Raw genomic sequence first — 217,654 nt, 5'->3', positions numbered from 1 at the left:
AGATGTCCCTCCTCATGTGTCAGGAGCTTTACCGCCAACAGACTGCACTTCAGTCTGAATTAATTATTTAGAATTATTATAACGCTACATTGAATGCGTGGCTTATCATTTCCAATCTAAAAAGACTAAACAGACATGTTATTTGTTTTTCCAGTATGGTTTAAGTTTTCATGTCTGTGGTGGATGCACAGTAAATCTTTCAGGAGGAGATGCAGAAACATAAATGGGAGCAATTAAATACATTTCAATGGAAAAAATTACATAGCTGTATTACTTTTGTTATTCACACTTTAAGAGATGTTCCACATTACAGGCTCTATCAGGAGCTTTGACCGTCCCAGAGAGTGGACATACCAGGATGCCACCTCAATAGAATTAGTCCTTTTCACCTCTCAGGGTCATGATCTGCCACTCTTTAAACCCCTCCTGGGGAAAAAAATCCATTCATATTTGATAGCATATGACTTCCTGTACCTGCCGCAGCTGTGCCACTACGGCCGGAGTGCACGCTGGGAGCGGAGGCGGTCAACCACTTACAAAGAAGGTGTGAAATGTCCGGGAAATTGGATGTCTCACTGCCCTAGAAAAACCTTGAAGTATGTTTTTTTTTTTTTCTTCTTCGACATCTTATTGATTCCAAGGAGCAGAAGGTGAAAGGTCAGCTAAAGAGCTGCTCAGACTCTGGTGGGAAGTAACAGAGTACAATTACTTTCCTGTACTTAAGTAGAGTTTTTAAGTATCTGTACATGTATTTATTTTTCTGTCTTTTACTATCACTCCCTGCATTACAATACAAATATGAGTACTTCTTACTACAGACTCATTACTTTAGTTCAGCTTTCTTTCAGGCCAAAAAGTGCCAACAAGGCATAAATCTCTATACCAGCAGGATGCAGTAATCTGTATTCATCATTCATAAAGGCAAAGCAGAACAAGACCTTGGACTCTGGAGATATACAAACTGTAAACAAGGCAGCACTTGGCATCGTTAACGTTTTTCACCCCACTCTCGCTCACCACAGGCGCTTTATGGCTACTTCTAATCGAGAAGTTGTAAACAACCCTGGAGTCCTTTTCGCTTCGTGTGCAGTGATTAGCTAAACTAGACAGCCAATCAGAGTGGCGTCTCTCACTGACGGGTCCGGCACCCGTGCTGAATTGGCTGAAAAGGCACCAACAGGGCTCCAACTATCTGACGGATTTGATGAAACTGGATCATTAAGTGCTTTGTATTGAAGGGGAAGGATTGTAAATTCTTTTCTCACATATTTTATGTGGAGCCAATGGAGAGAAGCTAACGTTGGAGAAACATGATTTATTTTGCTAGTTTTTGTAAGAACTCTGAATGAACTCATTTTGGATTAATTGGAGGTTTTTTAACAGGTTATTGGGGAATTCTATAAGTAAAGAACTAGAGAGACAAACTAGTTTTTCAGCATCACTTTGAGACTGGATGCTCCTTATTTTAGCACTATTCCTCAGGTGGTAGGCCGTTTTAGAGATTAATTTTTTTGTGAGTTAAAAGAGATGTTCTGGTCGAAAATAACTCTAGGGTTTCTCACAATAGCCACTTGAGGCCAGTGCTATGTCATGACAAATGAGGGCTTTGGGAAAATACTATAAAATGTTCAGTTTCAAGGCTGCATCATGTCAGAACAAGATGGTGTGATTCAAAGAGTGAGTGGGTCTATTTACATTTTCACTAATTGAGGTAATCCAGTGACTTAAATGCAGTGCTGAGGCAGTTATTGTCAACGCCTACACAGATGTTAAAGTCACCCACTATAATTACTTGATCTGTACTAAGAACTAAATCAGATAGAAAGTCTGAAAAGGGTTAGGGTCAGACTGACTGCCACCAGGTTTCAGTGAGACACCCTACATCTATCTTTCATTAACTAAGTTATTTACTAATAGGAATTTAGATGAGAGAAGTTTAAAATGTAATAGTCCACATTTGACTGTTTTATTTTTACAATGCATTGTGCACATGCTGGAGATATTGCTGTGGCTGCGCACAGAGAGAGAGAGAGAGATGTTTGGCTGCCTACGCAGCCGAGGTCACATACAGATAGCGTTTGAAGTGGGATTTGATATTTGTTGAGATATATCACTCTGACCCACAGATGTCAGCTTGATTTAAGATTAGGAGCAAGGTCAGAAGAACACATGTTAGAACATCGAAACACTAAAGAAAGTGTAGCAATGACAACTCTTTACTGCAAATACATCTTATAAAGTTTTTCTTTACTGCCCTGTTTTCACTGAGCTACAGATTTAAGTCTCAATGACTCTCGGGCTTCAAAATCTTTTTCAGCCGCCATTTTGCCTTGACATTCCAGTAAGAGTTAAACATTATAATACCATGAATGGTGGCTCTGTTTCCGTTTAAGCCACCCTACAGTCTCTGTACATACAGAAGGCTCTAGAAACACCTTCTGGCTTTAGGCTTTTGACGAGCTGCGTCTAATCCAGGAAGCCTCCACGTTTTACCCGGTTCTGTTAATCTGATGTCATTTATAGTGTGACACATTTGATGAAATGATGTCAGTAAAGAGGGTCTGGATTAGATTAGATTATGGCTCTTTGTGTAAAAGCACTTGCTGCTGTGAGGTTGCATACTCTGTCTTTCTGTGTGTGTGTGGGTTCAGTATATTGAGATTAGATGTCCTTCAGCAGATTACTAATACTCCATTAGAGAGAAAGTCTGCTGGTTTAAGACCAGTTTACCAAACACACTGATAAGTAAAACATAAGCAGTGTAAAATATCATGGAGGTTGTCTGAGCAGAAACATCAAAAATAAATTCATGCTTTATGTCTTTATCCCTCTCCTACAGCTTGGTCATGAACTAATAAGTATTAGATCAAATGAACTACGTAGGAATGTGTGGGTGAGATGGGAGAATAAATATTTTCTTTTTATTTTTCAAATTATTCCTAAAATAACTTGCATGAGTGTTGTGCTTTGAGCTATTTGTTTTTGCTGCCTTACTATTTTCATTGTGTTCTACATGATTGTAAATAGGAAATGTTTCACAGGGTGGAGGTAGAGTGGCTCGTCCATTCAGCAGTGGTTTGGCCTTGACCAATGAATTTCCTGAAACATGATGCTATTACCAATTATTATTGGTAGCCTGCCTGCCTCAAATGTTTGGACACACCTTTTCCTGTTCCCTGATTGTTCAATATTTTGTACATTATTATATTATCGAAGCCGTCCAGACTTGGAATTGGAATTATGTAGTGAACAAAAAGTGTTAAACAATGCAGAACTTGTTTTATATTGTTGATTCGCCACCTGGAATGGTTTTCCAACAATCCTAAAGGAGTTCCCAGCATGTTGAGTACTTGTTGGCTGCTTCTCCACTCTCTGGTCCAACTCATCCCAAACCAACTCAACTGAATTCATATCAGGTGATTGTGGAGGACAGGTCACCTGAGGCAGCTCTCCATCACTATTCTTCTAGGACAAATACCCCTTCCATTATCTAAAGGTGTGTTTGGGGTTATTGTCCTGTTGGAAAACAAATGACAGTCCCACTAAGGGAAATCCAGATGGGATGTCATGTCGCTGCAAAATGCTGTGGTAGCCATGTTGGTTATATTTGTCCTCAGTTTTGATTAAGTCACCAACACTGGTGACTCCTATCAAATGCAATCAAGCTGAGGTTTTACTTTCTCTATGGATGTGCTGTCATTATTTTTTCCTTTTGGAAAACATAACTTCCCCTTTTTTGTTTTCCCTGGAGATTAGATGAATAATTATTTTATAAGTCTGAAGCAGATTCAGTTGAAAAAGTGGAGAGCTGTGATGAAAGTTCACTGCTATTCATCTATGTTTAGTCACAGCTAAATCGTTTTCTTTCACAAGCACTACTGTCGGCTGTTTACCTTTGTAAGGGTTGTTTCTAAGATATAATTGCCAGCGTTTGTCTGTGAAGAGTTAACCACCTCTGGTTGCGTGCAGAGAGGTGGAGCATATTTAAAACTGGAAAACATGCATGCCGTGGTGATGGTGATGTGAGCAGCAGCAGCACTTAGAGACAAGGTCTTACTCAGCACTGATCATTAATTCATGATGTGCATTTCAGATGGAAGCTTGGATCAGAAAACTCAGCGTTACATTAGTGAGGAAAATGACAAAGTGAACCATAAAGACAGATGCTGCAGCCATACAGATGTGAACAAATGGACGGGATAAAGGCTGGAAATGAGAGAAACAATAAAGGGTTTCATTTGAGCGGTGGATGAGTAATACACAGGATTGCCTGAGACTCCTGTTCTGTTTCTAAAAACATCCACTCTTCTCTATCATGTGCCGTAAAGGGAATATTCAATTCCTGCTTTGATCTCTTCCTCATCTTCCCTCTCTGCACTCAAACTTTGAACTCCCCTGACCCAACAGCCCAAACAGAATGTAAAATGTTTCAGCACATCAATATTAACAAATCCCCCAACACAAACTTAGGTATAAGATCATTTGTCCCTATCCTCAGAGCGGGGATAATGGGCCTTTGTCATTGTAACAAAAATAGGAGCGTACCTGCACACACTGTCCCTACGGAAACATTAAAAAACCCTCGTTTAAGGCTGTGGAATGATCATGATTTACTTAGGTTTAGGTTTAGGCAGAAGGAAGGACCAAACATCCCTCTCCTGGCTCCGTACCCCCACCTTCTCTCTACCTTCTGTAGACTTTGTGACTCTTCATACAGCATCGACCGGTGGAGAAAGTCAGGTGATTAAAACATAACTACGAATCAGAATAACCTGCTTGCACAGACAAATTATGAGGTGGTTGTGTTTTTGCAGGAGAATAGTCCCCAGCAAAATCACAAAAAATGTCATATTTATAAGGGGAAAGTTGAATAGTGGGATATAATATCTGATTGCCTGTCTTTCTGTCACAGATTTTATTGTTAACATGTTTCTAACACAATATAAACATGGAACCTTAAAAACAGACAAATAGCACACGAGCAGATGAAATCCCACTCTCTCTCTCTCTCTTTTTCTCTCACCCCATCCTCAGTCCCCTTCTCCCCCCTGCTGTTTCCTTCATCCTGCTCCACTCACCAGCATCACCCTCCTCCATTGTGTGTCTCTCTGTAATCCAGTGTGTCTCTTTGTGCCTGTACAGCATGCACTTTGGCCCCTAATGGACCCAGGCAGTGGGGAGAACTGCCACCCTGTTGTCTCTATCCAGGTCAAGTGTGTACGTGTGTGTGTGTGTGTGTGTGTGTGTGTGTGTGTGTGTGTGTGTGTCTGGTGCCTTGTGGACTGTGTGCATTGTGTGCATAAAAATAGATTTTCCATTAAACCCCTGAAAACCTGGTGTCACGTGAAGTTTTTCCTTGACATTAAATATGCTCAGAGGCGTCATTCTCAGCATCATGTTTTAGAACAATGACCTGACAGCAGGAGAAAGTTGACTCTTGAACAGTGTCAGTATTTACACATTGATTTATTGTTGGTTTATGACAGGTTTAGGAGCTAAATGCTACTAAAAAAATGAGCGAACCAGGGAAGTGAATTGCCTCTTTGTGCATGTGTAGAACAAACCAGGTTGACTGAACAGATCAGGTAGTAACAGTGCCCTGGAAAGTAGTGTCCACTGCCTGTACTGTATGTTACTTTCTGCAAACAGTCTCTCAATGCAACAAGAATAGATTTGCTAAGTTTCTTAGTTCACACAAACTGAGGTTGTGGCCAACTGAGGATACATAAGAACATTTTACAGTCATCTTCATTCACTAGTCCACTTGTTCGTGTGTGGTTGTGTGTGAAACAGACACAACATATGCAGTCGGCTGTTTCTTACTGCTGTAAATAAAGGCAGTGTTAAGTGGACTGAAGTGAACCGTTACTTTAAATCAGTTAAACGTTCAATGTCACATTCAAAGTGTGCTTGTTTATGAGAGGGAGGAAGACTGTGTCAGCTGTGACAGGCATGGTTCCCCGCACAGAAGGAGTCAAGTGTTTTGTGAATGAAGACTGAACCAACGTGACACAATGAAACACTTGGTAATTGCACATTCACACACACACACACACACACACACACACACACACACTGGTAAGAAGGATATTTTGTACACTCTGCTGTCAGCTGTTTGAGACATCTTATCAGCGTCTGAGGAGAGGCAGCGTTTTTGAAAAGGAAACTGAATCGCTCTGTGTCAGCCGACCTAAGAGCCTGCTCTGCTGTTGTGATCGCCATTAAACAGTGTCGCAACCCATCCAAAACATGTGCATCACAGACACAGGGAGGGGGATTGCCTACGAGTGTGTGTGTGATGGCGTTGAAGCCGACATGGTGAATGTGCGTGTGTGCTGATGTGAGTGCTGGAGGGGAGTCTTTTCAGCCCTGCCCCACACACAGAAGATAAAACTACTAATGGCCTGGGCATCCTCTAATGGAATGCTCAGTTGTGCATGTGTGTGTGAGTGTGTGTGCGCGCACGTCAACAAAGCTGCATTTAAACCATCTCTTATTCATGGTTGCATTACGGCGTTCAGGCCTGCTCTTTCTGCCTGTCTATTTACAGCTCCTTCTCTCTGTCCCACCTATTCACATGCACCTACTGTTAGCAGGCTGCGAGGCTGCGCGGATCGACCCATATGTGGTGATAAAAGACCCACTCTCCACAGCAGCGCCTCGCTCCCCTGCACCTCATCCCACACAAAGTTAACAGAGGTTAATTTTTCTGTTTATATCCTTGCATTTTCAAACTTCAGTGCTGTCCTGAGCCATGGTCATGACACAGTTCATATGACATGGAATGAGTTACACCATAGAAAACAAGTGTTCATGTAAAATGTATTATTTTAGTTAGTTACTTATGTGCTGTACTAATTTTGAGTTACTTGTACTGTAAACAGAAAAACCTGAGCCCTTATGTGCATCAAAACTATACTTGTTTCTTCATTCCTAACTCATCGATCATCTCATGAACACTCAACTTTATCCAGTGGGCTGTGGAAGGGCCCCATTGGTGCCACATCAACGGGCAGATCACACCACTGATAGTTAAGTTCATATGGTTTATTATGGGTGTATGTGGCCTTTAAATCTGATTCATCTTCATTTGCTTGTCATGGTTGGACGAGTTCAGGTGTTACTAAATGTCAAAATGTGTTCTGTGAAAATCCCTGGGCTAATATCTATTAGTTGTTATATTTATTACATTTATTGTTAGATTTTTTAAGGAAATACCAAGCAACTGACTGTTTGTATCCCTTTGCTCTGGCATGCTGCACAGACGGGTTTGAGACACAGACTTACATAGAGTGTAAGAGCTGGATAAGCAACACCCCCTTCTGGTGAAAAAACAAGATCATAAATGTAAAAGAAATTTATAATGTGCACCCTTTATATACTTTCACCAGATACAACAGCATCCTTAAGCCAATGATTATATTTTGGATACTTCTTAACAATTTGCTCTATTCAACAGCTCCTCTCAAATACAAGCTCATCCATATGTTTCAGTTTTAATGGGCATCTTTAAAGGACATAGACTACGTGACAACGTGAACATACAGTCAGATCAGTATTGAGTGGGTCTGAACTCACCTATTCAGCCTCCTACTTGTTTGTAAAAGAGAGTTTTAAATATTTAAACAGAATTATTATAGTTCCTATAGTGACGTTTTGATGTATCTTGTGCTGTTATTGATGAGGTGTCTACCTACTGTGCACAGTGTCACTACAGTGTCATTTACATTTAGTATATAGTCTTTATGTAGGATTTTATTAGGTCTGCATGTTATGTCATTACTGCCCATGCCTGTATCATAATCACAGTGTGCTAACTGCATCCTTATTCGTTTTCCTTCCTGGTTTGGTGTTATGATCTGTCGTCTGTACATACTTCATATTCTATGCTGTTCTGTCACTTTCCCTCTTCATCGCACCATCGTCCACGTGTGTTTACCGTAAAACGTGACGGTGCCGTCGGACGATGGCTCGGTCTAGACAAGAACCAATAACTACGCGGAACCGGAGAGAAGATGGATATATTTGGGAATTGTGCGCTCTGCAGTTGGTTCGCGAAATTACGGACAGCAGCGCGTCCAATGGCAGCTCCGCGAATGCAGTTGTGGGTAGCGTAGTTTGACACCGGACGACGGTGTTCACGTCGGTGGAGAATAGGACTACAGGTCCCAGAACACCCTGCGGCAGTTGAGTTGCGTGAGTGAGGCAGAAGCAGAGATAGGGGAAGATTTCGGATTGTCGTCTGCAGACTTGGGGCTGCGCTTTCTCCAAAATAATGGTAAGTCAACAGAACTAAATCGGGCGATGGTTTTTTAATTTACTGTATTGCTGATTACAAAAATAGCCTAGACCTACTGCTAGTGGTTAGCAGGACTTGCCAAACACCGTCAGCGGCAGTGATTGCTGATAGAAAATGTAACGTTAACATTAGCTAACTTAAGCTAACAAACAAGCAGCTTTAACTTGCTAACATGTCTATCGCAGTTTTTATTTGTCGTTAACAACACGACGGCTGATAAAAAGATTTACTGTAGGCTGTGGTTGGCAGTAGCAAAAATGCCTAACTGTTATACTGCATCTGTTTAATCCGAGTTAGCTAGCTAGCTGTCAACTTTAGTCCATTGTGCGTGTGTTCCGCCCCCTTGTCTGTGTCGAGGCTCCCTTTACGGGAACCTCCTGGCCTGTGAAAACACTGTGACGCGGGCTGGACCGGACTAGAGGTGCTGGAAAGCTTCAGTGGGAGATTCTGCAGCCGGTTAACACATGAGCTGACAGTTCGCATACCTTTCTGTTTACATCAGTATCTAGTTGTCCGGGTCACTGGTTTTTGGCTCTTACTTCCCTTTGTTTGTGTGTTGCGTCGTCCCTCTCAGCTCCCCCTGTGTGTTTGAAGGTTTACGGGACACATTGAACATTGAACATCAAATTAAAGTGTTGACAACACTCAGGATCGGAGTCGCCTCCAGTTAGAGATGCGTTTCTCCTTCATTGAGTGTTTTTTGTACGTCTCTGAGGGACCAAGTTCAGTGAGTTGCTGTAAAGTGTATGTACTTTATATCAGGTGCATCTGTAAAATGTGTCGTAGAAGTTAAAATGAAACCAACTTAAACTTTTTTGCTCCCATTAACCTTGGCTATCTGCTGATACACAATACCAATCTGATACATCTGAGCTAATATGAAGCCAGGAATTTTAGGTAGGAGTTTAGCCTTGTCACCAAAAATGAACAATTTGATATGAATTTTTCACGTTATGACAGATATCCAATCGCATAAATAAGCTTAAAACAGATATCTAAGCATTATTAAGTATTCAATGAATACATTCTTAGTAAATATGTTATCACTATGTAAGGATGAGTTTTTAACGGGTAAATAATGTACGACTGCCTGAACTGTGAACTTCCTGTTTTCAGCTGTTGCTGAGTGTATTTCTGCTCTGCGTCTCATTTTATTTAATGCTTCTGGAAATTCTCTGCTTGAACTGTTCAGCTACATTAACTCCACCGTACAAGCGCCACCATGCCCTTGTTTTTTCTCTGCATCGACTGATACCTCTAGTTAGCTTTCAGCTGGACTGTAGCCGCTGGCAGTTGCCAATAATTCTTGGACCAAGTGTGGGCGTGTGTTTTTTTCCTGTGTCTCTCTTAAAAGATGGAGCCAACTTATGGTTAAAATTGTGTATTTATCCATTTTCCAGTCCATTCCCTGTAGTGCAGCTTGGACGAAATTCATCAGGCTTATTATACTTTTTTGCACACTAAGTGTCACATCATCTTTCTCCTCTCTAATTTCCTCAATTCCTCTTCATTCCTCTTTGTGCCTTTTCCTCTTCCTAGGCCTAGCACTCCAGCTACATGCTGTTATTTCATTGTGCATGTATGTGCAGTTCGGGTTATGAGCAGTGGTAGGACATCTTGCTACAGCTGATACTTCGGTGGATGCCACAGGAGCCATCCACAGCAACCCAACCACCCCCCCAGCAAACTCCAGCAGTTGGGTGAGAAACACTAGTGTGACATGGAGAGCGATTTAATGAAGTACCTGCATTATACTTGTGTTCTTTGATGCACTTTTCTCATCTTCCTTCATTTTAGAGCAGGATGGAGGCTTCGTTTGGCCCTGCCTTCTCAGCTGTGGCTGCTGGAGCTAAAGGTGACACACCTAATCTTGTCTTCCTCTTCAAGAGAGTTTCTCTTTCTTCTTAATAATTAGTAAAGTATCATTTTTTAATGAATTTGGCACTTTAATGTTTTCAGCAGAAGGATCCAGCACCTACAAGCAGCACAGAAGAACTCCCTCCACCTCCAGTACCCTAACTTACTCTACTCGCGATGATGATGATGGGATGGTAAAATTGCATAATGTTCCCACATATTTAGATGTACTATGTTACCACTATGAACTTCTAGTGGTAACGCTTGGTTTCTGCCTTGTTCCCTCAGCCTCCAATTGGTACCCCGCGGAGGTCAGATTCAGCCATCTCAGTCCGATCTCTCCACTCTGAGTCCAACATGTCTCTGCGCTCCACCTTCTCTCTCCACGAAGAGGAGGAGGACACGGTACCAAGCACATAAATATACTATAGACATGAATTTAAGAACTGAAGTCACGTCAGTGTTACCTACGAGTGTGTTTGCTTATGTGTAGGAGCCCCAGGTGTTTGCTGAACAGCCATCAGTAAAACTCTGCTGCCAGCTGTGCTGTAATGTCTTCAAGGACCCTGTCATCACTACATGTGGGGTAAGTCTACTACTGTCCTTTATACTCCTTCTTCCTGTTTTCAATTTTATGATGCTTTTTAATAAATAGTTTCTTGAGATTTCCACCACACGTGATCCACAAAAAAAGTCATGAAATGTAACCACACCTGTTTCTCTTCCTCCTTCCTCAGCACACCTTCTGCAGACGATGTGCCTTGACTTCAGGTGAGACATAAAGTGTGTTGTAAAGAGTAATACAGCTGCTTTTACGTCAACCAAAGTGGGCACCAATAACGTGAATAACGGCTACATTACATTTAGATGTGAGACCTCTAGGACTATAGTTTGTCATTTATATAACCTTATCGTCATATTTGTACTCCTCACAGATAAGTGCCCAGTGGATGCAGCCAAGCTAACAGTGGTGGTGAACAACATCGCCGTAGCTGAGCAGATCGGAGAGCTGTTCATCCACTGTAAATACGGATGCAGGGCTACAGCCAGTGGTGCAGGTGGTGCTGGAGCCTCAAACGCCACTGTGGCTGGGAAACCTGGAGCATACGAGGTGGACCCACTGGGCTGTCCATTTACCATCAAACTGTCCACACGCAAGTAAGAGCTAAAGATTTGACAACGGTTGGATGAATGAAATATTTCAGTATGAAGCAGCAAAAAACCCCATCCCAACACCCTGTATCTCTGCAGAGAACACGAAGCCAGTTGTGACTACAGACCAGTCCGGTGCCCCAACAACCCCTCTTGCCCCCCATTGCTCACCATGAACCTTGAGGCTCACCTCAAAGAATGTGAGCACATAAAATGTCCACACTCCAAATATGGGTGAGCGTTTATGAATCTTTTTATCTGTTTATTAAGTAGCTTTATTACTGAATATTCTCCTCTACCTTCCACTAATCTGCCTCTCCTCATTAACAGCTGTACGTTCATCGGTAACCAGGACACATATGAAACACACCTAGAGGTGTGTAAATTTGAAGGCCTGAAGGAGTTTCTGCAGCAGACCGATGACAGGTGAGCACCCCTAAAGCTATGATTGCAATAGAATATCAAGACTTCATCAGAGGCATGAGCAGTGTTCTAATATCAAAATGGAGGTAAACAGAATCCTTTGTTAAAAAGTTCTTCAGCACTAATTTATTATTGCCACTGATCTGCCTATATGTCCCCTAAGGTTTCATGAGATGCAGCTGACCCTAGCCCAGAAGGACCAAGATATTGCTTTCCTGCGTTCCATGTTGGGCAAACTATCAGAGAAGTTAGATCAGCTGGAAAAGAACCTGGAGCTCAAATTTGGTATGATTCACATAGAGACATGGGTGTTTGTCTGCTTATTCAGCCAAGCAAGCCAGAACTATAAATACATACAGTTATTTGCTTATTTACACACTGAGACTAGAACCAGCTCTACTGAGCGGGTTGCAGAGAAATTATGAGTCATGCTCGAGCATTACACAGGTGGATTGTTAAAGAACATGCTGTGATGCCTGCAACTAATTTCAATGGTTGTATATGATATGCTTTTCTTTTTTGTGTACGTTGTGTCTTTGGGTTTACATGAACCAAATGGTGCAAAGTCTTAATGGTGCATCACAAGAAGAGTTGGAGCGGAAATGCTGATGCATAAATACTGTCACATTATCAGGGCTGTCCTGATGAAGCACAGCATGTTCTTCCCTCTTCTTTCTCTAAACATTAACATGCCTGTTTGTATATATTTCAGATGTGTTGGATGAAAACCAGAGTAAACTGAGTGAAGACCTCATGGAGTTTCGTAGAGATGCCTCCATGCTTAACGTAAGTGTGTGTGCAGACAGAGCGACGGGGACAAATGTATGTGTGTTGGAGTTTGGAAGCCACAATACAAGGACTGGAGCCCTGAGGCTTGAGTGAAAATCACACACGTCTTTCACCAGGTCTTCTTGCTACATTAGTCTTCTTAAAAAGTGAATATTATTCATTTTCTGTGTTTCTGTAGGATGAGCTTTCCCACATCAACGCCAGGCTCAACATGGGAATTTTGGGCTGTAGGTATCTGCCTGTCTGTATCTGTGTGCCGTTACTCTTCACCTCTCTCCTGGAGGAAACATTGAAGTCCTGGATATCTGAGATGCAAATTCTACCTCTGACTGTTCCTTCCTCCTTTGTTCTCTCTTCACCTACTTCTCTCTTTCTCTCTGTTTTATTGTCCAGTTTCAGCTTCAAATACAGTTATCTGTTGTTTAGTTTTCAATAAATACATATCCATTTTTTCCATCTCTGTGCCTGTGTTTAGCATATGACCCCCAGCAGATCTTCAAGTGTAAGGGGACATTTGTTGGCCACCAGGGTCCCGTCTGGTGTCTGTGTGTGTACTCCACTGGAGACCTGCTGTTCTCTGGATCATCAGATAAAACCATTAAGGTGAAATCAATGCTCAAACACATGATATGAAAAAACAACATTCATGCCCACTGAATGCAGTACCCCTGTGTATTCTTTTAAGTTTTAAGTTAGTTATTTTTAGTCTGAACTGCACTCCTTGTGTAGGTATGCATGGTGATTTTTATGATTGAAGTTTTTGAGCTGGATGTTTATTCATGTTCTCCTTTTTTCAGGTATGGGACACCTGCACCACCTACAAGTGTCAGAAGACTCTCGAGGGTCACGATGGCATCGTGCTGGCTCTGTGTATCCAAGGGTAAAGAAGTGCACACATACACACTACAAACTGAGATCACAAAATTTGCGTCACTATCAACCTTTCACCACATCATGACTCGGCTGTATTTTATTTGTTCATTTATTCGTCTCCACAGAAACAGACTGTACAGTGGCTCAGCAGATTGCACCATCATCGTAAGTACCATCCTGTTCAGTTAGTGCTCTTTTTAAGAAAAACACTTTCACTTGGTGAAATGTTTTAAAAAGTTTTGTTCATGTCTTTTTGGTGTCTGGTCTCTGTGCTTCTTGCAAAGGTGTGGGACATCCAGACCCTGCAGAAAGTCAATACAATCCGTGCTCATGACAACCCTGTATGTACACTGGTCTCCTCCCACAACATGTTATTCAGCGGCTCCCTCAAGGCTATTAAGGTACAGATATATGTAGGAAATGATGTAATTACCCAGAATATGTTGTGTTGTTTCCTCATTTGCTTTCCTTAATCACATCAGTTCATTTTACACTTAAGTCAAGATTTATTTAAAGTGTATTTTTTACATGCGAGTGTCTCAACAAACTTTAAGAAAACAGCAGAACAGACAGAAAAGATCTAAGTCGAAATAATGATGAGGAGTTAACAACAGGCCAAATATGAAATGCTGCATTGAGAACAAGGAGTTCTGTAAAAAGTACTAATTAAAAATACTATGAAATAAATACTACTGTCAAATAAATACTCCGTCACCTTATTTGTTTTTTTAAGTGACCTAAAAAGTTTAGGTTTGACTGAGTATTATAACAATGTGGCTCAGTAAGAAGGGGGTGTGGGGGGGCAGTAATGAGTAATGGCTGCAGCTCTGTCTTGTGTTCTGGCTCTGCTCTGCGTGTGCTTTTTGTGTGTGGGTGTGTTGGCCATGTCAGTGCTCTTACACAGGGACTTTCCTTTCTTACCCAACTGCTTGTGTCTCCTCCTAAAGCCTCCTAGTGGAGCTTTGTTTCAGCTCAGTGACATCATGCACTTTATTGCCTCAGCTCAGCGTTCACTGCGTGTGTGTTCACTGCCATGAATGTATCATAGCTGAAAGGTAGCCTCTGAGTTTAGCTTGCTGTGGTATGATCGTGGGGATTACTTACTGTGCTGTGGTTTTTAGAAGGGCAGGGGCATTGGTGGGATTTCCTTTACGGAGCAGTTTCACAGAAAACCTCTTATAATAGACACATTTGCTCATGGAGGTCATGTCAACGCTTACAGCTAATATTTCTTACAAGAAGTGTGTCTGTTGTGGACTCTTGTATAATTTGAACTCAATAAAGTTTTGGTTTCAGTGAACCATGTTTGTTTGTGTGTGTGTGTGTGTGTGTGTGTGTGTGTGTGTGTGTGTGTGTGTGTGTGTGTGTGTGTGTGTGTGTGTGTGTGTGTGTGTAGGTGTGGGATATCGTGGGTACAGAGTTGAAGCTGAAGAAGGAACTGACCGGCCTGAACCACTGGGTGAGAGCACTGGTGGCCTCCCAGAACCACCTGTACAGCGGCTCATATCAGACCATCAAGGTAGGAGGGGAGCTGCACTCTTAATATTGTATGTTGTAATGGATGTTTTGTTCAGCAATCATAACTAGTCCCATCAGGCCTGTCTAGTTTGGATTTCACCATAATGTGGCAACATGCAACTAACCAGCCTACGGAATGAATCCAGTGTTACCAAAAGCCTGAGTCATCATTTGGGTTGGGTTTTCTGGTTACGTTAGATTAACTCTGAAACCTCTTGAACTGCAACATCCAACGTTGGCAGCCAAGGTATTTGGTTTTGGGATAGTTAGCTATTATTTTGTAATACTAAGCCTAACTAGCTTTACATTACAATACAGGAACAGTGCTGTTTGGTCATTTCTGTGTCTTCTCTGCACATCATAAACATAATGCTGACTTTATGCCAGGGCTACGAAACAAAAAGTCAGCATCAGCTTCTAAAATGTGCCAGTGAAGGTTGTCATTTTAATTAGAAACACATCAGCTGTTAGCAGTAGACGTTTTTCTACCCAGAAACAATCAGGTTTTATTTTTGTTGTGAGTTGCAGCATTTTGAAGGTGTTGTGTTTGGCAGGTGCAACACATTTTTCTGCCAGTGACGAATCTGAGTGGGATTTGAAAGATGGCCTGTGTTTAATTTTATTGGAGTTGGAGCATAAAAATAAAAAGCTGGAGGAAAGTGGATGAATTTTATCCTGGTTGCCTGGGTGACCAACAATACTGCCCAACATTCCTCTAGAGGAAAATCAGGGATAATCAGCAGAGTCAGACTTCTTGGAAAAATCGTCTGGGATAAATAAGTACAGTACATCTTTGAATACATGCTTTGCTGATCAGATGTGTTGCTACGTGGACGCCGATAGCTGATACGTGCTTCAGTGTGCTGCTGTTATTGTCACTCCTGTAGACGCACTAGGTTTTAATTAGTACAGAAACCTGGTGGTAGACTGTGAAGTGCTTATGAAATAATGAATAAAGAAATAAGGAACAACTTCACTGAGGTAATGAATACCAGTGAAGATGAAGAGGATAAAGGGACTGACTGAGAAGAGAGCAGCGAGGGAGGAAGGGGTTGAGGAAGTGCAGGCACATATATCAGTCAAGTAACGCTGCCACAGAGCAAATACAAACATCCTAAGGGTTTGATGAGGGATTACGTTCTTTTAGTTAGTGGTTTTAGTGTTAGTGTGACAACTCACAGCAGACTAACACCAATGTGTGTTGCCATTGAGATGAAAATTGACAGCTGTGTATGTGCGTGCGTGTGTGTTTGTCTCTCCCTTCCCATGGTGTTGGTGCTCACCGTGCTTGTCTCTGACTCTCTCTGTCTCTTCGTCTCCTGACTGTCAGATCTGGGATATCCGCTCTCTGGAGTGTGTCCACGTCCTGCAGACCAGTGGAGGCAGTGTCTACTCCATCGCCGTCACCAACCACCACATCGTGTGCGGCACCTACGAGAACCTCATCCATGTAAAGCAGCAAGCGTACACACACACACACACACACGTTTTGTGATAGTGAATAAAGGCTGTGATACAGTATTTGCCAGAGAACCAGTAGTGTTGATGATGATGATGTTGTATCTCACCACTCTAGGTGTGGGACATTGAATCTAAAGAGCAGGTTCGGACCCTGACGGGTCACGTGGGAACAGTTTACGCTCTTGCTGTGATCTCCACCCCTGACCAGACCAAAGTGTTCAGCGCCTCTTACGACCGCTCCCTCAGGGTGAGAACAGGCTGTGTTCGTGTGTGTGTGTGTGTGTGTGTGTGTGTGCGTGTGTGGACTAACTTGTCAAGAAAGCAAATAAGCTCTGGTCCTTGAAGTGTTGAACTATTCCTTTAGCGTCTCAAACTGTATTTATGCTTGAAAGGGGAACTGACATGTTGTCGATGTGCAGGTGTGGAGCATGGACAACATGATCTGTACCCAGACGCTGCTGAGACACCAGGGCAGTGTGACCGCTCTGGCTGTCTCCAGAGGGCGTCTCTTCTCCGGAGCTGTGGACAGCACCGTTAAGGTAGGATAGATCTTCCTCCATCAGCTGCTCCACCTGCCGTTATCTCATCCACCTGTTCTTTACATGTGTTTGTTTTTTTTAACAGGACTAAGAACGAACCAGTACACTGAGTGAACATAAAATAATATTTCAGAATAAAAGCATCATGTTTGTTAAGTCTTTTTCTCTTTCTCTCTGTCTTAGGTGTGGACTTGCTAAAGAAAAGACTCCAGCTGACTCGTTAGCATCATTTCCCTCCACCACACCCACGTCTTTGATTGTGATTTAATGGTGACAGCGATGAGGTCTGCACCGGAACTGTTTTGCTAAATGTTGCTTTTAAAACTTCAGACAAACACTCCGACACCTTGGCCTGATTGTCAGGGTTGAGGCTCCACTCCGGCTCACACTCCTCAGTGACCCACTGCATTACAGGGCAAAATAAGACAAGCTGCCTTACAGTTACGCCACACAGCGCCAGAACAGAGACTGAATGGGTGCTGCACTCCTGTAATCAGAGCAGGAAGCAGACAGGATTGTGGTTATTAGAGTTTTTCCAAACTGTAGATAGTCCTGCCTGCTTCCTGCAGACACACTTGTGCTGATGATGCCTAATGCATACTGTTCAAAGAAGTCGAAAGACTGGTTTCACAATCATGCAGTGATGCCAAACTCACTCCATGTGTCAATGCATTTTAAAAGCCACATCACTCCTGAGAGAAATCTAGGAATTCAAAACACAAACTAGTATTAAATAGGTTTTTTACCTGTGAACAAAACGAGTGATTGTGGTCAAAGGTAATTGAATACACTGTTCGATATTATCTTATTCATAAAATATCTGTATTGGTTTATGTGTCATAACTAACAAGGAACTACAGGAACACAAATGCCGAACTAGGTTTAAGGTAATTTAGAAGCAGTGTTACATTACAAGAGCACAAACGCATATTTTTACACCGAACTTTCCAGTTTGATGTTGGTCGGAATGATCAGAAAAGGATATGTATCAACACTGGTAATAGAGGAATTTCACTCCACATGGTCTCAATTTAACTTCAAATACACATTCAAATGCATTTTTGCACAGAACAAGGATTGAGGATCACTTCAGTGTGAGATACGATCTCTACATGTATGAACAGGAGGAATGATTACTGCGAGCAAATTCTCTTGTAGTGTTTCCACTTTGCGGATAAAATGTGAACCTGACCTTTAACCTTGTGATCATCAATATCAGTATCTGCCTCATAAATCAAGTAGCACTCCATCAGAAACAGGACACACGTTCACACCCAGACGCAATAACACGTTTTCTTTCTCCTTGTCGAGTGTGCTCGTCGGCCTGCTCATTTTTGTGAAACCAGCCTTTGTAAATATATATATAGAGAAAAAACACAGTTAAATAAGTGAAGACTTTGAAGAGGTTGACAGATCTATAGATTTACTGAGTTTTATATTAGTGCCATGATGGAGCGGTATACAGAGCCGCTCAACAGTCGTGTACAGTTGTGTGAAATGACAAATAGCGCTCATGAGAAAGGTTCACACTGGCCTCCATCACAGCAGAGAGACAGGTGGGGGGGGGGGGCACCATTTGTGTGCATGTATGTGTCTGTTATTGTGTATATGTGAATGTGTTTCAATGAGTGCCATATGTGCGTGTGAACAGTCAGGAAAGTCTGAAATGATGTGTCTTTTTCTGTGATGTGCCCCCCTCCCTCTCCTCCTCGCTCTGTGTTTGACTCCAGCCAGAGAAAACGAACATACTGTAGCCACACGTTAACACTTTCTGACTGGAAACAGTGTGAACAACCACAACACTCCCACATGTGAATGCAGAGAATGTGGCACTGGTCTAAAGTGAAGGCCTGCTCTCGTAAATCATGTTTGAGGACCCACATTGGGTTAAAATCTGAAAATGACTAGAAACGCCTCATGACAGAGTTCATGAAATCACCCAGACCAAATTCACAAGACACATGAAATTGGATTTTTGCAGTATTTTACTTTGATTTTAGTGCAGATCTGGCCCCTACATACTGTAGCCATGGTGGGAAAGATGGCGAAGGATAAGAGAGGAAGTGTCTTCAGTGATTTCTTGTGTACTTGTAACCATGTAAGCCTGAGTTGGTCATTGATCAATAAAACTATTGTACACTTTGGAAACAGTGGAAGTAAAAATGTGTCAACCCTCTGATCTATTAGTCATTGTAGTGTAGCAACAGTGGTACCGACAGCAGAGCGAGCCAGGTGTCAGTCTCAGGACACTTTGAGTTATAATTTGACTTGAGTTCGATGAGAACATTTTTGTGTGCTAAATGCAAAGGAAAAGAAAAACATCTACTCTATTGTAGTCAGACCAAAATCCCCAAGCAAGGCGCATGTTTTAAAGGAAAAAGGACTGCACACATTCTATTCTTGTCTTTTGATGTGTGTTTAACCAGAATAAGAGAAGAGCGTGGAAGGGCCTCATACACAGTGTGCTTTCTGCAAGTCCCCTATATTTTATGCACATTCATTTTAAATTCTTATACTGGTCCTGGCTGTTCTCCACCAATTAAGCAAAGACAATTTGTATTTATGGTTTGATATGAAAAATCATTAGCCTCAAGGGGCTTTATAACGTCGACAACATTCGATACATTTGATCTATTATAACACTTGGATGGAAAAGGTGTTGTATGGAAGGAATAAATCATATGGACGTGTGGACTGAGAGACAAACACAAGATCAACACTACAGTAAACACACTGAACCTAGGGGGTCTTGGATTTGTGCAGTTCTGTGCTGCCCCCTGGAGGAGGACTGAAAACCTACAGGTCACATCACAACACAAATGAGGCTGAGGAGAGAGAGAGAGCGGTTTGTATAGAATATTTATTTATTCAGAGCAGATAAGATGCAGTCACTGCAAACACACACACACACGCACAGAGATTTCCCACGGTCAGCAGCAGAGCAGCACCTCACACACACACACACACACACACACACTCGGCCTCTCTCGAGCACTCACACACAGTCACTGCAGAGCAGAGGAGACACCAGGCTGGTGTCTGTTCAGATAAGCACAGGCGGAAAATCAAATATAAGAACAACTTGGCCTTTGCTTTAGTTCACGAAAAGAAAACGAGCCGTACTCGACTGGAGCTCCACAACACATTTGACCATCGGTGGTGTTTTCACCTGTGTAGGTTGACCCCCCCAGCCCCCCCGCACGACCAAACACACTTCAGAGTGATGCCTAAAACACGTCAGATGACCAAAAAGAGACTAAAGGAGGAGGGAGAACAGGCAAAATGCTGCTGTAACACGACCAGATTCAAAACGCAAGAGCGTAAAACTGCAGGTCAGAGTGTGTCTGCACATCTGTACGGCCTCAGTTAGCTGTACAGCTAGCTCATGTGCTACAAAAACAGAAAAGAAATAAAAAAAACCTACGATTTCACATAAATATCAGGTTGGACTTTGGTATTTGAAGATGTTGGAAATTTCATACATAAAGCCATAAAACATGTGGACATTTAAATCTACAATTTAAAGTAGCTAAGCTGCTACTGACCACGGCTTCATTTGTTGAACAGAATCCAGAGAGGGGTTCATCTCTGTATCTAACTCTCAGCGTTGCACTGTGGATCTCTCTAGTTGTGTTCCAGATGTTGTGAACACAGTGAAGTGTCGCTGTGTAGATGGAGAAGTGAAAGCTGGGTGTGAACTGTTCATTCAAGCTCAGCATGTGAATAAGTGATCAGCAACTGTGGGGAAAGGACGTCACTGTTACTTGGGTTTAGTTTGGGTTGGATGATTTTATATTCTTGTATGATAACATATGAAATAATAGAGCGAAACAGAACAAGAGAGAGAGAGATCCCCGTATTTAGTACATACCCATCTACTGTATTGTAGTCAGACCAAAATCACAAAGCAAGGCACATGTTTTAAAGGAAAAAGGAAAAAGAACATTGCATGTAAAACAATACAAAAATAATACAACTGAACAACAAGAATTGCTTGTATTATACACTTCGCCACATCTGGACACATGTACACATGTAAAAAAAAAGAAGAGCTTCCTGGAAATATCCCAACATGGACGCCAACTATAACTCATCAGCATGGAGAAGCAAACTGATGCAACACTCAGATTAGATCTGTTTACTCTGAAAAATAGTCTTCAGGATGACACATACATCATAAATACACTTCTTTTTTTTCTTTTTTTTTTGCAAATATCCATATATATATAATCTCTATGTGATCATAATTTAAATACCACAACTATTCTCTGGATTCTTACTCACTGATATAAGGATTGCAGCTGCTATGGGACTGTGACACGTCTATTTTCTTACTGGGCCAATGTGCAAATGGAAACTCAGTGTATTGCACCTCACTGGAGGCAGTTTCTGGTTGGTTTTAGCAACTTAACATTGTGTCAAAACAAACCATCCATCTTAATACTTCGTGTTTTTTCCAAATCTCATGAACACACTGTCATGGCAACACACCGTGTAGTAACCATGGTGATGTGGATGAGAGTAGTGGTGGAGGAGGGGTGGTGATGATGTGGATTGTCATGGCAACACGGGGTGGGTGGTTGGGAGCGCGTGGGAAGAGAGAGAGGGGTTGTCTGCTGAGGTGTCAGGATTTCAGGTTTCAGCCATCTTGGATTTTCTTTTTTCTTTATGTGCTGTAAAATTAAATTTCCCACACAGCCATCGTATCTGTGCTCAAGATGTGAGCAATCCACATGTAATTGAGTCATTTCATTATAGAAATCAGCATCTCCGCTCATCACCTTACTGTATAGAAACACGCCTGTGCCGACAATGACACAAAAAAAAATGTTTTCACATTCATTTGCTGAAGGGGAAACGATTCTCTGTGCTCTGGGACCTCACAACCGAGGACGGACTGTTCATTCAGAAAGAGACATGGTTGCATATTCACAGATTATGGATTGTGTGGCGTATTGGAAGTTCAGTACATTCCTGCTTAGACATGTTTGAAAATGCTACTGTGATTATTAAACTTGAAATCCCTTCATCTCGAGAGTTACTAATCCTGGAAAGAAAGAGTTTTAGTATAGTTTTACAAAATTAGGAGTCAAATGGTTTTCATAGCTGTTTTCAGCCATTTAAGTCTAAAAGGGGGTACAAAAGCAGGAGTCAGGAATGATTTCAAACTGTCTGGGACAAGTTGACTTAATTAGCCAGGCTTTCTCTAGACATGTTTCTGACTGTGGTGGCTTATGTCTAATCTGACCTTTGACCCCCAGACACAACCTTCTTTGAATTCATGCTTTAAATCCCTCCTATGATATAACATGTGCATCCCAAGACAACCTCCTGTAGCCCTTACTGCAGTTTTCTCTCCCTCCCTCCACCTCTCTCAACAGCTTAGGTAATGCTGTGCAGCTTCCCGTGTGTACGTGTGTGTAAGCTGGCTGCATGGGTAATTGTGCTTCTCCCGTGTATGTGTATGTGTGTAGTGACTGTGATGATGATTATGCAGCAGAGTGTGTAGATGCAGCCAGTTCAGGAAAGCTGGCATACATATGTTTCTACCTCTGTCTCTCTCTCTCTCTCTCTCTCTCTCACACACACACACACACACCTCAGGAGCAGAATAGTCTCGTTTTGGTCACAGATAAAAAAATTTCCACCAAGTCATTTACATCATCACAACACCAGAGGTCACCATTCCACATAGAACCAAGACATCAAACCAAAGAGCTAGAGATTCATATTTATCAGTATATTATATATATATATTACTGTGCTAATGCAGGACTTCTTCAGTAGATATAAACTCTCCATGCTTAGAATGTACACATACCATACTATGATTCATTACACAGTTGGCTTTTCAATCAGTATTAGTTTAGATTATTTGTTTAAGTCCACGTGGAGTTCTTAGAAGACCCACGTTTTGATTGCAGTCTCCTCTGTTTTGTTGCATTTCTTCATCTCTCCCTTCTGCTGATTTTTTTTTTTTTTTCAATTTTCTCTTACCATTATTTTTTTGGTCCTTTTTTTCTCTCTCTCTCTCTGTAAGTATCTCTCTCTTTATACGTCCTTCATCCCCCCTTCATGTCTGTCCAGGCCTATGGTGCTGTTCCATCCTCATTTTCAGCATTAGGAGAGGCCGAAGACGAGAGGAAGAAGAAGAAGAAGAGTAGGAGGCGACGGGCAGACGGACGACATGACGAGCAAGAAGGGAATGAGCACGGCAGAGGAGACAGAAGAGGTGACAGGAAGAAGAGCGAGAGATAGAGAGAGATAGAGAGGCATGTTGCTCATTGTGCCATCTGAGTCACTCCTGATGTAGTGTTGCCGTGGAGACACGCTGAATGTAGTTTCTGTGTTTACTCCAACATGGCGTCCAACTGGTCGGCCAGGTCATCAAACATGCTGCCGATGTCGTCGAGGATGCTGACTGTGGTCTTCTGCTCGGCCACAGAGCTAAATGCACACAGAAAAACAGAACATCATAGAGTGCAGTAGGAATGACATCTTTTTGTAGGCCAGCCTTCAAGTTAGCATCACATCACCCTCCTTACTCTTACCACTGCTACACCTCAAGTTTTATTTTCTCCCATGGAAAAGAAAGTTTGAAAGGAAGTTTACCTACAGGAAAACAAAAGTAGGTCCTTATTTCTACCTGATACAAATGACAAGTGTTGCTGGCAGATTTTGGCTTTAGCTAGCTATCTTAAGAAGCTACTATTAGCTCTATGAGTTGGCTTAGATTGCTACAGTAACTTTTGAATGTGTCCTGCAGATTCATATATAAAACAAGAATCTGCTTCAAAACAACTAGTTTTATGTTGTTTTAATTGAATTATTAATTACAGCCTGGGCCTAGGCCTGGTGTGCCTACTTGCAGCCTAGTTACAATTGCTAAGCTACAGTACAATTGGTCAATTAAATATAATGAGCTGAAGTGTCTGGTCTTCTAATAGTCATCTCTGCTACTGACATGATTAATTTTAGTAATTGTAGTTCTAATTTCCTAGAAACAAATGTATTCACTGTCTAATTAGTTACATGGCTTATTTAACTAATTCCAAATCTGTGCATGAAAAATAGTAACACACACACGGTAAATGTGTGCACCCTGGTTGGAGACTCTCAGGATCACTGCCAGTTGTGTGTCATTAGTACTAATGCAACTGTCAAAGCTGAGCAGAGCTGGTGGTGTACTTATAAACCCAGCCTTCACCACACTCTGTCTTGTGGTCTGTGCCAGCATTTTCACCCCCGATCTACTGCTGTGAAACTGGAAGCTTTTGGGTACGTGTGACTGTGTGAGTATGCGAGTAGCTGTGATGTGTGCTTCCATGTGTGAGTATACGAGACTGTGTGTGCGCCTTACTCCTCATGTCGTAGTATCTTATCCTCCACGGCCTGCAGCGCTGCAGCCAGCGACGCGCTCGTCTCCTCCAGCTTCTGATGTACCAGAGAATCCACATTAAAGTCAGGTGTTGTTGTAGTTGGCGTTGGTGTGACCCCACTACCCACCATTCCACTATCCACTGATACACCCCCAATGGAGGAGCGAGGGGGCTTGACAGGAGGTGGAGTGGGGCTAGGAGTGGCAGGAGTCTGGGGTGTCTGGGGCGTGGTGGGAGTCTGTGGTGTGTGGGGGCTCTGGGACGATGGGCTTGGCGGTTTTGCATTTGGCAGGCTAGGAGTGTTATAAGAGGGGAAGGAGGGCGGTGAACTGGTCTGTCGGGCTACTGCAGAGTGGTGTTTGACTGGGGCAGGAGCTGGGGTGGGGGAGGGGGGACTGGTCATGGAGTGGATCAGTTTGGCCGGTTTCGGTGCCGTGGGTGGGGGCGCTGGTTTGGGCGAGACAGGTGGCGGGATCTTTTTTCCTTCCACTGCAGAGACAAAGAAAGGCTGGATTACTGACAGACCAAAGCTGAACTGATTACAGAAAAGCCTACAGGGGTCGGTGCTTGTTATGTCACCAAAGAACTACACAGAGTGCCTCACATCACCTCCAGCTGGGCAAAAAAGCACTAAGAAATAACCTTCTATACCTTCACACACTCACATACTCAACACCTGAGCGTTGGCTTGGTGTGTCGTGGCCCTTAAACAGAGTGTTCCTTAAACACAATCTAAACCTTCCCCAACACCTCTCTGGAAATGGAATTGGAAGGAGGGCGACTGCATCAAATTTTTGTAATTTTCCAAAGCCAACAAATTGATATTCACGCACGGTTGGATGACATGTAGAAACCAGTTTGCTCTGAGCATACTCACACCTTTTGCAACTTTAAGGCATCAGTCTGCTTCAAACAAAGTGCTTGTCAAACAGCGCCTGAATCCCCCTCCTAAAGCTGGAATAGGTCTCTTGCAGGGGACCCTGCGCAAGCTCCTCTGTGAAGGAGTGTGTGCTGTCCACAGCAATCAGAGTGTTCATACCTCTACAAGCCCTGCTTTCGTCTGTTCTGTTGCTAAAAAACACTGCAGTCGCATTCGACAGCAGCAGACAGTGGTTTTGTTGCTGTTTTTGGACTTCTTCAGTCTTGTTTGTTATCTTATTAGTTTTAATTAGTTATTAGTGTTTTAAAAGGAAAATCTAGTAACCTAGCCTAGCTGTTTCATTACAAAGTAGGTGTAAATTTCAGATCACGTCCCCTGATACAACGTCCATAAATTGTTAGTACCTGGGCTTCCAGGCGTCCCAGGGCCTGGCAAGGGGACTCTCTTGTTGGAGGCAGGCTGTGTGGGGGTTTGTGGGCCCCCTTGTCTCTTTATTTGTGCCACTACAGGCTTGGGTGAGACCGGAGGCTTTGGTTTCCTCACTGGACCTCCTTCATTGCCAACTGGAGCTCCCTGATCCACACTGTCCCTACGAGGAACAGCAGTCACTTGCGGCTGAGGCTGTTGTTGGGGTTGAGTTTGAGGCTGCTCTGTTACTCCGGCATCAGACAACGGGCGACGTTTCATGGTGGCTGTTCCATTCTGGTAGGGTACTGGTTGTGTGGTGTTCGCTGTCCCAGCCCCCAAAGGCTCTCCATTGGCGGTGGGCAGGTCTGTGTAACCCTCAGGCTCCTTGTCGCGGCTCTTGGGTCGTCGCTTCACTGTGGACGACTCCTGCAAGGTGAAGTCAGAGCCATTGGGTTGGGGCTTGGAGCTGTGGGGCCGTCGCTTTAAGGTTGCCGTGGCCTCATCTCTGGTGATGTCCTCCTGGGTGTAACCACTGTCTCCCTGCGGGCCGTCACCCTGCAGACATACACAAAATACACACTAACGGAAAATTCATAAATTCATGATAAGAGGTAATTTTTGCACAGACATTCAAAAACATAGATAAATGGATAACATAAATAAAGCTCACAGAACATAGATTTACAAAAGCTTCAAAATGGATTACTACACATTGGATTTTAGCACATTAGCACACATTAGTACATTACATAGATAGCTAAACATAGATACACAGATATATAGAAGAACATATATATAGATAGCTACCTGTCCTTGTCCTTCTCCTTCTCCTCGCCCCTGCCGGCGGATGGTCAAGCTTCCCTCATCTGCAAATGGCAGGTTCTCTGATGAACTGCCGCTGCCCCCAGAGCTGGGATGGGGTGAGGATGGAGGGTGGGGTGAGGAGGAATTTACAGATGGAGGGGAAGTTTCTGGCTGAATTGACGGGGAAGGGAAAGCAGAGGGAGTCGGCTGGTCGCGCCTGGCAGCTGCTACCAGCTCAGAGACAGGGCCACTGATGGTGCGCCTTCGATTCACAACTTCGCCGTCCAGGCCAATGGCATCACGTGTTTTTCCCACCTGGAAAACACACAACCATATTGTAGGGTCACTGGTTGACCATGTAGTAGTTCAATAATTACATCACTAAATATTTATGTTACACTGTACATTATTATTATTGTCTAACATATACAACACTAAGTCTTACACAGATGGATACCTGAAGATAATTCTTCTGCAGGGCCATGCCTTTGGGTCCACCCCCTATAGAAGACATTTCCAACATGGCAGCGATGCTCCTCACACTACCCATGCTATTTGTCTCCACGGCACCTGTTTCAACTGATACCCCCAGATCGCTGGCCCGCCGCTGTTGGTGGTAAGGCACGTCCAGCATCCCACCTGTGGTAGTAAGTGCGTGTTGCTGTGTGTTAGCATCTGTCAGGTTAGAGTTGGAACTCGAGATGGCAGAGCTGGAACGTTTGGGCGGTGGTGGGGGCGGGCCTTTTTTCTTCTGGCGCAGAGCAAAGGACTGTGTCTGATTTCGGTTAGCGCCCTTGTCCTGGTTGCGGACGGAGTGGCTGCGACTGACACGGTGGGTCACTGTGGCATATTTACCCCCTTCCCCTCTGACGACAGCCGAGCGCTGACCTTCCGCTACCTCTGCTTCTCCTTCTCCTCCTCCGCTGCCACTCCCTCCCCCTTCCCTCTCGTCACACTCGCTATCTGAGATGGCGTATCGGTTGAGGCTGTGGGCTCGTTTTTTCTGGAGTGCAGAGGACTCTGCTCCTTCTTCCTCAGCCAGCTCAGCTTCTGGTGGGAGACAGAGAAGTGGGACCTGTTGGTTCTCCCTGACCTCTATCACCTGCATCTGTTGGTTGTGCTGCGGGTGTGCCTGGTGCTGAGGCTGGACTTGAGGTTGCTGCTGCTGCTGCTGCTGGGACTGAACCTGTGGACATGGAGCTCCACGATGGGTGGGAGACTGAGGAGGGTGGGAACGTGGTGACTGAGGTCTCTCTCCCTGGATGAAGTGGGGGGATGGCTTGGGTTTGGCCTGTGGGGAAGCTGTGCTCTGGACGGAGGAGGTGGAGGAGGAAGACGAAGTTCTAGCCTTGGTTGGGGTGTGAGGAGGTGTGTAGGGAGGAGCAGGCTGAGAGTGAGAATGGGAGTGACGGTGTTTTCCTTGAGAGGAGACACTGCTTCTGTGGGAGGATGTGCTTCCCTGGCTGCTTTGCTGTCTCATAGTCCGTGCCTCCTTTTTAGGTGGCCCAGCACCTCCTCCTCCTGTCATAATGTCATCATGATCTTTGCTGAGGGTGCGAGTTCGCTGAGCTTTGACCTCCGGACCTGGCTGGATCATGGCACTCTGCAGCTCAGTGCTCAACTCGCTGTCCTGGAAAGTGCTCATCTTTGGAGACATGAGCTCTGAATAGAGGCAAAAAGCTAATTAATATAAAGAGCAGGTTTAAAAGTATAGTAGGAGTTTATGATTATGAGATTTTCATCTGTTAGTTTACCATCTGGAGGTGGGCTGTCTACTGACATGACTTCCTGCTGCTGTGTGATTGGTGGAGGCTTCTTCCTGGGAGAGCCCCGCCCATCTGAACTGCGCTGCATTTCAGCCAGTCGCTTCACCGCTAGCATCAGCTTCTTCTGGTGGCCTGACATAGATAACAATTCAATTTACTTAATTTAAGTTTTAGTTTAATTAAACTAATTTAAAAAACATTTTTCAACATTGAAATACTGTTCATCAATAGAAATAAAATAAAAGGTTATCGATCAGGAATATAACTGCACACATCCATAAACAACCTTGTTAGTTAAATCATTAGACCTGACTGTAGGAAGAAAACTTTTGTTCCTCCTTTCATGAGTTTGGTAAAATTATGGCAAATTTTTCGATTGGTTAAAGGTATTTAAAATAATCTTCTGCGTTTGCTTCCCTAGCTAATTTGTTTAAACTATTCAATTCAATTCAATTCAATTTTATTTGTAGAGCGCTTTTTACAATTGACATTGTCACAAAGCAGCTTTACACAACCAAAGAACAGCACATGAACAGTGAATGTGTAAGAATCTTAATAATCAGATTGTCCCTGATGAGCAAGCCGAGGGCGACGGTGGCAAGAAAAACTCCCTGAGAAGGCAACAGGAAGAAACCAACAGGGAACCCATCCCTAACATTTCCCTTTTTACAATAATTAAAAAGCTGTGTGGCTAGCTAGCTTGACTGGCAACACTAGCTAAAGCTAACACTCACCATAAATTACGTACAATGGTTATTGATAATTTCCTGTTAAGCCAATGCTAGCAAGGTTAGCTAGCTAACGTAACTTCTTAACAGACACCTACACATACTGCTGTCATCTAAGGACCATATGTTATAAATATAGAAAACAAATAATAATGATTAAATGTGTGTCAAGACAATACCAGAAAACAAATAAGCTTGTGAATAAAGGTTTTAAGAATCCTTATACCAGCTGTTTTCACTTGTAGCAACATATCTATGCCGCACTAGAATGATTTCACATTCAGTTGTTCGTTGTTGAAGAGACGTCTCCCTATGACATACTAAATATATTCTTGCCTTAACATAAACAAACACATCAGCACTAGATTTCAATGTTTAGTAGTAGATTCTAGGGAGTGGAATCATTTTCTCCATCAAGTTTACCCTTAAACTGTTTAAACTAATCCAGATCTACCCCTGACGCTAACAGAGCCTGTCTTCCTACTCCTGAGCCTCGGAATTACCAGACATCTTAGTTATTTTGCAAAGACCTAAAGGAAGTACTAATCCCTGTTCTTCCTGCTGAGTCCTGATTATGACCACTGACACCTGCAGAACCTAAGTGCAAATTTAACTGTAACATTAATTAATGTGTAGAAAGTCAATTGTGACTTACCCAGTTTGTTGATGCCTATTTCCTGCAGGTCCTCCCAAGTGATGTCAGTGATGAAGTCAATGTTCTCATAACCGTTCTGCACTAAGACCTGATGGTACTGGCTTAGACCAATGGCAGACAGCCACTCTCCTAGACTGGCCTGTGGGATAGCCAATTACACATCTGGTACTTGATCAAGCAGTTGAAAGATTATATTTATGTGTAGTTTTAGCTCTAGACTAGTTTTCTATATCAGGCAAGCATCTACATAATTGGTAATTTGTAAGATTGGTCAGCGTAGTGTGTGTCTGTGTTGAGTTTTACTCACAGGTTTCTGCTCAGGCAGCCACTCTGTGACACTTAGCTTGTTAATCTCAGATGTCATCTTCTTTCTGTGACCAGGTTTTGTTATTCCAATAGCTGTCAGATCCTACACACGCACAAACAAGCAAATGCATATACATAAGGAAGGTAGTGGCATGTGCAGGCTTTTGCTCCACAAAGTGCAGTCAGATCTCAAGGTTCAAGCAGCTCCTGTCATTCATTCATTCACTCACTCACAAACGCATACACACAGAAGAAAACGTGCACCACGGAGAAACAAAAGATAATGCGACATCTCATGAAAGCGCCTGCCATTTGGGAGGCAACAGCGGAAAATGTAAATGTCTTAAAATAAAAACAAAAAAAGCAACATAAGTAAAAGCAAATGTTTGCAGCGAAAAATAAGCAAAGAATCAGCTTGAATCAATATCATTTAAATTATGTTTCTGCTTTGTGATCATTATTTCTGTCATAAACAAACAAGCTCATACATAAATGCAAACTAAGTGAATTAAAAATGACTGAGTGCTGATTTATTTGGATCTGTAGTTGATTATCCGTCCATTATCCACTCACTATTAAGTATTGGGTCTAATTTAGCAGCACATTTGGTGATTTGGTTTTATATATACACAAACACGCACACACACACACACACACACACACACACACACACACACACACAAACACTGTTACATAACTCAAATCTTATAACAACACAAAATGTTTTAGGGGTAATAAGGTAATAGGGGTAATAAAGGCAAAACTCATTTAAAGTCAAGTGCAGATGAAACCCTCAGCATGCACAGCTGCAACCAGACTATGCGACAAAATACAAATAATTTATATAAGCTATACATTTTTTGTTTGTAGGTGAACATAGCACAGAGCATTGGTCTTTCTCCTTAAAACAGGCAGCAGCAGCAGTGTTGAATGTGAAGTGAGGGTCACGAGGCTGTATGTTTAGTGTGTTTCATTTTTCAATGTATTTAACTGCACTTGGCAAACGTTTTGCAGCTAAACTGCAAGCAGCAAGTCAATAATGTCTTACCGCACCAGAGGGCATGAGGGAAAAGCAACTCAACATTGGTGAGCCATTCATTTAAACAGAGTGCGCTATTTTTTGTTTGAGTAATAATTACTCCAGGCAGATGTTTGTTCTGTCATTTCGTCATCAGTTGCCGTTGTTACTTAAAGTTGTATTTAAAGATCTGTGAATCATCAGCACTGAGACTTACAGAGACCCACAGCAATTCAGCTGTGAAATACATTGAACTTATTTACTTGTTTTGGGTAATATTTTGCAAACTGCAAAAGTAGTTAGCCTACTAACTTTAGTCACTTGATTAAGTTATAGGTTATAAATGTAACAGTTTTCTGTCTTTTCTGCTGTGTTTCCATCAACTTCTGGAAAAATTATTAAATTTAAATGGATTTAACTTAGTCTGCTAATTATTTTCAGCTTTGAGATAGTTGGAAAGTGTGGCCCCTTTAAACTAATCAATCAACATTTTGGAAAATACCTAGTCGCTCTCTGATGGTGAGTTAGGTGACAGGCAATGAGTTCCACTCTCTCTCTCATGTCTGCACAGTAGATATCAAGTAGTGCCAGCTGCCAGAAGCTTAGCTTAGCACAAAGACTGTTTATGCTAAGTCACTGTCAAGTGTTCTTTCCAAGATATCCAACTATGCCGCTAAAAAATATATATTCTATAAGCTCAAGCACAATAAGTGAATGTTTACTTAGCAAAGCTAAAAACAGCCCCACTCCAACCCGGCAGCTGAGAAAAGCTGTGATAGGATGCTTTGTATATGTATTGAGGATCAGTCATCAACTCTTTGACTCCATTCATGTTTTCAAATATTTCCCTTATATGACTAATTCAAAGCATGCCCGTGCAGTGATGGCATTAAAGGATACCAGGAGTCAGAAACACTGGAGAATACTGAGTCAATGGTGACAGGTAACAGGATTGACCAGGATAGGTTTGGCAGGAAACTGGGAATGCATGGCTGAGATCAGGCTGGTTTTGTGTTGTGATTGTGCCCATTTAAGAGTGTAACGGGAGTGTGTACATGCATCTTGAAAACTGCACAAGGACAGCACAAGTCAAAGTCGTGCAGACTTGTTTCCATTGTGGTCCTTGGAGGTGCCTGTGACCTCTTTGGGGTTTAGAGGGTCAGGGTTCAGTTGCCTTACCTCCGGGGTCATTCGGCTTATGGTGGGCAAGTCATACCCAGCGCCCAGGAAGTTTGGAGCGTAGACCTGCAGCTGAAAGTCGCTCAGCCATTGGACAACGGCCTCTGAGCTCTACGGGAGAGAAGACATGGGGCATGCGGTCACTGGCTCCTTGTCTGCTTCTTTAACAGCCACTTTTCCTTAGCAGGGCCAAGTAGGGCAACAATGTAGTTACTATAGCCTTATAGTAATACTGAAGTATTACTTTAAGGTTTTCTTTGTCTGTCAACACAGACAATACATTTACTAATTTAAGTTTTTACATTTTCGAACGTTTTTAATGACGCAAAGAATTAATCCTGGTTAGCCCTGCTTGGCCCTGTAGTGGAAACCAGGCTCAAATTAGGAAGGACAAAGACCCTGTCTACAATGTGTGTATGTTCCTGCAGGACTTGCAGATCAGCAAGACCAGATGACACTTTACAACTCAGACGTAATAAACATGGACTTCTTTTGCACTCTAATTTCGAAGAAGAAAGATCTGAAAATACTGTAGTGAGGTTGTAACCCCTACAAAATACATATTCTAGAAGTCTATGGACAACTATGGACCTATTGTCACAAAACCTGCAATGGAGCAGTAATGATGTCCACCAGGCTTATGCATAATATTATTACTCTTTTAGCTCTGTTTTTGGTCTCTACCGACTCCTCCTTATCTGCTAAATGCTCCACTATTCACCAGCAAACACAAATTTTGTCTAGCTAGACAATGAGATTACTTTGTGAATAGCTGGCACAACCAAAGTCTGATCTGTTGTAAGGGACCATACTGTAGATATCAGACCTCAAAATAATGAAGCTACACAACTGTGTAGCGCCTCATTTACTCTGTCCCTGTCCTTTAACTCCCACATTCCTCCTGTCTCTTTTCTCTTTCTCCATTTGTCTCTCTCCTTCTTTTCACTCCTTTTCTTTATCTTTCCCCTTGACCCTCCACCTCCACACTGTCCCTCAAAGCTGATTGGTTTTCCCTCACCTCTTTCTTCCTTGTTACTCTATCGAGGGAAGTACTAGGACGCTGGGTGCTGAGGAAATCAGGACTCTAGCTAACAGATGGCCATGAGAACATGGCTTAAATGACAGCACACACACACACATACACACACACAGGCATCCAATCCACATAAAAGTACCACAACCACCTGCTATTTAAATATGCTCAGTGGTTTATCAAGCATGAAATTATTGTACAATGGTACATAAACTTAAATATTGGCCCACACACTTACACATATATACAAACACACACACACACACACACACATACAGGCTCTACAGTAGATGACAGTTTACTGTAAATGGTGTAAACTCAGATTTCACACTTCTTGTGCTCTGCTCCACCCACACAATGCATACTGCTGGCCAGCACGCGCACGCACACACACACGCACACACACACACCAATATCTCGAGTAGAGTTTTGTTTACCAGAGACGACCACTTACGGGACTTTTATCTCAACAAAATAAGAAAATGCTGCAATGGAAGAATAAAAGCTGCAACTAAAAGGAGTGAATAATGATGTAAAGCAGATAACAGATAAACAGGAGAAGGAAAGAATTTTCTCTCTCACACAGACACAAACTAACACCACCACGCACCATTTCTTGCTCATAGATTCATACCAGATCATGTCATGTATCTTCCACTCACACACTCACCGTGTCATGGCTGCAGCCAAATACTCGCAGCACGGACGAGGCCAGTTGCGAGAGAAACCGCTGGGACATCTTGTTGTGTGTTTTTTGTATATCTCTATGTGTGTGTGTCGGTGTGTGAGTATGAGAGTGTTGTTGTTAAGATGGCTGAGGAGCTAAATTCTCACCATGCTGCAGTTAGATGATGATAGTGGTGACTGTATGACTCGTGTGTTTGTAAATGCCTGAATCTGTTGGAAATTGGGACTGTCCTACCTTCCCCTCTCCTGGCCCCTCCCCTTTCCTGGTTGCCGTGGCATCATAAGGCGGCGCCTCGTGAAGTGGACAGCCTGATTGGCTCGATGTTCGAGAGGAGCTGGCGGAACCTATTGGGAGAAATATCATTGGCCAAGCTGTTGCCCCATCGCTGTAACTTTGGGTCCATCAACAAATTCCACATCTACCTACCTGACCTCTATGCTCCTCCATCAACTGTCTCCTACAGTGCTTTGACAAGGACCAGATCAAATTATTGCTTGCCAAGACATAACAAACCTTCTAAACTAATCACACCCTCTACATATCCTCCTACATCCCCTGCCTTGGCCATCTGTCTGTTAGACCAGCCAAGATATGCGTGTGTGTATCTTTGTGTGCATAAATGTGTGCATGTGTGTGATATGATGGCAATTTTTTAAAAGACCAGTGGATTATGACTCTTGTTTTTCTAACTCAACTCCCTTGCTCCCCCTCATTTTGATCAGTTCCATAACACTTGGAAGTATGGTTACTGTGAATGTATTTCTGCCTAACAAAATCTGCTGAGTAAACTCAGTGAAGTACACAGTACAAGAGCACAATAGCTGGAGGTGAGTCGAGTCGAAGGGCCACTCTTCATTCTGGCCTACCTGCAGGTTGGTCCACAGACTTGGATTGCTCCAGTAAATGCTCCTTGGCTTTGGCAGACTGGGACAAGACTGTGGCTAGAAGCTGCAATTGTACACACACACACACACACACACACACACACACACACACACACACACATACACACACACACACACAGACAAGCACACAAACATATATGCATTAACATGGATATAAACTAACTTAGATTGTGTTCCAATTAAATCAGCATTAATTGCAGAAAAAGCTATAACTAAATAAACGCTGTGTAGTGCTAACTTTAATCACAAAGCAACATTATCATTTATTTTGAGCCCAAAGTCTAAAATTCACTCTCCTTTAACTCTCTTTCTTTGTCTCCTCCAACTCTTTAGTAAAATGCCTTGTTCACCAGTTGCTAGCCAATTTAGTCTGTGTAGTGGCAATCACAACCAGTTTATGTGCAGTGGGTTTATTTTTTACTGAAAACAGCTGCCTGGTGTTGCTGGAAATAGAGTTCATAAGATCAGTGAGAGTGAATCGAGACAGTAAAGTTTTGGGTCGTAAAACCAAAACAATGTGGTAAAAGCTAAAATGCTTTGTGGAGCTGAGTCAGGTGGTAACTCTCAGCGAGTTTGGGACTATAAGCAACTACTTTTACATTAGCCATAAATAACACTTAATAACAACAGGCACAACACATTTATTTATTTAGTTCTTTAAAGCAAAAGTAAAAAAAGATAACTGCTTAGACAATTTGTTGCCTAGTGATTCAGAAATGCTAAATACCATTGCTATAACCTCCATAATTCCAAATGAGATTGATTTATAATAATGAATACTTATTGATCCCCTTGGGGAAATTTGTAGTAAAAGTTCTCTGGGGGGAAAAAGGATGTATGCTGACGTTTTGCTACATGAATCACATTACAACCTTGGTTCTCAAGCATTCAGTAGGAGCAGTGCAATACAAATCTGACTAGTGCTGATGAGAATTGAGTGAGACACAGAGAGGACAGATGTTTTCATTCAGTCTGATGCTAATTCTGCTGTGTGGATGTTCTAAAAAGTGTTTTGCTTGCAGTTTCTTAAAAGAATGCCTCCTGAAAGTTTCTGATGTGCAGCTGGCTGTGTGTATAAAACACTTCTTGGTATAGATTTGCCAAGTACTTGAAGCTCTTCTTATATCATGATATTACATGTGATATTGACTCATTTGGCGATTCTATAACACATCCAAGATCTCCCCTATATGTTCAACCAGAGTGAAATATGGTGATATTAAGTCTTTCATGCATAGTGGTCACTACAGTGGTAAGCTATTCAAAAGCTGTTCTCTTATATATGCATGTGTTAGGGTTAAGGTTAGTAGGGCCATGGAAAATATTTCTCTGTCTTTTTGTAGAAAATCCTAGAAATTCAGCAGTTAATTCTTGCTTTCAGAGAGTATCTATGATTAATAATTGTTCATTTATATAAAGCTGGAAAGGGTTAATAAGTGATGTCAAAGATTTACCAGTCTACAATTAAGCAAACAATCTACAAATGGAGACACTTTGAGACTGACTAACATCATGTGTCCATCTACAGTAGGTAAAACATTAAACAAGCAGGGTGTCTATGGCAGGACACCACAAAGGAAGCTGCTGCTTACTAAAAAGATTATTACTATTTGGAAAGAACACACAGCACTACATCTGGTGTAAAAATTGCACATATCATCATGAAAACATTATCCCTACTGTAAAGTATGGTGGAGGAAACGTCATGATTTGGTCCTGTTTTGATGCATCAGGGCCAAAATCCACCTTTTGGAGTGGCTAAGTCAGCCAGTCATTATTTTACAGTAAGGTTTTTATGGTTCTTCACAATAAAGACACATAATATTTGTTAATACTTAGATAAAGATTCACACACACATTCACAGTCACATTTTATGACAAACAAATGCAGAAAAACAAGGTTCACATACTTATTCTCGCCGATTCCAAATTTCCCCAATTTTGAGTGGGCAGTTCATATAACGGCAACATCCTCTGTCCTTAGACACTCCAATCGCAAAGATTTCTGAGCAAACCTTTTCCTTCTAACCAGTCAGAGATGACTAATTAATTCAGCTTGACTGTTTTTTATTAAAAATGTTATTCTTTTAGCTATGCTAAAATATTTATTAAGTGCATGTGTGTGTGTTACCTTAACCCCCTCAGCCTGTGCATGGAGGATGTGTGTGGCACTGCCGGCACTCTGACCACTGCCTGATGACCTCACACTTGTCACACTGCCAGAACTCCCCACACTGCTGCGGTCTCCACCTGTAACACACACACACGCGCGTACATACAAAACATAAAAACATGCATTCACACATGCATGTAACCGCCAAAACAACATGTACAGATTTTGTGCATGCCAAACAGACGGATGCATATGTTCATACATACACACACGCGCAAAGCAACGTGGTAACAGGTGTGGCTCTCCATTGAAATGCACTGGGCAACTTGTGGTTGCATGGACAGGACAGACAGACAAGTGGGCAACAAACACAGAAGTGGTGTAAACAAGACACACATTTTCACACACATACTGTTGTTCTTTCACTCTTCTTTTCTTTCCTTTCCTTCCTATGTTGTCTTGTTCTCTTTCACACAAAAATGCCTCGATACATCCAGCTGGAAAGACACACAGACTGTAGACTGATGCAGATGACTGCAGTCCTACACAGAAGGTCACTGAGTTCAGCTAAGCTTTGGATGGAGGGATAAGCGGGACATGGGAGACTGCCAGGAGCAGGTCAAAGAGTATCTGAAAGCCTTCAAACATAATAACTTTGGAGCTCTGGATGGATGTATTCTGTTCTTAGGAGAAGTGTTTGCTGAGTGGATGTCAGATACTGTTCGAGCCTTGGGCAGAGTATAATAAGTCCGGGGTTAAGGGCTCAGCGCAGCACGGCTTAGTTACCTGCCACTGGCTTGCGCAGTACCCAGATCTCTTCGTTGGAGCCTCCATGGGGCCCGCAGGATGGGGTAGGAGAGCTGTGAGGACTTGCCTCTGAGCCGCGACAACCTTCAACACAGAACACCACTGTTAGCTGCTAACCAACCCTAAACTGACCTAGGAACCATTGCTAACCTCCTATCAACAATTAGCAGCAACAGCTTTTCTTTCTATTTTGGGTGCAGTGGAAAACTATAAAACAGTTACTACAGTAAATGTAATAGTAACATATTATCACCTTAACAGTTAATTTGGTGTTAGCTTATTTATATATATGTACTACCAACATTCACTTGGAGTTGTGTTTCTAGCTACTGAACCCGAGACATTTTAGTCAACTGTTCGCTCTCCTTTTAGCTCAGCAACGAGAAACTCTTAAGTTCATCCCCTACATTCATCATGAATGAAAACACTAAGGCTGAAGCAAAAGCCGCATTCCTCCAAATCAAAATAACAAGCTAAAAGTGGCTAAAAAAGCTCCATAGATCTGTGGAGAACTGCAGAGTCTAGTGTTCTCAGAACAATTAAAAACAGTCATCTGATGTATGTTCATATGAAATACTGACAGGTCCAGCCTTAATGCGAGACTCAAGCTTGTATTAGCTTTTAGTTTAGTTCAAATCTCTGACTTAAAGAAAGTAATAATATAATCATAAATGTAAGTTATGGATCACAAAAGTAAACTATAAAATTTATTTACAGCACATTTAAACTATTTAGAATTAATTGTTACATACAGTAATTCAACTTTAGTATCAACTTTACTTACTTTCCACAGCATCTAAAATAAGTTCAAATGTGGGGTGGACTGGACATTTTCACTAACGCTTTCAGTGCTATGTATGATATTTGCCGATCAAAGCAGATTAAACAACTACAGACTTCACTAACTAACTAAACGTGTTGTTGACTTTCACCGATTACTGTGGTATTCATTTGGATGTTAGTAAATAACCATTTATCATCAAAAAACACAATCATGATGTTTTTGCTGATTTATCTCAACGCAAGAAATCATTTGTCATGGCCAAATTTGTACTGTAATCTATTTTCTGTAGGGCGTTTTAACTGTATATTTTAAGATAGTGAGGTAGGGATAGTTAAATTAAATCCAACTAATTTGAAAAAGACTAGGGCAGTAGGAGAGCAGGGAAAGGAAGGTTTTATAAGGAAGTTTCAAAGTCACTTACACACTAGTCTTTCATTCTTCCAACACACATACACAGAAATAAAACAGCATATATATATATAGATATAGATATATGAAAACATTTATATACCCATAATACATAAATAAATCTGTAACATGAATATTTGTGCATATACACATATATGCTATAATGTACATACGCATACATATATAATGCATCCATAGGTGTGTGATTATATATGTAAGCCTTGTCAGAATGGGGCTGCTGTAGTGCATTTGGAGAGTTTCATAAACCATTATAACCATCCTAATAAGGGTTTATAAATGGTTTATTCTGTATGTGTGACCAACAGTGCTCCAGAAAAACACACATTAAAAAGTTCTCTTTGCTTTAATGTGATGCCACAGCTCTTTCTTTCCTGTGGCCATTTTGCATCCCTCCAAGTGGCTTCAGGCAAAAAGACCTTGGACTTAACTTGAATCATCATCAGTTGAGAAGCTTCATATTTTCCTTATTTTGGTTGCTGAATTCCAAATTTTTGTATAATATGTGGCAGGAGGTTTATCTAAATAGAGTTTAATTCTCCTGGAGGAAGCAAAGTGGTTTTGAGTGAAGGTTCCAGTTCACAGAGTAGAGTTCACCGTTCAGTCAGTACTGAAAACCTTACCTGAAAAACATTCCAGCTGACATTTCCTAACAATTCCTAACAATGTATTTGGGTCTCCTATATAACACATTGTAGGAGACACTAACTTCTTACACTTAATAACTAGAAACCTTTGCATGTCATGTGATACATTATTTCACCATTTACTTCTAATATCTTGTGACCAGGAATGCCTGTTTAGTTTGAACATGAACTTAAATGAAACCCTCCACACACACACACACACACACACACACACACACACACGCACGCTGCTTTCCAGCACAGGGACATTACAATAACTTTTTCTGCTCTAAAGTCACACCAAAACAAGTCATCACTCTAAAATGTGATGACTTCCTGGAAAGCTGTGTCCACTCAAGTAAGTGTGTAGTCAGATTTAGGTGCCCACAACATTAGTAATCTATTGCACAGACGCACACACAAACATTGAGGGTATGCTGTAAATGCAAGGTGGGTAAAAGTGGGGTAAATTGGTCAAATGGGAAAAAAAAACCCCCAAAAAAAACACCGAACAGAAACCACGCTTATGTGGTCAGGACAAACTTGTGTATTGGGGATGTGGATAAGAAAGTAACAGGTTCATCCTAGGGGATGGGAGACTGGTGATATACATGGTAAGAGGGAATAAAAAGGTGAAAATAGGAAGGAAAAAAACTGCTAAAATAAAAGAACCAAGACATTAAACCAAGTCTCAACTCCGGTAAACAGACGGGAATTTTCGATCTATTCTTTCTTAATTGAAAAAAAAGTTCCAAAAGATGTCTGAAATGGTTGTATTACTCCCAAACCACACCACTCCAGTAGCTTTACTTTATGTTTTCTCCATCCTTACAAAGCTCTAGTCACAACACCTGCATGAAAGCTATGAGGCTATGAGGCTATGAGTGCTGATATTGCTGTATACTGTAGAAATAATACAGCAAGAAGCAGAAATAAAATAATAATATTATTTAATGGAGATTTCAAGTAAAACGGGCTATAACTACAATGTATTGTACATTTTCACTAATGCAACCGAAAAGCATTAGAGAAACAGGAGGTAAATTAGAAGTGAAGTTCTTGTTATGGTGTTTTTTTAATAGTCTCAGAGGTTTGTTTCCTTTTCCACTGCATACATCTGTTGAGTGTGCAACAATAATGAGACCAGGACCAGGAATAGCAAATCACCTAAACACTTTACACTCCTACAATGTATCTAAAATCTAACTCTGGCTCTCAGTGATGAAGATGAACAACAGCAACAACAGAAAAACAAAGGTTATACAGAATGAGCAACACATAAAATTACATAAATAATGATCCGTAACAGAAAAACTTTAATGGATGTCCTCCAACAATTAATATACCAATCAGAATCTTACATGACCAATCAGAAATAGATTTTTATACTGGTAGGTACTTAATGAAAACACCAATGGAAAGCATCCCTTGAAGTTTTAGTTTCATAATAATAATAATAATAATAATAATAATAATAATGAAAAAGGGGGTGTGTACCTGGGGCAGTGGGTGTGTCTCCCTGTGGGGTCGTCACAGGCGACCTGTTATAGCCAAAGGAAGTGAAAAGTGGAAGCAGTGGCTGATGGGAATGTGGTGGAGGAGGAGGCGGTGGAGGCAGGATATGGATCTGATGGAACGTGGTGTCGTTGCCGTTGACTACCGCGTTGGCAGGGGCAACCGTCGCCGGGGGAACCAGCGGTATCTTTTGAAACTGTTGAGTGCAAATGACTGTGCTGGCCAAACCTAGATAACACCCACCGTGACGACACACACAACCAGCCAACAGTGAACCACCGCCACGTGACAAACAAACAACACAACAGAATTACACATAAGAAAAGGGGGGAAAAAGAAAATTAAAAACAAAGGCTGAAATTACAAAAGTAAACAAAGAAATTAAAGGACATGGCTTATGTCAAAGGTGGGAGGACAGAGAGAAGAAGAGACTAATGTAGGCGTCCTAGAAATGATATGAATGAGTGGTGATGGATGGTGAAACTGGGATGGATGAGCATTAGCTGATAGGAGTGACCTTTTTACTTTTAACATGTTTGAATCTTCCAGTCTTATAAATGTAGAACAAGGCAATATGTTCTTCATATTACATGTGCATATAACAATGTGCACTTGTGTGTACAATCTACACCCTCCAGTGGGATAGTCTTACAGGCTCTCCTTCATTTGAAGCTAAATGTCTTGCTAAGTTGTTAAACCTAAACCGACCTCTATCCAACATAACCCAACTTGAGAGTAGGAAGGTTCCTCAGCTAGTCATCTCTGGTGGTGATAGCCAAGTGTCAGCCTCTTGTACGCATACTTTCAGTAAGACTCCATAACATTAATGCAATGTGAACAAGCCGCTGTCATCCTTCTACACAATACAGTGTTCTGCAGCAACATATTTCTCATACAATCTGATGTGTGATTGTAGCTCCAACAGTGTGACTGTGTAAATGAAGCTCAGACAATCAACTTGTGTCCAATGCTACAGCAACAACACAATGCTTACTTTTCCTACGAATATGGCAGCTGCCACAAAGCTCACCTATAAGATAGCTGTGACATATTCTGTACATAATCTACTATACCCACACATAAGAATTTATGTGAGTGATAAACTGGCGAGCTGACTAGGGTGCACAGTAACTCCAAAATGACTTGTGTATTAGCCTAACATGGATCAGGCAGGTGAAGGTGAATTACATGTCCTGCAACTGTGACAGTTTTGTACTATTGTAATATCATACAGTATAATACTGGGTCTTTCTGGTAGTCTCCTATACTAATTGTGAAGACTGATATAAATACTAGGATTGATCTAATTACCAGTGTGGGAAAAAAATTTAATTAGTTAATGTTTTAATTGGCGAAGTGTGTAAAATGTAGCATCCATGTTAATGGAAAATGGAGCAGAAGAGAAGTACAATACATGTAGAACACACTGACTGCAGTGGGCTAGTGGGAAAGAATAATAATTAAAAATTGATGGAAAAACATCTGAGTAAATAAAATCTCTCAGTGGAACAGCTGCTATACCCCCCAGGTGTGGTGTGTGTGGATGCGCTCTGGCAGTGATTAGTCTGTGTGCTTGTGGAAGCTGAGTGGGAGTGCTCCAGCTGTTTTTTTGTACTGTATCTGCAGGACAGATGCAGCCATAATAGCACTTTTCTCTAGCATGGAGCAGGTTCCACAGTGGCAAATTACAAAAGAGAAAACGATGACATGAAGGGCTGAGCACATATGAAAGGAGATATAATATGAATGACATAGAGGTGACTAGAGGAGGAGAGGAGTTCTGTGATCATAAGGGATAAAGCAGACAATCACATAGAGACAGGACCACAGACTGAGACAAGCAGGTGTATTGCTTTACAGAGAGACAGACGAGATGGGCAAACAGGCCTGCCAGACCTACAGACAGACGCCAACAGACAGTTAAAAGCAGCTGAGCCTCTTAGTGGATGTGCAGTTATGTGATGGATGTACAGTAAATGTGTGGTGTAGGTATCACCCAGAAGATTAACAGCTCATTGTACTGACATACATGTAAAATGGAGCAGGGAGGTTAAAGAATGAGCAGAGTTCCTAGGAACAGCTGATGATCCGCTGTTTAGCTTGCCTGTATAGTGATGAAAACACAGAGATCATACCTACATCTTTGACACACGACACTGAATCACAAACTATTTTGACACTTTAAGAAAATATTTTTAGCTTTCTAATGCCACCCTTGGGTTTTTTTATTGATATGAAGCTAACGCAGCAGTTAAATTAGCTCAGCTTAAACAAAGCTTGGAAAACAGTGGGAAACCTGCTGCCTGTAGCTACATATTTAGCCTACAGGTATTATTCTCTTCTTATGTAACTCACAGCAAGAATGCACATGAGCAATTAGATTATTTATGTATCTAAATAACCTGTGCTTTCATCGTCAGGTTGAACTCCTAAAGGCTTTGTGTTTTCATCCAGGCAGCTGCAGTATTGTTACACATTCTGGTCAAAGTGAAACTACAACTGTTCACAAACATCAGGTTTGGATCCTACCGTCAGCAGGAACGCGGTGAATGTTGGTGCCACTGTGCTGCTGGCTGACTGGTGTGATTTTATTCTAACCTGTGATTATCCATTGACTACATTTGTAAGTTTTCAGGACTGTTCTTCTGCTTGATCATTTCAGATTTGCGGCTGTTTCACTTTTCTTCTTCTTCCTCTTCTTCTTCCACGCTATTCTTCTTCTTCTGTAAGTTGGTCTTCTGTGTTTACTCCAAATACTGTGTCATATGTGTATTAAAATGTATTCCCATGTTTGATTTGCTGGCATTTTAACACACAGTCAGCTTGGCCGCAATGTTAAACTCCAGCACATGCGCGCGCACACACACACACACACACAGAGGTAACCACACACCTGTGCGCTTGCTGATAACCTCCACCATGGTTGACGGGAAATAGCCGACTCTGTCATTTCCTGTTCGGTTGTCGTGGATACAGCCTTTCCAGCGTCCATCAGGGTGCTGCTCCAAAACCTGTCACAAAGATACGTTTAAATTTCTTCATTAAAGTTTTGTTTGTGTGAAAAATAAGAGCACAATTTCACCAAGCTATGATTTAGAGCCATTATTAACTTTCCAAAAGTCTCTGCACAAGCCTGAAAATCTTTAAAGAACCATCTGTTTTTAAAGTGAAAACAGAACAAACAAAAATGCACTGGGAGCTGTCTAAAATTCCCTGAGTCAGTCTGTGAAGCCAAATTGTTCATTCAGACCCTGAGGGAGAAAGAATAGGCACGGCTTGGCTTCTTCTTAGTGCAAAAAGTACCCGAAAGCTGCATAAATGCTAATAAATATTCATGAATGGTGGGCGGACTGCAACGTACAGTGAAAACATCTTTCTGTAGAAGATATTCATAGTAAATGAGGGAAACCACTTATTCTTGCATATTCATTGGTAATAATAACTCTCTAAGTATATCCTTCAAAAGTCAAAATTCATCTGGGTAATATTATTCCAAATAAATGAGCCAGATTTTATGGGAATAATTTATTCAAGCACCTTGACAGTACAGCATACTGCTATCTGAAGTATTATGGGACATTCAGGTACAGATGCTGGACACTCAGTAATTGCACTGTCTCATGTAGTTAGGTTAATATGCAACAGTGCACCCTGCAGCTCCCTCTAGGGAACGGACGAGGGGCTGTGCTTTATTTAAGGGCTTTCTAAGGATCCACCTGTGAATCCTCATCTGCAACTAATTATTCTTTTCAGTACTTCTTCATCATTAACAGATGAGGACACATTTTCTATTGATTTACTGACTAATCATTTCAGCTCCAAATGTCTGTTTGTGAGCTCTGGGAAGGATTGAGAAATACAGGAATGCAAAACATAGACATTCATTCAGTGTGTGTGTGTGTGTGTGTGTGTGTGTGTGTGTGTGTACCGTAATAACGTCTCCTGCTTTAATGTTGAGGCTGGTCAGGTCATAGTTATTGCAGTAATCTTTCAGAGCCCGAACCTGAAGGGCTGCTGAAGCATCTGAGAGACAGAGAGAGACAGCTAGTTATCCCATAATTTACAGTAAACGTACATTATTATGTAATTCACAATATCCACAGTATGACCAAAAAACAAAGAACGTTTACAACAGTAACAAAGAATTTAAGAAGAGTGTCCTAAATCAAGAATGTTTCACAACCACTTTCAATATGTAACTTTAAAACAGACTGTGCCACCGTTACCTCATGATGGCATCTTTCCTGCTAAAATAATCTACACATTTCATACTGTATGTCCTGATGTTGGGAAGCACTAACAGAGTAGTTTGGCACTTTGTTTTGTATTTTCGTCTAATTGCTTGACTATATCTTTATATTTGGGATACAGGTATTAAAGTGGTGAGGATTTTCTTTACTAACAGATGCTGAGCTATTTAATGAACTAATTTAACCTTATCTACATCATTTCTAAATGTGAGGCTAATTTCCTTTGTTGCTCTTTACATTAATTTCGGTCCACTTTGTCACTGATATATAATAAATATATAAACTGACCTGCTGTAGTCTCTAGTCCCCCTCCACGCCTCCTCTCTGCCTTTCCCTCCCTCTCCCACCCTTACACCGTCCCACCACCCTCCAGCCGACGTACCTCTCAGCAGTTGTTTGATCTCTCTGCTGGCTTGTGTTGCTGTGAATTGGTAGACGATATCCAGCGCAGTCTGGCTGTAAGTGTTCCTCACCGTGGCATTAATACCACTCTGTCAAAGCAAAAACAATCATGTTTCTCTTCGGTAATTGGTGATTTTCAATTAAATTAATTATTATTATTATTTTTACATTAAGGCATGCGTACCTATTTATACACACAAAAAAACGCATGATATTGAGCTTCTCTCTATACTAATTAATCCCACTAGGGGTGCAGTAATCTACCAGCATGTCATCAGAAAACTAATCCACACACGCTCATTCTCTGTAGCCGTTCAACTACTTCCAGCATTATTCTTTAACCATGACAGGCTAACACTCAGGAACAACATGACATTTAGATCTGTTGAATCAAACATAGGCTGTATGAACAAAGACAGGTTCAGACCCTTCGGGGCCAAAGACTGTTAACCTTTGGCAGCAAAGGGAAGTTAAGGCGCACACGGTCATTCTGCTCCTTTGCTGTAAAACGTGAGGATGTAGGGATTTCTGAGGGTTTAACTTTTTATCTGTTAATACATTAGCTGGGGGAAAACCTATTTTATATTAGTGGTATTGCAGTTATGATATATATGTATTATATAGATAGATATTTATAAGTTCAATCCTATATGTACTGTATCTGTGACCATGTTGACCAAATTTGGTTGAAAGTCACTTATTGGTGGGGGGGTCTGCTTATTATATTAATATATGTATTTTTGGATTCAGGGTGGGTAATATGTACAGTACAAGTCACAATGTTCACTTTTTGTCTTTAAAAATATTTGTGCAATTTTACAGTATGTTTAATCATATTTGGAAAATATTGTCCTGCTGATGGGGCTCAGCTCTCCATTCAATGTTTAGGTAAATGATCTTGTCAGGTCCATGCCACACATGCCAGACCCCATCTAACTGGACCCCATCTAACTGGACTCCATCTAACTGGACCCCATCTAACTGGACCCCATCTAACTGGACCCCATCTAACTGGACCCCACTTTGTTTTGCTTTCATCTGAACAAAGAATGTACTGCCAATATTCACTGGGCTTATTTTCAAGTTCTTTGGCGAGTTTAATGCCGTCTTGTAAGCAATGGTTTTCTTCTTGGATGTCATCTGTAGAGACAGAGTTAATACTGTCTGCTCAGTCACTGAAACTCCACAGATAATCCAAGAGCCAAGTCACAATCACTTACTCTGTTCTTACTCCTGCTCAATATTTCCTTTCCTTCAAGGAAAGGAAATATTGATCAGGATTCTTTCCCTGTTCCCTTTTCCTGTTTCCCTCGTGAAATTCAAATGGGTATCATTACATTTGACAGATAAACTGACAGTATGTATGTATGTTCATGTTTTTATTATAAATAGCATCATAACATAAAAAACATTAAAACACTAAGATGTACAGACAGTAACATTTTCACTGAATCAACCTGAATGTAAACTCTTCTTTCACAATCAAGTGATTGTGCTGAATGTTTTCAGTAAAGTTCCACTTACGTCCAGCAGGAGTCTCACTGCATCGGTCTTGCCACAGAGGGCTGCTTCGTGCAGGGCTGTACCCGCTTTGGTCTGTCTGTTGATGTCAATACCTGCCTGTATCAACAGTCTGATCCACGCAGAGGGCAGGAGAGAGGGACAGAAAGTGACAAGTGTGACAAAAGATGACAGGGTTGGCCGAGCACGAGAAAGAGAGAGTGACAAGAGGGGAAGAGGGGAGCGAGACAGTCAAGAGAGAGGAGTCTCATATGGAGACATAATGCAGAAAGAAGAGTGAAATCATGGTGTACTGCACCTGATTTAAAGGATAAGACTGATGCGATTGTGTATTTGTCACTGTCACCAAAACCAATCAATGACCAAAACCAACAATTCATCAGTTCACTCACATCTGGACAGTTTAAAGCTGCAAGTCTCTGGTCCTGAGGTTTCCTTTCACATTAGGATTAATACACGAATGGTGAGTTTGTGAGTATTAAAAGCACACGGGGAAAATGTATGTGGAATAGACTAAAAACATTTTTGTCATCATGGCTTCTCTGTCTTTCTATTAAATTAGATCTGAAAAGGAGAAGGAAGGAAGAGAAGATGTTATATTTAGAGGCACCCATGTTCACACTCCTTTGCCTTTTCTGCACTTTGCTGAGGAACTGATTGAATTTAAAAATGTACTGTAGTAAAAATAATAAAGTCTAATCTCTCATTTGGTGGAATGTGCTGCTGTGCAACTCTAATATGAGCTCAGCTGCATCATGTCTGCTTTTATTTCTGTAAAACTATTTGATATAATAATTTGATATAATTCATAAGTCTGAGTGGAATGTGTGAGGTCCCACATTTCTCAGCATAGTCAGAAACAAGCCATGAATTCTCCATAGAGCTCCGTGGAAAATCATATTCATATACTTGAGTTTTGAACATTCCCAGGAGTCACTGTAAAATTAAACAACTTTAGAAAGACCAGGACTTCTCCTAAAATCAGAAGAAAATGTGTTGAGGCCAAAAACCCAGAGGCTACTCTGAGAGCTTTCAGAAGTAGCCTCTAAAGACAACGAAAACTGCTGCTTCAGGCTCAACGTTGCTGTATAATATTCTCTCCTTTATTTACATAAGTGTCACTTTGTCTCTAATAAACAGTAAAGGAATACTGTATGTCTCTATATGTGAGGCTTTGGCTTTTCTGCATGTTCACAGTAAATACAGAACCAGACTGATCTTTTAATTGTCATTTTGCCAGAAAATGACATAAGGAAGATAAAGTGCAATTCATCAAGAATAATGCTGCAAAACGCAGATTTAATTTTCCTCTAACTTATAGTGGGTGTGAGTGTGTGCCTTCCACAGACTGCTGGCCGAGCCTAAAGACCATCATTTATCAGTGTCACTTCTAGAGAGGCGCGCTCTGCTCTATCAGCTAGGACAGGCTTTATTCTTTAGCTGTCTCTCTTACTTTTAACCAGTGTTTCTCTCTCTCTCTTCAATTCTCTGTCTCTCTCTCTCTCCCTCTTTGTCTTATCTTCACTTGGTTGCAGTCCTCTTTACTTTTTTTTTGTTTTCTATTTTCTTCCAGACCAGCAAATTACTGCACCAACAAACACGCTCACAGCCCTGAGTTACTTTAGTGTTTTAGAGAGATGAGAGGAAAAATGGAACTTGTGGCGTGTGTTTGCGTGTGCTCTGCCATGATGCTGTTCTACAAAAATATAAACAAAAATGTAGGAACATCCCCATCAAGTAAGAAACACAGACACTTGGTGTGATACTGTGGACAGTCATTCAGATTTGCAGTGTCTCCAGTCACATCAGCACAAGCGTCTATAAAATTCCATTTCATTTCAATTCAGTTTATTTGTATAATGCAAAGGCACTTTAAAGTGTAAAGTTTAAGACCTTACAATATATAACTGTATACAGAATTTTACAAAATCTACTGGACTTAGGAGGAAGTGACTGATGCATCAGCTCACAGTGTGTGGCAACACATTTGTTCCATTATTCCCTCAATGTACAGCATCATATTGTTTCCCTGCTGTGTTCTACATCTGTTTATCAGTAAACCCAGGAGGGCATTCAAACCCACTGATTTATTAGACACAGCCTGTGTGTGTGTGTGTGTGTGTGTGTGTGTGTGTGTGCGCGTAAGATAAACCTCTTTGTTGATTGATCTGGAGGTGGTGTGTGTGTACCTGATGATGTCGATGTGTCCGTTCTTTGCGGCTAGATGGAGAGGAGATGTGCCGTTGGGGTCAGTGGTATCTCCTTTTTTGGGCTCCAGCAAAGCCGCACACATGTTACTAGACAGCAACAACTGGACCACCTACACACACACACACACACACACACAAACAGGTTTGAAAATGACTGTAGATTGGCTATAACTGGTACTGCTTTTGAAACTATTGACTAATAACACAGGTTCTTACCCCAACTCTGCCAAACTCACAGGCCAGGTCCAGAGGCGTTTTCCCTGCATTATCCACAATACAGGGGTTGGACTGGTGCTGCAGTAGCATCTCAGACTGGAGACAAGAAACACACATACACGCTAAAGCTGGCAGTTCCATTACAATAGATCACAACATTTCAACTTTATTCTCCAGATTTCAATTTTAGTGATAAAATGTAAAAAAACAAACAAACAAACAAACAAAAAAACAGGTAAAGAAGCAAAAGCAAGTCGACCCTGGATGTCAGGGTTTGACACAATATATGTAACATAGCTAGAAGCTTTTAAGATTGAGCGAGTAAGCTGGAAACATTCAAATCAGCCAGAGGCAATGATTTCAACCAAATTATGGAGCTAACATTAGCGTAATCAGCTAAGTGGCTGCAGGTGGTCGTTTGAGGCAACAAATATTAATTGACCCTGCAGTGCTTTGGACAGAGGGAGGGAAATAAAGCACCAGGACAAAACCTGCAGGGTTGATTACATTCAAACTGCACGCAGAAAGACCCCAGACAGCCAATGGGTTTGCACCACTGCCCCAAACCACATGTTGCAAGGATAAAAAGACACACACACACACACACACACACTATTACTATGTATCACTCACTCACTATCGCAAAGTGATAATAATTCAGAGAGGTATTTATATTCACGGGGAGTGTACAGTGTATCTGTAACAAAAATAGACTTTAGTCAGATGTCTAAGTGAGTATAAAGTGAATTCATCCCTGTAGAGGCTTCAGCTTGTCCCTGGAAATTGATCTCACAGTAAAATGAAGGGAAAGGAAAAGCTTGGTCGAAACAGTAAAAACATGAGAGGATAAATTTGACTCACAGAGGAATAACTTCATTGTGTTTTCAGTTTTGTAATGTACCTCAAATTCTTTCTGTGCTTCGCTTTTGACTTGGGGGATGTTACATGATTTATCTTTTAAGCTGCTGTCTGCTTCAGTTTTTGCGATATTTTTATTTCTTTTCCACAATCACACTGAAAGCAGCTGTGGATTGGAGTTGCCCTTCATAAATCATGGTTATTTAATAAAGAAGAAGCAGCGGTTCTTCAGTTTTGGAGCCTGTGGATGCTCAGCATTGCTCTCCTCTAGGGTATGGAAGCTGATGTGGTGAGTCTGCTATATTTCATTGTTGTTGCTTTGGCAAACCTGCAGCAGCACTGCAGTGTATTCCCCCATATTTCTTTCAGCTCAAAAAGCCTCTAAGATGAAATTTTCTTTTTCTGTTTTGTCTCTTGACATATGTGTCATCTAGAGTCAGTTAGTAACACTATGTACTGAATGAATAATAGGGGGGTCACTAATGCACAGTAAACGATACATTAAATAAGCTGATGACCTTGGAATTAAGATCTGTTGTTGGCATCATTTCATATCAAATGCTGTATTCATGAAATGGCAAGAATAATACCAACAAACACTGATTAAGCTACTGTATGTCAACATGTAGAAATAACAACTCTTAAATCCAGAGATGCATATTTAAAAGTCTGAACATTTTGAAGTCAGCTGATCCTAGATAATGACGTGATTATCATGGTAAATCTGCTTGCAGGCAGCCGCAATAAGCTGTAAATGCAGCACTAAGATGATAATGCGACGTGATAGCAAACATGCAGCTGATACGGATCAACATTATTCTGACCACCTAAAAAAAATCTTTCTTTTTGTTTTTTTTTTTTTTGTTTCCACTAATTCCTGTGAAAATGATGTGAATCGTGATAAACGACTGTATGTACAGCATAACGATAACTGCAAAGACCAACTAATCTGGGTGGCAGAAAGGATTTCAGGTTCCTCAGACCTCCAGTTTAAGCCCTGTTTGCTGAGGAGAGGTGCAGAGGTGCGGTATTGCTCACCACGTCGTAGTGGCCGTGCTGCGCTGACAGGTGGAGAGGAATCTGTCCTTCATCTGATTGGCCATTGACAGACGAACCAGATTTCAGCAGCATCTTCATAGGCTCTGCTTTCCCCTGCCAGGCAGCGTAGTGCAGCGGCCGCATACCTGCACAGTAAGGACACACGTGGTATCTATATCGCTGTCTGTATATACACAACATAAATACACATACTGATGTTTATTAATGTGTATGAGGATGTCTGTATGTTGAATGTATGCTGTATGTCACCGTTTCCTCTGTTTGTTGTAAACACTTGTTTATAGGAGTGTGTGTGTTTTTCCTCTCACCTTTTTGGTCTCTGATGTCAACAGCAGCCTGTGACTCCAGCAGCAGGGAGATGAGCTCCACGTTACCGTTAAGAGCAGCATGATGCAGCGGGGAAAACCTACAGTACACATACACACACACAAACAAATCACGGTTACATTTGTGATTTCTGCTTGTTTTCTGTTATTGTTTATTTTTATGCCCCCTAAATGACAGACAGCTCCAGCTTTGCTATACTCAGATATTTTGAACTTACGGAACAACATACAAAGTAGACCGCCCAAACACACATGCAGACATGCAGGTCAGTGATAATGGCAAAGCTTAGCATGACAAATGTATTTAATAGCAGAGGATTAGGACCAAATATCTGATGTTTATCTACTGCAGAGCTAAAAATAGAGCACAGGGGGAGAGGATGGGTGATGTGATATGCAGAGGATGAAAGTATTATATTATGTAAAAGATGCAGTGTAAATATTGTATATTTGTGTGTGTGTGTGTGAGAGCGACTAAAGGGTCTGGTGAGTAGAAGAGACTAATATTTTGGATTGGATTCTTGATGGATAAAGCATGAGAGAAAGTTTAAGAAGAAGAAAACATGAGTTAACATCAGTTAACCTGGGGAAACAAGCATAAATGAGTAGACACATGAAAATCCCCCTCTGTGTCTTCCTCACACACACACACACACACACACACACACACACACACACACACACACACACACACACACACACACACACACACACACACACACACACACCTTCTATTTGACTCATATCAACAGTGACATGCGCCTCTTTCCTTCTCTCTGTGAATCGTCTATTCCCTAGAGAAAAACAGCTTTCAGAAGATTTTGACACTGTAACCTCAGAACAACTACCTACAAACTTGAGGTGGCACGTTAGGTTCACATATCCAGGTTATCAGCAGTTGATTCAGTCTTAGGTTTTATAATGGAGGCCACATTTGCTGGAATGGCAATAATGCTTCATATTGAAACTTTGGTGCAGTGACTTTAGGCCGAGTCCTCATCACCAACGTTGATTACAATCCAATAAAAGCAAAGTTTGCTTGGTGTTCACGTGTATGTACAATTTATCTGGCACACAATCACAATTCACATTCCTCAAAAGGATTACACAGTTGAATACGATGAAAGCACGTCTGAAGAACAAAACACGACTATTAGAACCTTTAAACAGAGTAATTATTAGGCAAACACTGAATTGTTTGCACTTGTCACGGTCCCTGCCCGTCCTTGTCCCAGTTTGACTATTTTCCTGTTCCTGCTCTCACTCTCTCTTGTTCTCCCTTCTGTCGTTGTCCCTGTCTGTCTCTCACTTCCTGTCTCTGCCGTCCTCCGTCTCACGTTTCTCCTCCTGTCTTTGTCTGTCTCCCTCTTTTCTCGTCGTTTTTCTGTCACTCTGTGATTTTCTGTCCCTGTCATGAATGGTCCAGTTCCTGGTGTCTGTCTCTCCCCTCTGTTTTACCTGTTCACTCTGTCCACTCTCCTCTGCCCTGGATACCTGATCTGTTCCACCTGTGTTTTCCCTTTCTATTTAGACACCTCCCTGAATTCACTCCCCTGACACATTGTGCTATTTCATTCCCACAGAAACCACTCTCCAGCATTTGTTTTTGACTTGCCTGCATTGGTAACCGGACCCTGGACCTGGACCTGACCTTATCCTCTGGATTGTGAGACCTTTGACTCTGACCCTGTTCTGTCTCTGACTAGCCTTTTGGATTGTGGACTGTGGATCTGATCACTGTGTATTCTGGCCTTTGCTATTTCCCTCTGACTCAGATTTTTGGATTTTGAACTCTGTATAGACCAGTTTCTTTGTACCCGACCCGTGTTCTGGATTTTGGTTTGTATGACGTCGCCTCTGGTTCCCCTCAGCTCTGCTTTGCTATATACTTCTCTGCCCTTGTGTTCCCTCATTACTGCCTCACCTTCCCACAGACTTCATTACCCAGTACTCCCTGCTCAATCAATGTCATCCCCTTTGTTGCTCTCACTGATCCTGCCTACGTTTCCCAGAACCCTCTGCTCACCAGTTATTGTTTCCTGTTTGGTTTTCTGTTCTTCCTGCTTCTCTTCTGCGTCTAGTGAATCCTCACAGCACTACAGAGAGTCAGTCTGTACAACTAGAAGGTTTTCAAGAAGAAATTGCAATAACTACATGTTGGAATCAATACATATCTCTTCAGTTCCCTTTGTTGCATTAGAATACATTCTGTACACAACATTTACTGCTTTTTAGCAGCAAAAGGCAGAGAAATCATCTCTGGGGTAGAAAGGCACACTGCAAAAATTACAGTTAGCTATGAATGAAGTATAAATCCTGCTAAGACAGTAAGTAACAGGGTGAAGCTACAGAACAGTCAATTAGACTATTAACAAATTGAGAGGGCAGTTGTGATGTCTTCTGGTTAGCCCATAACTCAGTTTTGTTCTTTGGCAGCTGCTGCGCTGCTCTGCAGCATGTACACTGATGTAATCTGAATGTGCTGTAACCGTGGAGATGGTACCATCCACCACTGGCAAGTAGCCAGTGTGAAAATACAGGCTATAGGATCCCTGTGTGTGAGTGTGTGAAAAAGACGGGTATATTGGAAGATACATGGAAAAATGAAATGGTGAGGGAGTGAGTGCTAAATAAAGTGCTGCACTCCCAGAGTGACCTGCTCTAGTTTATTCACTACAGATCACCCATCACTCCTTCCTTCTTCGTGTCCTTCTCTCTGCTCACTTTTCTCTCATCTTCTGCCTATTAATTCCTTTTCTCCCTCCCTTTTACGTTTCTACATCATTTATCATAATCATGGTTAACAGTAAACATGTTTTTATTTTGTTTTTTTACATGATCCCTGACATTGATGAAGTGGTGTCTTTATATGTGGGTCAGCTGAACTCCCCATCACCTTTAAAATGGCTCATTTTCCTACTTTTACTTTGCTTTCTTGTTAACAGAGCTTGATGATCAGTGATCAACAACGCCTGTGAATCCCTGTGATGCTCGATGCTGCCGATGTCTCTGACATAACTAATGTGATGTCAGTCAGAGGCTCCCTGTGGACGCACTACTTCCTCTGGCTTGTGACTGGTCCAGGTTATTTTCCCATCCATTCTGTCTGTCAGTAGATTTGCCTGCAGGAGCTTCTTTTTGGTAGATTTAAACAAACAAGATGTGGCAGATTTTGCCACCCTTGAAGAGAGCTAGGATAGCTGTTGCCCTGTTTCTTTTTGTTGTTAAGAAACAGTGCAAACTACCAAGCATCCCTTCAATTTAAATTTGAATAAATAATAAACAATCAAAGTTAAAACTGGGACTTAAACGTTTTGAAATAGGATGCACTGCACTGAAATAATTAATTAAGGCCTTTGGGAAGCAATATTTAAAGCTTATTGATGGGGTACCCTACTGTATTTGTTGACAATGCTAATCAGTGGGAAGCAGGAAACAGTCATTAAAGTGCTGTTGTGGAAATTCACCAGGGCAACGTTGCTTGACAAAGATCCAGAGGAGTCCTGGATTGGACGGCAACCCACTAGTTGGAAACTTCTGTCTTTAAGGCTAAATTCAGAGAACAAAAGTCTCCTGTGCACCACATATAACATGAAAGACTGTAACATGATAAACTGCAGCTTTGAGCACTGATATGTATCTGTGGCTATTTATAGGAGGTTTACAGTAAATCCTGCTGCCAAGACGTCTTCATATACCTCACTGTTCTCCACACTGTAAAGCACAGTGATTTCAGTTGTTATAAACTGCCATGCTTTGTCTACACAAATACTGACAACCATGTTTTAACACATAAATCTGCATATATCAGTATAGAGCAAGGCTATTTGAAGTTAAAGAAAAAATGGAATGACACTATCATCGTTACATGTGAAATGATCTACCGCTGTATTCAACATTGTTGAAAAACAAGCACTGAATAAAATATTGGCTGCAGTTCCAGCAGCCCTAAATTCAACCACGGCTTGTGTAGCAGCGCGCTGTTCCCCCTCAAACACTGAGGTGTGTTCCCACAGCGCTTGTACGGCAACACACTTCTCCATCCTCGTGACGGCTGAGTCTTCTTCCCCTTACTCTCCTCTCCCGGGTTAAACAGGGATACCATTACACAATGCTGCACTAGCTAAATAAAAAGGCACTGTGCAGTGTGTGCCAGCGGGGGTGCATGTATGGGGGAGGGGCAGGGAAGCCCTTGCTTTTGCCAAGTAGTAAAACCTGCCATACAATATTCATACCTCCCTTCTCCTCTCCTCCACCACCACAAACAGTGGGGTATTATTCCGTATACAGTTATATTTTGTAAGGTCTTAAACCTTAAACACTGATAAGTGCCTTGAGATGACTGATCTGTTGTGATTTCGTACTATAAAAATCAAATTGAATTGAAATCTGCCTCTCTCCAGACCTCTATCCCCTCTGTTCAGCCTTGGACGACCCCCCCTCCACAGCTAACACCTCTCCGTCTCTTTTTATGCATTACACCTTGTTTGTTTAAGTCACAGAAAAATTGTCAAATCAACACACTTTGTTTCACATGAAACTGTTTTCTCACTCACCCAAATCCTGCTGAACGATTTCTTGAAATCACTATTGGCACACTGAAGGACATTATCAAAAAGTTCATCAAGACTATCTCACATAATGCTAAAAACAGTCACAAGCTGGGGCATATTAACAGCGTTATCATGTCTTGGTTTTTTACTTCCTCCCACCAGCTGCCTCTGTTTATCTATCCGTCGCTCATCTCTATCTGTGATCTTTTCAAACTCTGCTCGTCTTTCTCCTAACCCTCCCTGTACATCTGTGCATATACAGCAAATCTCAGACTAGCACGGTCAATCTCATCGCCATATTTTTGGTGCCGTTTTGATGCTGGACTGTCACCACCTAAACTTCGCTCAGGTCCTCTTGTCACACAAACACACACTTTACACAGGCACACATGCTTTGACCTATTTCCATAATGAGACTCTGCCTCCCTGCCTGTCCAGCCTGTGACAGGCAGGGAGGCAGAAGACAGACAGAAAGAAAGGAAGAAGGACAGAGAACAATCTGTCTTATATCTCTTATTTCCCATCTGCTTGAGTGCAGCTTACACTCTTCTCTGACAGACCAACAACCTTTGTATTTAGAGTGATTTCTTCCTGGTAGATTGATGCAGTCTTATATTTTCTATTCATTTAGACATTGTTAATGAGTGATACTTTGGTTTACATCGAAAACAACCACATTACTGTATGTTGGGGACGGGTATCTAAGACCACAACAAAAAACAGAAAATCACAACATTAGCTATACCTTTTAGCTCTTAACTGTATTATAATAAAGATGAAGACAGTGCTGGAGTCACAATTGGAGGCACCAGGAAAAATACGGATTGGCTGCTTCTATTCTGGCCTATTGCTTCTGTACACTTTCATTATTAAGCCTTTTTGCCGGCTGACAGGTGAGTGCACTCACATTGCCAAGGTGTCTGAAGCAAGAAGCTTCCAAGTGTACTAAATTACAAGCTGGTGTCTTCGGAGGTGTTTAATTTAGAGTTGGTGTTCACGATGTTGCTACATCAGAATACTACACGTGGCAGGGGCACTACTCCATTTTCTGGATCAGCTGCAACAATAATACCACCTGCCTAATACAGTGTAGGTCCCCCTTTCCAAAAAACAGCTCTGACCTGTGGAAGCATGGGATCCACAAGATCTCTGAAGGTGTCCTCTGGTATCTGACACTAGGATCAGCAGTATATTGTAAAAGTTCTTTTTAAAAGTTTCAAGTTGGGACCTCCATGAATCGAACTCCCATAGTTCATCTCTTCCACAAGAAATGACACACATGAGCCTGGATGTCCACATGACGTTAAAGAAAACGTGGTTCATCAGACCAGGATGGAGGATCAGACCACTATCCTCCACCCCTCCGTGATCCAGTTCTGATGCTGACTTAACCTTTGTAGGGGCATATACAGGTGGACAGGGGTCAGCACGGACGCTCTGACCGCTCTGCAGCTACACAGCAAGCTGTGATGCACTGTGTGTTTTGACAGCTGTCAATCATAGCATCTCATAGGATTGGACCAGATGTGCTACCCTTCACTCCCTATGTGCATCATTCAGCCTTGGGTGCCCATGACCCTATCACCAGTTATTCTTCACTGAATCACTTTTGGCAGGTGCTGACCACTATATGCCGGGAAAAAGACCTGCTGTTTCGAACATGCTCTGATCATTACACTTCTTAATTTTTTCCTGTGTCTAGCACCTCAACTTCAAACACTGACTGGCCACTTGCTGCCTAATTCAGTATGTCCTGCCACTCGACAGGTGTTAAGACAAAGTATTCCATTCACCTGTCGGTGACTTGCACACCCTCACATACAGTGCAGAGCAAATATAATTACGGAGAAGGTCTCATTCCCAGGTCTCAATGGTTATGTCCCTGTTATGGTCCATAAAGAGGAACCTTCATTCTCTGCACTCTAAGTGCTCTGTTGTCACGTGACATGTGACGATACATTAGAGTATGTCCTAACATGTTTAACCTCTGTGTCTTTGTTGTTTCTCACCCACCTTTCACTGGCTCCATCACCTCTCTCTCTGTTTTGCTCCTACTCGATTTAATAATTATATCAATAACATAGAAATGTTGACCAGCTTTAGTTGGACTCCTGCTGTTTTAATGATGGTGCAACATCAGCTGATCGGAGCCACTTAGGAAATGCTACTTCACACACACACACACACACACAACACACACACACACACACACACACACACACACAGCAGCAGAGGAAAATCTGCAGTGACAGATCCCAATTAAGAGCTTCTTTTACACAGTAAGTTCATTACAAATCTCCAAGTGATTGCCAGGAAGAGTGAATAAATCTAAAATGAATTCACTTGTGCAGGCTCATTAGCAATGTGTGCTCATTATAGACAAACACCAAACATGATCCATGCATTTCTGCCATACATAATATTCTTGACTTGCTTGTGCAGCAGACAAACATGCACAATCGTGTCAGCATCAGCCTGCATGAAGCACTTAATACTGTGGGAGGAATTAAGGGGCAAAGAGGCAATAACAGTAAACACACTAATTAGATTGCACTGTTCACTTTCACTTAGAGCGGCTAAGCCGCTCAGTGAGGATTACTTTTGATCTTTATCGTGACAGAAACCACTTTATTCAGAACAGTTTGTAGTGTTTTAGCTCAATTTTAAATTATTCTCTCAAGGGTTGAAGCTGGCATGACTCATGCTTGTAGGAATTTGCATTTCTATCTTTTGTTGCTTTCTGCTGCCCTGTGCAAGACGGCACAGAAGTGTAATACACGCCCTGCCATCACCACGCATACACACACACACAACCTGCTGCCACCACTGCAGCCTACTGAAGTTCATTACAGTGGAAATGAACAAGTCATTTTTCCCTTCCAATGAACACCATGACACGTTCATCACACTATTATTATTATTATTTTCTATTAAACCTGTTTTATTGTATGTGCCAAATTACTGTTTTGGTTTAATCATGATTGAGCAATCAGCCCTGCAGTAAAAATGTCAACGATTAAACAGAACTGATTACAATAGAGTTTTTTTTTTTTCCTTATTCAAATAACCTGCACCAAACTAGATTACCCTGTGATCTGTCAGCAGTACCAGCATCTGCCTCACTAGCTGTTGAGTCGATTTCATGGACAGTCATCACCAGGGCTGGGAGCGCCGTAGTGACACAGCAGACACGAGTGGAAGTGCCCTGCTTTGCACTGTTCTCTGTCCCTCTACTGCTATCACTGTTGGGCTTGTGAGGTTTACAGTGTGCCACGTCAGAGCTCCTGCAGTGCTCTGTTTATCATGACACAGCTGAAACAAGAAAAAAGCCCAGTGATTCAGCTGACTGGCGTCATCAACTTTTATAAGGCAGCACTAATGCATTTGCTGGGTTTCTTCACTCATTTATTCTTGTTTCCCCATTGATATATATGACATCTGATCTGATTTTACACCGTGCACCTGCAGACCACCAGTAAATACACATACACTCCTATCTATCTTTAATCTGCCCCATTATATTATGGGAACAGGGATGTGAGCCACAGTTAGATATTTTTGTTTGTTGCTCTTTTGTTGGTTTCAAGCGGCAACTCAGGAACAAGTGCTCACATAGCCACGTGGCCACACACACATAAACACATCGTTCTAGTTTGTACTTCTGAAAAAAATCCTTCATTGTTTAGCACTATGGAGACAGAGGCAAAACTACCACGATAATACAGTTTGTTATGTGATTGGAAAAAGGGGAGGGGTGAGAATGAGGAGTGCATGATGGAGGTTAGAAAAAGTACAGGAGAGGAGAGAGGATGGCAGGGTGAATGGAGAAAGTGAGGGCGAATAAAAAGTTCAAACCAGTGAGAGAGACATGACGCAAAACCTGGACGGATAAATGGAAATACACAAGAGGTGATCAGGACATGGGAGGAGTTAGAAAGCACTCACCCGTCTGTATCCTGGAAGTTGACATTCACTTTCTTTGCAGAACCGAGGAGCTCTGAAACACAATAAGATGAAATATTAATTGGTTTTTGCAGACGATAAATATTAGCACCAGCTGCTTGGTTTAGTCCTGTTTTGTGACCAAATGCAGCAACAGAAGTGCTGTTTCATGTTCATGCACAAAAATAATCACCCCACATGATGATATGAGCTACATCTGTGATGCTGTTTGTTTGTTTGTTTTGAATTTAATGTTGAAGCCAAAGAACATTTTTCACTTTCTTCTAAATGAAAGAGACAGAAAACGTTTGTTTGTTATGAGTCCCATAGCCGTCATATTTCCTCAGCTGCTCTTCGAGCTCGCTACTGTCTGATTACGCATTGAGTGAGGTAATATGAGTCACATTCAAAATGCACAGACAGAAATATCCTTTTTAAAAAAGGTGTCCAAAATATTTCTTCACAGTGATCTCAAAAGATTGCGAAATAGGAGAGAAGTCTAGAAACAGTTTCAGCCGCATGCAGAAAACGGCTCACGTGTGCCCGGTTCTGATTCATAAATCTTAATCGCTGTGGAAAGTGATTACAGTACAAGCGTGTGCACGTGTACAAGTATATTTGCACTCCCAAAATTTGCCACAAATGAAAAGAGAAACTTTAAACATATGTTTGCATATTGACAGCAGAGCGACAGTATTATAGTAGATCTACACAAGACCTAATACATCATATGGAAATCAGGATTGTTGACACAACATCTAAACAGTGTTCGAATATGGGATTACGTCTGCCTCAAATTATATTTTGGGTAAATTATGAATACAACGAAAAAGACTAAACCAATATGAAACATCACTGCATAAACTCGGCTCAACATAAACTCTCAACATCTTGTCTGATCCTTATTGTAACAACAAACAAATATTATTTTGCTTCACTTGCTGTGGGAATGTAACGATTTCCAGATATTGTGGAGGAGAGTATGAGCAAAGATCAGTACAGCAATGGGTCAATAGGTGTCAGCATGTCCCCTTTCATGTCTGCTTGAAAAAATGAGGACGCTACATCAAGGAAGGACCTGTGTTTTTATATAGAAATGGACACAGCTGGACTCTCTTCAAGAGTCAAATATAATTTGGACATAAACAGATAACAATGATGGACAAAAACTGAATTGGGAAAAATAGTTAGAAATGTCAGATTCAGGAAGTTATAAGTCAGAAGGAGTGCATGTATACATGTACAGTGTGTGGTGGAACCGATGCTATCCTCACTATCCAGCATGCTGTTTGGGCAAGACGAGAATCCCGTATCTCTTCTTCTTTTAGCTGGATTTTCATGACACGGCTTGAGGAGAAAAGAGAAGAGTTCGGGTTGATGCAGTGGATCTCCCGGCTAATACAAGTGTGACAGAATGTTAAAATGAAATCCTGTATAGGTATCAAGGTTTCTAAATCTCTAAAAGAAAAATAATACCGCATGTATACATTAACATAAGATTCACAACCGTAACAGTGTGTAACTTCCTTTCTCCCATTAGGTAATGATGCAGAGCTGAGGCCCAGCAAATATGAGCCTGAACTCTGTTTAGTGTCTTTCTCTCACTCCCACATACACACCCACACACACACACACACACACACACACACACACACACACACCCACACACACACACACACACACACTCCCTCCAGGGTGCAGGAAACAGGACAGTCCCTCTATTGTAGAGGAGACAGCTCCCAGCGCCACTGGGAGAGGAACATTGATTTCCTAACAGGCTATTTCTGGCCTCTAAATGCAGGGATTCACTCACACACTTGCCCACAAAAAAAAAACAAAAAAAAAAACACGCAAACACACACATCAGGAGTTTTCAAATGCAATGTCTCCATCCTCTCTCTGTGTGTATTTGTTGTGAGAGGTGTGACACCATAGAACCTGATATGCATCTAGTACCGTTCATTACAGTTACACTAAGATATGGTTACAGCAAAGATCACATAGTGAGAAGATGAATGAAATTAAACAATTTAAATCAAAGAGGAGAGAGAAACAAGAGGAATGATAGGTGGGAAATTTTCCCATTTTGGTTATGTCACAATAATTCATATGATTAAATCTCCCCAAAACATGCACACTAACACTCTTGCCTTGCACATCTGTCCAGCATCAGCCTCTAATGTGGTTGCCAGCTGTCATAAAGTCTGATCCCTGTCTCTGTGCAGACAAGCTGTGTGACCCGCCATCACTCTTTTAATGTCAGAATGTTTTCTAGACAGACCTTTGCCATGAAAACTTTTCACCCAGTACATCTGATTTCACAAGTGGTCACAAGTTTGTTCCTTTCTTTAGTGGATGCACTCTGTCTCAATTCTGCCCGTGTCCTTTAGTGATGCCCTACATTTCCCATGAAGCTGGGTAAACCATCCCCAATTGGCTTTTAACTGTTACTATGTTTAGTTGTTTGTATTTTCAGAAAAGGAAAAGGGCAGGAGATTATTTATTATGCTGATGATAAGACTAAAGTAGCGATTGCAGCACATTCCTTGTTTACCCTTTTCACCATCTTATTCTAAACAGGTTTGCATGCTAACAATTGCTATTCTCCCTGCCTCACCCTGTGACCCTTAAGAGGTTGGATATTAGAATTTACATGTCTACAAATGTCTATGTAATAAATGATGAATTAGAATTAATTATACTACTTTTCATAAATACTTTTAGGAGTACATTTCTTGGGGGGAAACTAAACAACCTACAATCTAAAGCGGAGTTAATCGGCCACTTCTATTAACAATCCCCTGGCAAAGGTCAAAGGTCAGGGATAGCGGAATGGCACTGTGGAATCTTTTTTATTCTAGTGTCTATGCCTGAGTGGGCTTGCATGTTAGAAAAGGTCAGATATTTCCATATAGTAAATATGAAACACAGGTAATGAAGGTGAAAGAATATACAGTACTACGTGTTCTTCAGGGGAATTATCCACAGTCGGCTGATTCTCTGTTTTCTTACCCGTGGCTAACTGGACTGATTCTATCCTCATGGGACAGGAAAAGGGAACAGTGTCACTGCTTTTCTTAATATGCTGTGCTGTTATATAACATCTATCACCGGGAAGAGTCTTTTAAAAGATGGAGTTTATATTGTTCTAGGCACATAAAATACATTTATATTACAGAAAGGAAGAGAAGGGGAGGAGAGGAAACCTGCTAGCTTACACTCTTAGATAGTCTTAGCCCTGTGTCTTTCTCCTGTGTCTCCAAATTTCTCTTTCGTTCTCTCCCTCCTTTCCCTGGCAGTGACGATGGAAAATAGTGTGCTGGACTCTGGAGTTCTCTCTCAGAGCAGACCTGTTGTTTTGGCCCTGATCGATCTGCCCCCTCTCCTCCTCCTCTTACTATTTCCTCCACCTCTCCACGCTTCTTCCTTTTCTCTTTTCTACGTGGGCCATCCTTTCCTTCTCAAGTGATATCTCCTCTCTCTCCTGCAGTGTGTGTAGCACTTTAATGATGTTGGCAGGCCTTGTAGCTGGGTCTGTCTTCATGGATTCATGCTGCGTTATTAAGGCAGCCTCTTTGCTCTTCAACACAGCAGAGTAGAATAAAATGAGGAATTTAGTAAAACTACACCTTCATATCTCATGTCTTCATGTAAATAGACCTCTGAAGAACAGACTAAAACTGTCTTTTAACTTTTATTACTCCTGTGTGATGTGACCAATCAGAAAAATAGTAATTTAACAAGGTGCACATAGTTGAAGTCGGGGAAAGGAGTGGCTCTGCAGATCCTTTCAACTGTTTATAACTCACTGTTTTGGCCTGCTCCACCTGCTCTCCATGTTTCCAGCCTACAGAGATAGTTGCTGTCAGAAGAAAAGCCATAAAAATCGCTTAAACACCAGAGCAGCAGAGAAACAGTGATAGCTTGCTGGTAACACAGTGGACCAGCGCATTATGCAATCAGTGACCTCCCTCTTCATTTTCAGACACGGCCGCCCCGTGTCATCAAATAAGGAGAGGAGCTTTGTTCAAGACGTCATATAAGGAAAGACTGGGCAAGAATGGGACCTCTGCCAAAATCATCCCCTGCTTGCCAGATGTACACACACAGTAAATCAGCATACACACACACACACACACACACACACACACACACACACGCACAATGTGCTGCGTCATGAATGTGTACACACACAGTGACAGGCAGCTTTTCATCCAAACCAAATATATACCCATTACACATTAGAGTGATTTGTGAGCACATAACTCTAAAGTCTCCAATAATTAGCATGAATAAATTATCTTCATATAGCAACACATACAGACATACAGACTACTGGACTGTGTGTGTGTGTGTGTGTGTGTGTGTGTGTGTGTGTGTGTGTGTGTGTCAGCATGATAACTGCAGGAGCTGTTTGATCCTCATTGACCCTCTCTGCTTTCTCCCTCTCCATCAGCACTTCCAGGTCGGAGCTTTCTGAGCAGGTAGCACTCAAACGCCATCTGCTCACACGCACGCGCAAATGCAGACACGTTTAAGCAACGGCCCCTAGAGTTCCAGATTTGGGTGTAAGCCTTCACATTTAACATGCAAATACAGTGTAACACACACATTTCTACGGGGTATGTACCCCCTTTCATTTGCTTTCTGATACTTTCTATGACAAATAAGGCCATCCAATCATCTAACATGTTGCTCATGCTGCTGTCAAACACTCACTATATTTCAAGATGAAATGTCAGCCAACATTAATAAAAGATTTAAGGGACTCAAAAAGTGGGCTGACAGTTGAAATGTGCAGCCCTGCTGGAACTCGGTGTCCCGAGCAGGGTCCGGCCAGGAATCGCGTAGCACTGGGAATTGGGATAATTTTGGTGTTAGTTCCACATCTGTTACTGTTTCCATCCAACTAACCAACATTGAAACGTAAAGAGGTCAGCTAACAGTGAACTGTGTGTTGGATCTGCGGGTAGTTTTATTCTGAATCTGCTGCCAAGACACACACACATGCACATCATCCAGATGCACACATCACACGTGGAACTGCTTTACTATTCTGTAGCCTGCCGCAGCAGAACTCTGGGAAAATACTGATTTCATGATGTTGCTGCAACCTTTCAGCCTGCAGTGTAACTCTGGACACACACACACACACACACACACACACACACACACACACACGCTCACTCACAAACAGGGAGCACTGGGTTGAGTAGAGGTGGTTGCTAGGCAACAAGCATCCTCTAGCTCTTCCTACACATGGAGAACTGTGCTGTACACACACCCAAAACACAAAGATTCAGAATCACATGCGCCCACACAAATGCACAAACACGCACACCGCAACACTGAAAGACATTCATGTCGTTGTAATTAGAGCGGAGACAGTGTGTGTGACATCCTTATTTCCAGATGAACTGTCTAAAACAGCATCTGCTTCCTCCAGAGGGGCTCAGTGAACGACACGTCTTCATGGAGACTCGTCTGTTCAAACATTCAGCTGACGCCCATACCAACGCTCAACGCAGTGAGCTAACTTCACTTTATTACTACTGTTAACTCATTCACGATTGTAACTACAGAATATCTGTCCTCCCTGCTGACCCATACGCACACTGGCAGCCAACACTAAATATCTCTCTAACTGCCTGATTATCATATCGTGGGGAACCCTGTGTACTGTAAATCAAAGCAGAGGAAAAGGGAGCACTAAGGCATTAAAAGAGACGGCAGTGCAATTAGAATCATAGTCAGGAAAATAAAATATTTATTTTTTTATTTATTACATTTGTATAATATCACCCACATATTATACAAATGTGGGTGATTGTGATTTCGTTTTTTTGTGCATTATTCTGGTCAAATGCTGCAAAAAATAAAATCTTTTTTCCATAATTATGTAGTGATTTGTGAAATGCCAACAACTTGGCCCGACTGTAAATGTATAATAAGATGATTTATATCAAAGTGCAGCAGTGCGTAACTCTGTGCATCTCATTTATCAAACACAGCACTCACAAACTGACAGATGTTAGATTTGGACATTAATATAGGAAAACTGAGGATTTGATGCAGGTATATTGCATACAACCAAGTCTTTCTGTGTCTTTCAAGAGATTCCTTCAGGTACTACCATCTAGGCCAACTAGAGGTGTGGCATATCATACCTTCTACCTGTAAGACTGGTAGAAATTGTATTGGCTATATCAGAGATAAAGCAATGCAATGATGCATGGTGCATTTATGTTCCCTAACACACAATAATCACACAAGCCTGAGGAAGGAAGTCTGAGAGCGAGAGCAGTGTCTCAGCCTCCGATGACAAAAGTCCCTAAAAGGTAAACGCTTCAGTGGTATATTGTTTTCCACAGGTAGGTTTTTCATGAAGAATGCATTCACTTTGTTTTATTTAATATAGGTTGCTTTTCCATTCTTGTGAAAGCAATATGTTAGAAATGATCAAGGGAGCTTTTTCGAAAACTGACACCAATAATACTCAAGACTGGAATGGGTTTGATTACTATTGTCACAGGTCAAGTCAAGGTTACCGTGACCCTTATGTGTGACCCATTCTCATCACCGCTATATCTCAGGAACAGACGGAGAGATTTCCTACACCTCATCGACATCGACTTAGGTAAACAGATTAGATTATGAGTCTGGACGGTCATGCATGAAAACTGAACGATGACTAGCTGGTTGAGGTATACATCCGTAATTCTAGTTATTTTCTAGACTAGTAGGATTTCAGAACAGCTAAAATCTAAACTTCTTAAATCTTTTTAAATTCAATTCAAGACCCATTTTACATTCACTTGGGAATAAAGGTTAAGGGATATGAAGAAAAGAATCTAAAGAAAATTAAAGTTGAGTATTCGCTCTGAAAACAAATTAATTCACTGGTAATTTTTGTGTTTATTTCTGAGTCCTCTGCATCGCAGCTTTTCTAGTGGCATAGATCCACTGAATGCACTGTTCTCAGTCTAGGTCCCATTAATCTTGCACTTCTCAATATTAGATAGATGAAAGTAACAGAAACAATGACCCATGGAAGATGTTGTATCACTACAGGTGTGAATAGGCAGCACTACTCTGTCTGGAGAAAACATTTTTCCAAACGCACGACTAAATGAATGTGACATTAAGAAACTTGACATTAAAATAATCAACTAAACCTAAACATGATCCATAATTTTCAAGACCTATCAGAATTATAATTAATACTTTTTAAGACCTAAAATTGAAAATTGTTAGAATTTTAGATTTTCTAAAACCCTGTAAGGACCTGCAGAAGATGTAAAGTATACAGTGAAAAATACATTACATTATCCTTTGTCTCTACATTATCATATGCTGAGATATTGGACATAAGCCTTACAGTGATTTGTTTAAAGATTGAACCAACCAGAGATCAGACTAAAACAGATTAGAAATGATGAGCATACTGTCTATATGATCTCTCTCTCCTGTGTCTCGCTACCTAATTGACACCAGACCATCTCTGATACTTGGAAAGCTGCCGTGGGATGATTTCATTGATCGACAGCTGCATTATTAGAAAGCGACAGTCAATAATTGCACGCTGTCTGGATGACTGGACACTGCCACATGACGGCTACATCGCGACATCAGAAACACACGTACGAGTGTAGAATATATGCGGCCAGTCCACACAACCACACACAAACAGTCACACACGGATGTATTGTTCAGTGTGCCAGAGGAAGTCAGAGGTGCAGCCAGCTGAATTCATTTACTATAAATACACACATCATATCCTAGCTAACACACACATTTACAAGAGCACAAATAGTCTGAGAAGCACTTCTGTGCTCTGCCTCACATGTGTGATCCTGACACATCTGTTTCTGAGCCCTTTGACAGACAAGGGAGGATAAAAGTGGAAGAAACAAAACACTGGATAGAGATAGGAGCGTGTGTGTGTGTGTGAGTGTGTGTGTGAGACAAACACACTCAGTCCTAAATGAAGCCAACAAACCAACCCATCTTTTTGATTCTATTACCTGATCCCACTTCCTCTCATCCTCTTCTGCACATCTATCTTTTTTCTCTCTGATTCTCCTGCTCCTGATCTCCTTCCTCTTTATTTTCTTCCTATCTCTCAGCACCGACGACTGTAATGTTCTTGTGGCTGAATGGGAGCAAAAGATATGTTGTCTAAAGTCCTTCCCGAGTAGATGCAACAGTAGATTATTTATGGTTATGGAGAGACATGGGTGTGATGTTCATACCTAGTTTTTGACAAAAGAGCCCATCTACCTACTGTAGTTTAAAATCAGGTTATAGGGCCAAAAACTTGTATTAAAAAGGCGAGCCAGTGTGCCTTCACACACTTTATGATATAGACAGACTAGATACAACATGTATACAGCCTGTTACTTCATTAATAATTCACAAATAATTCATCGATCTCTTCCGTTGGACTTTCAAGTTGTTTTTAGCAGCAGGGCTCTGTGGGGATGACAATGTGGGTCAGCAGGCAGTTTCTCTGCCATTTTGGTCCAGGCTGAAACTGCTCAACAGCTACTGGATGATTTGCTATTAAATTTAGCACATTCATTTCCCCCACAGGATTAACTATAACTTTGGTGATAAACATCCTGCAGCAGCATCATGAGGTAAAACTATCAGTTGATCAAATACCTGAAGAAATAATGACGTCATCCTCAGCTTCACATACTTTACTTCTTTAGTGCTAAATAGCATGTTATCCTGCTAACATGATTCATTTAATTTTGATTATCATGTGATACTAGTGGCATCACTAGAATTGAATGCAACATTAATCACAGTTGTAGCCTTGGCTTATTCATCTGTACAGCACAACCAGAAGCATGCATGTCAGTGTGCACCAATCAGCCACAACATCAACACCACCTGGTATTGGTGGACAGGAGTTAGCATTAGAAAGATGTAATGCTGGCCATGATCGACAGGTATCAGAGCACACCTGCAGATCAGTCAGTTCTGAGTTCCCATGCTGACCCCTTAAAACACCAGTGGCTTGTAACATGGCTGATTAGTGTAGAAATGTGGTACCAGTGTAAAGAGGAAGTAACACTAACATAAATCCCACAGTCTATTCAACAGTCAATAATGACTTGAAAGAGGTATGAACACTTATTGTAAATATTGCAACTTCTTATTACCAAGTTTTAGTTTAACTCCTAGCATTACACTAAGCTGCCTACACAGGCTGACGCAACTGGCTGCAGGTTTAATGCATCATTCCTGTCTAATATGTGGCATTCTTCATTCCCTGCGCGTATGAGTGTGTGTATACAGACAGGGTAAGTGCACAGGACAGGATGACAAGTAGTGATTAGTTCCAAGCTACCATATTTGCTTAGCTGCATGCGTGCACACACACACACACACACACACACACACACACACACACACACTCCAATAAATGTGATTTCAGAGGCAGGTAAACAGGAAGTGGGCTGATTGAATTAGAGAGGAGAGAGTTTCTAAACAAATACAGGACCATCAGCGAGAAACCGACAGAAATGGATAAAAAGGGAAAGTAAAGATGGGAGGTAGGACAGGAAGCACTGATAGAGGAAGTGATTATGAGACAAACTGATCAATAAAGAGAAACTGTAACACACTTCATTATTGTTATGCTGTTTAATAGTATTCACAGGTATCAGTTAGTGGTATTTATCATGCATCTCTCTACACCATTTGCCAAGCTACACGCCATTAAACCTAACTGAATTACACTGGATATGAAAGAGAGACATAAAACAAGCATTGCTTATCAACCATAATGTAGCTAGATAGTTGCTCTGGTGAGGCCTTCGGGGTTTTTGAGTGAAGGTCATCTGTTTTTCAAAAGTGCTTGGAGCACAGTAGTGTTCCAAATTGTTGGTGGCAAAAAAATTTCAAGGTCCGACCCGAACCAAGGATTTGGAACACTTTCAATTGTCAAACTGGAACAATAAACTGTTTTTAAAACTACTCAAATTTTGAGTGGTTCATTTGTAAACTAACTAAGATAAGTGTGGTGTGGTGGCATAACACTCCTTCTTTACAATCTAGGTTTTTACTAGGACAGTGGGTTTGTTTCCATTATAAGCTACTATTTATACACACAGTGAAACTCTAACCCTGCTTTGACCACGCTCACTCAGCTAACCATGGGAGGCTGTCTCCATGGACACAAGAGTGCTCCTCGATTGAACTGCTGCTGGAACAGGGAAGGAGCAGCGCTCTTATTATCTAACCAACGTTATCTCCAACAGGCCGGCCCCACTGAAACTTTACCACCACCAATCAGAGTGGCAACCAGGCACATCTCTGCTCCTGAAACGCTGAATGAAGCAGTGCAGCAGATAAGCTGAGCTGAACACAGAGCTGAGAGGTTTCACATGACATCTTGTTAACCTTCACGTGTTAGGACTAACGCATAAGTGAGCAAGAGGAGGAACAAAGAGGGTTATTGAGTTTTTCCTCAAAATCAGTGTGTTTGTCTTCAGGTAAAAAATACATAAATAAACAACACATAAATAGGGAAGGAGAAAAAAAATAGCATCATTCACTATAACAAAAAATAGAACCCACACTATATATAATGAATAATATCCAATCATGTGGGCCAAAACATGTTCCTTAAAAATTTACTTTTAACTGGATAATAACAAATCCTTCTGCCAGAAACAGCAGTGACCTCCTGTAAACAAGTGTGTAAGTGTCAGTGCAACAGAATAATCAGTGTGATGAGATGTCTCCGTGACACCCACAGCAGAGCAGACGCCTCACACAGACGAGGAAACGAGAGACATGTTTTTTAATCATGTTCTATTAGTAGAACTGAGCATCGAGCGCATCTAAAGTGCTCAAGGCTCCATCTGTTTGTGACTGGCATGCTACTTGAAAATCTTTCTCCAACCACATCCAACAAAACTCTCATTAAATGCTTCACAACTGAGCTCCAGCGGAACAGGTCAGAGTGTAGCTTCATCAGCAGAAGGCAAAGGGGGGACGGAGGCTCTTTAAGCCAGACGCTGCTGCCACCAAAAACTAAATAGAAAGACAGATGAAATATGTCTTTTATGTATTGATTATCGCTGCTCAGAAGACCTTGGCCTGGAAGCGCTACGACTGCCACAGTCAGAGGTACGCTGGCGCTATACGGTTACCTAGCAACAGCTTTCTCGCCAGCTATCAAGGTTATCTCACTGATGGGTAACAAGTTTGTCAGAGCCACAGCACGCACATCTACACATGTTTGAATGCTATGCACATTCCTAAAGCAAGCATCTGGCCTACATTGCCTATACTGCTCTGCTGTCACTGCTTTGTCTGGTGTTATTCATGCAGTCTTCCTACATGTACAGCTTGTGCTGCAGATGATGGTGTGTCTTATTTAGAGATACAGCGTGCTTATCTTCAGTTCAAGCAGCTCAAAACTGACATGGCATTTTTATGAATGATTTACATTTATATTTCAAGATTCTTCAAGAAGCTTAGGCAAATTGTTGTGCAAATTCATAGGTGGTGTCACTGCAAGTCATGACAGGGTTAAACAAGGAGGAGGTGAAGACACAGACGCATTTCCACAGACACTGTCATGGTCGCATTTGTGCAAATCACAAGGTGAAAGTCTTCCTGAACACACCCTTTATAATTGTCAGAATTATGTTCAGCCACATAGCTATACAACCCTAACTTGTGTTTAAGTTCAACATCCCTGGACTTGCTTGTCATTAACTTTGTGTCTTCTCTGTCTTGTTGTTGTGCTTCTTCCTCCTTGTCTCCCTCTCTCTGCACCTTCCTCCTGCAGGTATCCCCAAACTCAGATCTTTTCCATATGTTCCCTGAATGTATTTGATGCTACCAGACACCCAGGTTATTATCTCCAGCTTCTTACTGCTCTTCCCTACTCTCTCAACCGTCCACTCACCCCAACCGGTCGAAGGCAGATGGCCGCCCACCCTGAGCCTTGTTCTACTAGAGGTTTCTTCCATTAAAAGGAGTTTCTCCTCCCCGCTGTCACCTACACTAGTGCTCGCTCCAAGGGGATTTTTGGGGCTTTCTATATAATTCATTATAGGAGTATATGTTTTCAACATAATTCAGTAAAAATAGTCATAAAGAAGTGTAACTTATATTTCCAGAGGGTATCATTATCTGCTGTTACAAATAAACGCTCATAAATCCTCTTAAAAATCACACAAAAAAACACATGCCTTCTAAGTATGTTTTCTTCTGTGTCAAATTACTCTGGCAATAATTGACTGTACATGCATGTTTCGTGGAAATGCGATTTGCTAATTTGGCATACATGTAATGTAGCCAACAGCTACCTCACTGATTCTTCATATTTCATTGATGTATGTGAACAGGCAACTGTCTTGACGAGGGCCCACAGTAACAAACTCTGAAAACCCCTAGGGCAGCATCATGGATGGACTGTTTCTAATTTTAATGGCAATTTAACATATACAGTATGGCTTGGTGAAAGGTCTAGTGAGTCTCTGAATGTTCATATTTGTGGCATTGACTTGAATGGATTGGTTGTGTTAAAGTCAGTCTCAAGAGTTTCTTCCTATTTCAAGCTTGGACCTGAACGAGACATGCAAACAGCATTTGCCGCTCCCGTCAAACTGTCATTTTACATCTGAGGTTGTTTGCCTGGAGAAATGTTAAATAGAAGAAAGTCCAAGTGCAGACACAGACGCCACTTCCAATCCCTGTATACTTAACACGCTGAGACACACAGACGGCATGACAACACCCACACAGACAGGCATGCACACTTCCAGGCAAAGAGAGACTTACAGAGGACAGTAATACACCCCGGGGACAGTCACATGGCCCCGTGATCAATAGAGACCATGTGTCTGATGTATAAAGATCCTTCTCTGTCGCTCTCACTGTTTTCACTACTTTGCCTTGCTCTGCTCTCTCTCCATTGCTCTTTTTTCGACTCTCCAACATTTACTCTCTCATCCCAACACTGTTTGTGTTTTCTTCAGGAGGAGGACAGCGATGTTATCACTCCATTATCCAGTCGTGAAATTCTAATCACATATGGCTACTTCCTTCTTCACAACTAATGCCACATAGAGCTGCCCTCTTAGCAGTCTAGTGTGTACTCTACCATTAACTTCAGTTCATCACACCAGATTTATCCCAGGAAATTGGATTCCCAAATGCAGCACACTGGAAGATACTCGAAATGAGAACCAAATTTATGCCAGCTTCCAAATTCTTAGTATTTCAGATTAGCTACAGTAATAAGGATGGCGTCTCTAACCCAAAATCTTTACTTTGTGTGAGATAGTTGAATAATTGACAGTAAATCTGGGGCAGTATGTACTAAACCACCCAGAACAGAAGTGCTGATCTCAGTAATTCATTTATAAGGAAGAGAAAGGAAGCCTTTCTGCTTAGACAGCACTCCTGCTCTCAGAAACACTGTTTTAAATCATATGGTCCAATGTCTCATCTGGGTCTTGCACCAACATTAAGTTGAAAGGTCTGTATTTTATTCTCCATGGAGCAAAACACAAAGGATGTTGGATGATGGGGTATTCATATTTCTGAAAAGTGATCAGACAGGTATGTCACATTTTGAACAGCTTGATTTGTATCACTATGTTGTTTTCTTTAAAGTAATTTCTTTAAATTGTCAAACTAAGTATTCTCTGGCTCAACTGTCCCTAAATATTCATCCACAACATTGTCTTCTGTATGGAGAGACACTTGTATCAGTACCTGAGATCTGCATAATGTCTAGTCTTTTGGCAAGCAGATATAAAGGTATCATCTAATCTAATGACGTCCCATGACTAAACCTCAATACCAATACTGCTTGTTGGTTAAACAAGGCAAAGTATCTGGATAACAAAATCACCGGCTTTCAAAGGTGGAGTGATTTTGCATCTTTTAGGAAGAACAGATAGCTACAACCTTCAGGGCATCTTCATTGTGCGAGGATCATACAGCAATTAACCATAGCATCAACATCACCAGGTGGCTTTGATGCTGTGGTGGACAGGACTCAGCGTGGGTTCTCTGATCAGTCAGAGGTCATACACAGCAAGCAGCCATGTACTGTGTACACTACAACATGCTGTGGCTAATTGGTGTGAGCTAATGAGGTGGAGGACCTGATGACAATGAATGTGAAGATCAAGAAGGTTCTGAGCGTAATTTGAAATCATGGCTGGGTTCACAACTCCTGGACCTGAGACTGACTTTGTTGTAGCTGGGACAATGGAGCAGTGGTGGAAAACCTTAGTTGGTTCTGTTTCATTAAACATGTTGAACAAGAGAAATGAGTTACTGACAGCTTCTCTGATGACTGTCATCACTGTCACCATCATACATACTGTGATTGTCTTGCTTACTAGAAAATCACCTGCTTTTCCATCATATGTACAGTGTGCCAACAAATCGGTATGTAGTTAAGTATATAGAGCAAAACTAATGTAGGGTGTAGCTACACTTAAAAAACTCACTTTTGAAATTCTATGAGCTCTGTTGTGGTACATTATAAAGTGGGACATCGCTGGGGGAAAAAAAACAACATGTGACCCCCCCACTATTATCTTTACTGTCTGTGCTGTTTAACATCAGCCTGGTATCATACTACCACTTGATCTTAAAAAGAGGAACAAGGGGTCAACTGTTGCCACTGGGTTCTCCCTGAAATGGTGCAAGCTCAGTGCCTCACACAGCAATAAAAAATACACAAGCCTGACAAAGGTGCACACACACACACAGAAATTCATCCAGTTAAGACACTAGGCTATAATAATAATAATAATAATAATACTAAGTCAGAGGATCAATTGCACACTACTGATGAGTTGGCACTGCTTGTATGATGTAAATGTCTGACTTTATAATTTGAGTAGTGTGACATTTACTGTACCACTGTGACCGGAATAACTAAATTTTCATAGCACTGACCCTTGTAAAAACATGGATGAAGTATAATTTAGTTTTTAATATTTGGGTCCTGACATTGCCTGCATTCATATTTATTGATGTTTGTAAATACACATACAGACACACACATAGTGAAATCTTGTTGATTGTGCAGCTAAGCCGCCATCTATTGTCATGAGAGGATCTAATTATCGTCAGATAATGCAACCCTAAGCTCTGGTGCAGTGTGTACTGTGCCTGTGTCAGGACTAAACACAGTGAAAGTAAAACCCGCAAATCCCATGGAAGCATCTGGCGTTAGCGGCAGAGATGAAGACGAAGAAGCAACGGCGAGGTGACAGATTAACAGATGAGGTTGTGTTCGCTGGGCCTGGTGTCAAAACAGAGCCACAAATGTGCTGATGCTGTTTAATGTAGTTGTTGTAAATGACGCTGTGTGTTCTGCACTGCATTGTCTTGTAGTCTTAATTAGATTTTCTCAGGTTTCACTGTGAATTGTGCTGCTTGTGGAGTGTGACAATTGACTTGGTGGCCTCTCTCTGAGTACAGACCTCGGGGCAGCATTGTGATTAGTATACTGAAAGACAATGACCTCATCACACACATAAAACCCACCATCAGAGCACAGTTTCCAGTCTGTTCACCCAAAAACAACGAAATGACTGTCATTCCCTAGAAAAATTTCCACTCTGATAACACACACTCACACTAAATAGACTGTGGTTACGAAACGCACGGCGTGTTGTACGAGGGCCCACCCAGACGTGCACAAACACACATTAAGACATGGAGCTACACATGACATGCCAAATAATTAGACATCTCACCCACAAACAAACACACACATGTACAGAATGGAAACACAAACACCTGGAGGCTTTTTTTTTTATATTAACAGACCATCATTATGTCTTGTCTCTGGCTTCCTTCATCACAGCAGACACATGTTAGTGATTGAAAGGAGGGAGAGGGACGCAGGAGAAAAAGGGAAGAGGAGAGGATCAAAAGAGCGGTAAAGTATGAGAAGATGGAAGGAGGAGGAACAGAAGACCTATAAACGAAACAACAACAACACATTAGCTTTTTTGTGATGGGGCCCTACTGGTAGAATTATGAGAAACAGCTCTAGTTCACATGTGTGGAATGTGCACACATAACCCCGACTGTACTGTATAGAAGCATGTGAATGTCCACTGATGGGAGAACACGGTGACTTAATTTTAAACTGTATACGTGGGAAAAGTATGTCAATCTTCGAGATTATCAATTTGTTTGAAGGGTAAATTAGAGATGTTTCAGTCAATAGGATGATGATGACGTGTGAGACAGGGGGGTCCTGTCTGAGAGACATCTGTGTCTTTACTGTCAAGGTCTGAGTGATGCAACATAGGATTGGGGAAGTGTGCCATGACTAGAACAAAGGGCAAAGGGCATAAAAGAAGAGCTCTTGCTGCTAACCAGGTTGGGAAGAGTAACCAAGAATTACCAAAAGTGTTTGGACACTATTAGTCACCTGTTAGGCAGATTGTGTACAAATAGCAAACATTCAACCCCAGAATTCATCAACCAACAAATATCGCACCAAGACCAGGGGTGTAAGAGAGTATCACTACACTTGAGTGTCGCAGTATTGTTTTGTGTGATACTGTATTGATTATATTATTATTGACTATATTTAACATTTAAATTTCTTAACAGTTGTTGACTCATCATTGTTATCATTTAACTTGGTTTTGTTTTCTGTACTTCCACCCCAGCAGTTTAAAACCACATGAAAAACGAGTGCCACCCACTCTGCACTCTGCTGACAACAGTTGTGGTCATATTCTCATGACCACAACGGGACCTTGTAAGGCAAACGTAAACACTGTCTGTCAGTGCTGTCATGTTTCTGGTGAGAAGCGGTTCAGTGGAAAGAGGTAGAAACAGATTTAAAAGCACAATAGTTGCGAGAACACTGGTGAAATGAGAAGCCGAGCGGAGAGAAGCAGCAGGTGGAAAAAAAATGGGCTAGAGGCTGGGTTGAGTGGAAGTGAAAATGAGAAGGAGAAAGAAGGATAGAGGTGACAAATTCATAGCCAGTGTGGCAATCATCCTGACCAGGAATAAGCCAGCGCTGGATTAGAAAACAGACGCAACATACACCAACGCCATCTCATCCTGTTTGCACTCCCATTTTCGACCCTCCGCCATCAGTATCTCTTCTATCTGACTCCATCTCCCTCTTCTTCTCCCCTCCGCTCTGTCCCTCTATTATAACCCAACGACGTGGGCTCAAACTATTATGGAATATTATGATTGCTCGCTACATTTAGACTGTGGGAGGAGGAGAGGGGGAGGTAAAATAGAGAAATACAGGGAGCTGGAAAGACAAAGATAGAGATGGAGTGAGATACAAAAACAAAACAAAAAAAACAAAAAAACGTGCACAACCTTTCACGTAAAGCTTGTTAGCCTTGAGGTGTTAATAAAGAAGAACAAGGTATGTGTGTGTCTGTGTGTGTGTGTGTGTGTGTGTGTGCAGTGATCTGTTTGGCCTTGCAAAGCTGCAATAAATCTGCTCCTATACACTGAAAGGGCAGAGAGGGGAGGAGAAGGGAGGGGAGGGGAGAGGAGAACTGTTGTGTCCCACTTTTGCTTTGACCTCTATCTTTCTGTCTGTCCCTGTTCTCCCCCGATGACACCACACACATTATCCAAACTTCCAGCAGTCCTTTTTGATGCCTGCGTCTGCCACTGAGCTGTTTCCCCAGCGGCATGTAGCCTCCCTGGGCATGACTCATAATGAACATCCCCCTGCTCATCACCATCGCTGCTCCTCCGCCTCCTCCCTTATCCACCAAGGGTCCCCCACTCATCCGTTACGCTCCACTCCAGCTCTCCACCTCATCCCATCCTCTGCTATCTCTTTCTTTTCCCTGCACCTCTTCTTCTCCGTCTATCCCTTCTCTCTCGTTTCCCTTTTGCTGCTCTCTCCATCATCATCTTATTCCATCCCCAGTTGACCCTAAGCTCCCATTTCCTTTTCTCTATTAGCTGCCCCGCTCTGTCGTCCTCTTACTCTCATTGAGAGCAGGGCTGTGTTATCTAAACTGCCACGACCGAGCACTAATGTATGTTCACTAACAAGCTCGTGTTCACTCAACATGAGCTACTGGAGAGAAGTGGTCACTGAAAAGTGTTCAGGCTGCAGATATAACAATTAGAAAGTAAAAATAAAACATACACAAGGACCTGCTTGAATGTACTAACTTATTTTACTGAAGCTGTAGTTGTCCTTCTAAAAAATGAACTGTTGATTAACTTTCTAAAAATAAGAAAGATTTTAACGTGTAATAGCTTAAAGAAGCTAGCTTAAGAACAATAACAGAATAGCTTAGCGGAGGATTGCATTTCTAATGCTAATGGGCCAGAGGCTAGTCCGGATGTGATGAGCTTAGCTTTTTATTACAAAGGTTTCAATTTCTTATCATAACTGCTGCAAACAGAATAGCAACTTACCTTAGAACAGGGAACAACCATTTGTTTTTCAAAAAGCCTGATGTAGGAAATGCTGATAGACTTGGTTACAGAAGCTAGCGGAAGAGAGGCGAGAGCTAGTGTGACGTCATGACTTTGGCTCTCTGTGGGGATGAAGCTCTTAGCTATTTTTCAAACCATTAGTCCTAAATTTAACACAGAAAGAGACTAAAATGAGTTTCTAGCCACCTGAAACTGTCACTCACTCTTACTACAGCCCCATGTGACTGCTTCACCATGTGCCCCAGCCCTAGGCCTGCTAGCTGCTAAGCTATGGTTATTGCTGTTCAGGGCAGAGGTCAGTGAACAGTCAATTAGGCAAATGTAATGGCACACACAATAAACACACACATGCACATGCATTTCTAAGTGACACTGACATCGGTTTCCTGAACTAAGTGCTGGATTCCGCAGAGAGGGGCTCTCAATGCGGACTCCTAATATAGCTCATAAACCAGGCTGCAGTGCTGCACTCATTCAATACCAAGTCCTTCTCTCTCTGTCTCTGTGCATGGGTGTGATTGTGTGGATGTAGAAATGAGTCTGCTCGCTGCTGTATGTCGCTGATTATTCTGCAGATCAGTTACCCAGCAGTAAATTACCCTGCCACTAAACTCACATAATTATCAAAGACACACGCAGTAGCAGTCTGTGTGTGTGTGTGTGTGTGTGTGTGTGTGTGTGTATGCAGGGGTTTGCAGGCCTTTGCATATTGATTCATGAAGCATCAAATTAATCAAGAATTTCATCATTATACCTTTATAGTTGAAGGGAGTTAAATTTTAATCAAGTCAACAGAGTGTGACTGGAAAGTCCTATCATATCTAAAGAGCATGTGGACTGTAACATCACCTCGCATTTATATTTCAACATTTAATCATAATTAGGGGGGTTTTCTTTCTTCTAAATACATTTACCTACAAATCATCATAAATTTGATCCTGCTCATGCGATAAGTGATCATGCTGAATGCCATCCATGTCGTGACACAGACTGCCCAGAAATCCATGTTCCCTACTCACAGCTGGGGCGTCTATCCCACTTCCAACTAACTTCACCGCGATGTCACTTTTGTTTGATGTTGTATTGTATGGATGAGGATGTGTAATGACCATATATTCAGTTAAAGGTCACCTTAACAAAGACATTGTTTCTACCAATGACAGAAGGTGCCGTTTTTTTTCCTGTTGCTTGGAAATGTTAATATAGCTTTTTTTTTTCATTTGAGTCCAACTTGAGATTCAGTTCACCCAGAGTATAATAATTACCATTAGATACATGTAAAACAAAAGACATCAATTTGTTTCTGTATGTAATCAAAGTTACTTTATTAAGCAACTTTAATTATATTACTAAACTTAATGCAAGTAGTGTGACCCACAGGGACGTTGCCTAGTTGGTAATCCTGTGGAAGTATGAAATCATGTCAAATTATAAAAGCACATGCAATATTGGAAAACCGAGATTTAGAGATAAAGACCCTTCAACTGTAAGGGTAAGAAGAACTGCTAATATTGTTGCTGTTTTATTTTCTGGAAAGCTGCTTGGTGGAGGCAGGACTGTTGAGGTACCAGAACAATAACGGCCCTGAATATATTAATACAAAAATAACCTTCTAGGTTTGAAAAAATGCATCTTAAAATAGAAAAAGTCTGGTGTTAAAATTAACAGAAAACATGGACTGTGAGAAAGTGAGCGAGAGAGCAAGAGAAAGACTACGTTTAGGAAGGCTTTGATGTGCAAGATGGTGCATCCTTCTCAGAGCCTAAATGTCAGGTTTCTAACAGAGAACGCCTGGGGAGAAAGTCTAACCCTGTCTGTGTGTGTGTATATTAGGAACATGCACACACACACATGCAGTAAGGTCCTGGTAAGGATCTATTCCAGTTGACTACTGGTACACACAAGGCTATTTCTGTCTTACTGCTGGGAAACAAGGACACAAATGGATGGATGAAGACTGAGTGAGAGGAGGGAGAAGGGACAGATGAATGAAAGGAGGGAGAACAGAATGACGGCAGCAGAGGCGAAGAGATGCAGAGATGAAAGCGCTCCCTAATAGATGGGCTCAGTATTGATCCTTTAGTTTATCCCTTCTGATACGTGTTGCATTTAGACATCAGTAAATCATTAGCAGAAGTGACAAGAGACTTTGTATGATTACTGTCAATTAAACTGAGCCTGACGCTGAGAAGGCTGACATTCTGATAGACACTGAAGCTACACGCGCGCAGGAGAAGCAGTAAACATGTTGCTGCCAGAGCTGAGACCCTCTGAAGTTTATGAAGTTTCCATCTAAAAATATCAGAGGCGGCCGTAAAAAGGCCAAATCGGCCGGTGTCTCACAGAGTAAAAATGAGGTTAGATGGGAGGAGTAGAGATACAATTATGGAAAGATACACAGAGTTAGATGAGAAAGAAAAAGAATGGAGAGATGAGCAGAGGGGATCTTATTTGAATAAAAAAAAAATAGAAAGAAAACAGACATCTCAATTAGTTTTATTTAAAAAAAAGAAAGGCCAAGGGTTTGATCTGCTGTCTTGAAATCTAGAAATCTGGATGACACATCCTTATCTCTCTCCCTCACACACACACACACACACACACACACACACACACACACACACACACACACACACACACACACACACACTTCCATTATAGAGAGAAGGATAGATTTGCAATCACAGGAAGCAAATCCCACAGAAGCACCAAGCTTGCCTGATCTGAGCCTGATCCAGCAGACTGAAGTGTAGGCCTGCATAATACCGCTCTTCTCCCACTACCTCCATTATGTCCTTCACTCTCATTCATTAGTGAGAGAGTTGAAACCCTGATGTATCAATGTTCATATTTGAACCAAACATTTCCCAGAAATGAAAAAAATGGATGTGTGGATGAATATTAGGACTACAAACGTATTATTTGGAGTTTCATAGTTGATAACCTGCCACATGAGGCGAAGGGTCCTGCCAAAACAATCACAGTGCAGTTGCTGTTTCCTTTTAACTGAGCTAAGATATGAATAACAACACGCCCACTTCAAAAACCTTTTGTCTGGATAATATTACAGCCATGCTTGAAAAATTCTCACCAAATAAATGTCCATGTTTGGACCCAACAGTGATAACTACTGTGTTTTTCAGCCGCTCTATGTATAACTCAATAAGAAATTTTAGGATATATTTCTTGTTTAGTACATTTATCTTGAGATTGGAGGAGAGGAGTGAAGAAGAGACCAGGCTCCTGTATGTAGAGTCCTCTGAAGCGTGTAATGAACTGATACCATGCAGTGTCAGCAGCAGCCACTTAATTTACTACCATAAATTAACCCTCAGAGAGAGTTACACGTTGAGTGAGACAGTTAAAGGCGGAAACACAAGAACAAGCAGAGGTTGGTGTTTCTCCTTGAGGTTTTCCAGGTTCAGTAATTTTAGTTCTGTACCTGAAGTCGTCCAAATTGAGGCAGGCAACATGAGAACATGCGTGGTAGTGTAGCAGTGGGATACACTCTAAACACTCACACATCAAACATTTTTTACAACTTGCAACACACTTGAAGTTGAACCATATGATTTTATTTCTTAAAGCACTTATAAACATACATTACATTAATAACAGGCTACGTAACTACTTGTATGTGGAAAGTGTCGCTCATAGTGATGAACACAGAGAGTTAACGTTCTCTTCAGCTCTAAGAAGGGTCAGTCCATTTTAATGGACCTACAGATTTAGGCTACTGTTGTGTTTGGTTTTGTTTTCAACTTCAAAGAGGCTGTTTTGGTAGGTGAAAATTTTATTTTCCATGCCCTCCAGTCTTTTAACCTTAACTTTATTTAATATAATTGATTGAGATGTTGTACAGTGTAGTGAAGGAAGGAGCCACTGCCAACAAAACTAAACTTAAATGTCATAGTGTTTTGTTTTTTATTATACCTAAATGCAGTCTTATCATTTATGTATACATTGCACTACATTTTAGGGCTCTGTGGGCTTTGAAAAAGACAGCAACAGATTTTAAAGAGCTTGTAGTTGTGTAGTTGAGAGGCTGACTTTGTCATTTAAATTTTGCAGTCATGACAATTGAGAAAGCAGACGTAATTTAAAAATCCTGATTTTGAAGAGCACTCTAAGATCTTTGTAACCAGGCACCCAAATGTTCTCTTTTCCTTCATTCTCCCTCTCTCCAAATTGTCAGCCTATTAAATGTCTCTTTGTATCTCGCCTATTCACATGCACCAACCAATGGGAAGCTTTAGACCGTTTCACTGACAGAGAGAAAGTATGTGTGTGTGTGTGTGTGTGTGTCACTGTCATAACAGAGCTGTCCCAGTTTTGTTCTGTGCAGTGACTTAACCGACATGATCTTACTAGCTGAGAAACCAGATGCACTGCTTGTGTGTTGTAGAGTGTATGTGGATGAGACATGGAGACAGAGAACGAGACTATGAAGACTAGTGTGTGTGTGTGTGTGTGTGCGTGAGTGTGTGTGTGTGTGAGTTTGTGTGTGTGTGTGGTAGAGTTACATTGAGAACAATAGCTCTATTGTACCTGTGTCTGCAGCTACTGTCTCCCTTGTATTAAAGCGCTGATTTGCCTCCTTCTCTGTATAACAGAGAACTTCCACATATGTGACAAGAAATTTTCTTCAACAAAATTAACATTCCCCACTATTTTAAAGCCAGGTGTAGCTAATGCTGGCAGCAGAAAAATAACGTTCAAAAATGTCAGCATCTACACATTACATTTTAATATTAATGGTCTATTATTATAATTGTTCCATTGTTTACACCTGGTGTGAACAGCTGATCAACATCTATATCGATTACTTGGATCTCCATTTGCAAATTCTTTTCATACTGTAGTGTTGATAGACTTGGCAACAAAAATGTTGCATCCAGGGTTATTCTTACATAAAACAGTTCATAGTTGTTATTTAAAAGACATTTGCACAATCATTATGCCTCAGAACCGTTTGCAAACACTCTCTCCTTTGTGGATACATTCATGCTTTGACAGTTGAAACAAAGGTAGACGGTGCCCAGCTAATAAACTACGATAACCTCCTCCATTTTGGACTCTCTGTTCTCTCAGAGGGTCAGCACTGTGAAGACAGTCGCTATTAGTCAACAGAGAAAAGGGAAAATGTATGTGCAGGTCACAGTTGACCTAACATGAACTGGATGTGAAAAATGTTGCTCTCTTGCATGTTTACTTTGATGTGCAAGCAACTGACCACTAATTATGATCCTGGGTCATTTCACACCAGGTTTGACCAGGTGTTACTCCTGTTACCACCTCCAGCTGTGGGATCCCCAGACTCTTAACTTGTCCTCCCACCTTGTCCAGATTTCCCTACAGCCTGATTTAAGAGTGAAATCACTTAGCTGCTGCAGTAATACACCTGCACAGGGAGGCTGCATCTTTATAAATGTCTCAAATGCCTTCACTCTGAATGAGCCTCATCACAGAGGAATTCTCATCTCAGCTTCTTTTATCAGCAGTCTCCTCAGTGGTCACTCCCTAAAGCTCCTGACTAAAGGTGAGGGTCAAGAGCTGTGCTTTGTGGCTCACCTCTCTCTCCACATTTATTACATCTTCATATACTATTGCTAAAGCTTTAATTAGGATTATTTTTTCCACTTTATACCAGTGCATGAACCAAATCACATTTGACAGCAGCTAAAACAAACTCCGCTGTCGCCCCATGTTGGCACTTTGCCCTGCAGCCACAGTAGCATGCAGAGAGGGCCCGGGGTTCCCGCACTGTGTTGAGAGGTGGAGGATCAGGGTGAGAGAAAAACAAAGGGAGAGAATAAAGAAACCAAAAAGATATGATACACTGAGAAAGAGGTAAAAAAAAAAAAAAGCTACTGAAAGTATAATAGCCAGTGGGCCAGTAGGTCTGCTGTGTTAATCTGTGTTGTCAGATTATAGTGTAATCCCATGCTAACACACACACACACACACACACACACACACACACACACACAGTACTGGGCTGAAGTATCTGACTGGACCCTGTGGAGCTGAAGTGGAATAACCGTCGGTGAGCCAGAAATTTCCTGGCCAGCGCTGCGTTCTAGTTGCCATGGCGATGGTTTCAGAAAAACGGAGAAGAAGAAGAGGGACGAGAGAAAGCAGGAAAGTGAGGAAAGATGTGATAAGAAGAGAGGGGGGAGGGATGGAAAAAGTAAAAGAAAACTGAGGCCTTAATCAGGCGGGGCCACGGCGGGTTTGGCACCAGTCGTCCACATACCCACACACGTATAGTGTACGAATATACACACGCGCTCACCACAAACACAAGCATGTAGAGCCAAACCACATGTTCTCTGTGTTGAACAGCTGCGTACTACCAGCACAGCCATCCAAATAATGGTTCTCATTGGCTCATGGATGTGAGTACTTCTCCTCTATTGGCTGACGAGCTGCAAAACAACTTGGAGTAACACACCTACTACTGCAGGGGAGGAATCAAGATAGGGATGTTAACGCAACATCCATGTTGTGTGATACTATACAAACGTACACATGCTTCATTGACTGCTGCACGAAATGCTTAAAGTTGTAATCATTATAAGGTTTCCTGTCTCCATGGTTTTACTTTTGTGAACCAGATTTTCTCATACTGCATGATCAGTGCAGAGCAGCAGTGACCAGCCATGGTCCTCGAGGGCCACTGTCCTGCTTGTTTTTTAACTATCCCTGTCCTACTCACTGCTGATTACCTAGGATAATCCGGATAGGACCAGGACTGGCCATCCCTGGTGTAGACTATAAGAAAAGCACTGGTTTTAAATCTCCTCAACTCTGTGAGGCAGTGCTGCTTAACATTAGCATTCTAATTTGATAAATGAATTCATCCTTGGGGGGGCCATGAATGTGCATTACATGTCAATCAATCCAATATTTACTAAGTATATCAAAAGCTATAAATGTCAACCTGAAGGTGGCACTAGAGGGACAGTCAAAGGATGTCCAGAGTCATTAGAGAACATCCTCTGGGTACCACGGCCAGTGGTCTGAAACTTTTCTGAGTCCTTTTTCATCTTCTGGTCGTCTTTCACATTCTCCCCTGTCCTGTCATTTCACTAAAATACAATGCAAAGAGAAAAAGTAAGAAAACAAGCAGGCAGCTGTTGCTTTGGTGGAATCTTCCAGAATCCCTTATTTCCTGTTGTCAGCTCGGGACATCCAGACTGTGGCCCAGTTCGACATGACTAATCACCCTCACCGGCTCCTGACAGCAACACACTGCCAGCCAGACTGATTCATTGAGCAGGCAGAGACAGAGGCAGAGAGTTGGGGGGGGGGAAACAGGGAAGTGGAAAGAGATGTAGAGAGAAAAAAGATGGAGGCAGGCAGCGCAAAGGACAGCCCCTCTGGGAATTTACGATCTGTGCAACTGCGCTAACAAATGCAAATGTAACCAGTCCCTCCAACATATGCAACAACATGCGCTTCTTAACATAACATTTGTCACTTTGGCCTGTCTTTATTTCTTCTTGCATGAAATGACCCATCAGAATTCAGCACACAGAGGAAAAGAACACCTGCCTTGTTCTTGTAACAGTACAATCAGTGATTCGGCTGAGCTTCACATTTATTTGCATTTATTTAGCTGTCATCTGCCTTTTGTCTGCATCATTAATCAAAGTCAATCTAGAAATAAATATGCATCTACTTTGCCAGGTTTTTTAATTTGAATTGAATTCAAGTTTGAATTTTTAACACCAGAGTCCACACTGTGTGCAGCTGCACATGGGCACAGTGATAATTGGAGCTAAATGCTAACATCAGTATGTTAACGTGCTCAGGATGACGACTTTATCATGGTTATGTTTACTAAAGATTCATTAATTAGCACGTTACACAAAAGTTCAAGGGAAACCGAATTCTCTAGATCCATTGCACAAGCTAGTTAGTTTTAGGAGTGTGTCATTATAGCGCACTAGATTAGGCATTAGTCTGATCCCTGTTGACAGCTTTTCAGCTGAATCAGCATGTGAATCAGTAGCAGACCATATCAGTGTGAGAGGCCCATCTGATTGGCTGTTCATCTTCAATCATCTCCTCTTCCACAACCAATAGTACAACACCAATGCCACTGCCAACTTCTGATCATATTCTTCTTCTCTCAGATGTAGCTATAAACCATGTATGTTTTTTAGTATCAAACCAAAATCACACCTCTCCACTCTAAATACAATTCTCCCGTCTCTTGCCATCAATCCATCTTCTCTTCAGGGAGGCTATAAGGCATTCACACAGTACGCTCAAGTTTTCCCAGCTGCTCTGAGGATTAGATTCAGACGATCTGAAAGTCCTCCAGTCACAAGTTCATCTCTAACATTAGTTTAAGGCATATTTTAGAAGAGTTCAAGCCTCCTGGAAAACAAATCTGACCCAGATATCTGCCTCCAGTTCAGCAGGAGAGGCTTCCTCACAGCTAAGGAGATGACACAAGAGAGGCTGAAATATTTATGAGGTAGGTGAAGGGGAGAGCTTCATCACTAGCTTCATATCTTGGCATGGGGGGGTGTGCCTGCAGAGTTCGTATACCTCATAAATGCTTAAGTATAAGCACCAGAACAAAATACAAACACAAGGTATTCGTGTTATACATGTCTACTAAAATGCTTTGCATAAATGCAGCAGCTGACAAACGACCTTTGCTGTTTAAAATCCAAATCTTTGTTATCTCTACATGCTTCCTGCGTTGCTCCTTGCAAATCCAGATGTTCATCTGCTCCAGTGCTGTCTCCCTGTAGATCATCTATTCTGAACACTCCTAATACCCTTGGACAACAATCACCCGGGATTACAGATGTCTATGCAAACATGTTTTAATAAAGGCACGTCCATCTTCAAGCTGTCGTCAAAGCTGTAGCAACAGCTGTAGCTAACAAACCTGCAACCAGGCTGCCGAACCCCAAAGAGGACTTGTTATTAGGATCCTGTGACGCTTATGCAGCACAGGGTAGCTGCACAATAACTATCAGTGTGTGATATAAGTGCCCAGTTTCATCTTTTAAAATGGACTAAAGAAAGGTTAATATGGGAGAGAGTTATTTCACAGTGCTGGTTTTATTAGATGGAAATTGTCCAACCACAGCAGACAAAGACAGTGAGTTGCGGAGAATGACAAAATAGGGGGGAAAGGATCAGAAAGTGTTTAATGTTCTTCAACAACTAAGTAATGTGAAACTGCATTTAAATACATTTGCATGTACATGTAACGCACATTTATTACAAACTCTATGTGTAATTTATTAGTGGTCCATCACACTATCTTGCAAATCTTCAACTGTGTAGGCAGCGATCCAACACCAACATCTGTTCAACCACTGGATCACACATGAACTAGCCTTTCTATGGGGTCACATATGCACCCCCTGGTCCAGACTCAACATCTGTGCTCCTGGCCAGTCCCTTCTGGTCTCTGATCGCTGTCTCTTGCACAAGGATGCAGATACACACTCACACGTGATTTTAAAGATGCGGTTGTGCCCATATTTTGCTACACCAGATGGTGATGTTACCGTATACAGGAGCGGTAATGGACAGCTACCTTTTAGAGAGGTCGAGCCAGGGAGGTGGGACCACAGCTCGTGTCGAGGATAATCATTTCACAAACACAAGATTGAAGGAGTGTGTTTATCTATGTGTTGATGGTGATAACACGCGGGCACTGTGATTGACTGATGTTCTTTTCTCCTGTATGTTTTTAATGCTGGTGGAGATTGTTGAGTGTGAAGACGCCATTAAGAGAGTTATGCAAAGACGCTAAGTAGTTGTCTCCATTTCAGGAACAAGCATCTGGCAAGTGATTATCTAGCAAACATTCTGCTCACTCACTGCCCATAGCAGGCCACTTGTTTAACTGTGTCCTATTGAGATGCTGTTAAATAAAGGTTACCAAGATGTAATGGCTCTAAATCTAGCATGTGTATCAGCCCCTGTATCACGAAGTGAATGAAAGAATATAAGCAGTTATTGTTGGTTATTGTTGAATGCAGAGGTGGTTTCAACGGGTAAAACCAGATGTTTAACTATAACAGATGACAGGAATTGTGTTAATCTCTAGTATTAACTACAGTGACACAGTTTCTGCATAAATGTGACCTAAAACAGGATCAGATTTACACGAATGTCCAAAAACTAGAAGAGTGGAACCCAACTAAACAAGAAGAAAACATTAAACGTCTTCATATTTCTTGCTATGGCAAAATATCCAATGTGTGGTAAAAGTAGGGCTGAGTGATAAAACGAGAAAGATATGTATCGCAAAATAACTTTTCCTCAATAGAACTATGATAGAACTCATTCCATCCATGTTTTACCAGATGTGAAAAGCCAAAGATTATCAGAATAGCACGCTGCAAACCAATCATGTGGCTGTAGAGGTTGCAGTTATCCATCAGTTATCAGCCATTAGAGGCACATGTACTAATGTTTTGGCTACTGCAGCCGTGTTCAGCAGGACATCAGGAGCAGGAGCATCTGGGACATTTGCCCATGTTGCTATATCTAAATCATATCTGACCATTGGGCATGTGACCAGGACCACAGGTTTGAGATTTCTGATCCATAGATGCTATTTTGCTGTGCTGAATGTGATGATACAGCATATTTTTAGTCATATATAGTATTTACGGTGTGCAGATTTAAGTCCCCCTTTCCCAGCAAGAAAGCGAGGAACCTGCTTCAGTCTACAGAAAACGTGGGAGCTGTAGCAACAGTAACAAATGGGATCTTTTTCTTGTACTGTATATTACATAGCAACTGCAACCTGCTAAATACTCACACATATCAAAGAGCTATGGGTGTGTCAGTATACGACACATTTTCCCAAGCCCTGAGCCCGAAGCCAAACTGTGTCACAGTCCTGTTTTTAGTGGCCACTCAGACAGCAAGTGCACCAGCAGTCATTCAGAAAGTCCCAAGGCAATGCTAAATGTATTCACTGTGTGTGTAGAGCAGAACACTTCTAAAAGGTAGAGCTCACGTAGAGTACAGTAAAACCTTGTCCAGTCCATGTTAGTATAAGTTTAAGACTCAAGCGTGAAAAAAAAGGCCTCGTTTCCTGTCTTTATTAGCTGTTCAAACATTAATTCGAAGCAGTAAGAACACGCTCAATGTTTTGAATTCAGGGCATGAGTGGAAAAATCCTGCGAGGCCACGTAGAGGCACAGTCGCAATCTGCAGCAGCTCCTGAAGAGACACACACACACACAGAGACGCACACCTTTGCAAGCAAACACACACCTACATACGCATACAGCTACTGTACTGGTTACATAAAAATCCTCAAATGACACGGCCCAGCTGTCATTTTGCTTTCTCTTTTTCATACATCTGAGATTCAACTGTTCTTCATGTTTGCAGAAGATTTCGCTAGAATATTATACTGTTAGTGTGAGAGACTGTATGTGAGCGTGACAACTTTTGTCCCTTGTCTACACTGCCTGAGTTATAACACACACACTGATCATGTAAATTCCAGCAGTCTGTACCACTCTGTGCCAGTCCTATGACAGTGGGGGTGCACTGTGTGTGTGTATGTGTGTGTAAGGCAGCACATTAGGCAGCTAATGCCATATCGAAGGCTCCACCCTGTCCCCCTTCTCATGTTGTGGGTGGTCTTTATATCAGAACTAAATCACCTACTCCCCTATGCTCTCTCATCCTGGTAATGTCACGCACGCTGAAGGGGAACAGTAAATTTGGTTTTAATCACAACTGAACAAAATCTGCACCACAACATATCAAGAACAGAATAGAATAGAATAGAATAGAGCAGTTGTCCTAGCAACCACCATTAACTGTCATATCACACATGATACAAGATGTGGCACTTCTTTTTATTTCTGTCCCCCCATCTGCCTTTCTTTTCCTCTGCTCTGCTTTCTCACTCTTCTTCTAAACACTTACTGCTCTACTTTCATTTTTGTTTTTTTGTCCTTTCCTTTTATTTCTTTCTGTTTCCTTTTTAGTCTCTAATCATTCCCTTCTCTTGCTTGTTCAGTCCTTTCCTATCAGTTCTTTTCTTTCCTTCCTTCTCTGGCCTTTCCTTTACTTCCTATTCATCGCTTTGCTTCTTTTCTCCTTTCTCTTCACTTGCTGTCCTGTCCTACTCTTTCCTTTAGCTTACTGTATTTTACTGCCATCACTTGAACCTTTCCATTTACTGTCCTGGCATTTCCTTAGTTTTTTACAGCACTTCACTTGATTTTTCCTTTCCTAACTTTTTAAGTCTTTACCTTTCACTTTCTGTTCTTTTTTAATATTACTTTCACAGCTTTCATTGTCATTGTTTCCCTTTTCTTGTTTTCCTTCCCCTCCTCTCATCTCCTAACCTCCGCTGTGCTCTCATCTTCTCTCTGAACTTGCCACTGACCCATTAAACTATGAGGATGTTATTTTTGGTGCAGTGCTTCGTGCAGATGAGTAGATGTGTGTTTATGTGCGTGTGTGAGAGAGAGAGAGAGAGAGAGAAGCTTGATGTGTGCACAGCAGTCAACAATCGGAGTAAAAGACAGGTGGAACGGATGCTCCTTCATCTCATCTCCTTGTTCCCCTTTTCCTTATTTCATTTCCAGCCTTCACTAAGCAAGCTATCTCTCCCTGTCTGTCCATTTCTTTTCCTGCCTTAACTCCTCTCATACTCCTCTCATTACATCTTCCTCAAAGCAAAATTATCCATCTACCTCTCTCTCCCATACACCCCCACCCCCACCCCACCCCACCCCAATCGGTTCTGTAATTCAATCACACAGCCAGAAGGAGAAGGGAGTGAGGATGTTTTGGAGGAAAATGCAGGAAGCCCTGTACTCAACAAATATTATCATGACACAGTTTGAAAACGTAGAGCTGTGCTGTCTTAAATGTCTTCAGGATTTGTATTTGAATGCTTCTTTATACTTCAACTCTCCATTTGTCTGACTTTCAGTTCACTGTTTTGGATTTCTGTAGCAAAACCTTACTGCTCTCATAGCACGGTTTCAATCGCCAGCAGCCAGTGGTTTTCCACCAAAAACTCACTGTGCTCACCAAATGGCAGATGAACAAAGACAAATGAAGTTAGCGACTAGCTGGTCAACATTTGCAGCTAAACAACCACTGGGAGCTGGTGGACCACAGCTGAGCAGAAAGACAATGACTGTTGGATCATGTGCACATAACGACGACTGCAAAGTAGGGACTTCAGCATATCCGAGCATGCACAGCTAGTTTGCGCTGGCCAAAAGGCACTTCATCGATTTTACACAAGGTTTACTCATATGCAGAGTACTAGGTTTGTACAGTCTGAGACAATGACCACGTCATCAGAGTTGTCTTGAGCAGCAGTCATTGTGTGCTTGGAAAGATGAAGGGATCTTAAGGCAGGGAAGGTTCAATGAGAGCTGCATTATGAAAACTGTAGATCAAGCATTTTAGTAACTTAACTCATACTGAGGACACTTAGTGTTGTCTTACATTTACATTTATAGATTCAGTTTAGAAACACTTTTACAAGCCTTGGCCACTTGGCTGTCCAAAAAATATCTATCACAATGATCAATCCTTATCGATATATATCTCAATATAAGTTAAATCACTATTTCTGTCAACTTAAAGCTTCCTTTTACTCCTAAGTCTGATGCAGAGGCCATTTTTACTGGCCTTTTGTAATTGCCTTACTTGCATTATGTCTTTTATTTGGTAGGCTATTTCATGTGTGATATCACTGTGGCTCTTTGTTTTTTTTGGGTGTAAGACTTGGTGCTGGAAAGTGGACACTATCAGGTCTGTTGCTGTTGCGTTGGTATCACACTGGTTGTTTTATGGGAACCGCACTTGATTGGGTCTCGGACAGTAAAGTCTTGCATCATTCGTGCTCTAAAGGATGTTACTCCTTCAGATGGTAAAAAGGTTCATGGTATTACCTTTTTCTCTTTGTAGAAACATCTCTGACACAGTTTGCAGTGGTGTGGAGATCTCTGTCTTCTGGGCCCCGGGCTGTGTCCTTTGGGATTTTTTCTTCAACCTAACTTGTCTAACTTTTCAAGCCACATGATTGGTTGGCGTGGCGCTGTTATCGTTGGTTTTTCATGTCAAAACAGGGATGGAATGGGTTCTTTTAAAGTTTTACTATTATTATCTATTATCTTAAGGAAAAGTTATATACAACAGATATCTTTATCATTTTATCACCCAGCCCTATGTAGAAGTTGTTTAATTTCCAGATAAACATATCATCTTTTGTTTGAAAAAGCTGGACTAACATCTAACTAACAGCACAAAGAAGTACATTGTAGTACCCTATGGCAGAAACAATCAAATGTACTATGAATTAGTCGACACTGTATAAGTGCACTGGTCAAAATATGAAAAACAAGTTGATTTCTCTGAAGCATAGCTGCAGAAAGACACAGTTAGCCAATATGAAGACTGTGGTCGACAGTATGTGAAGCCTCCTCTCTGTCTGCCTGCTCCTTTGTGAATGTGCACTGGTGTGGACGCAATCATCTGCTCTATTCCTCTGCCAGCCTCACACATCAACATAGAAAGATGAGGAGAAAAAGAGAGGGAATAACAGGGGATTGGTATATAAAAGGGTCTGTGAGCAATATGAGCATCAGCATCTCTCCCAGGCTCAAAGACAGAAAAGGCAGAAGGCAGAGATAGTGATGGAGGCATGTGTCAGTCTTTCAGCAGTAAACAGAGAGGGTGGGGTACACCACCCAACCAGATGCACACGTATTGAAACAGCCCATTGACAAACACAGTCCTCAGGTCGCACTCAAGGTCTGTTCCATGTGTACACACAAACACACACACACACAAACACACACACAAACACACACACACACACACACACACACACACACTGTTAAGACCTTGTCAGCCACGAGCTGGAGGCGAGTTGAGTGACAGTAAACTGATGATGCCTCTCCAGATGGTGCCAGATGTGTCTGCACTTGTCTGTAGTTGTGTAGTGTGTGTGTGTGTGTGTGTGTGTGTGTGTGTGTCTGCAATGCAGGTGAATATGTGCAGACCGTGTGTCTGTCTGGTCTGAGTAGGAGTAAATTAGTTACAGCAGGGCAGAGCCTTTGCCAGGCCCATTACACACACACACACACACAAAAAAAAAAAACACTGACACATCAAATCCAACCTTCACCTTCACACACATATACACATCTGTGCACCACAGTTCAACCAAAAATCCTCCTGTTACCACCACATACACGTTTCCCTCTCAACTGCACACACACACATGCACACACAGCTGTCTTGTGAGCTCTGTGTTTAATGCTAGGTGACAAACAGGTCTGTGTTAACATCAGCCTAGTGTTAGACGTCCCTGCTGTTTGTCTGGGACTCTCCGCTCCACTCTGTCATTATTTCCTTGCTCCTTCTGCCCTGTTTGTTTTTGTTTTGTTTTTTTCTGAAAGGCTGGGCCACAGTCCACATCATGCAATCTCATTTGCAGGCAATCCCCCAAAACAGTCAATGTTTCAGAAACTGTGAGAAAACATTGGTCTCTTTTGCTTCTCAGAAGGCATATTAAGCAGGTTCTGTGGTGGGGTGAGCTGTCAGTTACAGGAATGATAAAATTCAGTGGAGGAGGACAGAGAGGATGAGAGCAGGAATGAACTTTGATGCTGTATTGAAACACCTGCAGTTATGCTATTGCATATAAGTTGTACAGTAGATATAGGTTTAAGGTTTATCGACTGCTCTACCAACTGAGCTAAATGCCACAACAACAATTTCCCCAAGGGGATCAATAAAGTATGTCATTATTATAAAATGTTCCAGTGGTTTGATGATGATGGTGTGATGCTTGGTAAGTGTTTATTGAGGTGTGATGGAGGCCTGTGTCAATGCCAGAGCAATGATTGATTATCCAACATATCATCCTGAACAATGCTTTTAAAAATACACAGGGAGTAAACCTGACAATACAATCACCCTGCAGTTTAGCCCTCATTTGTAAAGCTCACAATACTGCAGCTGAAACTCACACCTTGTCACATATTCTCACTCTCAAGCTCCACCCACACACAAAAAACAATGTCGCTAATGTTCTTTTGTTATTAGGATTTTTGACATTTTATTGAAAAATTCCCATTAACTAACTTATCAATTTTGATATTTTCTGAATTAAAAGTGAATTAAGTTAACTGAACTGCTGACTCAACTGTTTAGTCACATGGCCAGTCGTTACATATACTGTATATATTCTTTCCTTTTCCATTTGCAGCTCCTCCTGTGACATGATGAACTTACTGCTGCAGCTGTTGAAGTCATTTTGTACAGACCACCTCGGGCTCCCTCTGAGTGACTTCGTTAAATGACTGATTGAATTCAACAATAACCTTTATCACAGTCAGCATCATTTTTATTATAATGAAAGACACACAGGAAGTTTCTATAAATGTCTCAACATGGAGTGCCGGCACTTCTTTAAAACCTAGTTTAATGAGTAGAGTGAACACTAAATAACTCATTAATTCAACTCATTATTACAAGGTAAAAAAAACTCAGGACACAACTACTCATCTTTATAAGTTGTAAAGTGCTCTGTAAATGAAAACTACACATTCTAAATTGAATTAACTTAAAATAAGTAAAACTTAGATAGATGCATTAAGTTAACAAGACATGTTTAATTGATTCTACTAAATTCTGCCCAAATCCCCACAGAAGATACCAATAATAAGACTTAGTGTCCTCAATGATACCCCTGTTCCAGCTGGTGTCAATAATGTCAGGTTTTAATGACTTTATATAGTTATTGCTCGCTTCATCCTTGAGACACTGCAGTGGTTTGCAATCTTGGAGTCAGGGACCATCTGAGGAGTCTCAAGATACAGTAAGTCTAAGGGGTTAAGAGATAATAATGATGCAGGAAAGAAAAAAAAAGGTTATGTTACACAAATCTGTATTTCTATAAATAAAGTTTCACCCTTTGTGATTCAAACAGGTGTTTACATTAATCTACCTGAGAGGTTTTTTTGGTGAGGCCACATACTAACTGGGTTATTGGATGATTAGCTAAAAATTCAAAGATGCATTTTATTTGTCTTAATATATGCTTTTTGTGTTGTATGGACGTTTGTAGAGTAGGAGCTGTAGCTGTTAAATAATAATGGAGTAAAGAAAGTCCAATATGTTTCTCTTACAGGTTAACTACCTTAATTAAAGTACTTAGTAAGTGTACATACATGTAGGTAGCACACTGTAGCAACACCAGTGAAAATGATCAGTCAAGATGAATCAGCATCACAAAGGTGATTTTGCTGCAGTGGACTGTAAAATATGACATTAACAGGCTTTCCTGGAATTGTGTCACAGCCCAAAGGTTTTGATTTGACTAGATTGCTTTAATTCTTTCTTCAACTGAATTACTTGCAGCAGCACATTTTTCAACAATTAGAAGATATAGACTATTAAAAACAGGTCACTTTCTTTCTGCCTAAAGACAGGATGTATTGTCGGGCAGTTGCCTCTTTAACCTGCAGGATTAGCTTTAAATTGCTTTCGTTGCCATTTGCATGCACTGCAATCCACTGAGGAATGGTTCGAGTTTGGTGCACAGCTACTGTATGTGCACTGCAAGCCACTGGCTTATAAAAATCTGTTTTGAGAGTGCTCTCTTCATTTGATGTACTAAACATTCCCATGAAAGACACTTCCAGTTGAAGTGCACTTCACTGTACCCTAAAGGTTGTTTTGTGCTCTTGTACATAATGTACTCCACTCAGGCCCACTATTTTTGGCCACTACCTGTATGTGCTGGACCCTTCTGTAGTCAAGGGATGCCTGTATTTATGCACTTCAGTCTTTAATCCAAGGGGTTTCCTGTACTCTGCTCTGCTGAAACCTGCAGACTTCGTTTCTGCGCCTCCCTGCATGCACTGCACCCCACTGATTCCCACAAACTGTTTTGAGGCCACGAGCAGTACTTCACCGAGTCCTGCGGAGTGAGCTTTGCCATCTGCGGTATAGCAGTGTACATGCTAGCATTGTACAAACGTGACAGTAATACTAGTACAACCAAATGCTATGAACTAAATATTTCAATCTCACACTGAGTTTTTAACGATTGTGACTGATCATCCATCATCTAGTTATACCCACATAGTCATAACATTTAAATACAGATCCTAGCAGTAACAGCACAACTGTAGGCCTGTTTGTCTCCTACAGATTGGAAAAGATTTGTTCGGCCTTCTGTGATTTCTCTAGTTGCGTTTCCACTCTCGGCTCTGTTCTGGAAGAATAAAATCACAGGCCAAGGACTGAGCGCTGCAACTAGGCCAGCACGCACACACAGGTGCCACAGAGATCAGCCAGAACAATCGGAAACACCTGTGTGAGTGTGCAGGGCCTCTAAAATGCTTCACGTTTTTCAATGACATTTTTTTTTTATTCAACTACCCAAAACCTCAGAAAATGAACGATGTAAACAAATGAAATCATTAAGTCGTGATTCGTAGGAAAGCCACGGTGCCGGACCGTGATTTGTCATCACCACTGGATCCTTATATTTGAATGAGGTCCACCTGCTGTGTCGAGTCTGTCCAGTGTGGGCGCCAGGTCAGATGCTGTAAACCAGACTGACAGGAGCAATTTCAGCAACTGGATCTTGAGCAGAGCCAATTAAGACCAAGTCAGAAGTTAATCTAGCCTGGAAAGAAAGGATGATTTTTTAATGCGTTTTTTAAAATGGATTACTCATTTTGTCTACACTTGAATGTTTTAAATTATATCTGCAGATATTGCTAACCTTCTGTCAGGGCCCCTAACGCATCCCTCCCTGTTAACTATTGTATTAGCTAGTTATATATCAGTCGAAATAAGAGTATGGCAGCTCCCAGCCTCTACACAGGGATGGATCTATCTGCAGCTCTCTTGGGCTTCACTCTGTATAGCCCACACATTAGAGTGGGCTGTGGAAGTGAAACATTGTTGGATGGAGTACATGGCCTGCAGAAAATAAACAATTACAAGGTCCTACAGGACAAGAGAAGCAGAATAGAAAAGAATAGACGAAGGCGCACATTTGCTGCATGTGCTGTGTTTGACTTTGCACCTAAAAAATCACCAGCATCATCTCTCACTTATGAGACAGGGTCGCACACACAGGTCTCTTGTCCCAGTGACACAACTCTCTTTCCCTGCATTTCTTCCACCCCCTCCCTCCCTCTCTCTCTCTGACTCTGTCTCAGCTGCAGTGGACTCAGGGGGTCTCAGGATGTGCAAGATGTCAGCCTCCAATCACACCACTGATCTTCTCTGGTACACCCTGATGCATACAACGCCTCCTCTCTCCATCTTTCTCAATCACACACACATGAACATGAACACACACCACCGGTTAGGCCTTATAGTTGCAATCAGACAGCTTTGCTGCGTGAGGGAGATAGCCTGCTAATCACTACTGGCCTCGCACAAACATCAAAGGTACCTAAGCACTGGAAAACCACTGTTATTGTCCTGTAATAAAAGAGAACAGAACATATCAGAAGAGACGGTCTTACTTGCTTTCCCTGGCCGGGGCCTTTGCAGCAGCTTCTGCACGGTGAGCAGATCCTCGGTCTTCACCGCCTGCAGCAGTTCCTGGTCCTTCCCCATCTTTCGCTTTGGAGCCGCTCTACTCCCGCAGCATCCTCCGACACAGCGGCGCTTCAGCACAGCCTCAGCACGCGGAGGGTGCGTCTACCGCGGGCACGAACAGCCTCCCTCCTCCCCCGTGATCCCCGACTAGATGAGACCCCCCCCCCACCCACCCTACAGCTCTGCTTTATGATGGAGTAAAAGAGGCAGGAGGAGAGATGCTGTCGGGTTCCCCCGCTGTCCGGGACCACTGGGCCGCTCCGGCTCCCAGTCACAGCGCGCAGGCGTCGCGTGCGCGGTATTTGGACGGTGGAACAGAGAGGGGTCGGTCCACGGTGCGCTCGCGCTCCTCACGGTGATACCGGCAGTCGGTTAGTCGCGAGGCAGCGCCGGCTACGAGACGTCAAACGGAGAGATGCAGCGAGACGCCTCGCGGGCTCACTCGCGGCCGTCGCGTGTGGATGAGGGAGCGTAGAAAAGCGAGGTGCGCGCGGCGTTTCGTCCGCTCTCGTGCTCGGCGTCGTAAACACAGTCCAGCGCTGCTGCCGCCGCAGACATCGCTCCGCGTGCGCTCGGGCTCTGTATTTGGTAATGAGTTTCTCCGCGTGGGGGCAGTGAGGGGGGCACGCACACGCGCCCGCGCGCTCTCCAGCTGGTCCAGCTCGTACCGCTAAACGGCTCGTGCTGCAACTTGGGGGCGGACCAGGAGCGCGGGGCTCTCCCGCCTCTTCTCGTCCCTCTGTCCGGCTCTTCTCGTCCCTCTGTCCGGCTCCTCTCGTCCCTCTGTCCGCCTCTTCTCGTCCCTCTGTCCGCCTCTTCTCGTCCCTCTGTCCGCCTCTTCTCGTCCCTCTGTCCGGCTCTTCTCGTCCCTCTGTCCGGCTCCTCTCGTCCCTCTGTCCGCCTCTTCTCGTCCCTCTGTCCGCCTCTTCTCGTCCCTCTGTCCGGCTCCTCTCGTCCCTCTGTCCGGCTCTTCTCGTCCCTCTGTCCGCCTCTTCTCGTCCCTCTGTCCGGCTCCGGGTTTGATTTACAGCTGCTGATGAAGGAAGGAAAGTGAACAACAAAGGGTGCGACTCTGTGCTTCTTGGCTCCACATTGTTTTTTTAGACGAAATTAGCAACACCTGCATCATATGTTTTCTCCCCACACGAAACAAATGTACTCAATTACAACGAAATAAATAATATAATATAAATATTGATATCTGACAATATAAATATTGCCTTCATGCCTTCATGTGCATAAAGCCAAAGAAGGGGCGCAGGCAGGAATTACCCAGAAATAAAGGCTCCCTTCACCAGCAGTGGAGAAATGCCACACTAGCTACTTTATCAGCTCTGTCAGGATGAATATGTTCACATTAATAGCACTGACAGGCTGACAGCCTGTTTTAAATAGGACCGCAGGCCTAAATATCTGTACAAAATTCAATCTATCCAGAAGTTATTATTATAGTAGGACTGTTCAGTTTGAGTCAAAGTGGTGAAACATCACATGGAGCTAGCTTAAAAACATTCCCACTTCTTTCTGCAGCCTAATTAGCCTGTATTCTGTTGACTGACGTTTCTGATAACTGATATGTTACACACACACACACACACACAACAGTACAAACATGTTTACCAAGTCATAGTAGGTTACTGTTGAAATGTTGGAGCAACTGTTAGCACAATAAGCTAAGTTGATAAACATTATACCTGCTAAACACCAGCTTGTTAGCATAATCATTATGAATGTGTTAGCACAGTGGCGTAGCATCTTGCTAAAGATGCTGCTACATAAATGCAGCATCACAGAGCTGCTGAATGGTTGTGACAAAATAGGTCATCAATACGGTTGTTGTTCATTCATGGACATCCAATCATTTTTAGAAATAATCACATGAGCTACTTTATTTTACTTTAACTGTATTTTGAACTTTTAAAATCATCGGCACTCTTCATGGTAGTCCCACTGCTCCAAGCTATTGCAGTGCTCCATTTGTTGTAAGAACACGAGACTTGTTATGTTTGAGATACTCAAGTATTGTTGTCCTGCATAAACCCCATGGTCCACAACTGATGCACATAAATAAATACTGTGGAAATAATTAGAGAGACAAACGCACATATGAGCAAATTTGACCCTGACTTCCAACCGTCCAACTGCAGCACCTAACACGTCTTTTCACTGTGTCCATCCTCCTCCAGGTTTTTAACTCTGCTTTCCTCTCCATTGTGTGTGTGCGTGTGTGTGTGGGCAGTGTGCAGTGCTTGGATGCTGCTCTCCGCCTCCTCCACATATCCAGTGAGTTATGTAAGAACACTAAAGAGTAGCCCATATGGTACTGTGAAAGTATTTATAAATCGGACTAATGCAATAGCAGCTCACTTACCCTGGAGCTTTGTGAATACTACCACTGATATATCAATTTGTCATTTTAGATAGTTTACCTGACTCCTTCCTCATCTTTCTTCTCTGTGCTGTGTATATTTTGCTGTTATTGTTGGAGTTAGGATTCATAATGTGTCAGAAGAAACTGTAGATTATGAGCCACTTGCTCGTCTCTGTTAGAATCAAAGAAAATCCCGTGGTCTCACTCTCTCCCACTCTGTTTTACTGCCTGTGCATTGTTGACGGGGCAGAGAAATATTTCATCGGCATGATGCTTTCTCTGGAGAAGTGAGACATTAGTTCACATGTGTTGTACAGTACATCCCTGCATTCACCGTTTCATCTGCAAACCTGTTTGAGCTACAGCAAGCACACACTAGAGCACACAAAGCTTTAAAGGAGAGTTTTAATCTTCGAAAGCAGACAACAGAAGGAGGAGAAATAGAAAACACAGCAGAAGAAAAGTGCTCAGATACATATTTAATGGATTATGCTAGAGGCGATATAATTCAATAATATGCTGTGGTAATTTAATAATATTCTCTTTGCATTTCAAACCCAAATCGTTTGTGTTCCTGCAGGGTCTCATCCAGATGTTCATCCAGAGATGTTGGATGTCTATGTTAGTTGACAGCAGATTAAAAGTTTTTGCTTTTTGTAGAGGTGAAGAGAAAAGTACAGCAAACAATTCCACATTTGAAAGTAGAAATTCAACTCATCTGACAAGAACTGAAGCATCCACAAAAACACACTGCCCTCAAGTGGCCAGTGTGAAAGAAAACACCTACTGGCAGAGCTTTTCAGTGTTATCCAATTCCAGTCTGTTTGTTGAAAGGATTAAGTCACTGAGAAGACATGCAGATTAAAACGCTGTCCTTTTATACCAATTCAAATGGCTTTTACACAAGAAGCTAAAGAAGCACAATATGGTAAAATCACTGCTTCTGTTTATGACAACATATTAATACGTTATCACAATCAGGATATCAACAAATGACCTAATAAAACACGTATTCATGTGTACTGTTGGCCAGTGTTGTGAAAACATCATAATAAATGTCATAAATCACTTGGCTGTCATGAACCGTACTTTTTCCACGGTTACCTGAACGCACCACAGCCGTTCACGGATTCACGGCCTGTGATTGGTCGAGCCGTACGTCCATCAACACTGCACGTCTCTCACAGTCTCAGCGTGAGGAACAGGTTGAACAGAGCCTGAGGTTTGTACAATCAAATACTGTTGGTTCCAGGTTGTAACCGGACCAAACACACAAGCTGGTGAGGATTTTTACCGTCCCGTGTTTGCATGTGATATTGGCTGTTGTGTTTTCTACTTGCTACGCAGACAGACTTGCTTTGTGGGTACGTGAAAAATCAATCTGCGCATTCAAAAGCTCTGCAACGGCGAGATTATTTCATGCGAGCTATCGCGTCGGTACTTGTCTGTAAGCGTTAGCTAACGATGTCTCAGGATGTTAGAGCCAAAGGTTTAAGGTCAGTGATGTTTGTTGATGTTTGGTTTGAGTACTAGTCATGGCAGCCATGATTTTAGGGCATGGTTTAAGTTCCTAACACATCAATCTTCCTACAATATACGGCAAACTCTAGCGATGTCCTGTTAGCTTAGCCATGTGTGGAAGCTAACTCATGTCGTGACAGTGTTGATAGTTGGGATTTCCACTTCTTATTAGCTAAATCCATGTGTTGGTCCCTTAAAACCCCAGTGATACAAAGAATTAGTTGCGGTACCAAGATAGGTTTTTACTATTTTAATTTCACTTTGTTTAGCTGTACTTACTCTGGATGCACATGATCACTGATTGTAAGTTAGCACAAGCCTTTTGTTTGCTCTCTGTTAATATTCTGCACATTTCTTTAAATGTATGTGCAACCAGACTCACTAAAACCAAATACTCTGTCAGAAACCCTACACGAAAGATTGCGTATGTTCACAAAAGCACTTAAAAGTCGATACAAAAAAGAAATGTCGACTGGATAAGTGAGTGTTGCTGAAGGTGGAAGGACAAGGCCAACAGTGGTGACCTTTCACAGTAAAAGCTCACATGTTGATTTGACAACACGTGAGCTGCATCCAGCAGTTGTTCCCATTATTTAATATCAGAAAACATATTAAAAGGTAGTAAAGGTACTAAATTCAAATCTAAACTGTGTAAACTAAGATGAATTTCTATTTTAAATTATTATATTAATGATCCTTTCAACTAAAATAAAAATCAGCTTTTATAAAATAAATGTGTATATTTGCTGTCCTCATGGCTTACACATAAAATGTTTCCTATTCATATTTTACTTGGGCTTTGAGAGTTGTCTCAGGAAGTAAATGCTCCTCCTTCTTCACTGCAGGAAGGTCTTAGCACAGCGTGGGTGCCCAGGGATCCACTGCCTGAGTGTGGGGAGAGCAGCGGCAAAGAACCCAGAGACATGAACCACACCAAAGGTGGCCTGGTCATATTCACCGCTAACTCGCACCCCTCCAGTCGCGAGCTGGGAAAGAGGATTGCAGAGTGAGTGCAGGAGTTGCAGCTGACATAACACACACACACAGACAAGTGGAAGACAAAACTTTATTATTTTGGAGTAAACAACCCTTATAGTACCTCCAGGAGGAGGGCTGCCATCTCCTTTGTTTTTAAGAAAAGCAGAATTGGAAAAGTAGCTTCTGCAACTGTTAAATGTAGCAGAGTTTCTCACTTCTGCTTCTTGGAAGATACGTTTGGATGTGCTGTGTTTCAATGTGAGTTGCTGTTTATTCATGCCCTAACCTGTGTATAGTAGCTACACTAAAGCCAACTAGAGCTAGTTTGGCTCAGCTTCACAACAGGCAGTAGTGATGCAGCAAAATATAATCACTGTGCAAAATATTTCCTGCGACTTGGTATCAGAACACAGTTTTTTTTCACCACTGTCATAATGCTCCTGATCCACAGCTAGTGGAATAGTAATGTAGTAACGCAACTCTAGCAAAGCAAGTGTAAAGCAGAACCTTCAACTTGTGCAGAGTTCATATTATTAATTATATAATTTATATTTTATACTCTGTCAGCTTTCATTCTTCTCATATGAGCGTAAACACACCTCAACAGCTGTTATATTCTTGTTGTGCCACTTTTGACTTAGAAAGCCTCAGCTAAGCTCTCCACTGTCTCCTTGTCCATCTCTCTCAGGCGGTTAGGGGTGGAGCTTGGAAAGGTGCAGGTATACCAGGAAGCTAACAGAGGTAAGGCGATGCCTGACAGTGACTCCTTTTGCATGGGTAGAAATGTGTTGTTGTTGTTATTATTATTATTATTATTGTTATTGTTATGACCTTTATTTGATCATGTCGCCTCAGAATGTTAAAAGCAGGTCATCTTTGACAAGGCTTGAGTTGGTGAAGAGCTAGTGATAAGACTGCATCATCTGCATAGGAATGGTTGTAGGGCTGTAGCAGTTTATGTAGATTTGTGCAGGTTGATTGGCAAAATTTAAATTTAATATACTTAAAATTTAAATCGACAAATCAAACTGTTCAAAAAAGACTCTATTTATTTATATATTTTATGAAAAGTGCTGCAGAAGTCCTTGACTAGTGAATAACAAAGTATTACTTTAATTCACAGAAAACAAACCAGCACTAACCTCAAATTGTGTTTGATTTAATTTTCCTTGTCAATCATTTACTGTAGTATCAGTCACAGTGGTAAGAAAAATATAAATAGTAATTTCTGGTAAAATTATAAACATAACTGTGTTTAACTAGTTTTAGCCTATTATCTAAAAAAATTAAAATTATAGTTTTCAGACTTGGAGCTTTGGTGAGGAGACAAAGTTTTTTGTTTTGTGATATTTTACATAAGAAGTTGAGTTAGTGATTTTTTTTTTATTTTTTTTTTTTGTTTTTTTCTTTTCTGGTAGAGCCCCAGCAGAAACAGAAGACAGATAATGTCACCACTATAATTTTGGTGTCCTGTATAAGACTTTTATTATTAGTAGTAGTAGCATTTAAGTTGCTCTGCTGATTAGTGAAGTCATTTTGATAATGTTATAGATTGTTTTTCTATCTATTTATTTTTTTATCAAAAGTGGTGAAATAGTCAGATGAATGGATAATGGTTATCATTAGTTGTGGATAAAGGAGACAATAGACAAGCTAGAGGTTTGTTAGATAGTTGGACTTACATTGATCAGATGTGTGGAATTCTCTCCATGAAGAATTGGACAGGACAGTGCATTTGCCAACAGACTGCTGATTCAGGAATGCTTTTCAGAGTGTTATCACACAGTGTTGATGCAAGTCAGACAAAACACAGAACAAGTATGCAGTGTGAGAGGTCACATATGTGAGGGGATGTTCAAGGACCGGTAACATAAATAAAATGGGGCATTAAAAGACAAATCAGTCTAAAAAGTCATGATATGCATTATATGCTATATATATATATATATGTCTTTGTAGTTAAAGGGCTACATCATGCAAAATCCCATTCACAATCATCAGCCTAGTGGTTTAACAGCAGAGTAAAGCTAAATATTCAACACCCTGCATATTCAAAGTTGATCAGTATTCTGCTTTAACTCATCTGACTCTATTTCTGCTGAATATTTTGCTCTGACTAGGAAGCACATTTTTGGAATGCTAATATGTACAACTTTACTGTGTGTGTGTGTGTCAGAGAGTCAGTTTGTGTGAGGGAGGGGGACGACAAAACAGGAGGCTCAGATAAGCCGACAGGCCTTCCAGACCTTGTTGTGAGATAGGTGTGTGTTGGGTGTTCATTTTCTTTCTGTGTTTCCTTCTCACGTCCTGTTTGTTTCTATAGAAACACGGGTACAAATTCAGGAGTCGGTACGAGGCAAAGATGTTTTTGTGATCCAGACAGTGTCCAAGTAAGACAGAATACAAACACACACTTGAAAGTTTTAACAGCACTTTTTTGAAGCATCTCGTTCATATCGCATTCTGTTAACACTGTCCTCCTCCATCTTTCCTCTCTATCCCTCACCTGTATCAGGGATGTGAACACCACCATAATGGAGATGCTGATCATGGTGTATGCATGCAGGACGTCCTGTGCCAGAAGCATCACAGGCGTCCTCCCCTACTTCCCCTACAGCAAGCAGTGTAAGATGAGGAAGAGAGGCTCCATCGTCTCCAAGCTTATCGCCTCTATGATGTGTAAAGCTGGTAAGTGGGAGAGGATTAGTTCACAGCTCAGAGCGGGAGCAGGGGAAGTAGAGGTGGGAAAAACGAGTCTTTGAACTGACTCGAACTCTAAAGTGAATGAATCATTTCGTTCATTTTACAGCGGGTTGCGGTGTAACCCTCTAGTGGGCGATATGAAAATGGCCGCGGTTCTCAGACACTATATAGTGAAGACAACATGGTTTGTTCAGCTGACAAATTATAATACACAAAATGACACAAGCAATTCAAACCATGTGAAAACCTAGGAAAGCAAATACACACCACAATAAAGTGACTTGTGTTCCTGCATCCTCCCTGATATTGTTGTTTAACAGCGCAGCAGTGACTTTGTAGCTGTCACATGACAAATGAACGAGAGACCGAACCGCGAACGAGTGAACTGCTGCTGCAGCCTGAGCTGTGAACGATGAACGGTGAACGAGAGCGAGTGAACGATGAACGAGAGCGAGTGAACGATGAACGAGAGCGAGTGAACGATGAACGAGAGCGAGTGAACGATGAACGAGAGCGAGTGAACGATGAACGAGAGCGAGTGAACGATGAACGAGAGCGAGTGAACGATGAACGAGAGCGAGTGAACTGCTGCCGCAGCCTGAGCGGTGACGGCTGGTAGAGGACGAGTGAAAGTTTAACTTATTTGGATTATTTGGATTTTGAGTTAGACTTTTAAAGCAATAAGTAACAAGTTCCCAAAAATATTTACATGGTGCATTTATTGTGTCCAAAATGCGACGTTATCAATATTATTATAATTATTGATGTTATTGTCTTTGTTATTTATAATGTTACATTTTATTATTTTATGGAAGAGAATAGCACAATTAACATGTTTATAATTTTCGAAAGTATTTATGTACAAACAAATTTACATTATTTACACAAAATCATTACACACATCTACAAGAATCAAAGACCACTAATTAATTATGATTCCATGAATAAATAATGTATGTTGGTCGTCAGGTGATAAATAAATGACCGTCAGATATCAGATATCGTTCATTTCCTTGTTTCTCAGTCCACAGTGACAAATGAACGAAAGAACGAATCCGTAATGATCCGTAAGAACGACTCATGAACGTACTGTAGTGCTGCTGACACAGAGCCTGGCTGTCACATGACAAAAGAACGAGGACCTGAGGACGGACTCACAGTTGAGTGAGTCGTGAACGAATCATTTCTGTTTCCTGTCCTGCTGACTGAGCTTATGGAGCTGCTGCCATGTGGCGAGAGAAGCTACAGCAATGAACTGGAAATGAACGAATCACTCACTGAGAGAATTAATCACTCCCAAGTCATAGAAAAGATTTGTTCATATTGAACGAGTCGTTCACGACCGAAACAACATTAAGGGGAAGTGGAAACTAATATGACAGTGTGCGTGTGTCCATGATTGTTGCTGGTGATAACATGTTGTTATCCTGTCTGCATTAACATTTTCCAACTCACCATGTTTTTGTGTAGGTCTCACCCACCTGATCACAATGGACCTCCATCAGAAGGAGATTCAGGGCTTCTTCAACATCCCAGTGGACAACCTGAGAGCCTCACCCTTCCTGCTGCAGTACATACAAGAAGAGGTAACAACACTGTACATTTGTTCTGTGAGCTGACATTTTTCTTCCTGCTGTATGTTTCTGGTCTCAGACTTGGAGTTTAAAGTGAAATGCTGATGGATTTATTATGGAAAAAGCTGTAGCTGTAGTTAAACTTTAGGTGACATTTGCTGTTCGGAGGAGGGCTTTACCGAACAGTCATCCAATCTGACCCTCATTTATTTCCCATGACCCTCCAGATCCCTGACTATAGAAATGCTGTGATTGTGGCCAAATCCCCATCTTCAGCCAAAAGGTACGTCCTCTTCTCTCACTGTGATAGTGAAGTCAGCTGCACCGCTGAACGGTTACTCCATTTACATTTTAGCCAACATGTTAATCATAAGCCTGTGTTGTCTCTTACACTCATGTCTTTGCCTGAGGAAGCTCAGGTCCAAAATTGCTTGTATTTAACAGGATTTGTTGCTGTGTACCACGATATCTGGTTTTGATACTATTGTAAGGAGGAGCCAAAGTCAGAGCCTGCTGGCAGAGAAATGAAAAAAATAACAGGCTGACATTCTCCTGATTTTGTGAATCATGGACAGACCGTCCCTAGTATGTCCACCTGCAGGACTGTGTGTCTGACACAGTGGTCTGTAGTACAGGTGCTCCACAGGGGACAGTTCTGTCTCCATTCCTCCACTCCTCTGTACACCTCAGACTTCAGGTACAACTCAGAGTCCTGCCATCTTCAGTAGTTCTCTGATGACTCTGCAGTTGTAGGATGTATTCAGGGTGGAGACGTCACCGATGGTCTAAACTATTTTCAACTTAACATCAGTAAAACAAACTCGACAGCACTGCACAAGAAGGCTCAGAGGATGTTCTTTCTGAGGAGACTCGGGTCCTTCAGCGTCTGCAGCACCATGCTGTAGATATTCTATGTTCTCCTCCCAAACCTTGGACAACCCCCCCCCACTGCACAGTGTGCTGCTGGACAGATCAACACCAGGTGCTCCACAGAGCCCCCCTCTGTAAGGTGGAGGGGAACTGATCACCAGATGAATGAATTACATCATATAGTTGTTGTCACTCCACCCTGGACTATTTTTTACATATTCCGTGTATATTGACTTGTCATATTTATGTTGGTGTAGATCTTTTTATTTTCTTGCTGTAACAAGGCAAAACAATTTCCCTCTGGGATTAATAAAGTTTTTTTTAGTTTTTACTTTGATGTATTTTTTTGTATGTGATGTGCTAGTTAACAACTGAAGGCTGCAGATGCAGCATAGTAAACTGTAATGAACAACTATAGTGTGGTTTGTGTCTGGGTGTACAGGGCTCAGTCATTCGCTGAACGGCTGCGTCTGGGTATAGCAGTGATCCACGGTGAAGCTCAGGACGCAGAGTCTGACCAGGTAGATGGCCGACACTCCCCACCCACCGTCAAGACCACTGGAGCCATTCACCCCAGCATGGAGATACCATGTAATACACACACTTTATGTTCCTTCACTAGAAAAAGTATTACATGTTGCTGTTAAGAGTTGAAACACAGCAAGTCTCACTATCTCTCCCTCCATGTGGCTTTTTTGTTTTTCTTTCCAGTGTTGATTCCCAAAGAGAAGCCTCCCATCACTGTGGTAGGAGATGTAGGAGGACGCATCGCCATCATAGTGGTGAGCAAACAGAGCTCTGTGTGTGTGTGTGTGTGTGTGTGTGTGTGTGTTTAATTAATTTTACTTCAATTAAATCAACTCAAGACAAAACAGAAAGCATCACCAACAGCAGAGGAGCTGATCGTTAAATGAAACAAAAGGAGAAAGATACTTACTGCATGTTTGTGCCACAGGATGACATCATCGACGATGTTGACAGTTTTGTGGCAGCAGCAGAGACACTAAAAGAAAGAGGAGCCTACAAGATTTTTGTCATGGCAACACACGGCATCCTCTCCTCTGACGCCCCCCGCTTCATAGAGGAGTCGGCTATTGATGAGGCGAGTTTGAACATAAGCATCCACAGTACTCTAGTGTCAGGTTTACGCGTCCCCCTCCCGCTCTTCACATTTCATGTCTCATTGTGTTTTTGTTTTTGTTGTCGTCTTTTTTCCCTCCTCAGGTCGTGGTGACCAACACGATTCCCCATGAGCTTCAGAAGCTTCAGTGCCCAAAGATCAAAACAGTCGACATCAGCATGATCCTGTCAGAGGCCATCCGCCGCATCCACAACGGAGAGTCCATGTCGTACCTGTTCCGCAATATAGGAGTGGATGACTGAACAACCTGTCTCCCTCTCACACACATGCCATTTGCCTTCTTAGACCTCTCCTCCAGAAATATTGATGAAAGTCAAATACTCATGCTCTACTTGTATCATAACCTATGATTATAAATGCTAACCTTTCCCTTTGAGTGCAGCTTAACAAGTTAGATGACTGAAAAAAAACACACACACACACACACACACACACACACACACACGAGTTAACATGATTGAAAACACTGTTCTGTGTCCTTTTTTTTTATTATTATTATTTTGTTCCTTAGTTCCATTTTCATCTCATCTACATTTTTTCTATGCGTCTCTGTAGAAATTAGTGTTGATGTTAAATCTGTGAGAATATACTTGTTGGCACCGAATGTCAGTTTCTGATATTAAAAGTAAAGGAGATTGTACTGCTGGAGAGCCAGTGCCTTCCACAGGACGTACTCACATACACACAGACCTTTGTTGCTCTGCTGCACAACTGTGTCTCCACTCATGTTACCAATTCAGAAAGGCCCTTGTAATCCAGGATTATGCAGGTTAATTAACAGTAGAGCATCAGAGTGGATGTTTAAATACAAAGCTGTGTGAGAATGTGCTACTAACAGGGTTCATTCAGACTCCAAACAGCTGGCCATATGTCTGTGTGGTTGCCATAGCACCCAGATGCTACTCTGGTTGAACTGGAAGTAAAACAGTAAATCTCTTCTCAGTCCAGTTAATTGGCCGCGACAAACTTTTCATGTCTGTACATCTGTGAAATATAAATTTATGAATCGTCCAGATAAATCTGTGCCATCATTTTTTTTTTTTTTTTTTTAAATTTTATTTTGTCTCATCATGTGATTTTTGTTTTTGCCACAAATGAGCAGTTTCCCCTCCAGGTGGAGGGAACTCCCAGATCTGAACTTCCAAACAAAGGCAACATATTTTGACTCTCTGGTCAGAGGTGAATAGTTGTAAAATAATCATTGGTCCTCTCTTTATCATTTGATCATTTGGAAACGTTCTGAAACCTGAGTTTCACTATAACAATTCCAAACTGCAGAGCTAAGGCTGTAAAAGTAATTGAAACTTTCTGACATGTAAAACTTGAATGAAGCAGATCTTTGTCACTTTACCAGATGTGTTCCAAAAATGTTTTGTATTTATTTTCAGCAATAAAGATGACGTATGAATGATTTGTGGCGTGAGATTATTCTGCTGTTGTCATCATGTGTTACATCAGAAATAAATATATTGAGTCTGTCCCAGAAAAAGCCATGCAGCCTGAGCCATGACATTACCTCCACTGTGTGTGTGTGTGTTTTTATGGGGTCATGAGCAGATCCTGTCTTTCTCTAAACTTTATCCTTCCCATCACGTTGGTAAATGTTCATGTTCTTTTGTCTCATGTCATATATTGATGTCAAATCCAAATGTGTTCAGTCTAAACCTAGCTGGGCTGCACATACTGCGTCATGCTACCAGGACGATTTCAGCAGAATGAGCCAGGAAGGATATGAAGGGAGCATCTGTCTGTGGCCAACACATGTACAGAGAAACCACTTCCTTTAGGCAGTTGTCCTGCTTTTGTCTCTCCATTGCACCTGTTGTCACGGCCATTTGCACCAAATCAGTTGAAACTGATTCACAATCACTCGAGTATGATATATGATGTTCAGCCCTAAAAAGTGTTGGGGTGTCTGGTCCTATTTCAAATGTTTGAGTTCTGCCAATGAGAGATTTCCCATCAACTCCTGAAATAGTTGCTTAAGATATTTAACATTTAGCAAAAATAAATGCAATTTACAGTCACATTTTCTACTTTTCAACCCCATCAATGTTTTAACAGCTCCTCAGATGTATCTGTCGACCACTGGAGGGGGCCAGAGACCACTAAGTTGGGAACCGGGACTGGACTGAACCCATAGTTATTACATATACAACAGTACAGTCCTGCTTTCACACTGATGCGTCAGTATTAACATTATGTATATGCCATATCAGTACTACTACTACTACTACTACTGTCTCCTTAGTTAAGTATTACTCGAGATACTTAAACTGCACTATATTTACATTAGAGTGTGGTCTTCAAACATGTTTTTTCACCACTGCATGTAGCTGTCAAGCAGTCGATGCTGGATTCAGACCTCTTCCTTCATCTTCCTTGCGTCGGTACTGTACCTCCTCCTCCTCTGCTGCTCATGTCGGTGTGCTAGGGTAAGGTAGTAAAAATACAGGCACAGAAACATCAGCAAACACACACAAAGACAGCAAAGAGTCCATTAAGACTGAAATCAAGTCTGGCCCCTCTGTTTGTTCAGCATATTTTATGTTTATTCATTAATGCTGACAGACGGGTTTTTTTTGGTTCAAACAAACATGATGGCATCAACTGAAGAAGAGAACCAGGCAGAGAAGGAAATCTGTTTCAGAGCGGAGACGCACTCAAAGGTCAGCTTCTGTCAGATTGTCCTGCCCCCACCGTTTGCCTCCGCTCCATGCATGGCCATTCACCCAGCATAGCACACAACACACCTAATTCAGATTTCATCAGTCTATCTGAAGAAGTCAAGCCGAGGGTTAATTATTACAAAACAACTAAAACAGCGCCAGAATGTCATGGAAGTTTAATATCGGAGTATAACAACACAATGCAAATGCAAAAACTACCATGTTTCGTGAAGTGATTCTGTTTTAATTCCACCCCAGTTTTTCTCCCGATTCTTAAGAGTGTAACACATTGTGAGCACAAGAAAACACTTGATCTACAGTATGTAACACAGATCTGTCTCTACTAGCTCTAACTGGGTAGCTTCTATATATTTAAATATTCAAGTGTTTATAGACTGGTTACCAATAGTTACAGGACAGAATCTGCTAGTTGTCCAGTTCGTTTTCCACCCTGAGCATCAAAAATGGTCATCGCATCACCAAGGAGAAGAAACTACACTTGTAATCAAGTGTAATTGGGTCCGAACACCTCGATGATGCTGGCGTTAATATGTTTGGATAGGCGGCTCTCAACAATCTTATCCTTCACCCTTGAGCAAGGCACTAAACCCTATAACCTGCTGCAGCAGCGCTGCTCCGAGGCCACCAGGAGGAAAACAGCTTCGAGGAACAGCTCCCAGAATGCAAAGCACGGCGGGGAGCTGAATTCAACTGGGAGAGTTAACGGCGAAACACTGGAAAGCGTCGTGGGAACAAAAGAAAATAAAAAAGGCATCAATCTGTCAACGATGTGTAGCAACAGTTAAACGCTGTCGTCGGCCTGTAATCACTGGTAAACACTCTGTAAACACTGGTAACCCTCACTGAACGAGCAACAGCAGACATGGTAACAACAGTGATAGTCAGCTACAGCTAGCACACATCTAAAGGCTTAGTAAAGGCAAAAGCAGTATGTCAACTAAGTAAAAGTCCTAACAAGGCAAAGTGATCACTTCACGTGTTTCGATTTTCCACCCAAAGTGACCAGAAGTTGATTTGGTGATAAAACAGCAGTTGTACAGCTTGCATTGGTTTGACATAGAGATGAGACTGCGTTTAAAAGGAATACTGCTAAGTCTGCTAACGCTAACACTAAGAAGTGAGTTGCTTATGGCTGATTTTCATTCCTTTAACAATGCCGTGACTTGTGAACACGCTTCCTCCCCACGCGACCGTGATGTAAACAACAAATACTGTTCCGATTCAGCTGTATGTGAACCCACATACAGCTGGGAGTCTGGAGTCAGGGCCTTCCAGTTCAAACACCAGTTACATCAGGGCAGCGCACGTTTACAGGAAACAGAAACATCATCATATTCCTGTTGGTCATTAAATAACTCCTCAACAGTTTTTGATTGGAGCAGTACACAATCCTCTCTACCACGAGTCACTGAACATTGTTCTTTTACACACACATGTTCACTAACGGATCTTGTGTAAGTCACATAGCTTCAGTTCAGACCCTTGACGTGGTCTTTCCTTTACATGGGATGTGAGGCGTACTGCCAGGTCAACATTTTAAAACTAAAACGTCTGCAGCCACGCTAGCAGCTCTGTACAGAACCTGAGCACAGTCATGCTTTTTAGCTAAATGCTAATGTTAGCATGCGGCTATGCTCACAACAGTGATGTCAGCATGCTGATGGTTGGCAGGTTTAAAGTTTACCATGTCTGCCACGAGCATGCCAGCATCATCGAATTAGGACTAACAGAGTTGAGGTCTACAGGACAACTGAACATTTTACCTGCCGGTGGTAATACTGGAAGTGACTAGTCAGTGGATCACAAGTTTCTGGGCCTCATTGAGCACCATGAGCGGTGTACTAAACTTCCTGGAAATCACTGGAAGCACTGCTCAAAGACATCACGTGCGTAATACAATTTTATTCTCATCTGTTACCTAAGAGACAATACAATGTCTTCTTACTCCACTCAGACCTCAAACACACCGTGAGAGAAGCAGATCTCTACTGTTCCTCTGTATCTTACACGGGAACGGACTCTCCCTGTTGATTGGATTTAATGTGGTCCCATTTCTTTCTCTCAATTCAGCATTTTCAAGCTAAACAGAGCTCGCCAGCAAGCTGTACTACTTTGATTCATATATACACGAACTCATCTAAATGACCACGGAGAATGACAAACACTAGAGCAGCAAAATCCACAACTGGCCATACTCCAAACTTTATGCAGGTTACTTGTGTCGAACACCATCTTATTGAGCACCAGTTTGTTTTCCACATGAAAACATGAACCTTGTATTTGGAACAACAAACAGCCATCATCAAACACATCAATTAGAGTAGTAATATAGAACTGTATAAACGTACAGAGTCATTCCTCAACTGAAAACGTGTACATTCTGTTTGTGGGGAAAAGCTGGACAGGGGTTACTCCCCATGTCTACTGTCAAATGAAGACAAATTCTACACGAGCCAGTTGGAGAACTGTTACAGACCAGTAAGTGTCAAGTCAGGGACCCCAGCACTGGGAACTTTCTTTCTGCTGAGCATTTAAAACCTCTTGCAACTGATGTGATGTGACTGATAAAAGCAGTAAACACTTTGTTTAGGAAAAGAAAATGCATGTGGATGAACCTGGGTTCCTGTTCCGACCTTTACCGACCACACAATGACTTATTTAACCCATGACCATAACTCCACAAGCCGAAGTTCAGGCCTTCTACTCTTCTACTAATACAAGAGAGGTGTGTTTACATGCACACTGCTTTGTGAACAACACTGCAGCTGATCAAGATCAACTTAGACAATGATCCAGGTACATCAGCCAAAAAGGCACGACTAGCTAATGAAAAGATAATACTCATTGAAATAACAACAGATAACACATTTATCTTTAACTAAGACTTTTATATGATTATCTCATTTTATGCTTTATGTGGTTTGAATGTCCTGCTTTGAAATGGTACAAGTTCAAAAGATTAGATTCATATTACATGTAGAATTTATATTTAACTTTAATTTAAATAATAATAATCAGTCGAGCCTGAAGGGATACATTCAAATTGTTTCAGAGTAATCTAATGCTAGAAATTCAGTAGCATTTACATTTTAAAATAAGTTTGATTTTAAATGTCAATTTTACATATGTAGCTGCTAATAATACTCTCATTTTTTTTCAGCTTGCCATGTTTATTGATCAAGCGCTAGTGGATTTACTACATACTTAGTTGTGGTTAAAGTTTCACAATTAAGTATACAATTACATTTAACTGTTTTAATAAGTTAAAAATAGCTTCTATAGGCCCTAATAAGTTGATATTAGCTGAGGGGTAGCAGGAAACTGTGATAAATAAATGTGTGAGGTAAACTGCAAAATGACTTTTTTAATACACAAGTTGATTACAGTTGTTAATAACCAGATTTCATTAAGCATACTTGATTATATTTATGTAAAAGAGAGAAATACTTATTAGAATACCTGGCTCACAAAACCATGATCTGTATCTTTTCAGCTCTTTGGTTCCAACCAACTACGTAAAATTCAACCAGTGAGATTTTTTCTAGAGCAGCTCGAACTCTAAAAATGTTTGAACAACCTCGGACAAAATCAAACAAAACTAAATCGGATGTTTCCTACAACATGACTATCCTGAATAATGAGATGCCAGTGTGCATGTAAACTCACAGATATTGCAGTAACACCAACAAATACAAACCATTTAAGGCTCTAAAAGCACATATTAGACTATTCACACCCTGTTTGCCACTGATGGTAATAAAAAAGAAAAGAGATGAAATCTAAATGTGGACACTGAAAAAAACCACAGCAAGACATTGTCTTTCACTCAGTACACTGTCTTACTCTCGTCCATCATAACCACTACATTGCTTAAGCCATTTAAATGCTTTTAATGACATGTATAGAATATATACAAACAAAATGCTGCCACAGTTCAGACCCGATACGCACGCTTCTGCCTGATTCCTTCCATCGCTTGCAGAGACTGAGACAGGCTGAAAAAAAAGAAGAAGAAAAAAAAAGCTGGGGGAAGCTGCGGAAGCTTTGTAATTTCCCTGTTTGTGTCACTCGTCAGACATTTGTCGGTCATCTTGTTTCATAGTTTTCATACTGTGGTGGCTATTTCCTTTTTCCGAAACTGGCTTTTGTCATGTTTTGTCATTACTACCAGGTTTCCCCAAATGAAATAATGCTGAGTCTTTAAACTGAGGTGGCCACTTCTACTTGTGATTTTTGATTCAGATGATCAAAGTCAAAAGAAAACATTGTCCTCTTCATCAGAATCCAGTCCGGTCCCAAAAATGAAAAGAGATGGATCAGCAACCACCTAGTTCAAAGGTTGGACAATAATCAAATGACATTTGTCCTTTCTTGTATAATTCTGTTTAATTTTTTCCTCTGTCACTCAATAAAAGCACTTTGTGACGAGCCTGTTTATTAAAAGCGTGTGTTTTTTTGTTTTTTTTTTAAAGAAATCTCAATCAGTAATTGAATCCTGGTAAGATACTGTTAATGAGAAGAGGTGAAGCCAAAACAGAGCATCCATAAATAAAGTACAAGTTGCTGTATGTAGTTCCCGTGTTGATTGCCAAGCTGATTGCGAGGAAGACACACAAGGATTTTGGGTATTACAAGAGGTGCATTCTGGGATTGGTTATTGACTGACGGAGCTCTGAGCTGCTGGCAGATGTCAGATGAGAGACTGCTTCTTTCCTCTTTGTGTGTCGCACACGTCTTCCTCTCTCTTACATATTTCCCCACTACCTGTCCGTGCAGTAAATGGTTGATTGGAATGAAACACAGCCTGGCCAGAATGAAGGCAGAGCTCCTCCTTTTCCAGTCACGTCACAGACAGGAGGTAGGAAGTAGCAGCAGTCTAGGAGGGCTTGGGGGTCTTTAAAGCATCCACCTTGGTCTCCAAGTCTGTAATCTGTAAAAAGGACAACACAGTGAAGACATTTTTCTTTTCAGTTTTAAATGAGTGAGCATAGCGTACATTATGATCACAGCATATTTCTGGATTCTGGATTGGAACATAAACATACACTCTCGTATATAACAGAAGAGTAAGAGGCTGTGACAATCACACCGGCCAATCACAATTCACTGCAGTAATTTTTATGTTCTTATAAATGTTAAGCTTGTGCACAGTCTCAAATTTGAATACAGCAGCTCAAATATACTGCCAGGAGCAGATGGCATCTCTTTTTAAGTTCACTCTTTTGGACATACTGGCCATTATTTTTCTACTTGTTTCCCATTTTATTTGTCATCATAATGATTCATTAAATAACCATTTAACATTTAATACCAATGTTGTGTTGTTGATTAAAGCCACATGTATGTACACACACTTGTAATTTAACCTGCTGAGCTCCAGGCAACACTTTAGCCAGACTTTTCATAAAGAAGATACCTGACACAAGACAGAGACATGAATGAACAGTCCTAAGTAGGTTATTAGTAAAAAAGAGAACAGAAGAATGTTTAATTTACTTACAGTTTTCTATTTAACTGTTTCCACTTTATTGGTTATTTATAACACATTTAAAAAATTTTTTTTAATGTGTAAAAATAAAAGGGCCAAGGATGGAGCCTAGGGGAAAACCATTTCAATTCAAATTTGATTTAGAGCAGTCTAATCTAGTATACCTGATCAAGCAGAATTAAGTAGCTGTAATAGGGGCCTTTGAGTATTCTTGTGAAATACCACTATGAGCAGATGAAAAAAGAAAAATAGCAGAATGATAAATAGAGTATTTTACTTTTTCCTGGAGGTTGTCTGTTTCCTCTTTGTGTGTTGCCTCAGTTTCTTCTTGTACTTGACGCTGAGCTGTCTCCTTCTTCAAGTACTCGATTTCCCTACACACACACACACACACACACGCGCGCGTTAGTTTGGATGCTATTTACACCTTCCTATCAAGTTTTGCTACATATCTCCTTTCTTACTTTTGCTGGTACTCTTTAATCAGTCTCTTGGCTTTGCTGTATTTCCTCTCTAGGGTTTGGTACTGAGCCTGGGTTTCCTTGAGGTGTTCATCCACTGCCTGAAAACATACACACACGCACATACACCCTCAGTCAATGTAAACAACTAGTTTCTGGGAGGTTACAAGCTTGTTGGGGAAAGGAGCTGCTAAATAATGACAGATTAAACACTTCTTCCATTCTGCCTCCTTGTTTTTAATGTTTCCTGACAACCTTACCTTACACAAAGACTGTGCCTCCATCCAGTAGCCCTCCAGTTTCTCCATCCTCTCTTTACTGTCCCGGATGTTTTGCTCTAACTGAGCACGCTCCATCCGCCAACGCAACTTATCCTGCTCAGCATGAGCCAGCTGGAGGTAAGGGGGTCAGTGTGGGAAGGAGGAGGTGGTATGTGGGAGGTAGAGCCAGAGTTAAATCATCATTCAGCCAACAAAAGAAATTATGTTATGCTAGTGTACATTCTTTGCTGCAGTAGAACCTAGATGATTCAATGCATTTCAATTCTGCATATGAAGACAAGACTGACAAGACTGTTGTATGGTCTCACCTTTCTCTTTAGCAGCTGGATCTCTGCCTGGGTTACTGCATGTTTAATCTGGAGCTATGGACAGAGACAGTAATATAAAAACAAACATGGTGGTGGCAGCATCATGCTATGGTGGCATATTTCACTGGCATGTACCTTGAAGGACAACCTGCTCCAAAGAGACAGCATACTTGACATGGAATATTTTAGGTTTTGCTTTTTAATTATATAACAAAAACTAATACATTTGCAAAAACAAATTGTTTTCACTCGTCATTATAGGTTATTAAGTGTAAATTTTTTTCCATTTGCAATTAAATCTATAGCGACTGTACCTCCTTGAATTTATGGGCCAGCTTCTCAGGGTCCAGCTCCACAGGGGACAACATGTCCTGGTTCTCTGCCAGGTCAAAAACCTCAATAGAATTTGGAAACACTGGACTCATCTCCTCCTCCTCATCTGTTGCATATTCACCAGTCTGCAGATAAACAGATATAGAGGGGATTTAAATACTAGCTACAGCTTACAACCAGTTAGCTTATTTTAGCACAAACAATATTTACTGATACCAAATTAACAAGTTATTCCCAGCTCCAGTATTTTGTGTCATAATTAGGAGAAGTATGTGTCACATTAAACTGTATAGATGGCAGTAAGCCTGGAACTGACCACACAAGTATAAAATTACAAACTAAGTGAAAGAAACACACTCTTGGTGGAAGTCTCACAGTTCAGACTCAACCCTCTGAAATCTAATGCAGACAGCTCTCTGTGACCATCTTCCACTACAAGGATTCACACAATCAATACCAATCTGCTAATCATTTGTCTTCCCCTCCTCTTCTACAATAAAAAGTTAATTAGTTTCACATTAACTTGCGTCTATCAGACTGACAGCAACTTTAATGCTGACAAAAAAATCCATTGGTCAAAATTTAGCACCGCACTTAATATACCACTCTTTGATGTAATGACCACATAATTTCTTCTTCTTAATCTACCACTAACAGCTTTCTGACTCTATTTATTATTAGGCTTCATCAAGCCAGAGCACACACCACTGTCTACATTAATATCTGCTGAACAAATGAGATAAGATTGTGAGAAAATCTGCGGCTGACTGTCTGTTTGGCTCCTCCGGCCTGCCAGAGAGAATCATTGTGAGTGACAACAGAGCACACTGCTGCACCGTTGTTGGTCGATAATTTTAATCTCTCTCCACTGCCATGGTGCAATGCTGAATTACTGAAGCATCGCTGTAAATACATAGTAAATTATAATAGACTCTGAAGTATTTGTAATTTTTAAATAATAAATAACAAAAATAATAATAAAAAAACCCAAAACTGTTCAGTTAAATTTTCTATAAGATTAACCTAATTCTTTTAATTTACTATCTTAGTTTGTTGCCTAAAAACAGCCCTGGTGATGAGGAATTACACCTTTCAGTCAGTCATTGGTTTAATTTAACTCTACAGCCTCATTATTTTGTAATTACAGGGAGAATTTACATTTAGCTCATCAACCCCAGTATTTTGGAGATTTAGCCACCGCAATAATTAAAACCATTTTTCTTGTTAATGAAACACACTAGTAATTTAAATAGTTAATGTTGTGCTGAGCTGCATGTTACTGTCTCTGACCACAAGGTGGAGAAGCTAGACAGAGTCTGTAATTACAAGCCAAACTATGGTAAACACACAGAGGACATTTTGTCACACACATGCACACACAGACTACGCACATTGTCACAATTTTGTCTCATTTGTTCATCTTGCTCTTATTTTTCCGTGCAGCTGCAGTTGATGTGGGAAAAAGCTGCTGCAGTTTGACACCTTCAGTCCCTGTCATTGTTATACAGTATATGTGTGTGTACTGTACCTCTTCATCCTCATCCATATACTGTTTATATCTCTGCTCCATCATCTCTCTCTGCCATCTCTCCTGCTCCAGAGTCTGCTGGATCAGCTGAGCCACCTCACTCTGCTCCCCCGGCTTCTCCCGCCCAATCACAAACCTGAAAAATATTGACATACAAATAATAAACCTGAACACATTTTAAACCTATTAGTCAACCTAAAGAACTGAAAGCACACAGTCAGAAACCTGAGAAATTCAAATGAAACAGCAACTGCAAACCTGAATACATGTCACACGCACAAACCAACATAACAGGTAAATTAAAATCACACACTGCAAACCGATAACACAAAACGCATCTGTCACAAACCTCAGAATTTCAGCACATACCAACCAAAAGCCTGAAAAATAAGTAATTTATATCACAAATCTGCACAAGGTATGTGTAAATTTAGTGAAGCAAAAATCAGGATATGCACCAAAAAAGTGTTTGTATGAAGAACAGTGTGTATGTGTGAGTGTGTATGTGTGCGACAGACCTGACAGTGCCGCTGGTGTTGCGGAGGACAGAGGCAGCAAAGCTTTGAGTGACACCGACCAGGCTGGTCCCATCAACCTCCACTATTAGATCATTCACCTGGATCCTTCGAACACGAACACAAAAAAGGGTGGAAATAACAGAAATGAACAAAGCTTCGTTTGACTAAACTTTAAACATGTTTACTTTCTATCATCTATTTATGTAGACAAAAGTAGGAGACACTCTGTACTGAGATCTGCAATAAAGGTTTGCCAGCACAAGAACAGTCCCTAAGGGCAGTTTCAAATCTTGAAGTACTGTATGTTTAGCACGTATTACACTTGGTTTGGTTTTTTCCACACAGAGAAAAATCCAAGTGTAGCAAAAGAGTGTCACCGTGCAAGAACGTTCTCTTCTTCGATGCAAGCTTGGATTCTGCCTTTAATCAGTTTTTTTCCGCCCACATATTAACAGATTTTGTTATATTGCCAATGTGTCAAATGACTATGTCCAATGTAAAAGTGTCTTATAGACAAACCCACAGACTCTATCACATGACTCTGCACTTCCCCTCAGCTCACAAAATGCACTTTAACTTACTGATTTGGTTTTCCGGCCAGTGTTCAGTTTCACTCTCTCTGTTCTCACAGTGTCATCTTCAACCACAGCAGTTGTTTTCAGCTAAAAAAAGTTGCAGACGTCCTCTATAGACCAACTGCCAAAAACTTACAAAAGATAATGGCTAACTCGTTAGCTAACATAAGGCAACTAAAAAGCTAACTTTTTTCCTCAGGGGCTATTGCAAACCAAAAACAAAACTGAAAGGAAAGTCAACATTGGACTTAGTTTCACTTGTTGAGAGAATCTCAGTACAATAGGAAACATGTGCCTATGAAAGAAACTGTGATTGTCAAGCCAGCTTCAAAATACTTAAACTGAGCTAGCAAGAATGCTACCAACAACTAGCCAAGCGGTGTCTGAAGAGCCCCGTGTGAAGCACCGAGCACAGGTGTGGACAGGTGAGCAGGTTACCTGCCGTCTCTCTGCGCAGCTCCACCTTCAGTGACCGTCTTTACAAAGATCCCCAGCTTCTCCAAACCCATATCAGCTCCAGCACCCATACCTATGATACTGATACCCAGACCGTCACTGTCTGGGAGACACACACACACACACACACACAGACGTAACAGTGTAAATATTGAAAATAATCCATCCATAGTTGTCCATGAATCATGAATCATTATTACATGTTTTCAGTAATACTGAATACCTGGTCTATATTTTATGTTACTGGTCATAGACAGTGAAGTATCCATTTTGGTTTAGGCCTTACGTAACCTACTGAGTGCTGTGTGTCAAACAAAAATAATAATTTATCCGCATTTTATGCTATTTAACTTCAGTCATTATTACAGCTATTGTGCTGTGCTGAGAGCATCCGTCACGGATGGTTGCTGGTTCAAATCCATTACGTCCAGAATTACTAGCTGCTAATTAGGCTAATCTGCGCTAAGTTTAATCCCATAAGGAGATAATGGAGTTGTTAGACAGACAGTGTATGTCCGCTAGCAGCACCCTGTTGGTTATGATGTACACGTGTGTGAGTGTGTGTGTGTAGTTACATAAGAAGCTTGACTGAGTGACTCTCAATGATTGTAAAGATGGGTGTGTGTGTGTGTGTGTGTGTGTGTGTGTGTGGTGAATGTGTGTGTACCTTTCTCCAGCTCAACAGGAAACAGGTCGAGCTTCTCAACTCTCTTCTCCAGCTCATACTCGGCCGAAGCTGCCATGGGGTCGACGTCATCATTACGTCGATCATAGTCTTCGTTAGAGTAGGTGGTGAAGACCTGCACACAAGGGAAAGGTCAAAGGTCAGAAAGCTTCCGTGCCTTAGCTCTTATTTAACTGCTACACATAAACTTGTATTTTAGCTTTGTCAAACAGGCAGAACTCAGAAGGAACACTTTCATTAAGGCCTCTGTGCCTCTGATTGAATAAAACAGGCCTGCAAACCTTTTAGCAGCCAGCCTGAATCAGTGCTGACTTACTGCCCTTTGTGTGTGAATGCATTCACTGTACCCTCCCATCCATCATCTCTCTCCCTCTCTGTCGCACCCCTCCCCCCTCTAAAAGGTCAGCGGCATCTGTCTCCTTGATGACCATCTTGGCGATCACACGGCTTTGTTTCCGCGGCAACCACAGGCTTGCCCAGCGTGAGTTTGGCACTGGCACTGACTTGCTGTCTCTCCTCATCGGTGTCTGGCAGATATGCTAATGCTTGTGTGTGAGACATATAGACGGAGAGAAACATAGCCAAGGGCCTTTATGTGTAGGAGGTGCTTACAGTATTATTTAGTATTATTTGCATGACCATGAATACAAAAGATAAGTACACACAGACATAGACACACACGCACACTGACACAAACAGGGTCAGAGGGCATGATTGTTAAACTGATTCCTGTTTCCTTCCTGCTGAGTAACTTTAAAGCAGCGGGACTGTGTAAGTGAGCATAGAGGTTCAAAGCATCCTCAGCAGACGTCACGAAAACACAATGTCTACTTAGTTACAGAAATACCAACACAACAGCACGCAAAACAAACATCAGCCAACACGTGGAGCGACGCTAAAAATATTCCCAGTTTGATCTCACGTATGACTTAATAAATGTGGAGCTGCAGACGATTCTTGATGCGTTCGAGAAACTGCAGGGATAACGCTGAAATGATCAAAGAAGTAAACAAATCCCTGCAAGAAGAAAAACGAACACCCCCCCTTTAATTGTCTTAACTGCTGCTTCCTATAAGAACGTGTTGACACAGCGAGGTCAGTGTTCACACTCAAGTTCAGTTGTCCTCAAACACAACCTACATAAACAGCAGACTATATGTAGAAGCGCTCTAACTACACAAGGGAGCTCAGCCTCTGCCCTCTGTGTCCTGACTTTACTTAGGATGTCTGGCTGGACTCCATCCAAGTTCAATGGTCTTTGTGTGAGGCTCACTCTTCTAACCAATCACACGGGGAGTTCTGTAGCTTCCTATTTACTGTAATTTCATCTAATACCTAAACACTGAGCAGGGTGGTGTGGACTGATTTTCAGTGTCATGGTACCACTAGCTTGAATTCCAAAAGTTTCACAGTGTAGCTACAAGAAAGAGTAAAACAAAAGTAAAAACAACTTTGAGGTTAAAGGCTGAAGCCTGCTAACACACCGCTAATCCATGTGGGCTGTGTAGTGAATTAGCGGCATCAGTCACTGAGGTCAGGAAGATGTCAGGCAGGTGACTGGGTCAAGACTGGGAAAAGGATGCTACTAGAGACAACTTACATTATATGGAATATTAACACAAAGCAAAAGAGCTAAATGTTGCAGACTACCGTATTTATGAATCGAATATTAAATAAATTAACAGTTTGACACTTTAGGGTAAAACACTTGTGTAGCAAATACTCTTCCCAAAAGTACAACATACTGTATATGAACAAAATATAAAGTGGTCAACTAAAAGGGTACAAGTAGGCATCAAGTTACATTTGAACAGAATGATGCTTGATATTTACTGTGGACATTTTAGCAGGTTGGAACCAAATAACAATTATAAATAATAATCTACAGAATTTGAAAGTAGATGTGCCTCTATAAATATAAAGAAAATGCAGATGTGCATGTTACAAGCATGAATGAAGCAGAAATTAGCACAAGTTAAAATTAAGTTCTTACAGATGGATGACAAGAAAATTGAGGATGAGTCATATCTAGTGGAGACAAGGCTTTGGGCGTTGGTATCCTCTGGTTTATAATTTGGCTGTGCTGAGGCAGCAGCTGGCAAAGGAAACCTTTTCATATCTGGGCACTGATGGGTTTGCAATAGGAGGAGTCGTGATAGCATGTCTTCAGGTAAAGACAGGCAGAGGTCGTAAAAAACTGAGCTGTCACATAGATGTAAAGTCAGTTTGAACCTGTGATGGGATGCATTTTATTCTACCATCCCCGACTTTTTCCTTTTAGATGTTGGTCGGCCACACTCTTGAAACTGTGAACATGTGACTAGCAAGTGAATCAAAATGAATAAACAATAGCCCCCAGACTTGATTTCAGTGATACGACAGTGAGCATGAGCCATGAGGACGTGGCTCCTGTGGGGTCATTTGACATTTTTAAGGTGAATTATAGATGTAAATGATGCTCTAGGTAAATTCTCGCATTGAGATTTTGTTAATGCTGCAGTTGAAGAGAAGCAAAAAACCCTTTCAAACCTTCCAAGTTTAGAATAAATCTAAAATGGATCCAGACTAAACAGAGATGCCATCAATTTTCATTACACGTTATCCTTTGTTGACGACCTTGTCAACCTTTTCAAAAGACAATGTTTTTACCAGCTTGACCAACGGTTTTCCCTAACACTAACCACTCAACCTTATTGCATAACACTTGCCAGCTATGTCCATTTTAGTCTTCCGGATAGTACTGACTACTTCCTGCTACCATCGGTAGTCCACCATCTTTGCCTTCAACCGGTTGTGCACGTAGCTTCGGCTTTGTATTTGTAAGTTTCTTCACACATACAGTAGTTCTCCCATTGACAGACTTTGATGCATAAATCAGAGGACTCTGCCTTTATTCATCTTAATCAGAATCAGGTGCATCCCCAAACTCCGTAGAAAGGATGGCATTTTACTTTTTATTTTTAGCTGACATAAATAAACACACCAGGTGGTTTTCAATCTAAACAAAGGTCTACTTTGTGATCCTTATCAATTGGCTTCCTCTGCTTGTGTGTGTGTGTGTGTTTGTGTGTGTCTACATGTACTTTTTTCAAGGAAAACAAACAGACCCTGCCACATTCCAACTGCTTTACAGAGGCAGTCTTATATACAACTCAGCACTGACAGATCCACTGACCTACAGAGAGGTACAGTACACCCTATCTATTACAGCATGTTTTTACAGCCTGTGGAGGCAGGTTGGAGGCTTGCTAAGTACTGGAGGATATCTGAACTTTCCTTGGCGAGGTAAATCATGATGTCAGAACAACTACCAACCACTTTTCAAATACAGTGAACAACACCCAACATGTCTGCACACAGAAACACTTGACTGCCTTTCTGTTCCCCTTTAGCAGAACACCGCTCTGAATGTGTATAACAAGTTACTGGTTCAAATCAGCCATGCAATAATGATGTCACTTTCTCTCCTATGGTTTGATATACACCACACACTACCATGGTGATTCCTTTATGGGTGCTCTGGGATGTAACCCATATTCCATTAAAATATGAATTTGCAGTGATGTGTACAGTGGCGGTAAAAGAGTGGTGTGTGTGTGTGGTGGCAGCAGACAGAAAAGTCTCTGTTGCCCACAGTCATCATGCTGAGTGCTGAGTGTTTGCCGTCTTTTGCTAAAGTGCTCTTCTGAATTAAATAAAAGAATTGGTCTGTCCATTAAAATCTCTGATCTTCATAAGTGTAACGAGGACCATCAGCAAACATTAGTCCTGAGTTCCAATGGAACGTTTGCTAATGCAAGTTTATCAATTTAAAATACTCCCTGATAATTAGAAAACCTTTGAGCAATTGTGTTATCCCAACATCTGTATTTTCAGTATCTAGAGCATCAGCAATTATGGGTTCAGTTTCACAGGGCGTGGAAAACTGGCTCTATTACAATTTGTACAAGTGCAAGAGGACAAATACATCAGACTGTGTAGTTTGAGACCAGTCTCAACATCAACAGGAACTCCATGATGCTGGCCTTGTAGGCGGAGCTGCAAAGAAAAAACTTAGCCATATCTACAACAGGCCAATAAACACTGCAGGAACTGTTTAGGGAAGCAGTGACCCGGTATTCTGTCTGCAGAGTGGAGTGGCCAATACACTAACCAGATCTCAACCCTACTGAGATGTTGTGGGAGTAACAGCAACACTAGGACTGCATGCCTCTTGATCTTATAGCCATGCACTCTGCCCTCTAATCATTAATCTTCCAACAAGTAACTTCAAGTAATTTCAAAATATAAGCTATAAATAGGCTACTTTGAAAAAAAACCTTTAAAATGTTTGTATAAATAAAACCCATCTATAATTTAAAAATTGAATTCGATTTTCAGGTGTCTGAAATCTGATTTCAAATCATACTTGATACACCGTAGTTCACTATAGGTGTATTGTCAGCTGTGGCTTCCTTCAATGAGTCTTAGTGTATCTTGCACATTACCTTTCACAGTGGCAGCCCCCTCTAAAGAGAGGAGACCAAGATAAAGAATGTGCTAGCTGCAGGAAGTGTGCCTTTGCCAACAAATAGTGGAATCTTAAAGACTCTCCAGTAAGCAGTTCTTCCAATTTATTTCCAATAAAATGTATTGGTTCAGGATTTTTATTAAAGTTGAAATTAATCATGGGGGGTAAAACCTAAGGTGGTTTTCACTTGGTGTGGGCACATCACATCACATCACATCACATCACATCTCAACTGTTATTCTTTGTATGTGTGCTTGACATTAATGATGTGAACAGAAAGTTTGGCTGCACATCTGTAGCACATTCAGCCTTGACACGAGTGGTTAGGCAGCTAAGTGTGTCAGTCACCTTAGCAGTAAACAACGCTGCTTCAGGCCACAATTCCACTTTTAGCTGCACAGTGGTTAAAGAGGTTGGTGGTTAAGTGTTTTAAGGTCCAAAAAAATGAAAAGAATTCTTTTTTGACCTGACGCCTGGCCTGAAATAACACATGTTCCTCCTTCTTCCGCCTACATGAGTCAACATGACTGAGCAGGAAAGGATCCTCACTGTCAGTGTCCATTCTGCAGGCTTTGTTTTGTCTAACAACATTAAATTCTGCCTCAGCATCCAGTGCTTTATTATCTGATTTCCTATTCTTCAACCTTATGTTATATGGTATCCTATTAAAGACTATGTTACTCAATAGATTTCTCGTGAAGGAAGTGAGTTATTCATCTGACAGTTCTATCGTTGCACGTTGAGACATGTTGTTTCACAATACACTGAGCTCAACCAGCTGACTGCCGCAGTGAGGGGGGTGGGTGGTGGTTGTGCAGTGGCAGAAGAAAGTAGCGCTCCAGTGTAGAAAGGAGCTTGTGTTAAATCAAGATCTACGTTACGAACACACACACAGGCACAGTTTGAGCTAGAGTCAGCAGGAAGTTCTGTGGCGAAATCAAAGAGTGAAAAAAACCCCTAGCAGCCCGTATGATATGATAAAGGAGAAGGAAGTCAGAGAGTTCCAGTCTTTTCAATCATTTCTATGTTCTCTTAATTTCTTTGCTTGAGTTTCTACCGTGTGGTAAGTAGTGGTAAGCATTTAGCGGTTTAACAGCAGTAAAACAAACTGTAAACACAACATACTGAATAAGTATGTGTAATATCTTCTACTTTTTTAAGCTCTTTTTTCATCTCCACCAGCTCCTGGTTCTAGTGGAGCTTCTAAATGCATAAGGCAATAGCTTTTTTTCTGTCTGCTATTTTGGTGCTGGGCAAGTAGAGAACAGAAACGTTCCTTTTAAAAAACAGCTGCCTGCTCCTGAGGTGGTTAATGAGAATGAAGACAACAACAACAACAACAAAAAACAACAACAACAACAAAGCAATAAGCTAAAAGACACCAGGGGGACTTAGTCCTACTACAAAAGTGTAAAGGATTAAGCATTTTCCTTGAAATGTTATACAAGAAATTTGAAAAGGGGTTTCAGTTTAGATTTATAATTTTCTTAAATTGTTATTTTTAACAGTGTAACTATGTTTCATCTTTTTTCTTTTAGAACACTTCACTTTCTCTCTTTCTCTCTTTATTTTATTTTATTATATAATTTTATTACTACACCAATAATAATGATTATTTGCTTGTTTTTGTACATTTTTCTATAATTCTCCCTCTCTATCGCAGACCACTGACCACAGTATCTTAAACCAAACCAAAAAATGAGGCAATCTGCTGTAGTTGTTCCTCCTGAAAAAGAAGAATCACCATGTTTCTGGTGACATCCTGACCTTCTGTCTTGTGCAGCTATTTTATCCTTCAACAGTAATCATGCAAGTGAACAGTCAGTCTTTCAGGATTTGTGCTGTGGATCATCACTGCTCCAGTAGGGTGAATCCTGTTCTCATAGCAACTCTCCGACCTTTTCGATCAGTCAAATGAAAAAATAGGAAGCTAAAAGTAAGTAACACTCAAGTAGTAACTACCGGTTAAATGTTGCGAAATTCCCCCAAGTGCTAGACATGCACTCAGTAGTGATATGGAAACAGCTCTGACAGTACCGTCATCCACTGAGGAACTTCAAAGCTACTAATCCAATCATGTTTCTTCACAGCAGCATGAGACCAGGCTAATTAGCTAAGGACATAATAAAAGTGTTGAGAAGAGCAACGACATCCAATAAAAGCTCACTCACCTTGATTGGCTCAGTGCTGAATTGAATCTTCCTATTGGCTGGCGCGGGCTCCTCTTCTTCAGGAAGGCCGGCAATCTCAGAGCAACTGGTCTCTGGCTGATATGCCTCCTCATCTTCCTCATCCTCCTCATCGTCCAACTGGCTCCCACCAGAGTCCTCCTCCCCAATCCCACTGTATGCACTAATATCCACCAGATCCCCCTCAGAGTAATCCTCCTTTCTCGAACCATCCTCATCGTTTTCCTCTTCCTTATCTCTCATATCGGAATCACCGCCTTTTTCTTCCGAGGAGGGAGAAGAGGATGAAGGCTCTTTTTCTCCATTTTCCAATGAGGCATGAACCTCAGCCTGCACCAGCCTGGCTCCAGCATCTGACCCACTGCTGGAGCCGTCCTGCTCATCAGCCAGCAGCTCTTGCTGTGGGGCAGCCACCGTACTTGATCCCCGGGCTTCTGTTGCAGCTGGCTGTGCCTCTGACTCAGGTTTAGCTTCTGTGGAAGAGAATGAGGAAGTGACAGCCACTGAAGATGATGAGGAGTAGGAGGAGTTTGAGAGATGGTCTCCTGATTGTCCGAATCCCTCGTTCTCCTCGCTAGCCACCACTCCTCCTATGCTGCTCTGTGAAGGACCAGTCTCTTGTTGGAGCTCAGCTTCACTGGTGCTCACAGCTCCTGCTGCCACCTCCTTGCACTCCTCCTTACCTGAAGGGTACACCTTTGCCTAAGAGTGAGGGAGAGATAAGGAGAGATCATCTAATTAACTTCTAGTTCTGGTTTTAAACACTTTCAGTTTTTTTTTTTTTTTGTCTACAGGAGTTTCAGAGTACAGGGATGTCCTGCATGTTTTCAAAGTTACGCTAACTCTCTCACCTTCCTCTCAACCGGCTCCCCTCTGGGTGGAGGTTTGGGCTTTGGTGCAAGGGCAGGGGCTGAGCGACGTTGCGGGAGGTAGACATTGTTTTGCAGTTCACCCTTCTCGAACGCAGCACTGAGCTGGCTCACTGTGGGGCTCACGGCCTCTCCAGGCCCGCCTGAAGCTGCAGCAGTAGCAGCAGGAAGAGTAGCAGGAGCCGGAGCCGGAGCGGGAGGAGCAGGTTCATCTAGCCGGTCCAGAGCCTCAGTAGAGCCATTAAAGCGAGCTACAACGTCGAGACGGCTGGCCTGGAAGCCCGACGCCCGCTCCTTCTTTAACAAGATGCGGTTTGTAGCCGCTTGCTTCTCCTGGAAGAGACAACAACGTCAGTCAATCACTGATCTCAGGCCGACATGACATGTTCGGGCCACTTTCATTAGTTTGTTTTTAAAAAACCTTCTGTTTTTCAGAAGGGGACCAACAATTTTGTGCACGACTGTAAGTATGTGCACAACACCCAATTAAGTAAAACAAAAGGCCTTCTGACCTGTAGAGTCCGCTGCTCAAAGATCCTCCTGGTCTCCTGCAGTTTGGAAAACCCTGATGAGGAGCCCCTGCCCTCCATGTCGGATTTAGAGTCAAAGCGGTTGACTCTCTCTGAGACCGTACCCCCGAGTTTGAGGAGGGCGCTGTGGTCGACGTTCTCGTTGAGGCTGGACGCCCTTGGCAGGGACAGTTTAACTGCCTGCTCTTTACCTGCCAATGACAGGAGGGTTGAGCTTTCAAATAGAATTATGCGAGTCGACTGTGTAATTTTTTTCTGTTGCCTTGTTCTGTTCAAATAATTATGAAGACAGCACTTACAAGAGGAACTAAGTAAAAGTACGTTTTTTCTATTTTAGTGCATTTACATGCTTTGGTTTCTCAGTTGTTGTAATGGACAACATGCAGAGACTGAAGTAACCACAGCTAATGTAATCCTAATGTAATTCTTAATAGCACACAATATGACAGCAGCAAACTGAGGTCTGACTCCTCCAGTTTTCTCCCGAGTAAATGTGTCTGAGATGTTTAATTAAATGAAAAGAAATGAAATATGTATTATGTAGGTGTCTAGAGATGTAATAACTATAATTAACTATGATTAAAAGTGAGCTTTCTTTACTTAGACATCTTTACTCATTAAATACAGAGGTTAATTAATGAAGTTGAAAAATAAACATAGAGTACTGTACTTTGACCTAATTAGATGTTACCATTTACAACAGAAAATTGGAAATCATTTAATGACCAATGTTATGCAAAAAATACAGTCAAAAATATCTTTATTGGAAAAGCAAGATGGAGATTTAGTTTTCGTCTTAAAGGGGATAAAGGCTTTGAGCATGTAGATTAATCTGTACCCAACACTGTCTAATCCATTGCTGAAACAGTTTTGGTTTCAGGTAGAGTAAATCAAAAGCACTAACCTACTAAATTTTTTTTATTTTGAAAATTGAACACTTGATCTGCTGTGACTGGTTATGGGATGTACTGGAAGGATTAAGTGACTAATAAGTTCTAAGTACCACTCCAGCAAACATCCACCTGACTGTAGGTGTAACCAGCAACTATAACTGAACACCTGTGTGAGAGCAGGGCTTGTAAAAAACCTAAACTGAGGAGCATTATGAATTATAATGTATATTGTCACTGTCAAAATGTCAACACATGCTACAGCGTGAGAATACCCACCAATCATTTTGGCTCCGTCCTCTTCATCACCAGGCGACTGCATCTGCATGAACATGTTCTTGATGCGGTGAACGTTTGATCCATATTTTCGTCCCCTCCCAGTTGGGCGGGGCATTAGAGCGGGCTTTAGGGCAGGGTCAGCGCCTCCATTAGCGGCATTGTTGAGGTGGTCAGTGGCCCTCTTCAGCGCCGCCAGTCCTGCCTCATATGCGTTACGGTGGGGAGATGGACTCCGTAGGTTTGAGCTCCCACTTCCTGCGCTGCTCCCACCCGGGGCCCCGTTGCCCCCCGTGGCAGACGGGGGCTCAGTCTTCATCATGTTTGGCAAATCAGATACCCCCTGGTGAACAGCAGGTTAGCAGGGATGATGATGGCAACATCCTGAAGTGGTTTGGCATTCACCTCCTGATTCACGCAGAGAGAGACAGACAGATCTATCATTTATATTTGTTATACATCACTTTCTGTGATCCCTAATCAATATCAAATACCCAATGAGTTACCATAACAGACATGGAAACTTGTTCTCCTGGCTAATGCCAACGAAGTATTGTATGTTATTACACAAATCATGGAGTTTGAACTTAACCTACTTGGCCCTAAGCCTATTTTTAGGCTTGAAAATCACATACTCATAATAAATAAATATATCTCTGCAACCACAAGGTCTATTTGAATAATTTTGGTGTCATAGTAAAGGGTACACTTGTGAGATGTGTTAGGATGTGTAAATATCAAGCTATGTGTTACTGATGTCACTTTATGGTGAGAATTCACTTTGAAATGATACAGCTTTAGCTCTAAAATCCAAAAAGGCAGGACTATATCTTTAACTATATATGTCTATATATAAACAGCCTTTTTGTGCTGCTCAAACGGATTTATTTCAGCAAAACATCAAAGAGAAGAATTACAACTATTGTTTATCGAAGCAATTTCTGCTGTTGATATTCTTTGGTTTCTATCTTCCTGATGCTTCGATCTAGCATTTTTTGGCATATGTCTATGGAATGTGTGAGCTGTGTTTCGTGTGTACTGCACAAAGTGTCGTGGCAGGCGAGGACAAAATGTAGCAAGTGGGTTGTTGAAGCAGTGTGGTATGAACTTTGATATTTACTCACAAATTAGTTGGCATTTGAGCTGTGTTTGGTGCATGTATAAAATGTTTATATGTTCTTTTAGCCCAGGTTCTGCAGTTTAATTTGATGTACAGCATCACAATAAAAGATGTGAACGTCCAGTGAAAGGAGATGAGGCGCGTAACAATATGAAATTGTGAAAGCGCTTTCATCATAGTTTGTGTGATCACTGCTGGACTGTTGCATATTTCCAGTTGCTAAACATCTTAATGTTGTGATCGCTTCCTTTTTTGGTGTTATGGCGTTATCACAAACAACATTATCATTGACTCGCTGTCATTTACGATATTTCTTCTCTCTGTGTTTATGTAGTTACATTCTTCTGCTACACAGGATGCTTTTATGATCTTAACTTTCAGGGAAAACTTTTAAAAAACATCAGTGTTCTGGGAGTTCTCAGACTCATTTCAATCTGCATTTAAAACTATTTATTTGTTTCATGTAACTGCAGTTAGTGTGTGGCTTTAAGTGGAAAAAAAAAAAAAAAGCACTTCTGCTTTTTTTTTTTTATAAATTCAAAAGTTGAGATCTGACTAGAAATGAGAGTAAAGAGAGAGCGAAAGCTGGGGATTGATGTGAAATAAAGGCCCACAGCTGGATTTAAACCGGGGATGTTGTGGTTCACGGTTAACAGCACCTCAAACCACAAGGCAATCAGCTTGTCTCATAATAAAAAAATCTAACTCAGATATTCACACTGAATATCTTTACACAAAGCAAGGCAATTGAATGCCCAGTGGGGTTTTAGGAAACGGACTGGATTTAACTGGATTTAAAAATAATAGAGCATCGAATAGCACCCCGACTGGTTCACTGTGCATTTCATAACACCCACATGGCAGTCCAGGAGCCATCAAAATAATCCAATTAAAATGATGACGCGCTGTGGCCTCACGTCATGTGTGTCTTCATGCTGCTGCTCTGAATGCCAAACTTACTTTGAGACAAAGTCAGCGCACGACTACAGGGCGCTGCTGCGGTCCCCAGATATCACACTGTTTTCTCGTGATTACAATCTAATTTACCAGCTGATTGCATTTGCACTTTGTGCTGTCAGATCTGTGTTACAGCTCTGCCTCATGATTGAATCAGGCTCGATCGCTCTGCATCTAATGACAACAAGCCTCGATATGACAAAAGCCAATGAGAAAAACTGTCGAATCAGAGCATTAAATGAGAATGAATTTCAGCAGGTTGATATAAAAATGTGAGCTTCTATCTTTCCAAACGTGCTTTAATTGCCTGCATGACATCTTCCCTACAAAATGTTCCTTTTGTCTGTGCTAGGCAGCTAGCTGGTTTCTAACAATGCAATGTCTTGCTAGCAGTTTTTAGCTTTCATTATTCAAGAAAGCAAACTTAGTAAACCCATAACATTAAAGGATCTGTTTATTTTGGGAAAATATGTTTTTTTGCTGGGTTGCATGAAAACAATACCACTCTTGTGACTGTACGCTAAATGTGAAGCCTCCTGCCAGCGACTAGTTAGCCTAACAGCTAACCTAGCTCATCTGTTTGACACCTAGCGAGCAAAACTCCACATCAAAGAGGACCAACATCATACAAGCTAACAAAAAAAATCACAGATCTAGCTGTATAAAGGTTAAATAAGAAATAAATGGCTTCGCCACTCAGACAATTACTTCATCAAATGTGGACAGAGCCAGAGGCACATCTCATTTTTGCGAACAGACTGTGGGAGGTATGTGAAGATTCACAGCTGAGGTGTGAAGATTCAAACTGTGGTTTAAGTTATATTGTCACGATGACACAACACGTACAACTTCTTCCAATGTAACAACTCACACTGCAAAACAAACGTAGTCTGAAGTGAATCTGAAAAGTGCTCTTCTAGCTGGACCCTACCTACCACATATCAGACATCCCCTGACCGCTAAACACAGCACACGTGAGCCAGCTCCATCCAGCTCCATCCAGCTCCATCCAGCTCCATCCAGCTCCATCCAGCTCCACCTGCCCGAACACGAACATGATTTCTAAACTTCTGTTCAAATGGGACTCTCCCCCTCGGGTACAGACAGTTCCTGCCGGGTTGGGTTTGAACTCCCTACTTGTAATTAGCAAACCAAACAGGCATGTGAACTGAAAGTGGATCAAACACGTTGCACCCTGTTGTTGATATTCTGGGAGTTGACATCCTTGTTTACACACATAAACTCTCTTCCGGGTGGTAAAACCTCCAAATAAACAACTTTTCACTCAAATAAACACACACAGGAAACATTGCCGTAAGGCATTCTGGGGAACGTAGTGTGTTTATGTTCCTGTCTGGCCCCACGCTGACTCCACACGTCCCTGCCGACCACGGTGAAAGCTGAAAGACACGAGCACGAAAACTGCATCCGCGTTGTGTCTCGTGACGTTGTCTTGCCAGACAGTAGATTCTCACACACGGATCATGTGAACTTATGTGAGCAGATCCAACGTAAAGCGCACAGCCTTCGCGGATGCCAGTAAAAACACACACACACACACACACACACACACACACACAGTCAATCCAATGCTCGGCCTTTTTCCTGTTATTGTTAGGATGAAGCTGGTGGCTCCACGTCTCAGTGACAAATGCAACGTGTTGAAGCACAAACCTGAAGTGCACAACACAGACCAACCAATGTGACTCCATCTCCGTGTGACAGACTATGTTCCTCTTCTTTGTCGGGGTTCCTACCGGCTGAATTTCCTTCTGTCTTTCCAATTAATGCTTCATCTGTCTGCTTCCACCCTCTAATCCTCGCTGTTCGGGGTCGCTTCCTGTCATTCGGTCAACACTCTGACTCCAGACAGGGCTCTGGTTCCTCTTGGTTTGAGGCTGAAGACATTCTTGTGCAGATGCAGTCACTTCATTAGAGAGCGCCGTCCAGTAAGCTGTGCTCCACGTTGTCGCTGCAGTCATTGATTTAGCTCAGTTCCTCTTACTGTATGTGCTGCCACTGCACTTCTCTATAAGCACTTCTCTCCACTGAGGCTGCTCTGTTCTGTTACTGGAGAACAGTCCTCTGCGTTCTCTCCTGTAGCCTCCTCCTCCTCCAAACGTTATCCACGCACGGTGTCAGGGAGAAACAACAACACGGTGGGAAATAAAAAACAGCTCTGCACCAATCATCCTCAGCATATGGAGGCAAATGACTATAGACTTCTAATCTATTGATAGGAGGTCCCCGAGGGCCCCCGCCTTCTTAAACACACACAAACGACCAACCCTGTGCTTTTCCAAATGATATATGTGAGACGTGTTTGGGCTTGTGGTACATCTACAATGACCTTGTCTGCTCATGTGCAGTAACACCGGGGACTGGAGCGGACCAGTCACCTCTGCTTGTGAGGGATCTGGATGTGATCACCACAGTCGCTGCAGTCACTAATGTGGATGCTTCTACGCTGACATAGTAACATGCTGCCAGTTCAGACATGAGCAATAAGCCCTTAAGTCCTCCGTGCTTGTGCAGCACCTCTGTATCACTGCGTGTGCATGTGCGTCACACGCTCAGTGTCTAACAGAGGGCACATTATGGCAGCTACAATGACTCCATCTATTCTCATCACAATCCCTGCATCTGTGGTGGAGTCTCCCAGGCCTGGCCCAGTGCACTGGTTCATTCTAGCAGATGCACACACGCACACACACACACACACGCACACACACACACACACACACACACACTGCGTGCTCCCTCTCCTGCTGGCCAGAGAGAGGCTTTGTTGGCAATACCCGACATATGCTGCTCATTGCGAAACCCCATCCGAAAAAACACAATTTCTTTGCCGCGATGCTTTTTTATCAAGTAGACGTCGGTGATCGAAAAGTATTTCACAGCTAAGGTGAATCAGGAGGTGCCAGGCTTTCATTCGGCGTGCATGTAACCCACGGACCGGCGCTTCCCGCGGGGAGAAGGTCAACTGTAATTCGTGCGTCTCGTGTTGTCCTCTTGTTCAAATTCCACTTAAGCGGGAGGCGACGGCGTCCTCGCACTTCAACACGGGGTTTTTTTCAAATCGCCTGTTAAACATCACACAAACGCCGGATTCACCAGAAACGTCTGAAATCCTTCCTCCACAGCCCAGTAGCTGTTATTTACTGCCGGGAGTCACGGCAGCTTCTAACGGTCTCGACGGTGATTCTGGCGGAAAGGACACCGAGGTTCCGGTATTCCGTGTTTGTCTGTTTGTTGTTTGTTTGTTTGTTGTTTGTTTGTTGTGGTTGATCACGTTTTTAATCCAGCACACGGCGACATTACCAGCGATCGACAGCGCTGTGTGTGCGTTATAACGTGTCACCGGCCGGTTTAGGACCCGGGGGCGGCCGCTCCGTGTCCGCAGGCCCCGCCGGGTGTCTGGCTGCTGCGCTGCGCTGCGTCGCTTCCTTCCTGCAGCCTCCGCTCCTTCCCCGGGCGAACGGAGGAGTGTTACCGCGGCTCGGACGGTGCTCACACCGAGAGGTGCTCGTCTGTCTTACCTTCTGTTGCAGTCGGTCACACGCAGCCCGTTAGGATCCGTAGTAGAGACAGTCCATTGTCCTGCAGCAGCTGCTGATTCCTCCTGCGAGAGAAGCAGACTGCCTCCTCTCCTCTCCGCTCCTCCCCCTCCCCCTCCCATCGTCTGTTTTCCTCCATCCTCTCTCCTCCTCACCCCTACTACTCTGCACCCTGTCCCTCATCCTTATCCCTGTCCCTCATCCTTATCTCTTTATTTCATCTGTCCTGCTTTATTCATGTTTCATCCTCTCCTGCTCCAGATCATCACCGGAGCTCATTTCATCTTATGACTGATACACTGCAGGATATCTGATACTGGCAGCAAAGAAGTGAACCATCAGGAAACAGCCCATGAGCCTCCTGTTAGCTGTCAGTGAACCTGGGGTCTGACGGACTTTTCCAGCGTGTTTGACACAGACTGGAGCTCAGTGCGTCTTATTGCAGCATGTGGACATCAGGGGGACATCTGCTGCCCCCTGCTGCTCAGTGAGCAGCACTGCACAGCAGGACAGACAGACAGACAGACAGATAGACAGACAGACAGACAGATAGATAGACAGAAAGACAGATAGACAGACAGACGATAGCAGACAGACAGATCGATAGATAGACAGATCAGAAGACAGATAGGTACTCAGCGAGAGATAGATAGACAGACAGACAGACAGATAGACAGACAGACAGACAGACAGATAGACAGACAGACAGACAGGCCGTCAGTACTCAGAGGAGTAAAACTGCCTGTAAAATGTAAAAAGTTCTGCATATCCTGTTTAAAGTCTGTGAGTCTCTGTGTACTGTGTATTCTTGTAGTTATTATTAAGATGCTATTAATGTGTGTAAGTTGTATTTTGCTATTTGTCAAGTAAGTAGTAACTACTTAGCCCCCTGGCTCCCACCATGTCAGAGTGATCGGTCCCAAGAGTAACTAAATAAATCAGAAAGGTCACGAGATGATTCTTTTTTTAACTTTTGGTCTTTGCTCTAATTGTTCATTGGAAATATTGGAGTTGCAAACTGTAATTTAAGCAGTAAAAAATCATCCGAGGGGTTTGGACGTGTGACAGATATCAGTGTTTATTCACATGTTATGAACTGTTTGCTAAAGACAGCAGTGGGTAATTGAGACGGGGTATTTGGCAGCTGTGGATGAGAAGAGGTGGATGCAGGACCTCAGTCAGAGCGTCACAGTAGACGCCCCCTGCACCTGCAACAGTCAGCTACAGTGGTGCTTGTATGGACGCTCATCTCCAGCAACCACAGTAAGACAAAACTATAAATAGAAGAACCCTCAAGAGGAAGCGTTCAGGAAGTCAGCAGAGCCGTGGCACTCAGTCAGGGTGTTGGTGCATTATGGGACTGACTGCCTGTCTTGGATGGAGGCTGTTTTTCAGTGCAGAGTTTGAGAAGCTCACTGAGAGCAATCTGACATGTGAAACCACTGTTCCGCCCCTCATCAAATTTCCTGCCAGAGCCTGTCTAGACATTCATCGAAGGCATGAAGAAAGCAACAGGGGACTGCATAAAACTAAAACTGTGCAGGTTTTTTGTTCTGTGTAGTTTAGTTACAGTTAACAGGCGTGTCACCCAGTGAGCCAACATCCATATCTGACCCGTTTAGGTCAAACAGCATCATGACAAACGCAAGGGAAGAAGGTGTTTTGCACCTGGAGACAAGTGAGTCTATGTGTGAAAATACAGCTTTGGATTCCAGCTGTGGTGGAGATTTACGCAGGCCGAGTCTCCTACAGGACTGATTGGAGTCTAGTGTGGACCACACAGTCACAGTTAGAGACTAACTCTGCCTCCCTCAGTGGGAATAATATAGATATTTACCCTACGTATTCAGTTATTTAAAGGCATCAATAGTAAAATTTATAGCATCAAAAAGTAAAAAGTGAATCCAGAAATATGCACACAGTGAGCTGCAGCTTCTCCTACAGGGTCCAGCTACTGGAAGTATTATTTTTGTTTCTGTCACTGTGGTCATTTTAATCAGCATATCAAGAGCTAACGAGTCAGTGGTTTTACTGCATCACACCTGCTTCCACAATACAAGAGTGTTGCAACAGACACTGCACTTAAAGTTTGAGAAGATGATGGATGATTGACAGCATCTGAAGTATCTGCTGTAGTGGCCAAATGTGGACACATGAGGGCAGCAGACGTTTCGTTTTTGCTTTTTTGCTGTTACTGTCATGGTCAATTAAACAGGGAAACGTGGATATTTACTTCACGGTTCCTCCTACTGGGACGAGAAGGTACTTTTTTTATACACGTTTTCTTCTTTTTTGGGCCATTTTTCACCAAACATGCATTTAAGGATATAATGTACATGTTTGAATATAATAGAAAACAGAATCCACACAGAAATACTAGTTGAAAATGCTTTATTTTACTTATATAGTCGTCCACAAACAAACACACACACACTCACACACAGACAGGTGAGATACAGATGATACAAAAGTTGTAAGTAGGCACAAACAGAGCTGTAAGTTTTCTGGGCAGAAGTAGGCACACACACACACACACACACACAGTCTGCATGAAACATCAGCCTATATGTAACTTGGTTTGCTCACAGAGGAGTTTCAGAGGTGTCCTTAACGTCACATTAGACAATGTCTGAGTTTGTTTGTTTGTTTTTTTCTTGCACTTAAAATGAATTTTCTCATCAAATTAAGTACAATGTCAACACATGAGGTCTAAAAAAAAAATCTAAGCTACAAACTTAATGTTGTCTTTCTATGAGAAACAAGTCTCCCGCTGTAATAATAAATGTATTCACTCACCAGTCAAACCAACTGCATGCTTTCCCAAAATATACTAAAGTCTCCTCATCTCCCAGAAGGGGCAGAGGAAGCCTCCCACATTTCAAAAAAAGATCGAATGTGTTGTTCCTCACCTCCAGATGGATAATAACCGAGTTTCCCCTTCACTATTCTCCTGAATTAATCATCTTCTCCCTCTCACCCGCTTCATTCCATTTCCGTTTTAAACTTCCCATCCCACCCATGGGTCTCGTTGACCCCACCGCCCCCCATGAGAGTCGGCCTTCAGCTGCTGACAACGTGTCCCGACCAGGTCTCGTGTACGATTCCCGGCTTGAGGTGAGTTATGGTCGCCTCCACCGCCTGGATCTTCTCGTGTTTGGGAGGGATGGAGCAGATCTTGTAGCTCATCTCGTCGCCCTCCACTGGCACATACTCGCCCTCGATGCTGGGGGAGAAGAAGAGACACAAATTCAAAGCTTCTGAAACAGCGGAAGCAAAGAGGGAGTCTGTCCGGTCACTGGTCCCCTCTTAGCCTTTTAGTTTCTGCTTGAAGGTAATCGCTGATGACAGGAAATGTTAGATGACCAATTCTGTTTTCTAAGAAAATGACATTTCTATTTCTATATTCTACTAATATGTTGAACACAGGGTTACAACATTTAACATTTAACTCGCTTATGTTTGGGCTTCTAATGGAGTTTTATTTGAGTGCTAAGTGTCTTTCTTTGTGATCAAAGAAACCCCAACCTCACACATGAAGATTATTTTTTAGAATCCCAGATGTCAGTAGCCTAGCGTAGCACGTTTCTATTTAGAGTCATATGGAGCAATGAAGAGAAGTGTTAGTGCTCAAACTTTACGCTTTCTTTGACACACTAGTAATAGCTGCTGTCCAGGAGAAGTCCTCAAATGCCACAGCTATCCATCGACAATAGTGTAAAACTGAAATACACTCTGAAACTGAAGGGGCCACCAAAGAGCGAAAGTAACTCCCTGGTAATGAAGGAATGGATCAATGACTATATTATTATCTCTTTAACATATGGTCCAAGAAGATATCCAACAATGAAATTCAGACACACAGATGCACATGAAAACCCAAGTTTCAAGATGTGTCTACATTTGCGTCACTTACAGTACATCTGGCTAGATCTGTAAATCTGCTCTGCCTCTCTCAAGGCCCTGCGGGATCTTTTGCTTTAGACAGTCCAGCTTTTCAAATTGAGTCTCTCCAGTTTGTCATTCACAGAAAATGTGTGATTGAGAAAGAATCATACAAAACAAAACATTTTCTGTGATAACCATCAACTATGTTCCCACTGTTAAGCTAATAACATTCATCCTGTCACACGGCTCACAGATGGAATATGAGCTAGAATAGAAATGACTGCTTTCTGCTTCAACTGACAGTGAACGTGACTTTGTGTAGTTCAGATGACGCTCGCTGAGAAGAAGCTGGAGATCAAACTGCCAAACCTCTAATTAACATTATGTAAGTTAGTTTTTGTGCCATGTGCACATGCACTTCTGTCCACCACTGACGTCTATGTATTATAAGCCTGTGGGTGACGACAGAGCCACTGTGGTGAAGGTCATCAGATATCCTGCTGTCCTCCTACACACTCCTGCAGTTACTGCCATCCCTGTGTGTGTGTGTGTGTGTTTCCCTGAACTCCTACACAGAACCCTGCTGTAGTTTAATGACAGAGATTAAAAACAAAGCAGCCCTCTCATACACATCATCAGAGACAATGAGAAACACACACACACACACACTCATCCTCAAGTTCCTCCCACTGAACACCCTCACTGAACCACTGTGTGTAAGCATGCAAACACACACAGAGACAGTGACATACACCAACCTTCTATTCACATCATGTAAAGTAACCTGGTTAGTCATATGAACATATGTAGGTACTGAAGTGTCCATATTGTGATGGATCGCTGGCTCTCTTATGACAGCAGTGTAAAAATACACCAGCATACTGTACATCCACATCCCCACACTCACAAGATCACACATTCCTAATGATACTTTGAATGTTATTTTGGATATTCCGTAAACAAATGGGCCGCTGTCCTGCAAGAAATGTGGATACAAAAGGAGGAAACACATCAAACACCTTGATCCTAAATCATAAAATGTTTTGTGGATATAATTTCTCCCCATCCTGGCTGACCTAAGTAACAGGTGTGCGAATAAATCATTCAGACATACTGTCCCACACCTACATTAAATTGGCAGCCATTTTTATTACAGTTTACTAGTTTATTTCCTCGCTATTTACAGAATTTATACAAACCAACCAATCAAATAGAGAAAAGAATGATTTGCATTTGGACACACACTTACTCTGAGATATGGACAAAGATGTCACTGCCCCCGTCTGCTGGCGTAATGAAACCATGGCCTTTGGAGCGGGAAAAATATTTACACACCCCTGTAAACATAGGGCCCTCTGATGCACGAGCCGTCCTGTGAGGAGAGAGAGATGTACACGAGAGGGGAATAAAAGACAAAAGAGGTGAGAATTGAAGTGTCTTACTTCATACTCTTATTTCTAGTTTGGCTAGCAGATAAGTGTCTTCTGTTGTTCCTGTCAAAGAAATGCAACCATATGAAAGTATAACAGTAACTAAAGCTGCATGGACTCGTTATTATTTTGGCATCTTGGTGGCTGCAAAACACAAAACTGACAAATTTGATATGACAACAACTTATAATATTAGGACACATTTGGAGTCAAGAAGTAGGTCACCACACTGTCCAGGATCTTCTGTTATATTTCTACTGCCTCTGACTAAGAAGGCATCACGGCAAAATGTTTTTTAGGAAGTAAACTGTACGCTGCTTCTCCCCATTGAAGTGGTTAGGTGCTGCACAGTCACTCGTAAATAAACTAAACTAACTAAATAAACTGTGTTGGCCTGCTGAACTGTGGCATATGGATATGGATATGGATATTTTGGATATGCTAGGACCTCCTTTGTGCCATATTAGCCCCAGTTGGTGCAGTGTAAATGTCAAAGTGCTGAAAAACCTGTGACAGTCCTCAGTTTAATACAATATAATATTCTGAGCTACTACATACTGATGTATGAGTCATGTGATTACTGAGACAGCCAGGAGGGTATCAGGAGGCAAAATCTTTTTTTTTTTTTTAAACCTGGTGGATAATGTATTGTTACCTTACTTTGACTGACTGTACAGTCACCTTCATTGTCTGTTGAGACTGCACTTGACTCACTCCTCTGCTTTGTTTTTAACAGTAACCCATGATTAGAACAAGCTTCACTTACTGTTCTGGAAACATGGCTGCTAATAGAATGGCTCACATGTTTGCGTCATCTCGTGTGACGTTTTGGCTTTTAATCTTAACACCTGGTCAGTTCTCAAAACTGATTGAGGAATAAGAGCTGGTTTGAGGTTTGAGGTCAGAGATTGGGTTAGGACAGGGCTAAGTAATGTATTAGGTTGACATGTACCCTTACAACTAAGGCCAGTGTGTGTGTGTGTGTGTGTGTGTGTGTGTGTGTGTGTGTGAGAGAGTGTGTGTGTGAGTGTGAGTGTGTGAGAGTGTGTGCCCTTACGCTGAGCAGGTCCTGTTTCTGCGTGTGGGCAGAGGGCTGGGGATGAGGTAGCCTCTCATGGGGGATGGCGAGCGGTCTCTGTGTCTAGAGGCTGGTGGCTGCAGGGATCCTGATGGGACAAAGCATGACAAATAAAACACTGTGGTATGTGTACATCACTGCGTTGGTTCAGTAGTATACAATAGAAATAACAGACACAATTTCCAGTGTGGTGTGTGATATCTCATAGTTGTGTTTATTAATATCTTAATGACATTAACCATATGTTGTTAAAAGATATTCAGCTTGTTTGTCTTTTCTTTCTTCCTGTCTATTTTTACACTCCCACTCAAGGTGTTTCCAAAGTGCAAAGAGCAACAAGATTGAACACCTACTGAATCATCGGCTACAACTGAAGTAAATACAAGTACAAGAATAAAATGTCTTTATTAGTTATTATTAGTTTTAAGAATTAACAATTCTTCTCATGTTGGCCTTTTTTTATGTGGTATTCCAATTGGCTGGTTAGAGGACACAGTAGCTATCCTGTTACGGTTATACTGATAGTTACCATAAATTTATAAAACTGACAGAACTCAGTCTCTGTCATAGTGGGATGTAGGACCACCGTTCTGAGCGACCACCTGAGATATCACCATGTTTGGTAATCTTTGTTCTGGCCCAAAACTGCAGTAATGTAACATTACACAGTAATGTAAATTCTGTTTCCATAATGAGACTTTATAAGAAGCTGGAAATAAGGATACTGTAGCTAAATATTTAGTACTGTTGCTGCTTTAAATTAAATCATTAAATCATTAGATTTCATTGTAGAAAACTTCAGAAAATGCAATGTATTTGTCAATATGATGACAAATGAAATCCCACACTCAGCATTTCTTTCATCATTCTTTGTAATAAAAAACTAAACAAAACAATGTGTAGACATGGCCAATTAGTAACTCTTAATTCCCATATGAGATAAGACTACTGACAACAGGATATGATTGATGATATGAGTACTGTGGATTGTGACGTCTTTACCTGGTGACAACGGAGAACGGGGGGATATTGGAGAGATAAGTGGAGGGGTCACAGGCCGTGGGCCCTCAATGGGAGTAGCGTCAGAGGACATGGCTGAAGAGTCAGGAGGAAGTTAAGGGTCACTCAGCAGAGTTTGGGCAACACCTGAGGAGAAGAAGACAGAAGAAGGCATGTAGAGTTTCTGAACTGTTAGTAGCAACAAGCCCACACATCGACAGAAACACACACAGTTAACTGTCATTTACCGTTTTTCTCCTCCAGTCTCTTTAAAAGCTGCATCTCTACCTCAGCTTTGAACACTACACTCACCGAAAACACTGAATCAGTGACCTGCTGGTGGCATTCTCAGAACTCCAGTTACCATGGCAACGATAATTTGAGGACAGGCCGAGACCGCCGCGACCCGACAGAAACTGAGAAGGAGAACAGTCCCCTCATTCAACTCGGCCTGGGACTTACATCATCAGTCATTACATCAGCAGCTATGTCAACCAATTAGTGACAGACAGAAAAGAAAACCTCCAGTGATTTCTCCTTTCCATTACTGCTATATTGTTAAAAGAGAGCAGCAGAGAAAAAACATGAGGGGGGAGAGAGGGGAGCTAGGCAAATATAATAAAAGGAAACAATGACAGAAGCATCAGGAGCAGGTCAGTGAGCTCCAGGACTCACATAAATCCTGCTCTGTGTTTCTATACCTAAAGAGAGCAGATCAGGGGCAGAGCTGCTGTTTTTCTACAGGAAGAAACAGGGCTATTGCAAGTACCAGGCTGTGAGTCCCAGACTAATTAAAAAGGTATAGAATTATAAAGTTCTTTGACTTGTTGTAGATGACTGCAGTAAGGATCCAGCAGAGCATCACCGGGGAACAAACCACTTCACGCAGTCATTGAATGCAAAGACTTGCTCCAACTTAGTGGGTTGCGAGCTCAACAATGCTAATTCAACCAACAACCTGCAATAATTTGTGTTGATTGTCCAATCACCACAAATTATCTGTAAAGTTTACCTACACTCTATTTCACTGTATAACGCTTCACATGTATGGTGCACCAGATCTGCTGCTGATTGCTGCTAACTTCACATGGTGTTACTTTCTTAAAGTAATGATTACACAAAGGCAAATGTTCCATGTCTGACAGTCTGCACAAAAGTGGGGATAAATGGTTTTGTGCTGCACATGAAAGTCATCAAACACTTTCCCACTGCAAAACATAGTCACAGAAGAGGCTAAAACATGGGGATAACAGACATTTAATTGCATCCAGATCTAGTGTTGGAAAAATCAAGGTGCAATTTCATAAAAATAAATAAATAAATAAATAAATAAAACTAAAAAATGTAACATGCAATATAAATCATGAGAAAGGATCCTAGGTAGTAGGATTAATTATACTGTATATTAAGTGACCCACCTTATCCTAAGATTCTGAAAATGAAAGGACACAGAGCAGGTCTCCTATCTCTGGCAACTCTGGGTGAGAGGTTTTTCAAAGCTGTGTGTGTGTTTATCCAGGAAGGTTTAGTCAGCACGAAGTGTTTAACATTCATACAGCTACACTGAAAGCAGGAGCCTGAACACGTACACTTTCATAGCACAGAGCCAAGTGAACAGAGCGTCTCATTTGCCTTAACTCAATAGACATGAGGTTAATGCAATCTCAGTCTCTCTGGACAGCACACTTCCTGCTAGAGGACCAACACCACACAACACAACACAACACAACACAACACAACACAACACAACACAACACAACACAACACAACACAACACAACACAACACAACACAACACAACACAACAACAAAACTATTACCTTTGTTGCATGGCTATAATTACTGAAGAGATTTAAATGAAACAGGGAAGACAAGTCATTAACAAGCACAGAGAGACACTAGCTGCTCGATAAACACTATGGGGAGGAAGAAGGGCTCTTCACAAAGAGCAAAGAGGAAGGGGTGAATGAAACAGATAACCAAAGGATAACGCCTGAAGGAGAGTTGGAAAACTTGATAAGGTGGGTACAGATTTAGCATTTGAAGTCCCCCTCTTCACTATATGCTGGTTTGCCTTGTTTTGACTAGATTCCTATAAATACCACACTCTGAAGTTTACTTTTCTTAAACTGCTGGCACTGAATCTCAGAATAAAACCCAGAAGATTAGTGCTACAGCTATCAAGTTCTTACACTGATTATTTTCTCGTTAAATCTGATAATTGTATCAATTAATCAGAGAAAATGTGGCTTAACTGCCCATAACTGTCTACCCATGTGACCATCAGTCAAAGACAGAGCACACGTGTCAAGTTAATGACAAATGGAGAGAACGGGGTGCTTTTCATTCATTCCTAAATATAATAATAAGATAATAGTTATTCCCTGGATGAATTGATCAACCATTTGCTTTGAAATGTTAGAAAAAAAAGTCCAACACCATATCTCAGAGCCCACTTGATGATCAAACTGCATGTTTTTTTGTAGACCACAGTAAAAACCCCAGGGCTATCCAACTTGTAATCATAAGACAAGAAAAGCACATAATATTTGCATTCAAGTAGCTGTTACAACAACAGTTTCTCAACACTTGACTATAATCTATTAAACTGAAATTACTCTGCCTCAAATGTTTTACTTTTCCTGGACTTCTCGATGATTACTTCATATGTAAACCAAATATTCTATTAAGTATATAGCAATTATTAACCACAAATTTCCACAGTAGTTCACAACTCCACCCCTCACCCCACGCACACAAGCAGCAAATGACTTCCTTCATGAAACTGCAAATCTACATGTTAAGACTGAAGCGTCCATAACACCTTGGCGTATTGTTTTCTGTGCTTGGCAGTCGTACCAGAACAATCAGATGAAGTTGGCAGTTGCAGATAGCGTAAGCCAAATATCACTTAACCTCCACACTGAGATTTGTGAAATCAAAAACAATCAAACATGGTGCACAAATGTTAAGAGAATTATTATTATTAGATTCAAATGCTAAATAATAATAAATTAAATTAGAATTATAAAAACATGTTACTGAAATGATAAAGTCTCAGTTTTAATTTAAGCTGGTTTATATGAATATAGAAAGAACTGTGTGGGAGATTTAGCCTCTTTCATCATCATCATCATCATCATCATCATCATCATCATCATCATCATCGAGTTCTAATGCATTTAGTTGAATGGGAGCACACAGCAGTGAAGCATCAAAAAACACCAGGTTGCGTTTGTGTTTTTTGTTATCTCCTTCACTTGCATGATCGCCATTAACTCTTTACATTGACAGACAAGTTCCCCTGATGGCACAATCAGCTATGAGACCTGTGAAACCTTTTCGGCATAAACTAATATTGAATTACTCAGGAAACAGAAGCAAAATGTCAAATGACTTTCAGAGTGAAGATGTCTCCCACACAGCTGTTTCTGTATCGATACAAACCTACTCAATTTAAACCTGAGACTTATTTTACAACGGTTGAAGCACTGAGCATGAAGAATCACAAATGTGTAGCTGCCCAAATGTTATGGTCTGGACTGTATAATGGTCAGACAAACATACAAACAACAGATGAACATACAAACAATAGCCATGTCCTTTATCCTCCCTCTCGCTCACACACATACTAGACTGAACCTGTGACCTATGGAATTTTCCGTGATACTGCTCTGGACACTATGTAACCCAGAGACCCTGCTGAAACAGCAAATACCAGTGAGGCGAGGCACAACACACACACACACACACACTTACAGTGGCGGTATTTGCTGCTTCCTGTATTTCTACATCAGGGTTACCAATGTGAAGTGACAAATATCAATAACTATATCTTTCATGATCTCTTGTGTCTTTACTGAACACACCCATTAAACTTGCATTTGCTAGTGATGCTTAAAAAAAATACCTTGCTGAATGATCTTTGGCAGCAATTACCTCAAGCAAGAACTAGTTCTGCTTAGATGTAATCTTAGGACTCCTGGTGTGAACGACTCTCTTCACTGGGAACGCTTCAAATGATGGATTTTGTGTTTCTGAAGTCATTCTGTAGTAGATTTACTTTGGTGTTTAGGGTCATTGTCCTGCTGCATCAGTGAACGAAAGCTTCAACTTGAGATTTGTGATTTTTGTGAATATCAGATCCTATTCTATGACAATTTTTGCAGAAAACCAAAAATCGCAAACAGCGCCATTACATTTCCTTGTGCCTGTATAAACATCACATGAACCCATTAGCTTTGAAAGCCAGGGCCCACAGCAACAGCTTTGCTGAAACAAACACTGTCCATTTGACATGGCTATTATTCTGTATACTGTACAAACTCTGGACAGGCAGATTTCATTAATGTATGACTCCATTTAGAGCCCATTCGCTGGTTTAGAATTTCAGTCCATCAAGTTCAACAAGCATAGATTGATTCATCTACTGTGCATTTACAGGAATCTTATGTGTAAAGGGACAGTCCCTGACATTTCTTGTCAGGTACATGTTGCTAATTTGTATTATGGATTAACACTATAATGTAACACTCAAAGTAGGCTGTTCTTCCACAAGCTTGTTTAATCTTAAGAAGTAAACTGAAATTCAGGGCAGACTGGAAACAAGAAGAAACAGCTACAGTTCTATTTGACTGTCAAAAACGTTTCCATAACTGATGAAACCTCTAAAGCGTACTAATTCTTAAGTAATTAAGAATTCTGTTTAATCTGTGCAAAAAGAAAAAATAAATGTAATGTTATGGGATTTCGTGCTGAACTATGTCTTGGCCGGAAGAAGTAACTTCCACTAGTCTTGCCAGACAACCAGCAGAAACTTAAAGTAAAGTGCAGCACATTGTGTTACCTTAGAGAACAGCCAAACTGGGCTGTTTCCACGTTTACATTTACCATTCCTATGACGCAGGTAGCCTTTTATCATAACTGGGAAGTTAGCACAGAACACTGCTTCAGCAGCCATTATTTCCATAAGTACAGATAGGAACCATTTTTAAGACATGTAAAAGCTTAGAAAACTGTAACTGTATTTACTGACAAGTTTTAGTTAGAAGAAAATGTGAAAATCTCAGGCATCTAACAAAGATCCTATTTTAAAAAACCCACTGACTTCAGGACTGGGGAACAAGAAGTGCTAAAATACCAACTGTTTTCAGGACAGTAGTAATCAATCTTCTCTTCTCATGATGAAGATCTTCTCTTCTCATGTCAACATATTTCCTAAAATGTCAAACCATCCCCTTAATCATCCAAAGCAGTGCCAAAGCATGAAACATCTGTTTCCACTGTGGCCTCACAGGAGGGGAGAACTGTGCCAAGAGACACACTAAGCCCTGACTCACAATAACCACTATGTTTAACGGGTCAGTCTTTTGTTCTGTGGTTGTAGATGTAGGGGCAGGTTATCCTTCTGCTGACAACTACTTTTATGGCTTTTATCTTGACAAATAAAAGTTACTTGCACAGTGGTAATTCACAGACATGGCAGAATCAGAATGGAGGTTTTTCTCTTTTATCTTTTGTTTGTTAATTGAGTCCATATGTGCAGCAGGAAGTCCTGTCACATCCCATCCTGCTAGACAAGCCAGAGGAAAACAAACATATAGAGACTAATGGCAGACAAAGATACAATGGTGCTGGCAAAATAGTTACAAATGGAAACAAATTACAGATAGATATTGTGATTGACTGACTTGACATAGCCACAATTTCCAAAGCTTTTATGGCAACATCCGGCCACCAACTCAATGCTGACCACAAATCCAATCACACTGCCTTTAACCAATTAAAACATAAGAAAAAGCTATAAAAATTTTAAATGATCGTTTTAGGCTAAGTGCTGGTACATGCACAGGCTATGGTGTAGTAAAAGGTGTGAGCCACTCCAGAGGCAGCGGAACAAGATGAGTGTGTGACGAACTGAGACTTGTAACATGATCAGCCGCAATCGCTCCCTCTTCCTCCAGCCACATTAACTCTCCATCCTTTGTCTCTCTTTCAAGTAGTTCTCTCACATGTTCACTCAGTTTCTCCTCCAGCCACAGGGGAAAACTGAAAGATGAATAAACGTCAGCAAGGAAGCGATGACACAAATGAGATATAAGAAAAGAGAGCTGGACATGAACTAATATATAGATAATAAAGAAAAACAAAACAAACAAAACACTAACTTATTTATTTCTAAATTCCATGTAAAAAAAATTCCACTGCCTAAACTGAAAATGGCAAAGAAAAGCTAAAGTTACCAACGGAATAGTTTGACATTTTGGGAAATAAACCTTTTTGTTTTTTTTAATATCAGTTTCATATCTGTCCGGTTGACAAGAAGATCATGACTGCAGCTGGTTAGCTTAGCTTCACTTAGCTGCACCCACCAAGACAATACACTGTATATGATGATCCAATATTTAAAACTGAGTCAGCGACTGAGCAGTACTGCAGTCATACTGGACTCAAAGAAGACTTTGGGCCTTTGTAGCAGACTAGTTTTCCAGTTATTGTGCTCTCTCCATTGTCAAGCAGTTAACAAAAAATGAAGTGGATGGAGGAATGATATTGGTGCAAATCAGCACAAAGAATGAGAGAAGCTGCTTTCGACATATTATGTAGCCAGCGTTGAGCACAGAACGCAGACAAACCTATTATATGAAGCTCTTTGTATGCTTGGGAGTCAGCATGAGTTGGTGCGTGTGTGTTCGTATGCACAAGGCCAAATGTGATGTACAACAGTGGGTCCTGCTTTTACAGTTTGGTGAATCACCTACTGATGTGCATCAGTGCAGAATGTCCATTAAACACACAACCATGAATGCTGAATGTACACTGTGATTCAGACCTGCAGCAATCTCTCCTCCATTTGTTTATTTGAGCACCAGCGATGCCACGTTTGTTTGCACGCACCATTCTATGTGATGTGTTATCATGTGCCGTTACTTTGGATGTTTGAGGCTGACCCAGTTATCAACCCTTTTGAGCTTAGCAAAATCTGATGTTCATTTCCTTTCCATTTCCTTTTGTTTTGGATTCTTTGGAAACCTGGTTCTAGTGACTTCTCTGGAATTACACTGGCAGTTTCTAAGCCATTTCACGGATGAATTGTTGAGTAGGTAAGATAATGCAGCTTGACAATTTTTTTTTGCATGTTACAGGTTCTAACTTGCAGTTTTTTGTTGAACTTTGGCCTAAGTCTGAGATGAATCAGTCTATAGGAACCAGAGATGTTGGATCTGAGTTTTTAGCAGAGAGTCAGGAGAGTACAGCAGTGAATTTAAACTCAAATGATTGACAAATGGACAAATTTAATGGGAGTTGCTGAGTTGTGATAAAAGATGGACAGAATGGTAGATACATTTGATTTTAAGTCAAGGTTATTAATCAAATTTAAACAAGCAAAGCACATAGCACACAGCAAAACTCCCACAAAGAGAGTGTCAGTGTCTTTGTCTCTTTCTAGCCTATGAACACACACACACACACTCCAATTCATCTTATCAGGTGAGTGCTCACACATTTCCTCCTTATCGTGACCATTTCCAGATGTAGCCTCCATCTTTACTCCCATCCTTACTTGCCCTATTTTTCACTGTCTCTACACAGGCTGACTCTAAGCAACAGCAACAGACAGACATCAGTAACAACATGCTTGGTAATATAGCAGTTTATCACCAGTTGTCCAATATTTCTAATTGAAAGGAGAGGGGCACATGAAACTTAATAATCCTGGCACCACACTTCACCTAGTGTATGATTAAACAGGAAAGCTCATTATTGTGCACACATAACTAGTTTACATGAGATGAAAACACTGGACTCATAAAAGTGTCAGATATCGAGTTCCGTAATGTTATGAATGTTATAATCATGGGTATTATTACATTTGAATTTTAGGCAATTTAAAGTTCAAGCATATCCACTGTAATATTTCAAATGAAGACACTTTCCCTCGACTGTACAGTATCTGTTCTAAACTGGCCTCTGGAGGTTGTAAATCTGCATCAGGATACGCTTCTTGAATGCCTCACAACGGAGATCGCCAGGAAAACTGAATTCTGGTTGAAATGCCATTATATCCAGTGATATTGACAAAATATTATACTTGTGTCCAATATATTTTGGTATTTTGTTGATAATGATGAGACAAAGCTTTTGCAGTTCACGACACAGAGTTTGGCAACACAAACCATAAAATATAAGACTGTAATATTATGTGAATTGAATAAAATGGGTAGTTCAATTCCCGGCTCCTCCTGTCACATGTCTAAGTGTCCTTGGGCAAGATACTGTACCTGAAGTTGCCCCCAGTGAGTCAGGTCAGGTGCATGGCAGCTCTGCTATCATTGTGTGAGTGTGTGCGAATGCGTGTGGGTGAATTAGAGGCAGTGTAAAAGCGTTCTGAGTGCCAGTTAGGTAGAAAAGCGCTATATGAGTGCAGACCATTTATGAATTACATGAGGTCAAATACTTTGGGACTCATTATACTACATAATCTGTGGGCAATATTCAAATGTATTTCTTACTGGACACTGAACCAGCAATGGAGTCACAGATTACCCAGGGGCATTGTAGAGACTGAGGTAACAGCACATAATTATGATTTAAATTGTAATGTTCACCAATTAACAACCATGTGAACCTATTTTCTCAGTCAGTTTTAATGACTGATGAATGTCTGTGGTTGAAATGTTTTAGATATTTCATGTTAAATCTCTGTATTTCATCTGTGATTTTCACTACTTCTCAGGTCAAGTCAATTGTAGCTGTATAGAACTTTTCATGCACAATAGCTTTGGCACTCTCTGTGCTTAGACTCAAATCGTATTAAAAAAAATAACAAAAAACAAAACAATGATTTGCCTACTTATTTTGATATCAAAATGTTACTAAAAGCATGACATTCTATATCATATACTGTATCCAGACGTTTTAAGCCAAGGAGGATGATTCATTCGTACATAAAAATCAAAAGAGATAGTTCATTTTGGCTGATGATTTATTCATACAAGTGCTTCTAGTGAAGAGTAAGTGAGGAGTCTGTGAATGGCCTTTGATCAAACAATTTTTAATTCATCTTTTCTTATTAACCTTTGAGTTCATGGAAATCAATCTCCTTTTAACTGATCTGAAGCAAAGATAAAATAATGATATTATTCATACAAGCAAAAAGACAACATTTGTATGCATCTCTTTTGCCTTCAACAACAACAACAGTTTTCTTTCCTGCCACTCATTCCTTAGGCCTCTTCCCCTGCACCTTTTCCTCTGGGTGTCACCACCACAGCCGATAATCACCAATTCCTGTAACAGCGGTAAAATATGAACATCCAGGTCACATCCTGTGAAGTCACCAGAGAGTGGAAATTCTCTGGTGGAAGCTCTCTGAAGGCCTGTTCCCATTTACTGCTTGTTACTGTCATGTGCATGTCGACCCTTGCGGATACATGAGCGTGGAAAGTCATACTGTTGTGTGTCTTTTTAATTGCCAGTGCTGTTCTACATGTCACTAAATTGGTTGGCCCATCTCCTTGGCCAACACTAAAATACCTCAACAATTGGACAACTCAATGATGGACAACTGTCTACATTACAGGTGCCCAGAGTACAAATGTGAGTGACTTTGATGCCCACTGACTTTTCATTATTCACTTTTTCACTAAAATACCTTTACATCTACTGGATGGTCAGGTATCATGCTCAGACAATGATGGTCCCCACAGAATGAATCAAGACTTTGATGACTGTTTTGGTTTATTTTGAAAAACCACAGTGGCAAGTAATTACTAAATGGAAGAAGTTTGGAAGCAGGAGTCTTGCTAGAGTTGGGTGTCCAGTCAAACAGAGTAACCTGTCATGAAGGACCCTCAGGATCAAGATACTAGAACTCCAAACTGGACCTTGATTGTGCAGATAAGCACAAACATAGACAAAGATCCAGAACTAACCATGTGTTCACATGTCATTGCAGCCTTTTCCTTTCAGAACTTGCTTTAGTTACTTTCCCATGTCCTAATAGTCCTCTCATTTAATTTTTCCTACAGTAGTGATGCGTGGTGAAATCTTTGCGCCTTTTACCTCTGGCCTGGGTCAGAGTGACCTGTTACATTCTCACTGTGATGGTGGAAGTAATGGACTAAGAGAGTGATAAACAAGTTACAACCAGCAATTTAACCAGTGACTGATACTCAAATAATTACCACATACCATCCTCATGAACCTACAATCACATGTACATCTGTTACAAACAAATAGGGAATCACCTTGGTTATGTTTGAAACAGTCGGGGTTGTGAAACCTTTCCTTTGCTGGGGATTCACACTGCAAAATAACTAGTGGTCCACTAGTGTTCAGTTTCCACTGAAGATTCAACAGAGCACACAGTGTCTGCAACTTTGTAGAGCTAATTTTATTTGATCATTACATGAAACTTTACAGTGACATGTATGGATCTCATAGATACAAGTATCAAGTATAACAAGTATCACCAGCACAGTCAATAGTTGCTCAGCAGCAGTGTCTCATAACACAGTAGTTCGTAGAGGTAATGTACTTTAACTCATAACGAATTCTGCAATCATCTGACTTGAATGCAAAAGGGATATTGTGCATTTAATATGTATTAAATGATCAATAATAAATAGCAATCATATATTTTTTGTTACTTGAAGGCTACATGTCACTCTTGTTGCTGGAATGGAAAATAAAAGTACTGGTACCAAATACAAATACAATTTATGGCATTGTGACATCCTTAAACTGAAGCAGCTTTATATGAACTGATCACACATTCACTGGTGTTTAGAAAACAGTTTGGATTTCAGCCAGTTTACAGACAGGTTTTTGATTTGTTACTTCCTGTTTGCAAAGACTTCCTGCCATGCTTCGTGCTGTACCCCCACCAAAATATGAAAATAAACAGTACTGCATCACAACTGCTCAGGATAAAGTGCCTTTTCTGATTTTGTATAAAATTGTTAAAAACTTCAACATGAAGTTCTGAAAATTCACCTTTACATGTGTTCATCAAGGTTTTCCCACTTTTGTGCTTGTTATGTGTTCTGTGCCTTTTGCAGACAAAAAGCAGGACAGCAAACATATTTTGCCATAAGTAATGAAAGCTGTGCCTGTGTGTGGCCTCTTTTGTCTTGTGCAATATTATCGCCTAGCTCAATTCTACTACATGTGGATATGTTTACACAGCGCTGTGCAAAGCTGAGCCTCTTTTCCTATGTAATTCAACACCTTTTTAAAAGGTACTACAACATCAGTGCTCCAAAATGAGATATCACACATGATAAACACGTCAGGTGTCCCTTAACTCGCAGTATATTTGTTTTAGTAAATATATTTCAGCAAATGAAAAAAGCCTTCATCACTGATACTGAAGTCATATAAAGATCCATTACTGCCATAATGTGGTCCTGTTCAGAGATTTGCATCACAGACACCAATAACGTAATACACCTAGAGATACTGTATTATAGAGACAAATAACACATTATTATTATCGCAACATGTGTCTGACATTGTCACTGATATTGTCATATTTCCTAATTCTAGCCTACACCTAGAAACTCTTAATTTGGTGGGTAGATAAACTGCAATTGACTGATAAACAAACAGGGTTGTGGGATATTTGGCATCTTCAGAGAGATAACAACACTGCATGAAATAATGACAGGCCCTCATCGGCTGTTTACTGTAGAAATGTGTGATGTTTGGCACATTTGCAATAGAACAAAGGACATTAAAAGAAAATTATTTGGCTTAAAACAATATAGATTCTAGGAGAGAAACACCTCAAATAATTAGAGAAGACAAAACATTCAGTGATAGAGTTCACTCAATACATTGTTATTCACACAAATTATTACTAGGTTACCCTAAAATTTCTGCAGTACACCAATTTAATAATGAAGATGACAAACCCATTTTCCAGGATGAATGTGAGGGATTACAAGGGAGAAACCAGCTAGATTACTTTTAAGTCTCTTAATGATTTTTTTTTTTTTTTATAAGGGAAAGATCATTACCTAAAGCTGTGCATCCCATTGTCCAGAATAACAGTAAAGGTCTGACTAAAGCTGAAATACAGTCATTAATAGGACATACGTTTTCTTAAGTTTTTGCTGTTTGGGAAAACTGTGTGCTCTCTCACCACAGAGACTGTTCTCTCACTGCATAATCAGTCCAAATGCTAGGACAGAATATGATGCTGCACTTCAGGCTGCAGCAAAGATCATTTAGAGACTAGATTAGTTGAAAAATAATGACCTAAAAAGATGACCTACGCTAAGGTCACTTCTACATAGACATTATGTCTGAGCAAGTGTTTGTGGTTAGTATTAGATCCCCCTACAAAAAAAAATCTGATTTTCGGGATATAGTATCAAATTTCTACATTAAAACATAGTGGGAACTACTGGTACACAAGAAGAGAAGCCCACAATGTCACTGCTGCAGCGCACCCAGAGCCACAAATGCTCAAAACTGCTACTGAAGCTGATTTACCTATAAGCAAGCACTTTGATCACTATGACTTTACAATACCGGTTCTGCAAAGTGTAACCATGATTGACTACGACACACACCTTTTGCAAAATATAACTTGGAGTTATGTGGTAATCAGTTATGCCTTCGGGAGCCACACCAGTAACATTTCAGTGGTTTCAGTTGATTATGCCCCTTAGGCAAACTGCAGGTAATAAATGCATACACATATCCGCATACACACGTTTTTATTACATACAGTGCAAAGAGTTGGACTCTGCAGTTTAGAGAAGTAGTAACCCACTTTTATGACTTTTATTAAAGTCACATTTTGTAAAACACAGTCATTTGTTTTCTTGCTTAGGGTCAGACGATTCAGCAGATGTCTAGAGTGGCACAAATACTGGGAACAGGGGGAAACATCCAGTCTAGCCCTGTCTGCATGTAACCAAATCTAAAACTCATTCAAGTGTGCTTGCAGCTTTGTGGCAACAGGCCATTCCTTGTGTCAACATGACATCCCCCAACTCCAAGTCCATGAATGTCAACGATGAATCATGGCATCATCACTAATGTGCTTGTTTGTGAATAGGAGCAAATTCATGTAGCTATGTTCAAATCGAATAGAAAAGCTGAAACCAAAGGAACAGAAGAATTTTTTTTTTACCTTTCCACCTTCTATCTAACATCCCCCTCTGTTTCTAACTCTCTCTGGGCTTTCTTAGCATTATCGTCACATTACTGCCTACAGCTAGTCCTCACAGGGGACTATTACAGCAGATTATGTTGCACAACAACATGTAAGGCCTTCACAACAAGCTCCATCTTCCAACTTCATAGCTGCTCTTTACCGTAACACACGCCACAGCCATAAAACCCATTGTGGCAGCACAGCAGACATTTTGAAAAAGAAGAAGAAGAAAGCATTTATGATCAAGTATGAGCGCAGTGCTCTGCAGATGGTGTCTCTGGCCGTGTTATTGCACTAGAGTCTCACCTGAATTTTTGCAGTGTCATGTGGATGAGATGACATAATGTCATGTCGTAAATGAACAATCTACCGCCTCACATAACATGAGCAAATGCATAACAGACTTCTTCACTGGACAAAATGAAATGTCAACAATGCGCCAACACCATAAAGAAACATGTAGTGTTGAAGGAGAAGACAGTGCCATTCAAACATCTGCCACAAAACTACTGTACTGGGACGGCTGAATGGGTGCTATGCAATATGACCAGAATTTCATATCCAGATAACAATACTGTCTAGATATATTGTTGGCTGGATACCCGAGGACTTGTACCATGTAAACCGGTTTGGTGTCTGCAGATGTAGGCTGCGACATCTACCCATGTTTCCTTCCACCTTCAGGATTAGTTGCTGTGGGCAAAAAGTTTTGGGGATGTACCAACCTGGCTCTCAACCACTGCACAGATGCTAAAAAGAGTTCCGTCGAATTTGAGTCGTGGGGACCAATCTGTGATAAAAATATCAAAATATATAATGTAGCCTATCATGCAGCAGCAGCCCCACTTTCAGGGACGAACTCTTCATTCTGTCCTGGCTGCTTAGTTTTCTTCTCCTGTTTGGAATTACTCCCATTCCTCTGTGTTTGTTTATGTCAAAAAATACTGCCATTAAGTAGAGGTGCAATAATTAGTCAATTGACTTTTTTCAGCCCTGCCCTAAAGGAAAACTATCTGCAAGAAGAGCTGTGATTTGCTGGCTGGAAAATAAGGCCACATCTGAGACATGTGTGAAAACATGCGGCCTTCATCTAACATCTAACACAGCAAGCGAATCAGGCTCAGTATTTGCTGTGATGAGATATAATCCTGTAGGTTACTTTGTAACATGAACGCTCTATTTCTACTATTTGCGGTCTACTACAATCCTGTTTACAATCATCACAAATCCTTCTTTAATGTTTTGGCATGTGACAAGACTTTGAATGTCCCAGATCATATTTCAGTATGTGCAGTGGCTTACACGACACGCCCGCACCAATGCATCCATGCACACATGCATGGTCTCAATGCAGGCTGACTTTCTGAATCAGTGCTTAGCCCTCACCAGGGAGCACTGGAGCTGTGTCCCTATTCCATACTACATAACGAAGACCATTTAGACTGCAAACAAAATATGCTGTAAACACGTAGATGAAAATACTTAATTTCTCAGTGGACTGTTGATGTATACTGGTCTTATGCAAGACAACACTAGGAAATAGGAGAGCTGCTCTCAGCTTGAAAGAAGAAAAACTAAACATAAGTAGTGGAGAAACAGCTCCAGGAACACCTGAGATAACATGTTCATGTTTCAATGTCCCAGTTTGAAGGTCTGAACTGTACAGTACAGAGCTAGTGACTGTATACTTTATCTTCTGTGGAAATATCTCAGTATGAAGTGATGTTATCTTCTTTTTCTCCCAGTTGAACACCACACTCATCTCACATCTACACAACAGACCGAGGCCATTTAGGCTTTTTCATCCACACCCGCGTCCACACGCAGGTGTCCTAGAATAAAAGATCCACTGTATAAAAAGAGGCCTCTTCACTTGAAGTGTGGTAAAGTCTGGCTAGCCCCTGAACACCTCTAAACAAACTAAAAAAGTGCAGCAATTATTGCAACACTATTCAACCTTGGTGAGTCTGCTAAACTCTCTTCTTACTCTGATAACGCTCACACCTGTAAACCTGTGTACATTTGATCTGTGTGTGGATCTGAAGAGGGAAGGGCACACTGAAGGAGGCCTGGCATGACCCCCACGACCTCCATTGGAAATCAGGAACTTCCTTTAGAAACGAATTCACATTAATTCACAGCAAGATCCACTGTCCACCATCAGCGGATGTTTGTTTCCACCAACCACAGGCTCTGTTTTCAATATGCACACACACACACACACACAGTATCTGTCTGCTAAACCCTGGCACTATCCATTTTCAGCACTTCATTATTGTAGTAGTTCATGAAAACTACTACAGACTCAGTCTTCGTGGTTTGGCCTGGTGTCCCCTTCCTGCTGTACTTGTTTTTCTGCCGCCACCTCCAAAGGAAAAGAACAGTTGGCGCCAGTAAAACAGAAAAACAGAAAACCAGAGGAAAGACCCTGAGGGAGTGTGAACAAAACCTAACTGCAAAGAGAAAGCAACAGACGACAGCAACTCTGTTTGCACTTTCACAAAACAAAAACAAAAAATAACATAAAAAATTGAATAAAAATATTTCGTTTAATAAGCCGACTTGTGTCTTCAAGCGGACCTCTTCCTTAAACCTGACCGCTAAATGCAGCTGGACTTTGCCGTGTGGCGTTCACGGGGTGAACACCGTGAGTTTGTTACTCACCTTGTTGTTTCCTCCAACTTCACGACTGAAGGATGTTCTCAAGAAGAAGAAAAAACGCGTAGAGGACTCAAACTGCAAGTTTGAGTGCAAAGCCGTTCAGGACGTTTCGTTTATTCTGCTGTCGTTCAGCACTTGGCGGGGATGAAGTTCACCGTCCAGGAGCCGAGCACCGTGAACCTCTCACTGGCTGCTTCTGAATGGGCGTCACTGAAGGCACTACAGTGACGTAACCCGTCTGCTCTTTACCGTAACGCACGCTACAGTGCGCCCCCCCAAAACAAAGCAGTGTACCGTAAATACAGCCCGGAAAGCCTCCAATATTCCGTTTAAAAAATGAGTATTAATAAAATGTTGGCACTGGGATTTGGGTTTTTTTCTTTTATGGAATACAGTGAACAAGTTATAAACTATAATTTATTTCTGTTTATGCCAGTTTCACATATTTAAAACCTTGTCTGGACATTTTGATGAGATTTGACTTTGCAAATACAGACACAGTGCTTGTTTTACCAGTAGCACTTTGAATAATGATGTCTTTCAGCATCATGGCAACACTGATTCTTGTAAAAGATTATTGATGTATCCTATCAAGCTATCACTTAATTGGGAAGAAGAATAATCATTATTTATAAATATTCTAGAAACTCAACAACACATCAAATTACTTTAAAGGGAAGTGATCTATACTTGCCCTATAACTTGTGTCCAAATAACATAACTAATACTATTAACTCTTTTGCTGTGCACACAGCCAGTAAAGGCAGAGCTGTACCGTGTAACAGAAATACTCAAGTAAACTACAACTAAATTGGTCTTAAGGACAATACTTGAATAAATAAGTTACTTACCACCTTCAGAAAAAAGTTATTTTGGCCCAAAGAGAACCCAACAGAAAAAGATTTTGCTTTGCTTCACGGTGATTGGGCATTTACAGTACGATACTCCTAGATGTGTAAATGCAATAAGTCAAACCCCTACGAACGGGCAGTCAGCTGTTGCGCCTCTGTCCGCCTGTAGATTCAGTTCTGGTCCTTCAGACTTGCTCCCAACAAGAGCATCAGCTAAATAACAACAATGTAATGTACAATGCTGAGAACTGGGCTCAGAAAGCAAATATAAAGGAACAGGAACCCACTGATTAATTATTACATGCTCCTTTCTTTTCCCACTATTGAAATGTCATCATGAAACAAGCAGAAACACTTCTTAGTGTTGAAACCAAAATCATTAAATATGCTCTCAATATAAAACAGGGCTGAGGCTTAAGAAGAAAATCAGCCAACTTCCTTCCTTCTCTACAAGTGCTTTAGAGATACATTGTTTTTGACCGGATGCTAATACTGCTGCCGCGCCTTTGAGGCACCACACGTTTTATGTTACATTTATTTAAAGTGCCATTCCACTTATTTACTCATTGTGGGGAATAGTAGTCATCCTATGAAAACAGTTGTATATTGTCATCTGTAGAACTGAAGAAGCTGTCCCTGATGATCCTGTAGAGAAGGGAAAGTTGGTATTTCCAGAGACAGCTCGATACATGAAGTTGAGATTGGATTGCCATTTACAGTGGAGAGACTCTAAGGTGCATGATGGGGGATTAAAGTCCAGCAGTTTTAGGGCTTGACCCATAATAGGTACTTAGGTACTACAGGTCAGGATATGTTTTGCAAATAAAGCTCTCCCTCTCTCTCTCTCTCAAGTCTCACCAAATGTAAAAGTTGTGTTAAGTTCCCCTTCAAGACAAACAACTGATACCATGATATATTGTGAAAACAAGGCTCAGGTTTATGACAATATAATATGACAATCACAATGAAAACATCAGAACAACGTAAAATAGTCACACAGCAGGGGCCGTCGACTGACGCAGTCTTTACAATCAATCAAATGAAACACATTTATTGCATACACAATATCTGAAATGGACTACTGGGGTCAACTGCTCAGGGCTGTTAAACTGACACACTTCCACCTTTTAACAATAAATGCCCATTTTTCCACAGAGAGTCACAGAGACGTACTCACTGACATAAACAATGCATCCAAGTTGTAATTCATTAGGAAGTGCAACAGAAGACAATAAAATAGAGAAACTACAATCTTGCTCAAGTTACCAGTCAACACCTTGGGTGAATTTCCACAAACAGATCTGACCAAGATTTGGCACTTAAAAGGTGCTAATTTCAGATCTTGTATGCGTCTACTGTATATAAATACACACACAGACAGGCATAAACACCTGCATCCATTCAGGCATGGTAACATTACCTTATGCGTCTCATCTCTTGTACAACATTAAAATCTAATCTGTGAAGTCTTTTTAAAATAATTTGTCTACATTGGCAGCAGTTTTACAGCCACAGAGCAGGCAGACAGGACTGCAGCCAGTTACCATTTAAAAAACTCTAAAATATGGATTCAAGAACCTCTCCCTAAGTCTTGTGTGGATTATACATGGACAACATTTTGAAGCAATGTAGAAAGGCCACGACTTAACATACGTTACTGCCCAGCTGCATTGCATCTCAAAGTTTCCTGCGTATAATTAGAAGTACTCTATCCTACTAGCCTATTAACACAGCTAGATTCACAGTCCAGTTTAAGTTAACCTATTCTTGAGTGTATGTCTTACAAACTGGAACAGATACTGGATGATTCATTCTCTACTCAAACAGAAAAAATGCATGGGTTGTCTTTTAGCTTGGCCTACTGACAGCTTAATAGACATACATGTACGTATTGAGAGAAATTTATATATTAGATTAGTATATATAATATACAACCAGTATACATAGTCTTTGTGATAGTAGTGGACAGGATAAAGGGAGACAGGAACGTAGGTAGGATTTGAACCTGTAGTCTTTGTAGGGTTCCCTTTGTGTGCGTGTTTGTGTATGTGTTGCAACCCTTCCACCACAATGTGTTTGCTGTGCGTTTGCCTGGGCCAACATATGTGAACCGGGTCTTCCACTCTGATCTACTGCTTGAAAGCGACTCTGACACTCCTTGGCTTTGGTATGACAGGGTAAACAGGTTGTTTTTCGAATGGATATATAGATAGAGAGAGAGTAGAGGACTACAGCTGCAAACCTGGATCTTGTCTGAACAGTGTCAAATGTGTACTGAATCAGGAGTGACATTCTGGTATGTGAATGGTCAAACACAAGTTGAACCAGAGACCTGCTTCATACACAGGGTGTGGAAAGTGGTACACAGTTGAGAATGTGAGTGCGTGCACATCTTGGTGTGTACAGGGGAAGACTGGTGAGAAACGGAACAGTTGTGCTCCTGAAAAAGAGATGACAGTGAAAATCAGAAATATATGGCTCGATAAAGCTAGACAGAAAAAAAAGTTCAACAAACAACTCACCATAGTGTGTCACATTGTTCGGCTGTACTGTATGCCAGTCTTGGAGGCGATGTTGGACCAGGGCAGCAGGGAGCGCAGCAGGGACTGGGCCTGTCGGTATAATCTCTGTGGAATGGAGCAGGGACTCAGGCTGGCCAGAGTTGAACCAATGTGCTGGATATAGTCAGTGAGGACAAAAAAAGTTAAGGAAACATGCAACAACACGTTTACATATGGTATCTAGTTTGACTAATTTGTGTAATTGTCATCTGGGCATGACATGTTCTAAAATCAAGATGTTACACATATGAGCGAGTAACGTTGAGTAGAGAACAAATACACCCAGTCCACTAAGCAATACTGAGTAAGTGGCTTCTTTTCCTGCTTCCAAAAAAGGATATAATATTGTCCAGGGTGGATGACCCCCATTGATGTAGAGCACATATGTGAATCCGTCTTTGAGGACGCCTCGAATGGAGTAGTAGTAGGGCAGGTAGTGATGCTGCCTGAAGTCCCTGTTCTCATAGAAGTGGATGGCAGTGTTGTTGGTGGTGAGGACGTGCAGGTAGATTGCCTTACAGTGGTCCTGGGCTGTTGTCGAGATGTGCTCCTTCAAACTGTCCAGCAGTAGGGAGCCTTAATGATGGAGACAGAGCTCAATGAGTAGCTGTTTTCACATATGAACTCTGGACAACAGCTAGAGAATCAGTTCAGGACACCGTCCAGAGTTACTCTTTCACACACATAGCACACAAGAGGACACTGTCTCTGTCAGACTAGTTCTCACTTGAGGGAAATAGTCAGTTTGGTTTTGGTGAGGGGTGTCCCTGGGTACAGCGTGTAGAAGGCAGAATCTAACATAAAAAGTAAACTGCTTACAGCACACTGCAGCTGTTTTCGCATTTTAATGAAGCATTAAGTGTGATATGATGATAAACTGATCAGTTTAAATGTTAATTTACATATTCTGTGAAGAGAATCTGAGGAGGTTATGCTAAGGTTTGTGTGGGTACAGGGACAGGAAGCAGTACCTATGCCATGTTTCCTGAACTCTTTGACCACTCCCAGGCTGAGGATGTAGGCTACCTGTGTGTCCACAGGGAAACTGGAGGCCAGGATGTCCCCATCCTAACACACACACACACACACACACACACACACACACACACACACACACACACACACACACACACACACATATATATATACATACACAGAAAGACACAGAGAAGTGAGAGAAAATTAGAGATTAAGACACATCATACTCTTACATAAAATGATAATGATGATGATTAAGACTCTTTTACCATCCCCAGTCGATTTTGAAACGAAAAACTGCATTCATGTATTGGATTGAAACGCATTATTTGAAAGGAAGTGGCAACATATTATAAAAACAAAGAAAGAGAAGCAGATGTCTGATCCCAGCCCAGTGCAATAAATCTATTTGTAGCCTTTCATACACAAGCAACACAAGACTAGTCTACATTTATTTGTTATCTTATAACAGAAGGAACCAGGGTTTCTGGTTCATCTAATTAACAGACTAAACCCAGACTATTTCAATGACATTTCCAAATGACAGCTCAGTGAGAGTGAATACACAGCACCAATGCAATTTAAAAGAATACAGCTTTCAAAGCACTTTGTTTTACGTGAGCAACTGTGTAATGCCGCTAAACATCTCACCTCTTTGTGTACTTTGGTCCGGCTTTTGATCTCAGCCACAATCATTCCCACGATGCCGCCTCTGAAGGTGGCAGCGAGGGAGAAGAACTTCTTGTTGGAGGTGATGTCCTGATACCATGAGTCTGGGTACCTGGAGTCAAAGATCAGTTGGGTTACATTTACATTTAGTCATTTGGCAGAGACTTTTATCCAAAGCCACTTACAAGGCAAAGACAGGGTAAGCGTAAGCAGGTCTTTCCTAAGGAATAAATACTTAGAAGGCATCAAGTTCAGTCTCTTAGCATTAGTGCATAGTATAGTGATCTAAATTTGCAGACTCTGTAAAGAATAAAGCTCTCTGATGTTTGATGGGGTGACTGAGGAAGACATAAATATGAAAAGTGGCTCTATTAAAGGAAGTATTGAATCATATGCTATATTTCACTTATCAAGACGCCACATTATATTGGACATTTAGTTGCACATTTAGGAACTGGTATTTTTCTTCTGGCCACTGAGTCTAGCAGGTTCAAAAATAATGCATTGTTCAAGATGGGAAATATGAAAATATTGTTTTCTGATGCGAAACTGGCTTGAAAAAGCCTGAATTATTCTGGTGTACAGACATCAAAAACTGGAATGGTTCTTCAATGCTTTCTATTTTTGTGTCAAATGCACACAAAAGAAGTCAAGATGGTATGAACATTTAAAGACGTGATTATGAAAGTTGTTGCAGTTTGTTTGGAAAGGGTAACCTGATTTATTTAAGTCATTTATCAAATCCCCCATGAACTACCAGGAGTCATATATCTGCAGTTGGTACAATTCTCAACTGACTAACTGATTGTGAGTGCACCAAAATGCAATGAATATTTATGACGCAGTCATGTCAACAAATGAGTGTGCACAAATGAGTGTGCACAAATGCAGTGAATAAGCTTACAGCACACACACATTCAAATCAGTGAAAAAAAAAAAACAAATGTGTTTATGTTAGTTCCTTTAAGTGTCTCCCTACTAGTTATGCACAAAGGTTCAACAGTAAACTTAATAGGGCTAAAATGTAATTTATAAATGTAAGACTGGATCAGATTTAATAAAATGCAACAAACTCTCACTCTCAATCAGGTTCTATAAATAGCTTGCTGAACATGATTCTTACTCGATCGGGAACCAATCCCCACAGAGCAGTTTGACATTCTCTATGTCATCGTGGCAGAGGAAGCGGAGCTGGACTTCACTGAGAGCTGTGGGAGGCACCACGTCACTCATTCACACCTGCACAAACCAACAGAGAGCACAGAGAGGTCTCAGTGAGTCACAGTGTTGGCAACTCCAGTCTGGACAAACAATCAGGAGGTCGTGCTCAGAGAAACCTGGAATTTTTTTTTAAAAAACGTGACAGACTAAGTTCACTGAATAAAATGTGAGTAAAACTCCAGACTTTTAATAAATGTTCATCCACACTATGTACAGAGATTTGAGGAAGACGATTTAAACAAAAGTGAGTAGCAGTAAGCATTACGTGAATCAAAATGGAATTCATCTAAATCACCCTGTTTATATTACAAGAAACAGTGACTTGCATTCACTATTGTGTGGAATGGAAAAGCGAAAAGTCAGCGTGTGTTTTAGCAATTTACTAACTGACTGCCATCAATTCAACAACTTTATTTGCATTAAAAAACTAAATTTAATTTAAGTGAATTTAATAGGCAAAATGAATTACCAAGTCATATAGACACAGCTAAAATATATATATATATATATATATATATATATATATATATATATATATATACACACAGTGTGAGCATATACATCTCATATAATAGACGTTAACAGACAGTCTTCACAGAGGTTGAGCCTGCTTCTACTTTACGTTATGTCAGCACTTCTTCTAGCTTTGTACTAAAGTTTAAATGTTACTATTGTACTAACACGATGTCAAAACGAGAAAAGAAAACGCAGAAACTTGGTGAAGTCGGTTCTTACAACCATTACAGTCGTCTGCTAATTAGCTCGCAAGCTAACTCTTGCTATCGCTACGTTGCTAAGCTAACGTACCTTGTTTCAACACCCGGACCGGAGGAAAGTCGAGGAGAATTATATTCCCTGGGTTTCGGTGTTTTCAGCAACTACTCCGGACACAGCATGATAAAACACCAGGTTATTCCCGACTCTCAAGGCCGTTTCATTACACAGAGTGCTAAGCTAGCAAGAGGTATCTGCGCTTGATGACAGCTGGATGTTTTCTTCCGGTTTCTGGACATAGAGCTGTACACCTAGATGCTGCTTGACCCCGCGTCTGTTCACTGGTGTCGATGCGTCAACTCGGCCGCCATCTTGGTTCAGGTGGTCTGCGCCTCCTAATGCATGTCAGGATACGGAGCAGAAGCTTAGTCACACTCCCCCTGCGTAATTTACATTTTAATATTAATAATATAACTATTATTATTTTAATATTAGTAGTTTCGTATTATAATATAATTATTTAAACTTTATTATTATCCAATCATTATAATATTATTATTACTGTTTGTCTAGATGTACCTTCTCCTCAGTGTTGCTGTCCATGTCTTCCTATAACTTTGTTTTTTGTTTTTATTTTTTGTGGCAGGCTAGAAACAAAAACGTGATACGTTATTCTGTAGTGTTTAGTAGCTATATAACGTTTTAATTTAGACATAACTTAAGCCTAAATTACGGTCAGTGTCATATTAATGTGATGAAATAGAAGAAACACTATAATGTCAATGTCAAATTGTTTACGTATTACATGTTCATCAAATAAAGCTTCGTTGTCACTTAATGTTACCTATTATTTACTTGGGTGCTGTATATCAAATTCAGCATGTTCGTAACAATAAATATTCTAAGGTCACTTCTCACCTCTGTCATTGTTTTGCATTTCCTCTATTAAAGCCTCTAAAACCAGCAGAAGTCTGTTGTTGTCCATTACTTGAACCGTTTAGGACACAGTCCTGATCCAATATGGCGGCGCGGCAGACGCATCCCCGACGCGGCTTCTACGTGTCTATATCGATGGTTTCTGGTCGCTACACGTCACTGTGAAGCGTTTTCTTCTACTGATTTCTAGGTTACTATCAAACATGTTAGTGGTTTACTGCAATCTAGTGGACTGAAGACAAAAACAAAACAAACAAACAAATAAACAAACAAACATAAAGATTTACTCCTGTACTGGATTCTGTTCCCCTTGATAAACTAGAGAAATAGTATCAGATCATGTCCAGCAGAATTAAGTGTTGAAAGAATGATGAAGCTTAAACCTTTAAACTGTAAAATGATTTGACATCGTCACAATTTTATTTCTGTTAATCTAGTCTTAAGTTATAGAAATGTGTTGCTCATGTTTTAAAGTGAGCGACATTACTTTACATTTTAGTTTCTATCCAGGTCTTCAAGGAACATCATTTGGCACTTTTGCAGTTCATGAAAGTAAACACAGCAATCACAACACATTTTTGAATGAAAGTGCAATTTATTTTTAGGTCAAGCAGATGAAGTTTGCCTCAGCTGTCACCGCATCCACCTGAGAAAACCACAAGCTGCTGTGAAAAGCTTTGGAAAAAGTAAAAAATAAGAAAATCACATTTCTTCAGCGCAGAATCATTTTCAGCCAGTGTACAAAGGTCGAACATTAAACACAATATGTGCCTGCCCTCTGTGGTTTAAGTCCTGCTGGCTGAGGTTGTCCAACATGGCTGCCAAGTGTACTTCTGCAATAAGAAATCTTAACAAATAATTAAACACTAACTTTTAATCAGTTAATGGACACTTTTGATTTAATATAGAAATAATCAGGTGTCCGGACAATTTAAAAACACACACAAACACAAGTGTTTGATTCATAATGGAAAATGTTTCCTTTTGGCATAAAAACCATGTAAATATGGCTCAATAGAGCAGAAAGTTTCCATCACACATGACCTTAAATCAACTCCATTTGTTGTGTATTCATACCATCTGTTGCCTTCTCACCGCTGCTGCAAACACAGCAGTTTGAAATAGCCTTTGTTGGACGTGTGTGCACACTCAAGTCACTTCAGTCTTTTGCATGAGGTCGTACTGTGACTGTATTGTCAGTTTTAGGTTTTATTATAGTATAATACATACTGCATACAACAAGTGCACACTTGTATATGTATTTCCATTATTTTTCTATAATGTGATGCATGTATTATTTTCTTATCCACTACAAATGCATGAGGCCTCATTGTGAATGTTTGCATTTCCCCTGTTTTATTAAAAATGCATTTCAAGTACATATAGTATTAGGGGAAATTGAATAATGTCATTTTTAGATTTACTTAACATTAGAGATACACATGTCTAAATACTCACGTAGACTCTTCATGTCCACATACTCAGTCTAAACACCACACAGTGTTAGCATAGCCATGCTCTATTAATCATTACCCTGCTTTGAATGTGGAAGCTGAATAAACATGCGTATTTGCATAAAACAATTTCATTTGCAATTGGTCCTGACTTGAACTTTATGTTTTCAGTCTAGTAAGAAATTCTCACAATGAAAGCACACTGACCCGCACTTTTCCTTACAGCTAATGCAGATAATGGCACCAGATGAAAAGTCGAATCATCTGTATTTAGTTGCAGCCAATACTCCAGCTCCTGACCACTGGGTCAGTTTGTCTTTTTATTTATTATCCTCCCATATTGTGTTTAATGTTGGACCTTTTCTTGCTATTTGATGCTGCATCTGAACATAACATGACAATCCGACCGTAACTCTTTTCATATGTACGCTGTGATTGAATGACAAAATAATCTTAATACTTCTGTAATGTTTTTTTTTTCCTGTGCCCGCCCTCTGTGGTTTAAGTCCTGCTGACTGAGGACGTCCAACATGGCTGCCATGTTATCACACCTGAAAACCTTGTACCCCCTCCTCAGCACACCTCCTCTCTTCAGCCCTTCACAGCCCAGTCACGTGCACCTGCAGGTAAATAAAACACAGCACACACGAGAGGCACCATCAGTGGTTCTGCTTGTAACAATTGGACCAGTGGACCTTGACAGACGAGGCCTCTGTGCTCTACCTACTATAAGCCGACGGGTTTCCCACATAGACTCACTAAAACAGGTAGATATGCACTTCTGACTCTTTTTTAAATGGGAAAGTAGCAGCTACAAAGGTCCTTTATAGACGATATTTACAGCAATAGCATTAAGATGAATTGGATTAATAGTTAATACCATAAAGTAGTTTTTTGTTGAGACTGTAAGTCAGTGTGACCTCGCCTGCTCTATGTTTCTGTTCCTTAAAAGCAAAAAACATTTGTACGGTTTAACTGGTGTTATGATAACAGAGGATGTGGTTTTACTGTGTTTGACAACACAGGACTAACCACGCTTTACCATGACCTCTGTGTTTCAGTTTTACATTTAATGACCTTTGCCCCACAATCATTTCCACACAAGCTCTAATAATAATACAGTGTAACCAGGTGGACATGATGATGGGTAATATTTTACCCAAAGTAGCATATCAAACACTACGCTGCAGACCTGCACTTAGATAACGAGCTAGGAAAAGAGATCGTGCTGTCATGTGTGCAGGAGTGCAGGTGTTGCACCCGTCTCTCACTTCCACAATGAAGCTAAGAAGGAGGGGGCTATGAGGGTCATGTCACTTATCATGCAAGCGCAATTGCAAATAATTAAAAATAGACCCTATTTATAGAAGTTTGCAGAAGTTCATGTCCTTTGTCGGACTGAATCAGACTCATCTGATTTTATTTTGATGTGTATACATTTGAAATCATTTTTATTAACTTTGTTGTGCACAAGTTGCAAAGCAGCTCTTAATACACTGGTTAACTTGCTACAGCTATGTCTCTGGGTCGTCTCTGGGTCGTCTGCACACATCAATTTCATTAAAGCAATGAGCTCTAAATGTCCATGTCTGACCTCTTTGGCCTGTGCAGGATGCGTTTGGTGTGTGCTTTGTGCCTCTTTTTGACCCTGCTGCATCTGTCTGCCGCTCTGCTGCTGGGCTCCTTCAACATCAGGGCCTTTGGAAACAAGAAAGCCTCCAACAGCACTCTGATGAACATCATCAGCACGGTCTGAAACATCACTGTTTATGCATTTTGCACCCAGAATTCCTTTACAAATACCCATATCTCAGATGTAAAGATGATCTCTCTTTTATCACATATGTCTTGTGCTTTTTTTGGTCTGTTGGCAGATTGTCCATCGCTATGACGTCATCCTGATCCAGGAAGTCAGAGACACCGATCTGTCAGCAACCCAGATGCTCATGGAGCATGTCAACAAGTTAGACGCAACTTTTAAAAAGAATATACACAATGATTATTATACACGCTCACACTCCCAAAACATGGCAACCTTTATGTAGATATTCGTAGAAAGCTGAGATCCTCACATTGATTTTAGACAAAGTGTTTCTCTGTGTGTTTGTCTGTTCTTCCAGAGGTTCTCAGGTCAGGTACAGCCACATCGTCAGTGAGCCTCTGGGTCGCAGCTCGTATAAGGAGAGATATCTCTTCCTCTACAGGTACACAGAGAAAATCAGTGGTACGGTAAAGCTGTCTTTTGTAGAAATGTTTGGTTGACACCCCCCAACAAGTTTGTCCTGGCTCGTTGGTCTAGGGGTATGATTCTCGCATAGGGTGCGAGAGGTCCCGGGTTCAACTCCCGGACGAGCCCTAGCTCTTCATCTTTCCTTTGGGGCTCAGGTACAAACCCCAGGGTGAGTGGTTCAATTGAAACCCTGTCGTGTAGCACTGACATACGGTCCAACCACAATTTCCCAATTTTTCATTATTATTAAGTGAACACAAATCAATTGGATTCAACTCTGCTACTGTGAGAACAACAACTCTAACATGCTCCGTTACAAGTACACTTTTACACACATCATCTGAGGAAGGTTTTCAGTGATGTTTTAATATATGGATGACTTCATACTGGCTACAGTACATGTCCAGTAAACTGATTCTATCTGTGTATTTCTACTCCTTAAACTATCTGTCTTGTTTAACTCGACATTCAATAGGTTCTCCATATGCTGTACAGTCAGACTAATATAATTAGACACTCATTTGTCAGTTTATTAGGTACACTTAAATGAAAAGTCCACCAGTACCCCAGTGATGTTAGCTTAAATATAACAGAAACACCTCTCTGTATTTTCTGGCCCATTGCCATTAAACAACAAATTCCAACACTTGTGATGGGACCCAATGTATAAAAATGGCCTGATGATTTCTACAATTTTTTTTAACTCCTTCTCCTCCTCCCAAAAACGGTGTCACTGTTTAAGCACAGGATTTGTCTGGGCTTCGGTTAATCTAATACGGTGGCTGGTCTTACCACAGCAAAAATGATATGGTTAAGAGTTGTCTGTGCTTTTCCAGGGAGCAGATGGTGTCCGTGGTTAAAGACTACACCTATGACGATGGCTGTGAGTCCTGTGGGACAGACACCTTCATCAGAGAGCCATTTATTGTCATGTTCTCCTCCACAAATACTGGTAGGCAGAGGAAGCGTGAATGATACTGTCTGAGTCAAACCCCAGTGAAACAGATTTTCTTATTTGTTAGCCGATCTGCTGAGCAACTGAGGTCACACACAGTCAGTCTCCTGATGCCCATGCCCCTCTGACATAACCTTATTCTGTATGTACATGCTGTAAAATGACATCACTAAGATTTGTGTCAGCCTAATAGAGTTCTCGTGTGTCTAACCAAGGTAGTAATATGCCATAGCTTCAAACACAGCCATACCTATTGCTCTTCTGTTTCTCTTTCTTCAAGGATCCCTCTTCCACCTTCTCTTTTTCCTGTTTTTTAGCTGTGAAGAACTTTGTTCTGATCCCCCAGCACACATCTCCAGACAGCGCTGTGAAGGAAGTGGATGCTCTCTATGATGTGGTGGCTGATGTCCGAACTCGCTGGAACACCAATGTAAATCTTCTCTTCAATTCTGCAAAAAAATCTATATTGATTTAGTGGAACAGTGCACGTACAGGTGGAGTGTGGGGGATTCATCTGGTAAAATATGAATGAACGAACTTAATCATGCTCCCCCTGCAGAACATAGTGCTGCTGGGTGACTTCAACGCAGGGTGCACATATATAAAAGACTCAGACTGGCAGAAGATTCGCCTCTTTACAGACAAGACTTTCCACTGGCTGATCACAGGTCAAGCCGACACCACAGTGACAGACACTAAATGTCCTTACGACAGGTAGGACACATGTCCACATTAAAACACACACACATCCACAGACACCCACTGTAACTCCACCTCACAGTGCGTATTTGCAGGATTGTGGTCACTGCTGATATGATGAAAGGAGTGATGCAAAACAGTGCTGAGGTCTACAACTACATGACTGAGCTGAATCTTAGCCAGAGTCTGGTAAGAACAACTACAATACATATACAATACAAACATAACAACAAGGCCTACGAAGTGCACCTGCTGCCGTTAATGTCGTGGCTGAATCACTTGTTCATTACAGACAAGCACAAAGAGGGTTGGAAGCAGACACTGCTTTTCAGTTTTGTGTTAAATTCCTCTTTCAAGGAACAGATAGGAATTGGCTTCCTATTGCAATTGTTCCCACTTTCATCTTAACTCAACATAAAGACTGGAAGTAGGTCAATATTATATCAATGATTTAAAAATGGTTATAAGATTTATAGTTAACATTAAAAAACATTGTAACGCATGGCAATGTCAGTGTAAAAGGTTTTAGATTTATCTTGGCCTACTTTATAGTACATAATAAAGCACAATCACCTCTTCCATGCTTAACTGTGCACACAGAAGTCTATGTCAAACAATGTTTTCTTTGTCTTACTCAGGCTCTGGATGTCAGTGATCATTTCCCTGTGGAGGTGGAGCTGACTGGTTAATGCTGACTCCAGCAACAGTCTACAGTCTACACACCAAAAACCCATCAAGTACAAGACAGAAATGAACAACTCTGTGTTAAAATTGTGTCTTTTTTTTGTAACAAGCACTAAAGAAAAAAAGGGTTTTCACAGACGTGAATAAAACCTGAGGCACATGAAAAAGAAATCTCCTTTACACTATGTACTAAAGTCTGTATGGATTTGGAAACCTCTTTCTACTGAAGAAAGGTGGGACATTTATTCAGAATACCTATAACAAATGAAAGAACATTGTTCATTATAGTAGTGTTATATTTTGTATTTACATATAGTTCTTTGGCTGATGCTTTTGTCCAAAGCTACTTACAATTGAGGTACAAAGCAAAGGCAGGGTAAGTGTAAGAGGGTCCTGTCTAAGGACCCCTACTGGAGGGTGGCATATTTCTTGAGAGAATGGAAGACTGTTTAATGTTAGCTCACTAAATAGCTAACTATAATAGAAACAAACCATTATTTCCATAGCAACAATCAACCATAACATTAAATCCATATGGTGGTAACAGTGAAAGTAAAGTCATAAATAGCCTCTTACATCAGAGGAGGGACCAGTTGTTCATGAGTCCCAAAATGCAATGCTTGAGTCAAGTTCAAGTTGTTAATGTTTCCAGTTTTACTATATGTGTATTTTTCAAAGAGCTGTTTCTCCTTTTGCATTCTATTCAGATTAATAGTTAATATGGTTTATAAGCATTTTATAGTGGGGCTTAACTAAGGGTTGACTGTGGCCACAATAACAGCATCTAACTTTGCTGTTACTAAACTCTGTCACCCTGCAGATGAATATGAAAACTTAATCAAAGCATTTTTGGATTTTAATTCAACACAAACAATTTAATGTTAAAAAAACACAACAGATGTGTACTACACTTACGCTAATCCCCCTTAGCGTGTTAATGAGCAATTCCATTATGTATTAGCATCAAGCTAATAGTCTACTTTTTATTTTTTATTTTTCATTGTCATTTGTCTAGGATGGGAAAATGTTCAATCATACTGTTGTAGATATTTAAATGTGCTGTCAAGTGGTTGATTTATATGTCTTTTCTTTTTTATGTTTTGGTTTTCCAGTGTTTTTATATGGGAGGCAAATAAACAGTCTGAACTAGCAACTCTTGTCTCTTATTTGGGAAACTGTTCACCTATCTGCCAAATTGGACTCCCACATTCAGGGAGGTTGTGACAGGGATGCATTAAAAGAATGTCTTTGTGTCAATTTTGCACAAACCTCAAGTTTACCTAATTACAGTAACTACTTCGATTTTGGTAGTCAAGCTCAAGTATGTATATTAATTATGAGTTCTACCCCATAGCATTGTCTAAATGACAACTTGCATCTTTTAGAAAGAGGATTTAAAAGCCCTGTAACTTTAAAATAATTAATAAAGGTTTTAACCTACATGCAGGCACAGTAGTACTGTGTACATGCAGTACATACAGTGGTGTACTGGTAAGCACTCTCACAGCAAGAAAGTCCTGCCTGACTGTGTGGTGTTTTCTCCATGTCTACGTGGGCAGACATGCACTTACACTTCCGATTGAATCTGATCCACAACTTAGGAGATAGCACCTTTTGTTGAAACCACCCATTTTTTATGTGAGCAAAAGTACTGGAACATGTTACTGAATGTGTTTTGTTGTCCAGTTGTGTCCTATTACATTGATCATTCAAACAATAAATAACGCTAAATGGCTACACCCAGTTTTACATTTGGGGTTTGCCTGTTCACACTGCGGTTATAGTAAGAGGTGTGAAAACCAGAGAGCTGTCTATGGGTGAAAAACAAGCAATTGTGAAGCTGAGAGAAGATGGAAAATCTGTCGGAGCCATTGCACAAACATTAGTGCATAGTGATGGTCAGAACAACAATTTGAAATGTCCTGAAGAAGAAAGAAACCACTGGTGTACTGAGTAACAGACGTCAAACAGGTAGTTACATCAGCAACAACCTTCAGAGGGCAGGAGTAAAGGAATCACAGTCCACTGTTCCCAGAAGAGTTCAAGTACAAATGTACAGATCAAGACCAGAACAGAACATATAAACCAAGAAGAACAGGAAGTCAAATCTGGAATTAGATGAAAGGTACAGAAACGAGCCTCAAACATTCTGGGACGTTTTATTGACTGATGAGACAAAGTGAAACACAGTGGAGGTAATGTCATGGCTTGGGCTGCATGGCTTCTTTTGGGACAGACTAATGAAGGTATTGGGAGATCTATCATCATGTAGCAAGATAATGACCAAAAACACACAGTCAAAATAACAAAGAAGTTCATCAGGGGCAAAACGTGGAAGGTTGACTTAAACCCTAAAGAGCATTTTATCTGCTGAAGAGGAGACTGAAGGGAGTAACCACTCAAAACAGCATCACAAAAGAAGTATGTAAAAGATCTGGTGATGTCAGTGGGTCACAGACTTGATGGAGCTGTTGCAAGCAAAGGATTTTCAACTAAATGTATTTAGTCTTATCCACTCTAATCTGTTTTAAGCATACATGTTCCAATACTTCTGCTCACATTAAAAATGGGTGGGTTCAAACTAAAGGTGCCATTTTCTAAGTTAGAAAATTTGGTAAGATCCAGACATAAAAACCTGGAAATAAAAGCTGAAATGTTGATCTTTTGTCTCATATTCTATGTTGATGTCAAACCCAAATATTGTTAGTCTACAGCAAAAAATAAAGGAACCGACCTCACGGTTTAGGTTTTTGTTTAGAGAAAATGAAAGTTTGACCTTATAATAGCACAAAATTACGAGTAAACCATCTTGAATTAATCATGAAAAGGGAAAAGAATATATGATACATTCAATGGTTCTTGAGACGTGGGATTCACACAGGCAGGCTTTGGGCTCTTTTTCTGGTCGGTATTTGTGTTTTTATATTTATATCTTAGTGAAATATGTACTTCTACAATAAAAATGAAGTAAACTTGTGATGTGAGCAATGTGGTCAAATATGAGATGTGGTCAAATGTGAGATGTCAAATGTCAGATGTGGTCAAATGTGAGATGTAATCAGCAGCTTCTTTGTAAATTTGTCAGTTACTTCTTCCTCTCTTGCTTTAATGCCTTATATGGAAGAAAAACATTATTTTAACTGAGGAGATAATTCTGCAGAGAGATCACGTGACAGTGAGTGTGTTATAAAAGATCTGTTACTGAGCGAATGCTTTAGACGCAGCATAAAGATCCTTCAGACAATTACTTTCAACTGTTGGACGTTTCTTCACCAGATATAAGTTATATTACCAAGATACTGCTCTTCCTCTTCGTCACTCAGTCTTTCAGGTACAGCTATGCACCTCTTACTCTCCTGCAAAACAAGTTAGACGTAAAAAAACACAGGTGATAATGAGTAATTCTGTAAACATTTGTTCTACTACTGGTTATATGGATGAATTGCTCAGTAGTACTATGCTATAAACCTGCACCATATGTCGCACTATACACAGTGACTGTAACGCTAATTTACTGATTCTGCTGTATTATTAATGCAATCTTTCAAAAGATTGCTGTTCGTCCTTCCTTCCTGTTACAGTGGCAGAAGTGAACATTGTTCTGTGCAATTGAATTTGGAGAAAGGGAGTACCCCTGCAGCAAACTCACGCTACATATTATTCCTTTGAATTCTAAATAAATTCATCATTAATTGTGAAATGCAGTCAACATGTTTTAGCACTCGATTGTAACTTTTCATATTTTCTTCCTGCAGATTACAGGTTTTTATTCTGCAATATAGTTCAGTTGTAAAGTAACCTATCCACAGCACAGTACTGTGGATAGCATCGCTGCTTAAAAAGAAAATCTTTTGTTGCTGGCAGTCTTGACAAAAAGAAAAACAAACAAACAAACCAAAGAACTACAGTAGTACTGACCTTTATTATAAATATTGATGTTGTGATGGCAGGATTAGGTGACAGCAACGCAGCTAAATCTTTTTTTGTTCATCTTTTCTTTTTATACATGTGACCTGTTTGGCCCAGGATGCGTTGGGCGTGTGCTTTGAGTCTCTTTTTGAATCTGCTGCATCTGCTGACCTCGCTGAAGATTGCAGCCTTCAACATCAAGTCATTTGGAGTGACTAAAGCTCAAAACAGCGCAGTGATGGGACACATCAGAGAGGTCTGAGACCTTCCTGTTTACTATTTAACTCCCAGTATTCATATGTTCTCATCACAAATACCTACTTTAGATTTAAAACAAAATAACACTGAACACCAAGTTGTACACAGTATATTGGACACTGATTGCCTAATTTCCAACACCTTTTAACACAGAGTAAACTTCAATGCTTATTGATTGCTCAAGTGTGTTTGAAAAGCAAGAAAACGTAAAATACCAGGTGGGGGGCTAGCAATTTTAAATTTATCTTTTATCTGTTGTTTCCTGCCATTTAGGGACAGGTTCCAATTAAACTATTACTTGTTACACGCCTGCACAGGTGCTTTATAAATTACGTGGGAGGCATGGCCAGGCAAGCTGGAGTGCCCTGACATTAGCAGGTCCTTCCCCATAGAACTGGAATATATAATAAATCCAGAGACACAACATAATACGCAGTAATACATACTATGATATTCCATTGATCAGATATGTGCTGTTTCTTTGGGCCTGTCACAGATTGTCTGGCGCTATGACATAATCCTGATCCAGGAGGTTAGAGACACCTACGGGGAAGCAATCAATACACTCATGAACGTTGTCAACAGGTGAGACACTTCTTAGCTCATAAATGATGTGTGAGCTTATATATGTATATGTGTACATATATATATATATATATATATATATATATATATATATATATATATATATATATAGATAGATAGATAGATAGATAGATGGATAGATAGATAGATGGATAGATAGATAGATATTTATTTATGTATATTTATTTGTTTATCTCTGTCTTCCCAGTGCTCCACCGTCCACATACAGCTACATTTCCAGTGACCCCCTGGGTGCAACGTCATATAAAGAGAGATATGTCTTCCTGTACAGGTACAAACAGAGGCAAAAAAAATTATTAAAAGTTTTCTTTGGAGAAATTGGGGCGACTTGTTTCGAGAAATGTTGAGACCGCACAACAACGATCAACCTTTCGCTTGTCTTTATCCCTGGTCTCATTATGAGAAATGGCAGTATGACTGTTAGGTGAACATCTAAAGGATGTCAAGACAGACACAGGTTTACAAAATGAATACGTCATTAAATGGTTTGAAACAGTCAAATGAAAGGAGCCAAATCATTGTGACTATAGCAAGCAAATGTGTTGGGGGGCATAATGAACTTGGACACAGCACATTTTAAGTTTTTGTTTAGAGAAAATGAAATTCAGACCTTATGATGGTGCAAAATAACCAGTAAACCATCTTGAAAAGGGAAAAGAATATATGACACATTCAATGGTTCTTGAGACATGGGATTCACACAGGCAGGCTTTGTGTTTTTTCTGGTCTGTATTGGTATTTTTATTTTATGTCTTAGTGAAATATTTACTTCTACAATAAAAGTGAAGTAAACTTGTGATGTGAGCAATGTGGTCAAATATGAGATGTGGTCAAATGTGAGATGTTGTCAAACGTGAGATGTCAAATATGAGATGTTGTCAAATGTGATATGTCAAATATGAGATGTGGTCAAATGTGAGATGTCAAATGTGAGATATTGTCAAATGTGAGATGTCAAATATGAGATGTGGTCAAATGTGAGATGTCAAATGTCAGATGTTGTCAAATGTGAGATGTCAAATGTCAGATGTTGTCAAATGTGAGATGTAATCAGCAGCTTCTTTGTAAATTTGTCAGTTACTTCTTCCTCTCCCTCTTGCTTTAACACCTTTTATGGAAGAAAAAGATTATTTTAACTGAGGAGATAATTCTGCAGAGAGATCACGTGACAGTGAGTGTGTTATAAAAGATCTGTTACTGAGCGAATGCTTTAGACGCAGCATAAAGATCCTTCAGACAATTACTTTCAACTATTGGACATTTATTCACCAGATATAAGCGATATTACCAAGATCATGTCACTCATGTAGTAAATCTCACAGAATAAACAGAATTTAGTTCAGTCATCCCACTTAGAATTAAAAAGATGATCCAATGCCAAAGTAAAACAGATGTCATTTATAGGTGCCTTATGCTTGCAGGGACCAGATCGTGTCAGTGGCTAATTTCTACACCTATGATAACACGAAAAAGGACTTTTCAAGACAGCCCTTTGTTGTCAGGTTCTCCTCCAAAGGTAGGCACTGGAACAGTGGAATGTAATATAATGCAGATGCAACTTATGGACTCACATTCAAAACAAACTGCTTGTACCATACAGATGTAAGTAAAGTCTGATTTCATTATAGTATATTCCACAGGCTACAAATTTCTAACTTGTCCCACTTTGCTCCCCACTCTCTGTTTTCTAGCTGTGGACTTTGTTCTGATCCCCCAGCACACATGTCCAAGAAAAGCTGTGGACGAAGTGGATGCTCTCTTTGATGTGGTGGCTGATGTCCGAACTCGCTGGGGCGCCAATGTAACCAGTGTAAATCCTCTCTTCTAGTCTACAAAAAAATCAATAATGATTTAGTGGAACAGTGCACCTACAGGTGGAGTGTGGGGGATTCATTTGGTAAAATATGAATGAACAAACTTAATTATGCTCCCCCTGCAGAACATCATGCTGCTGGGTGACTTCAATGCAGGGTGCACATATATAAAAGACTCAGACTGGCAGAGGATTCGCCTCTTCACAGACAAGACTTTCCACTGGCTGATTGGGGACAATGTCGACACGACAGTCTCAGGCAGTAACTGTCCTTATGACAGGTAGGATGTGTATTGTAAGAACACTAATTATCCTAACAGGTGTACACACCCACTCTTGACTGAACCTCTTATTGTGTATTTGCAGGATTGTGGTCACTAATGATCTGATGAATAAAGTGGTGCCAAACAGTGCTGAGGTCTACAACTACAAGACTGTACTGAATCTCAACCAGAGGGAGGTAAGAACAACTCATTTTACTTTAATCCATATAGAAACAATGGGCAGGATGCACAAATGCGCCGCCTGCACGGAGTAACTTAACACCAGCTGAATATCTGGTTTTTGTTTTCACTCAGGCTCTGGATGTCAGTGACCATTTCCCTGTGGAGGTGGAGCTGACTGGTTAGTCCTGACTCCAGCGACTGTTCTACAGGTCTCCAGAATAAAACCTCTTGATAGTCCAGTGAGAAACTCTCAACCAACCACAAACCCATCACGTAAAGGACAAAAAGAAACAACTTTGTGAAAATTGTGTCACTGCCAACTTATGTTTTTTGGAATAAAAATGTTTTCACAGAAGTAAATAAAACCTGAGGTACATGAAAAAGAAATCTCCTTCACAATATGTACTCATGTTATTTGATTTGGAAAACTCTTCCTACTGAAGAAATGTAACTGAAACAAATTAAAGAACAATGTTCATGACATTTTTCCCATTTCTAGTCACATACTGTTTAACAGACAGTACTATTATATTTTATATGTACTTACTTTATTATGTTTAAGAGCCCTGAGAAAAATCTCTGCCAAAAATAAAGTACCAGCAAATGAGCACGCTGTGAATCTGACACTTTAATCACACAATTCAGTTCACCGACACATGAATCACTTATTTATTCACCAAAATACAGGCTGCAACAGTCAGAAGATGTCAGGTACACACTGAGATTAGAATGGAAAATCTGATAATTGCTTCTGTGCGATTCAAAGACACCTAACGTTACTTTCACTAGTTGTTACTGTTAGTGAACATACAGTAAGGCTGGGCATAAAGAGACAGTTCAGTTGCTTCTTTAGCCTTTCCAAAACCAAAAGGAAAAGAGCAAACACTGTTTACATGTTCGCTCACTAAACACATTTATATAGAAACCAACCATTGTTTCCATAGCACCAACTAGCCACATTAGATCCATGTGGTGGTGTCAGTGTTATAGTGGACAGTGTTCAACATGAGGAAAATGTAATACTGCTATGATTGACAGGTGTCAGAACACACAGTACGTCACAGCTTGCTGTGCACGAGTCTGCGTAGCCGAGGACCAGTCAGAGTGCTCATGCTGAGCTCTGTCCAGCAACAGTCAAACCACCAGGTGGTGTTAATGTGGCTGAGTCATGTGAGAAATGAAGCTACACAGGTGGGGGGCAGGGTTGATGTTGCTTTAAGCTAAAGTAGCTGTTGGATTATGGGATAGAAAAAGTACTACATGTTAGTGAATCACTGGTGTCACTCCCCTGAGTAAGAAAGACAACACACGGTACTTTGCTGCACAGCTGAACACGGCACTGTGTTCTCAACTATTGTTACAGAGTCTGTCTAATGCAGGGTTGGACAGTTCCAGTCCTCGAGAGCTGCTGCCCCATTTGTTTCCCCAACTATCTCTACCTGACATACTGATTGCTGTGGTCAGGTGTCTTCATTCAATCAGAAGGTGGAGGATATCAGCTTCTGACTGACTGATCCCACCTGATGCAGATAATCAGCAGTCGGCAGGATGGAGATAGATGGAAAACAAGCAGGACAATGGTTCTCGAGAACAAGAATGCCCCCTGGTCTAATGCTTATATGTGTTACCGTACATGCTCCACTCTCTACTCTAGCCCCTTTTCTTTTTAAGCATCTCCAGATACATGCGGAGCGACTTCTGAATGGAGTCTTTGGTGATGAAGCTGACAAAGTTCTGGACGTCAGCCTCTCTGTTGGACGTTAGTTTGTCGATGGTCGGCTTCCTCATCATGGACTTTGTGATCTGTCTGGCGTGGTCTGTGAAGGGAATAGATGCATAGGTGGACTTTAGCTGGACTCTGGATAATTCATGGCATCATGACTCGGTTGAATAATTACAATATTTAATAATCACTTATGTCTGCCATGATTCCTGTCTGCACTTTGAGTAGTAAGAGTAAAGTATGTCATGGGTTTCATTTCATTTTAATAACACTGATTTGGATTAATGTGACATTTTTTGTTCTCTACAAAGTAACCTCTGATGCATTTTACCTGACAACACATGTAGTACACACGTAGTACACATGTTGTACACACGTAGTACACACGCACATCACTGCAGCAAGATTCCAACCTCTGTCACTGGTGAGGAGCAAAAAAAGCTCCCGAAAAACATCTGTGCATCATCACCCCCAGAAAAGATCCAGGCAGCTAAATCACGTGTTGCAATTATTTTGATGCTACATGATGTCTGATGTACCTGGAACAGTCAACCACTTGGACATGTTCTGTGTGGCTGTGGCGAGAACCTGGTCTTCAGGCACCAACTGGTCCACCAGGCCGATCTTCAGGGCCTCTGAAGGGCTGTAGAGCAGACCCAGCTCCAGGGATATCTCTGTTGTCCGGTGACCCACCGTGTTTGTCATGGTGTCTTTAAACCTGGTACAGCAGCAGTGATACAGTGAGACAACAGTGCAAAAACATGGTGTCAGTTTGATTTATTGTTCTTACTAACACAACCATCATCAACAACATTACCACTGAGGCTGCTGCTCATGCTTTACCAAAAAGGTGCTACAATTCCGAGCTGCGTCTCATTGAGGCCGATGCTGTAGCGAGGGTTGTCCGCCATTATTCTGTAGTCACATGTCAAAGACATCAGACAGCCACCTGCAGGACTAGAACCCTGTGGACAGAGTGACCAGAGAGGATCAAGTACAATCCTTGAGATGTTTTGTGTTCTTATTGTGCTGTTATTTTTGTTTTCATGTTTACTGTCCAGCAATTGTATCCCTGTGTGATTACAGAGACAGGATGTGGTGGATGAGGTGTCTTTACACATACATTTATTGCAGCTATGGTGACCATGTTGGAGCTGTAGAGTTTCAGCCACATGTCCTGAACGGCTTTCCAGAACTCTCCACAGCGCTCCGGACTCTTGCCGTACATCTCCATGATGTCGAGGCCGGCAGAGAACACCTTGGGCTGGCCCTGGATTGAAGCAACACACATACTCAGTGTAAACAGCCGATTTCAAGCATAATATAATGTAATGCTTCTGTTTCAAAATATGACATGAAACTACAGAAGAGAAAGGGTTAGCAGCACTGATTAAATACACGGTGCATCTTAAAACACTGTCCTTCTCGGAACAATGAAGCAGGGCTGTACCGAGGTGATGATGAGGCCTCGGCAGCTCTTATCCATCTCCAGCTTCTCCACGTTGATGCAGAACTCTGTGAGGAAATCTAAGCTGAGGCTGTTGACTGGAGGACTCTGCATGTACATCACTGCCACACCTACAGATAGAGAAGCTGATCTATTACCACAATACAAAATATTTTTTTGTTGGTGCTAAAGATCAATGCAATTTAATGGTGCAGTAATTGTAGGTTCAGGTGTCACTGAAGTGTTGTATCTTCATGGTTAATATTTATGTTTCAATATCAGTCATGATGTGATACCAGACAGAAACAGACTTCTAGCACATACATCAGATTTTTAAACTAGATTATGCATTTACAGTATGTATGGAAGTATAACTGAGTGTTTAAGTGTTAAAGCTACCATCATTTTAGGTTCGTATTTATATACGTGGGCTATATCAGTATATAACACTGTATTCTGATTGGCCTAAATATGACTTGAAATAACATTTAAATGGGGCTTCTGTCCATTTATACCAACACTCATGTTCTGTTGATTTCACTACCTGCTCCTAGCTTCAACAGTTAACTAGCTACATGCTGTTGAGCTGAACAAGCACAGTGGAAAAATTAATATCAACAGCAAAGTACTCAAGTAGTTAGACTGAATTAAAAAAACTAAAACAAAAACTCACAGCTGATAGTTCCTTCAACGCCTCTATACAGACACTTCCTACCCCGGCTGTACATTTGGAGCCGATTGGTTCATTCTATTAAAAGATGTTAGTTTACTCTAGAGCAGAATCAAACTCTCAGTGATCTTAGTACAGTGAACATATTGCTGGAGGCTGGTTAAATATCCAAAACGATTCTCAATCTGCAAATCAAATGTGTACGCAGCCTGACAGAATTCAAAAAGATTTGTTTTGCTGTTTTAGACGAGGTTCTGCCAGATAGGGAAGCACGATTTCTGTACAGGAAAATGTTTTAACTGTATTCAATCCACTCTTTTATTAAGATAATGTGACATTTATGTATAAAAAGCAAAAGAGAAAAAGACAGATCAGTAACAGAAAGAGGGAGAGAGAAAGGATGGAGGTAATAACTAAAATCTTTACCTGTGCTCTGGTCAAAATCAACACTGATCTTAGGTGGGGTGGAGCTGTTTGTTCGCTTATTGACCAGAACAGGAGACACGGACACTCTGCCATGTCTGCTGCAGGAGGACAGCTGGGAGAGAAGACCTGCATAGACAAAGACACACAGTCACAGATGAAGAGAAATCACTGCTGTTACAAATACTATGAAATCACTACACAAAATACTGGATGATGCTTATGATGCTTTATTCTAACATATCAATATTATATTGTATTTTTATTAGTGCAACGTCATGATGTAGCATAAATGCTGGCCCTTACAGATGCATTTACAGTTGCTCTAAAAGTATTATTTTTTCCCATAATTTACAATAACCCATATTCACAATGGTAATGTGACTGCACAGAACAGGGAAAAGCCTGACTTTTGTTATATTGTCTCTAAAAATCCTGTTGTGACCTGTGTGCAAACAGGAGCTGCATCATCATTGATACAAATGAAATGAATGTGATAACAAAATTCAACTGTTTATGCTTAGCGAATAAATACACATATTATACTAAAAAACATAGTTTAATTTTTTTTTTATCAAAGCAGAAACGTTTACAAAAGATCAATGTGAACATTACCACTTTCTAATATAATTTTTCTGCCCTCACATGGCCTGGTGTGGGGGTTTTGTAGAAACTAGTGTCCCGTAACCTTTGCTCCAGTTTGTGTGTTAGCACTGCCAGGTTCATCCAGCTAACAGTGTGCAGCCCGCTGATTACTGCTCATTTTAAGTCGCTTCATTTAACAAAACGGTGCATACGGTCAAACCGCCCGTTTCCTGGGTTCACTCCCGGGTTCAGACATACCCCACAAGCCGCACTGGTGTCTCGCTGCAGCTCTCAGCGCCATCGTGTCCTCTCTGACGTCCAGAAAACAGCTGCTACTTCCGCAAAACAAATGAACCTGCGGCGGGACCCCGACCTGCGCCCTCTTCTTCTTCTTCTTCTTCTTCTTCTTCTTCTTCTTCTTCTTGGTGGCCGACCCTTACCGCCACCTTGTGTTTGGAGAGTGGACCAGCATCTCACAAATTCAATTTGTTTTCTTAGGAGCGTTAAAGACCATGAACCTAATAAATTCACAGTAGTTTTTATATTACAATCATGATTTTCCTGTTTTACTACTCCTAAATTTACAAATTTTTACAAACAAGAAGGCTACTTAGAAAAAAAAAACATTTAAAATGCAAAGAATAAGTTAAACAATTTAATCTTAAAATTAAGTGAAACAATGTCACTGTTGCAGTTTGCTGTATTTTGGCTGAACACATCTGGTCCAGGTAATCAGCAGTGGGAAGTGAAGGGACAGTTTGAAAACAAACCAATCCACATTAATGCTTCACACAGAGTTAAAACCAGGTGAACTGTGGATTTGCACCACTGACCACTGATCACTTGCTGTTTTGACATATCTGTGGAGATGGAAAGCTAAACACTAAACACTGTCACAGCTTATTGGCTTAACTGTGTTTCACCATATGTTCCTCCTAAACCTCCTCTGTCTAATAAATACGCGATTCAGTTATACAAATACAACTTTATTGGCTGAGCCGGGCTCATGTGTTAATGAGTTTGCCAATACACAACATTAGCAATGGAGTGTGAACCAATAATAAAGAAGTAATCCTGTTAGAACTTGTGTGTCAATTAGACTTCTTCAAACTTGAAATTTCCATTATTGTGAAAAGATGGGGCACAACGTAGATGGTGTGTGAGTAGTAAGGGTCGTGCTAACAGTAAGGGGATGAGAGAGAGAGAGTGAGAGCAAGAAAGCGAGAGATTATAAGGTGTGCGTGTCACAGTCAAGCCACAAGTGTGTGTCCGCAGCGGAGAGATCACCAGGCAGTGAAGCGCTTCGGAACCAGTGAGTGTATTATTTTACCTCAATTCAAAGTGTTTTTGTGTGTGTGTGTGTTTATAGCTATAAACTACAGTTTTTCAGTATATATGGAGTACTGTGGATGTTGATGTGACAATTAAGTTCAATTGTACTGATGCTTTCTGATTTTAGCAGTTTTCTCACTCATTAATAAAGCTGGATCCAATAGGTGCAAGGTGGACAGATAAAAAACTGACAACAATGTTGATTTTGATAGTGAACTTTATTGTCTCTAAAGTATGCTTGTGTAACTGCATGTGTGTTTATTCATATTTGTAGAGTATATTGCATGCATTTCATGTGGGATTTCCAGTTAATGTGTTCCTATGTGTTTTTCTGTTGTTCTAGACTACTACTACACAGCACTTTTCCACCCTGACCGCCCCCTTTCAGTGTTCGCTGTGATCGAGCGCCATAGGAAATCATTCAGAGTGCGTCACCTTGGTGTGTGTACCCCTAACCTGGAGTGCACAAACCTCTCCCCCTGCTGCTTTCTCTGCTTTCCCTTCGCATGTCCAGCCCCACCCTGCGTCATCATGGATCGCATGGAGTTGGCAGAAATTGGTAGTGGCTGTGAAGACGAAAACTGTGGCCTCTCATCAGGCTTAGCAGAGGACTGCATCAACCAAGAGTGTCCTGTCTTTGGACTGATTGAGTTAGGTGGGTAAAACAAACCAATTGTTAACAAACGTACTGGTGCTTGATGTTCTAGGGATGGAGATTTAAGGCTCCAGCAGGCAGATTTTTTTTTTTTTAAAAAGGGCTAGCCAGCATCGTATTCACTTTGAGAATGACACATTATTTTATCAAGTATATTGCTTTATACACTGCCCTTCCAAAAAAGTCACCACCTGGATTTAACTAAGCAAACAGGTAAGGGTCTATGTTAACTAGTGAAAGTTAGAGCATTTCCACATGCACAATGTGAAGGGAACTCAAGGGATTGGGGCAAAACAGCTGTTTAGCCTTGAGAAAACCACTTGTCAGTGAGGCTAATTGGTAAAAAAGGCCTTTGTTTACTAGACAGCATAAACATTTGACTCTGGAGCAATGGAAGAAGGTCATGTGGTCTGATAAGTCCAGATTTAGCCTGTTTCAGAGTGATGGTGCACCACGGTAAGAAGAGAGGTGGATGAAAGGATGCACCCTTCATGCCTAGTGCCTACTGTACAAGCCTGTGGGGGCAATACTATGATCTGGTGTTGCTGCAGTTGATCAGGTCTAGGTTCAGCTACGTTATGTGTCCATAGAATGAGGTTAGCTGACTACAATATACTGAATGACCAGATTATTCCATCAATGGATTTATTCCATCAATGGGTTTATTCTTCCCTAATGAGCCCTAAACCCATGCCTAATAAACGAGTATATTCCAAGATGACAATGCCAGAATTTATTGGTCTCATATTGTTACAGAGTGGTTCAGGGAGCATGACACATCATTTTCACACATTGATTGACCACCACAGAATCTTTGGGATGTGCTGGAGAAGACCTTGTACAGTGGTCTGACTCTCCCATCATCAATACAAGATCTTGGTGAAAAATGAATGCAGCTCTGGACGGGAATAAATGTTGTGACATTGCAGAAGTTTATCCAAACGATGCCACAGCAAATGCATGCCATAATCAAAGCTAAAGGCGGTCCAATGAAATATTAGAGTGTGTGACTTTCTTTTTGGACGGGCAGTGTAGGTACATATTAAAGACGTATGCCTGTTTTTGTAAATAAAAACATGTATTTTATATGTATTTTAAAATAGAAAAACAAACCTTTAAAACAAAGAATGTGATCATTTATAAATAACTTTTTCATCTACTGTAGATAGACATGGTGTCAGTCTTTTCATTTCATCGTTTTGGCAAGAAATTATTTTACAAATTTCACAACTAGATGCACTCTAATCATGTCATTTTCATTCTTTGTTTTTTATTATTGGCTGAGTGTGACTTTCTGAATGCGAAGGGATTCTAATGATAAAATCATGTCAATATTACATTTTCTAGTGGGTGTGACTATAGTTTACATTCCTCTGATGCTCTTCGGCCTTCTTGGAAATATACTAACCATTCTGGTGGTTTGGCTCCGCCCACACATGAGAAGCTCTACCTACCTCTACCTGAGTAGCATGGCTGTAAGTGATCTGTTGATACTCCTGCTGCTGCCTCTGGATCTATATAAGGTACACACACACACACACACACACACACAGACACACACACACAAAATGCACATTTTTGCAACACTTTTTGATTGATGCTGTTTTGCACAGAGGTCACAGCAGAAATTGCAGACACTGGAATGGAGGGCATGATGCATTTGCTTCCTGTTGAGAATAGCGGTGTGTACCTATAGTGGTTTAAACAAACCATTGTTGCCTTGCCCTCAGGGGAACCCCATGCTGCAAAATTACGTTTTCTCCTCTAACACTTCCATGTGGATGTCATACCCTCAGGGGTTGTGGTTTAACATCATTCTGCTGTCATTTCCTGTGAACAACAGCAACAAACGATTAAATGATGTTTAAGTGTAAAACAAACTGTATTTCATTGTCAACATTTGCTATTAAAATATGTAATTTTGCAACTGTTGTGACTATTGTGACCTCACCTTATAGCAACAGACACAGCAGCCCTGTAAACATTATTTTCTGTCAGCAAGCTGTGTAAACCCATTGAGATGAATGGCTTGTCACCTAAATGTACCAACCTTCTGTCTGCACTTATTCTGGCTCTGTAAGATTATGTTCCAACTCTTACCTAACAATGATCTAAAGTCTTTAGAATTAATCCTCAGGAGACAGTGAATATCAGCTGGCATTGATGCTACATTAACACAATCGTATTATTATTGTGAATACTGTATGTACTGTACTGGATTTGTGTAGTGTAAGCTCGATAGTTATGCTATCTCTGCCCATGATATACTGAGATGTTGTGGTATCATGGTGTGTACAGACACCACTATCTCTGATTCAAGCAGAGTTAACCATGGGATTGATGTAGGAGTAAACTTTTAAAGACACCACCTTATACTCAAAATGATACCTTTATGATGACCATAATCCAACTTTTCCTTTAGTTGCAGTAGTTGCACAAGTGGCATGAAATTTCCACAACAGGTGGATACAGTGTAATAGCAGCTGTCAGAGTAATAATCATTCTGTCTCTCTCAGCTCTGGAGGCCCAGACCATGGCCCTTAGGAGACCTTGCTTGTAAGCTGTCAATGTTCCTCTCGGAGTGTTGCACCTTCTGCACCATCCTCCACATCACCTTCCTTTCCTTGGAGAGGTACCTGGCTGTCTGCTGGCCAATCACAGCCAAGACCTTGGTGACACGGCGTAGAACCAGAGTTCTAATTGGCTGCCTCTGGCTTGGTGCAGCCATCAGTGCAGCTCCGGTGTTGGTCATGGTGGGAGTAGAGGAAGTTGGGGGAATGGAGAAAGGAATAAGTGGATGGAGGGAGGAGAGAGGGTGGACAGGTAGGGAAGGAGAACAGGAAAGATTTATTATAGATGGAGACAAAAGTGAAAGTGGACACATGGCCTTGATGGATGAAAGATTAGAGGTAATAAAGTGGGATGAAAATGAGACAAAGGGATGGAGTGAAAGGGTTGGAGAGCTGCAAGAGAAAGGAGAAGAAATACTAGATGACAAGAAACAAGGACATGGAGGAGAAGGTAGAGATGATAAACAAGCAGATGAGTATGGAGATGAAGAAGAAGGAAAGAGGCAAAATAAAAGAGAGGATGAGGGAGGAGGAAGAGACGAGGATATTTATGGAAACCACGGAGGAGAGATTGACAAGAGAGAGTGTCGCTGCTCCGACTACGCCGCCACCTCCGGTTTGTTGTCGGCCATGACTATTCTCTCCAACATGTACTTCCTGATACCGTTCTTCATCCTGGGGCTGGTCTATAGCCTGATTGGACGAACACTGTGGCTCCGTCCACAAAGCAGCCGTAAGGATCAGAGTCATCGGCACACTGTCAAAATGCTGGGTAAGAAACACACACACTCGAAATGTAACAAGAACTAGTCCTTACATAGAGATGAGCTGTTACTAAATAGTGTGTGTATTCTTGGGTTGTTGTGTGCACAGTATATATTCATTTATCTTATTAACCTGAGAATCTGTGGTTGTCTCGCCTGCTTTGTCAGCTACAACTCCAACTACAGAAGATCGAACATTAGCCCATTTTGTACAAGGCAGGATTTGTGCGTCATTATGCTTCCTCCCTGTTTTTGTATAAAAGGTTCGATCCCATCATAGGGGGTAATTGTTGGGCATCCTTTATGACATGCAGTGGATCCCTGACCTTATCTAGATGTTTCCCAGAGCTGCTGGAAGTAAGAACAAAAAAGCTCAAAGCAGATGCACCAGACTTTGAATGGATCCTACTGGCTACCTAATACAGAGTGTGTCTAATGTCTGATCGATGGAGTATTTTCAGTGACTTTGTGTCTGACGTGGTTAATCTCTTGTTGTTAGCCGTAGTGTATGTCCAATCAACCACGTTGTCTGTCCAATCACTGGGCATCTCAAGTTAATACAGGAAAACAGTGACAACACCTTTGATGACAATATAAAAGGTGACACGCAGGGAGCTTGGGGGCAAATGGCATGCACTATGTAGGAGAAACGGCAATTATGACATAATGAAGAATCAAGAAAAGTACCCTGTACAATATGTGAGTGATTAAAGTCACAGCAACATGTTTGTGTGATAAGTCATACAGTGGAGGAGAAACTGGGACAATCTCAAAGAAAAAGAAGAGTGTTGTCTTTTTTATAGTCTAGATAGTTCATTCACCACTGTTGTTTTGATAGCAGCACCAATACACATTGTATTTCCAACATGAACATCTCTATAGGCTTTGTGTTAATCATCTTGCCTCTAATACTGAGGTCCTGGCAATTGAGGACAGTCACTGTGCCTGAGTCTCTGTGTAATAGTGACACCTCTTTCACCAGCTTCAGGTATTGATGATTCTAATGTCCTCTTCCTGTGTTTTTCTCCCAACCCTGCCCCTCCCGCAGGAGTGATAGTGCTGGCGTTCGTCCTCTGCTGGCTGCCCTTCCATATTGGTCGGACCATATTCTCTCTTTCTTTCAGTGCCAGCGCTGACGCACAGGAAGCTTACATGGACACAAACTCCCACTTAGACACTAACAAACTCTCTGATGCTACAGAAAGACATCTCAGCATATACCCTGTTAACAAACCCATTAGCCAATCAAGTTCAGACATCGAAACTCTCTCCAAGACCGAAAAGCTGACTGCACACACTCTGACAGATGACTGTGACACATGTGCAAAGACCAAAGACAAATTTAATACAGAAACTAATCTACTCACAAACGTAGGAGACACAGAACTGGAAGCTGACACTGACATGGACACAAAGTCTGACGATAGCAGCACAGACAAACACTCACATTCTCATATATCACACACCAGAGAGCAACACATAAGCACTGACACAAACACACCTCATCTGGATCTTAGCATTGAAACAGATACACACAGCGATATACACAATGATCCAACATATGTTAAGACACAATTGAGCAAATCTACAGGGAATAAAGACCATTCAAGGTGCACAAACACCACTCTGTGCGACAAGCGAAACAGGACGTACAATTTCACAAACTCACAAAATGACTCACCTATAACCACACATAGACCTTACGCTGCAGGCACATCTGCTACACCACCCGACCTGTACAGCATTAACACACACAGTGACGTACACTCCAACAATTCATACACACACCCTGACAAAAACGCGTTTTTTTACTACTACCTGTCTCAATATTTGAACCTGGTGTCCTCTGTGCTCTTCTACCTCAGTGCTGCCGTCAATCCTTTGCTGTACAACCTCATGTCAACTCGGTACAGACACGCTGTACACAGCCTCATACACAAACGCTCTCAGACACAATCACACCGACTGCGCACTACACTCACAGCACGACACTCCACAACCACTCTGTAAGGGCAAATGCTACATGCACAGAGATGGATGCACGGTTAAAAAAAGGGAAACAATCATGCCATCAGCTTATAAAAATTTTTTATAAGCACTTTTTTAACACCATGTGTAGTGACCATATAACTTATGAACATACATTCAAGAATCACCTGTTTTTATTGACATGAGTGGGAATCTAGAGATTCTTCTAGAGGATGGGACTTTTGGAGAGCCGTGCACTGTCAGCAGGGCTAAGGTATCTACATGTTAACAATGGCCACATTATTAATGATTTAGAGTTGTGTTTTATGGCAGTCAATGATTGAAATGGTCACTTTTTAGCACTAATTTTGTTCCCTACCAATCATCTGGCCCTTCAGCTACCAAATAAATGATAACTATTGATAGTGTAACAAAAAAAAAAAACAACAACAAAAAAGCGGTTGATAGTGTAACATACATTTTTCATTATTTCTCAGAATATTCTAACTCTGACCTCTTAATTCTATTGTTTTTTTTTTTACATTGCACTGAAGCACTGTGGTATTTTCCTACTCTGAAATTACAAATTTCTGCAGAGAAAGAGGCCAAACGTCAACGCCTTCTTTTGTACAGAAATTATTTTGTCATTATGTTCTTTAGTGTGAAATGCCTTCTTGTATTTATGTGGTTGGTGTATTTTTGCTAAGCCACAGGCACAGCGACTTGTTCTAGTTGTTACCCCAGTACAAATCATCTGCAATACACTGCACTCATGACTCAAACCCAGTTGCCTTTGCTAACTGCTGAAGCCCTATGTTACTGTAGCTACAGTAGACCTTAAAATGTACTTCTGTGCAGAATGACAACTGTACAGCTACAGATCAATAACACTCTAATGAAAGCATGTGAACTTTGTAGGATCAGGAAAAAAACCCAGACCAACACAATCTAAAATTCAATTAATTTATTATAAATAAAAGCATCACACATTTCTCAGTTATGATGTAAAAACCTTGTGACATAAGGTGGGGCTGAGGAATTTGTGTACTATAAATGTGGTACTTTCTACATTATATACTGTTTATTGTACAAAGGACATTTGTGTGTGTGTGTGTGTGTGTGTTTGTGTGTGTGTAAGTACAGCTTATTACAGTGCTCATAAAATGTACACACATTCTCATTTGCTCACACACAAACACACATGAAACAGGGCTATCATTTTGATTCATGTAGTTTCATACAAGCTGATGTGTTTTGATGTAACGTGTATTACATTATGTGCACTGTCGTGTCAGATACTGATATAAATGCCTTTATGTGATTCACAGTTGAGGTTTTATCACCTCTGCAAAGGAGTGTTATGTTTTCAGCCATGCAGGTGTCTCCGTCTGTCAGCAGGAAACACTTGAGAATGGATTTCCTGAAGAGTGGTGGACACTTTGCCCTCGGGCTATGGGACAATTGATTTGATTGTGTTGGTAACTCAGGCCACTTAGGTGATCAGATGTTTTTTTTTTGTTTTGTTTTGTTTGTATGTATGTATGAAATAGATACTGATTCCACATCATATATATATGGCAAATGTTTCAAATTAAAAGTGAATCTGTAGAATACTCAACCTGTATAATATCATAAATCTAAATCATCCTCAGTGTGAGTGACAATCTTCACTCAGCTAAGCTCTCTCATCTTAGTTCAGTGACAGTATGACTGAATATTTGTTTAGTTTGCAGAATGAATTCTGAATCAGATGTTATGTCAGACAGTTCCTCTTTGGTTATGTTGATTTATTATTTGCTTTGCATGTTATGTAATTATATATATAAAGTTGGCTGACATACAAATAATTTGCCTTGCCTTATTTTTGTTACATTGCAGCTGAACACACAGCACAAATTACAATTACAGCCAAAACTTGGAGTTGTATTTTTAGGTGTTAGAAGAGTGGCAGATTGTAGCAATAGAGCATTTTATTTGTTACAGATTGTAGATTGTCGGAACAAAAACTATAAAATGTCAAATTAAAAACAGACTTTTTTATTTAATACAATTTTTAATATGTCCATGTTTATTCTTACTTTATATTGTGAACTCCCAGTTGAATCCATTTTCTCACTGTTGGCTGCTTTGCTGCAGCAGGTGAGTAGGTTTACTGCCTTGCTTAAAGGATAATTTCACAATTTTTTCAAGTCTGTCTTAAGTCAGGTGCCCACATGAACTCACTGAAAACAGTTTTACTTGCTATGACTAAATTTGCAACATTAATTCCTACTAAATATTTAGTTGCAAATCCTTTGCTGAGTGGTGTGAAATGCACACTAGGATACTTGGCTCCACAAATCCACACGTCTGCTCGTGCAGCATCCTCAAAAACACTTCTGGTTATTTGATCTGTACTTGACTTTTTTATTTGAACAATACTTGGTCTTAGACTGATGACATTTCACAGTCTGCAAGAACACGAGTACAGAGAACAATGGAGATTGAGAAACATCCCAGTACTCATCTATCAGTATTACTAAGAAAACAAAACCCTCCCCAGCAAAAACAAGGAAAGATCTAACTCACAGTATTATTTGGATCTTTTACAAACCTTGGCCAGTTTATTTTTTAAGAAATATTCTGATAGTAGAAAAATCCAAGGAGCCTGATATTGTAGACTGAACATAACATTATTCTAAACCCAATCTAACAGCACATCATTGTCATTAGATTCCCATGTACTACAAACCAGGTGTGTCATCTACTGTATATGCTCATCTTAGTATTTGAACAGTTTGTTTGCTGTGTTTGTTTGTGTATTCACCCTGCATGTGTCCAGACTTTGGACCTGGGGCCTGAAGCTTGAGCACACTGATAATTTAAGTGATAGCAACTCATTTCACTGTCACAACTGTCTCTAATACTGCTACTCTGGATGCTGCTATGGGAATAAACTGCAGTACCTCTCCAAAGACCGTAGACTGTCTATATGAGATCAGCAGGTATGCTTTTTTAAAATGTATATACAGTGTATATAAATATGGCCTCAAAAATGATGTGTTTGTAAATTAGGATTACATAGTAGTGAGTTGCACTTGTTCAATTTAAGTGAACACTACTGATTGATTACACCATTTGAAAACCAGTTAGGACGCTGCTAGAATTAGTGCACTTACTGAGAGCAGAGAGAGATCACAGTCTGTGCATGAAAGTCAGAGTAGATTGTTTCACCCTGAGTAGTGTTTTGCCAACTGGTTTCCCCTGTAGTTGCTGAATACAATTCCCTTGTTGTGAATACCTGTCGTGCTCTTCGACACATGTATATAAGCATTTGTTTACAGGCTGAAGTTATTACTGGTGTTACTGCCAAAGAAAGAGTTTGACCAGTGTAATGGCCTTCTTGGCCTTCCCTTCGGCAACTGTCGCATTTTGTATGAAAACATAATAAGAATACTGAGCCAGCGTCTTCTTACACTGGCTATACGGTCCAGTAAATGTGTGTGACGTGGTGATAGAAAGCATTAAGCACTCCAAGAAGGAATTACCCAGGACCTTTCATAGTGCAATAACAAAATCAGCTGTTATTTTAACGTAAAAACATTAAATGAGCAAACACTTTGGCACAAATTGGAAATGGTGGCTGAAATTGCTCAGTGGTCAACAGAAAGACATGAGAAGTTGAGTAAGAAGTTTTACCACATCAGTCCGACCCAGTATGTTATAACTCTACAGCCACGGAGGACTAGTTCCCGATGCCTCCCTGGATGCTTCCCTGGTCTCTTTGCTGTCCTTGAACTCCTCTCAGGCTCTGGAGCAGCAGTACTCCACCCTGCAGAGAGAAATGACCCAAGAGCAGAGGTTTGCCTTCAACCGTGACCTCCACACCGTTTTTGGAGGAAACACCACAGTAAGAGACTGCATCATAATACTGCTTATTTGCTTTAAACTGCTGTTACCACTGTGTATTCACTGCCCAGCACACTAAAATAGCATCTTAAGGTTCCATTGACCATGTAATACCTTCATGGTCATCGTCATTCTCAAATGTATGTAGTCAAAAAAATTTGGTCCAAAGTTTTTCATCATCCTCCAAATTAATGATATGTATATGTGTGTGTGTGTGTGTGTGTGTGTGTGTGTGTGTGTGTGTGTGTGTGTGTGTGTGTGTTTTAAGATGAGTTATGGGGGTGTGGGTGTTGTTGCCCTGGCGCTCTCAGTCCTCTTTGAGATGCTGGCCCATCACCAGACTGGAAGCTCGGGACGTCACCCACCTCCAAACCCCATTGGCAGGATGTTTGGGGCTGGCGCAGTGTCGGACATCAGCTCCATTGTCAGCGAGCTCTTCAAACAGGTGGATGAGAAGCAATCACACAAAAAAACGTTCTTGATAGTGCTATGTACGAACATCTGGGTAACGTAGAACCTACAGTTTAAATGTCCACAAGAAAAAATCTGACTGTCTAAAGATATAATATTAATATTATACATCATCCAACTTGGCAGATTCCTGCTGCTGCTAATGAACCAGACAAGATGGCAGCACTGCTGGAGAGTTATGAGGGAAAGCTGCAGTCCGAGCTAGTGGAGTTGTACGGGAGGATGGAGTCTTTGGAGGGGGGCGCTGTCAGCTCAGCAGGGGTTGGTTTAATTTTACACTTGACTATATGAATACCTACAGTACTTGGATGGATGTTATTTTCTAACCAGTAACTATAACATATCATAAATCATAACTAGTCAGTTAGACCCATTAATGTTGTGATAGTTCATCAACTGATCTCAGATGAAGCTGTAAAAAAAATGTTCTTAATATTGTTTGAATGCAGGTGAAACAATGGATGAACGGAGCTGCTCTCCATATCCACACCTTCCTCCACTGGAAACGTCTGACTAACGCCTCAGCTGAAGAAGTCTTAAGTCAGGACTACCTGCAGCGCGCTGAGCCTCTGCTCAAGACCTACAGAGAGTATCTGCTCAGAACAGTACTACTACTTTAATATATTCTACTTCCATAGATAAACACTTGTTTTCTAACATGTTCTGCAGAATAGGTAGAAACAACATTAGAAATACTCCTACAAAATATTAACACAAATGCCCAGCAGAGGTCAGCAGGCTGCTGTTTACTGGAGCAACCAGAAAACCCAGCAACAGCTAATTCAAGTGAGCATGATACAGAAAAGAAACAGAGCTGAAGAATGAGTCACATGTTAAAACCCAGAAGCATTAGCCTGATGTTCCCTGTGCATGATATGTTGACTCATTCAGTAAACGTGAGTCTTATGGAGCTTATGTGGATTATCTGTCAGTATGAGACAACAGCATCAGCACCTCCAAAATGATGCTACAGTTGAACCAGCACCTTTTTTACGAGCTTCATCATGGGACAATATATTGCAGGCCTATTGCATTTGTATCAAAGCTTTGTGCCTACTAAACCATTTTAATCTGTCACCAGGTTAAAGTGTTTCCAGCACTGACTCCCGGCGCCAGTGGGTTGCTGATAGTGGAACCCCTGAGAAACGTGAGCCACGGGGTTCGACACCGAGCGTGCGAGCGTAACGCCATCCAGCGGGCTCTGGTGGAGCGTTTCCTGTCAGATCAGAACCTGGAGGCGGGAAGTGAGTTCTTCCAGAGCTCCCACATGCACCATGATGCTCTGATGGCACAGAAAGAACACTTTGAGCTGAGGATGGATGATCATTCACGTATGTGAACTGAGCAGACAAGCAGGCTGGAGGAGGCTGGAGGAAAGATTTTCTTTATTTAGTTTTAGCCTCAGTCTTTTAACATGTTATTTCAGTCTCAGACGTATCTTTGTTAAATACATTTTGGCTTCTGTGCCTGTGTCCTTCCATTCTCAGTCCAGCGACCAGCTTATGTTAAGTTAGCTCAAATAGGTAATCAAAGCTAAAGAGGAAAAATAACAAGGCTAGCTTCGTGTCCCCACTGTCAGAATCAATGATGCAAAAAACTGAAGTGATAAGTCTGTCATCACTAGTGCTATCTCAATGTTTCCAAAAGACAGAGTGAATGAGGGTAGAGGTAGAGGAGGGTGAGTGAGGGAGAGATGGTGCATGGCCAGAGATCGCTTTAGGGTGGAAAACTTATTCCATCCCATTGGACCAATTCTAATCATGACCATACAAAGGGTCAGACTTCATGCTCCATTATCTACATCTTTGCATGGACGCGTCCAGCTGCTGCAGGACTTCGTCTCTGAGATAATGATGTCCAAGGTCCGGTTCCAATCAAGGTCATTGGGTCAAATAACAAGATGAGAACAAGGCTGGAGTGTGGATTCACAAGAAAGTGGCACCATCTGGCAGAGGTTCCTCTCTCCTCGTATCTTCTCCTTGCACCCCTACTTCTTTAGTGGGAGGGACTGAGACGCAAGAAAAAGTGAAAGTGAGCGAAACGTGGGCTCACCTGGGTAATTGCCTTTCCTGGGGTTCCACAAAGAAAGAGCACACTGAATCACCTTCAGCACCAACATATATTTTTTATTGGACAGTTTTGATGTTGAATTTACATTAAAAAAGCTGAGATATGAGTGAGAGAGAGAAATTGACACATACTAACCCACACATCATTTATAATACTTTTGCTGTATGTTGCATGTGCTGCTGAGTGTGTAATAGCATTCCTGTCTCTTAAAATGTTTAGGGGGGGCATGTTAGTGATCCTCACATCCTTTAGTTGCAAAAATTCAATGAGCTCTTGAACTGTGCTCTTCTGGCGAGTTCACGCACAACTCGCTTTGACTTTATTGTCCCCGTGGGGAAATTCTTATCCGCAACACTGCACAAAGTACAATAGACACAACAACATAATAACAGCAGTGATACAACAATAGTGACAATAAACGGCAGCAAACAGCACAGCTCAGACGGGCCGGTTATTGAGGGAGGTGATGAGGTGATTAGGCTTCTTCCACAACGGGCCCTTCTGCACCTCAGAGCCTTGTACCTGCGACCTGGGGGCAGTGGAGCTAAACGTTCTTTGAGTAGGTGTTTAATATCCTGTTCCACTGAAATAGCAATTTAGTATTTAATGGCATTAATATATTAATTCAACTAAATACACACTTGCAGGTAGATGTTCATCTTAGCTTTGTTTTAATCTGTATGTGTGGCTGAACTCTGCTTAAAGGAACTGGCTCCTCCACATAGTGCAGCAGTTAAGTGACTTTAAAGTAAGTAAGTAATAATATAACTATTAATAGTGATAATAGTTAAAAGCATCTGGTAGCAGTTCAGTTTTAAATTTAGACAAAACATCACTTTGGGCTTCACCATGTAATAAATCTCTGGCTTGAATACTCCCTTTTGAGAAATTGCATATGTTTGAAGGAAAGAATGTGTAGTTCTTAGTTATTAGTGACTGAGAGGTTGTGGTCAAACTAACACAAATAGCCTTGTTGTGCAGGGTGATGTATGCTGCCTTGCACTGTCTCTTATGTTCCACTTTATGTTCCATGAAAACATTACATTTGGGCAATCTAGTATGTAGTTATTGGAGATGAGATGATCATTTTGCAGAGTGTGTGTTTGACAGCAGATATTTAGAAACAAGACCATCAGCTAGAGGTTTTTCTGTCTGCACTCCAAGGGAACAGTTGTTTTTTATGGTTCAAAGAGTTTTGTTCCTTTTTTGAAATGAACTGTCCTCTGAGAGGAGTACGGCACTTGTAATACAGTGATACAGATTATCAAGTGTGTTTGGGGGAAAGGCTGTGTCCAAAAGGTGTGTGGATTTTAACTTTCACCTGAAAATGTTGTGAAATTAATAAAAAATTTGGACACTTATCATCCTGTCTTATTTATGCTTTTGTCTCATTTTGGGGAAAGTGAAAAACGCATCCAACATCCACAGTAACACATTGTATTAAACCTGGAAATGTCCCTGTGAATTCATTTCATTATACATTGTTTATAGTCTTTATAATAAAGAGTGAATATAGTGTTTACAATGTAAACTCTAAAACTTTAAATCTTAAATCTTTGTTTGATGGTGTAGGCTGACAGAGGAAAAGAGAGGGGGGTATGACATGCAGCAAAAGTCCCCAGCCACACTTGAACTGGGTACACTGCAGTTACTTGTCATGCACTGTAACCATTCAGCTACAAGGTGCTCCCTGAACTCTAAATCTGAACCGTTCCACCTTCCACTGGATGAGAGTAACAGTGACAACAGGCTAGTTTTCTTAAAGTGGCTGAAGCTGAGCACTGCTTCCCACCGTCCACTGTTAGCCTCTAATAATACATGCATTCCCATTAAGATATATGAATGAAATAAAAAAAGAAGCTCAGACAAACACATCCACTGCAGCCCCTGTTTGGGCTATACTTGTAAACTACAGCATTTTCTTAGACTGTGTTCCCTTGTTTGAGACAGAAAAGGTCATTGTGCAACAGTAAGAGCAATGCTCTTCAAACCTCATAGTCTTTATACAACATGTGGCGCTCTCTACTTCCTGACAGCACAATGCAACAGTAAATAAGGGGAATTTACTTTGTGCACTAGTTTAACTGTGGAAATGTAAAAATTAAGTATAGACATGAACAGCATCTATAATTCAAACAAATGCTGTACAAATATCAGAAGAACTAAATACAGTGACTGTATCTGAAACCACTGTATGACTGCTCATTTCACGATGACCTCACTTAATGAGAAACTGTGGGTAACTCTGAAGGATTTAAGGCAGGAAGAATTCAAGCAGGTTTACCTCTCTGTCTCTTTATTTCTCTCTGTTTGACTGGATTTCACTGATGTGGAGGCTTCTACAATAAATCACAGGTTTTAATTCCTCACTGTGTCACTACAGACAAGAATACTGAAGGTAAAAACTATTGTTTATTAAAATCATTCAAGATTTATTGCTGTTTGTTTCCCATGAAAGAATTTCAATACTTAGTTTATTGTAATTATGCATCATAAGACTCTATTAATTTCACTTTTGAGATTTTAGATATCAGTTAATGAAATACTTTATAACAATTTTCAGGACACTGGCAGTTCTCCATAATTTAAAGTGTCATAGAGCCATGCTGCTAGTATGCTATAATGCTAAGTGCTTGTGTACCTGTCAGCTGGCTGTCACTACTGTGGTGATCCACACTGAAATACCTCAACAGCTCATACATGGATTGAAATTAAGAGCATTCCTGGTGCTCAGAGGATGAATCCTGCTGGTATGCAGGTTCACGTTTTGAATAACTAAACATATTTTTAAATGGTTTAGCACAGAAATATATGCAGATATTCAAGGTTCCCTCACAATGACTAGGGGGTCTTTGGATTTGTCCTCTAGTTTTCCCATCACATCTGCATTTGAGTTTTGCCAGGAAAAAGTCTTAATATTAGGACTTATATGTCCTAATATTAAAGTGGGTAAATTAATTTAGCATAAAATGTTTTTTTGTAATTTGGGAATTAATGTGTATTTAATTAGCTAGTTAATTAGTTAATTAGCTAGTTAATTAGTTAATTAGCTAGTTAATTAGTTAATTAGCTAGTATTTTTCAGTCTTTTCTGTGACTTTGTTCTACATAGATTTGATGATGCCAGTACCAAAACCTGCACAGCCAATCACATCTTACCAACAAATTCTCTTATCTAATCTACACAATCGGTTCATGTGCACAAAGACATTCAGGTATGGAGGGTAAAAAGCTTCTGGATGAGATCTACACAGAGGGGGTGAAATGTTAACAGGCAACATGAAGTCAGTGACATCTTCAAACACCCTTCTGCAAAACGCAGACCCACAAGGACAGCGATCCATTGGATTACAGGAATTAGGAAAACATTTATTTTGCACAAATTCATTCTTAACTGATCTGAAGGAAAAATCAAAGAAACCAAGGACATTAAAGAGGAGGCTCTTAACTAACATGTTCAAAGAGCTACAAGTGTCTGGAAACACCAACTATGACAAAAGTCAATTTAAACTTTAAACTCGTTTATGTTGGATGGACTAGATTTGAATGTCTTCAACTAGATGAAGCATTACTGACGGACCTCATTAGGGGACTCTGCTTCCCTCTGCTCGTCTCTAGGTAACCACACGACCTGCAGCAACCAGATCTCTTTAGAGTTTGTTGACATGGTATCAGAGGTCAGAGGGTTCACTGACCCACAGAAGAAGAACTATTTGACCAGAAGGTTCAGTCATGAAGAGCATGCTAACAGATTCATCTCCCACATCGAGGCATCACGAAACCTCCACATTATGTGTCACATCCCAGTCTTCTGTTGGATCACGGCTACAGTGGCGGAAGATGTGAAGAAATCTGGTGAGAAAGCAGAGCTGCCCAACACTCTGACTGAGATGAACACTGAATTCCTGGATTTTCAAATCAGACAGACAAAAGGGAAATATGGTGCAAAAAAACAAACGAACATTTGGTACATTCAGTCTCTTGCAAAACTGGCTTTCTACCAGCTGGAGGAAGGAAGCCTGATATTTTATGAGGAAGACAGAACAGATTGTGGAACTGATCTCAGTGAAGCTTGTGTTTACTCTGGGGTGTTCACACAGATCTTTAAAAATGAGCGCTGGAGGAAGAAAGGCAAGGATAAGGGCAGAATGTTCATCTGAGCATTCAGGAGTTTCTGACTTCTTTTTACGTGGAGCTGTCGCTTATTAACAGCAAAAATATCATGCAAAACATCTTCAACAGAAATCCATGTGACTGCTCCAGAGGGACGTCTGGACTTGTTTCTGCCACCCAGTCTCAATCATGCTTTTCTATAATCACAGAAACACATTCAGAAGATTCTTAGCACAACAGGGATCCACAATAGAGCTTCTTCACCAGGAATCCACTTTATTATTTGTTTCCTGTAATATTTAGAGCAACTCAACAAATCTTGAATCCTTGCAATGTATGTTTAACAGGGCACTGGCATTACGTTATAAGTTGGATGAATGCTTCTTCTTTTCAATTTTTTTAGCGCCTCATAAGTAACATGTGCTGCCAACAACTAGATGGCGCTGTAACCCAAAGATCTGAAAGCTGCATTTGTGAAGCTCTTGTGAGTGTTTTAATAGATACAAGTCAAAAAACACTATTAAAAACATTGATGAACAATTGGTATAAAAAATTAGGCATCTAACAGCATTACTAGGTAATATTACTATTTACTTTTCATCACTACGACTACTACGAATTGTTGTTAAATATTCTATTAAGAATTCAACCACATTCACCCACACACGGTGTTTAAATGAGAGTAAAATGTCCTAACTCTCAGCAATGCATTAGTTTCTTCTGCTGGTGCAGTCAAGCAATATAAAAGCCACCTATGTGAGTTTGATTCACTTGTGAACATAAAGCCAGTTAAGTGTGTTTGTATATCATGTGCAGAAAATGTTTACTTCGTATCTCCCCATCACCTCTTCATCACTCACTCGTGAGTCTTCCTCCCTCCTGCCTTTCTTCATTGTTGATACAGCTGTGTGCATTTACCAGATAAAGTCAATGAGTCCACTTTCACATACCTTATAATTCTCCAATAAATAACACTTGCTTCCACCTCCACAGCCTTTGTGACTATCATTCTGCAAACACAATTAATCAAATCATGACAGACTGGATTTTCAAATTCATTAAAAGTGCTCATAATGACAGTATGTGGAGCAGATGTTCACCAGACAGTCTTTCACCAAAGCGCCAACAAAAGGCTAGCAGTTAGAATCTGTAGTGGTTCAATGGGATAGAGGACAGGAGCATAAACTCGGGGATACTGACTACTAATAGCAGATAATACTAATTTTATCTGCACAAATCTGTGTACAAAGGGCGTTAATGTGCTACACTATTTCCTTTCTAGTAACATCTTAGAGGCAACACTTATTACATTTATATTACATTTAGACTCACAAGTCAGTGTACAAAGCAAACAACAACTGTAAGTCAGAGGACAAGAGAAGACATTTAAAGTGCCAGGAAAAAGAGTGCTTCATTTGAAAGAGGTAAGTACTAGAAACTGAGTGCAGAGAAAGTTGTGTCTTCAACAGGTTTTTGAATATTGGGAGTGAGGCTGCAGAGTGAGCTGAGTTAGGTACCTCATTCCTCCATTGTGGGACCACTGTGCTTTATGACACATTTTAATATATATTTATAACTCAGAGTGAACATACACGTTTGAGTGGTTTACAACATTTACACTTTGTGACTTGTGCATTTTTAATGTTTAGTCCTGCTTACAGACAATAAAACAAGTCATGACTTTAAACTAAAGCTATTGTGAGTTAAGTCAGTTAGATGAGAAGCTTTATACATAAACCTACTCTGATAATCGGCAGCTCTATAGTGAAGTTAGAGACTCCAGTGGCCACAGTCCAGTGTATTCCTGGGGTCAGAACAATTTAAAACTCCTGTGTAAGGCTAAATGGAAATACAGTAAGATAGAAATTCACACAGGAGTTAATTACACCAATCGGAAAAAAACCAAGACCAACCCAAGAGGAGTGATTCATAAGAACTTAGTACAAGGTACAAAGTACAAAATAAAAATAAAACAATCATATGTGGACTGTTAAATATCAGATCGCTCAGGTCTAAATCCCTGTTAGTGAATGATTTGATAATTGACCATCAAACAGATTTATTCTGTCTTACTGACACCTGGCTGCAGCAGGATGAATATGTCTCTCTGAATGAGTCGACCCCCCCCCCCCCAAGTCATTTTAATTATCATGTTCCTAGAAGCACAGGTCGGGGTGGAGGAGTAGCAGCAATCTTCCACCTAAGCTTATTAATCAGCCCCAGACCTGAACATAGTTAGAATTCATTTGAGAGCTTCACTCTTAGCCTCTCTGATCCTAACTGGAAAAATCAAAAACCAGTCCTGTTTGTTATTGTGTACCGTCCTCCTGTCCCTTACTCTGAGTTTCTCAGAGTTTCTGATTTAGTTCTTAGTGCAGATAAAGTCATTATAGTGGTTTGACTTTAATATCCATGTAGATGTTGATGATAACTCCCTCAACACCGCATTTAATTCATTTATTAGACTCCATTGGTTTTACCCAAAATGCAAATAACACCATTAACTTTTTTTTTTGTTGAAATTAATCATTTAATATATTTTAACAATTAAAATTAACATTTGAATTTATTGTGCTAATCTTTATTTCACCCAAGAAAAAATGTCACTACATAGTTCAATAATATCTAAAAAAAGCTCTCCGTAAAGCTGGGATCAGGTGACTCTGAACCATCTCTTTGTTATGCTGCTATAGATAGGGACCTCTACAGATACACTGAGATCCTCTCCTTGTTTTTTGTGTGCATTTATTTTCTTTATCTTTCTTATGCAGAAACAACCTTTGAGTGCAATTAAGTGCAATTAACAAAAACAAACCATGAGACAATAAAGAAATGAGAAACATTCATCTTTTATCATTTTTTATCATCATTTTGAATTCAGGATGATTTCTCTGTATTTCAGTGGACCTGAGCTATAACAAGCTGACAGTATTTGCACATGCATCTGTACATTACATGTAAGCGTACACAGATAATCCCTCCGACACATTGGCAGGACATGCTGATATGTACACCGACTACACATTTATGTGCTCACACAGACAATGAAATGCTTTCACGCATATACTGTAAAACACACTTCATGTGTGTCGCTCTCGCCAAGCCCTCAGCGAGGCAAAGGTCTCTGCAGAAAATGATTGAGGGATCTAATTATAAAGTGGATGAAACCATCCAGTCATGTTTATCACCGGTATTCATTATGCGTACTGGTTCTGGTCTACGGGAGAGATTTCATCTGAGACCTGCAACACATGGGGGAAATGAATGCAATATACATCCAGGGCTTCTGGGCTAAAAATGTGGGATTTAGAAAGACACACACATTGTTAGGTGCATGCATAAATATATATAATGTTGCACACTGTCTTGAGGGAGTCGTAGCTGTTTTTGCTTGTATTTCATGCACTGAGAGCCAGTTCACTTTTTAATGTATTCATGTGTATGATGAAGGAGGAGGAAGAAAGGAAATAAAAACAATAAGTAAACACCAATAAAATACAATACTAGCTAATGCAAAGTGGTGCAGAGTTGTTAAGAATACTGAAATATAGTGTATTACAAAGTGCTCAAGTCCTCTGATGTAAATGTAATTGCTGATTGAAACATTTGCAGTTTAACAGTTAATCTCTTGGGGCAAAGACAGAAATCCAAAATGGACATTTTGTCATTTAGCAGACGCTTTTATCCAAAGCAACGTACAAGGAAAAGGGAGAGTAAGGGTAAGGAGATGTTGCTTAGGGCTATGGGCAGCAATATTATCACTACACTATCCAGCCATACAGCCTGTTTTATTAATTTACCATTCAGTTAGTAGCAATTACAGCACAGTGGAGGAGTCAGCACCCCTGCCTCATACGTAGAAGGCCATGGCTCAGAAGCTGCTGTGGCTGTTCTGTGTCAGGTTTGCATGTTCTCTTTGTGCCTGCGTTGGTTTCCACAGTTCAAAGACAATTAGTTAGGTTAATTGATTCTGAATTGCTTGTCGGTGTCTGTGTCTCTGTGATGGACCGGTGATCTGTTTCGGGGTGTATCCCATCTCTTTGGGATCATCTCCAACTGTGTATACAGCATCTATCCAGACCTGTGCAGGAGTTCTCATGCCTGCCTACAAATACCCCGATGTGCAGTATGTATCAGTACACATCCTGTGGAGCAAGGCTGCAGGTTAGTGTTCAGTTAGTGCACACTAGACACTGTTTGAGGTAGTACCTCAGTCCCACCAACGTTAGAACCACCATAAAATAACAGTAAGCCTGGAGACCTCGCTGTCATGACAGGTTTCATTCATGTTCATCTGAAGACAATAAAACAGTTAAATTAGTTCATGTGTTCTCGGTTTCCTGGTCGCCTTTGGCAGGTTCACATTAAGCACTGTGTTTGTACAGTAAATTAAAAAGCTGTTATACAGTAATATTGCACTCCCAGACTAGAGCCTTACTCAACACGGCTGTTTCTGATCGCTCTTCTCACTATTCATTTATTGCCCACGTGTTCTTCTGCGCCATGGCCCAACTTTGTAATTCAACCAGGTAACATCTGTCAGTTCTTTAAATAAAAATTGGGAAGCTTCGACTAATTTTTAAGAATAAAAGAAGACAAGCAGACACTTTGGTCTGCTTACACACTGGAAGTGACACGTGCTGTGTTGTATTTATTAAATAGACTAATGCTGTGAAGGATGTGTAGGAAAGTGGAAGAAAACTTTGTTGGTTATTGCCTGCGCTGACATCGTGCTCTGTTTCCTGCAACTCACTCATTTCAATTTACATTTGTAATATTTGCTGGTCGGACAGACAGAGAAAACCTGAATGAGGTCAGATGAGAAGGGGCTGAAGGTGAGCGGAGTCTGAGCAGACAAATAAAAGCTGATTGGATCTGCAGTCAAATGATTGGCAGCACAACAAGAACCTGCCTCTCGTCACGGCGAAATCTAGACGTGGGTGTCTCTGTCTGTTTGTACCAGACGCTGCTCAATTACAGAGAAAGTTCCCTGTTTCCGTTTGCTGTACCAGTGTCAGCTTGTGTCATTTGAAATGCAGCTGAGTGTTTGTAGAAAAATGGGATGGCGTGATGAGAGGAGATGACACGCAACTGAACTGAAGTCGAGAGCCAGCTACAGAACAGAGATTGTTATTCAGCAATAATTGTTTCTTATTTTACTTGGTAATGGTTACAAGAGGCGACAGGTCTGTCAAGTCTCAACTGTACAGTATTAGTGGTGTTGTTTAGCATGACTCTCTATATAAAGAAAATTTGTTTTTGATTGTAAAACCATGATATTTTAAATCAGTCCTGGACTTTTCTGTCAGCAGATTTACACATGTTCCCTCTATTTCTTAATGATGTTTTTTATTTATCATGATACTGATTCACCAGTAGTTGGACCGTCCAGATACAGTTGTATTTATACTACAATCTTAGAAACACGAGTTGGCATCACCAGTGAAGATTTAGGTGAGTTGAATACTTGTTTCAGCTGTAGTGAGCTATTAAGATATATGAAGAAATATGAAGTAGTATGAGCAAAGCCTTCTGTTTGAAATGTGTTATTTATTGATTCTGGTAACTTCTACATGTTACAGCTCCGACACTCTGCCTCTCTGGTTCTCTGTCCTCCTGTTCCTCTGCCTCCACAGGAGGTTTTTACTTTTCATTTTCTCTTCTTCCGTTCAGGCTTATCTCGGCTCTTCTGCTCTTTCTAAATGACAGAGATGTTGGATCATGGGAGGCAAAAGTAATAAGGAATTAGTCCAAATAATTAGAGAAATCTTGCAGTGTGTGCGCATTTCCGACCAGTCGTGTTGCCTTCGCTTATCCCCGGAGAAAGCGGTGACAGCCAGAGTGATGTCTCCCATTTTGTGTGGCAATAACTGCTCCCTTGGTGGTTGACTGCCTAAGCTAAGCTTAGTTTTGTCTCTGTCATAGTAAGAGTAGAAAAGTGAAAACAGTTCAAGACAGAAGGACGGACTGGCTGCTTAGAAAAGGGCAAATATGTTTTCAGTCATCTTTATCACACAAAAGTGTCTCAAGAAGAAGAAGAAGTGGCTCCAAATTTGTCAGATGCAAAAAAGAGAAAATAAGTCGTACTCGTGCTGTACTAGTTCTCACCATGGCATCGTGGCCTAATGCCACCACCCAGAATCCACATGTTGCTGATCCAACAGTCAAATCTGGGAAACAGCTGTGATGGTTTTTGACCTGATGATCTACACTGTGTATGTAAAGTAGTGCAGACACTAACAACAGCTGGATCTGATGTGCTGCTGTTATTGGTGAGCAACTCCTGAATGTGACTTAAGCTCAGAACTGGAGCAGAAAGAGCAGGAGCAGCAGTTTTCCTGGTGGGTATTGACAACCAGCAAGTGGCATCAATATGATGCTTCAGAGAGATGGAGAGAGCTGGTTATTAGAGTGTCCCTGTCACTGAGCATGTCAACGATTCTCTTCTTTAGTGATTCAGTCTCCATCACTTCTTCAGACTTAAACATGTCCACGACTATTGGACTGGACATTCCCCGTCCCCAGAGGATTAAGACTAAAGCGATTCCTTTTGCTCTTTCTGTAACACCAGCATGTTAATAGCTGTGATGCATTCAGAGGGCGGCACGGTGGTGTAGTGATCAGCACTGTTGCCTCACAGCAAGAAGTACCTGGGTTTGAATCCACGGGTGCTCCCGCTTCCTCCCACCTGTCTTTAATTCATAGTTTGATTCATACTTGATCTAATTTTGCTTTTTGGGGGGTGTGTAGGGCGTGAATAAAAAAAAAAAATAGAAAAAAATAGCGTTTGCATACGCACCACTCAATTAGCTCCATGACCCTAAACTGGAAAATGCTGGTATGGATAAATAAAAGATATTGATGGGGCTCTGGATTTATGCTGCTACCATCAGACAGAAGCTGAGAAAACATGTCACAGATTCTTTGGTGAACATATCTGCACTTTGGAAACACTGGATTTAGAGCAGGAAACTCAAGGAGCAAGTGAAGCATAATGACAAGTTTCAAATGAAATGAGAGAGATGGCTTTTAATCAGCGCACTACGAGTAGAGCAGACGATTCTGATGTGATTGGATACTTAAAGCCCGTCATTATCTATCTGACACATGCACGCAGAGCTTCCTAGGTTATTAAGATGCGGTGTGTGTATGCAGTCGTGTTTTATTCCATGAATTACACCCTTACCCTTGTGTGTATCTGTAAAGTCTAATTTTCTACATATCTCTTCAGTCCTGACTCCCAGTACAACAGGGGATGTGTGGTCTGTTGGAGAAGCTCAGCAGAGGTCAAGAGTTAGCAAGGCTGATCCCTGGACAACAGTTTCTGCAGACAGAAAGTAGGTCTATGCAGGAAATGCAATGCTCCTTAAAGTATAAGTAAAAACAGTATATATATATTTTTATGATTGGAGCATCAACAACCTTGTAGCAGTGCAGCTCCACTTTGTCTAGTGGTGACTGAAAACATTGCTGTCAGCCTTGATTCACAGTACCTGCACCTTAAAATGTAATTAAACACATTTAGTGCATGCCAATACAGACTTGTAGGTACGAAGTAACAATCTGCAAAGCCTGACAAATAAGAGCACTAATGGGGGAATTTGAAAATAACTTGCACTGTAATTAGTTTCTAAGTGTATCTATTCTAATATTACGTGGTATAAAGGTATACAAACTTAAAGTTGCAATATGCAGCACACTAAAGCTACAAAGCTTAATAATAAAGTGGAAATTCTCTGTTTGGCTGGAAGTCTCTCTGCTCTATGAGTAGAGGTGTGTTAGTAGATAGTTTGAGCTGTGTTGACTCGATATATTTCTCTATTTTCTGTAAAGATACTTTCTGTGGAGCGTTTTATGTGTGTTTGTGATGTGGAAAAAAATTGTCTTAAACCATATAAATACGCTTTTTGTTCATGTATCTGTTTGTGACACATTAGCTGACATGATGTTCGTTTAGACAGACAACTACAACCCAATAGTAACTTCATTCATAAGAGTGGCTCCTCAGAGGCCCACAGCTCTGCAGTCTTATAAGAACAATAATATGGCACTGAGTTTGGTTTGGTTTCAGAAATTAACTGGAGGACCCCTACTGGAGGTAGGCCAAAGCTTGGACTCAAACCCCAGTCTCCCACACAGCGATCTCACCACTACACTGTCCAGTCCATGAGTGTGCAGCATCACGGAAACAGGAACTGTAATGTAGTTTGTTTTGTGTTGGTCACAGATGGATTTTTGTCCAAGGCTGTTCCTGCAGTGATTATTTAAAGTATAAATTCATCAGGCTACTGTGCCACCTCCTGCTCAGTGGCACAAACAAGGCATGACTATATCACAGCTGAAAATCAAATTGCACCTGTAGAAGGTGACACAAAGCATAAAGGTGACATGAAACATGACGGGGATCTGGTTCTGGTTTGGGGGCAGACCTGAGATTGAAAACACAACTGATGCCAGCTTTATTTATGATTTGGTTTGGCACACTGTGGTTTTCAACCTGTAAAATAAAGCATGTTCTGTCGTCGCCTGTGGCCTTTCTTTCTTTTTTCCTGTACTCGTGGTTCATTGAGCAAATAAGTCAAACACACACTGGAGTGTCATACATCTGTTCATACATACAACAGCGACAGGTCTGGAGCTGCACCCTGGACAGGTCGCCAGTCTATCACAGGGCTCACACACACAACTACTCAATCTCACATTCACACTCAACCCTGCATGTCTGCAGAGCAACATGCAAACTGCCTAATTGCCTAATAAATCATGTGAGCTGCAGAAAATCGCAGGTGTGTAATAGAAACAAATGAAGACATGAAGAGGTCCGCTGGCTTTGGATAAGGTGAAGTTTACTCACTGTCTACGCACATCACGTATGAGTCACACAGGGGAAAAAAACACTGACCCGCAGGATTTCACTTTAATGTGAGGTGGGGAGGAGCGAGCAGAGAGAGTTTAAAAGAGCAAACTGAGACTTTTACGCAGGAGCAGCGCACGACGCGCAGAACAAAACGCACTTTTCGTTCAGGGTCCAAGTTTTCTGGCACCTGTATGCGTCCAGGTCGGGCTAGTTCCTCCTGACCGTCTGCAGCCGCTTTTATTTTGGCACCTTTAGCCGTAGGTGACGATGGAGGCTCTGAAGTTTGTAGTCGTGCTCTTGGTGGTCGTGTTCGTGCAGGTTTTCGGCGCGCTGGGGACTCCGCTGTCCGCCGAAGACCAAAACGGAGAGATCTGGACGGTGGAAAACTGGCGGGTAAAAAGACTACAGAAATGTTTTTAAACATAGATTTATTTTTTTTTTTTCTTTTACATTGGGTGATAAACAGATGTAAACAAAACGTTTAAATATATATTTGCATTGTTTTTGCAAAGGGGTCTTTTTGAAAAAGCGCAACTTTCCGTGCGTAATTTAAACACATCCTAATCTGTAAAACACTCCTAGTAAACGTAGCTATATGTGGCTCAGTTCATCCCCTATGACATTCCTCCAACAATGAGGTGATAATAAGACTTTTGCAGGGAAATTTTAATCGTAAGCTACATCGCAACATTTCTATTTAATTATTTTCCACCATCAAATGAAGCCATAGTTCAGCTAAAGAATAATAATTGAAAAAATTTATATATATTATATATATATATATATATTTTTTTTTTTTACAAATTGTGGTATGTGGTAATTGTGGTATTTTAAAACTGTGCACTCACATTTCAGCACCATGGAGGTGAAAACTGTGTGATGGGCACAGTCACAACTTGGCTGGAAAACATTAAAACACTGTGATAGAAAAAAAGATACATCATAAAATTATAAATATCATATCATCATATATTTTCCTTTTGACTTTATAATATAAAATGAGAAAGGTGTGTAAGTTATATCAATATTAACTTAAAGAGTGAAGAGGAGAAGGGAGAGACTGAGGTTCAGCCTGAAGTGTTTCCAGCTGTTAGAGCAGACACACATGCAGCGACTGCGGCTGGATCTCTGTTTTCCTCCAGAAGCCGTTCTTCCTAAGTGAGATGATGAAGATGAAAAGAGTGAAGCAGATGAGTTAGGTGAAGAGTTTCCAACAGGTTATTTGTTTAACAGCATATCACAGTATTTATTTGTAGCATTTTCAGCACCACGGACAGCACCAGTCCTGCAGGCTGAAGGGATGTGATCAGTCAAAGCAGGACTAACTTGGACTTTATACTGTGTGTGTGTGTGTGTGTGTGTGTGTGTGTGTGTGTGTGTGTGTGTGTGTGTGTGTGTGTGCAGGGGTACCCACTAGAGAGAGGAATAACCATCCGGCTGGCAGACCTCATCAAGAGGTCCAAAGCACAGCAGTTCCATGGCCTGATGGGACGAAGCTCAGGTAAACAAACAGATTAGGCTGTCGAGTGTTTTACAGTGTATTTATTGTATGTGTGTTCTGCAACAGCCATATTGTGCTTTGTGGTATTTTGTTCATCTCCACTAACATTCATGCTGAAACGCTTGGTTTCCCTGCTGTACTTTAAATATTCATTATACCACCTTTATTTCAGCTGCGTTTCAACCGGCGAGACTGGGCAGGAAAAGTGAGTATAGTCCCATCATTAAAACGAAATGAGTGCTATGCTTTTTACCTTCTGGTTTTTAGATTAACATCAGCTAATTAAGTTTCTTTCGAGAGTGTAGACCATTTTCCTTCTTCTCCGTGTCTGTCTTCTTAATGTCTGTACCAGGAAATAAAGGGGAGATGTTTGTTGGACTCATGGGCAGAAGGAGTTTAGGTGGAGGTAATTCAAACTCCTTAATGAATATTTTACATTTCTAGGCAACAGTGAGTTGGTACTACTAATCTGAAATGCCTTTATTTCAACTGGTGCTGATTTTTGCACAATTACATTGGGCAGAGAAATGATCCTGCTTTATGATTTGGTTTTCTGTCTCATTTCTCATTGTACTAACAGTTCCATCTTTATGGCTTGTGAAAACTGTATCCTTCATGCTGTCAATCTTCCCAGTATTCCTGCTTAGCTTTCTTTTCTCTATCTACCAGAAACGGAAGAGGAGATGAAATTGGACTCTTACTAAAGAAGAAAAACGGAAACAAAAAAAATCCCCTTAACCATCGTCACAGCTCCGATTCAGCTTCGACGCCCAGTGCAGTCCTGCAGGACAGACAGTGTCACACAGTCTGACTGGGCTTGATGATCTAAATATATGTTGTATTCACTTCAAGCTGCTGCTAATGACTGAAATCATCACCTGCTCATTACTGTACTGAACTCAAATCTACACTGTTAATCAATAATCCTGAGTCATGTTTAAAACTATGCACATGCCTTATGTCTTTAAAAAGAGTTTGCTTATTTCATGCCAAATCAATTAAACATGATTCCATTAGCTAAATGTCTTTTTTTTTCTCCTGTGTTGCTGTAAATGTTGAATTGGGAAGTTAGTGAGTGGGAGGATAATCGGGGGCTAGCATGATAAATTATCTACTGTACTGCAGATTACAAGTGAAGTTTCCACTGTTGGGGAGTAACTTTAATTATGCTTATTAATAAATCTAATAATCCCGACTGATGAATAAAACCTTATTTTGTTCACATATTTGTCTGCATTTGTTTTTTCCAGAATATATTGTCTACATGTCTACATGTAACACTCAGTGTCTTAATTTAGTGTAGAGTGATTCACCGTTGAATTACCTGTGAAGGTTACACCATACACCCTCCTTACTCATTGACTTCTGTGTGGTCCCAGGTTGTGAACAGCTGCTTCAGAAGCGATCTGCAACGATGCTGAGTTGGCTACATACACTTAGTGCATGCGAGAGGAATTCTGAACCCACAGTCCCAAAAAAGTACATGTAAGCATTTTATTTGATTGTATTCTATAACTGGAACCCAAAGAGTGAGTCAATATGCATCAAACCTGTAAGAAGTAGTTCTAAAAATAGCACTAATATCGGACTGGAGTCAAAAAGTCTTAAAACTTAAAACTTAGTTGGAGTCTTTGAGGCTTTTAATAAAGTAGCGGGATTCTTCAGTGTCATCTCATGTAGTAAAAAAAGGAATGACTCATTCCGTAGCAGGCTGTAACACATGGTGCACGGAGCACAAACACACTGACACACAGACTAGTGCAGCGAGGTGAGTTTGACATGAAAAACCGGCGATCGAGAATCAAGACATCAGGCAGGTACAGCAACAGGAACAGAACTAGTGTAAGACAGATGGTAAAAACACCAGGAATGACACACACACACACACACACACACACACAGAAGTGTGCTATGAGCTGGCAGGGAGCAGGTGGAACAGGCAGGTTTAAATACTGTCTGGTTAATAAGGAAACTGGAAACCAGCGAGAGAGTAGGCAAAGAAGGTCAAGGGAAAGTTTCCATGATCAGAAGCAGCTACAAAGACAAGACAGGACGGAGGCAGGGATCATAACTGCAGAGCTCCAGATGTGCATCACAGCTTCATGCACTCTTTTTATTAACTGTCATTTTAAAATGCACGTTCCAAACATGTGGCTTTGTACATATCAGCCCTGAATGACACCTGCCTTGTTAACTTTAGAAACTGCCTGGACCCAAACAATCCTTTACCCACTCAACACTCGTACTGTTGCCAGGGGAAACACAAACAACGCATTTTTGTTTCACCATTCGCATTTATTGAAGAGAGAAGGAGAAGAGGGGGGGGGGGGGGGGGGGGGTCAGAAGCAAGGACAAAAGCACAACTGAGCTACATATTAATGCTACGCTACTTTAGTGTGTTGCTGCTTTGTGTGTGTAGTTTAATTAGGCAGCGGTACTACGACTGGTCTACGTGTGGAAGGTGAAGGAATGTCTCTTGATTCTCTAAGGAAGTGCAAATGCTATTTAAATGTGTTGTTAACCTGCAAGCTGCTCTGAAGTTGCCTAACCTATAGCTGCCACTGGCGCCGAGGAAAACAGCAAGAAAAACAGGATGAAGAGAAATAAAAAAAGGAGTGTATCAACACACCACAAATCACTTACAGTTGGATATGATTGATTTTTGGTCTTCACACCCAAGGTGTCGTTCTTTTGAAAGTG

The 217,654-nt window shown here is 41.1% G+C and overlaps 11 protein-coding genes and 1 non-coding gene across 22 annotated transcripts; 7 read left to right on the top strand and 5 right to left on the bottom strand.

Annotated features, from left to right (window-relative positions):
* Nucleotides 1-8,204: 8,204 nt before the first annotated feature.
* traf7 (TNF receptor-associated factor 7) lies at nucleotides 8,205-19,074 on the top strand. The gene is made up of 22 exons (XM_026355692.1): nucleotides 8,205-8,278; nucleotides 9,839-9,999; nucleotides 10,097-10,154; nucleotides 10,259-10,350; nucleotides 10,445-10,561; nucleotides 10,650-10,742; nucleotides 10,894-10,927; nucleotides 11,092-11,314; nucleotides 11,408-11,542; nucleotides 11,639-11,734; nucleotides 11,895-12,016; nucleotides 12,444-12,517; nucleotides 12,699-12,747; nucleotides 12,996-13,123; nucleotides 13,318-13,400; nucleotides 13,519-13,558; nucleotides 13,678-13,794; nucleotides 14,790-14,912; nucleotides 16,242-16,361; nucleotides 16,488-16,619; nucleotides 16,792-16,911; nucleotides 17,095-19,074. The coding sequence occupies exons 3-22, from the start codon at nucleotides 10,103-10,105 to the stop codon at nucleotides 17,107-17,109; spliced, it is 1,965 nt and encodes a 654-aa protein (XP_026211477.1). The 5' UTR covers nucleotides 8,205-8,278; nucleotides 9,839-9,999; nucleotides 10,097-10,102; the 3' UTR covers nucleotides 17,110-19,074.
* A 793-nt stretch (nucleotides 19,075-19,867) lies between these two features.
* Nucleotides 19,868-98,469, bottom strand: caskin1 (CASK interacting protein 1). 3 transcript variants are annotated; one of them, XM_026346817.1, is made up of 24 exons: nucleotides 98,254-98,469; nucleotides 60,272-60,323; nucleotides 51,756-51,853; nucleotides 51,427-51,572; nucleotides 49,531-49,626; nucleotides 49,294-49,424; nucleotides 47,108-47,216; nucleotides 45,564-45,672; nucleotides 44,860-44,954; nucleotides 43,825-43,942; nucleotides 40,914-41,159; nucleotides 37,560-37,664; nucleotides 36,792-36,910; nucleotides 34,622-34,703; nucleotides 33,990-34,099; nucleotides 32,035-32,145; nucleotides 29,839-29,940; nucleotides 29,532-29,670; nucleotides 28,137-28,280; nucleotides 26,840-28,044; nucleotides 26,386-26,697; nucleotides 25,575-26,133; nucleotides 24,272-24,779; nucleotides 19,868-23,358 (listed from the first exon to the last, which is right to left on the bottom strand). In XM_026346817.1, the coding sequence occupies exons 1-24, from the start codon at nucleotides 98,345-98,347 to the stop codon at nucleotides 23,262-23,264; spliced, it is 4,887 nt and encodes a 1,628-aa protein (XP_026202602.1). In that variant the 5' UTR covers nucleotides 98,348-98,469; the 3' UTR covers nucleotides 19,868-23,261. The 3 variants fall into 3 exon arrangements, with proteins under 3 accessions (XP_026202602.1, XP_026202594.1, XP_026202610.1); XM_026346809.1 differs by having other exon boundaries at nucleotides 25,575-26,157; nucleotides 98,254-98,347; XM_026346825.1 differs by lacking the exon at nucleotides 32,035-32,145 and having other exon boundaries at nucleotides 25,575-26,157.
* A 3,340-nt stretch (nucleotides 98,470-101,809) lies between these two features.
* Nucleotides 101,810-110,898, top strand: LOC113153600 (phosphoribosyl pyrophosphate synthase-associated protein 2). Of its 5 annotated transcripts, none has more exons than XM_026347299.1 (11): nucleotides 101,810-101,922; nucleotides 103,067-103,227; nucleotides 103,888-103,940; nucleotides 105,523-105,589; nucleotides 105,715-105,887; nucleotides 107,373-107,488; nucleotides 107,704-107,759; nucleotides 108,789-108,937; nucleotides 109,058-109,128; nucleotides 109,302-109,448; nucleotides 109,571-110,898. In XM_026347299.1, the coding sequence occupies exons 2-11, from the start codon at nucleotides 103,145-103,147 to the stop codon at nucleotides 109,727-109,729; spliced, it is 1,074 nt and encodes a 357-aa protein (XP_026203084.1). In that variant the 5' UTR covers nucleotides 101,810-101,922; nucleotides 103,067-103,144; the 3' UTR covers nucleotides 109,730-110,898. The 5 variants fall into 5 exon arrangements, with proteins under 5 accessions (XP_026203084.1, XP_026203076.1, XP_026203069.1 ...); XM_026347291.1 differs by having other exon boundaries at nucleotides 101,883-101,980; nucleotides 103,071-103,227; XM_026347284.1 differs by having other exon boundaries at nucleotides 101,883-101,980.
* Nucleotides 110,899-115,529: 4,631 nt separating this feature from the next.
* On the bottom strand, nucleotides 115,530-137,837 carry LOC113153324 (neurabin-2-like). Of its 3 annotated transcripts, none has more exons than XM_026346901.1 (15): nucleotides 137,694-137,837; nucleotides 132,078-132,482; nucleotides 130,891-131,099; nucleotides 130,361-130,711; nucleotides 129,492-130,211; nucleotides 122,793-122,925; nucleotides 122,108-122,228; nucleotides 121,095-121,199; nucleotides 120,577-120,712; nucleotides 119,030-119,173; nucleotides 118,716-118,769; nucleotides 118,387-118,518; nucleotides 118,130-118,227; nucleotides 117,943-118,039; nucleotides 115,530-117,107 (listed from the first exon to the last, which is right to left on the bottom strand). In XM_026346901.1, the coding sequence occupies exons 2-15, from the start codon at nucleotides 132,394-132,396 to the stop codon at nucleotides 117,054-117,056; spliced, it is 2,673 nt and encodes an 890-aa protein (XP_026202686.1). In that variant the 5' UTR covers nucleotides 132,397-132,482; nucleotides 137,694-137,837; the 3' UTR covers nucleotides 115,530-117,053. The 3 variants fall into 3 exon arrangements, with proteins under 3 accessions (XP_026202686.1, XP_026202701.1, XP_026202693.1); XM_026346916.1 differs by having other exon boundaries at nucleotides 130,891-131,093; XM_026346908.1 differs by lacking the exon at nucleotides 137,694-137,837 and adding an exon at nucleotides 135,826-137,611.
* Nucleotides 137,838-140,092: 2,255 nt separating this feature from the next.
* carhsp1 (calcium regulated heat stable protein 1) lies at nucleotides 140,093-161,133 on the bottom strand. Its single transcript, XM_026347753.1, has 5 exons — nucleotides 160,938-161,133; nucleotides 145,107-145,250; nucleotides 144,084-144,192; nucleotides 142,846-142,968; nucleotides 140,093-140,934 (listed from the first exon to the last, which is right to left on the bottom strand). The coding sequence occupies exons 2-5, from the start codon at nucleotides 145,195-145,197 to the stop codon at nucleotides 140,772-140,774; spliced, it is 486 nt and encodes a 161-aa protein (XP_026203538.1). The 5' UTR covers nucleotides 145,198-145,250; nucleotides 160,938-161,133; the 3' UTR covers nucleotides 140,093-140,771.
* Nucleotides 161,134-162,699: 1,566 nt separating this feature from the next.
* Nucleotides 162,700-168,305, bottom strand: nat15 (N-acetyltransferase 15 (GCN5-related, putative)). The gene is made up of 7 exons (XM_026347547.1): nucleotides 168,022-168,305; nucleotides 167,117-167,232; nucleotides 165,976-166,105; nucleotides 165,318-165,414; nucleotides 164,688-164,922; nucleotides 164,308-164,473; nucleotides 162,700-164,225 (listed from the first exon to the last, which is right to left on the bottom strand). Exons 2-6 carry the CDS (start codon nucleotides 167,224-167,226, stop codon nucleotides 164,317-164,319), a joined length of 729 nt encoding a protein of 242 aa, XP_026203332.1. The 5' UTR covers nucleotides 167,227-167,232; nucleotides 168,022-168,305; the 3' UTR covers nucleotides 162,700-164,225; nucleotides 164,308-164,316.
* A 2,677-nt stretch (nucleotides 168,306-170,982) lies between these two features.
* LOC113153671 (deoxyribonuclease-1-like) lies at nucleotides 170,983-174,916 on the top strand. The gene is made up of 9 exons (XM_026347385.1): nucleotides 170,983-171,085; nucleotides 171,930-172,068; nucleotides 172,193-172,281; nucleotides 172,439-172,522; nucleotides 173,385-173,500; nucleotides 173,821-173,933; nucleotides 174,063-174,217; nucleotides 174,298-174,391; nucleotides 174,841-174,916. The coding sequence occupies exons 2-9, from the start codon at nucleotides 171,931-171,933 to the stop codon at nucleotides 174,889-174,891; spliced, it is 840 nt and encodes a 279-aa protein (XP_026203170.1). The 5' UTR covers nucleotides 170,983-171,085; nucleotide 171,930; the 3' UTR covers nucleotides 174,892-174,916.
* trnap-agg lies at nucleotides 172,603-172,674 on the top strand. The gene has a single exon. It is a non-coding gene; the product is annotated as a tRNA-Pro (tRNA).
* A 3,989-nt stretch (nucleotides 174,917-178,905) lies between the features above and the next one.
* LOC113153679 (deoxyribonuclease-1-like) lies at nucleotides 178,906-182,413 on the top strand. 3 transcript variants are annotated; one of them, XM_026347416.1, is made up of 8 exons: nucleotides 178,906-179,051; nucleotides 179,550-179,638; nucleotides 179,847-179,930; nucleotides 181,081-181,175; nucleotides 181,351-181,460; nucleotides 181,599-181,753; nucleotides 181,839-181,932; nucleotides 182,051-182,413. In XM_026347416.1, exons 1-8 carry the CDS (start codon nucleotides 178,914-178,916, stop codon nucleotides 182,099-182,101), a joined length of 816 nt encoding a protein of 271 aa, XP_026203201.1. In that variant the 5' UTR covers nucleotides 178,906-178,913; the 3' UTR covers nucleotides 182,102-182,413. The 3 variants fall into 3 exon arrangements, with proteins under 3 accessions (XP_026203201.1, XP_026203192.1, XP_026203183.1); XM_026347407.1 differs by having other exon boundaries at nucleotides 181,596-181,753; XM_026347398.1 differs by having other exon boundaries at nucleotides 181,351-181,469.
* Nucleotides 182,414-182,533: 120 nt separating this feature from the next.
* On the bottom strand, nucleotides 182,534-187,067 carry eci1 (enoyl-CoA delta isomerase 1). Its single transcript, XM_026347358.1, has 7 exons — nucleotides 187,025-187,067; nucleotides 186,185-186,310; nucleotides 185,092-185,219; nucleotides 184,765-184,911; nucleotides 184,485-184,606; nucleotides 184,181-184,359; nucleotides 182,534-183,735 (listed from the first exon to the last, which is right to left on the bottom strand). Exons 1-7 carry the CDS (start codon nucleotides 187,065-187,067, stop codon nucleotides 183,569-183,571), a joined length of 912 nt encoding a protein of 303 aa, XP_026203143.1. The 3' UTR covers nucleotides 182,534-183,568.
* Nucleotides 187,068-187,902: 835 nt separating this feature from the next.
* LOC113157300 (growth hormone secretagogue receptor type 1-like) lies at nucleotides 187,903-194,097 on the top strand. The gene is made up of 7 exons (XM_026352707.1): nucleotides 187,903-187,921; nucleotides 188,442-188,537; nucleotides 188,613-188,753; nucleotides 190,101-190,276; nucleotides 191,270-192,095; nucleotides 193,136-193,239; nucleotides 193,903-194,097. Exons 1-7 carry the CDS (start codon nucleotides 187,903-187,905, stop codon nucleotides 194,095-194,097), a joined length of 1,557 nt encoding a protein of 518 aa, XP_026208492.1.
* Nucleotides 194,098-196,920: 2,823 nt separating this feature from the next.
* Nucleotides 196,921-201,117, top strand: LOC113153648. The gene is made up of 6 exons (XM_026347346.1): nucleotides 196,921-197,039; nucleotides 197,770-197,944; nucleotides 198,212-198,388; nucleotides 198,541-198,675; nucleotides 198,864-199,019; nucleotides 199,496-201,117. The coding sequence occupies exons 1-6, from the start codon at nucleotides 196,981-196,983 to the stop codon at nucleotides 199,751-199,753; spliced, it is 960 nt and encodes a 319-aa protein (XP_026203131.1). The 5' UTR covers nucleotides 196,921-196,980; the 3' UTR covers nucleotides 199,754-201,117.
* Nucleotides 201,118-217,654: the final 16,537 nt, after the last annotated feature.

The sequence above is a fragment of the Anabas testudineus genome, chromosome 8 (genome assembly GCF_900324465.2).
Source record: "Anabas testudineus chromosome 8, fAnaTes1.2, whole genome shotgun sequence".
Lineage (NCBI taxonomy): Eukaryota > Metazoa > Chordata > Actinopteri > Anabantiformes > Anabantidae > Anabas > Anabas testudineus.
This window is presented reverse-complemented; position numbering and strand designations above follow the sequence as displayed.

Bases quoted from the DNA above. Each gene is read 5' to 3' on its own strand.
- traf7 (XM_026355692.1), top strand. From the start codon at position 10,103: ATGGAGGCTTCGTTTGGCCCTGCCTTCTCAGCTGTGGCTGCTGGAGCT. The intron at 10,562-10,649 runs GTACCAAGCACA...GCTTATGTGTAG, and splicing joins ACGAAGAGGAGGAGGACACG to GAGCCCCAGGTGTTTGCTGA. The intron at 13,401-13,518 runs GTAAAGAAGTGC...TCGTCTCCACAG, and splicing joins CTGGCTCTGTGTATCCAAGG to AAACAGACTGTACAGTGGCT.
- caskin1 (XM_026346809.1), bottom strand. From the start codon at position 98,347: ATGGGGAAGGACCAGGAACTGCTGCAGGCGGTGAAGACCGAGGATCTG. The intron at 28,281-29,531 runs GTAAGTCACAAT...TATCTATGTCAG, and splicing joins AATAGGCATCAACAAACTGG to GCCACCAGAAGAAGCTGATG. The intron at 26,698-26,839 runs GTATCCATCTGT...TGTGTTTTCCAG, and splicing joins TGCAGAAGAATTATCTTCAG to GTGGGAAAAACACGTGATGC.
- LOC113153600 (XM_026347299.1), top strand. From the start codon at position 103,145: ATGAACCACACCAAAGGTGGCCTGGTCATATTCACCGCTAACTCGCAC. The intron at 105,888-107,372 runs GTAAGTGGGAGA...GTTTTTGTGTAG, and splicing joins CTCTATGATGTGTAAAGCTG to GTCTCACCCACCTGATCACA. The intron at 108,938-109,057 runs GTAATACACACA...TTTTCTTTCCAG, and splicing joins CCCCAGCATGGAGATACCAT to TGTTGATTCCCAAAGAGAAG.
- LOC113153324 (XM_026346901.1), bottom strand. From the start codon at position 132,396: ATGATGAAGACTGAGCCCCCGTCTGCCACGGGGGGCAACGGGGCCCCG. The intron at 130,212-130,360 runs GTGAGAGAGTTA...CCTCACTCTTAG, and splicing joins GGGAGCCGGTTGAGAGGAAG to GCAAAGGTGTACCCTTCAGG. The intron at 118,040-118,129 runs GTAAGAAAGGAG...GTGTGTGTGTAG, and splicing joins ATTAAAGAGTACCAGCAAAA to GGAAATCGAGTACTTGAAGA.
- carhsp1 (XM_026347753.1), bottom strand. From the start codon at position 145,197: ATGTCCTCTGACGCTACTCCCATTGAGGGCCCACGGCCTGTGACCCCT. The intron at 142,969-144,083 runs GTAAGGGCACAC...CTCTCCTCACAG, and splicing joins AGAAACAGGACCTGCTCAGC to GACGGCTCGTGCATCAGAGG. The intron at 140,935-142,845 runs GTAAGTGTGTGT...CTTCTCCCCCAG, and splicing joins ATCTTTGTCCATATCTCAGA to CATCGAGGGCGAGTATGTGC.
- nat15 (XM_026347547.1), bottom strand. From the start codon at position 167,226: ATGAGTGACGTGGTGCCTCCCACAGCTCTCAGTGAAGTCCAGCTCCGC. The intron at 166,106-167,116 runs GTAAGAATCATG...CTTTGACTCCAG, and splicing joins GGGGATTGGTTCCCGATCGA to GTACCCAGACTCATGGTATC. The intron at 164,474-164,687 runs ATATCCTTTTTT...TTTTGTCCTCAC, and splicing joins CATCCACCCTGGACAATATT to TGACTATATCCAGCACATTG.
- LOC113153671 (XM_026347385.1), top strand. From the start codon at position 171,931: ATGCGTTTGGTGTGTGCTTTGTGCCTCTTTTTGACCCTGCTGCATCTG. The intron at 174,218-174,297 runs GTAGGACACATG...GCGTATTTGCAG, and splicing joins ACTAAATGTCCTTACGACAG to GATTGTGGTCACTGCTGATA. The intron at 174,392-174,840 runs GTAAGAACAACT...TGTCTTACTCAG, and splicing joins TGAATCTTAGCCAGAGTCTG to GCTCTGGATGTCAGTGATCA.
- LOC113153679 (XM_026347398.1), top strand. From the start codon at position 178,914: ATGCGTTGGGCGTGTGCTTTGAGTCTCTTTTTGAATCTGCTGCATCTG. The intron at 179,052-179,549 runs GTCTGAGACCTT...GGCCTGTCACAG, and splicing joins TGATGGGACACATCAGAGAG to ATTGTCTGGCGCTATGACAT. The intron at 181,754-181,838 runs GTAGGATGTGTA...GTGTATTTGCAG, and splicing joins AGTAACTGTCCTTATGACAG to GATTGTGGTCACTAATGATC.
- eci1 (XM_026347358.1), bottom strand. From the start codon at position 187,067: ATGGCGCTGAGAGCTGCAGCGAGACACCAGTGCGGCTTGTGGG. The intron at 184,912-185,091 runs GTACAGCCCTGC...GCTTCAATCCAG, and splicing joins GAGGCCTCATCATCACCTCG to GGCCAGCCCAAGGTGTTCTC. The intron at 184,360-184,484 runs GTAAAGCATGAG...CTGCTGTACCAG, and splicing joins GGAATTGTAGCACCTTTTTG to GTTTAAAGACACCATGACAA.
- LOC113157300 (XM_026352707.1), top strand. The intron at 188,754-190,100 runs GTGGGTAAAACA...TACATTTTCTAG, and splicing joins CTTTGGACTGATTGAGTTAG to TGGGTGTGACTATAGTTTAC. The intron at 190,277-191,269 runs GTACACACACAC...TGTCTCTCTCAG, and splicing joins TGCCTCTGGATCTATATAAG to CTCTGGAGGCCCAGACCATG.
- LOC113153648 (XM_026347346.1), top strand. From the start codon at position 196,981: ATGGGAATAAACTGCAGTACCTCTCCAAAGACCGTAGACTGTCTATAT. The intron at 197,040-197,769 runs GTATGCTTTTTT...ATAACTCTACAG, and splicing joins TGTCTATATGAGATCAGCAG to CCACGGAGGACTAGTTCCCG. The intron at 198,676-198,863 runs GTTGGTTTAATT...GTTTGAATGCAG, and splicing joins GCGCTGTCAGCTCAGCAGGG to GTGAAACAATGGATGAACGG.